Here is a 264671-nt window from a genome sequence, read left to right as displayed (position 1 = left end):
CGCAGCTGCTCCACACCTGCGGCCAGCCCCACGGCTGCCCCACGGCTGCCCCACGGCTGCCCCACGCCTGCCCCACCGCGACCCCGGCATCCCCCGGAGCTGCTCCACACCTGCGGCCAGCCCCACGGCTGCCCCACGGCTGCCCCACGGCTGCCCCACCGCGGCCCCGGCATCCCCCGGAGCTGCTCCACACCTGCGGCCAGCCCCACGGCTGCCCCACGGCTGCCCCACGGCTGCCCCACCGCGGCCCCGGCACCCCCCGCAGCTGCTCCACACCTGCGGCCAGCCCCACGGCTGCCCCACGGCTGCCCCACGGCTGCCCCACGCCTGCCCCACCGCGACCCCGGCACCCCCGGAGCTGCTCCACACCTGCGGCCAGCCCCACGGCTGCCCCACGGCTGCCCCACGGCTGCCCCACCGCGGCCCCGGCATCCCCCGGAGCTGCTCCACACCTGCGGCCAGCCCCACGGCTGCCCCACGGCTGCCCCACGGCTGCCCCACCGCGGCCCCGGCATCCCCCGGAGCTGCTCCACACCTGCGGCCAGCCCCACGGCTGCCCCACGGCTGCCCCACGCCCGCCCCACCGCGGCCCCGGCATCCCCCGGAGCTGCTCCACACCTGCGGCCAGCCCCACGGCTGCCCCACGGCTGCCCCACGCCCGCCCCACCGCGGCCCCGGCACCCCCCGCAGCTGCTCCACACCTGCGGCCAGCCCCACGGCTGCCCCACGGCTGCCCCACGCCCGCCCCACGCCCGCCCCGGCACCCCCGGAGCTGCTCCACACCTGCGGCCAGCCCCACGGCTGCCCCACGGCTGCCCCACGGCTGCCCCACGCCCGCCCCACCGCGGCCCCGGCACCCCCCGGAGCTGCTCCACACCTGCGGCCAGCCCCACGGCTGCCCCACGGCTGCCCCACGGCTGCCCCACGGCTGCCCCGGCACCCCCCGGAGCTGCTCCACACCTGCGGCCAGCCCCACGGCTGCCCCACGGCTGCCCCACGCCCGCCCCACCGCGGCCCCGGCATCCCCCGGAGCTGCTCCACACCTGCGGCCAGCCCCACGGCTGCCCCACGGCTGCCCCACGGCTGCCCCACCGCGGCCCCGGCATCCCCCAGAGCTGCTCCACACCTGCGGCCAGCCCCACGGCTGCCCCACGGCTGCCCCACGGCTGCCCCACGCCCGCCCCGGCACCCCCCGGAGCTGCTCCACACCTGCGGCCAGCCCCACGGCTGCCCCACGGCTGCCCCACGGCTGCCCCACGCCTGCCCCACCGCGACCCCGGCACCCCCGGAGCTGCTCCACACCTGCGGCCAGCCCCACGGCTGCCCCACGGCTGCCCCACGGCTGCCCCACCGCGGCCCCGGCATCCCCCGGAGCTGCTCCACACCTGCGGCCAGCCCCACGGCTGCCCCACGGCTGCCCCACGGCTGCCCCACCGCGGCCCCGGCACCCCCGGAGCTGCTCCACACCTGCGGCCAGCCCCACGGCTGCCCCACGGCTGCCCCACGCCCGCCCCGGCACCCCCCGGAGCTGCTCCACACCTGCGGCCAGCCCCACGGCTGCCCCACGGCTGCCCCACGCCCGCCCCACCGCGGCCCCGGCATCCCCCGGAGCTGCTCCACACCTGCGGCCAGCCCCACGGCTGCCCCACGGCTGCCCCACGGCTGCCCCACCGCGGCCCCGGCACCCCCCGGAGCTGCTCCACACCTGCGGCCAGCCCCACGGCTGCCCCACGGCTGCCCCACGGCTGCCCCACGGCTGCCCCACGCCCGCCCCGGCACCCCCGGAGCTGCTCCACACCTGCGGCCAGCCCCACGGCTGCCCCACGGCTGCCCCACGGCTGCCCCACGCCCGCCCCACCGCGGCCCCGGCATCCCCCGGAGCTGCTCCACACCTGCGGCCAGCCCCACGGCTGCCCCACGGCTGCCCCACGGCTGCCCCACGCCCGCCCCGGCACCCCCCGGAGCTGCTCCACACCTGCGGCCAGCCCCACGGCTGCCCCACGGCTGCCCCACGCCCGCCCCACCGCGGCCCCGGCATCCCCCGGAGCTGCTCCACACCTGCGGCCAGCCCCACGCCTGCCCCACGGCTGCCCCACGCCCGCCCCCAGTCCCACACCTGCCCCGAACCCCATTGCCACCCCACGGCCGCCCCCAGCCCCATGGCCGCCCCCCAGTCACCCCCAGCTCCCCGGTCTCCCCCAGCCCCCCGGCCGCCCCCAGCCCCCCGGCTGCCCCACGGCAGCCCCCCAGCCGCACCGGTGGGCAGCCCGGGCACGGCGAACTCGAGGAAGGGGACGCGCTCGTAGATGGGGGCCCGGCGGCAGGGCGCCGCCTGCCCCCCGTGCCGGATCAGGTCGGCCATCTCGCTCACCCACGTGGTGCCTGCGGGGACATGGGGGACATGGGGGACATGGAGGGCATGGGGGACATGGGGGACATGGGGGACATGGAGGACATGGGGGGACATGGGGGACATGGGGGACATGGAGGACATGGAGGACATGGGGGGACATGGGGGGACATGGGGGGACATGGAGGACATGGGGGACATGGGGGACATGGAGGGACATGGAGGGACATGGGGGACATGGGGGACATGGAGGACATGGAGGACATGGGGGGACATGGGGGGACATGGGGGACATGGAGGGACATGGGGGACATGGAGGGACATGGAGGACATGGGGGACATGGGGGGACATGGGGGGACATGGAGGGACATGGGGGGACATGGGGGGACATGGAGGACATGGGGGACATGGGGGGACATGGGGGGACATGGAGGGACATGGGGGACATGGGGGGACATGGGAGGACATGGAGGACATGGAGGGACATGGAGGGACATGGGGGACATGGGAGGACATGGAGGACATGGAGGGACATGGGGGGACATGGAGGGACATGGAGGGACATGGAGGGACATGGAGGACATGGAGGGACATGGAGGGACATGGGGGGACATGGAGGACATGGAGGACATGGAGGACATGGGGGACATGGAGGGACATGGGGGGACATGGAGGGACATGGGGGGACATGGAGGACATGGAGGGACATGGGGGGACATGGAGGGACATGGGGGACATGGAGGACATGGGGGGACATGGGGGACATGGGGGACATGGAGGACATGGGGGACATGGAGGACATGGAGGGACATGGAGGACATGGAGGACATGGAGGGACATGGGGGACATGGGGGACATGGAGGGACATGGAGGACATGGGGGGACATGGAGGACATGGAGGGACATGGGGGACATGGAGGGACATGGGGGGACATGGGGGACATGGGGGGACATGGAGGACATGGAGGGACATGGGGGGACATGGAGGGACATGGGGGACATGGAGGACATGGGGGGACATGGGGGGACATGGGGGGACATGGAGGGACATGGAGGACATGGGGGGACATGGGGGGACATGGAGGGACATGGAGGACATGGGGGGACATGGGGGACATGGAGGGACATGGAGGACATGGGGGGACATGGGGGGACATGGAGGACATGGAGGACATGGAGGACATGGGGGGACATGGGGGACATGGAGGACATGGAGGGACATGGAGGACATGGGGGGACATGGGGGACATGGAGGGACATGGGGGACATGGAGGACATGGAGGGACATGGAGGACATGGGGGGACATGGAGGGACATGGAGGACATGGAGGACATGGAGGACATGGAGGACATGGGGGGACATGGGGGACATGGAGGACATGGAGGGACATGGAGGACATGGAGGGACATGGAGGGACATGGAGGACATGGAGGACATGGAGGACATGGAGGACATGGGGGGACATGGGGGACATGGGGACATGGGGGGACATGGAGGGACATGGAGGGACATGGGGGGACATGGAGGGACATGGGGGGACATGGGGGGACATGGGGGACATGGAGGGACATGGGGGGACATGGGGGGACATGGAGGACATGGGGGGACATGGAGGATATGGGGGGACATGGAGGGACATGGGGGGACATGGGGGACATGGGGGACATGGGGGGACATGGAGGGACATGGGGGGACATGGAGGACATGGAGGACATGGAGGGACATGGAGGGACATGGGGGACATGGGGGGACATGGGGGACATGGAGGGACATGGGGGACATGGGGGGACATGGAGGGACATGAGGGACATGGAGGACATGGAGGACATGGAGGGACATGGAGGACATGGGGGGACATGGGGGACATGGAGGACATGGAGGGACATGGAGGACATGGAGGGACATGGAGGACATGGGGGGACATGGGGGACATGGAGGACATGGGGGACATGGAGGACATGGAGGGACATGGAGGACATGGAGGACATGGAGGGACATGGGGGACATGGGGGACATGGAGGGACATGGAGGACATGGGGGGACATGGGGGGACATGGAGGGACATGGAGGACATGGGGGGACATGGGGGACATGGAGGGACATGGAGGACATGGGGGGACATGGGGGGACATGGAGGACATGGAGGACATGGAGGACATGGGGGGACATGGGGGACATGGAGGACATGGAGGGACATGGAGGACATGGGGGGACATGGGGGACATGGAGGGACATGGGGGACATGGAGGACATGGAGGGACATGGAGGACATGGGGGGACATGGAGGGACATGGAGGACATGGAGGACATGGAGGACATGGAGGACATGGGGGGACATGGGGGACATGGAGGACATGGAGGGACATGGAGGACATGGAGGGACATGGAGGGACATGGAGGACATGGAGGACATGGAGGACATGGAGGACATGGGGGGACATGGGGGACATGGGGACATGGGGGGACATGGAGGGACATGGAGGGACATGGGGGGACATGGAGGGACATGGGGGGACATGGGGGGACATGGGGGACATGGAGGGACATGGGGGGACATGGGGGGACATGGAGGACATGGGGGGACATGGAGGATATGGGGGGACATGGAGGGACATGGGGGGACATGGGGGACATGGGGGACATGGGGGGACATGGAGGGACATGGGGGGACATGGAGGACATGGAGGACATGGAGGGACATGGAGGGACATGGGGGACATGGGGGGACATGGGGGACATGGAGGGACATGGGGGACATGGGGGGACATGGAGGGACATGAGGGACATGGAGGACATGGAGGACATGGAGGGACATGGAGGACATGGGGGGACATGGGGGACATGGAGGACATGGAGGGACATGGAGGACATGGAGGGACATGGAGGACATGGGGGGACATGGGGGACATGGAGGACATGGGGGACATGGAGGACATGGAGGGACATGGAGGACATGGAGGACATGGAGGGACATGGAGGACATGGAGGGACATGGGGGACATGGGGGACATGGGGGACATGGGGGGACATGGGGGGCCGGATGTTGGGGCATCGCGGGAATACGGGGCCGCAGGGACACGGGGACGTCGGGGGGACGCCAGGATACTGTGGGGTCGGCCGGGGGGCTATAGGGGACACCGGGGGGCTGTGGAGCCGCCGTGGGGCAGGCCGGGGGGCTATAGGGGACACCGGGGGGCTGTGGAGCCGCCGTGGGGCAGGCCAGGGGGCTATAGGGGACACCGGGGGGCTGTGGAGCCGCCGTGGGGCAGGCCGGGGGGCTATAGGGGACACCGGGGGGCTGTGGAGCCGCCGTGGGGCAGGCCGGGGGGCTATAGGGGACACCGGGGGGCTGGGGGGCTATAGGGGACACCGGGGGGCTGTGGAGCCGCTGGGGGGCAGGCTGGGGGGCTATGGGGCAGGCTGTGGGGCAGGCCATGGTGCTGCACGCCGCACTATGGGGCTATAGAGCCGGCCGTGGGGCTATGGGGCAGGCCACGGGGCTATGGGGCACACTGGGGGGGCTATAGAGCCGGCCGTGGGGCTATGGGGCAGGACATGAGGCTGTGGGGTGCTCCGTGGGGCTATGGAGCCCGCCGTGGGGCAGGCTGTGGGGCTGTGGGGCAGGCTGTGGGGCTATGGGGCCGGCCATGTGGCTATGAGGCAGGCCATGGGGCTGTGGGGCAGGCTGTGGGGCTAGAGGGCAGGCCATTGGGCTATAGGGCACACTGTGGGGCAGGCCATGGGGCTGTGGGGCAGGCCGTGGGGCAATGGAGCCCGCCGTGGGGCAGGTCGTGGGGCTGTGGGGCAGGCCGTGGGGCAATGGAGCCCGCCGTGGGGCAGGCCGTGGGGCTGTGGGGCAGGCCGTGGGGCAATGGAGCCCGCCGTGGGGCTGTGGGGCAGGCCGTGGGGCAATGGAGCCCGCTGTGGGGCAGGCCGTGGGGCTGTGGGGCAGGCCGTGGGGCAATGGAGCCCGCCGTGGGGCTATAGGGCAGGCCGTGGGGCAATGGAGCCCGCCGTGGGGCAGGCCGTGGGGCTGTGGGGCAGGCCGTGGGGCAATGGAGCCCGCCGTGGGGCTATAGGGCAGGCCGTGGGGCAATGGAGCCCGCCGTGGGGCTGTGGGGCAGGCCGTGGGGCAATGGAGCCCGCCGTGGGGCAGGCCGTGGGGCTGTGGGGCAGGCCGTGGGGCAATGGAGCCCGCTGTGGGGCAGGCCGTGGGGCTGTGGGGCAGGCCGTGGGGCAATGGAGCCCGCCGTGGGGCTATAGGGCAGGCCGTGGGGCAATGGAGCCCGCCGTGGGGCTGTGGGGCAGGCCGTGGGGCAATGGAGCCCGCCGTGGGGCAGGCCGTGGGGCTGTGGGGCAGGCCGTGGGCAATGGAGCCCGCCGTGGGGCTGTGGGGCAGGCCGTGGGGCAATGGAGCCCGCCGTGGGGCAGGCCGTGGGGCTGTGGGGCAGGCCGTGGGGCAATGGAGCCCGCCGTGGGGCTGTGGGGCAGGCCGTGGGGCAGTGGAGCCCGCCGTGGGGCAGGCCGTGGGGCGGCTCACCGGACTTGGGGTAGGTGGCGATGAGGACGTCGTCGGGCCGGGCCTCGAAGGCCTCGACGTGGGGCCAGTTGCGGGCGAAGTGGTCGATGAAGGGGACGCCCCGGACCCGCAGCAGCACCGGGCCCCCGGACGCCTGGGCCCCCGGCGCGTCCTCCTGCGCCTCCAGGTCCCTCCCGGACGCCTGGGCCCCTGGCGCGTCCTCCTGCGCCTCCGGGTCCATCCCGGACTCCTGGGCCCCTGGCGCGTCCTCCTGCGCCTCCGGGTCCATCCCGGACGCCTGGGCCCCTCCTGCACCCTGCGCTGCCTCCTGCACCTCTGGGTCCATCCCGGACACCTGGGCCCTTCCTGCGCACTGGGACACAGGACACCTAAGTCCCACCCGGACGCCTGGGCCCCTGGCGCGCCCTGCGCTGCCTCCTGCGCCTCTGGGTCCATCCCGGACGCCTGGGCCCCTCCTGTGCACTGGGGCGCCGGACTCCTGGGCCCCTCCCGGACACCTGGGCCCCTCCTGCGCACTGGGACACAGGACACCTAGGTCCCACTCGGACGCCTGGGCCCTTCTTGCGCACTGGGGCGCCGGACGCCTGGGCCCCTTCCGGACACCTGGGTCCCACTCGGACGCCTGGGCCCTTCTTGCGCACTGGGGCGCCGGACGCCTGGGCCCCTCCTGGACGCCTGGGCCCCTCCTGCGCACTGGGACACAGGACACCTAGGTCCCACTCGGACGCCTGGGCCCCTCCTGTGCACTGGGGCGCCGGACGCCTGGGCCCCTCCCGGACACCTGGGCCCCTCCTGCGCACTGGGACACAGGACACCTAGGTCCCACTCGGACGCCTGGGCCCTTCTTGCGCACTGGGGCGCCGGACGCCTGGGCCCCTTCCGGACACCTGGGTCCCACTCGGACGCCTGGGCCCTTCTTGCGCACTGGGGCGCCGGACGCCTGGGACCCTCCCGGACGCCTGGGCCCCTCCTGCACACCCGGGTCCCCACCTCAGCCAAAGGGGCAGGTGGGGGGAGGGGGAACCCCGGACTCCTGGGCCCCCTTCTTTTGAGTGCGTGGTTGGGTGGGGGTGTGTGTGTGGGGGGGGTGCCCCACCTCCCCGGACTCCTGGGCCCCCGAGGGCAAGGGGGTGGGGGAAGGGGAGCCCCCCCCCCAACCCGGACGCCTGGGCCCCCGCACTGACCTGCGTCGGGGTCGCGCCTGGCGCCGGGGGGGGCCGGGAGCCGGGTTTTAGCGGCCGCCGAAACGGGAGGGGCGAGATGGGAAGGGGGGGGGTGGAGGCCACATTCCTGCGCCCGCCGCCCGGACGCCTGGGCCCCACCCGTGCCAAACCCCACCCTTGTCCCCCGGACGCCTGGGTCCTCCTCTCCTCGTGCCAGTCCTGCCCCTCCCCGGACGCCTGGGCCCCCCCCCAATGCCAATCTGTCCCCTGCCCGGACGCCTGGGCCCCCTCGTGCCAACCCCACCCCCCATCCCCGGACGCCTGGGCCCCCTCGTGCCAACCCATCCCCGGACGCCTGGGCCCCCCCCGTGCCAACCACCCCCCATCCCCGGACGCCTGGGCCCCCCCGTGCCAACCACCCCCCCCCATCCCCGGATGCCTGGGCCCCCCCGTGCCAACCCCACCCCCCATCCCCGGACGCCTGGGCCCCCCCCGTGCCAACCCCACCCCCCCATCCCCGGACGCCTGGGCCCCCCGTGCCAACCCCCCCATCCCCGGACGCCTGGGCCCCCCCGTGCCAACCCTGCCCCCCCGTCCCCGGACGCCTGGGCCCCCCCCCGTGTCAACCCCACCCCCCATCCCCGGACGCCTGGGCCCCCTCGTGCCAACCCATCCCCGGACGCCTGGGCCCCCCCCCCGTGCCAACCCCGCCCCCCGTCCCCGGACGCCTGGGCCCCCTCGTGCCAACCCCGCCCCCCCATCCCCGGACGCCTGGGCCCCCTCGTGCCAATCCCGCCCCTCCCCCAGCCGGCTAAGACCCCCTCCCCTCCGCTGGGGGCGGGGCCTGGGCCCCGAGGGGCGGAGCCAGAGGGCTCACACCCCCCCTCAACCCAACCAATGGGGCAGCCCCATCCCTGCCCCCCCCCCCGGTTAATGATTGACGTTAACGAGCTGGACTTTGCCCCGGGGTGGGGGGAGGGGCAGCACCGGACGCCTGGGCCCGCCCGGACGCCTGGGCCCGCTCCCTCCCCTCCCCCCCTTCCCATCGGATCCTTTATTTCATTTCCGGAAACCAGTGGCCTCCCCGGGAGGGGGCGGGGCTGCTGGTCTGAGGGGGCGGGGCTTCCCGCAGGCCCCGCCCCCCTCGAGAGGCCCCGCCCCCCTTCCTCACGCCAGCAGCTCGTCCGTCCAATGACCCTGCGGGGGGAGGGGGGGAGAGGGCAGAGGTCAGCGGGGGCGGGGCCTGGTGAGGGGCGGGGCGAGGGGGCGGGGCATACGAGGGCGGGGACCTCTGAGGCCGCCGCCTCCTCCTCCTCGTCGCTGTCGTCATCACGGTAACCGAGGTGGTGGCGAATCAGGTCACCCCAGAGCAGGTCCTGGTGGCACCTGGGGGGGAGGGGGAGGGGGAGTTACCATGGCAACCCTGGCAACCGCCCTCCCCCCCAGCAACAGCCTGTCCCCATAGCAACAGGCCCTGCCAACCGCTCCCTCCATAGCAACAGTCCCAGCAACTGCTCCCCTGCATAGCAACGGGCCTGGCAACCGCCTCCTTCCATAGCAACGGGCCTGCCAACCGCCTCCCTCCATAGCAACGAGTCCTGGCAACCACCCTCCTCCATAGCAACGGGCTCAGGAACCGCCTCCCTCCATAGCAACAGCCCCCAGCAACCGGTGCCTCCATAATAACAGTCCCTGACAACTGCTTCCTCCATAGCAACAGGCCCCAGCAACCGCTCCCTCCATAGTAACAGGCCCGGCAACTGCCCCCCTGCATAGCAACGGACCCGGCAACTGCCCCCCTCCATAGCAACAGGCCCAGCCACCACCTTCCTCCATAGCAACGGTCCCAGCAACCACCCCCCTCCATAGCAATGGGCCCAGCAACCGCCCCCCTGCATAGCAACGGGCCCTAGCAACCGCCTCCCTCCATAGCAACGGGCCTCCCAACCACCTTCCTCCATAGCAACGGGCCCGGCAACCGCCCCCCTCCATAGCAATGGCCCTGGCAACCACCCCCCTCCATAGCAACGGGCCCGGCAACCGCCCCCCTGCATAGCAACGGGCCCTAGCAACCGCCTCCCTCCATAGCAACGGGCCTCCCAACCACCTTCCTCCATAGCAACGGGCCCGGCAACCGCCCCCCTGCATAGCAACGGGCCCAGCCACCACCTTCCTGCATAGCAACGGGCCCAGCAACCGCCCCCCTGCATAGCAATGGGCCCTGGCAACCGTCTCCCTCCATAGCAACGGGCCTCCCAACCACCTTCCTCCATAGCAACGGGCCCAGCAACCGCCCCCCTGCATAGCAACGGGCCCTGGCAACCGTCTCCCTCCATAGCAACGGGCCTCCCAACCACCTTCCTCCATAGCAACGGTCCCAGCAACCACCCCCCTCCATAGCAACGGTCCTGGCAACCACCTCCCTCCATAGCAACGGGCCTCCCAACCACCTTCCTCCATAGCAACGGGCCCAGCAACCGCCCCCCTGCATAGCAACGGGCCCGGCAACCACCCCCCTGCATAGCAACGGGCCTCCCAACCACCTTCCTCCATAGCAACGGCCCCGGCAACCGCCCCCCTGCATAGCAACGGGCCTCCCAACCACCTTCCTCCATAGCAACGGCCCCGCCAACCGCCGGCGGCCTCACCGGGGGCAGGGCCCGCGCAGGGGCAGCAGCTCGCGGGGCTCCGGGCGCAGGAAGGCGCCGGCCAGGCAGGGCGGGTGGGCGGCCGCCGGGCAGCCGGGCCGCGGGCAGCGCAGGACCCCCGCCCCCGCCTGCGGCCGCCCCGCCCGTTAGGGGCCCCGGCGTCCGGGAGCCCCCCCAGTTCCCCCCCATTAGGGGCCCAGGCGTCCGGGGATCCCCCCCTCCCCCTCCCCCCCCGAGGGGCCCAGGCGTCCGGGGATCCCCCCTTCCCCTCCCCCGAGGGGCCCAGGCGTCCGGGGATCCCCCCCTTCCCCTCCCCCCCCCGAGGGGCCCAGGTGTCCGGGGATCCCCCCCTTCCCCTCCCCCCCCGAGGGGCCCAGGCGTCCGGGGATCCCCCCCGTCCCCTCCCCCCCCTCCGAGGGGCCCAGGTGTCCGGGGATCCCCCCCATCCCCTCCCCCCCCTCCGAGGGGCCCAGGCGTCCGGGGATCCCCCCCTCCCCCCCCCGAGGGGCCCAGGCGTCCGGGGATCCCCTCCGAGGGGCCCAGGCGTCCGGGGATCCTCCCTTCCCCTCCCCCCCATCAAGGGGTCCAGGCGTCCGGGGATCCCCCCTCCCCCTCCCGAGGGGCCCAGGCGTCCGGGGATTCCCCCCATCCCTCCCCCCCCCCGAGGGGCCCAGGTGTCCGGGGATCCCCATCCCCTCCCCCCCCCCGAGGGGCCCAGGCGTCCGGGGATCCCCCCCATCCCCTCCCCCCCCCCCGAGGGGCCCAGGCGTCCGGCGCACCTGGAAGCGGCCCCCGCAGAGGTCGCAGGCGGCCGGCGGGGGCGTGGCCGGGGGCGTGGCCGAGGGCGGGGGGCGTGGCCGGCGGCGCTTGGGGCGGGGCCGGGGGGCGGTGTCGGCGTCGACCTCGACGGTGACGTGCGGGGGCGGGGCGGGGCCGGGGGCGGGGCCGAGGGCGGGGCGGAGCCAGCGCAGGCGCAGCGGGAGGCGGCGCCAGGGCGGGGCGGCGAGGAGGCGGGGCAGGAGGCGGAGGGCGAAGGCGATTGGCGGCTCGCCGCGGCGGCGCGGTGACGTCACGGCCTGGAGGCGGCGGGAGGCGGCGGGGTGCTGCCACGCCCACTCGAACTGCAAGGGAGGGGCGTGGCTTAGCGACGAGGGGGCGTGGCTTAGCGAGGGGAGGGGGGCGTGGCTTACCCGCAGCGCCGCCACGTCGGAAGGGAAGCCGTGGACATAGAGCACCATCTCCCTGCGGGTAGAGCGGCGTCAGCAGCGGGCCGCTCTGTGCTGCCCGGTCCTCCCCCGCCCCCGGGACCCACCAGGGCCCGCGGCCGCTGGTCCGCCAGGCCCCGCCGCGCCGCCGCCCGCCGTTATGCTGCCGCAGCCGCCGCGCCGGGTCCGTGGTGAAACCCACGTAAACGCGGCCGCGGAAGCGGCGGTTGGTCGAGCGCAGCAGGTAGACGGCGCGGAACGGCATGGCCCCGCCGGCCCCTTGTCCTGCCGCCCCGCCGCTTCCGCCTCGCTACCCACAGCGCCCCGCGCGGCCGGGCGCTGATTGGCTCCTGCCTGCTTTCCCGCCTCCCGCCGCCCGCGCCCGTTGGCTCCTCCGCGCCGCGCCGCCGCTTCCGCCTCGCTACCCACAGCGCCCCGCGCGGCCGGGCGCTGATTGGCTGCTCCCTTCCCGCCTCCCGCCGCCCGCGCCCATTGGCTGCTCCCTTCCCGCCTCCCGCCGCCCGCGCCCATTGGCTGCTCCCTTCCCGCCTCCCGCCGCCCGCGCCCATTGGCTCCTCCGCCCCGCGCCGCCGCTTCCGCCTCGCTACCCACAGCGCCCCGCGCGGGCTGGCGCCGATTGGTTCCTTTCCCCTCCTTTCCCGCCTCCGCCCCCCCTCCCCCGCGCGCCGATTGGCTCCTCCTTTCTTCCCGCCTCCACCCCCCCGCGCTGATTGGCTCCTGCCTCCTTTCCCGCCTCCACTCCCCGCGCTGATTGGCTCCTGCCTCCTTTCCCGCCTCCACTCCCCGCGCTGATTGGCTCCTGCCTCCCTGCCCTCAGGCGGTGCCGGGGGGGAGAAGGAGGAGGCGGAAGCGACATGGCGGAGCCGGCGCTGAGCGCGGCGGCGCTGCGGGAGCGGCTGGCGCGGGCGCTGGGCGCGGAGCACGTGGTGGGGACGGGACCGGGGGGCACCGGGGAGGGAGGGAGGGGGGGGGGGACACCGGGGGGGGCGCTGAGCGGCCGCCGCTGCCCCCCCCCCCGCAGGAGGTGGAGGACACCACGGCCTCGCGCTGCGCCACCAGCTTCCGCGTCCTCGTCGTGGCCGCCGCCTTCCGCGGCCGCGGGCTGCTGCAGCGGCACCGGTGAGCGGGGGGGCCGGACGCCTGGGCCCCTAGTGGGGGGGGTTGAGGGGGGCTCCCGGACGCCTGGGCCCCTAGTGGGGGGGGGGGGGCGGACGCCTGGGCCCCTAGTGGGGGGGGGGGCCGGACGCCTGGGCCCCTAGTGGGGGGGGGGGGCGGACGCCTGGGCCCCTAGTGGGGGGGGGGGGCCGGACGCCTGGGCCCCTAGTGGGGGGGGGGCGGACGCCTGGGCCCCTAATGGAGGGAGTTGGGGGACTCCCGGATGCCTGGGCCCCTAATGGGGGGGGGGCCGGACACCTGGGCCCGTAATGGAGGGAGTTGGGGGGGGGCTCCGGGACGCCTGGGCCCCTAATGGGGGGGGTGTTGGGGGGGGGCTCCGGGACGCCTGGGCCCCTAATGGGGGGGGTGTTGGGGGGGCTCCCGGACGCCTGGGCCCCTAGTGGGGGGGGGGGGGGGCCGGACGCCTGGGCCCCTAGTGGGGGGGGGCTCCCGGACACCTGGGCCCTTAATGGGGGGGAGTTGGGGGGGCTCCCGGATGCCTGAGCCCCTAGTGGGGGGGGGTGTTGGGGGGGTCCCGGACGCCTGGGCCCCTAATGGGGGGGGGGCGGACGCCTGGGCCCCTAATGGGGGGTGTTGGGGGGGGCTCCCGGACGCCTGGGCCCCTAATGGGGGGGGGGTTGAGGGGGATCCTGGGCCCCTGGGGGGGGTTGTTGGAGGGTTCCCCGGACACCTGGGCCCTTTGGGGGGGTGCGGGGGGGCCCTGCCCGGACGCCGGGGCCCCTGAGAGAGGGGTGTGGGGGAGCTCCCCGGACACCTGGGCCCCTGGGGGGGGTTGTTGGAGGTTTCCCCGGACGCCGGGGCCCCTGGGGGGGGTTGTTGGAGGTTTCCCCGGACGCCGGGGCCCCTGAGGGGGGTGTTGGGGAGCTCCCCGGACGCCGGGGCCCCTGAGAGGGGGGTGTTGGGGAGCTCCCCGGACGCCGGGGCCCCTGGGGGGGGTGTTGGGGAGCTCCCTGGACGCCGGGGCCCCTGGGGGGGGGTGTGTCCGGGGGTCCCGGACGCCGGGGCCCCTAAGCGGTGGCGCGCAGGCTGGTGAACGAGGCGCTGGCGGCGGAGCTGCCCCGGATCCACGCGCTGGAGCAGCGGACGCTGACGCCGGAGCAGTGGGCGGCGCTCGCCCCCCCCCAATAAACCGCCCCCCCCCCCCAGCTCCTTCTCGCCCGGACGCCGGGGCCCTCCGAGAGCTTCCTTGGGGCGGGGGGGGGATGTGAGCGCCGGGGGGCTGGGTGCTGGGGGGCTGGTTGGGGGGGTGGGTGCTGGGGGGGCCGGGTGCTGGGGGGCCAGTTGTGGGGCTGGGTGCTATGGGGGTGGGTGCCGTGGGGCTGGGTGCTGGGGGGCCGGTTGGGGGGCTGGTTAGGTGCTGGGGGGCCGGTTGGGGGGGTGGTTGGGTGCTGGGGGGCCGGTTGGGGGGCTGGTTGGGTGCTGGGGGGCCGGTTGGGGGGGTGGTTAGGTGCTGGGGGGCCGGTTGGGGGGGTGGTTGGGTGCTGGGGGGCCGGTTGGGGGGCTGGGTGCTATGGGGCCAGTTGGGGGGCCGAGCGCTGGGGGGCCGGTTGGGGGGCTGGGTGCTGTGGGGCTGGGTGCTGGGGGGCTGGTTGGGTGCCGGGGGGCTGTCGAGGGGCCGAGCGCCGTGGGGCTGGGTGCTGGGGGGCCAGTTGGGGGGCTGGTTGGGTGCCAGGGGGCTGGTTGGGGGGTGGGTGCTGGGGGGCTGGGTGCTGCGGGGCCAGTTGGGGGGCTGGGTGCTATGGGGGTGGGTGCTGGGGGGCTGGTTGGGTGCCGGGGGGCTGGTTGGGCTGGGTGCTGGGGGGCTGGGTGCTATGGGGGTGGGTGTTGGGGGGTGGGTGCCGTGGGGGTGGGCAGTGGGGGGCCAGTTAGGGGGCTGGTTGGGTGTTGGGGGGTTGGGCGCTATGGGGCTGAGCGCTGTGGGGCTGGTTGGGTGCTGGGGGGCCGGTTGGGGGGCTGGGTGCTATGGGGGTGGGTGTTGGGCTGGTTGTGGGGTGGGTGCCGTGGGGCTGGGTGCTGGGGGGCTGGTTGGGTGCCGTGGGGCTGGTTGGGGGGCTGGGTGCTATAGGGGTGGGTGCTGGGGGACTGGTTGGGGGTGGGTGCTGTGGGGCCAGTGCTGTCCTTGCCTCATTTGCATACATTTGCATAGCCCCGCCCACCCCGACTGCACCTGCAGCGCCTGAGCCCCCTGTGGCCCCGCCCCCTCAACCCACCGCCCTCATTTGCATAGCCCCTCCCTCCTCATTAGCACCCCCCCCCGTGGGGCCTCCCTGATTGGTCCCCAATTAGCACCCAGCGCCCCCCTCACTAGCTCGCCTACCCAATCAGCCTCCTCATTAGCATACTCATTAGCATGCAGCTCATTAGTGCACACCTCCTTAATTAGCATGCTCATTAGCATGTACCTGCTGCCCGGCGCTTCCCCCTCCCCTTGACCCCGGTGGCCCTGCCGCTGCCCTCATTAGCATGGCCCCGCCCCTCATTAGCATACGGCTAATTAGCACACTGCTCATTAGCATGGCCCCGCCCCCTATGCGGGCACCTGTACCTGCACCTGCCTGACCCGGGCAGGTGCCGTCGGGCAGCGGTTCTCCCCGGACGCCTGGGCCCTTCCCGGACACCTGGGCCCCCCCCGGACGCCTGGGCCCCTCCTGGACACTTGAGCACCCCCGGACGCCTGGGCCCCCCCCGGACACCTGGGCCCCCCCCGGACGCCTGGGCCCCTCCCCGGACGCCTGGGTCCCTCCCCGGACGCCTGGGCCCCTCCTGGACACTTGAGCACCCCCGGACGCCTGGGCCCCCCCGGACACCTGGGCCCCTCCCGGACACCTGGGTCCTTCCCCGGACACCTGGGCCCCTCCAGGACACCTGGGCCCCCCCCGGACGCCTGGGCCCTTCCTGGACACTTGAGCACCCCCCGGACGCCTGAGCACCCCCCGGACACCTGGGCCCCCCCGGACGCCTGGGCCCGCATGGCAGCAGCGGCGGCGGCGGCGGCGGCGCTGGGGTTGGCGCTGGGGTTGGCGGCCGCCCTGCGGCTCCGCCGGCCCCCGGCGCCCCCCCGCGCCCCCCCCCGCGCCCCCTTCACCGCCCGCCTCGTGGCGCACCGCGGCGGTGAGCGACCCGCGGGGCCCAGGCGTCCGGGGCGGGGGGGGGGGGAGAGGTGTGGAGGGGGCCCAGGCGTCCGGGGGGGAGGCACAAGGGTTTGGGGGGGACCCGGGTGTCCAAGCTGGGGAACAGGTGTGGGGAGGAGGGGCCCAGGTGTCCGGGAAGGGCCCAGGTGTCCGGGGAGGGGCCCAGGGGTCTGGGGGGGCCCAGGTGTCCGGGGAGGGGGGAACGAGTATGGGAGGGAAGGGGCCCAGGCGTCTGGGAAGGGGCCCAGGCATCCAGGAGGGGCCCAGGTGTCCGGGGAGGGGCCCAGGCGTCCGGGAGGGGACCCAGGTGTCCAGGGGGGCCCAGGTGTCCGGGGAGGGGCCCAGGTGTCCGGGAGGGGCCCAGGTGTCCAGGGGGGCCCAGGCGTCCGGGAAGGGACCCAGGTGTCCAGGGGGGCCCAGGCGTCCGGGAGGGGCCCAGGTGTCCGGGACGGGGGAGGTGCAGGTGGCTCCCGGAAGCAACTGCCCTGCCGGGACCGGCCTGGCAGCTTTGGTGTGGGTGGGGGCCCAGGCGTCCGGGAGGGACCCAGGAGTCCGGGAGGGGCCCAGGCATCCGGCAGGGGCCCAGGCGTCCGGGAAAAGGGGGAACAGGTGTGCGGGGGAGGGACTCAGGAATCTGGGAGGGGCCCAGGCGTCCGGGTTTCGGGGGGGGGGAGGGGAGCTCACCTGCCCCCCCCCCCCCCAGGCTGCGGCGAGCGCATCGAGAACACGATGGAGGCTTTCGCCAAGTGAGTCCTGCTGCGGGGCCCAGGCGTCTGGGTGCCCCCGTCCCCTCGGGGGCCCAGGCGTCCTGCCACCCCCCCATTACCCTCCCATGGGGCCCAGGCGTCCGGGTGCCCCCGTCCTCTCGGGGGCCCAGGCGTCCTGCCACCCCCCCATTCCCCTCCCATGGGGCCCAGGCGTCCGGGTGCCCCCGTTCCCTCGGGGGCCCAGGCGTCCGGCCACCCCCCCATCCCCTCGGGGGCCCAGGTGTCCGGGTGCCCCCCCATCTCCCTCCCATGGGGCCCAGGAGTCCGGCCCCCCCCCCAGTCCCCTCAGGGGCCCAGGCGTCCTGCCACCCCCCCATCCCCTCGGGGGCCCAGGTGTCCGGGTGCCCCCCCATCTCCCTCCCATGGGGCCCAGGTGTCCGACCCCCCCCCCCAATCCCCTCAGGAGCCCAGGCGTCCTGCCACCCCCTCATCCCCTCGGGGGCCCAGGTGTCCGGGTGCCCCCCCATCTCCCTCCCATGGGGCCCAGGAGTCCGGCCCCCCCCCCAATCCCCTCGGGGGCCCAGGCATCCGGGTGCCCCCATCCCCCCTCGGGGGCCCAGGCGTCCGGCCACCCCCCACCCCCCTCCCACGGGGCCCAGGCGTCCGGCCCCCCCCCCATCATCCCCTTGGGGGCCCAGGCGTCCGGGTGCCCCCATCCCCCCTCGGGGGCCCAGGCGTCCTGCCACCCCCCACCCCCCTCCCACGGGGCCCAGGCGTCCGGCCTCCCCCCCCCCATCATCCCCTCGGGGGCCCAGGCGTCCGGGTGCCCCGCCCGAGGCTGAGGGGCCCAGGCGTCCGGGTGACGGGGGGTGACGCCGGGCAGCGCGGTGGCCCAGGGCGCCGACCTGCTGGAGCTGGACGCCCGGCGGACGCGGGACGGCGTCGTCGTCGTCAGCCATGACGGCGACCTGCGGCGCCAGGCCGGCCTGGCCCGCGACCTCCGCCGCCTCGACTACCAGGTGGGGCCCAGGCGTCCGGGCGCGGGCCCAGGCGTCCGGGCGCTCCCCTCACCCCCCCCCCCCCCGGCTCCTCCTCCAGGACCTGCCGCCCTACAAGGACCCGCTGGAGGTGACCTTCTCCCCCGGTGAGACCCTTTCCCCGGGGTGGGTGGGAGACGGGGGGGGCCCAGGCGTCCGGGGGGGCCCAGGCGTCCGGCGCGAGCCCTGCTGGCGCCCCAGGGTGCTTCGCCCACGGCTCGGACCGGCGCGTGCCCCGGCTCGAGGAGGTCTTCGAGCGCTTCCCCCGCGTCCCCGTCAGCGTCGAGATCAAGGACGACGACGACGAGCTCATCCGCCAGGTGCGCGAGGGGCCCAGGCGTCCGGGTGGCGGGCAGGAGGGGCCCAGGCGTCCGGGCGCGAGAGGGACCCAGGCGTCTGGGGCAGGTTGTGGGGGCCCAGGCGTCCGGGGCAGGTTGAGGCGACCCAGGCGTCCGGGTCAGGTGGGAGGGGCCCAGGCGTCCAGTGCAGGAGGGGCCCAGGTGTCCGAGAAAGAAGGGACCCAGGCATCTGGGTCAGGGTGAGGGGGCCCAGGCGTCCGGGTGCAAGAGGGACCCAGGAGTCCAGGTCTGGGGGACAGGAGGGACCCAGGAGTCCGGGGCAGGGTGAGGGGGCCCAGGCGTCCGAGGTGGGAAGGGCCAAGGCATCCGGGGTCAGGGTGAGGGGGCCCGGGCGTCCGAGGCAGGAAGGGCCCAGGCGTCCGGGTCAGGTTGAGGGGGCCCAGGCGTCTGGGTGCGAGAGGGACCCAGGCGTCCGGGGTCAGGGTGAGGGGGCCCAGGTGTCTGGGGGATGGGAGGGACCCAGGCGTCCGGGGGTGGGGTGAGAGGGACCCAGGCGTCCGGGTCAGGGTGAGGGGGCCCAGGCGTCCGGGGGACGGGAGGGACCCAGGCGTCCGGGTCAGGGTGAGGGGGCCCAGGCGTCCGGGCCGGGAGGGACCCAGGCGTCCGGGGGCCGCCGCCCCACAGGTGGCCGAGCTGGTGCAGCGCCACGACCGAGCCGCCATCACCGTCTGGGCCTCCTTCGAGGAGCGGATCCTGCGCAAGTGCCGGGCGGCTGTGAGTGCCCCGAGGGGCCCAGGCGTCCGGGAGCCCCTGCTCCACCCCTGCCCCGAGGGACCCAGGCGTCCGGGAGCCCCTGATCCATCCCCACCCCGAGGGGGCCCAGGCGTCCGGGTGCACCCCCCCCCATGACCCTGTGGGGCCCAGGCGTCCCGGTGCCCCCCCCCCCCCCACGGGGCCCAGGCATCTGGGTGCGCCCCCCACCACACGGGGCCCAGGCGTCCGGGTGCCCCCCCCACAACCCCAAGGGAGCCCAGGCATCTGGGTGCCCCCCCACCACCACCGCAGGGGCCCAGGCGTCCGGGAGCCCCTGATCCATCCCTACCCCAATGGGGCCCAGGTGTCCGGGTGTCCTTCCCATGACCCCACGGGGCCCAGGCGTCTGGGTGCCCCCCCCAACCCATGGGGCCCAGGCGTCCGGGTGCCCCTTCCCCACCACCCCAAGAGGGCCCAGGTGTCCGGGTGCCCCCCCCAACCCATGGGGCCCAGGTGTCCGGGTGCCCCCACCACCACCGCAGGGGGCCCAGGCGTCCAGGTGTGCCCCCCCCGCAGCACCGCAGGTGGGCCCAGGTGTCCGGGTGCCCCACCACCCCAAGGGGCCCAGGTGTCCGGGTGCCCCCCCCCACCACCCCAAGGGGCCTAGGTGCCCAGGTGCACCCCCCCCACCCCACGGGGCCCAGGCGTCCGGGTGCCCTTCCCATGACCCCGAGGGGCCCAGGCGTCCGGGTGCACCCCCCCCCACCCCATGGGGCCCAGGTGTTCGGGTGCACCCCCCCCCCAAGAGGGCCCAGGCGTCCGAGTGTGCCCCCTCCCCACCACCCCACGGGGCCCAGGCGTCCGGGTGCACCCCCCCCCCACACCCCACGGGGCCCAGGCGTCCGGGTGCACCCCCACACACACACCCCACGGGGCCCAGGCGTCCGGGTGCACCCTCCCCACACACCCCACGGGGCCCAGGCATCCGGGTGCCCCCCCCACCACCGCAGGGGGCCCAGGCGTCCGGGTGTCCCCCCCCCCCCAGAACCCGGCCATGCCGTACGGCTTCTCGCTGCGCCGGGGGCTCCTGCTGCTGCTGCTCTACTACACGGGGCTGCTGCCCTTCGTCCCGCTGGGCGAGTCCTTCCTCCTCTTCCTCCTGCCCTCCATCATCAACAGGTGCCGGACGCCTGGGCCCGCGGGGGGGGCCGGACGCCTGGGCCCTTTCTGGGTGGGGAGGGGGTGCAGGGTCTGAATAGAGGGGGGGATTTGCAGCTCCCTCCAAGACCCGGACGCCTGGGCCCATGGCGGTGTGGGGGGATGGGACCCGGACGCCTGGGCCCCTTTGGGACCCGGACGCCTGGGCCCTTTCTGGATGGGGAGGGGGTGCAGGGACTGAATAGAGGTGGGGGGGATTTGCAGCTCCCTCCAAGACCCGGACGCCTGGGCCCATGGCGGTGTGGGGGGATGGGACCCGGACGCCTGGGCCCCTTTGGGCCCCGGACGCCTGGGCCCCTTCTGGATAAGGGAAGGGATAAGGGGACTCCTGGGTCCTTTGTGGGACTTGGGCGAGGGGGAGGAGGGTGATCTGCAGCCCCAAGTAGCCCGGACGCCTGGGCCCCCCCGCGCTCCCTGCGCGGACGGGGGCACCCGGACGCCTGGGCCCCATGGCTGTCTCCCCCCAGGACGTATTTCCCGGTGCCTCGGGGCTTCCTCGGGCGGCTGCTGGCCAAAATGGTGGAGAAGTGAGTTGGGGGTGGGTGGGGGGGGGAAGGGGCCCCGGTGTCCCACCTGGCCCCAAAATCGCCTCTTTTCACCCCAGAGTCACCATGAGGAAGAAACTGCTCCAACACCTCAAAGACAGAGGGATCCAGGTGGGTGAGGGGGGTGCCCGGACGCCTGGGCCCCTTTCTGGGGTGGTTCGGGGGCGCCCGGACGCCTGGGCCCTTTCTGGGGCGGTTCAGGGGCGCCCGGACACCTGGGCCCTTTCTGGGGCAGTTTGGGGGTGCCCAGACACCTGGGCCCCTTCTGGGGTGGCGCAAGGGCGCCTGGACGCCTGGGCCCTTTTTGGGGCAGTTTGGGGGTGCCTGGACACCTGGGCCCCTTCTGGGGTGGCGCAAGGGCGCCCGGACGCCTGGGCCCTTTCTGGGGTGGTCCGGGGGTGCCCGGACACCTGGGCCCCTTCTGGGGTGGTGCAAGGGCGCCCGGACGCCTGGGCCCCCTTTCGGAGGCACTTGGATGCCTGGGCCGCCATGGGGGTTGCTCATGGCACCCGGACGCCTGGACCCCTTCTGGGGTTGCTCACGGGCGCCCGGACGCCTGGGCCCCCTGCCGCAGGTGGTGCTGTGGGTGCTGAACGAGGAGCGGGACTTCGCCGAGGCCTTCGCCCGCGGGGCCTCGGGCGTCATGACCGACTACCCCACGCGGCTGCGGCGCTACCTGGACGCCCACCCGCCCCCCTGAGCCCGGACGCCTGGGTCCCTCCTGGCCCCGGACGCCTGGGTCCCTGGCTGCACCCGGATACCTGGGTCCCGCATGGTGCCCGGACGCCTGGGTCCCTCGTGGCGGGGACCCAGCACCCCTGCAGCACCCAGAGCCCTGGTGAGACCCGTAACCACGTGGGCACCAAGGGCGCCGGCCGCCCCCAAAACGGGCCGATCCCGCCCCGAAATGGGGGGGTGACGCTGCCGGCTGCGGCCCGGGGACCCCCCATGGAGCCACCCAATAAAAGCAGACTCAGGAGAGCGGCTGGTGACTTCTCCTGCCCGGACGCCTGGGCCCCTGCATGGGGCCGGGAGCAGCTTTAATATAGGGGGGAGGAGAGAGGGAGGGAGGGAGGTGGAGGAGGATGGATGGAGAGATGGAGATGGGGGATGAGGGTGGGGGGGGAGGGATGGAGATGCTGGAGATGGAGGCTGGAGATGGAGGGATGGAAGAAGGAGGGATAGAGGATGGTGATGGAGGTGGAGGAGGATGGAGGGATGGAAGAAGGATGGAGATGGGATGGAGACAGGATGGAGATGGGATGGTGGTGGAGCAGGATGGAGGGATGGAAGGAGGATGGAGGAGGATGGAGGGATGGAGGAGGAGGAGGATGGTGATGGAGGTGGAGGAGGTTGGAGGGATGGAGATGGAGGAGGATGGAGATGGTGATGGAGATGGAGGAGAATGGAGATGGAGGTGGAGGAGGAGGAGGATGGAGATGGAGATGTTGGTGATGGAGATGGAGGAGGATGGAGGGATGGAGATGGAGGTGGTGATGGAGATGGAGGAGGCTGGAGGGATGGAGATGGAGGAAGAGGAGGATGGAGATGGAGGATGGAGGTGGAGAAGGAGGATGGAGATGGAGGATGGAGGTGAAGGAGGATGGAGATGGAGGATGGAGGTGAAGGAGGAGGATGGAGGATGGAGGTGAAGGAGGAGGATGGAGCATGGAGGTGAAGGAGGAGGATGGAGGATGGAAGTGAAGGAGGAGGATGGAGATGCAGGAGGAGGAGGAGGATGGAGGAGGAGGATGGAGGAGGATGGAGGAGGAGGATGGAGGTGGAGGAGGAGGAGGATGGAGGTGGAGGAGGAGGAGGATGGAGGTGGAGGAGGAGGAGGAGGATGGAGATGGAGGAGGAGGATGGGGATGGAGATGGAGATGGAGGAGGAGGATGGAGATGGAGGAGGAGGATGGAGATGGAGGAGGAGGATGGAGATGGAGATGGAGAAGGAGGATGGAGATGGAGGAGGAGGAGGAGGATGGGGATGGAGATGGAGATGGAGGAGGAGGATGGAGATGGGGATGGAGATGGAGATGGAGGAGGAGGATGGAGATGGGGATGGAGATGGAGATGGAGGAGGAGGATGGAGATGGAGGAGGAGGATGGAGATGGAGATGGAGAAGGAGGATGGAGATGGAGGAGGAGGAGGATGGAGATGGAGATGGAGAAGGAGATGGATGGAGGCTGGAGATGCTGGCTGGAGGCTGGAGACGGAGGACCATGGAGGGATGGAAGAAGGCCGGCCGGCCGGCCGGGCGCTGGCCAGCTCACAGGGCTCCCTCGTCCCCCTGCAGCGGCTCCAGTCCCCCAGCGCCGGTGTCCCCCTCCGGGTCCCCCGCGGGGGCGTCCCCGGCCTCGCCGGCATCCTCGTTGTCCCCCGTCCTGTCGCCGACCGCGTCCTGGTCCAGCCGCTCCCTGTAGTCCCGCTTGAAGAAGCCACACTGGGGGGGGAGGGGGGGGATTGCACCCAAAACCGGGGGATTGCAACCCAAATTCCAGGGCATTGCAACCCCAAAAGGGGAGGTTGCAACCCCAAAACCGGGGCATTGCAACCCAAAATCCAGGGCATTGCAACCCCAAAAGGGGAGGTTGCAACCCCAAAACCGGGGCATTGCAACCCAAAATCCAGGGCATTGCAACCCCAAAAGGGGAGGTTGCAACCCCAAAACCGGGGCATTGCAACCCCAAATTCCAGGGCATTGCAACCCCAAAACCGGGAAATTGCAACCCCAAAACCGGGGCATTGCAACCCCAAACCCGAGGAATTGCAACCCCCAAACCAGGGCTTGGCACCCCAAAACCCAGGGCCTTGCACCCCAAAATCCAGGGGATTGCAACCCCCAAACCAGGGCATTGCACCCCAAAACCCCAGGGCATTGCACCCCAAAACTGAGGAATTGCAACCCCCAAACCAGGCCATTGCACCCCAAAACCCCAGGGCATTGCACCCCAAAATCCAGGGGATTGCAACCCCCAAACCAGGGCATTGCACCCCAAAACCCCAGGGCATTGCAACCACAAAATGGGAGGTTGCAACCCAGAATCCAGGGCATTGCAACACCAAACCCGAGGAATTGCAACCCCCAAACCAGGGCATTGCACCCCAAAACCCCAGGGCATTGCAACCACAAAATGGGAGGTTGCAACCCAGAATCCAGGGCATTGCAACACCAAACCCGAGGAATTGCAACCCCCAAACCAGGCCATTGCACCCCAAAACCCCAGGGCATTGCAACCACAAAATGGGAGGTTGCAACCCAGAATCCAGGGCATTGCAACACCAAACCCGAGGAATTGCAACCCCCAAACCAGGCCATTGCACCCCAAAACCCCAGGGCATTGCACCCCAAAATCCAGGGGATTGCAACCCCCAAACCAGGGCATTGCACCCCAAAACCCCAGGGCATTGCAACCACAAAATGGGAGGTTGCAACCCAGAATCCAGGGCATTGCAACACCAAACCCGAGGAATTGCAACCCCCAAACCAGGCCATTGCACCCCAAAACCCCAGGGCATTGCACCCCAAAATCCAGGGGATTGCAACCCCCAAACCAGGGCATTGCACCCCAAAATCCCAGGGCATTGCACCCCAAAACCGAGGAATTGCAACCCCAAACCAGGACATTGCACCCCAAAACCACAACCCTGCAACCCCCCCAAAAGCGGTGCATCGCCCCCCCCCCCCGCGCACCTTGGCGAGGCCGAAGACGATGAGGAGGAGGAGGCCGAGCCCGCCCAGGGCGCTGCCGAAGTAGAGCCAGCGCAGGTTGACCTCGCGCAGCAGCTCCACCTTGGTGGTCACCTGCGGGGTGGGGGGGAGCGGCGGGGCGTCAGCGCGGGGGCCGTCGTGTCCCCCCCCCCCGGTGACGTCACCCGCTGACGTCCCCCCCTTGCCTGGACGGAGGTGACGTCCCCGCGGCTGGCGAAGCGCCTGGTGTCCACGGCGAAGCAGAGCCTGGAGCAGAGGTGGGACCGCGCCGGCACCTGGGGGGACGTGTTGGGGGTGAGGTTGGGGACACGGTGGGGACACGGCGAGGATGCAATGGGGACACGGTGGGGACGTGTCGGGGATGTGGTTGGGGACACGTTGGGGACATGTTGGGGACATGTTGGGGATGTGGTTGGGGACACATTGGGGACATGGTGAGGATGCATTGGGGACATGTTGGGGACATGTTGGGGACATGTTGGAGATGTGGTTGGGGACACGTTGGGGACATGGCGAGGATGCAATGGGGACACGTTGGGGACATGTTGGGGATGTGGTTGGGGACACGTTGGGGACATGGTGAGGATGCAATGGGGACATGTTGGGGACATGATGGGGATGTGGTTGGGGACACGTTGGGGACACGTTGGGGACGTGGTTGGGGACACGTTGGGGACATGGTGAGGATGCAGTGGGGACACGTTGGGGACATGTTGGGGATGTGGTTGGGGACATGTTGGGGACATGGTGAGGATGCAATGGGGACACGTTGGGGACATGTTGGGGATGTGGTTGGGGACACGTTGGGGACATGGTGAGGATGCAATGGGGACACGTTGGGGACATGTTGGGGATGTGGTTGGGGACATGTTGGGGACATGTTGGGGACACGTTGGGGACATGTTGGGGATGTGGTTGGGGACATGTTGGGGACATGGTGAGGATGCAATGGGGACACGTTGGGGACATGTTGGGGATGTGGTTGGGGACACGTTGGGGACATGGTGAGGATGCAATGGGGACACGTTGGGGACATGGGGATGTGGTTGGGGACATGTTGGGGACATGGTGAAGATGCAATGGGGACATGTTGGGGACATGTTGGGGACATGTTGGAGATGTGGTTGGGGACACGTTGGGGACATGGTGAAGATGCAATGGGGACATGTTGGGGACATGTTGGGGATGTGGTTGGGGACACGTTGGGGACATGGTGAGGATGCATTGGGGACATGTTGGGGACATGTTGGGGATGTGGTTGGGGACACGTTGGGGACATGGTGAGGATGCAGTGGGGACACGTTGGGGACATGTTGGGGATGTGGTTGGGGACACGTTGGGGACATGGTGAAGATGCAATGGGGACATGTTGGGGACACGTTGGGGACATGGTGAAGATGCAATGGGGGCATGGTTGGGGACGCATTGGAGGACATGGCGAGGATGCAATGGGGACACGGTGGGGACATGTTGGGGACACGCTGGGGACACCCTGGGGACGCCAGGTCCCGCTCACCTCGATTTTCGGCGGTGGCTGCACCACGCCGGCCACGCGGATGGTGGCAGTGGTGACCAGGACACCCAGGTGGCACCGGTACGTCGTCGCCCGGGAGATGTCACAGGCCTGGCGGGTGGGGTGGGGGGGTGACACCCGGGAATGGCACCCCAAAATGGGCCGAACCCCGGGGAATCGCACCCAAATTTGGAGGCCGCTACTCCTTGGTGCCACCCATTGTTGGTGTCAACTGTCATTGGTGTCACCTGTTGGTGCCACCCATCGTTGGTATCACCCATCGTTGGTGTCACCCGTCGGTGCCAACCATCGTTTGGAGGGGGTCACACATTGTTGGTGACACCCGTCATTGGTGTCACCTGTCATTGGTGTCACCCGTCATTGGTGTCACCCATTGCTGGTGTCATCTGTCATTGGTTTCACCCATCGCTGGTGCCACCCCGTTGGCGCCACCCATCATTGGTGCCACCCCCTCATTGGTGTCACCCATTGCTGGTGCCACCCACTGGTGTCACCCCAATGGGGCCACCCCTGGTTGGGGGGGGCGCCACCCACGGTTGGTGCCACCCATCATGGGTGTCCCCCGTCCCACCTCTTGCAGCCCGCTGGCCACGGCGCAGACGGCCTCACTGGTGTCACCGGCGTCGGGGTGGCAGGTGCCACCGGGCTCCTGCCGGCGGGGAGGGGACAACAGAGGTGACGTCACCACGGTGACACGGGGGGTGGGGACACGGCCGGGGTGGGGGGGAGGTGACACTCACCGCGGTGACGTTGAGCTTGGCCCAGGTCAACCCGGCCTGCAGCTCGTGGGGCACCAGCACGAAGGCGGTGACGGTGGGACGGGGCATCCCCAGGTCCCACGGTGAGATGAGCTTCAGCTGTGGGGACACCATGGGGACACCATGGGGGACACCGTTGCCCTGGGTGGCCCCCCCCCATGGTGGTGTTGGGGACGCCATGGGGCCATTGGGGACACCATGGGGACATCAAGGATGCCATGGCGGCCTTGGGGGACATCACAGGGATGTTGGGGATGCCATGGCAGCCTTGGGGACACCATGAGGACATCAGAGATGTCATGGTGGTGGTGGGGACATCACGGTGGTGGGGAAACCGTTACCCTGGGGGGGGGACCATGGGGACATTAGGGGCACCATGGTGGCCTCGGGGACACCGTGGTGATGTTGAGGACCCCATGGTGGCATAGAGGACCCCACGGTGATGATGAGGACCCCACAGTGATGTTGACGACCCCATGGCAGTGTTGAGGACCCCACAGTGACCATGAGGACCCCACGGTGACATTGAGGACCCCACGGTGGCACTGAGGACCCCATGGTGGTATTGAGGACCCCATGACAGCGTTAAGGACCCCATGGTGAAGATGAGGACCCCATGGTGGCACTGAGGACCCCACGGTGGTGCTGAGGACCCCATGGTGACATTAAGGACCCCATGACAGCGTTAAGGACCCCATGGTGACCATGAAGACCCCACAGTGGCATTGAGCACCCCATGGCAGCATTGAGGACCCCACAGTGACCATGAAGACCCCATGGCAATGTTGAGGACCCCATGACGATGTTGAGGACCCCCTGGTGACATTGAGGACCCCATGGCGACATTGAGGACCCCATGGCAGCATTGAGGACCCCATGGTGGCATTGAGGACCCCATGGCGACATTGAGGACCCCATGGTGGCATTGAGAACCCCCCAGTGACCATGAAGACCCCATGGTGGTGTTGAGGACCCCATGGTGGCATTGGGGACCCTATGGTGATGTTGAGGACCCCATGACGATGTTGAGGACCCCATGGTGGCATTGGGGACCCCATGACAGCATTGAGGACCCCATGGTGGCGTTGAGGACCCCACGGCGGCGGGGATGCATGGGGACGCGGTGGCTCGGGGTGGGGGGGGGCACCGTGGTGGCCTTGGGGACCCCGTTGGCTCTGGGGGAAACCCGTGGCGACGTCCCACCTCGTAGAGGTGCAGCAGCGTCTTGTTCTCGGGGTGGCGGGAGCTGAAGTTCAGGTAGGCGGTGGAGCTGCCCAGCCTGCGGGGGCGGGGGCGGGGGTCAGGGCCCGGACGCCTGGGCCCCTCGGAGACTTCGAGGGGGCCCGGACGCCTGGGCCCTTTGGTGGTGTCAGGGCCCGGACGCCTGGGCCCCTGGGGAAGTTGAGGGGACCCGGATGCCTGGGCCCTTTGGGGGTGTTGAGGGGACCCGGACGCCTGGGCCCTTTGGGGGTGTTGAGGGGGCTCGGACGCCTGGGCCCTTTGGAGATGTTGAGGGGACCCGGACGCCTGGGCCCTTTCGGGGTGTTGAGGGGACCCGGACGCCTGGGCCCTTTGGAGGTGTTGAGGGGACCCGGATGCCTGGACCCTTTGGGAATGCTGGGGGGACCCGGACGCCTGGGCCCTTTGGGGGTGTTGAGGGGACCCGGACACCTGGGCCCTTTGGAGATGTTGGGGGGACCCAGACGCCTGGGCCCCTGGGAGACGTCAAGGGGGCCCGGACGCCTGGGCCCTTTGGGGGTGTTGAGGGGACCCGGACGCCTGGGTCCTTTGGGGATGCTGGGGGGACCCGGACGCCTGGGCCCTTTGGGGGTGTTGAGGGGGCCCGGACGCCTGGGCCCTTTGGAGGTGTTGAGGGGACCCGGACGCCTGGGCCCCTGGGGGATGTTGGGGGTACCCGGACGCCTGGGCCCTTTGGAGGTGTCAGGGCCCGGACGCCTGGGCCCCTTGGGGACATCGAGGGGGCCCGGACGCCTGGGCCCCTGGGGGACAGGGGGCACCCGGACGCCGGGGCCCTCGGCGGCTCACCCGGAGGCCATGATGTTGGCCAGGTAGCGCACGGGGAGGCGCCAGGAGGCCGCGTTGTCGGCGAGGCTGGAGTTCGGCTCGTTGTCGCTGCGGGGGGAGGGCGGGGGTGCGTGAGCCCCCCCGGAGCGGGGACGGGGCCCGGACGCCTGGGCCCCTGCTCCCGGGGGGCGAATCCCTGGGGAGGACCCCCGATTCGGGGGCAATCCCTTGCAACAACCCCCGATTGGGGTGCAATTCCCTGCAACAACCCCCGATTTGGGTGCAATCCCCTGCAACAACCCCCGATTCGGGTGCAATCCCCTGCAACAACCCCCGATTTGGGTGCAATTCCTTGCAACAACCCCCGATTCGGGTGCAATTCCCTGCAACAACCCCCGATTCGGGTGCAATCCCCTGCAACAACCCCCGATTTGGGTGCAATCCCTTGCAACAACCCCCGATTTGGGTGCAATCCCCTGCAACAACCCCCGATTCGGGTGCAATCCCTTGCAACAACCCCCGATTTGGGTGCAATCCCTTGCAACAACCCCCGATTCGGGTGCAATCCCCTGCAACAACCCCCGATTTGGGTGCAATCCCTTGCAACAACCCCCGATTCGGGTGCAATCCCCTGCAACAACCCCCGATTTGGGTGCAATCCCCTGCAGCAACCCCCGATTCGGGTGCAATTCCCTGCAACAACCCCCGATTTGGGTGCAATCCCCTGCAACAACCCCCGATTCGGGTGCAATTCCTTGCAACAACCCCCGATTCGGGTGCAATTCCTTGCAACAACCCCCGATTCGGGTGCAATTCCCTGCAACAACCCTCAATTCGGGTGCAATTCCTTGCAACAACCCCCGATTCGGGTGCAATTCCCTGCAACAACCCCCGATTCGGGTGCAATTCCTTGCAACAACCCCCGATTGGGGTGCAATTCCCTGCAACAACCCCCGATTCAGATACAACCCCTTGCAACAACCCCCGATTCGGGTGCAATTCCCTGCAACAACCCCCGATTCGGGTGCAATTCCCTGCAACAACCCCCGATTCAGATACAATCCCTTGCAACAACCTCCGATTGGGGTGCAATCCCCTGCAACAACCCCCGATTCAGATACAATCCCTTGCAACAACCCCCGATTGGGGTGCAATTCCCTGCAACAACCCCCGATTTGGGTGCAATCCCCTGCAGCAACCCCCGATTCGGGTGCAATTCCCTGCAACAACCCCCAATTCGGGTGCAATCCCCTGCAGCAACCCCCGATTGGGGTGCAATTCCCTGCAACAACCCCTGATTCGGGTGCAATCCCTTGCAACAACCCCCGATTGGGGTGCAATCCCTTGCAACAACCCCCGATTCGGGTGCAATTCCCTGCAACAACCCCCGATTCGGGTGCAATCCCTTGCAACAACCCCCGATTCGGGTGCAATTCCCTGCAACAACCCCCGATTCGGGTGCAATTCCCTGCAACAACCCCCGATTCGGGTGCAATTCCTTGCAACAACCCCCGATTCGGGTGCAATTCCCTGCAGCAACCCCCGATTGGGGTGCAATTCCCTGCAACAACCCCCGATTCGGGGGCAATCCCCTGCAGCAACCCCCGATTCGGGTGCAATCCCCTGCAACAACCCCCGATTGGGGTGCAATCCCCTGCAACAACCCCCGATTCGGGTGCAATTCCTTGCAACAACCCCCGATTGGGGTGCAATTCCCTGCAACAACCCCCGATTCGGGTGCAATCCCCTGCAACAACCCCCGATTGGGGTGCAATCCCCTGCAACAACCCCCGATTCGGGTGCAATTCCTTGCAACAACCCCCGATTGGGGTGCAATTCCCTGCAACAACCCCCGATTCGGGTGCAATCCCTTGCAGCAACCCCCGATTCGGGTGCAATTCCCTGCAGCAACCCCCGATTCGGGTGCAATTCCCTGCAACAACCCCCGATTCAGATACAATCCCCTGCAACAACCCCCGATTGGGGTGCAATCCCTTGCAACAACCCCCAATTCGGGTGCAATTCCTTGCAACAACCCCCAATTCGGGTGCAATTCCTTGCAACAACCCCCGATTCGGGTGCAATCCCTTGCAACAACCCCCGATTGGGGTGCAACCCCTTGCAACAACCCCCGATTCGGGTGCAATCCCTTGCAACAACCCGCGCTTCGGGTGCAATCCCCTGCAACAACCCCCGCTTCGGGTGCAATTCCTTGCAACAACCCCCGATTCGGGTGCAATTCCTTGCAGCAACCCCCGATTGGGGTGCAATTCCCTGCAGCAACCCCTGATTCGGGTGCAATCCCTTGCAACAACCCCCAATTCAGATACAATCCCCTGCAACAACCCCCGATTCAGATACAATTCCCTGCAGCAACCCCCGATTCGGGTGCAATCCCTTGCAACAACCCCCGATTCGGGTGCAATTCCCTGCAACAACCCCCGATTGGGGTGCAATCCCTTGCAACAACCCCCGATTCGGGTGCAATCCCCTGCAACAACCCCCGATTCGGGTGCAATCCCTTGCAACAACCCCCAATTCGGGTGCAATCCCTTGCAATAACCCCCGATTCGGGTGCAATCCCTTGCAACAACCCCTGATTCGGGTGCAATTCCCTGCAACAACCCCCGATTCGGGTGCAATTCCCTGCAACAACCCCCGATTCGGGTGCAATCCCCTGCAACAACCACCAATTCGGGTGCAATCCCCTGCAACAACCCCCAATTCGGGTGCAATCCCCTGCAGCAACCCCCGATTCGGGTGCAATCCCCTGCAACAACCCCCGATTTGGGTGCAATTCCCTGCAACAACCCCCGATTCAGATACAATCCCTTGCAACAACCCCCAATTCGGGTGCAATCCCTTGCAACAACCCCCGATTCGGGTGCAACCCCTTGCAACAACCCCCGATTCGGGTGCAATCCCTTGCAACAACCCCCGATTGGGGTGCAACCCCTTGCAACAACCCCCGATTCGGGTGCAATCCCTTGCAACAACCCCCGATTGGGGTGCAATTCCTTGCAACAACCCCTGATTCGGGTGCAATCCCCTGCAGCAACCCCCAATTCGGGTGCAATCCCCTGCAACAACCCCCGATTGGGGTGCAATTCCCTGCAACAACCCCCGATTCAGATACAATCCCTTGCAACAACCTCCGATTGGGGTGCAATCCCCTGCAACAACCCCCGATTCAGATACAATCCCTTGCAACAACCCCCGATTGGGGTGCAATTCCCTGCAACAACCCCCGATTTGGGTGCAATCCCCTGCAGCAACCCCCGATTCGGGTGCAATCCCCTGCAGCAACCCCCGATTTGGGTGCAATCCCCTGCAACAACCCCCGATTCGGGTGCAATCCCTTGCAACAACCCCCGATTGGGGTGCAACCCCTTGCAACAACCCCCGATTCGGGTGCAATCCCTTGCAACAACCCCCGATTCGGGTGCAACCCCTTGCAACAACCCCCGATTCGGGTGCAATTCCTTGCAACAACCCCCGATTGGGGTGCAACCCCTTGCAACAACCCCCGATTCGGGTGCAATCCCCTGCAACAACCCCCGATTCGGGTGCAATCCCCTGCAACAACCCCCGATTCGGGTGCAACCCCTTGCAACAACCCCCGATTGGGGTGCAATCCCCTGCAACAACCCCCGATTCGGGTGCAATCCCTTGCAACAACCCCCGATTGGGGTGCAATCCCCTGCAACACCCCCCGATTGGGGTGCAATCCCCTGCAACAACCCCCGATTCGGGTGCAATCCCTTGCAACAACCCCCGATTGGGGTGCAATCCCCTGCAACACCCCCCGATTGGGGTGCAATCCCCTGCAACAACCCCCGATTCGGGTGCAATCCCCTGCAACAACCCCCGATTCGGGTGCAACCCCTTGCAACAACCCCCGCTTCGGGTGCAATCCCCTGCAACAACCCCCGATTCGGGTGCAATCCCCTGCAACAACCCCCGATTGGGGTGCAACCCCTTGCAGCAACCCCCGAATTGGGGCGCTCCCCCCCCCCCCGGCCCCGCGCAGCGCCCCGCGGCTCGGGTGCCACCTGCTCGCCGTGGCCGTGAGCTGCAGCTCCGCGTCCCAGGAGCGGTTCCGCAGGACGTCGAACGTCAGCTCGATGTGCGTCTGCCCCGGGGAGGAGGAAGAGGAGGGTGAGCGGCCCCGGGGTCCCCGGGGTCCCCCCCCTCCCCGAACCCCGAATCGCCCGTCCCCGGTGGGCACCTCGCGGCCGGCGTGGAAGACGGGGTGGCTCACGTTGCACCAGAGCGTCCTGGCGCCGGCTCCGGCCTCGGCCTCGACCCGCTCGCGGCAGCTCAGCGCCGTCGCCCAGCTCCCCTGCGGCCCACGCGTCAGCCCCCGGACGCCTGGGCCCCCACTGACCCGGACGCCTGGGCCCCCACTGACCCAGACGCCAGGGGCCCCCAACAGCCCAGACACCTGGGCCCCCAGTCGCCCGGACGCTTGGGCCCCCAATGACCCGGACGCCTGGGCCCCTCAACCCGGACACCTGGGCCCCCAGCCACCCAGATGCCTGGGCCCCCACTGACCCGGACGCCTGGGCCCCCAGCCACCCAGATGCCTGGGCCCCCACTGACCCGGACGCCTGGGCCCCCAGTCGCCCAGACACCTGGGCCCCCAGTCGCCCGGACGCCTGGGCCCCCACTGACCCGGACCCCTGGGCCCCCAACAGCCTGGATGCCTGGGCCCCCAGTCACCCGGACACCTGGGCCCCCCAACCCAGACACCTGGGTCCCCCGACCCGGACACCTGGGCCCCTCGACCTGGACACCTGGGCCCCTCGACCCGGACACCTGGGTCCCCCAACCCGGACACCTGGGCCCCCCAACCCGGACGCCTGGGCCCCTCGACCCGGATGCCTGGGCCCCTCGACCCGGACGCCTGGGCCCCCCAACCCGGACACCTGGGCCCCTCGACCAGGACACCTGGGCCCCTCAACCAGGACGCCTGGGCCCCTCAACCCGGACACCTGGGCCCCCCGACCCGGACACCTGGGCCCCCCAACCCAGACACCTGGGCCCCCCAACCCGGACACCTGGGCCCCCAACCAGGACACCTGGGTCCCCCAACCTGGACGCCTGGGCCCCCCAACCTGGACGCCTGGGCCCCTCGACCCGGACGCCTGGGCCCCTCGACCTGGACACCTGGGCCCCCCGACCCGGACACCTGGGCCCCCCGACCCGGACGCCTGGGCCCCCCAACCCGGACGCCTGGGCCCCTCGACCCGGATGCCTGGGCCCCTCGACCCGGATGCCTGGGCCCCTCGACCCAGACACCTGGGCCCCTCGACCCGGACACCTGGGCCCCCCAACCAGGACACCTGGGCCCCTCAACCCAGACACCTGGGCCCCTCGACCCGGATGCCTGGGACCCCCAACCCGGACACCTGGGCCCCCCAACCCGGACACCTGGGCCCCTCGACCCGGACACCTGGGCCCCCCGACCCGGACACCTGGGCCCCTCGACCTGGACACCTGGGCCCCCCGACCCGGACACCTGGGCCCCCCAACCCGGACGCCTGGGCCCCCCAACCCGGACACCTGGGCCCCTCAACCCAGACACCTGGGCCCCTTGACCCGGATGCCTGGGCCCCTCGACCCAGACACCTGGGCCCCCCAACCAGGACACCTGGGCCCCCCGACCCGGACACCTGGGCCCCCCAACCAGGACACCTGGGCCCCCCAACCCGGACACCTGGGCCTCCCAACCAGGACACCTGGGCCCCCCGACCAGGACACCTGGGCCCCCCGACCCGGACGCCTGGGCCCCCCAACCCGGACGCCTGGGCCCCTCGACCCGGATGCCTGGGCCCCTCGACCCAGACACCTGGGCCCCTCGACCCGGACACCTGGGCCCCCCAACCAGGACACCTGGGCCCCTCAACCCAGACACCTGGGCCCCTCGACCCGGATGCCTGGGACCCCCAACCCGGACACCTGGGCCCCCCAACCCGGACACCTGGGCCCCTCGACCCGGACACCTGGGCCCCCCGACCCGGACACCTGGGCCCCTCGACCTGGACACCTGGGCCCCCCGACCCGGACACCTGGGCCCCCCAACCCGGACGCCTGGGCCCCCCAACCCGGACACCTGGGCCCCTCAACCCAGACACCTGGGCCCCTTGACCCGGATGCCTGGGCCCCTCGACCCAGACACCTGGGCCCCCCAACCAGGACACCTGGGCCCCCCGACCCGGACACCTGGGCCCCCCAACCAGGACACCTGGGCCCCCCAACCCGGACACCTGGGCCTCCCAACCAGGACACCTGGGCCCCCCGACCAGGACACCTGGGCCCCCCAAACCGGACACCTGGGCCCCTGAACCCAGACACCTGGGCCCCTCAACCCAGACACCTGGGCCCCCCAACCAGGACACCTGGGCCCCTCAACCCGGACACCTGGGCCCCTCGACCCGGACGCCTGGGCCCCTCGACCCGGACACCTGGGCCCCCCAACCAGGACACCTGGGCCCCTCAACCCAGACACCTGGGCCCCTCGACCCGGACACCTGGGTCCCCCAACCCGGACACCTGGGCCCCTCAACCCTGATGCCTGGGCCCCCCAACCCAGACACCTGGGCCCCCCAACCTGGGCACCTGGGTCCCCCAACCTGGACGCCTGGGCCCCCCAACCCAGACACCTGGGCCCCTCGACCCGGACGCCTGGGCCCCTCGACCTGGACACCTGGGCCCCCCGACCCGGACACCTGGGCCCCCCAACCCGGACACCTGGGCCCCCCAACCCGGACGCCTGGGCCCCTCAACCTGGACACCTGGGCCCCTCGACCTGGATGCCTGGACCCCTCGACCCAGACACCTGGGCCCCTCAACCAGGACATCTGGGCCCCCCAACCCGGACGCCTGGGCCCCTCGACCCAGACACCTGGGCCCCCCAACCAGGACACCTGGGCCCCCCAACCCAGACACCTGGGCCCCTCGACCCGGACACCTGGGCCCCTCAACCCAGACACCTGGGCCCCTCAACCCGGACACCTGGGCCCCTCAACCAGGACACCTGGGCCCCCCAACCTGGACACCTGGGCCCCCCGACCCGGATGCCTGGGCCCCTCGACCCGGACGCCTGGGCCCGCCAGGGCCGGGGCCGGGACGCACCGGGGCGGTGCGAGCGCGGCGCAGGGCCAGGCCGGGGGGCAGGGGCAGGCGGAGGGCGGCGCGGCGGGCAGCCTCGGCCCCGTTGCGCAGCGCCAGGCGCAGCCCCAGCTCGGCCCCCGGCGCCAGCAGCAGCTCCGGCGGCGCCGGCGGCAGCGGCCGCAGCCCCAGGTCGCTCTGGCAGACGTCGTCGGGGCCGCAGGCGAGGGCGAAGGGCACCTGGGGGGGCGTCACCGGTCCCTTCGTGTCCCCCGTGTGCCCCCATGTCCTCCAGGTCCTCCATGTCCCTCCAGGTCCTCCATGTCCTCCCAGGTCCTCCAGGTCCCTCCATGTCCCCCCATGTCCCTCCATGTCCCTCCATGTCCTCCATGTCCCCCATGTCCCCCATGTCCCTCCATGTCCTCCATGTCCCTCCAGGTCCTCCATGTCCTCCATGTCCCTCCATGTCCCTCCATGTCCTCCATGTCCCTCCATGTCCCTCCATGTCCTCCATGTCCCTCCATGTCCCTCCATGTTCCCCCATGTCCCACCATGTCCCCCATGTCCCTCCATGTCCTCCATGTCCTCCATGTCCCCCATGTCCCTCCATGTCCCTCCATGTCCTCCATGTCCCTCCATGTCCCTCCATGTCCCTCCATGTCCTCCATGTCCCTCCATGTCCCTCCATGTCCTCCATGTCCCTCCATGTCCCTCCATGTTCCCCCATGTCCCACCATGTCCCCCATGTCCCTCCATGTCCTCCATGTCCTCCATGTCCCCCATGTCCCTCCATGTCCCTCCATGTCCTCCATGTCCTCCATGTCCCCCCATGTCCCCCCATGTCCCCCATGTCCCCCATGTCCCTCCATGTCCTCCATGTCCCTCCATGTCCCTCCATGTCCCCCCATGTCCCCCATGTCCCCCATGTCCTCCATGTCCCCCCATGTCCCCCCATGTCCCTCCATGTCCTCCATGTCCCTCCATGTCCCTCCATGTCCCCCCATGTCCCTCCATGTCCTCCATGTCCCTCCATGTCCCTCCACGTCCCCCCATGTCCCTCCATGTCCCTCCATGTCCCCCCATGTCCCCCATGTCCCCCATGTCCCCCATGTCCCTCCATGTCCTCCATGTCCCTCCATGTCCCTCCATGTCCCCCCATGTCCCCCCATGTCCCTCCATGTCCTCCATGTCCCTCCATGTCCCCCCATGTCCCCCCATGTCCCTCCATGTCCTCCATGTCCCCCATGTCCCTCCATGTCCCCCCATGTCCCCCCATGTCCCTCCATGTCCCCCATGTCCCCCCATGTCCCCCATGTCCCCCATGTCCTCCATGTCCCCCCATGTCTCCCCAACGTCCCCCATGTCCCCGACGTCCCCCGCGTCCCCCACGTCCCACCTCGCTCCAGGCCGTGGTGGTCCCCGGGGGCAGGATGGGTCCGTCGGCCGAAGGCTCCAAGGAGAAGTCGATGGCCACCCGCATGGGGGTCATGATGTCATCAAGGCAGGGCTGGGGGGGGGGATGACACGGCGGTGACACCCGCGTCCCCCTGGGCGCCCCCAAAGAGCCGCGATTCGCCCCCAAATCATCGGGGCTTTGCACCCAAACTTTGGGGTTCCCGAACGCACCCGAATCGCCGGGATTTGCACCCAAACCGCCGGGAGATGCAACCCAAGAGCCACGGCGACCTCTCCCCCCGCCCAGGAGACAGCACCCAAACGTGGGGGATTTGCACCCAAACCTGGGGTCACCCCGGACGGCTGCCACCCGCTAGCGGGTCCCTGCGGGGCGATGCCGGCAAATATCGGGGGTTCGCCCCAAAACGGGGGATTTGCCCCCGAAACGGAGGAGTTGCTCCCCAAAACATGCGGGTTATTTTGCTGCCTGAAATATAGGATTTGCACCCCAAAACTGGCGCTTTGCACCCCAAAATGGAGGATTTGCACCCGAAATGGGCGATTTGCACCCCAAAATCGGGTTTTGCATGCCGAAAAGGCCATCTGTACCCCAAAATGCGGGATTTGCATCCCAAAATGCGGGATTTGTCTGCCAAAAGGGTCATTTGCACCCCAAAATGCGGGATTTGCACCCCAAAATGCGGGATTTGCCTGCCAAAAAGGGTCATTTCCACCCCAAAATGTGGGCTTTGCACCCCAAAATGCGGGATCTGCCTGGCAAAAAGGGTCATTTGCACCCCAAAATGCAGGATTTGCACCCCAAAATGCGGGATTTGCATCCCACAAGGGGCGATTTGCACCCCACAATGCAGGATTTGCACCCCAAAATACGGGATTTGCCTGCCAAAAAGGGCCATTTGCACCCCAAAATGCAGGATTTACACCCCAAAATGTGGGATTTGCACCCCAAAATGCAGGCTTTGCACCCCAAAATGCGGGATTTGCCTGCCAAAAGGGCCCTTTGCACCCCAAAATGCGGGATTTGCATCCCACAAGGGGCAGTTTGCACCCCAAAATGCGGGATTTGCACCCCAAAATGCAGGATTTGCCTGCCAAAAAGGGTCCTTTGCACCCCAAAATGCGGGATTTGCACCCCACTATCGGGATTTGCACCCCACAATCGGGATTTGCATCCCACAAGGGGTGATTTGCACCCCACAATGCAGGATTTGCACCCCAAAATCGGGCTTTGCCTGCCAAAAAGGGCCCTTTGCACCCCAAAATGCAGGCTTTGCACCCCAAAATGCGGGATTTGCATCCCACAAGGGGCAGTTTGCACCCCAATATGCAGGATTTACACCCCAAAGTGCGGGATTTGCACCCCACAATGCAGGATTCGCACCCCAAAATCGGGATTTGCCTGGCAAAAAGGGCCCTTTGCACCCCAAAATCAGGATTTGCACCCCAAAATCGGGCTTTGCCTGCCAAAAAGGGCCCTTTGCACCCCAAAATGCAGGATTTGCACCCCAAAAAGGGCCATTTGCACTCCAAAATGCGGGATTTGCACCCCGCAAGGGGCGATTTGCACCCCAAAATGTGGCATTTGCTCCCCAAAATGCGGGCTTTGCACCCCAGAATGCAGGATTTGCACCCCGCAAGGGGCGATTTGCACCCCAGAATGCAGGATTTGCACCCCAAAATGCGGGATTTGCACCCCAGAGTGCAAGCTTTGCACCCCAAAATGCGGCATTTGCTCCCCAAAAGGCAGGCTTTGCACCCCAAAATTCGGGATTTGCATCCCACAAGGGGCGATTTGCACCCCACAATGCAGTATTTGCACCCCAAAATGTGGGCTTTGCCTGCCAAAAAGGGCCATTTGCACCCCAAAATGCAGGATTTGCACCGCAAAATGCGGGATTTGCACCCCACAATGCAGGATTTGCACCCCAAAATCGGGATTTGCCTGCCAAAAAGCGCCCTTTGCACCCCAAAATCAGGATTTGCACCCCAAAATCGGGCTTTGCCTGCCAAAAAGGGCCCTTTGCACCCCAAAAAGCAGGATTTGCACCGCAAAATGCGGGATTTGCACCCCAAAATGCAGGATTTGCACCCCAAAAAGGGCCATTTGCACCCCAAAATGCGGGATTTGCACCCCGAAAGGGGTGATTTGCACCCCCAAAAGCAGGATTTGCACCCCAAAATGCAGGCTTCGCACCCCAAAATGCAGGATTCGCACCCCAGAATGCAGGATTTGCACCCCAAAATGCAGGCTTTGCACCCCACAATCGGGATTTGCACCCCAAAATGCGGGATTTGCATCCCACAAGGGGCAGTTTGCACCCCAGAATGCAGGATTTGCACCCCAAAATGCAGGATTCGCACCCCAAAATGCAGGCTTCGCACCCCAAAATGCAGGCTTTGCACCCCAAAATCAGGATTCGCACCCCAAAATGTGGGATTCACACCCCAAAATGCAGGCTTTGCACCCCAAAATCAGGATTCGCACCCCAGAATGCAGGATTTGCACCCCAAAAAGCAGAATTCGCACCCCAAAATGCGGGCTTCGCACCCCAGAATGCAGGATTCGCACCCCAAAATGCAGGCTTTGCACCCCAAAACGCGGGATTTGCACCCCAAAATGTGGGATTCGCACCCCAGAATGCAGGATTCGCACCCCAAAATGCAGGCTTCGCACCCCAAAAATCAGGAATCGCACCGCAAAATGCAGGATTTGCACCCCAAAATGCGGGATTCGCACCCCAAAATGCGGGCTTCGCACCCCAGAATGCAGGCTTCGCACCCCAAAATCAGGATTCGCACCCCAAAATGCAGGCTTTGCACCCCAAAAAGCAGGATTCGCACCCCAAAATGCAGGATTTGCACCCCAAAATGCGGGATTTGCACCCCAAAATGTGGGATTCGCACCCCAAAATGCAGGATTTGCACCCCATAATGCAGGCTTTGCACCCCAAAATGCAGGCTTTGCACCCCAAAATGCAGGATTCGCACCCCAAAATCAGGATTTGCACCCCAAAATGCGGACTTTGCACCCCAAAAAGCAGGATTCGCACCCCAAAATGCGTGCTTCGCACCCCAAAATGCAGGCTTTGCACCCCAGAATGCAGGCTTCGCACCCCAAAATCAGGATTTGCACCCCAAAATGCGGGCTTCGCACCCCAAAAGGCAGGCTTTGCACCCCAAAAAGCAGCATTCGCACCCCAAAATACGGGCTTCGCACCCCAAAATGCAGGCTTTGCACCCCAGAATGCAGGCTTCGCACCCCAAAATCAGGATTCGCACCCCAAAATGCAGGATTTGCACCCCAAAAAGCAGGATTCGCACCCCAAAATGCAGGCTTTGCACCCCAAAAAGCAGGATTCGCACCCCAAAATGCAGGCTTCGCACCCCAAAAATCAGGAATCGCACCGCAAAATGCAGGATTTGCACCCCAAAATGCGGGATTCGCACCCCAAAATGCAGGCTTCGCACCCCAAAAAGCAGCATTCGCACCCCAAAATGCAGGCTTCGCACCCCAGAATGCAGGCTTTGCACCCCAAAATGCAGGATTCGCACCCCAAAATGCAGGCTTTGCACCCCAGAATGCAGGCTTTGCACCCCAAAATGCAGGATTCGCACCCCAAAATCAGGATTTGCACCCCAAAATGCGGGCTTCGCACCCCAAAAGGCAGGCTTTGCACCCCAAAAAGCAGGATTCGCACCCCAAAATGCATGCTTCGCACCCCAAAATGCAGGCTTTGCACCCCAAAAAGCAGGATTTGCACCCCAAAATGCATGCTTCGCACCCCAAAATGCAGGCTTTGCACCCCAGAATGCAGGCTTTGCACCCCAAAATGCAGGATTCGCACCCCAAAATGCAGGCTTTGCACCCCAGAATGCAGGCTTTGCACCCCAAAATGCAGGATTCGCACCCCAAAAAGCAGGATTCGCACCCCAAAATGCGGGCTTCGCACCCCAGAATGCAGGCTTTGCACCCCAAAATGCGGGATTTGCACCCCAAAATGTGGGATTCGCACCCCAAAATGCAGGATTTGCACCCCAAAATACGGGCTTCGCACCCCAAAATGCGGGCTTCGCACCCCAAAAAGGGCCCTTCGCACCCCAAAAGCGGGCCGCGCAGCCCGAGAGGGCGGGCCAGCCCCCCGCCGCCACCCACCTCCAGGTCGATGCGCTCCTCCAGGCAGCGGGGCCCCAGGGTGGCCCCCGTGCGGAGGCGCAGGGGCCCGCGCCGCCTCGGCCGCCCGTCGCCCAGGACCCCCCGGCTGCGGGCCCGGCCGGCGTCCAGGCTCAGCGCGAGGCTCAGCGCCACCTCGGGGGGCTCCCGCCGGCCCGCCGGCGCCAGCCGCACCCCGAAGCACAGGCGCAGCTGCACCCCGGGGCGCTCGGGCTCCCGCGGGGCCGCCGCGGGCCTCTGCGTGCCGGCCGGGCCGTCTGTCGAGGGTCGGGCACCCGCTGCACCCTGGGGCACCCTGGTGCACCCATTGCACCCTGGTGCACCCGCTGCACCCGCTGCATCCGCTGCACCCGTTGCACCCATTGCACCCTGGTGCACCCATTGCATCCATTGCACCCATTGCACCCGCTGCACCCACTGCACCCATTGCATCCATTGCACCCATTGCACCCGCTGCACCCGCTGCACCCGCTGCACCCATTGCACCCATTGCACCCATTGCACCCACTGCACCCGCTGCACCCATTGCATCCATTGCACCCACTGCACCCGCTGCACCCATTGCACCCATTGCATCCATTTCACCCATTGCACCCGCTGCACCCACTGCACCCACTGCACCCGCTGCACCCGCTGCATCCATTGCACCCATTGCACCCTGGTGCACCCATTGCACCCATTGCACCCATTGCACCCGCTGCACCCGCTGCACCCATTGCATCCATTGCACCCGCTGCACCCGCTGCATCCGCTGCACCCATTGCACCCATTGCACCCTGGTGCACCCATTGCACCCATTGCATCCATTGCACCCATTGCACCCTGGTGCACCCGCTGCACCCGCTGCACCCATTGCATCCATTGCACCCACTGCACCCGCTGCATCCATTGCACCCATTGCATCCATTGCACCCGCTGCACCCGCTGCACCCGCTGCATCCATTGCACCCATTGCACCCATTGCACCCTGGTGCACCCGCTGCACCCGCTGCACCCATTGCACCCATTGCACCCAGGTGCACCCATTGCACCCATTGCACCCATTGCACCCATTGCACCCGCTGCACCCACTGCACCCACTGCACCCGCTGCATCCATTGCACCCATTGCACCCATTGCACCCTGGTGCACCCATTGCACCCATTGCATCCATTGCACCCATTGCACCCATTGCACCCGCTGCATCCATTGCACCCACTGCACCCATTGCCCCCACTGCACCCGTTGCCCCCGTTGCCCCCATTGCACCCACTGCACCCACTGCACCCATTGCACCCATTGCACCCTGGTGCACCCGCTGCACCCGCTGCACCCATTGCACCCATTGCACCCTGGTGCACCCGCTGCACCCGCTGCATCCGCTGCACCCATTGCACCCGCTGCACCCGCTGCACCCATTGCACCCATTGCACCCACTGCACCCGTTGCATCTGTTGCCCCCGTTGCACCCATTGCACCCGCTGCACCCGCTGCACCCATTGCACCCATTGCACCCATTGCACCCGCTGCACCCGCTGCATCCATTGCACCCATTGCACCCATTGCACCCGCTGCACCCACAGCACCCGCTGCACCCATTGCACCCATTGCACCCACTGCCCCTGGTGCACCCATTGCACCCGCTGCCCCTGGTGCACCCGCTGCACCCTGGTGCACCCACTGCACCCGGTGCACCCATTGCACCCACTGCACCCGCTGCACCCGCTGCATCCATTGCACTCATTGCACCCATTGCACCCGCTGCACCCGCTGCACCCATTGCACCCATTGCACCCACTGCCCCTGGTGCACCCGCTGCACCCGCTGCATCCATTGCACCCATTGCACCCATTGCACCCTGGTGCACCCGCTGCACCCGCTGCATCCATTGCACCCATTGCACCCATTGCACCCATTGCACCCGCTGCACCCGCTGCACCCATTGCACCCATTGCACCCACTGCCCCTGGTGCACCCGCTGCACCCGCTGCATCCATTGCACCCATTGCACCCATTGCACCCACTGCCCCTGGTGCACCCACTGCCCCTGGTGCACCCTGCAGCACCCTGGTGCACCCATTGCACCCGCTGCACCCGCTGCACCCATTGCACCCATTGCACCCATTGCACCCGCTGCACCCGCTGCACTCACTGCACCCACTGCACCCTGGTGCACCCATTGCACCCTGGTGCACCCACTGCACCCGCTGCACCCATTGCATCCATTGCACCCATTGCACCCATTGCACCCATTGCACCCTCTGCACCCGCTGCACCCACTGCCCCGGTGCACCCATTGCACCCACTGCACCCGCTGCACCCGCTGCACCCACTGCACCCGCTGCACCCACTGCCCCCGTTGCCCCCATTGCACCCATTGCCCCCACTGCACCCGTTGCCCCCATTGCACCCACTGCCCCCATTGCCCCCGTTGCCCCCATTGCACCCACTGCACCCGTTGCCCCCGTTGCACCCATTGCACCCACTGCCCCCGTTGCCCCCGTTGCACCCATTGCACCCATTGCCCCCGTTGCACCCGTTGCCCCCATTGCCCCCCCCGCCCCCGTTGCCCCCATTGCCCCCATTGCCCCCATTGCACCCACTGCCCCTGTTGCACCCACTGCCCCCATTGCCCCCATTGCCCCCATTGCCCCCATTGCCCCATTGCCCCCATTGCCCCCGTTGCCCCCATTGCCCCCATTGCACCCACTGCCCCTGTTGCACCCACTGCCCCCATTGCCCCCCCCACCCCCATTGCCCCCACTGCCCCCATTGCCCCCATTGCCCCCATTGCCCCACAGCCCCCCGTTGCCCCCATTGCCCCCCCCGCCCCCGTTGCCCCCCGGTACCCCAGTCGCCCCCGTCGGCTGCCTCCGGCGCCTCGGTGGCGTTGGCGGCCCCCGCCGCGGCCCCCGCCGCCTCCCCGCAGCCCCACGACGTCACCGGCAGCTGGTCGGGCCTGAACGTCACCTGCGGCGTCACCCACAGCACCGGCCGCGACCTGCAGGGGGGACAGGGGGGGACCCCGAAACCGGGGGGGGGGGGCAGCCGCCCCGGGGCGCCCCCAGGTTGGGTGCAATTCCTGGGGTGCAATGCCCCGTGCAAGCCCCAAATTGGGGTGCAACTCCCGGGGGTCTCCCCAGTTTTGGGGGTGCAATTCCCTGGGGTCCCCTCCCAATTTGGGGTGCAATTCCCCGGGGTCCCCCACCCCAATTTGGGGTGCAATTCCCTGCTTCTTGGGCTGCAATTCCCCATGCAAGCCCCAAATTGGGGTGCAATTCCCGGGGGTCTCCCTAGTTTTGGGGGTGCAATCCCTGGGGTGCAATTCCCCGTGCAAGCCCCAAATTGGGGTGCAATTCCCGGGGGTCTCCCCAGTTTTGGGGGTGCAATTCCCCGGGGTCCCCCACCCCAAATTGGGGTGCAATTCCCTGCTTCTCGGGGTGCAATGCCCCATGCAAGCCCCAAATTGGGGTGCAATTCCCGGGGGTCCCCCCAGTTTTGGGGGTGCAATTCCTGGGGTGCAATGCCCCATGCAAGCCCCAAATTGGGGTGCAACTCCCGGGGGTCTCCCCAGTTTTGGGGGTGCAATTCCCCGGGGTCCCCCACCCCAATTTGGGGTGCAATTCCCTGCTTCTCGGGCTGCAATGCCCCATGCAAGCCCCAAATCGGGGTGCAATTCCCGGGGGTCCCCCCAGTTTTGGGGGTGCAATTCCCGGGGTGCAATGCCCCATGCAAGCCCCAAATTGGGTGCAATTCCCGGGGGTCTCCCTAGTTTTGGGGGTGCAATTCCTGGGGTGCAATTCCCCATGCAAGCCCCAAATTGGGTGCAATTCCCGGGGGTCTCCCTAGTTTTGGGGGTGCAATTCCTGGGGTGCAATTCCCCATGCAAGCCCCAAATTGGGGTGCAATTCCCGGGGTGTCTCCCCAGTTTTGGGGGTGCAATTCCCCGGGGTCCCCCACCCCAATTTGGGGTGCAATTCCCTGCTTCTCGGGCTGCAATGCCCCGTGCAAGCCCCAAATTGGGTGCAATTCCTGGGGGTCTCCCCAGTTTTGGGGTTGCAATTCCCGGGGTGCAATGCCCCATGCAAGCCCCAAATTGGGGTGCAACTCCCGGGGGTCTCCCTAGTTTTGGGGGTGCAATTCCTGGGGTGCAATTCCCCATGCAAGCCCCAAATTGGGGTGCAATTCCCGGGGTGTCTCCCCAGTTTTGGGGGTGCAATTCCCCGGGGTCCCCCACCCCAATTTGGGGTGCAATTCCCTGCTTCTCGGGCTGCAATGCCCCGTGCAAGCCCCAAATTGGGTGCAATTCCTGGGGGTCTCCCCAGTTTTGGGGTTGCAATTCCTGGGGTGCAATGCCCCATGCAAGCCCCAAATTGGGGTGCAATTCCCGGGGGTCTCCCCAGTTTTGGGGGTGCAATTCCCCGGGGTCCCCCACCCCAATTTGGGGTGCAATTCCCTGCTTCTCGGGATGCAATGCCCCGTGCAAGCCCCAAATTGGGGTGCAACTCCCGGGGGTCTCCCCAGTTTTGGGGGTGCAATTCCTGGGGTGCAATGCCCCATGCAAGCCCCAAATTGGGGTGCAACTCCCGGGGGTCTCCCCAGTTTTGGGGGTGCAATTCCTGGGGTGCAATTCCCCGTGCAAGCCCCAAATTGGGGTGCAACTCCCGGGGGTCTCCCTAGTTTTGGGGGTGCAATTCCCGGGGTGCAATGCCCCATGCAAGCCCCAAATTGGGGTGCAATTCCCGGGGGTCCCCCCAGTTTTGGGGGTGCAATTCCCCGGGGTCCCCCACCCCAATTTGGGGTGCAATTCCCTGCTTCTCGGGCTGCAATGCCCCGTGCAAGCCCCAAATCGGGGTGCAATTCCCGGGGGTCCCCCCAGTTTTGGGGGTGCAATTCCTGGGGTGCAATTCCCCATGCAAGCCCCAAATTGGGTGCAATTCCTGGGGGTCTCCCCAGTTTTGGGGTTGCAATTCCTGGGGTGCAATGCCCCATGCAAGCCCCAAATTGGGGTGCAATTCCCGGGGGTCCCCCCAGTTTTGGGGGTGCAATTCCCCGGGGTCCCCCACCCCAATTTGGGGTGCAATTCCCTGCTTCTCGGGATGCAATTCCCCGTGCAAGCCCCAAATTGGGGTGCAATTCCCGGGGGTCTCCCTAGTTTTGGGGGTGCAATTCCTGGGGTGCAATGCCCCATGCAAGCCCCAAATTGGGGTGCAACTCCCGGGGGTCCCCCCAATTTTGGGGGTGCAATTCCTGGGGTGCAATGCCCCATGCAAGCCCCAAATTGGGTGCAATTCCCGGGGGTCTCCCTAGTTTTGGGGGTGCAATTCCTGGGGTGCAATTCCCCATGCAAGCCCCAAATTGGGGTGCAATTCCCGGGGTGTCTCCCCAGTTTTGGGGGTGCAATTCCCCGGGGTCCCCCACCCCAATTTGGGGTGCAATTCCCTGCTTCTCGGGATGCAATGCCCCGTGCAAGCCCCAAATTGGGGTGCAACTCCCGGGGGTCTCCCCAGTTTTGGGGTTGCAATTCCCGGGGTGCAATTCCCCGTGCAAGCCCCAAATTGGGGTGCAACTCCCGGGGGTCTCCCTAGTTTTGGGGGTGCAATTCCCGGGGTGCAATGCCCCATGCAAGCCCCAAATTGGGGTGCAATTCCCGGGGGTCCCCCCAGTTTTGGGGGTGCAATTCCCCGGGGTCCCCCACCCCAATTTGGGGTGCAATTCCCTGCTTCTCGGGCTGCAATGCCCCGTGCAAGCCCCAAATCGGGGTGCAATTCCCGGGGGTCCCCCCAGTTTTGGGGGTGCAATTCCTGGGGTGCAATTCCCCATGCAAGCCCCAAATTGGGTGCAATTCCCGGGGGTCTCCCTAGTTTTGGGGGTGCAATTCCTGGGGTGCAATTCCCCATGCAAGCCCCAAATTGGGGTGCAATTCCCGGGGTGTCTCCCCAGTTTTGGGGGTGCAATTCCCGGGGTGCAATGCCCCGTGCAAGCCCCAAATTGGGGTGCAATTCCCGGGGGTCCCCCCAGTTTTGGGGGTGCAATTCCCCGCGGTCCCCCACCCCAATTTGGGGTGCAATTCCCTGCTTTTCGGGCTGCAATGCCCCATGCAAGCCCCAAATTGGGGTGCAACTCCCCTGGGTCCCCCTCCTTTTTGGGGTGCAATCCCCGAGACCCTCCCCCATTTTTGGGGGGGGTTGTCCCCCCCCCCCCGGGGACTCACCGCAGCACGGCCACGGCGCCCCGCGCCCCGACGGCCACGTCGCCCAGCCCGTCGCCCGTCACGTCCAGCGCCCCGTCCAGCGCCTGGCCCAGGTGCCGCAGGCCGGGGGCCACCCGCTGCCCGGCCACCCGCTGCACCCCGGGGTGGGGGGGGGGGACACGGGGGTCAGCAGGGTCGGAGCCCACCCGTGGGTGACGCCCCAGGGTGCGCGTTGCACCCCGCGGGGGGCGTTGCAATGCCGGGGACACCCCAGGGTGCGCGTTGCACCACGCATGGAGCGTTGCAATGCCAGGGACACCCCAGGGTGCATGTTGCACCACGCATGGAGCGTTGCAATGCCGGGGACACCCCGGGGTGCGCGTTGCACCACGCACACAGCATTGCAATGCCGGGGACACCCCAGGGTGCGCGTTGCACCACGCATGGAGCGTTGCAATGCCGGGGACACCCCAGGGTGCGCGTTGCACCACGCATGGAGCGTTGCAATGCCGGGGACACCCCAGGGTGCGCGTTGCACCACGCATGGAGCGTTGCAATGCCGGGGACACCCCAGGGTGTGCGTTGCACCACGCATGGAGCGTTGCAATGCCAGGGACACCCCGGGGTGCACGTTGCACCACGCATGGAGCGTTGCAATGCCGGGGACACCCCAGGGTGCGCGTTGCACCACGCATGGAGCGTTGCAATGCCGGGGACACCCCGGGGTGCGCGTTGCACCACGCGGACGGCGTTGCAATGCCGGGGACACCCCGGGGTGCATGTTGCACCACGCAGACAGCGTTGCAATGCCAGGGACACCCCAGGGTGCATGTTGCACCACGCATGGAGCGTTGCAATGCCGGGGACACCCCGGGGTGCGCGTTGCACCACGCATGGAGCGTTGCAATGCCGGGGACACCCCAGGGTGCGCGTTGCACCACGCATGGAGCGTTGCAATGCCAGGGACACCCCGGGGTGCGCGTTGCACCACGCATGGAGCGTTGCAATGCCGGGGACACCCCAGGGTGCGCGTTGCACCACGCATGGAGCGTTGCAATGCCGGGGACACCCCAGGGTGCACGTTGCACCACGCATGGAGCGTTGCAATGCCGGGGACACCCCAGGGTGCGCGTTGCACCACGCATGGAGCGTTGCAATGCCGGGGACACCCCGGGGTGCACGTTGCACCACGCATGGAGCGTTGCAATGCCAGGGACACCCCGGGGTGCACGTTGCACCACGCATGGAGCGTTGCAATGCCGGGGACACCCCAGGGTGCGCGTTGCACCACGCATGGAGCGTTGCAATGCCGGGGACACCCCAGGGTGCGCATTGCATGGTTCGGGACCCCCACCCCCCACCCCTTTCCCCATCCAAGTCGCAGATGGGGGGGGTCTCGTCGCCAGCACCCACCTGGCTGTAGCCGGGGCCCAGGCCCTGCGAGTGACCCCGGAAAACGTAGACGGCTCCGGCCTCGGCGTCCTCCAGCGGGGCCCCGACGGCCGCTTCGGCCCAGCCGTCGCCGTCCAGGTCGCCCAGGGCGGCCAGCGCCGCCCCGAAACGGCCCAGCGGGTGCCCCGGGGCCCCCAGCAGCTCCCCGGCGGCCTCCAGGGTCTCCTGCCAAGAGGAGGGGGCTGCAAGGCCGCGTGGCTGGGCTATTGCACAACCCCAGCCCCCCCCCAAAAAATGGGGGGGCGGCGGGTTGCAGCGCGTGGGGCGACGGCAGGGTGTTGCGTGCAAAGAGTTGGGCGTTGGGGTGGGGGATGCGCCGGGGGATGGCACCCTAAATGGGGGGGGGGGGACACCTGGGAATTGCACCCCGGTGTTGGGGTAATTGCACCCAAATATCGGGGGAGGTCCTGGGGGATTGCACCCAAAATGTGGGGGGGGCACCTGGGAATTGCACCCTGGTGTTGGGGTAATTGCACCCAAATATCGGGGGAGGTCCTGGGGGATTGCACCCAAAATGTGGGGGGGACACCTGGGAATTGCACCCCAGTGTTGGGGTAATTGCACCCAAATATTGGGGGAGGTCCTGGGGGATGGCACCCAAAATGTGGGGGGGGCACCTGGGAATTGCACCCCAGTGTTGGGGTAATTGCACCCAAATATCGGGGGAGGTCCTGGGGGATTGCACCCAAAATGTGGGGGGGACACCTGGGAATTGCACCCAAAATGTGGGGGTGACACCTGGGAATTGCACCCCAGTGTTGGGGTAATTGCACCCAAATATCGGGGGAGGTCCTGGGGGATTGCACCCAAAATGTGGAGGGGCACCTGGGAATTGCACCCAAAATGTGGGGGTGACACCTGGGAATTGCACCCCAGTGTTGGGGTAATTGCACCCAAATATCGGGGGAGGTCCTGGGGGATGGCACCCAAAATGTGGAGGGGCACCTGGGAATTGCACCTCGGTGTTGGGGTAATTGCACCCAAATATCGGGGGAGGTCCTGGGGGATTGCACCCAAAATGTGGGGGGGGCACCTGGGAATTGCACCCTGGTGTTGGGGTAATTGCACCCAAATATTGGGGGAGGTCCGGGGGGATGGCACCCAAAATGTGGGGGGGGCACCTGGGAATTGCACCCCGGTGTTGGGGTAATTGCACCCAAATATCGGGGGAGGTCCTGGGGGATTGCACCCAAAATGTGGGGGGGACACCTGGGAATTGCACCCAAAATGTGGGGGGGACACCTGGGAATTGCACCCCGGTGTTGGGGTAATTGCACCCAAATATCGGGGGAGGTCCTGGGGGATTGCACCCAAAATGTGGAGGGGCACCTGGGAATTGCACCCAAAATGTGGGGGGGACACCTGGGAATTGCACCCAAAATGTGGGGGGGGCACCTGGGAATTGCACCCCGGTGTTGGGGTAATTGCACCCAAATATCGGGGGAGGTCCTGGGGGATTGCACCCAAAATGTGGAGGGGCACCTGGGAATTGCACCCAAAATGTGGGGGGGACACCTGGGAATTGCACCCAAAATGTGGGGGGGGCACCTGGGAATTGCACCCCGGTGTTGGGGTAATTGCACCCAAATATCGGGGGAGGTCCTGGGGGATTGCACCCAAAATGTGGAGGGGCACCTGGGAATTGCACCCAAAATGTGGGGGGGACACCTGGGAATTGCACCCCGGTGTTGGGGTAATTGCACCCAAATATCGGGGGAGGTCCTGGGGGATTGCACTCAAAATGTGGAGGGGCACCTGGGAATTGCACCCCAGTGTTGGGGTAATTGCACCCAAATATTGGGGGAGGTCCTGGGGGATGGCAACCAAAATGTGTGGGGGGGGACACCTGGGAATTGCACCCCGGTGTTGGGGTAATTGCACCCAAATATCGGGGGAGGTCCTGGGGGATTGCACCCAAAATGTGGAGGGGCACCTGGGAATTGCACCCAAAATGTGGGGGGGACACCTGGGAATTGCACCCCGGTGTTGGGGTAATTGCACCCAAATATCGGGGGAGGTCCTGGGGGATTGCACCCAAAATGTAGGGGGGGACACCTGGGAATTGCACCCCGGTGTTGGGGTAATTGCACCCAAATATCGGGGGAGGTCCTGGGGGATTGCACCCAAAATGTGGGGGGGACACCTGGGAATTGCACCCCGGTGTTGGGGTAATTGCACCCAAATATCGGGGGAGGTCCTGGGGGATTGCACCCAAAATGTGGGGGGGGCACCTGGGAATTGCACCCCCTGATATTGGGGACGTTGCACCCAGATATTGGGGAATCGCACCCGAATATTGGGGAATCGCACCTGAATATTGGGGAATTGCACCCAAATATTGGCAGATTGCACCCAAATATTGGGCGATCGCATGCAAATATTGGGGAATCGCACCTAAATATTGGTGAATTGCACTCCAAATATTGGGGAATTGCACCCGAATATTGGGGAATTGCCCCCAAATATTGGGGGATTGCAACCAAATATTGGGGAAATTGCACCCGAATATTAGGGAATCACACCCAAATATTGGCGAATTGCACCCAAATATTGGGCAATTGCATGCTAATATTGGGGAATTGCCCCCAAATATTGGGGAATTCCCCCCAAATATTGGGGAATTGCTACCAAATATTGGCGAATTGCACTCCAAATATTGGGGAACTGCACCCAAATATTGGGGAATTGCCCCCAAATATTGGGGGATTGCACTCAAATATTGGGGAAATTGCACCCGAATATTGGGGAATCGCATGCAAATATTGGGGAATTGCACCCGAATATTGGCAGATTGCACCCAAATATTGGGCGATCGCATGCAAATATTGGGCAATCGCTCCTAAATATTGGGGGATTGCACCCAGATATTGGGGGATCGCACCCGAATATTGGGGAATTGCACCCGAATATTGGGGAATTGCAACCAAATATTGGGGAACTGCACCCAAATATTGGGGGATCGCACCCGAATATTGGGGAATCGCACCCGAATATTGGCAGATTGCACCCAAATATTGGTGGATTGCACCCATAAATTGGGGAATTGCACCCAAATATTGGGGAAATTGCACCCGAATATTAGGGAATCGCACCCGAATATTGGCAGATTGCACCCAAATATTGGGGAATTGCACCCGAATATTGGGGAATCGCATGCAAATATTGGGGAATCGCACCTAAATATTGGTGGATTGCACCCAAATATTGGGGAATTGCACCCGAATATTGGGGAATCGCACCCGAATATTGGGGGATCGCACCCGAATATTGGGGAATCGCATGCAAATATTGGGGAATCGCACCTAAATAATGGGGAATTGCACCCAAATATTGGGGAATTGCACCCGAATATTGGGGAATCGCATGCAAATATTGGGGAATCGCACCTAAATATTGGGGAATTGCACCCGAATATTGGGGAACTGCACCCAAATATTGGGGGATCGCACCCGAATATTGGGGAATTGCACCCAAATATTGGGGAATCGCACCCGAATATTGGCAGATTGCACCCAAATATTGGGGAATTGCACCCGAATATTGGTGGATTTCACCCAAATATTGGGGAATTGCACCCGAATATTGGGGAATCGCATGCAAATATTGGGGAATCGCACCTAAATAATGGGGAATTGCACCCAAATATTGGGGAATTGCACCCAAATATTGGGGGATCGCACGCAAATATTGGGGAATTGCATCCGAATATTGGGGAATTGCACCCATAAATTGGTGGATTGCACCCAAATATTGGGGAATCGCACCCGAATATTGGGGGATCGCACCCGAATATTGGGGAATCGCATGCAAATATTGGGGAATTGCACCCAAATATTGGGCGATCGCTCCTAAATATTGGGGGATCGCACCCAAATATTGGGGAATTGCACCCAAATATTGGGGAATCGCACCCGAATATTGGGGGATCGCCCCCGAATATTGGGGGATCGCACCCAAAAGCGGCGGGGGGGGGCAAGGGGGGGCTCACCCCGTGCCAGCGGTAGACGTGCACGCGCCCGCCGCGGCGCCCGTCGTAGTGCAGGTGGGCGCCCACCAGCAGCAGGTCGGTGAGGCCGTCGGCGTCCAGGTCGAGGGCGCAGAGCACGGCCCCGAAGTAGGAGCCGATCTGCGGGGGGGGGGCACCCAAAATTGGGGGGGGGGGGGAGCACGGGACCCCCCCCTTTCCCGGGCTGCCGAATTTGCAACCGGTCCCCGTGCAAAAATTGCCGCCGGCAACTTCCCCGGCCCGCAACCCGCCTCCCCACCCCCTCCCCAAAATGCCACCCCCCCCAAAATGCAGCCCGCTGCCCCCAAATTGCAACGTGCATGGGGCCCCCCCCCCAAATTGCAACCCCCTCGCCCCAAAATTGCAACCTGCGCCGTCCCCCAAATCGCAACCCGCTCTCCCAAATTGCGGCACAAACTCCCCAAATTGCAACCCGCCCCTTCCCCAAATTGCAACCCACCCCCCCCAAATTGCAACCCGCCCCTCCCCCAAATTGCAACCTCCACTCCAAAATTGCAACCCGCCCCCTCCCCAACTTGCAACCCACCCCCCAAAATTGCAACCCACACCTCCCCCAAATTGCAACCGCCACTCCAAAATTGCAAACCACCCCCTCCCCAAATTGCAACCCGCTCCCCAAATTGCAACCCAGCAACTCCCCCAAATTGCAACCTGCACCCCAATATTGCAACCCACCCCTTCCCCAAATTGCAACCCACCCCCCTAAATTGCAAGCCACCCCCTCCCCAAATTGCAACCCGCACCCCAAAATTGCAACCCACCCCTTCCCCAAATTGCAGCCCACCCCCCTAAATTGCAACTTGCCCCTTCCCCAAATTGCAACCCGCACCCCAAAATTGCACCGTGCATCGTCACCGAATTGCAACCCACCCCCCTAAATTGCAAACCACCCCCCTAAATTGCAACCCAGCAACTCCCCCAAAATTGCAACCCACCCCCCAAAATTGCAACCCACACCCCAAAATTGCAACCCGTCCCTTTCCCAAATTGCAACCCGCACTCCAAAATTGCAACCCACCCCCTCCCCAAATTGCAACCCACACCCCAAAATTGCAACCTGCCCCTTCCCCAAATTGCAACCCGCACTCCAAAATTGCACCGTGCATCGTCACCGAATTGCAACCCACCCCCCAAATTGCAACCCACCCCCCTAAATTGCAACCCAGCAACTCCCCCAAATTGCAACCCGCTCCCCAAAATTGCAACCCGCCCCTTCCCCAAATTGCAACCCACCCCCCAACATTGCACCGTGCATCACCTCCGAATTGCAACCCGCACCCCAAAATTGCACTGTGCATCGTCACCAAATTGCAACCCACCCCCCAAAATTGCAACCCGCCCCTTCCCCAAATTGCAACCCGCACTCCAAAATTGCACCGTGCATTGTCACTGAATTGCAACCCACCCCCCAACATTGCAACCCGCCCCCTCCCCAAATTGCAACCCACCCCCCAAAATTGCAACCCACCCCCCAAAATTGCAACCCACACCCCCAAATTGCAACCCGTCCCTTTCCCAAATTGCAACCCGCACTCCAAAATTGCAACCCGCCCCCTCCCCAAATTGCAACCCACACCCCAAAATTGCAACCCGCCCCTTCCCCAAATTGCAACCCGCACTCCAAAATTGCACCGTGTATCGTCACCGAATTGCAACCCACCCCCCAAATTGCAACCCACCCCCCTAAATTGCAATCCAGCAACTCCCCCAAATTGCAACCCGCTCCCCAAAATTGCAACCCGTCCCCTCCCCAAATTGCAACCCACCCCCCAACATTGCACCGTGCATCACCTCCGAATTGCAACCCGCACTCCAAAATTGCACCGTGCATTGTCACTGAATTGCAACCCACCCCCCAACATTGCAACCCGCCCCCTCCCCAAATTGCAACCCACCCCCCAAAATTGCAACCCACCCCCCAACATTGCAACCCGCCCCCTCCCCAAATTGCAACCCACCCCCCAAAATTGCAACCCACCCCCCAACATTGCAACCCACCCCCTCCCCAAATTGCAACCCGCACTCCAAAATTGCACCGTGCATCGTCACCGAATTGCAACCCACCCCCCAACATTGCAACCCAAAAAACCCACAACCCGCCCTGCCCCTTCCCCCCCCCCAAAATTACACCCCCCCACCCCTTCCCCAAAACCCCGCGCCCTGCCCCGAACGGCCGCCCGCTACCTGCTGGCCCGGCAAGAACTGCACGGGCCTCCACGGGCCGGCGCCGGGCGGCGGCGCCTCGAAGACCACCACGCGGCCCACGTGGCCGTGCCGGGGGGCGCCGGCGGCGTAGAGCGCCCGCCCGCGTCGCGCCATGGAGGCCACGGCGTAACCTGGGTGGGTGCCGCAACGGCCGGTCAGCGGCGCCCCGGGGCGAGTTGGGGGTGGGTGGGTGGGTGGGGGGCGCTCACCCAGGTAGGAGTCGGTGAGGTTGGCGGCCAAGGCCGGGCTGGGCACGAAGACGTCGCCGGGCGCCGCCAGCTCCAGCAGCCCCCCGGCCCAGTCGTCGGCCCCCACGGCCCCCGTCACCACCCGGCCCCCCGCGACGGCCAGGCTGAAGCCGCTGGACGACAGCTCCAGGTGGAAGCGGTTGTGGGTGCTGGTGCCTGCGGGAGGAAGAGCAGGGAGGGCGGCGATCGGTTTTTTGGGGGCGATTGCATGGGGTGATCTTCCAAAATGTGGGTGCAATTGCACGGAGTGACCTCTCCCAATTTGGGTGCGATTGCATGGGGTGATGCCCCCAAAATGTGGCTGCAATTGCATGGGATGATCCCCCAAAATGTGGGTGCAATTGCATGGGGTGATGCCCCCCAAATTCGGGTGCGATTGCATGGGGGGGTGACTCCCCCAAATTCAGGTGCAATTGCACGGAGTGACCTCTCCAAATTTGGGTGCGATTGCATGGGGTGATGCCCCCAAAATGTGGGTGCAATTGCATGGGGTGATCCCCCCCAAATTCGGCTGCAATTGCATGGGGTGATGCCCCCAAAATGTGGGTGCAATTGCATGGGGTGATCTCCCCAAATTTAGGTGCGATTGCATGGGGTGATGCCCCCAAAATGTGGGTGCAATTGCATGGGATGATCCCCCCCAAATTTGGGTGCAATTGCATGAGGGTGACTCCTCCAAAATGTGGGTGCAATTGCATGGGGTGATCTCCCAAAATTTGAGTGCCATTGCATGGGGTGATGCCCCCAAATTCGGGTGCAATTGCACGGAGTGACCTCTCCAAATTTGGGTGCGATTGCATGGGGTGATGCCCCCAAAATGTGGGTGCAATTGCATGGGATGATGCCCCCAAAATGTGGGTGCAATTGCATGGGGTGATGCCCCCCAAATTTAGGTGCGATTGCATGGGGTGATGCCCCCAAAATGTGGGTGCAATTGCATGGGGTGACTCCCCAAATTTGGGTGCGATTGCATGGGGGGGTGACTCCCCCAAATTCGGGTGCAATTGCACGGAGTGACCTCTCCAAATTCGGGTGCGATTGCATGGGGTGATGCCCCCAAAATGTGGGTGCAATTGCATGGGATGATCCCCCCCAAATTCGGCTGCAATTGCATGGGGTGATGCCCCAAATTCGGGTGCAATTGCATGGGGTGATCCCCCCCCAAATTTGGGTGCAATTGCATGAGGGTGACTCCTCCAAAATGTGGGTGCAATTGCATGGGGTGATCTCCCAAAATTTGAGTGCCATTGCATGGGGTGATGCCCCCAAATTCGGGTGCAATTGCATGGGGTGACCTCCCAAAATGTGGGTGCAATTGCATGGGGTGACCTCCCCAAATTTGGGTGCGATTGCATGGGGTGATGCCCCCAAAATGTGGGTGCAATTGCATGGGATGATCCCCCCCCAAATTCGGGTGCAATTGCATGAGGGTGACTCCTCCAAAATGTGGGTGCAATTGCATGGGGTGATCTCCCAAAATTTGAGTGCCATTGCATGGGGTGATGCCCCCAAATTCGGGTGCAATTGCATGGGGTGACCTCCCAAAATGTGGGTGCAATTGCATGGGGTGACCTCCCCAAATTTAGGTGCGATTGCATGGGGTGATGCCCCCAAAATGTGGCTGCAATTGCATGGGATGATCCCCCAAAATGTGGGTGCAATTGCATGGGGTGATGCCCCCCAAATTCGGGTGCGATTGCATGGGGGGGTGACTCCCCCAAATTCGGGTGCAATTGCACGGAGTGACCTCTCCAAATTTGGGTGTGATTGCATGGGGGGGGTGACTCCCCCAAATTCGGGTGCAATTGCACGGAGTGACCTCTCCAAATTTGGGTGCGATTGCATGGGGTGATGCCCCCAAAATGTGGGTGCAATTGCATGGGGTGATGCCCCCCAAATTCGGCTGCAATTGCATGGGGTGATGCCCCCAAAATGTGGGTGCAATTGCATGGGATGATCCCCCCCAAATTCGGCTGCAATTGCATGGGGTGATGCCCCCAAAATGTGGGTGCAATTGCATGGGGTGATGCCCCCCAAATTTGGGTGCGATTGCATGGGGGTGACTCCCCAAATTCAGGTGTGATCGCATGGGGTGATGCCCCCAAATTCACGTGAAATTGCATGGGGTGACCTCCCCAAATGTGGGTGCAATTGTATGGGATGATCCCCCCAAATTCGGGTGCAATTGCATGGGGTGATGCCCCCAAATGCGGGTGCAATTGCACGGAGTGACCCCCCCCCAAATTTGAGTGCGATTGCATGGGGTGACCCCCCAAAATTTGGGTGCAATTGCATGGGGTGACCCCCCCCTCCAAATTTGAATGCAATTGCATGGGATGGCTCCCCCAAAATGTGGGTGCAATTGCACGGGCTGACACCCCCTAAATCTGAGTACAATTGCATGGGGTGATGCCCCCAAATTTGGGTGCAATCCCCCTGCAGGTGACCCCAAGATCGGGGTGCAATCACCTTGCAGCACCCCGATCTTTGGGTGGCATCTCCCTGGGAGGGGGGGTCACCCCAGCTATTTGGGTGCAACCCCTCCCCTCCCACCCCGGGCTGGGGGTGCCGTTGCCGGGGTCGGCGCCCACCTTCGATGTCGTAGATCTTGGCCTGCAGCTCCTTGAAGAGGCCCTTGAGCTTCTCGAAGCTGTCGAGGACCTTGACGAACTCGGTGCTGGGCTGCGACGCGAACTGGCTCAGGTAGAGGCGGGTGTCCGGGCTGCCAAAGTTGTTGCCCACCTGCAGGTGGGAGACCCCGGACGCCTGGGTCCCCATTGACCTGGACACCTGGGTCCCCATCGACCTGGACACCTGGGTTCCTATTGGCCAGAACATCTGGGCCCCCATTGACCTGGACACCTGGGTCCCTTCTACACCCAGACGCTTAGGTCCCCATTGACCAGGACACCTGGGTCCCCATTGACCTGGACACCTGGGTCCCTTCTGCACCCCAACACCTGGGTCCCCATTGACCGGGACACCTGGGTCCCTTCTGCACCCAGACGCTTAGGTCCCCGTTGACCAGGACACCTGGGTCCCCATTGACCTGGACACCTGGATCTCCCATTGATTAGGACACCTGGGTCTCCATTGACCCAGACACCTGGGTCCCCATTGACCTGGACACCTGGGTCCCCATTGTCCAGGACACCTGGGTCCCTTCTGCACCCCAACACCTGGGTCTCCATTGACCGGGACACCTGGGTCCCCATTGACCTGGACACCTGGGTCCCTTCTGCACCCGGATACCTGGATCCCCATTGACCTGGACACCTAGGCCCCAACTGACCTGGACACCTGGGTCCCCATTGACTGGAACACCTGGGTCCCCATTGACCTGGATGCCTGGGTCCCCATTGACCTGGACACCTGGGTCCCTCCCACCCCAGACACCTGGGTCCCCGTTGACCTGGACACCTGGGTCCCTCCCACCCCAGACACCTGGGTCCCCATTGACCAGGACACCTGGGTCCCTCCCACACCCAGAAACCTAGGTCCCCTTGCCCGGACGCCTGGGCCCCGTGGGGGCCGCCGCACCCCGATGATGTAGCGGAGGATGCCGCGCTCCTCGGCGGCCGAGACGTCGCCCGTGTCGGTGGCGTCGCCGTCCGTGATGATGATCATCACCCGCTTGGCGCCCGCCCGGGCCCCGTTCTCCGGGGTGAAGATGTTCTTCCTGCGCCGGGGGACGGGGGTGAAACCGGGCGCCGGCGGGGGGCAATTCCTCGGGATCGCCCCGGATTTTGGGGTGCAATTCCCTAGAATCGCCCAGATATTGGGGTGCAATTCCCTGGGACGGCCTTGGGTACCGGGGTGCAATTTGCTGGGGTCATCTCAATATTGGGTGCAATTCCCAGCGATCCCCCGCATTCGGGTGCAATTCCCCGGGGTCTCCCAGGCTTTGGGGGTGCAATTCTCTGGATTCCCCCCAGACTTGGGTGCAATTCCCTGGATTCCCCCCAGATTCGGGTGCAATTCCCCAGGATTATCCCCCAGACTTGGGTGCAATTCCCTGGATTCCCCCCAGATTCGGGTGCAATTCCCCACGATCCCCCAGATTTGGGTGCAATTCCTGGGATTCCCCCCACATTCGGGTGCAATTCCCAGGATTTTCCCCAGATTCGGGTGCAATTCCCTGGATTCCCCCCAGATTCGGGTGCAATTCCCCAGGATCCCCCATATTGAGGTGCAATTCCCAGGATTTCCCCCAGATTCGGGTGCAATTCCCCACGATCCCCCAGATTCGGGTGCAATTCCCTGGATTCCCCCCAAGATTTGGGTGCAATTCCCAGGGATACTCCCATATTCAGGTGCAATTCCCGGGATTCCCCCCACATTCGGGTGCAATTCCCAGGATTTCCCCCAGATTCGGGTGCAATTCCCCAGGATCCCCCATATTGAGGTGCAATTCCCAGGATTTCCCCCAGCTTTGGGTGCAATTCCCAGGATTTCCCCCAGATTTGGGTGCAATTCCCTGGATTCCCCCCACATTCGGGTGCAATTCCCAGGATTTCCCCCAGATTCGGGTGCAATTCCCCAGGATCCCCCATATTGAGGTGCAATTCCCAGGATTTCCCCCAGCTTTGGGTGCAATTCCCAGGATTTCCCCCAGATTTGGGTGCAATTCCCTGGATTCCCCCCAAGATTTGGGTGCAATTCCCAGGGATACTCCCATATTCAGGTGCAATTCCCGGGATTCCCCCCACATTCGGGTGCAATTCCCAGGATTTCCCCCAGATTCGGGTGCAATTCCCCACGATCCCCCAGCTTTGGGTGCAATTCCCAGGATTTTCCCCCAGATTCGGGTGCAATTCCCGGGATTTCCGCCCGGCCCCCGCACTCACGCCACGTAGGTGATGGCCGAGAAGGTGTCGGTGAGGCTGCGGAGCTGCTGCACGTGGCGCAGCAGCGCCCGGGGCTCGGGCCGGGCCGCGTAGTCCCGCAGCGTGAACTCCGTCCGCGTCCGGTCCGAGAACTGCACCGCTGCAAACTGCCCCCGGGGCCGGCACCCGTGGGACGCCGGCTCCCCCCTCCGTCGCCCCGCCGAGCCCCCCAGAGCCCGTAGACCTCCAGGGAGCCCCATAGACCCCCACAGAGCCCCATAGAGTCACATAGACCTCCTAGACACCCCTAGACCCTCCACAGACCCTGCAGACCCCAGAGATGCCCATAGACCCCATAGACCTCCATAGACATCCACAGACCTCCACAGACCCCTTACATCCTGATAGACCCCCAGAGAGCCCCACAGAGCCCCATAGACCCCCATAGAGTCACATAGACCTCCTAGACACCCCTAGACCCTCCACAGACCCTGCAGACCCCAGAGATGCCCATAGACCCCATAGACGCCCATAGACCTCCATAGACATCCACAGACCTCCACAGACCCCTTACATCCTGATAGACCCCCAGAGAGCCCCACAGAGCCCCATAGACCCCCATAGAGCCACATAGACCTCCTAGACACCCCTAGACCCTCCACAGACCCTGCAGACCCCAGAGATGCCCATAGACCCCATAGACGCCCATAGACCTCCATAGACATCCACAGACCTCCACAGACCCCTTACATCCTGAGAGACCCCCAGAGAGCCCCACAGAGCCCCATAGACCCCCATAGAGCCACATAGACCTCCTAGACACCCCTAGACCCTCCACAGACCCTGCAGACCCCAGAGATGCCCATAGACCCCATAGACCTCCATAGACATCCACAGACCTCCACAGACCCCTTACATCCTGATAGACCCCCAGAGAGCCCCACAGAGCCCCATAGACCCCCATAGAGTCACATAGACCTCCTAGACACCCCTAGACCCTCCACAGACCCTGTAGACCCCAGAGATGCCCATAGACCCCATAGACCTCCATAGACATCCACAGACCTCCACAGACCCCTTACATCCTGATAGACCCCCAGAGAGCCCCACAGAGCCCCATAGACCCCCATAGAGTCACATAGACCTCCTAGACACCCCTAGACCCTCCAGAGACCCTGCAGACCCCAGAGATGCCCATAGACCCCATAGACGCCCATAGACCTCCATAGACATCCACAGACCTCCACAGACCCCTTACATCCTGATAGACCCCCAGAGAGCCCCACAGAGCCCCATAGACCCCATAGACCCCCATAGAGTCACATAGACCTCCTAGACACCCCTAGACCCTCCACAGACCCTGCAGACCCCAGAGATGCCCATAGACCCCATAGACGCCCATAGACCTCCATAGACATCCACAGACCTCCACAGACCCCTTACATCCTGATAGACCCCCAGAGAGCCCCACAGAGCCCCATAGACCCCCATAGAGCCACATAGACCTCCTAGACACCCCTAGACCCTCCACAGACCCTGCAGACCCCAGAGATGCCCATAGACCCCATAGACGCCCATAGACCTCCATAGACATCCACAGACCTCCACAGACCCCTTACATCCTGATAGACCCCCACAGAGCCCCACAGAGCCCCATAGACCCCCATAGAGTCACATAGACCTCCTAGACACCCCTAGACCCTCCACAGACCCTGCAGACCCCAGAGATGCCCATAGACCCCATAGACGCCCATAGACCTCCATAGACATCCACAGACCTCCACAGACCTCCATAGACCCCTACAGACCCCTTACACCCCACTAGACCCACAGAGAGCCCCCCAGAGCCCCATAGACCCCATAGACCCCCATAGAGCCCCACAGCCCACCCAGACCCTCCTAGATGCCCCTAGACCACTCCAAGAGCCCTAGAGACCCCCCCCAGACCTCCATAGATCCCATAGACCCCCCCAGAGAGTCCTGTAGACCCCCCGCTAGATCCCATGGAGCCCCCAGAGGCCCCCAAGGAGCGGGCCGGTCCCCCCGGCCCCCCCGGCCCCCCGCGGCGCCCACGTGGATGGAGCTGTTGTGCAGCTGCTCCATGACGTCCACCATGAAGTCGCGGATGGTGCCGAACTGGGCCGACGTCATGCTGTTGGAGCCGTCGAAGAGGAAGGCCAGGTCCACCGTCCCCGGCAGGCAGCCTGCGGCCCGGACGCCTGGGTCCCTCCGGACGCCTGGGCCCCTCCCCGGATGCCTGGGTCCCTCCCTGGACGCCTGGGCCCCTCCCGGATACCTGGGTCCCTCCCTGGACGCCTGGGCCCCTCCCCGGACACCTGGGCCCCTCCCAGATGCCTGAGTCCCTCCCCGGACACCTGGGTCCCTTCCCGGATGCCTGGGTCCCTCCCTGGACGCCTGGGCCCCTCCCCGGACGCCTGGGTCCCCCCGGACACCTGGGCCCCTCCCCGGACACCTGGGTCCCTTCCCGGATGCCTGGGTCCCCCCGGACACCTGGGTCCTCCCGGATGCCTGGGTCCCTCCCTGGACACCTGGGCCCCTCCCGGACGCCTGGGCCCCTTGCGGACGCCTGGGCCCCTTGGACACCTGGGCCCCTCCCCGGACACCTGGGCCCTTCCCCAGACACTTGGGCCCCTCCCTGGATGCCTGGGCCCCTCCCGGACACCTGGGCCCCTCCCCGGACACCTGGGCCCCTCCCGGATGCCTGAGTCCCTCCCCGGACACCTGGGTCCCTTCCCGGATGCCTGGGTCCCCCCGGACACCTGGGTCCCTCCCCGGACACCTGGGTCCCCCCGGACACCTGGGCCCCTCCCCGGACACCTGGGTCCCTTCCCGGATGCCTGGGTCCCCCCGGACACCTGGGTCCTCCCGGATGCCTGGGTCCCTCCCTGGACACCTGGGCCCCTCCCGGACGCCTGGGCCCCTTGCGGACGCCTGGGCCCCTTGGACACCTGGGCCCCTCCCCGGACACCTGGGCCCTTCCCCAGACACTTGGGCCCCTCCCTGGATGCCTGGGCCCCTCCCGGACACCTGGGCCCCTCCCTGGACACCTGGGCCCCTCCCGGACACCTGGGCCCCCTTCCCCGGACACCTGGGCCCCTCTTCCCAGATGCCTAGGTTCCCCCGGACGCCTGGGCCCTCCCGGCCACCTGGGCCCTCACCCTGGTAGCCGGGGGCCAGGACGCGGGGGGCGCCGAGCCGGGGCCCCAGCTCGTAGCAGAGGCCGCTGACGTAGACGTTGCGGTCGCACTCGCGGCTCAGCCCGGGGCCGCAGGCCTGTGGGGGGGGGGGGGGGCGGGGCTAGGCGGTGGGGGGCGGGGCGGGGACGCCTGGGCCCCCTCCCCTCACCCCACCCCACCGGCTCCCCCCCCCGCCTCCACCCGCCCCGAACTCACGATGGCGCCGGTGTCGGTGCGGGCCAGGGCCATGCCCAGGTGGGGCACGGAGCCGTTGTCTGCGGGGACACGGGGGTCAGGGGACGCCTGGGCCCCCCCGTGACCCTTAACTCTGCCCCCTCTACCCTTAACTCTGCCCCTCTACCCTTAACTCTGCCCCCTCTACCCTTAACTCTGCCCCTTTTCCCTTAACTCTGCCCTTTACCCTTAACTCTGCCCCCTCTACCCTTAACTCTGCCCCTTTTCCCTTAACTCTGCCCCCTCTACCCTTAACTCTGCCCCTTTACCCTTAACTCTGCCCCCTCTACCCTTAACTCTGCCCCTTTTCCCTTAACTCTGCCCTTTACCCTTAACTCTGCCCCCTCTACCCTTAACTCTGCCCCTTTTCCCTTAACTCTGCCCCCTCTACCCTTAACTCTGCCCCTTTTCCCTTAACTCTGCCCTTTACCCTTAACTCTGCCCCCTCTACCCTTAACTCTGCCCCTTTACCCTTAACTCTGCCCCTTTACCCTTAACTCTGCCCCCTCTACCCTTAACTCTGCCCCTTTTCCCTTAACTCTGCCCCTTTACCCTTAACTCTGGCCCTTTACCCTTAACTCTGCCCCTTTACCCTTAACTCTGCCCCTTTTCCCTTAACTCTGCCCCCTCTACCCTTAACTCTGCCCCTTCTACCCTTAACTCTGCCCCTTTTCCCTTAACTCTGCCCCCTTTACCCTTAACTCTGCCCCTTTACCCTTAACTCTGCCCCCTCTACCCTTAACTCTGGCCCTTTACCCTTAACTCTGCCCCCTCTACCCTTAACTCTGGCCCTTTACCCTTAACTCTGCCCTTTACCCTTAACTCTGCCCCTTTTCCCTTAACTCTGCCCCCTTTACCCTTAACTCTGCCCCTTCTACCCTTAACTCTGCCCCTTTTCCCTTAACTCTGCCCCCTCTACCCTTAACTCTGGCCCTTTACCCTTAACTCTGCCCTCTACCCTTAACTCTGCCCCTTCTACCCTTAACTCTGCCCCCTCAACCATAACAGGTGCTCAGGACTCCTGGGCCCCTCCCTACCTTTAACCCCGCCCCCTTCTGCCCTCCTCCCACCCCACCCCACCCCACGGCCCGGCCCCAGCCCACCTGCCAGCGGCAGCTCCCGGCAGCTGCCCGTGTCCACCCGGCACTCATAGAGGCGCCCGGCGCCCTCCGCCGCCGCCGCCGGCGCTCCCACCAGGATCCTGCAGCGAGGGGTGAGGGTGACGGGTGAGGGGCCCAGGCATCCGGGCTGGAGACGGGCCCAGGAGTCCGGGGCCGGGGGAAATGGAGGGGGAGGATGAGGACGCACCGGGAGCCGTTGAGCTGCAGCACTTGGTGGCCGAAGCTCTCGGAGATGTTGGGGGCCAGGAGACGGAAGGGCACCGGGTCCAGGTTGAAGCCGGCGGCCGAGGACAACCCTGGGGGCAGAGTTAAGGTTACGGAGCGGGCCCAGGCGTCCGGGCGGCTCCACCTCGGAGGTTAGGGAGCGGGCCCAGGCGTCCAGGCGGCTCCACCTCGGAGGTTAGGGAGCGGGCCCAGGCGTCCGGGCGGCTCCACCTCGGAGGTTGGGGAGCGGGCCCAGGCGTCCGGGCGGCTCCACCTCGGAGGTTGGGGAGCGGGCCCAGGCGTCCGGGCGGCTCCACCTCGGAGGTTGGGGAGCGGGCCCAGGCGTCCGGGCGGCTCCACCTCGGAGGTTGGGGAGCGGGCCCAGGCGTCCGGGCGGCTCCACCTCGGAGGTTGGGGAGCGGGCCCAGGCGTCCGGGCGGCTCCACCTCGGAGGTTAGGGAGCGGGCCCAGGCGTCCGGGCGGCTCCACCTCGGAGGTTGGGGAGCGGGCCCAGGCGTCCGGGCGGCTCCACCTCGGAGGTTGGGGAGCGGGCCCAGGCGTCCGGGCGGCTTTACGGTTAACCTCAGGGCCTCGCCGGAGTCACTTCCTTTCTGGGGCCGTGGGAGCGGGCCCAGGCGTCCGGGCACCTCACCCCCCCACCCGCTTCCCAGGCACCACGCGGGGGCCCAGGCATCCGGTGCTGCCTCTCCCCCAACTCCAGTCTTATCACCACCCAGGGGGCCCAGGCGTCCAAGGGACCCAGGTGTCCGGGTAGCCCAGTGAGGGGGCCCAGGTGTCCGGGACCCCGCTCCTCCTTCCCCGTGCGGGGGGCCCAGGCATCCGGGTAGCCCAGTGAGGGGGCCCAGGCATCCGGGACCCTCTCCCCCCTCCCCAAGCAAGGGGCCCAGGCATCCGGGTAGCCCAGTGAGGGGGCCCAGGCATCCGGGACCTCCTTCCCCCCTCCCCACACGGGGGGCCCAGGCGTTCGGGTACCCTACTGAGAGGGCCCAGGCATCCGGGACCTCCTTCCCCACTCTCTGAGCAGGGGGCCCAGGCGTCCGGGTAGCCCACTGAGGGGGCCCAGGTGTCCGGGACCCCACTCCCCCCTCCCCAATCAGGGGGTCCAGGCGTCCGGGACCCCTCTCCCTCCTCCCTGAGCAGGGGGCCCAGGCATCCGGGTAGCCCACTGAGGGGGCCCAGGTGTCCGGGACCCCACTCCCCCCTCCCCACGCTGGGGGCCCAGGCGTCCGGGAGGTCCGTACCGGCGAGGGCGATGCCCAGGAGGACGAGGCCGGGCCCGGCCATGCTGGCGGCGGCGGCGGCGGCGGCAACGCACTGGGGCGGCGCTGGGGCCCCTGTTTCCTTCTGACGCCTGCGCAGGCGTCGGCGGTCCCGGATGCCTGGGCCCCCTCTTCCTCCCCACGGCGACTGTGCCTCATGGGGACCCAGGCGTCCGGGTGCACTATGGGTCAGGGACCCAGGCGTCCGGGTGCACCACAGACCAGGGACCCAGGCGTCCGGGTGCATCGCAGACCAAGGACCCAGGCGTCCGGGTGCACCACAGACCAAGGACCCAGGTGTCCGGGTGCACCACAGACCAGGGACCCAGGCGTCCAGGTGCATCGCAGACCAAGGACCCAGGCGTCCGGGTGCACCACAGACCAGGGACCCAGGCGTCCGGGTGCACCACAGACCAAGGACCCAGGCGTCCGGGTGCACCACAGACCAGGGACCCAGGCGTCCGGGTGCACCACAGACCAAGGACCCAGGCGTCCGGGTGCACCACAGACCAGGGACCCAGGCGTCCGGGTGCACCACAGACCAAGGACCCAGGCGTCCGGGTGCACCACAGACCAGGGACCCAGGCGTCCGGGTGCACCACAGACCAGGGACCCAGGCGTCCGGGTGCATCGCAGACCAAGGACCCAGGCGTCCGGGTGCACCACAGACCAAGGACCCAGGCGTCCGGGTGCACCACAGACCAGGGACCCAGGCGTCCAGGTGCATCGCAGACCAAGGACCCAGGCGTCCGGGTGCACCACAGACCAGGGACCCAGGCGTCCGGGTGCACCACAGACCAAGGACCCAGGCGTCCGGGTGCACCACAGACCAGGGACCCAGGCGTCCGGGTGCACTATGGGTTGAGGGCTGGCGGGGGGCCCAGGCATCCGACCACTGGCTGTGGGTAGGGGCCCAGAGGGGGCCCAGGCGTCCGGGTCTGCTGTGGGTTGAGGCCCAGCGGGGACCCAGGCATCCGGGGCTGTTGTGAGCCGAGTGCCGGGATGGGCCCAGGCGTCCGGGTCAGTTCAAGGTTGGGCCCAGGCCTCCTGGAGCGTGTTGGACTGAGCACCGGAGTGGGCCCAGGCGTCCGGGTGCGAATTGGGCCGAATCCTGGGGTGGGCCCAGGCGTCCGGGTGGGTCTGGGGGTGGGCCCAGGCATCCGGGCGTGCATCGGGCCGAGTCCCAGAATGGGCCCAGGCGTCCGGGCGAGTGTCGGGCCGAGTCCCAGTGTGGGCCCAGGCGTCTGGGTCGGCCCGGGGGCGGGCCCAGGCGTCCGGGCGCGCATCGGGCCGAGTCCCAGAATGGGCCCAGGCGTCCGGGTCGGCCCGGGGGCGGGCCCAGGCATCTGGGCGCGCATCGGGCCGAGTCCCGGGGCGGGCCCAGGCGTCCGGGTTGGCCCGGGGGTGGGCCCAGGCATCCGGGCGCGCATCGGGCCGAGTCCCAGAATGGGCCCAGGCGTCCGGGTCGGCCCGGGGGCGGGCCCAGGCGTCCGGGCGTGCATCGGGCCGAGTCCCAGAATGGGCCCAGGCGTCCGGGTCGGCCCGGGGGCGGGCCCAGGCGTCCGGGCGTGCATCGGGCCGAGTCCCAGAATGGGCCCAGGCGTCCGGGTCGGCCCGGGGGCGGGCCCAGGCGTCCGGGCGTGCATCGGGCCGAGTCCCAGAATGGGCCCAGGCGTCCGGGTCGGCCCGGGGGCGGGCCCAGGCATCCGGGCGCGCATCGGGCTGAGTCCCAGAATGGGCCCAGGCGTCCGGGTTGGCCTGGGGGCGGGCCCAGGCGTCCGGGCGCGCATCGGGCCGAGTCCCAGAATGGGCCCAGGTGTCCGGGTTGGCCCGGGGGCGGGCCCAGGCGTCCGGGCGTGCATCGGGCCGAGTCCCAGAATGGGCCCAGGTGTCCGGGTTGGCCCGGGGGCGGGCCCAGGCGTCCGGGCGTGCATCGGGCCGAGTCCCAGAATGGGCCCAGGCGTCCGGGTCGGCCCGGGGGCGGGCCCAGGCGTCCGGGCGTGCATCGGGCCGAGTCCCAGAATGGGCCCAGGCGTCCGGGTCGGCCTGGGGGCGGGCCCAGGCGTCCGGGCGTGCATCGGGCCGAGTCCCAGAATGGGCCCAGGCGTCCGGGTCGGCCTGGGGGCGGGCCCAGGCGTCCGGGCGCGCATCGGGCCGACTCCTGGGGCGGGCCCAGGCGTCCGGGTCGGCCCGGGGGCGGGCCCAGGCGTCCGGGCGTGCATCGGGCCGAGTCCCGTGGCGGGCCCAGGCGTCCGGGCGCACGTCGGGCTGAGTCCCAGAATGGGCCCAGGCGTCCGGGTCGGCCCGGGGGCGGGCCCAGGCGTCCGGGCGTGCATCGGGCCGAGTCCCAGAATGGGCCCAGGCGTCCGGGTTGGCCTGGGGGCGGGCCCAGGCGTCCGGGCGCGCATCGGGCCGAGTCCCAGAATGGGCCCAGGCATCCGGGTTGGCCCGGGGGCGGGCCCAGGCGTCCGGGCGTGCATCGGGCCGAGTCCCAGAATGGGCCCAGGCGTCCGGGTCGGCCCGGGGGCGGGCCCAGGCGTCCGGGCGCGCATCGGGCCGAGTCCCAGAATGGGCCCAGGCGTCCGGGTCGGCCCGGGGGCGGGCCCAGGCATCTGGGCGCGCATCGGGCCGACTCCTGGGGCGGGCCCAGGCGTCCGGGTCGGCCCGGGGGCGGGCCCAGGCGTCCGGGCGTGCATCGGGCCGAGTCCCAGAATGGGCCCAGGTGTCCGGGTTGGCCCGGGGGCGGGCCCAGGCGTCCGGGCGTGCATCGGGCCGAGTCCCAGAATGGGCCCAGGCGTCTGGGTCGGCCCGGGGGCGGGCCCAGGCGTCCGGGCGCGCATCGGGCCGACTCCTGGGGCGGGCCCAGGCGTCCGGGTCGGCCCGGGGGCGGGCCCAGGCATCCGGGCGTGCATTGGGCCGAGTCCCAGAATGGGCCCAGGCGTCCGGGTCGGCCCGGGGGCGGGCCCAGGCATCTGGGCGCGCATCGGGCCGACTCCTGGGGCGGGCCCAGGCGTCCGGGTCGGCCCGGGGGCGGGCCCAGGCGTCCGGGCGTGCATCGGGCCGAGTCCCAGAATGGGCCCAGGCGTCCGGGTCGGCCTGGGGGCGGGCCCAGGCGTCCGGGCGCGCATCGGGCCGACTCCTGGGGCGGGCCCAGGCGTCCGGGTCGGCCCGGGGGCGGGCCCAGGCGTCCGGGCGTGCATCGGGCCGAGTCCCGTGGCGGGCCCAGGCGTCCGGGCGCACGTCGGGCTGAGTCCCAGAATGGGCCCAGGCGTCCGGGTCGGCCCGGGGGCGGGCCCAGGCGTCCGGGCGTGCATCGGGCCGAGTCCCAGAATGGGCCCAGGCGTCCGGGTTGGCCCGGGGGCGGGCCCAGGCGTCCGGGCGTGCATCGGGCCGAGTCCCAGAATGGGCCCAGGCGTCCGGGTCGGCCCGGGGGCGGGCCCAGGCGTCCGGGCGTGCATCGGGCTGAGTCCCAGAATGGGCCCAGGCGTCCGGGTCGGCCCGGGGGCGGGCCCAGGCGTCCGGGCGCGCATCGGGCCGAGTCCCAGAATGGGCCCAGGCGTCCGGGTCGGCCCGGGGGCGGGCCCAGGCATCTGGGCGCGCATCGGGCCGACTCCTGGGGCGGGCCCAGGCGTCCGGGTCGGCCCGGGGGCGGGCCCAGGCGTCCGGGCGTGCATCGGGCCGAGTCCCAGAATGGGCCCAGGCGTCCGGGTCGGCCCGGGGGCGGGCCCAGGCGTCCGGGTGTGCATCGGGCCGACTCCTGGGGCGGGCCCAGGCGTCCGGGCGCGCGTCGGGCCGAGTCGCAGCGTGGGCCCAGGCGTCCGGGCGGGATGTTGCGCGAGCGCATCCAGGCGGCGCTGGAGGAGCTGACGGCGGCGGAGCTGCGGCACCTCAAGGCGGCCCTGGGCCAGGTGCCCCTGGCGCCCGGCTACGCCGCCATCGCCCGCAGCCGCCTCGAGCCCGCCGACGTCTTCGACCTCACCGACCTGCTCGTCGGCCACTACTGCGAGGCCTACGGGGCCGCCGTGGCCGCCGCCGCCCTCCGCCGCGTCCGCCGCCTCGACCTGGCCGAGCCCCTCGCCGCCGCCGCCGCCGCCGCCGGTCAGCGGGGTTGCAAGCCCTGGGGGGTTCGGGGGGGGTTGCATCCGGGTTGCAAAGAGCAGGGGGGGCTGCAAACGCTGGGGGGGTTGCATCGGGGTTACAAAGAGCAGGGGGGGCTGCGCTGGGGTTGCAAAGAGCAGGGGGGGTTGCATCGGGGTTGCAAAGAGCTGGGGGGGGGCTGCAAACGCCGGGGGGGTTGCATCGGGGTTGCAAAGAGCAGGGGGGGCTGCAAACGCCAGGGGGGTTGCATCGGGGTTGCAAAGAGCAGGGGGGGTTGCGTTGGGGTTGCAAACGCCGGGGGGGGGGTTGCATCGGGGTTGCAAACGTTTGGGGGGTGCATCAGGGTTGCAAAGAGCAGGGGGGGTTGCATCGGGGTTGCAAAGAGCTGGGGGGGGGCTGCAAACGCCGGGGGGGTTGCATCGGGGTTGCAAAGAGCAGGGGGCTGCGTCGGGGTTGCAAACGGCCGGGGGGGCTGCAAACGCCGGGGGGGGGTTGCATTGGGGGTTGCAAAGAGCAGGGGGTTGCATTGGGGTTGCAAACACCGGGGGGGGTTGCAAATGCTGGGGGGGGGGTTGCATCGGGGGTTGCAAAGAGCAGGGGGGGTTGCAAATGCTGGGGGGGGGTTGCAGTGGGGGTTGCAAAGAGCAGGGGGTTGCATCGGGGTTGCAAACGCCGGGGGGGTTGCAAATGCTGGGGGGGGCTGCAAAGGGGGGGGTTGCATCGGGGTTGCAAAGAGCAGGGGGTTGCATCGGGGTTGCAAACACCGGGGGGGTTGCAAATGCTGGGGGGGGGGTTGCATCGGGGGTTGCAAAGAGCAGGGGGGGTGCATCGGGGTTGCAAAGAGCAGGGGGGGGTTGCGTTGGGGTTGCAAACGCCGGGGGGGCTGCAAAGGGGGGGGTTGCATCGGGGTTGCAAAGAGCAGGGAGTTGCATCGGGGTTGCAAAGAGCAGGGGGGGCTGCAAACGCCGGGGGGGTTGCATCGGGGTTGCAAAGAGCAGGGGGGGTTGCAAATGCTGGGGGGGGGGTTGCAGTGGGGGTTGCAAAGAGCAGGGGGGGGTTACATTGGGGTTGCAAACACCGGGGGGGTTGCAAATGCTGGGGGGGGGGTTGCAGTGGGGGTTGCAAAGAGCAGGGAGTTGCATCGGGGTTGCAAATGCCGGGGGGGTTGCAAATGCTGGGGGGGGGGTTGCATCGGGGTTGCAAAGAGCAGGGGGGGGTTGCAAATGCTGGGGGGGGGTTGCAGTGGGGGTTGCAAAGAGCAGGGGGTTGCATCGGGGTTGCAAACGCCGGGGGGGTTGCAAATGCTGGGGGGGGCTGCAAAGGGGGGGGTTGCATCGGGGTTGCAAAGAGCAGGGGGTTGCATCGGGGTTGCAAACACCGGGGGGGTTGCAAATGCTGGGGGGGGGGGTTGCATTGGGGTTGCAAACGGCCGGGGGGGCTGCAAACGCCGGGGGGGCTGCAAACGGCCGGGGGGGGTGCATCGGGGTTGCAAACGGCCGGGGGGGCTGCATCGGGGTTGCAAACGCTGGAGCTTGCGCCGGGATTGCAGGGTCCGGGGGCTTTGCACCGGGGTTTCCGAATCCTGGATTTTGCCCGCCGAATTGCAAAACCGGAGGATTTGCCCCGGAAGCGCTGAATCCCAGGATTCGAACCCAAAAATGACAAAGCCGGAGATTCGCACGGGAATCCGGGGATTCGCACCAGAAAGTCGAAATCCCAGAATTTGCCCTGAATTGGCCACATGGGGCTAATGGGCCCCAACATTTCCAAATCCCGGGCGATTTGCCCTGGAATTGGGGCATCCCGGAGTTTGCAGCCGAATGGCCAAATCCTGGGATTTGCACCGGCATTTCCGAAGCCGGAGGGTTGCACCGGCACGTGCGAACCCGCGAGATTTGCACGGGGGCTTTGCAACCCCGGGGGCTTTGCACGGGGGATTTGCACACTCGGGGGCTTTGCACGGGGGATTTACACACTCGGGGGCTTTGCACGGGGGATTTGCAACCCCGGGGGCTTTGCACGGGGGATTTGCACACTTGGGGGCTTTGCACTGGGGATTTGCAACCCCGGGGGCTTTGCACGGGGGATTTGCACACTTGGGGGCTTTGTACTGGGGTTTTGCACACTTGGGGGCTTTGCACGGGGGATTTGCAATCCCGGGGGCTTTGCACGGGGGATTTGCACACTTGGGGGCTTTGCACTGGGGATTTGCAACCCCGGGGGCTTTGCACGGGGGATTTGCACACTTGGGAGCTTTGCACTGGGGATTTGCAACCCCGGGGGCTTTGCACTGGGGATTTGCACACTTGGGAGCTTTGCACGGGGGATTTGCACACTTGGGGGCTTTGCACTGGGGATTTGCAACCCTGGGGGCTTTGCACGGGGGATTTGCACACTTGGGGGCTTTGCACTGGGGATTTGCAATCCCGGGGGCTTTGCACGGGGGATTTGCACACTTGGGGACTTTGCACAGGGGATTTGCAACCCCGGGGGCTTTGCACGGGGGATTTGCACACTTGGGGGCTTTGTACTGGGGTTTTGCACACTTGGGGGCTTTGCACGGGGGATTTGCAATCCCGGGGGCTTTGCACGGGGGATTTGCACACTTGGGGACTTTGCACAGGGGATTTGCAACCCCGGGGGCTTTGCACGGGGGATTTGCACACTTGGGGGCTTTGTACTGGGGTTTTGCACACTTGGGGGCTTTGCACGGGGGATTTGCAATCCCGGGGGCTTTGCACGGGGGATTTGCACACTTGGGGACTTTGCACAGGGGATTTGCAACCCCGGGGGCTTTGCACGGGGGATTTGCACACTTGGGGGCTTTGTACTGGGGTTTTGCACACTTGGGGGCTTTGCACGGGGGATTTGCACACTTGGGGGCTTTGCACTGGGGATTTGCAATCCCGGGGGCTTTGCACGGGGGATTTGCACACTTGGGGGCTTTGTACTGGGGTTTTGCACACTTGGGGGCTTTGCACGGGGGATTTGCACACTCGGGGGCTTTGCACGGGGGATTTGCACACTTGGGAGCTTTGCACTGGGGATTTGCAACCCCGGGGGCTTTGCACGGGGGATTTGCACACTTGGGGACTTTGCACAGGGGATTTGCAACCCCGGGGGCTTTGCACGGGGGATTTGCACACTTGGGGGCTTTGTACTGGGGTTTTGCACACTTGGGGGCTTTGCACGGGGGATTTGCACACTCGGGGGCTTTGCACGGGGGATTTGCACACTTGGGGCTTTGCACGGGGGATTTGCACACTTGGGAGCTTTGCACTGGGGATTTGCAACCCCGGGGGCTTTGCACGGGGATTTGCAACCCCGGGGGCTTTGCACTGGGGATTTGCACACTTGGGAGCTTTGCACGGGGGATTTGCACACTCGGGGGCTTTGCACTGGGGATTTGCAACCCCGGGGGCTTTGCACTGGGGAATTGCAAACTTGGGAGCTTTGCACGGGGGTTTTGCACACTTGGGGGCTTTGCACTGGGGATTTGCAACCCCGGGGGCTTTGCACGGGGGATTTGCAAACTTGGGGGCTTTGCACTGGGGAATTGCAACCCCGGGGGCTTTGCACGGGGGATTTGCACACTTGGGGGCTTTGCACGGGGGATTTGCACACTCGGGGGCTTTGCACGGGGGAATTGCAAACTTGGGGGCTTTGCACTGGGGATTTGCAACCCCGGGGGCTTTGCACGGGGGATTTGCACACTTGGGGGCTTTGCACTGGGGTTTTGCACACTTGGGGGCTTTGCACTGGGGATTTGCACACTTGGGGGCTTTGCACTGGGGATTTGCAATCCCGGGGGCTTTGCACGGGGGATTTGCACACTCGGGGGCTTCTCCCGGCGCTTCGGGCCCCGCCGCAGCCCCCTCTCCGGCGGTCGCAGGCGCCGCCGTCGCGCAGCCCCCCGCCGCCGCCGCCGCCGCTCGGGAGCTGCACTTCGTGGAGCGGCACCGGGCCGAGCTGATCCAGCGGGTGCCGGCGGTGGAGCCGCTGCTGGACCTGCTGCTGGGCGAGGTGCTGGACGAGGAGCAGGCGCGGGCCGTGGCGGCCGAGGGGACCCCGCAGGCCGCCATGCGCCGCCTCCTGGGCCTGGCCCCGGCCTGGACGCCCCGCTGCAAGGACCGCGTGGCGGCCGCCCTGCGCCGCCGGCACCCGGCCCTGGTGGCCGAGCTGGAGGCCCGCGACCGCGGCCGGCCCTAGCCGGGTCGGGGCGGGAAAGGAAGCGGGTGCCAAGGAGGGAAAAGTGCTGGGGGGGGGGGGAAAGGGAAAAAAAAAAGGAAAGCGGGGGGTGGGGAGGGGGTGCCAAGGAAGGCGGTGGCAGAAAGCAAAGGGTTGCAAAAAATAAATAAATAAATAAATAAAATAAGGGGGAGCAAAAGAAGGGGGTTGCAAAAAGCAAAAGGTTGCAAGAAATAAGGGGGTGCAAAAGAAGGGGGATGCAAAAAGAAAATGCTTGCAAAAAAATAAGGGGTGCCTGAGAAGTGGTTGCAAAAAGCAAAGGGTTGCAAAAAAAAAGAGGGAGCAAAAGAAGGGGGTTGCAAAAAGCAAAAGGTTGCAAGAAATAAGGGGTGCAAAAGAAGGGGGTTGCAAAAAGCAAATGGTTGCAAAAAAAGGGAGGGGTGGTGCAAAAGAAGGGGGTTGCAAGAAGAAAAGGGTTGCAAAAAAAAGGGGGAGCAAAAGAAGGGGGATGCAAAAAGAAAACGCTTGCAAAAAAAATAAGGGGTGCCTGAGAAGTGCTTGCAAAAAGCAAAGGGTTGCAAAAAAATAAGAGGTGCAAAAGAAGGGGGTTGCAAAAAGAAAAAGGTTGCAAAAAATAAGGGGTGCAAAAGAAGGGGGTTGCAAAAAGCAAAGGGTTGCAAGAAAAAATAAGGGGTGCCCGAGAAGTGGTTGCAAAAGGCAAAGGGTTGCAAAAAAAGTGGGGGAGCAAAAGAAGAGGGATGCCAAAAGCAAAGGGTTGCAAAAAAATAAGGGGTGCAAAAGAAGGGGGATGCAAAAAGAAAACACTTGCAAAAAAAATAAGGGGTGCCTGAGAAGTGGTTGCAAAAAGCAAAGGGTTGCAAAAAAAAAGAGGGAGCAAAAGAAGGGGGTTGCAAAAAGCAAAAGGTTGCAAGAAATAAGGGGTGCAAAAGAAGGGGGTTGCAAAAAGCAAATGGTTGCAAAAAAAGGGAGGGGTGGTGCAAAAGAAGGGGGTTGCAAGAAGAAAAGGGTTGCAAAAAAAAGGGGGAGCAAAAGAAGGGGGATGCAAAAAGAAAACGCTTGCAAAAAAAATAAGGGGTGCCTGAGAAGTGGTTGCAAAAAGCAAAGGGTTGCAAAAAAATAAGAGGTGCAAAAGAAGGGGGTTGCAAAAAGAAAAAGGTTGCAAAAAATAAGGGGTGCAAAAGAAGGGGGTTGCAAAAAGCAAAGGGTTGCAAGAAAAAATAAGGGGTGCCCGAGAAGTGGTTGCAAAAGGCAAAGGGTTGCAAAAAAAGTGGGGGAGCAAAAGAAGAGGGATGCCAAAAGCAAAGGGTTGCAAAAAAATAAGGGGTGCAAAAGAAGGGGGATGCAAAAAGAAAACACTTGCAAAAAAAATAAGGGGTGCCTGAGAAGTGGTTGCAAAAAGCAAAGGGTTGCAAAAAAATAAGAGGTGCAAAAGAAGGGGGTTGCAAAAAGCAAAAGGTTGCAAGAAATAAGGGGGTGCAAAAGAAGGGGGATGCAAAAAGAAAACGCTTGCAAAAAAAATAAGGGGTGCCCGAGAAGTGGTTGCAAAAGGCAAAGGGTTGCAAAAAAAAAGAGGGAGCAAAAGAAGAGGGATGCAAAAAGCAAAGGGTTGCAAAAAAATAAGGGGTGCAAAAGAAGGGGGATGCAAAAATCAAAAGGTTGCAAGAAATAAGGGGGTGCAAAAGAAGGGGGATGCAAAAAGAAAACGCTTGCAAAAAATAAGGGGTGCAAAAGAAGGGGGTTGCAAAAAGCAAAAGGTTGCAAGAAATAAGGGGGTGCAAAAGAAGGGGGATGCAAAAAGAAAACGCTTGCAAAAAAAATAAGGGGTGCCCGAGAAGTGGTTGCAAAAGGCAAAGGGTTGCAAAAAAAAAGAGGGAGCAAAAGAAGAGGGTTGCAAAAAGAAAAAGGTTGCAAAAAATAAGGGGTGCAAAAGAAGGGGGGTTGCAAAAAAAAAACGCTTGCAAAAAGAATAAGGGGTGCCCGAGAAGTGGTTGCAAAAAAACAGGTGGGGGGTGCAAAAGAAGAGGGATGCCAAAAGCAAATGGTTGCAAAAAAATAAGGAGTGCAAAAGAGGAGGGATGCAAAAAGCAAAGGGTTGCAAAAAAAGGGGGGGGGTGGTGCAAAAGAAGGGGGTTGCAAGAAGAAAAGGGTTGCAAAAAAATAAGGGGTGCCTGAGAAGTGGTTGCAAAAAGCAAAGGGTTGCAAAAAAAGGGGGGAGGTGCAAAAGAAGACGGATGTAAAAAGCAAAGGGTTGCAAAAAAATAAGGGTTGCAAAAGAAGAGGGCTGCAGAAAGAAAAAGGTTGCAAAAAATAAGAGGTGCAAAAGAAGGGGGTTGCAAAAAAGAAAAGGGTTGCAAAGAAAAGGGGGGGGTGCAAAAGAAGAGGGATGCAAAAAGCAAACAGTTGCAAAAAAACAAGGGGTGCAAAAGAGGGGTGTTGCAAAAAGAAAATGTTTGCAAAAAAAAAAAAAAAGGAGGGTGCAAAAAGGGAGCCGAAAGCGGCGGTTGCGGAAAGGAAATGGGGTGGGGGGGGGCGGGGGGGCAAAGGGGGGGGGGAGCGCAGAGAGAGGGCAGCGACCAGAACAGACGCCGGCCCAAAACGGCCGAAAAACGGGGGCAAAAAAAAAAAAAGGTGCAAAAAAAAAAAAAGGTGCAAAAAAAAAAAAACGGGTGCAAAAAAAAAGGTGCAAAAAAAAAAAACAGCAGCAAAAAAGGGGGGAAAAAAAGGGTGCAGAATCCCTAAAAGCAACCCCCCCCCCAAAAAAAAAACCCATGCACGTGGGCAAAATAACGCCCGGGCGCAGCGGGGGGAAAACCGGTTGCAAAAAAAAAAAAAAAAAAAACCCGAAAATCCCCGCTTTGCAAACAAACGAACAAAAAATTGGGGGAAAAAAACCCATGGGGGCCTAAAAAAAAAAAAAAGGCAAAAATGATTTTTTTCTTCTTCTTTTTTCTTTCATTTTGCAAAACCGTGAGAAAACGGCAGCGAGGCAGGAAACGGCCCCCGGCGAAAGCCGCTCGCAAGCGGGAAAAAACCATTAAAAACCCGGTTGGCCAAAAAAAAAAAAAAAAAAAAAGCCCTGGTTTGCAAAAAAAAAAAAATCCCATTGTGCAAAAAAAAAAAAAAAAACCCAATAACCCCTTTTTGGAAAAAAAAAAGACTCATTTCGAAAAAGAAACCTTTGGCCGGAAAAAAAACCAAACTTGCTTTGCAGCAAAAAAAAAAAAAAAAAAAAAAAAAAGGATTTTGCCCAAAATCCCCGTTTTGCAAGCGAAAAAAATCTATTTTTGCAAAAAAATCCCCATTTTGCAAACGAAAAAAACTATTTTTTGCAAAAACATCGCCATTTTTGCAAACGAAAAAAATCTATTTTGCAAAAAAAAATACCATTTTTACAAACAAAATATCTGTTTTGAAAAAAAATCCCCATTTTGCAAACGAAAAAAATCTATTTTGCAAAAAAAACCACCCTTTTACAAACAAAAAAATTATTTTGCAAAAAAAAAAAATCCCCATTTTGCACAAAAAACCCCAACCCCAAATCGGGTGTTTTGGAAAAAACGACCCCGCCGCTTTGGGGCGAAAAGGAGACGTTTTGGGAAAGAGAGACCCCCGGCGGGACACGCGTGTGCACACGCTTCCCCTCCCCCGCGCACGCGCCCTCCCCTCCCCCGCCGCCGCCGCGCCGGCCACCTTTTGGGGGGAAAAAACGTCAATTTGGGAGTTTGCTGCTTCTGCTTGGGGGGGGCGGAGGGGGAGAAGCCCCAATGGGGACCCAGGCGTCCGGGAGGGGCCCAGGTGTCCAGGAAGGGCCCAGGTGTCCGGGAAGGACCCAGGTGTCCGGGAGGGGCCCAGGCGTCCGGGAGGGACCCAGGTGTCCGGGGGGCCCAGGTGTCCGGGAGGGACCCAGGCATCTGGGGAGGGACCCAGGCGTCCGGGGAGGGGCCCAGGTGTCCGGGAGGGACCCAGGTGTCCGGGGGGGCCCAGGCGTCCGGGAGGGACCCAGGCGTCCGGGGGGGCCCAGGCGTCCGGGAGGGCCTAGGCGTCCGGGAGGGACCCAGGCGTCCGGGGGGGGCCGAGGCGTCCGGGAAGGACCCAGGCATCCGGGGAGGGACCCAGGTGTCCGGGAGGGGCCCAGGTGTTCAGGGAGGGACCCAGGAGTCCGGGAGGGGCCCAGGCGTCCGGGGAGGGACCCAGGTGTCCGGGAGGGACCCAGGTGTCCGGGAGGGGCCCAGGCGTCCGGGGAGGGACCCAGGCGTCCGGGAGGGGCCCAGGTGTCCAGGAAGGGCCCAGGTGTCCGGGAAGGACCCAGGTGTCCGGGAGGGGCCCAGGTGTCCGGGAGGGACCCAGGTGTCCGGGGGGGCCCAGGTGTCCGGGAGGGACCCAGGCATCTGGGGAGGGACCCAGGCGTCCGGGGAGGGGCCCAGGCGTCCGGGGGGGCCCAGGCGTCCGGGAGGGGCCCAGGTGTCCGGGAGGGGCCCAGGCGTCCGGGGAGGGACCCAGGTGTCCGGGAGGGCCCCAGGCGTCCGGGGAGGGACCCAGGTGTCCGGGAGGGACCCAGGTGTCCGGGAGGGGCCCAGGCGTCCGGGGAGGGACCCAGGTGTCCAGGGAGGGGCCCAGGTGTCCGGGAGGGGCCCAGGTGTCCGGGGAGGGACCCAGGCGTCCGGGAGGGGCCCAGGTGTCCGGGGGGGCCCAGGCGTCCGGGGAGGGACCCAGGTGTCCGGGAGGGACCCAGGCGTCCGGGGGGGCCCAGGCGTCTGGGGAGGGACCCAGGCGTCCGGGAGGGGCCCAGGTTTCCGGGGGGGCCCAGGCGTCCGGGGAGGGACCCAGGTGTCCGGGAGGGACCCAGGCGTCCGGGGGGGCCCAGGCGTCTGGGGAGGGACCCAGGCGTCCGGGAGGGGCCCAGGTGTCCGGGAAGGACCCAGGTGTCCGGGAGGGGCCCAGGCGTCCGGGGAGGGACCCAGGTGTCCAGGAGGGGCCCAGGTGTCCGGGAGGGGCCCAGGTGTCCGGGAGGGGCCCAGGCGTCCGGGGAGGGACCCAGGTGTCCGGGAGGGACCCAGGTGTCCGGGAGGGGCCCAGGCGTCCGGGGAGGGACCCAGGTGTCCAGGGAGGGGCCCAGGTGTCCGGGAGGGGCCCAGGTGTCCGGGGAGGGACCCAGGCGTCCGGGAGGGGCCCAGGTGTCCGGGGGGGCCCAGGCGTCCGGGGAGGGACCCAGGTGTCCGGGAGGGACCCAGGCGTCCGGGGGGGCCCAGGCGTCTGGGGAGGGACCCAGGCGTCCGGGAGGGGCCCAGGTGTCCGGGGGGGCCCAGGCGTCCGGGGAGGGACCCAGGTGTCCAGGGAGGGACCCAGGCGTCCGGGGGGGCCCAGGCGTCTGGGGAGGGACCCAGGCGTCCGGGAGGGGCCCAGGTGTCCGGGAAGGACCCAGGCGTCCGGGAGGGACCCAGGTGTCCAGGAGGGGCCCAGGAGTCCGGGGAGGGACCCAGGTGTCCAGGAGGGGCCCAGGCGTCCGGGGAGGGACCCAGGCGTCCGGGGAGGGGCCCAGGTGTCCGGGGAGGGACCCAGGTGTCCGGGAGGGGCCCAGGGGTCCGGGGAGGGGCCCAGGTGTCCGGGGAGGGACCCAGGCGTCCGGGGAGGGACCCAGGTGTCCAGGGAGGGGCCCAGGTGTCCGGGAGGGGCCCAGGTGTCCGGGGAGGGACCCAGGCGTCCGGGAGGGGCCCAGGTGTCCGGGGGGGCCCAGGCGTCCGGGGAGGGACCCAGGTGTCCGGGAGGGACCCAGGCGTCCGGGGGGGCCCAGGCGTCTGGGGAGGGACCCAGGCGTCCGGGAGGGGCCCAGGTGTCCGGGAGGGGCCCAGGCGTCCGGGGAGGGACCCAGGTGTCCGGGGAGGGGCCCAGGTGTCCGGGAGGGACCCAGGCGTCCGGGGAGGGGCCCAGGCGTCCGGGGAGGGACCCAGGTGTCCGGGACGGGTGACAACGAGCCGGTGTCATGTTTTGGGTGCAAAGTGCTTTATTGGGGGGCTCCAGCCCATCCCCCCACCCCCACCGGAACAGGAGGGGCCCAGGCGTCCGGGAAGGGCCCAGGCGTCCGGGAGGGGCCCAGGCGTCCGGGAAGGGCCCAGGCGTCCGGGGGGGCCCAGGCGTCCGGGAGGGGCCCAGGCGTCCGGGAGGGGCCCAGGCGTCCGGGAAGGGCCCAGGCGTCCGGGGGAAGGGCCCAGGCGTCCGGGAGGAGGTAGCTCGGATCAAGGCACGTGTGATGGCGTCGCCCCCGCAGGGGCCCAGGCGTCCGGGGCGGTGGGGGAGGGGCGGCAGGGCCCAGACAGGAAGTGACGTCACCCAGGACAGGGCGTGGCCGCCGCCCCCGGGGGGTGGGCAGTAGTGCAGGAGGGGGCGGGGCCGCCGGCCGGAAGTGACGTCAGCATCATGGCCGAGGCGGGAGATGCTCCTGGCAGGACATGGCTGCTGGTCCGGCCCAGTCCGGCCCAGTGACCTCCCAGTCCGTCCCAGTGACCCCCCCAGTGCTCCCAGTCCATCCCAGTGACCTCCCAGTCCATCCCAGTGACCCCTCCCAGTGCTCCCAGTCCATCCCAGTGACCCCCCCAGTGCTACCAGAGACCTCCCAGTGCTCCCAGTCCATCCCAGTGACCTCCCAGTCCATCCCAGTGACCCCCCAGTGCTCCCAGTCCATCCCAGTGACCCCCCCAGTGCTCCCAGTGACCTCCCAGTGCTCCCAGTCCATCCCAGTGACCTCCCAGTCCCCCCCAGTCCATCCCAGTGCCCCCAGTGCCCCTCCCAGTGCTCCCAGTTCCCCTCCCAGTGCTCCCAGTCCATCCTAGTGACCTCCCAGTGCCCCCCCAGTCCATCCCAGTGACCCCCCCAGTGCTCCCAGTCCATCCCAGTGACCTCCCAGTCCATCCCAGTGACCCCACCCAGTGCTCCCAGTCCATCCCAGTGACCCCCCCAGTGCTCCCAGTGACCTCCCAGTCCCCCCCAGTCCATCCCAGTGACCCCAGTGACCCCCCCAGTGCTCCCAGTGACCTCCCAGTCCCCCCCAGTCCATCCCAGTGACCTCCCAGTCCCCCCCGTCCATCCCAGTGCCCCTCCCAGTGCTCCCAGTCCATCCCAGTGACCTCCCAGTGCCCCCCCAGTCCATCCCAGTGCCCCCAGTGCCCCTCCCAGTGCTCCCAGTCCATCCCAGTGACCTCCCAGTGCCCCCCCAGTCCATCCCAGTGCCCCCAGTGCCCCTCCCAGTGCTCCCAGTCCATCCCAGTGACCTCCCAGTGCCCCCCCAGTCCATCCCAGTGCCCCCAGTGCCCCTCCCAGTGCTCCCAGTCCATCCCAGTGACCTCCCAGTGCCCCCCCAGTCCATCCCAGTGCTCCCAGTGCCCCCAGCTCACGGGCCCTCAGCCGCTGCCCAGGGCGGCGCCGACGGCGGCCACCAGCACCACCAGGGCCACGACCAGGCAGGCGGCCGCCAGCAGCTTCCTCTGCGGGGGGACGCGGGGCCCAGGCGTCCGGGGGCCGCTCGCCTCTGCCCCGGGGGGCCCAGGAGTCCGGGAGCCCCTCCGACCCCCCCCGACCCCGCCGGGGGCCCAGGCGTCCGGGAGCCCCTCCGACCCCAAGGGGCCCAGGCGTCCGGGAGCCCCTCCGACCCCCCCCCACCCCCCCCAAGGGGCCCAGGCGTCCGGGAGCTCCCTACCCCCCCTCCAAGGGGCCCAGGCGTCCGGGAGCCCCTCCGACCCCCCCCGACCCCGCCGGGGGCCCAGGCGTCCGGGAGCCCCTCCGACCCCACCAAGGGGCCCAGGCGTCCGGGAGCCCCTCTGACCCCGCCAGGGGCCCAGGTGTCCGGGAGCCCCTCCGACCCCCCCCCGACCCCACCGGGGGCCCAGGCGTCCGGGAGCTCCCTACCCCCCCTCCAAGGGGCCCAGGCGTCCGGGAGCCCCTCCGACCCCCCCCCGACCCCGCCAGGGGCCCAGGCGTCCGGGAGCCCCTCCGACCCCCCCCCACCCCCCCCAAGGGGCCCAGGTGTCCGGGAGCCCCCCCGACCCCCCCCACCCCCCCCAAGGGGCCCAGGCGTCCGGGAGCCCCTCCGACCCCACCAAGGGGCCCAGGCGTCCGGGAGCTCCCTACCCCCCCTCCAAGGGGCCCAGGCGTCCCCATCCCACCGTGAGGGGCCCAGGAGTCCTGCCCCCCCCCCGCCACTAGAGGGGCCCAGGCGTCCTGCCCCCCTCCCCCCCACCAGAGGGGCCCAGGCGTCCGGGAGCCCCTCCGACCCCCCCCGACCCCCCCCCGGGGCCCAGGCGTCCGGGAGCTCCCTAACCCCCCTCCAAGGGGCCCAGGTGTCCGGGAGCCCCTCTGACCCCGCCAGGGGCCCAGGCGTCCGGGCAGCCCCTCAAAAGGGGCCCAGGCGTCCCCTTCCCACCGCAAGGGGCCCAGGCGTCCGGGAGCTCCTTAACCCCCCCCCACCCACCAGGGGCCCAGGCGTCCTCGTCCCCCCCAAGAGGGGCCCAGGCGTCCGGGAGCTCCCCACCCTCCCAAGGGGCCCAGGCGTCCGGGCAGCCCCTCAAAAGGGGCCCAGGCGTCCCCATCCCACCGCAAGGGGCCCAGGCGTCCGGGAGCTCCTTAACCCCCCCCCACCCACCACGGGCCCAGGCGTCCTCGTCCCCCCCAAGAGGGGCCCAGGCGTCCGGGAGCTCCCCACCCTCCCAAGGGGCCCAGGCGTCCGGGCAGCCCCTCAAAAGGGACCCAGGCGTCCCCATCCCACCGCCAGGGGCCCAGGCGTCCGGGAGCTCCCCACCCCCAAAGGGGCCCAGGCGTCCTGCCCCCCCCCCCACCAGAGGGGCCCAGGCGTCCGGACCCGGCGCGCCCCGCGCTGGCTCTCCCGCGCCGCCCCCAGCTGCTCCTGCCCCTTGCGCACGAAGGTCCCCGAGTCCAGGATGTTCCTCTCGATGCGGTCGATCACCTCCCCCTGCGCCGGCCGGCACCAGTAAGAACCAGTAACAACCAGTAAGAACCAGTAACAACCAGTAAAAACCAGTATAGACCCGTCCGCACCAGTACAAACCAGTACGGACCCATCCACACCAGCCAGAGAGCCTCCCAGGACACCCCAGAGCCACCCAGGGCCCTCCCAGTTAGCCCCAGTTGACCCCAAGCACCCGCCCAGTTTGTCCCAGTTGGTCCCAAGGAACCACCCGGTTCGTCCCAGTTGGCCCCAGTGACCCGGAGCACCAGCCCAGTTCATCCCAGTTGGCCCCAGCGTGTCCCAGTTGGCCCGGAGAACCCACCTGGTTTGTCCCAGTTGGCCCTGAACACCCTCCCAGTTCGTCCCAGTTGGTCCCAGTGGTCCCAAACACCCTCCCAGTTCATCCCAGTTGGTCCCAGTGATCCCAAGCACCCTCCCAGTTTGTCCCAGTTCATCCCAGTGGTCCCAAACACCCACCCAGTTCATCCCAGTTGGCCCCAGTGACCCTGAGCACCAGCCCAGTTCATCCCAGTTGGTCCCAGTGGTCCCAAGCACCCTCTCAATTTGTCCCAGTTCATCCCAGTTGGCCCCAGCGGCCCCGAGCACCCGCCCAGTTCATCCCAGTTGGCCCCAGTGGCCCCGAGCACCCTCCCAGTTCATCCTAGTTGGCCTCAGTGGCCCTGAGCTCCCACCCAGTTCATCCCAGTTGGCCCAAGTTCATACCAGTAGCCCTGAGCACCCTTCTAGTTTGTCCCAGTTGGCCCCAGTGGCCCCGAGCACCCATCCACCTCATCCCTCTTGGCCCCAGTTCATCCCAGTTGGCCCAGTGACCCCGAGCACCCATCCACCTCATCCCAGTTGGGCCCAGTTGGCCCCGAGCACCCTCCCAGTTCATCCCAGTTGGCCCCAGCGTGTTCCAGTGGCCCTGAGAACCCATCTGGTTTGTCCCAGTTGGCCCTGAGCACCCTCCCAGTTCGTCCCAGTTCATCCCAGTAGGCCCCAGTGGCCCCGAGCACCCTCCCAGTTCATCCCAGTTGGCCCCGAGCACCCTCCCAGTTTGTCCCAGTGGCCCCCAGCGCCCACCTGGCTCTCCACGGTGGTCCCCAGCAGGGCGAAGAGGTCGCCCAGGTCCCGCAGGCTCCGCTCCAGCCGCAGGATCTCCCCGTGCCGCGCCGCCATCTCGTCCAGCGCCGCCCGCGTCGCCCGCGCCGCCCCCAGCGCCTGCCCCGCCGCCCCCCGTGGGTGCCAATGATGGGGGGAGGGGACGCGCGGGGCGCCCCCGCCCCACTCTGGTGGGACTGGGGGGCTATGGGGTGCCCGTGGGGTGATGGAGCACCTATGGGACCTCCCGGACCCACCAAGGACTGGGGGAAACCCAGGGGTGCTATGGGGTGCCTGCGGGGTGGTGGAGCACCTTGGGGACCTCCTGGACCCATCAGAGGTTGAGAGACACCTGGGGCACCTGTGGGTGCTATGGGGAGCCTATGGGGTGGTGGAGCACCTATGGGACCTCCTGGACCCACCAAGGACTGGGGGAAACCCAGGGGTGCTATGGGGTGCCTGCGGGGTGGTGGAGCACCTTGGGGACCTCCTGGACCCATCAGAGGTTGAGAGACACCTGGGGCACCTGTGGGTGCTATGGGGAGCCTATGGGGTGGTGGAGCACCTATGGGACCTCCTGGACCCACCAAGGACTGGGGGAAACCCAGGGGTGCTATGGAGTGCCCATGGGGTGGTGGAGCACCTTGGAGACCTCCTGGACCCACCAGGGACCGGGGGAAACCCAGGGGTGCTATGGGGTACCCATGGGGTGGTGGAGCACCTTGGGGACCTCCTGGACCCATCAGAGGTTGAGAGACACCTGGGGCACCTGTGGGTGCTATGGGGAGCCCATGGGATGGTGGAGCACCTATGGGACCTCCTGGACCCACCAGGGACCGGGGGAAACCCAGGGGTGCTATGGGGTGGCCATGGTGGGGGTCATGGCACCCATGGGACCTCCAGGTCCCACCCAGGATCTAGGGGACACCGGGGGCACCCATGGGGGCCGCGCGCACTCACGTTGGCCACGAAGACCTCGCTCTGCCCCGTCTCCAGCATCTGCTCCAGCTCCTCCTCCGACACCGTCCCGCCCCCGGCTGCCGGCAGGGCCCAGGCGTCCGGGGGGGAGCTCCGGGTGCTGCCACCGGGGCCCAGGCGTCCGGGAACCCCCCCCCCCAACCCCCAACAGGGTCCGGGTGTTCCCAGGGGCCCAGGCGTCCCCATCTCCTCCCCAACGGGGCCCAGGCGTCCCCAGGGGCCCAGGCGTCCCCATCTCCTCCCCAACGGGGCCCAGGCGTCCCCAGGGGCCCAGGCGTCCCCGTCTCCTCCCCAACGGGGCCCAGGTGTCCCCAGGGGCCCAGGTGTCCCCGTCTCCCCCCATAACGGGGCCCAGGCGTCCCCGGGGCCCAGGTGTCCCCATCTCCCTCCATAATGGGGCCCAGGCGTCCCCAGGGGCCCAGGCGTCCCCATCTCCTCCCCAACGGGGCCCAGGTGTCCCCAGGGGCCCAGGCGTCCCCATCTCCTCCCCAACGGGGCCCAGGCGTCCCCAGGGGCCCAGGCGTCCCCATCTCCTCCCCAACGGGGCCCAGGCGTCCCCAGGGACCCAGGTGTCCCCAGGGGCCCAGGTGTCCCCATCTCCCCCCATAACGGGGCCCAGGCGTCCCCAGGGGCCCAGGTGTCCCCATCTCCCCCCATAACAGGGCCCAGGTGTCCCCAGGGGCCCAGGCGTCCCCATCTCCCCCCATAACGGGGCCCAGGCGTCCCCAAGGGCCCAGGCGTCCCCGTCTCCCCCCATAACGGGGCCCAGGCGTCCCCCATAACGGGGCCCAGGCGTCCCCCATCCCCAGGGGCCCAGGTGTCCCCATCTCCTCCCCAACGGGGCCCAGGCGTCCCCATCTCCTCCCCAACGGGGCCCAGGCGTCCCCATCCACCCAAGGGGGCCCAGGTGTCCCCAGGGGCCCAGGCGTCCCCGTCTCCCCCCATAACGGGGCCCAGGCGTCCCCCCGTCCCCAGGGGCCCAGGCGTCCGGGCGCACCGATGCTGAGCTGCCGGCGGATGCGGGCCACGTTGCGCTCCCGGTAGCCGGCCTGGGCCGCCTGGCACCGAGCCGCCAGGGCCAGCAGCTGCTGCGACAGCACGCCGTGCTGCGGCGCCCGTCAGCACCCGCCGGGGCCCCCAGAGCCACCAGGAACCCGCCCGGGGAGCCCTGAACGACCCAGGAACCTCCCCAAAGCCACCACAGATCCCAAAACTCCACCCGCCCACCCCAAAACACCACCAGAAACACCCCAAAATCCATCCAGGGAGCCCTGAACTACCCAGAAACCTCCCCAAAGCCACCAGAGATCCCAAAACTCCACCAGAAACACCCCCAACGCCGCCCAGGGAGCCCTGAACTACCCAGGAACCTCCCCAAAGCCACCAGAGATCCCAAAACTCCACCAGAAACACCCCCAACGCCGCCCAGGGAGCCCTGAACTACCCAGGAACCTCCCCAAAGCCACCAGAGATCCCAAAACTCCACCAGAAACACCCCCAACGCCGCCCAGGGAGCCCTGAACTACCCAAGAACCTCCCCAAAGCCACCAGAGATCCCAAAACTCCACCCGCCCACCCCAAAAAAACACCAGAAACAACCCAAAATCCGCCCGGGGAGCCCTGAACTACCCAAGAACCTCCCCAAAGCCACCAGAGATCCCAAAACTCCACCCGCCCACCCCAAAAAAACACCAGAAACAACCCAAAATCCATCCAGGGAGCCCTGAACTACCCAGGAACCTCCCCAAAGCCACCAGAGATCCCAAAACTCCACCCGCCCACCCCAAAACACCACCAGAAACACCCCCAACGCCGCCCGGGGAGCCCTGAACTACCCAAGAACCCCCCCCAAAGCCACCAGAGATCCCAAAACTCCACCCGCCCACCCCAAAAAAACACCAGAAACAACCCAAAATCCATCCAGGGAGCCCTGAACTACCCAAGAACCTCCCCAAAGCCACCACAGATCCCAAAACTCCACCCGCCCACCCCAAAACACCACCAGAAACACCCCAAAATCCATCCAGGGAGCCCTGAACTACCCAGGAACCTCCCCAAAGCCACCAGAGATCCCAAAACTCCACCAGAAACACCCCCAACGCCGCCCAGGGAGCCCTGAACTACCCAGGAACCTCCCCAAAGCCACCAGAGATCCCAAAACTCCACCCACCCACCCCAAAAAAACACCAGAAACACCCCCAACGCCGCCCAGGGAGCCCTGAACTACCCAGGAACCTCCCCAAAGCCACCAGAGATCCCAAAACTCCACCCGCCCACCCCAAAAAAACACCAGAAACAACCCAAAATCCATCCAGGGAGCCCTGAACTACCCAGAAACCTCCCCAAAGCCACCACAGATCCCAAAACTCCACCCGCCCACCCCAAAAAAACACCAGAAACACCCCCAACGCCGCCCGGGGAGCCCTGAACTACCCAGGAACCTCCCCAAAGCCACCAGAGATCCCAAAACTCCACCCGCCCACCCCAAAAAAACACCAGAAACAACCCAAAATCCATCCAGGGAGTCCTGAACTACCCAAGAACCTCCCCAAAGCCACCACAGATCCCAAAACTCCACCCGCCCACCCCAAAACACCACCAGAAACACCCCCAACGCCGCCCGGGGAGCCCTGAACTACCCAGGAACCTCCCCAAAGCCACCACAGATCCCAAAACTCCACCCACCCACCCCAAAAAAACACCAGAAACACCCCCAACGCCGCCCAGGGAGCCCTGAACTACCCAGGAACCTCCCCAAAGCCACCAGAGATCCCAAAACTCCACCCGCCCACCCCAAAAAAACACCAGAAACAACCCAAAATCCATCCAGGGAGCCCTGAACTACCCAGAAACCTCCCCAAAGCCACCACAGATCCCAAAACTCCACCCGCCCACCCCAAAAAAACACCAGAAACACCCCCAACGCCGCCCGGGGAGCCCTGAACTACCCAGGAACCTCCCCAAAGCCACCAGAGATCCCAAAACTCCACCCACCCACCCCAAAAAAACACCAGAAACAACCCAAAATCCATCCAGGGAGTCCTGAACTACCCAAGAACCTCCCCAAAGCCACCAGAGATCCCAAAACTCCACCCGCCCACCCCAAAAAAACACCAGAAACAACCCCAACGCCGCCCGGGGAGCCCTGAACTACCCAGGAACCTCCCCAAAGCCACCACAGATCCCAAAACTCCACCCGCCCACCCCAAAACACCACCAGAAACACCCCCAACGCCGCCCGGGGAGCCCTGAACTACCCAAGAACCCCCCCAAAGCCACCAGAGATCCCAAAACTCCACCCAGGGACCCCAAAACCCACCCAAAACTCCCCAAAGCTACCCAGGACCCCCAAAGACCCATCAATAGACCACAAAACCCACCAGAAAACCCCAAAACCTCATCAAGGACCCCCCAAACCCTCTGAGGACCCCCTAAAACCCAATAGGACCCCCTCAAAACCCACCCAGGGACCTCCTGAACCCACCTCCGGCCCCCCCCAGACCCCCTCGGGCCCCCCAAGGCCATCGGGGTGTCCCCGACCCACCTGGGTGCGCCGCACGCGGGACCCCAGGCAGTTGCGGTTCTCGTCCTCCTCCTCCGGGCCCGGCTCCAGCGCTGGGGGGGGAGGAGGGAGGGGCCCAGGTGTCCGGGGGGGGCCCCAGGCATCCGGGGGACCCGACCCCACCACCCTGGGGACCCAGGCGTCCGGGGGAAACCCAGGTGTCCAGGGGCCCAGGCATCCGGGAGAAGCAGGGCCCAGGCGTCCGGGGGAAGAGGGGGGCCCAGGCGTCCGGGGGGAAGAGGGGGGCCCAGGCGTCCGGGGGAAAAAAGGGGCCCAGGCGTCCAGGGGAAGAGGGGCTCAGGTGTCGGGGGGAAGAGGGGCCCAGGCGTCCGGGGCAAGAGGGGGCCCAGGCGTCCGGGGCAAGAGGGGGCCCAGGCGTCCGGGGGAAGCGGGGGCCCAGGCGTCCGGGGGAAGAGGAGCCCAGGCGTCCGGGGGAAGAGGGGGCCCAGGCGTCCGGGGGAAGAGGGGCCCAGGCGTCCGGGGGAAGAGGGGGCCCAGGCGTCCGGGGCCAGAGGGGCCCAGGCGTCCGGGGAAAGAAGGGGACCCAGGCGTCCGAGGGAAGAGGGGCCCAGGCGTCCGGGGCAAGAGGGGGCCCAGGCGTCCGGGGCAAGAGGGGCCCAGGCGTCCGGGGGAAGCGGGGGCCCAGGCGTCCGGGGGAAGAGGAGCCCAGGCGTCCGGGGGAAGAGGGGACCCAGGCGTCCAGGGGAAGAGGGGCCCCGGCGTCCGGGGGAAGAGGGGGCCCAGGCGTCCGGGGCCAGAGGGGCCCAGGCGTCCGGGGAAAGAAGGGGACCCAGGCGTCCGAGGGAAGAGGGGCCCAGGCGTCCGGGGGAAGAGGGGGGCCCAGGCGTCCGGGGGAAGAGGGGGGCCCGGCATCCGGGGGAAGAGGGGCCCAGGCATCCGGGGGAAGAGGAGCCCACGCGTCCAGGGGAATGGGCCCAGGCGTCCGGGGGAAGAGGGGGCCCAGGCGTCCGGGGGAAGAGGGAGGCCCAGGCGTCCGGGGGAAGAGGGGCCCAGGCGTCCAGGGGAAGAGGGGCCCAGGCGTCCGGGGGAAAAAAGGGGCCCAGGCGTCCGGGGGAAGAGGAGCCCAGGCGTCCGGGGAAAGAGGAGCCCAGGCGTCCGGGGAAAGAGGGGCCCAGGCGTCCGGGGGAAGCGGGGGCCCAGGCGTCCGGGGGAAGAGGAGCCCAGGCGTCCGGGGGAAGAGGGGGCCCAGGCGTCCGGGGCAAGAGGGGCCCAGGCGTCCGGGGGAAGAGGGGGCCCAGGCGTCCGGGGCCAGAGGGGCCCAGGCGTCCGGGGAAAGAAGGGGACCCAGGCGTCCGAGGGAAGAGGGGCCCAGGCGTCCGAGGGAAGAGGGGGCCCAGGCGTCCGGGGCAAGAGGGGCCCAGGCGTCCGGGGGAAGCGGGGGCCCAGGCGTCCGGGGGAAGAGGAGCCCAGGCGTCCGGGGGAAGAGGGGACCCAGGCGTCCGGGGGAAGAGGGGCCCCGGCGTCCGGGGGAAGAGGGGGCCCAGGCGTCCGGGGGAAGAGGGGGCCCAGGCGTCCGGGGCCAGAGGGGCCCAGGCGTCCGGGGAAAGAAGGGGACCCAGGCGTCCGAGGGAAGAGGGGCCCAGGCGTCCGGGGGAAGAGGGGGGCCCAGGCGTCCGGGGGAAGAGGGGGGCCCGGCGTCCGGGGGAAGAGGGGCCCAGGCATCCGGGGGAAGAGGGGCCCAGGCATCCGGGGGAAGAGGAGCCCACGCGTCCAGGGGAATGGGCCCAGGCGTCCGGGGGAAGAGGGGGCCCAGGCGTCCGGGGGAAGAGGGAGGCCCAGGCGTCCGGGGGAAGAGGGGCCCAGGCGTCCAGGGGAAGAGGGGCCCAGGCGTCTGGGGGAAGAGGGGGGCCCAGGCGTCCGGGGGAAAAAAGGGGCCCAGGCGTCCGGGGGAAGAGGAGCCCCGGCGTCCGGGGAAAGAGGAGCCCAGGCGTCCGGGGGAAGAAGGGCCCAGGCGTCCGGGGGAAGAAGGGCCCAGGCGTCCGGGGGAAGAGGGGACCCAGGCGTCCGGGGGAAGAGGGGACCCAGGCATCCGGGGGAAGAGGGGACCCAGGCGTCCGGGGGAAGAGGGGGACCCAGGCGTCCGGGGGAAGAGGGGGCCCAGGCGTCCGGGGAAAGAGGAGCCCAGGTGTCCGGGGGAAGAGGGGCCCAGGCGTCCGGGGGAAGAGGGGCCCAGGCGTCCGGGGAAAGAGGAGCCCAGGTGTCTGGGGGAAGAGGGGGCCCAGGCGTCCGGGGGAAGAGGGGACCCAGGCGTCCGGGGCAAGAGGGGCCCAGGCGTCCGGGGGAAGAGGGGGGCCCAGGCGTCCGGGGGAAGAGGGGGGCCCAGGCGTCCGGGGGAAGAGAGGACCCAGGCGTCCGGGGGAAGAGGGGACCCAGGCGTCCGGGGGAAGAGGAGCCCAGGCGTCCGGGGGAAGAGGGGGCCCAGGCGTCCGGGGGAAGAGGGGACCCAGGCGTCCGGGGAAAGAGGGGCCCAGGTGTCTGGGGGAAGAGGGGGCCCAGGCGTCCGGGGGAAGAGGGGATCCAGGCGTCCGGGGCAAGAGGGGCCCAGGCGTCCGGGGGAAGAGGGGGGCCCAGGCGTCCGGGGGAAGAGGGGACCCAGGCGTCCGGGGGAAGAGGGGACCCAGGCGTCCGGGGGAAGAGGGGGGCCCAGGCGTCCGGGGGAAGAGGGGACCCAGGTGTCCGGGGGAAGAGGGGCCCAGGCGTCCGGGGGAAGAGGGGCCCAGGCGTCCGGGGGAAGAGGGGGCCCAGGCGTCCGGGGGAAGAGGGGGGCCCAGGCGTCCGGGGGAAGAGGGGACCCAGGCGTCCGGGGGAAGAGGGGCCCAGGCGTCCGGGGGAAGAGGGGCCCAGGCGTCCGGGGGAAGGGGCCCAGGCGTCCGGGCGCTCCCTACCCTTGAGACGGGCCCGCGCGTCGCCCGTCAGCTCCCGGATTTCGTCCCGCAGCGTCTGCAGCTCCCGCTTGAGCCCTGGCCGGGGCGGGGGGGGGGGGGTCGCGCCCGGCTCCCCGGCCCCTATGGATCCTATGGGCCCCAGGGACCCCCCACTCACCCACCCCAGAGCCCCTATAGCCCCTATGGATCCTATCGACCCCCCCGGCCCCTATAGATGCTATAACCCCCCCAACCCCTATAGCTCCTAAGGGTCCTAGAGAACCCCCCCAGCCCCTATAGATCCTATGGGTGCTATAGACCCCCCAGCCCCTATAACCCTATGGACCCCCCCAAAGTCTCTATAGCTCCTATAGCTCCTATGGACCCTACTGACCCCCCCCCAAACCTCCCCTGACCCCACAGCCCCTATAGACCCCCAAACCCATTCCCTGGCCCCTATAGCCCCTACAGACCCCCAAACCCATTCCCTGGCCCCTATAGCCCCTATAGACCCCCAAGCCCACCTCACAGTCCCTAGAGGTCCTACAGACCCTATAGACCCCGCACCCTCCCCCCCCAGCCCCTATGGAGCCCCAAACCCACCTCCCAGCCCCTATAGCCTCTATAGGCCCTACAGACCCCCCCCCAGGGACCCAGACACCCCCCCATAGCCCCCGCTGGGACCCCCTAAGTCCCCTATAGCCCCGTAAGGCCCCCCCCGATCCCTCCCTATAGCCCCTACAGCCATAAAGAGCAGCACGCGTAGACACAGACGTATAGATCTATAGGCTGACGCGCCCTTCGGCAGGTAGACGAAGACCACTGCTCTCTATAAGCAGCCCCCACCCCGTCTATAGGGCCCCCAACAGCTCCTAGAGCCCCCACGGCCCCCGTAGCTCCTATAGGGCCCAAAGGCACCTACAGCCTCGAGAGCCGCCCGCGGCCCCTATGGCCCCCCCCAGCCCCTATAGCTCCCCCCCCCCCGGTATGGACCCCTATTGCCCCCCATCGCTCCTACAGGCCCTATAGACCCTATGTCCCCTATAGAGACCCCTGGGGGCTTGTACGGGCCCCCTACGGCCCCCACAGCTCTGACATCCCCTATAGAGCCCTAGGACCCTATGGAGCTCCTATGGAGACCCAAAGGCTTTATGCACCCAGCGTTCCCTACGGCTCCTATAGACCCAACGTCCCCTATGGCCCCCCCAGGCTCTTATAGGCTCCTATGGACCATAAAGCCCTACAGACCCAATGTCCCCTATGGCCCCCCAGGCCCCTATAGACCCCTTCAGCTTCTACAGAGCACCAAGGCCCCTATAGACTCAGCGTCTCCTACGGTTCCTGGACCCCAATAGCCCCTATAGAGCCCTATGACTCCTGTGGACCCCCAAGGGCCCTATAGATCCAACGTCTTCTATAACCCACACACCCCCACGGCCCCTATGGAGCCCCCACGGCCCCTATGGAGCCCCCAAGGCCCCTATAGGCCCCCAAAGACCCTAGAGACCCAACATCTTCTAGGGCCTCCAAGACCCCACAGCTCCCTATAGACCCCCAAGGACCCTACAGACCCCCAAGGACCCTATAGACCCAACACCCTCCAAGGCCTCTATGGATCCTGTAGACCCCCTGGCCCCTATAGACCCCCAAGGACCCTATAGACCCAACAAACCTCTATGGCCACCAAGACCCCGCAGGTCCCTATAGACCCCCAAGGACCCTACAGACCCCCAAGGACCCTATAGACCCAACACCCTCCAAGGCCTCTATGGATCCTGTAGATCCCTTGGACCCTATGGACCCCCAAGGACCCTATAGACCCAACAAACCTCTATGGCCACCAAGACCCTGCAGGTCCCTATAGACCCCTATGGACCCTACAGACCCCCAAGGACCCTATAGACCCAACATCCTCTAGGGCCTCCACGGCCTCTATGGCTCCTATAGACCCCCAAGGACCCTATAGACCCCCAAGGACCCTATAGACCCAACAAACCTCTATGGCCACCAAGACCCCGCAGGTCCCTATAGACCCCCAAGGACCCTACAGACCCAACGTCCCCTATGGCCTCCAAGACCCCACAGATCCCTATAGACCCCCTGGCCCCTATAGATCCCCAAGGACCCTATAGACCCAACAAACCTCTATGGCCACCAAGACCCTGCAGGTCCCTATAGACCCCTATGGACCCTACAGACCCCCAAGGACCCTACAGACCCCCAAGGACCCTATAGACCCAACCTCGCCTACGTCCTCCAAGACCCCACAGATCCCTATAGATCCCCCGGCCCCTATGGACCCCCAAGGACCCTATAGACCCAACATCCTCTAGGGCCTCCAAGACCCTGCAGGTCCCTACAGACCCTTATGGCCCCTATAGACCCCCAAAGACCCTACAACCGCCAAGGACCCTATAGACCCAACGCCCCCTATGGCCTCCAAGGCCCCTATGGCCCCCAGTGCCCCCCCCCCGTGACCCCCATGGGCCCCTATAGCCCATATAGGGGGTGGGGGACGGACCCTCGTCGGGGAGGGGGGTCCCCAGCACCGTGTCCTGCTGCCGCTCCAGCGCCGCCACCTTCAGCTCCAGCGTCCGCAGCGCCGCCCGGACCCCCCGCGCCTGCGGCACGCCAAGCACACGCTAAGCACACGCCAAGGACACGCCGAGGCGGGAGGGGGCGCCGCCCGGACGCCCTTCCCCCTCCCCGGCACGCCAAGCACACGCTAAGCACACGCCAAGGACACGCCGAGGAGGTGGCGGCGCCGCCCGGCCCCCCGCCCCAGCCCGACACGCTAAGGACACGCTAAGGACACGGGCACCCACCTGCTCCAGGGCGTCGGCGCCGGGCGGGGCCGGGGCGGGGCGGGGGCGGAGCCCGACCAGGGTCACGTGTTCGGGCGACGCCTCATCGCTGCCGTTGTCCTCGTCGGAGCTGAGCGAGTCCTGGGGGGAGCCCGGACGCCTGGGCCCCTTCCCCGGACGCCTGGGTCCCTGCCCGGACACCTGGGCCCCTTCCCCGGACACCTGGGTCCCTTCCCCGGACACCTGGGCCCTTCCCGGACACCTGGGCCCCCTCCCCGGACACCTGGGCCCCTTCCCCGGACGCCTGGGTCCCTGCCCGGACACCTGGGCCCCCTCCCCGGACACCTGGGCCCCTTCCCCGGACGCCTGGGTCCCTTTCCCCGGACGCCTGGGCCCCTTCCCCGGACGCCTGGGTCCCTGCCCGGACACCTGGGTCCCTTCCCCGGACACCTGGGTCCCTTCCCCGGACGCCTGGGTCCCTGCCCGGACACCTGGGCCCCCTCCCCGGACACCTGGGCCCCTTCCCCGGACGCCTGGGTCCCTTTCCCCGGACGCCTGGGTCCCTCCCGGACGCCTGGGCCCCTCCCCGGACACCTGGGCCCCTTCCCCGGACGCCTGGGCCCCTCCCTGGACACCTGGGCCCCTTCCCCGGACGCCTGGGCCCCTCCCCGGACACCTGGGCCCCTCCCCGGACGCCTGGGCCCCTCCCCGGATGCCTGGGCCCCTCCCCAGACACCTGGGTCCCTCAACCCGGACGCCTGGGTCCCTCAACCCGGACGCCTGGGCCCCCCCCGGACGCCTGGGCCCCCCCGGACACCTGGGCTCCCCCCGGACACCTGGGCCCCTCCCCGGACACCTGGGCCCCTGCCCGGACGCCTGGGCCCCCCCCGGACTCCTGGGTCCCCCCCGGACGCCTGGGCCCCCCCGGACGTCTGGGCCCCTCCCCGGACACCTGGGCCCCTCCTGGACACCTGAGTCCCCCCCCGGACACCTGGGCCCCCCCCGGACGCCTGGGCCCCCTGGACGCCTGGGCCCCTCCTGGACCCCTGGGCCCCCCCCGGACACCTGGGTCCCCCGGACGCCTGGGCCCCTCCCGGACACCTGGGTCCCCCCGGACGCCTGGGCCCCTCCCGGACACCTGGGCCCCTCCCGGACACCTGGGTCCCTCCCGGACACCTGGGCCCTTCCCGGACGCCTGGGTCCCTCCCGGACACCTGGGTCCCCCCCGGACGCCTGGGCCCCCCCCGGACGCCTGGGCCCCCCCGGACACCTGGGCCCCTCCCCGGACGCCTGGGCCCCTTCCCCGGACGCCTGGGCCCCTTCCCGGACACCTGGGCCCCTCCCCGGACCCCTGGGCCCCCCGGACCCCTGGGTCCCTCCCGGACACCTGGGTCCCTCCCGGACACCTGGGCCCCTCCCGGACGCCTGGGCCCTCCTGGACACCTGGGCCCCTCCCGGACGCCTGGGCCCTCCTGGACACCTGGGCCCCTCCTGGACGCCTGGGCCCCCCCGGACGCCTGGGCCCCCGCCGCACCTGGCGCAGCTCCCGCGTCCGGTCCCTCATGGCCTCGCTCCGCCCCGCCCCGGTGGCCCCGCCCCCGCCGACCGGAAGCGCCGCTGACCGGAACCGGCCGCCACCACCGAGCGGGCCGCGCCGGGGCCCTTCTAGCCCGCGGTCCGCCCGACCATAGAGTCCTGCCCGGACCCCGCGCCGGGGGGGGGGGGGGGGGGGAACCATAGAGCCGCCTCGGGAAGAGAGACCAGAGCGTCGCCCCATGATCCTTGGGGGGGGAGACCCCAATGACACCCCCCCCTTCCCGGAGGGCCCAGGCGTCCGGGGGACCCCAACCCCCCCCCCAACCCGCCGGGCTGGACCCTGGTGAAACCCTCGTGCGAGGGCAGGGCGAGTGTGCAAGGGGCGTGCAAGGGGCTGGGAGCGTGCAAGGAGCTGGGGGTTGCAAGGGGTGTGCAAGGGGCGTGCAAGGGGCGTACAAGGAGCCGGGAGTGTGCAAGGGGCGTGCAAGGAGCTGGGGGTTGCAAGGGATGTGCAAGGAGCTGGAGGGTGCAAGGGGCGTGCAAGGGGCGTGCAAGCGGTGTGCAAGGAGCCGGGAGTGTGCAAGGGGCGTGCAAGGAGCTGGGGGTTGCAAGGGGTGTGCAAGGAGCTGGGGGGATGGAAGGGGTGTGCAAGGAGCTGGGAGCGTGCAATGGGTGTGCAAGGAGCGTGCAAGGAGCTGGGGGATGTGCACGGAGCATGTAAGGAGCTGGGAGCGTGCGAGGGGCGTGCAAGCAGCGTGCAAGGGGCCGGGGGGTGCAAAGGGTGTGCAAGGGGCTGGGAATTGTGCAAGCAGCGTGCAAGGAGCTGGGAAGGTGAACGGGGCGTGCAAGGGACGTGCAAGGGGCTGGGAGCGTGCAAGGGGTGTGCAAGGAGCTGGGGGTTGCAAGGGGTGTGCAAGCGGTGTGCAAGGAGCTGGAGGGTGCAAGGGGTGTGCAAGGAGCTGGGGGGATGGAAGGGGTGTGCAAGGAGCTGGGAGCGTGCAATGGGTGTGCAAGGAGCGTGCAAGGAGCTGGGGGATGTGCACGGAGCATGTAAGGAGCTGGGAGCGTGCGAGGGGCGTGCAAGGGGCCGGGGGTTGCAAAGGGCGTGCAAGGGTCTGGGAATGTGCAAGCAGCGTGCAAGGAGCTGGGAAGGTGAACGGGGCGTGCAAGGGACGTGCAAGGAGCTGGGGGGATGGAAGGGGCGTGCAAGGGGCTGGGAGCATGCAATGGGTGTGCAAGGAGCGTGCAAGGGGCCGGGGGGTGCAAAGGGTGTGCAAGGGGCCGGGAATTGTGCAAGGGGTGTGCAAGGAGCTGGGAAGGTGAACGGGGCGTGCAAGGGACGTGCAAGGGGCGTGCAAGGAGCCGGGAGTGTGCAAGGGGCATGCAAGGAGCTGCGGGGGGTGCAAGGAGCGTGCAAGGACCAAGCAGGGTGCAAGGAGCGTGCAAGGAGGCCGTGCGCGTGTGCACGGGATGGAGCGCACCGACGCACGGGGTTGCCGGCGTGCCGGGGGCCCGTGCCAGGCGTGCAGTCGTGCAAGGAGGCCCCGCGGGTGCACGGGACGGGGCACCGGCGCACGGGAGGGGCCGTCGGGCAAGGGGCGCGTGCGAGGGGCGTGCGAGGCAGCCGGGGGCGTGCAGGCACGGGTTGCACTAGGGCACGGGGTGCAATCGTGCGAGGGGGCCATGCAAGGCGTGCAAGGAGCGTGCGAGGAGGCCGGGCACATGCATAGGTGGGGAGGCACCGGTGCCCGGGGTGCAATTGTGCAAGGGGTGCGTGCAAGGGGTGTGCAAAGGGTCCGTGCAAGGAGCATGCAAGGGGCTCCGTGCGAGGGGTGTGCAAGGAGGCCAGGCGCGTGCTCGCCAGGGGTGCAATCGTGCAAGGCGTCCATGCAAGGAGCGTGCAAGGGGTCCGTGCGAGGGGTCCGTGCAAGGGCGTGCAAGGGGTGTGCAAAGGGCCCCGTGCGAGGGCCGGGCGCGTGCACACCAGGGTGCACCAATGCACTAGGTGCAATCGTGCCAGGGGTCCGTGCAAGGTGTGCAAGGAGCGTGCAAGGGGTCCGTGCAAGGGGCGTGCGAGGGACGAGTGAAGAGGCCGGGCGCGTGCACACCAAGCGTGCACTGATGCACGGGCTGCAATCGTGCAAGGGGTCAGTGCAAAGTGTGCAAGGGACCTGCGAGGGGCGTGCAAGGAGGCCGGGTGCATGTGCACACCGGGTTTGCACCAACACACCAGGTGCAATCGTGCAAGGGCCTCGTGCAAGGGGCGTGCAAGGGATCTGTGCAAAGGGTCGGTGCAAAGGCCCCGTGCAAGAGCCCCGTGCGAGGCGGCCGGGCAGGTGCACACTGGGGCGGCACCGATGCACCAGGTGCAATCGTGCGAGGGGTCTGTGCAAAGGGTCGGTGCAAGGGGCGTGCGAGGGCCGGGCGAGGTGGCCGGGCGGGTGCACGCCGGGGCGGCACCGATGCACCTGATGCAATTGTGCAAGGGATCCGTGCAAAGAGTCCGTGCAAGGCAAGCAAGGGGCCGTGCGAGGGCCGTGCAAGGAGACCGGGCAGGTGCACGCCAGCGATGCACCAATGCAGCACGTGCAATCGTGCAAGGGGTCCGTGCAAGGGGCGTGCAAGAGGGATGCAAGGAGGCCAGGCGGGTGCACACCAGCGATGCACTGTTGCACCGGGTGCAATCGTGCAAGGGGCGTGTGAGGGCTGTGCAAAGACCTCGTGCAAGGGGGCCGTGCAAGGAGACCGGGCACGTGCACGCCAGCGATGCACCGATGCACCAGGTGCAATCGTGCAAGGGGTCCGTGCAAGGGGCGTGCAAGGGGGGTGCAAGGAGACCAGGTGTGTGCACACCAGCGATGCCGCAATGCACCAGGTGCAATCGTGCAAGGGATCCGTGCAAAGACCCCGTGTGAGGGGGCCGTGCAAGGAGGCCAGGCGGGTGCACGCCAGCGATGCACCGATGCACCAGGTGCAATCGTGCAAGGGGCGTGCGAGGGGCGTGCAAGGGGGGTGCAAGAAGACTGGGCACGTGCACGCCAGCGATGCACTGATGCACCAGGTGCAATCGTGCAAGGGGTCCGTGCGAGGGGGCGTGCAAGGGGGGTGCAAGGAGGCCAGGCGCGTGCACGCCAGCGATGCACCGATGCACCAGGTGCAATCGTGCAAGGGGTCCGTGCAAGGGGCGTGCGAGGGGGGTGCAAGGGGTGTGCAAGGGGGGTGCAAGGAGGCCGGGCGCGTGCACACCAGCGATGCAGCAATGCACCAGGTGCAATCGTGCAAGGGGTCCGTGCAAGGGGCGTGCGAGGGGGGTGCAAGGAGGCCGGGCGCATGCACACCAGCGATGCAGCAATGCACCAGGTGCAATCGTGCAAGGGGTCCGTGCAAGGGGCGTGCAAGGGCCGTGCAAAGACCCCGTGTGAGGGGGCCGTGCAAGGAGGCCAGGCGGGTGCACGCCAGCGATGCACCGATGCACCAGGTGCAATCGTGCAAGGGGCGTGCGAGGTGCGTGCAAGGGGGGTGCAAGGAGACCAGGTGTGTGCACACCAGTGATGCATCAATGCACCGGGTGCAATCGTGCAAGGGGTCCGTGCAAGGGGCGTGCAAGGGGGGTGCAAGGGGCGTGCAAGGGGGGTGCAAGGAGACCGGGCGCGTGCACCCCAGCGATGCACCGATGCACTGGGTGCAATCGTGCAAGGGGTCCGTGCAAAGACCCCGTGCAAGGGCCGTGCAAGGTGGCCGGGCGCGTGCACACCAGCGATGCACTGATGCACCAGGTGCAATCGTGCAAGGGGTCCGTGCAAAGACCCCGTGCGAGGGGGCCGTGCAAGGAGACCGGGCGCGTGCACGCCAGCAATGCACCGATGCACTGGGTGCAATCGTGCAAGGGGTCCGTGCAAGGGGGCGTGCAAGGAGGCCGGGCGCATGCACACCAGCGATGCAGCAATGCACCAGGTGCAATCGTGCAAGGGGCGTGCAAGGGGGCCGTGCGAGGGCCGTGCAAGGAGACCGGGCGGGTGCACACCAGCGATGCAGCAATGCACCAGGTACAATCGTGCAAGTGGTCCGTGCAAGGGGCGTGCAAGGGGGGTGCAAGGAGACCGGGCGCGTGCACACCAGCGATGCCGCAATGCACCAGGTGCAATCGTGCAAGGGGTCCGTGCAAAGACCCCGTGCGAGGGGGCCGTGCAAGGAGGCCGGGCGCGTGCACACCAGCGATGCACCGATGCACCAGGTGCAATCGTGCAAGGGGTCCGTGCGAGGGCCCCGTGCGAGGGCCCCGTGCAAAGACCCCGTGCGAGGGCCCCGTGCGAGGGCCCCGTGCAAAGACCCCGTGCGAGGGCCCCGTGCGAGGGGGCCGGGCGGGTGCTGGCCGGGGCCGCCCCCGCCGTCCGGGCCGCAGTCGTGCGAGGGCCCCGTGCGAGGCGCCGGCGCTCCCCCTCCCCCTCCGCCCCCCCCCCCCCGCTTTGCGCAGCGCCGCCGCCGCCGCAGCCCCCCGGACGCCGGGGCCCCCCCTCCCCCCCCGCCCCGCCCCCGCCCGGACGCCTGGGCCCCCGCCGCCGCCCCGCCATGAAGGACCGGACGCAGGAGCTGCGCAGCGTGAGCCCCCCCCCCCCCCACCCCAACCCCCTCCCCGAAACCCACCGCCGCCGGGTGGGTGCTGCCGGGGGGGCCGGGGGGGCTGCGGCGGGGGCTGGGGGGGGCTGGGCTGCAATGGGGGGGCTGCAGTGGGTGCATGCGGCTGCAGTGGGTGCGGGGGGGTTGCAATGGGTGCAATGCGGTGCAGTGGGTGCTATGGGGTGCGGGGGGGGTGCAGGGGGGTGTGCAATGGGGGCTGTGGGTGCAATGGGGGCTGTGGGTGCAATGGGTGCAATGGGGGGCGGGGGGGCTGCAGTGGGTGCATGAGGCTGCAGTGGGTGCGGGGGAGTTGCAATGGGTGCAATGGGGTGCAGTGGGTGCTATGGGTTGCTATGGGGTGCGGGGGGTGCAATGGGGGCTGTGGGTGCAATGGGTGCAATGGGGACGGGGGGCTGCAGTGGGTGCATGAGGCTGCAGTGGGTGCGGGGGGGTTGCAATGGGTGCAATGGGGTGCAGTGGGTGCTATGGGGTGCGGGGGGGTGTGCAATGGGGGCTGTGGGTGCAATGGGGGCTGTGGGTGCAATGGGTGCAATGGGGGATGGGGGGGCTGCAGTGGGTGCATGAGGCTGCAATGGGTGCGGGGGGGTTGCAATGGGTGCAATGGGGTGCAGTGGGTGCTATGGGGTGCAGGGGGGTGCAATGGGGGCTGTGGGTGCAATGGGTGCAATGGGGGATGGGGGGGCTGCAGTGGGTGCATGAGGCTGCAGTGGGTGCGGGGGGGTTGCAATGGGTGCAATGGGGTGCAGTGGGTGCTATGGGGTGCGGGGGGGGTGCAGGGGGGTGTGCAATGGGGGCTGTGAGTGCAATGGGGGCTGTGGGTGCAATGGGTGCAATGGGGGCGGGGGGGCTGCAGTGGGTGCATGAGGCTGCAATGGGTGCGGGGGGGTTGCAATGGGTGCAATGGGGTGCAGTGGGTGCTATGGGGTGCAGGGGGGTGCAGGGGGGTGTGCAATGGGGGCTGTGAGTGCAATGGGGGCTGTGGGTGCAATGGGTGCAATGGGGGCGGGGGGGCTGCAGTGGGTGCATGAGGCTGCAATGGGTGCGGGGGGGTTGCAATGGGTGCAATGGGGTGCAGTGGGTGCTATGGGGTGCAGTGGGTGCTATGGGTTGCTATGGGGTGCAGGGGGGTGCAATGGGGGCTGTGGGTGCAATGGGGGCTGTGGGTGCAATGGGTGCAATGGGGGGCGGGGGGGCTGCAGTGGGTGCATGAGGCTGCAGTGGGTGCGGGGGGGTTGCAATGGGTGCAATGCGGTGCAGTGGGTGCTATGGGGTGCGGGGGGGTGTGCAATGGGGGCTGTGGGTGCAATGGGGGCTGTGGGTGCAATGGGTGCAATGGGGGATGGGGGGGCTGCAGTGGGTGCATGAGGCTGCAATGGGTGCGGGGGGGGTTGCAATGGGTGCAATGGGGTGCAGTGGGTGCTATGGGGTGCGGGGGGGTGCAGGGGGGTGTGCAATGGGCGCTGTGGGTGCAATGGGGGCTGTGGGTGCAATGGGTGCAATGGGGGATGGGGGGCTGCAGTGGGTGCATGAGGCTGCAATGGGTGCGGGGGGGTTGCAATGGGTGCAATGGGGTGCAGTGGGTGCAATGGGGTGCAGTGGGTGCTATGGGGTGCAGTGGGTTGCTATGGGGTGCAATGGGGGCTGTGGGTGCAATGGGGGCTGTGGGTGCAATGGGTGCAATGGGGGATGGGGGGGCTGCAGTGGGTGCATGAGGCTGCAGTGGGTGCGGGGGGGTTGCAATGGGTGCAATGGGGTGCAGTGGGTGCAATGGGGTGCAGTGGGTGCAATGGGGTGCGGGGGGGTGCAGGGGGGTGCAATGGGGGCTGTGGGTGCAATGGGGGCTGTGGGTGCAATGGGTGCAATTGGGGATGGGGGGGCAGTGGGTGCATGAGGCTGCAATGGGTGCGGGGGGGTTGCAATGGGTGCAATGGGGTGCAGTGGGTGCTATGGGGTGCAGTGGGTGCTATGGGTTGCTATGGGGTGCAGGGGGGTGCAATGGGGGCTGTGGGTGCAATGGGTGCAATGGGGGGCGGGGGGGCTGCAGTGGGTGCATGAGGCTGCAATGGGTGCGGGGGGGTTGCAATGGGTGCAATGGGGTGCAGTGGGTGCAATGGGGTGCAGTGGGTGCTATGGGTTGCTATGGGGTGCAGGGGGGTGCAATGGGGGCTGTGGGTGCAATGGGGGCTGTGGGTGCAATGGGTGCAATGGGGGGCGGGGGGGCTGCAGTGGGTGCATGAGGCTGCAATGGGTGCGGGGGGGTTGCAATGGGTGCAATGGGGTGCAGTGGGTGCTATGGGGTGCGGGGGGGTGCTATGGGGTGCGGGGGTGTGTGCAATGGGGGCTGTGGGTGCAATGGGTGCAATGGGGGATGGGGGGGCTGCAGTGGGTGCATGAGGCTGCAATGGGTGCAGGGGGGTTGCAACGGGTGCAATGGGGTGCAGTGGGTGCTATGGGGTGCAGTGGGTGCTATGGGGTGCGGGGGGGTGCAGGGAGGTTTGCAATGGGGGCTGTGGGTGCAATGGGTGCAATGGGGGATGGGGGGGCTGCAGTGGGTGCATGCGGCTGCAATGGGTGTGGGGGGGTTGCAATGGGTGCAATGGGGTGCAGTGGGTGCTATGGGTTGCTATGGGGTGCTATGGGGTGCAATGGGGGCTGTGGGTGCAATGGGTGCAATGGGGGGCGGGGGGGCTGCAGTGGGTGCATGCGGCTGCAATGGGTGTAGGGGGGTTGCAATGGGTGCAATGGGGTGCAGTGGGTGCTATGGGTTGCTATGGGGTGCAGGGGGGTGCAATGGGGGCTGTGGGTGCAATGGGTGCAATGGGGGCGGGGGGGCTGCAGTGGGTGCATGAGGCTGCAGTGGGTGCGGGGGGGTTGCAATGGGTGCAATGGGGTGCAGTGGGTGCTATGGGGTGCAGTGGGTGCTATGGGTTGCTATGGGGTGCAGGGGGGTGCAATGGGGGCTGTGGGTGCAATGGGTGCAATGGGGGATGGGGGGGCTGCAGTGGGTGCATGATGCTGCAATGGGGGCAATGGGGTGCAATGGGGGTTGTGGGGTGCTATGGGGGCTGTGGGGTGCTATGGGTGCAATGGGGGCAGTGGGGTGCAATGGGTGCTATGGGGTGCAATGGGGGCTGTGGGTGCAATGGGTGCAATGGGGGGCAGGGGGTGCAATGGGTGCATGATGCTGCAATGGGTGCTATGGGGTGCAATGGGGTCTGTGGGGTGCTATGGGGTGCTATGTGGTGCGGGGGGGTGTGCAATGGGTGCAATGGGGGCTGTGGGTGCTATGGGGTGCAGGGGGGTTTGCAATGGGTGCTGTGGGTGCAATGGGTGCAATGGGGGGGTGCAATGGGTGCATGATGCTGCAATGGGTGCGGGGGGTTGCAATGGGGGCTGTGGGGTGCAATGGGTGAAGGGGGTGCAATGGGTGCAGGGGGGTGCAATGGGGGCCGGGGGGGCTGCAATGGGTGCAGGATGCTGCAGTGGGTGCAGGGGCTCTGCACGGGGGGCAATGGGTGCAGTGGGGTGCAGTGGGGGCTATAGGGTGCTATGGGGGGCGGTGGGGTTTGCAATGGGTGCTTGATGCTGCAATGGGTGCTGGGGGGTGCTATGGGGGCTGTGGGGGGCAGTGGGTTCTGCAATGGGTGCTGTGGGGTGCAATGGGTGCAGGGGGGCTGCAATGGGTGCATGATGCTGCAGTGGGTGCAGGGGCTCTGCACTGGGTGCTCTGGGGTGCTCTGGGGTGCATGATGCTGCAATGGGGGCTGTGGGGTGCAGTGGGCTCTGCAATGGGTGCTGTGGGGTGCTATGGGTGCAGGGGGTGCAATGGGTGCTATAGGGTGCTCTGGGGTGCAGGGGGGGTCTGCAATGGGTGCATGATGCTGCAGTGGGTGCAGGGGCTCTGCACTGGGTGCTCTGGGGTGCTCTGGGGTGCATGATGCTGCAATGGGGGCTGTGGGGTGCAGTGGGCTCTGCAATGGGTGCTGTGGGGTGCTATGGGTGCAGGGGGTGCAATGGGTGCTATAGGGTGCTCTGGGGTGCAGGGGGGGTCTGCAATGGGTGCATGATGCTGCAGTGGGTGCAGGGGCTCTGCACTGGGTGCTCTGGGGTGCTCTGGGGTGCATGATGCTGCAATGGGGGCTGTGGGGTGCAGTGGGCTCTGCAATGGGTGCTGTGGGGTGCTATGGGTGCAGGGGGTGCAATGGGTGCTATAGGGTGCTCTGGGGTGCAGGGGGGGTCTGCAATGGGTGCATGATGCTGCAATGGGTGCAGGGGCTCTGCACTGGGTGCTCTGGGGTGCTCTGGGGTGCATGATGCTGCAATGGGGGCTGTGGGGTGCAGTGGGCTCTGCAATGGGTGCTGTGGGGTGCAATGGGTGCAGGGGGTGCAATGGGTGCCATAGGGTGCTCTGGGGTGCAGGGGGGGTCTGCAATGGGTGCATGATGCTGCAATGGGTGCAGGGGCTCTGCACTGGGTGCTCTGGGGTGCTCTGGGGTGCATGATGCTGCAATGGGGGCTGTGGGGTGCAGTGGGCTCTGCAATGGGTGCTGTGGGGTGCTATGGGTGCAGGGGGTGCAATGGGTGCTATAGGGTGCTCTGGGGTGCAGGGGGGGTCTGCAATGGGTGCATGATGCTGCAGTGGGTGCAGGGGCTCTGCACTGGGTGCTCTGGGGTGCTCTGGGGTGCTGTGGGGTGCTCTGGGTGCAGGGGGGTGCAATGGGTGCTATGGAGTGCACTGGGGGCTGTGGGGTGCAATAGCCTCTGCAACGGGTGCCGTGGGGGGCAATGGGTGCTGTGGGGTGCTCTGGGGTGCTCTGGGGTGCATGATGCTGCAATGGGGGCTGTGGGGTGCAGGGGGGTCTGCAATGGGTGCTGTGGGGTGCTATGGGTGCAGGGGGTGCAATGGGTGCTATAGGGTGCTCTGGGGTGCAGGGGGGGTCTGCAATGGGTGCATGATGCTGCAGTGGGTGCAGGGGCTCTGCACTGGGTGCTCTGGGGTGCTCTGGGGTGCTGTGGGGTGCTCTGGGTGCAGGGGGGTGCAATGGGTGCTATGGAGTGCACTGGGGGCTGTGGGGTGCAATAGCCTCTGCAACGGGTGCCGTGGGGGGCAATGGGTGCTGTGGGGTGCTCTGGGGTGCTCTGGGGTGCATGATGCTGCAATGGGGGCTGTGGGGTGCAGGGGGGTCTGCAATGGGTGCAGGGGGTGCTCTGGGTGCTCTGGGTGCTCTGGGGGCTAAGGGGGACAGTGGGGGCTGTGGGGGGCAAGGGGTGCAGTGGGTGCAATGGGTGCCATAGGGTGCTCTGGGGTGCAGGGGGGCTGCAGTGGGTGCAGTGGGTGCAATGGGTGCAGTGGGGTGCAATGGGTGCCATAGGGTGCAATGGGTGCCATAGGGTGCTCTGGGGTGCAGGGGGGCTGCAATGGGTGCATGATGCTGCAATGGGTGCAGGGGCTCTGCACTGGGTGCTCTGGGGGGCAACGGGGGCTGCGGGGGGCAGTGGGGTTTGCAATGGGTGCAATGGGGGCAGTGGGGTGCAATGGGTGCTGTGGGGTGCAGTGGGGGGCTGCAATGGGTGCATGATGCTGCAGTGGGTGCGGGGGGGTGCAATGGGCTCTGCAATGGGTGCAGGGGGTGCTCTGGGGTGCTCTGGGGTGCTCTGGGTGCAGTGGGGTGCAATGGATGCTCTAGGGTGCTCTGGGGTGCAGGGGGCTCTGCAGTGGGTGCAGTGGGGGGCAATGGGTGCCATAGGGTGCAATGGGGTGCAGAGGGGTCTGCAATGGGTGCATGATGCTGCAGTGGGTGCAGGGGCTCTGCAGTGGGTGCAATGGGGGCAGTGGGGTGCTATGGGGTGCAGGGGGGTGCAATGGGCTCTGCAATGGGTGCATGGTGCTGCAATGGGTGCTATGGGGTGCAATGGGGGCTGTGGAGGGCAATGGGTGCTGTAGGGTGCAGTGGGTGCAGTGGGGTGCAATAAGCTCTGCAATGGGTGCAGTGGGGTGCAAGGGGGGCTGTGGGGTGCTATGGGGCTTGCAATGGGTGCTATGGGGTGCAATGGGTGCAGGAGGGGCAGTGGGGTTTGCAATGGGTGCAATGGGCGCTATAGGGTGCTATGGGGGGCAGGGGGGTTTGCAATGGGCGCATGATGCTGCGATGGGTGCCGTAGGGTGCAATGGGTGCTATGGGGGGCAATGAGGTTTGCAATGGCTGCAGGGGGGTGCTGTGGGTGCTATGGGGTGCACTGGGGGCTGTGGGGTGCTATGGGGTCCTATGGGTGCTGTGGGGTGCATTGGGCTCTGCAATGGGGGCTATGGGGGCAATGGGTGCAGAGGGGTGCAGTGGGCTCTGCAATGGGTGCAGGGGCTGCAATGGGTGCAGGGGGGGTGCAATGGGTGCAGGGGGGTGCAGGGAGGTGCAATGGGTGCGGGGGGGCTGCAATGGGTGCAGCGGGGGGTGCAATGGGTGCAGGGGGTGCAGGGAGGTGCAATGGGTGCAGGGGGGCTGCAATGGGTGCAGGGGCTGCAATGGGTGCAGGGGGGTTGCAATGGGTGCAGGGGGGTGCAGGGAGGTGCAATGGGTGCAGGGGGGGCTGCAATGGGTGCAGGGGGGGTGCAATGGGTGCAGGGGGGTGCAGGGAGGTGCAATGGGTGCAGGGGGGCTGCAATGGGTGCAGGGGGGTGCAGGGAGGTGCAATGGGTGCAGGGGCTGCAATGGGTGCAGGGGGGGTGCAGGGGGGCTGCAAGGGGTGCACTGGGTGCTATAGGGTGCAATGGGTGCAGCGAGGGTTTGCAGTGGGTGCTCGTGGGTGCTGTGGGGTGCCGGGGGCTCTGCAAGGGGTGCTCGGCGCTGCAGGCTGCGATGGGTGCGTGGGGGCTGCAGTGGGTGCAGGGGGGGCAATGGGTGCAGCGGGGGTGCTGTGGGGCGCATATGGGTGCAAGGGGTGCTGGGGTGCAGAGGGGTCAATGAGGGTTTGCGGCGGGTGCTGTGGGGCACAGTGGGTGCTGTGGGGTGCAACGGGTGCTGTGGGGTGTGCAATGGGTGCTGTGGGGTGCTATGGGGCCCAGGGGGTGCAATGGGCTGAGCAATGGGTGCTATGGGGCACACTGGGTGCTATAGGGTGCAGAGGTGTGCGGGGGGGTGCACTGGGTGCAAGGGCTGCTATGGGGTGAGCACTGGGTGCTATGGGGTGTGCAATGGGTGCAGAGGGGTGCAGAAGGGTGCAGGGGGGTGCAATGGGTGCAGTGGGTGCTGTGGGGTGTGCACTGGGTGCAGAGGGGTGCAGGGGGTGCAGAAGGGTGCAGTGGGTGCTATGGGGCGAGCACTGGGTGCTGTGGGGTGTGCAATGGGTGCTATGGGGTGTGCAATGGGTGCAGAGGGATGCGGGGGGGTGCACTGGGTGCAGTGGCTGCTATGGGGCGAGCACTGGGTGCTATGGGGTGTGCAATGGGTGCAGAGGGGTGCAGGGGGTGCAGAAGGGTACAGGGGGGTGCAATGGGGCGAGCACTGGGTGCTGTGGGGTGTGCACTGGGTGCAGAGGGGTGCAGGGGGTGCAGAAGGGTGCAGGGGGCTGCAATGGGTGCAGTGGGTGCTGTGGGGTGTGCAATGGGTGCAGAGGGGTGCAGGGGGTGCAGAAGGGTGCAGGGGGCTGCAATGGGTGCTGTGGGGTGTGCACTGGGTGCAGAGGGGTGCAGAAGGGTGCAGGGGTGTGCAATGGGTGCTGTGGGGTGTGCACTGGGTGCAGAGGGGTGCAGAAGGGTGCAGGGGGGTGCAGGGGGTGCTGAGGGGTGTGCAATGGGTGCAGAGGGGTGCAGAAGGGTGCAGGGGGTACAGTGGGTGCAGTGGGTGCTGTGGGGTGTGCAGTGGGTGCTATCGGGTGTGCAATGGGTGCAGAGGGATGCGGGGGGGGTGCAATGGGTGCAGTGGCTGCTATGGGGCAAGCACTGGGTGCTGTGGGGTGTGCAATGGGTGCTGTGGGGTGTGCAATGGGTGCAGAGGGGTGCAGGGGGGTGCACTGGGTGCAGGGGCTGCAATGGGGTGAGCACTGGGTGCTATGGGGCGCACTGGGTGCTGTGGGTGCACTGGGTGCTGTGGGGTGCAGTCGGTGTAGGGGGGTGCAATGGGGTGAATACCGGGTGCTGTGGGTGCACTGCGTGCTGTGGGGTGTGCAATGGGTGTGCAGGTGTGTGCAGGTGTGTGCAGGTGTGTGCAGGGTGTACAGGTGTGTGCAGGGTGTACAGGTGTGTGCAGGGTGTGCAGGTGTGTACAGGTGTGTGCAGGTGTGTACAGGTGTGTACAGGTGTGTGCAGGTGTGTGCAGGTGTGTACAGGTGTGTACAGGGTGTGTGCAGGTGTGTACAGGTGTGTGCAGGGTGTGTGCAGGTGTGTGTGCAGGTGTGTACAGGTGTGTACAGGTGTGTGCAGGTGTGTACAGGTGTGTGCAGGGTGTGTGCAGGTGTGTGCAGGTGTGTGCAGGTGTGTGCAGGGTGTGTACAGGTGTGTGCAGGGTGTGTACAGGTGTGTACAGGTGTGTACAGGTGTGTGCAGGTGTGTACAGGTGTGTACAGGTGTGTGCAGGTGTGTACAGGTGTGTACAGGTGTGTACAGGTGTGTGCAGGGTGTGTACAGGTGTGTGCAGGTGTGTGCAGGTGTGTGCAGGGTGTGTGCAGGTGTGTGCAGGGTGTGTGCAGGTGTGTGTGCAGGTGTGTACAGGTGTGTACAGGTGTGTGCAGGTGTGTACAGGTGTGTGCAGGGTGTGTGCAGGTGTGTGCAGGTGTGTACAGGTGTGTGCAGGTGTGTACAGGTGTGTGCAGGTGTGTACAGGTGTGTGCAGGTGTGTGCAGGTGTGTGTGCAGGTGTGTACAGGTGTGTACAGGTGTGTGCAGGTGTGTACAGGTGTGTACAGGTGTGTACAGGTGTGTGCAGGTGTGTACAGGTGTGTGCAGGGTGTGTGCAGGTGTGTGTGCAGGTGTGTACAGGTGTGTACAGGTGTGTGCAGGTGTGTACAGGTGTGTGCAGGGTGTGTGCAGGTGTGTGCAGGTGTGTACAGGTGTGTGCAGGTGTGTACAGGTGTGTGCAGGGTGTGTGCAGGGTGTGTACAGGTGTGTGCAGGTGTGTGCAGGTGTGTGCAGGTGTGTACAGGTGTGTGCAGGGTGTGTACAGGTGTGTACAGGTGTGTACAGGTGTGTACAGGTGTGTGCAGGTGTGTGCAGGTGTGTGTACAGGTGTGTACAGGTGTGTGCAGGTGTGTACAGGTGTGTACAGGTGTGTGCAGGGTGTGTACAGGTGTGTGCAGGTGTGTGCAGGTGTGTGCAGGTGTGTACAGGGTGTGTACAGGTGTGTGCAGGGTGTGTGCAGGTGTGTGCAGGTGTGTGCAGGTGTGTACAGGTGTGTGCAGGGTGTGTACAGGTGTGTGCAGGTGTGTACAGGTGTGTGCAGGTGTGTACAGGTGTGTACAGGTGTGTGCAGGGTGTGTACAGGTGTGTGCAGGTGTGTGCAGGTGTGTGCAGGTGTGTGCAGGGTGTGTACAGGTGTGTGCAGGTGTGTACAGGTGTGTGCAGGGTGTGTACAGGTGTGTGCAGGTGTGTGCAGGGTGTGTGCAGGTGTGTGCAGGGTGTGTACAGGTGTGTACAGGTGTGTACAGGTGTGTGCAGGTGTGTACAGGTGTGTGCAGGGTGTGTACAGGTGTGTACAGGTGTGTACAGGTGTGTGCAGGGTGTGTACAGGTGTGTACAGGTGTGTACAGGTGTGTGCAGGTGTGTACAGGTGTGTACAGGTGTGTGCAGGGTGTGTACAGGTGTGTGCAGGTGTGTGCAGGTGTGTGCAGGGTGTGTGCAGGTGTGTACAGGTGTGTACAGGTGTGTGCAGGTGTGTACAGGTGTGTGCAGGGTGTGTGCAGGTGTGTGTGCAGGTGTGTACAGGTGTGTACAGGTGTGTGCAGGTGTGTACAGGTGTGTGCAGGGTGTGTGCAGGTGTGTGCAGGTGTGTACAGGTGTGTGCAGGTGTGTACAGGTGTGTGCAGGGTGTGTGCAGGGTGTGTACAGGTGTGTGCAGGTGTGTGCAGGTGTGTGCAGGTGTGTACAGGTGTGTGCAGGGTGTGTACAGGTGTGTACAGGTGTGTACAGGTGTGTACAGGTGTGTGCAGGTGTGTGCAGGTGTGTGTACAGGTGTGTACAGGTGTGTGCAGGTGTGTACAGGTGTGTACAGGTGTGTGCAGGGTGTGTACAGGTGTGTGCAGGTGTGTGCAGGTGTGTGCAGGTGTGTACAGGGTGTGTACAGGTGTGTGCAGGGTGTGTGCAGGTGTGTGCAGGTGTGTGCAGGTGTGTACAGGTGTGTGCAGGGTGTGTACAGGTGTGTGCAGGTGTGTACAGGTGTGTGCAGGTGTGTACAGGTGTGTACAGGTGTGTGCAGGGTGTGTACAGGTGTGTGCAGGTGTGTGCAGGTGTGTGCAGGTGTGTACAGGGTGTGTACAGGTGTGTGCAGGGTGTGTGCAGGTGTGTGCAGGTGTGTGCAGGCGTGTGCAGGTGTGTGCAGGTGTGTGCAGGGTGTGTACAGGTGTGTGCAGGTGTGTGCAGGGTGTGTGCAGGTGTGTACAGGTGTGTACAGGTGTGTGCAGGGTGTGTGCAGGGTGTGTACAGGTGTGTGCAGGTGTGTGCAGGTGTGTGCAGGTGTGTACAGGGTGTGTACAGGTGTGTGCAGGGTGTGTGCAGGTGTGTGCAGGTGTGTGCAGGCGTGTGCAGGTGTGTGCAGGTGTGTGCAGGGTGTGTACAGGTGTGTACAGGTGTGTGCAGGGTGTGTACAGGTGTGTACAGGTGTGTACAGGTGTGTGCAGGTGTGTACAGGGTGTGTACAGGTGTGTGCAGGGTGTGTGCAGGTGTGTGCAGGTGTGTGCAGGCGTGTGCAGGTGTGTGCAGGTGTGTGCAGGGTGTGTACAGGTGTGTGCAGGTGTGTGCAGGGTGTGTGCAGGTGTGTACAGGTGTGTACAGGTGTGTGCAGGTGTGTACAGGTGTGTGCAGGGTGTGTGCAGGTGTGTGCAGGTGTGTACAGGTGTGTGCAGGTGTGTACAGGTGTGTGCAGGGTGTGTACAGGTGTGTGCAGGTGTGTGCAGGTGTGTGCAGGTGTGTGCAGGTGTGTGCAGGTGTGTACAGGGTGTGTACAGGTGTGTGCAGGTGTGTGCAGGTGTGTACAGGTGTGTACAGGTGTGTGCAGGTGTGTGCAGGGTGTGTACAGGTGTGTGCAGGTGTGTACAGGTGTGTACAGGTGTGTACAGGTGTGTACAGGTGTGTGCAGGTGTGTGCAGGTGTGTACAGGTGTGTACAGGTGTGTGCAGGTGTGTGCAGGGTGTGTGCAGGTGTGTACAGGTGTGTACAGGTGTGTGCAGGTGTGTACAGGTGTGTGCAGGGTGTGTGCAGGTGTGTGCAGGTGTGTACAGGTGTGTGCAGGTGTGTACAGGTGTGTGCAGGGTGTGTGCAGGGTGTGTACAGGTGTGTGCAGGTGTGTGCAGGTGTGTGCAGGTGTGTACAGGTGTGTGCAGGGTGTGTACAGGTGTGTACAGGTGTGTACAGGTGTGTACAGGTGTGTGCAGGGTGTGTGCAGGGTGTGTGCAGGTGTGTGCAGGTGTGTACAGGTGTGTACAGGTGTGTGCAGGTGTGTGCAAGTGTGTACAGGTGTGTGCAGGTGTGTACAGGTGTGTACAGGTGTGTGCAGGGTGTGTGCAGGTGTGTGCAGGTGTGTACAGGTGTGTACAGGTGTGTACAGGTGTGTACAGGTGTGTGCAGGTGTGTACAGGTGTGTACAGGTGTGTGCAGGTGTGTACAGGTGTGTACAGGTGTGTACAGGTGTGTACAGGTGTGTACAGGTGTGTACAGGGTGTGTACAGGTGTGTACAGGTGTGTGCAGGTGTGTGCAAGTGTGTGCAGGTGTGTGCAGGTGTGTGCAGGTGTGTGCAGGGTGTGTACAGGTGTGTGCAGGTGTGTACAGGTGTGTACAGGTGTGTACAGGTGTGTACAGGTGTGTGCAGGTGTGTGCAGGTGTGTACAGGTGTGTACAGGTGTGTGCAGGTGTGTGCAGGGTGTGTACAGGTGTGTACAGGTGTGTACAGGTGTGTGCAGGTGTGTACAGGTGTGTGCAGGGTGTGTGCAGGTGTGTGCAGGTGTGTACAGGTGTGTGCAGGTGTGTGCAGGTGTGTACAGGTGTGTGCAGGGTGTGTACAGGTGTGTGCAGGTGTGTGCAGGTGTGTGCAGGTGTGTACAGGTGTGTGCAGGGTGTGTACAGGTGTGTACAGGTGTGTACAGGTGTGTGCAGGGTGTGTGCAGGGTGTGTACAGGTGTGTACAGGGTGTGTACAGGTGTGTACAGGGTGTGTACAGGTGTGTACAGGTGTGTACAGGTGTGTGCAGGTGTGTGCAGGTGTGTACAGGTGTGTACAGGTGTGTGCAGGGTGTGTGCAGGGTGTGTGCAGGTGTGTGCAGGTGTGTGTACAGGTGTGTGCAGGTGTGTGCAGGTGTGTACAGGTGTGTACAGGTGTGTGCAGGGTGTGTACAGGTGTGTGCAGGTGTGTGCAGGTGTGTGCAGGTGTGTACAGGGTGTGTACAGGTGTGTGCAGGGTGTGTGCAGGTGTGTGCAGGTGTGTGCAGGTGTGTACAGGTGTGTGCAGGTGTGTGTAGGTGTGTACAGGTGTGTGCAGGTGTGTGCAGGGTGTGTGCAGGTGTGTGCAGGTGTGTACAGGTGTGTGCAGGGTGTGTGCAGGGTGTGTACAGGTGTGTACAGGGTGTGTACAGGTGTGTGCAGGTGTGTGCAGGTGTGTACAGGTGTGTGCAGGTGTGTACAGGTGTGTACAGGTGTGTGCAGGTGTGTGCAGGTGTGTGCAGGTGTGTGCAGGGTGTGTACAGGTGTGTACAGGGTGTGTACAGGTGTGTACAGGTGTGTGCAGGGTGTGCAGGTGTGTACAGGTGTGTGCAGGGTGTGTGCAGGGTGTGTACAGGTGTGTACAGGGTGTGTACAGGTGTGTACAGGTGTGTGCAGGGTGTGCAGGTGTGTACAGGTGTGTGCAGGGTGTGTGCAGGTGTGTGCAGGTGTGTACAGGTGTGTGCAGGGTGTGTACAGGTGTGTGCAGGCGTGTGCAGGTGTGTGCAGGTGTGTGCAGGGTGTGTGCAGGTGTGTACAGGTGTGTACAGGTGTGTGCAGGGTGTGTACAGGTGTGTGCAGGTGTGTACAGGTGTGTGCAGGTGTGTGCAGGGTGTGTGCAGGTGTGTGCAGGTGTGTACAGGTGTGTACAGGTGTGTGCAGGTGTGTACAGGTGTGTGCAGGTGTGTGCAGGGTGTGTGCAGGTGTGTACAGGTGTGTACAGGTGTGTGCAGGTGTGTGCAGGTGTGTACAGGTGTGTACAGGTGTGTGCAGGTGTGTGCAGGTGTGTGCAGGGTGTGTGCAGGGTGTGTACAGGTGTGTGCAGGTGTGTACAGGTGTGTGCAGGTGTGTGCAGGTGTGTAGAGGTGTGTACAGGTGTGTACAGGTGTGTGCAGGGTGTGTACAGGTGTGTGCAGGTGTGTGCAGGTGTGTGCAGGTGTGTGCAGGTGTGTACAGGGTGTGTGCAGGTGTGTGCAGGTGTGTACAGGTGTGTACAGGTGTGTGCAGGTGTGTGCAGGTGTGTAGAGGTGTGTACAGGTGTGTACAGGTGTGTGCAGGTGTGTGCAGGGTGTGTACAGGTGTGTACAGGTGTGTACAGGTGTGTACAGGGTGTGTACAGGTGTGTGCAGGTGTGTGCAGGTGTGTGCAGGTGTGTGCAGGTGTGTACAGGTGTGTGCAGGTGTGTGCAGGTGTGTACAGGTGTGTGCAGGGTGTGTACAGGTGTGTGCAGGTGTGTACAGGTGTGTACAGGTGTGTACAGGTGTGTGCAGGTGTGTACAGGTGTGTGCAGGTGTGTGCAGGTGTGTACAGGTGTGTACAGGTGTGTGCAGGTGTGTAGAGGTGTGTGCAGGTGTGTACAGGTGTGTGCAGGTGTGTGCAGGTGTGTACAGGCGTGTGCAGGCGTGTGCAGGTGTGTACAGGTGTGTGCAGGTGTGTGCAGGTGTGTACAGGTGTGTGCAGGGTGTGTGCAGGTGTGTACAGGTGTGTGCAGGTGTGTACAGGTGTGTGCAGGTGTGTGCAGGTGTGTACAGGGTGTGTACAGGGTGTGTACAGGTGTGTACAGGTGTGTACAGGTGTGTACAGGTGTGTGCAGGGTGTGTACAGGTGTGTGCAGGTGTGTGCAGGTGTGTGCAGGGTGTGTACAGGTGTGTACAGGTGTGTGCAGGCGTGTGCAGGCGTGTGCAGGGTGTGCAGGCGTGTGCAGGCGTGTGCAGGCGTGTTCAGGCGTGTTCAGGCGTGTGCAGGCGTGTGCAGGCGTGTGCAGGGTGTGCAGGCGTGTGCTGGCGTGTGCGAGGCGTGTGCAGGCGTGTTCAGGCGTGTGCAGGCGTGTGCAGGCGTGTGCAGGGTGTGCAGGCGTGTGCAGGCGTGTACAGGTGTGTACAGGTGTGTGCAGGTGTGTGCAGGTGTGTGCAGGTGTGTACAGGTGTGTACAGGCGTGTGCAGGTGTGTACAGGCGTGTGCTGGCGTGTGCAGGGTGTGCAGGCGTGTGCAGGCGTGTGCGAGGCGTGTTCAGGCGTGTTCAGGCGTGTGCAGGCGTGTGCAGGCGTGTTCAGGCGTGTGCAGGCGTGTGCAGCCGTGTGCACACGGACACGCGTGTGGCTGCGTGTCCCCCCCTGGGGTGGGGGGAGGGGAGGGAGCAGGTCCCGGACACCTGGGTCCCCCCAGGAAGGAGCGCTGTGATTGGCCGATTCCCCCTGAGCTCAGCTGCCAATCAGCTGCCGGGATCCCTCCCGTGCTATGCAAATGAGGGCGCCCACGTAGCCAATGAGCTGCCGGGAGAGGGGCTGTATGCAAATGATGTGGGCGGGGCAGCCAATCAGGGGCCAGCACGGGTGGGTGGAGATCTGTATGCAAATGAGGCTTGCAACCAGCCAATCCCGCGGGGGCGGGCTGTGCTGCAGGGGCGGGGCCATGCAAATGAGGGGCATGCAAATTAGGGTGAGCAGGGAGGCGGGCTCCTTTATGCAAATGAGCCGGGCCACGCAGCCAATCAGAGGGGCCGGCAGCGCCGGAGCATCGTGCCATGCGGATGAGTCACAGGGCTCGGCCAATCACAGGGCTCCTCGCTGCCCCCGTAGGCAAATGAGCTCATGGCAGCAGCCAATGGCTGCGCAGCGCCCCCTCCCCCCCCCCCGGGGGCCCCCACGTGGGGCTGTATGCAAATGAGCTGGGGGAGGCAGCCAATGGCTGAGCGGCTCCGTTCCTGTCAATGGGGCACCGGGATGTTGGGGTGGGGGGAGGGGAGCCCCCCCGGACGCCTGGGCCCCTCCCGGACGCCTGGGTCCCTCCCGGACGCCTGGGCCCCTCCCGGACGCCTGGGTCCCTCCCGGACGCCTGGGCCCCCCCCGGACGCCTGGGTCCCTCCCGGACGCCTGGGCCCCTCCCGGACACCTGGGCCCCTCCAGGACACCTGGGCCCCTCCCGGACGCCTGGGCCCCTCCAGGACACCTGGGCCCCCCCTGGACACCTGGGTCCTCCTGGACACCTGGGCCCCTCCCGGACACCTGGGTCCCCCCCGGACACCTGGGTCCCTTCCCCGGACGCCTGGGCCCCTCCCGGACACCTGGGTCCCTTCCCCGGACGCCTGGGTCCCTCCCGGACGCCTGGGCCCCTCCCGGACACCTGGGCCCCTCCAGGACACCTGGGCCCCTCCCGGACGCCTGGGCCCCTCCAGGACACCTGGGCCCCCCCTGGACACCTGGGTCCTCCTGGATGCCTGGGCCCCTCCCGGACACCTGGGTCCCCCCCGGACACCTGGGTCCCTTCCCCGGACGCCTGGGCCCCTCCCGGACACCTGGGTCCCTTCCCCGGACGCCTGGGTCCCCCCGGACACCTGGGTCCCTTCCCCGGACGCCTGGGTCCCCCCGGACACCTGGGCCCCTCCCGGACACCTGGGTCCCTTCCCCGGACGCCTGGGCCCCTCCCGGACACCTGGGCCCCTCCCTGGACACCTGGGCCCCTCCCCGGACACCTGGGCCCCTTCCCCGGACACCTGGGTCCCTCCCCGGACACCTGGGTCCTCCCGGACGCCTGGGCCCCTCCCGGACACCTGGGCCCCCCCCTGGACACCTGGGTCCCTCCCGGACGCCTGGGTCCCTCCCGGACACCTGGGCCCCTCCCCGGACGCCTGGGCCCTCCCCGGACACCTGGGTCCCTCCCAAACACCTGGGCCCCTTCCCCGGACACCTGGGCCCCTCCCCAGACGCCTGGGTCCCTCCCGGACACCTGGGCCCCTTCCCCGGACGCCTGGGCCCCTTCTCTGGACACCTGGGCCCCTCCCCGGACGCCTGGGTCCCCCCCGGACACCTGGGCCCTCCCGGTTGCCCCCCGCAGGCCAAGGACAGCGACGATGAGGAGGAGGTCGTCCACGTCGACCGCGACCACTTCATGGACGAGTTCTTCGAGCAGGTCGGGGCTCCCGGGGGCTATGGGGGGCCGGGACCCCCCCCCAGACCCTATAGGGGACCACAACCCCCCACTGGACCCTCTATAGGGCTGTGACCCTCATTGGACCCTGTAGAGGACCACGATCCCCCACTGGACCCTCTACGGCACCTTCTCCTCCCGTTGGACCCTATAGAGGACCATGATGCCCCCTTTAGACCTTCTACGGGGCTGTGACCCTCATTGGACCCTGTAGAGGACCATGACCCCCCCCACTGGACCCTCTAGGGGACCTTCCTCCCTCTTGGACCCCATAGAGGACCATGACCCCCCCCACTGGACCCTCTAGGGGACCTTCCTCCCTCTTGGACCCCATAGAGGACCATGACCCCCCCCCACTGGACCCTCTAGGGGACCTTCTCCTCCCCATTGGACCCTGTAGAGGACCACGATCCCCCATTGGACCCTCTATGGGGCTGGGACCCTCATTGGACCCTATAGAGGACCATGACCCCCCCTCCCACATTGGACCTATATGAGACTGGGACCCCTACTGGACCCTGTAGATGACCATGATGCCCCATTGGACCCTCTAGGGGACCTTCTCTCCCCGTTGGACCCTATAGAGGACCATGACCCCCCAATAGACCCTCTATGGGGCTGTGACCCCTATTGGACCCTACAGAGGACCATGACCCCCCACTGGACCTCTATGGGGCTGTGACCCCTATTGGACCCTATAGAGGACCATGACCCCCAATAGACCCTCTATGGGGCTGTGATCCCTATTGGACCCTATAGAGGACCATGACCCCCCCCATTGGACCTATATGAGGCTGTGACCCCTATTGGACCCTGTAGAGGACCATGACTCCCCATTGGACCCAATAGGAGACCTTCCCTCCCCATTGGACCCTGTAGAGGACCATGACGCCCCCATTGGAGCCTTTAGGGGCCCTTCCCCTCCCCTACACGTCCCCCCCGCCCCTCCGCGTGTCTCCTTCCCCCCCCCCCACCGCGGCCCACACGCGTGTGGCCCCGGCGGCGGCAGGTGGAGGAGATCCGCGGCTGCATCGAGAAGCTCTCGGAGGACGTGGAGCAGGTGAAGAAGCAGCACAGCGCCATCCTGGCCGCCCCCAACCCCGACGAGAGTGAGTCGGCCGCACGCGTGTGACCCGCCGGCGTCACGCCAGCCACACGCCGGGCGACACGCGTGTGACACCTCCCCCCCCACCCCCCCGCAGAGACCAAGCAGGAGCTCGAGGACCTCACGGCCGACATCAAGAAGACGGCCAACAAGGTGCGCTCCAAGTTGAAAGGTGAGAGCCCGGCGGCCATCTCGGCCGCGGCGGCCATCTCGGCGCGGCGGGGGGGGCGGCCATCTCGGTGGGGTGGCCGTCTCGGTGGGGTGGTCTCCTGGTCCGAGGCGGCCGTCTTGGCTGGGGTGGTCTCCTTGTCCAGGGTGGCCATCTTGGCTGGGGTGGCCGTCTTAGCAGGTTGGTCTCCTTGTCCAGGGTGGCCATCTTGGCTGGGGTGGCCGTCTTAGCAGGTTGGTCTCCTTGTCCAGGGTGGCCATCTTGGCTGGGGTGGCCGTCTTAGCAGGTTGGTCTCCTTGTCCTAGGGTGGACACCTTGGCCGGGGTGGACATCTCAGTAGGGTGGTCTGCATGGCGTTGGGGGGTGGCCAGTTTGGCTGGGGTAGCCGTCTTGGCATGGCAGCCTATGCAGTGGGGTTGGCCATCTTGGCTGGGGTGGACATCTTAGTAGGGTGGTCTCCTGGTCCAGGGTGGACACCTTGGCCAGGGTGGACATCTCGGTAGGGTGGCCTGCCTGGTGGGGAGGGGGGTGGCCATTTTGGCTGGGGTAGCCATTTTGGCATGGCAACCTATGCAGTGGCCATCTTGGCTGGGGTGGCCATCTTGGTGGCACGATTGGGTTGGACGGCTTATCCAAGGTCACCATCTTGGCGGGACAGCCATCTTGGCTTGGGAAGCCATCTTGGTGGGGTGGCCATCCTGGTGGGGGCAGCTATCTTGTGCAGGGTGGTCACCTTGTGCAGGGTGGTCACCTTGTGCTGGGTAGACATCTTGGTGGGGCGGCCATCTTGGTGGGGTGGTCATCTTGGTGGGGTGGCCGAGCATGGGCTGGGGAGGGTGGGGGAAGGAAGCATCTTGTCCAGGGTGGCCATCTTGTCCAGGGTGGCCATCTTGTCCAGGGCGGCCATCTTGTTTAGGGCAGCAAGCCGCCTTGCCCAACCTACTGCAGCGGGTCAGCGGCAGCCATCTTGATGGGACGGGTGGGTGGGAAGGGGGGGAGGTTGGCGGTAATTACCCGCCGGGTGAGGTCGCCAAAGGAGGAAGGGGTGTTGGGGGGGGGGTCACACCACCGCCCCCCTCCCACCCCCCGCCCCCGGCAGCCATCGAGCAGAGCATCGAGCAGGAGGAAGGGCTGAACCGCTCCTCGGCCGACCTGCGCATCCGGAAAACGCAGGTACCTTCCCCACCCCGCCGCCCCTCTTCCTCCTCCTCCTCCTCCTCCTCGGCCCCCGCGCCCACGCCACCTCCTCCCCCCGTCTCCCCAGCACTCGACTCTGTCCCGCAAGTTCGTGGAGGTGATGACGGAGTACAACGCCACCCAGTCCAAGTACCGCGACCGGTGCAAGGACAGGATCCAGAGGCAGCTGGAGATCAGTAGGTCCCGGGCGGGCGAGGGGGAAACGGGGTCTGCGGGGGGACGCGGTGGTGGTGGGGGGGAGTGCCCCGTCACCTCCCGCCCCCACACCCCGTCTCTCCGCAGCCGGCCGGACCACCACCAACGAGGAGCTGGAGGACATGCTGGAGAGCGGGAAGCTGGCCATCTTCACCGATGACGTATGTGAGCCCCTGGGCCTAGAGCCTGTTGAGTCACCTAGAACCCAATGCAGTACCTAGAGCCCAGTGAGATGCCTCCCCCCCACCACTGCGTCACCTAGAAGCCACCAAGTCACCTAAGATTCGGAGAAGTACCTAGAACCCAGGGAGGTATCTGGAGCCTGTTGAGGTACCTAGAACCCAATGAGATGCCCCCAAATTACTCCGCCACCTAGAAACCACCAAGTCACCCAAGACCCGGAGAGGTACTTAGAACCCAGGGAGGTACCTGAAACCTGTCGAGGTTCCTGGTGCCTCTTGAGTTACCTAGAACCGAGTGAGAGGCTTTAAATCACTGTGTGGCCTAATAACCAGCAAGTCACTTAGAGCCCATTGAGATACCTGGAGCCCACTGAACTACCTAGAGCCTAAACAGACCCACAGAGCCTGTTGGGGCCCCTGGGAGCTTTGCCGGCGGGGGGGCGGCCATTGGCTGCCCTTCTACGCCCCGACCTACGGCTGCCCCCACTCCCCTGTCCCTCCCGCCAGATCAAGATGGACTCACAGATGACGAAACAGGCCCTGAACGAGATCGAGACGCGACACAACGAGATCATCAAGCTGGAAACGAGCATCCGGGAGCTGCACGACATGTTTGTGGACATGGCGATGCTGGTAGAGAGCCAGGTATGGTGGGGCCTGGTGGGGGTGGGGGGGCTGGAGCCCACTGGACTATCTGAACTGTAAAGAAAATGTGTCGGCTTCCTTAAAACCCCTCCAGCGCCCATCGAGGCAGCCAAGGCCTATTGGCTCACCTAGAACCCACTGAACGCATCTAGATGCTACATCTAGGGCAGCCTGGTTCACCCAGATCCCACTAAAACACCCAGAGCTTGTTGGACTGTCTGGGAGCCATCAAAGCACAGCGAGTCCATCAGGTCATCTAGTACCCACGGAAAAACCTGGAGCCTACCGGCTTGCCTAGAACGCATCGCAAAGGCCTAGAGCCCGTGGAAAACATCTAGAGCGCACTAGATAACCTAAAACCCATCAGAACCGCTAGAGCCCATTGGGTCATCTAGGACCACTCGCACCAGCCAGCACGCACTGAGCCACCTAGAGCCCATCGCGTCATCTAGAGCCTGTTGCAATCACCCAGAGCCCCCTGGCTCGGGTAAGGCCCGTTGCAAACATCTAGAGGCCATGACAGGCACCTTGAGCCTGCCAAGTCACCTCGAGCCCACCGCAAACACCTCGAGCCCACTGAAAAAAAAGCCCCTAGAGATCATTGCCTCATCCAGAAACCATCAAACCCACCAGAGCCCGCTGGATCATCTAGAACCCATCGGGAAACCTACTGCTCCTGGGCTCATCTAGAACCCATCAGGCGACCCGCAAGGCATTGAGACACCTAGAACCCGGTGCATCATCTAGAGCATGTTGCAAGCGCCCAGAGCCCATTGGCTCATCTAACCCCCCCCCTTACAAAGAGCTAGAACCCCTGGAAAGCACCTAGAGGCCCTTGGGTCACCTAGAACCGCCCCTTCCTGAAGCCACCTCACGGGCTCACGTAGCGGCTGTTGAAACCTCTGGGGCCCACCCGTTGAGACACCTAGAACCGGTCGAGATGGCGGGGAAGGGGGCCGGGACCGAGCGGGCGGCTCAGGGCGGGGATCTGGCTGGCAGGGCGAGATGATCGACCGCATCGAGTACAACGTGGAGCACTCGGTCGACTACGTGGAACGGGCCGTGTCGGACACCAAAAAAGCCGTAAAGTACCAGAGCAAGGCCCGGAGGGTGAGTGAGGGGCCGGGGCTGGGGGGCGGGGGGCACGGACCGGGAGCCCGGACGCCTGGGCCCCCCCCCTCCTCCATCCCCGGGGAGGCCACCGCCCGTCCCCCTCCGCCTCCCTCCCGCCGTATAACGCTCCTCTCTTCTCTCCTCTCTGCTCCCCGCGCTGCCCGGATGCCTTTTTTGGGGGTAACGTAGAAGAAAATCATGATCATAATTTGTTGCGTGGTGCTCGGGGTGGTCTTGGCCTCCTCCATCGGGGGCACGCTGGGCTTGTAGGGCCCCGGCGCGCCCCCGCTTCAGTCATTAACGCCCCCCCCACCCCCCACCGCCCCCCCTCCATCCCCCGATAACGAGAATAACCATTTAAGCGAGAATAAGAATAAATTAAAAGACAATTGTTCACGCGAACGGACATAACAGCACGTGGTCCGGTCAGCGCGGACCCGGGCGGCCCGGCCCGGGGCCGGCAAATCTAAGCGGCTCATCGGCCTCCATCCATCCCCGTCATCTCGCTGCCCGGACGCCTGGGCCCTCCTCGCTCCCTCCTTCCTCCGCCAACCCGCCATCGCGGCCGCCCCATCCATGCGCTGCGCTTGTGGCCCCGGGGGGGTGAGGTGGGGAGGGGGGAACCCCACGGCGGAGGTGCCGGCAGCCCGGTCAGGGGGGACCACGCGGGCTCCCCGGAGCCCGGGGACGAGGTCGGCGCCAACGTGGTGCCAGGCCGGGAAGAGAATCGGGACCCGGCACCAGGGTGGAAGAGACACCTGGGTCCCACCGGGGGCTGGAGGTGTCCGGGGTGGCCCTAGAGGGGGGCTACTTGGGGGGCAAGACAGGTCGGGGGGGCAGAGGTTCGGGGGGGGGCCTAGAGGGGCACCTTGGGGGCAGTTGGCTTGGGTGACCCTAGAGAGGAGCCATGGGGGCCATTGGGTTGGGTCAACCCTAGAGAGGGGTCAGGGGTTGGGTTGACCCTAGAGCGGGACCATGAGGGCAGTTGGGTTGGGACAACTCTATAGTGAGGTCACAGGTTGGGCTGGCCCTAGAGAAGGGTCACGGGTGGGGTTGACCTTAGAAGGGGATCGTGGGTTGGGTTGGGTCAACCCTAGAGGCAGGTCAAACATCGGCTTGGGTTGACCCTAGAGCACAGTTATGGGGGGCAGTTGGGTTGGGATGACCCCACAGAGGGGTTGGGGGGGCGTGTAGACCCTAGAAAGGGGTCATGGCTCGGGCCAGCTTGGCCTGGCCCTAGAGGGGGGGGTCGCAGGGTGGCCCTGGACGGGGCTATGGGTCAGGCTGGCCCCGGAAGAGGGTCGTGGGGTGGGGTGGGTTGGGTTGATCCATGCCCGGGCGGGGGCATGGGCTGCCCTGGCCCCGGGGGAGGGGTCCGCTGGGGACGCCGTGGGGCCGGAGGTGGCCCCGCGCCCTCCCGCCGCCCACCCCACGGAGCTGGCCCAGGCGGCGCCATCACCCGCCCGACTAACCCGCTAACCACCCATCTGAGCGGCTAACCACCCGCCCAACCAGCCAGGTGGCCACCCATCCGACCAGCTAACGACCCCTCATCTAACCAGCTAACCAACCAGCCGACCAGCTAACCAACCAGCCAACCAACCAGCCAGCCACCCATCCAATCGGTTGGCCACCCATCCAAGCAGCTAACCACCCATCTAACCAGCTAGGCAACCAACCAGCTAACCAACCAGCCCCACATCCAACCAGCCAACAGCCACACATGCAGCCAGCTAACCAACCAGCCAACCAGCTAACCAACCAGCCAACCAGCTAACCAACCAGCCAACTGCTCATCTAACCAACTCACCAGCCATCCAACCAGCTAACCACCCACCCACCCATCCGATCAGCTAACCACCCATCTAAAGTACTAACCAGCTGACCACCCAATTAACCAACCACCTAACTAGCTAACCACCCACGTGTCTGCCCACCATCCAACCAGCTAACCAACCACCCAACTAACCCGCTGATCATGCAGCCAGCCAGCTAACCAACCAACTCATCACCCAACCAACCCATCGCCCAACCAACTCATCACCCAACCAACCCATCGCCCAACCAACTCATCACCCAACCAACCCATCGCCCAACCAACCCATCACCCAACCAACCCACTCATCACCCAATCTATCACCCAACCAACCCATCGCCCAACCAACCCACTTATCACCCAACCAACCCATCACCCAGCTCACCAACCAACTCTTCACCCAACCAACCCATCGCCCAACTGACCCATCACCCACCCACCCTACTAACTACCCACCCGCCCACCCATCCAACTAAGCCACCGCCCAGCCAACTACCCGGTGGCTCCACCCGCGACCAACCCACCCAATCGCCTGCTGACCCAACAGGCCACCCACTACCCCTCTACCCACCTACCTGACCAACCAGCCGACCAGCTGGTCATGCCCGACCAATCGCCGGTGACTACCCACTAACTAGTGAACTGAGTGGCCAATCGCTCGCCCAACTACCCCTCCGATGACCCAACTACCCCATTACCCCCCCAACTCCCCCGTCAATGACCCAAACACCCCCCCAGTGACTCAAATGCCCCCTCACCCACCCAACTACCCCATCGATGACCCAACCACACCATTGATGACCCAACCATCCCCCCAAAGACCCAACTATCCCGTCACCCACCCAACCCCCCCACCAATGACGTAACTACTCCATTAATGACTCAACTACCTCATCAACGATCCAATTAACCCAGTGACCCAACTGTCCCCTCAATGACCCAACTGTCCCTTCAATGACCCAACCATCCCAATGACCCAACCGTCCCTTCAATGACCGAACTGTCCCCTCAATGACCCAACTGTCCTCTCAATGACCCAACCACCCCAATGACCCAACTGTCCCCTCAATGACTCAACCGTCCCTTCAATGACACAACCACCCTCCCAATTACCCAACCGTCCCCTCAATGACCCAACTGTCCCCTCAATGACCCAACTGTCCCCTCAATGACTCAACCGTCCCTTCAATGACACAACCACCCTCCCAATTACCCAACTGTCCCCTCAATGACCCAACCACCCCCTCAATGACCCAACTGTCTCCTCAATGACTCAACCGTCCCTTCAATGACACAACCACCCTCCCAATTACCCAACTGTCCCCTCAATGACCCAACCACCCCCTCAATGACCCAACTGTCCCCTCAATGACTCAACCGTCCCTTCAATGACACAACCACCCTCCCAATTACCCAACCGTCCCCTCAATGACCCAACCACCCCCTCAATGACCCAACTGTCCCCTCAATGACTCAACCGTCCCTTCAATGACACAACCACCCTCCCAATTACCCAACCGTCCCCTCAATGACCCAACCGTCCCCTCAATGACCCAACCGCCCAATGACCCAACCGTCCCTGCAACGTCTCAACCAACTCCCCAATGGCCCAACCATCCCCTCGATGACACAACTATCCCCTGGACGACCCAACCGCCCCCCCATCACCCACCTACCCCATTGCCCACCCTGCCAATCATCCGCCCACCCATCTACCCCACCCCCTCACCCATGACCCCCCCACCGCTGCCACCCCGACCGAGGACCCCGAACCCGCCTTAGATTGCCCGCCTCGCGGGGGCCGCCGTCGCCACCATGCCCGCGCGCCGCCCTCCCCGCCCCCTCCCCGTGCCGCGGCGGGGGCTGGAAGTTTGGGGGGGGAGGGGAGGGAAACGCCCCCGGCCCCCCGGCCCCCGAGCTCTGTATCGTTCCCCTCGTGGTCTGTGATGTATTTGCTACGAAACCCCTGCCACAAACGCACCCGCCTCCGCCTCTGTCCTTCCTTCCGCCGCCGCCTCCCGGGGGTCCCGTGGGTGGGTGGGCGGGAGGGAGCCGACGAACACGGGGCACCCGGAGCTCCCAGGGGATCCCTACGGCTCCTGCATGGTCCCTGCGGCTCCTCCGAGCTCCCTAGAGCTCCTTTACTGTTCCTACTGCTTCTCCGAGATCCCCAGAGCCCCTTATAGCTTCTCTATGGATCCTCCAGCTTCTCCACGTTGACTATAGCTCCCCCATAGCTCCTGTACAGTCCCTACAGATCCTCCCAGCCGTATAGCTCTCTATAGGTCCTATACAGTGCCTACAGCTCCATGGAGATCCCTATAGCGCCCTACAGCTCCTATATGGTCCCTACCGCTCTTCCAAAGTCTCTAGGTGTTCCTATAGTTTCTATACACTCTCTACAGCTCCTCCAAGACCCCTAGAGCTTCCTATAGCTCCTATAGGGTTCCTACCATCCATCTGAGACCGCTAGAGCTCCTTATAGCTCCTATACAATACCTGTAGCTCTTTTGAGATCTCTAGAGCTCCTTATAGCTCCTATACGATACCATCAGCTCTTCCAAAATCCCTATACGTATCTACAGCTCCTATATGGCCCTTCCAGCTCCCTCTGATCCCCGTGGGGTCTGTATGGGTCCTGCTAGGTTCCTGCAGGTACCTATAGCTCCTGTATGGCCCTATGGGTTCCTACAGCTCCCACAGGGTCCCTACAAGCCCCCTACAAACCCCTATAGCCCCACGGAGCCCTTTGTTGCCCCATACGGCATGCACACCGGGGGTCCACAGCCCCACACCTGCACGCAGCTCCTAGAGCTTCATGCGGCTCCCTATAGCCCCATATATAACAGCTAGCAACTATAGCTCCGTATAGGACCCTGCAGACCTCTAAACCAGCTACAACACCTACGCTACTCTACAGCTTCTACAAGTTTTTATAGATATATACCATTTTTTATATCCCAAATAACTCCCTGTAGCAACATACAGCTGCACCCGGCTCTCAGTGGTCCCATACAACCCCTATGGATTTCTATATTCTCATGCAACACCATATAGTTTTACACATCATATATCCTTTTCTATAGCACTATACGGTCTCCTGCTTTCCCACACAGCTCGTACGGACTCCTAGAGACCCACAGAGACCCTATGGACCCCTATCACCCTCACAGAGCCCATATGGACTCTCCATAGCCCCATGCAACCCATACGGACCCCTACACCTGTAGAGCCCATAAGGACTTCCATGGTGCTACAAAGTCCATACAGACTCCTGTAGACTCGTACAGCCCATATGGACCCTTATAACCCCCCACAGAGCCCGGATGGACCCCCTGTACAGCCCATACACCCCATAGAGCCCCTATGGACCCCTATAACCCTATACAGCCCCTATGGACCCCTATAACCCCATACAGACCTCTACAGTCTCGTACAAGCCATGCAGACCCCTAAAGTCCTGTACAGGCTCTATAGCCCCCTATAGCCCCCCGCAGCTCCTACAGACCTCTCTAGCCCCACAGAGCCCCTATGGACCCCTATAGGGTGAGCAGCTGCTATAGCTCCCTAGAGCCCCCCCATAGGTCCTACGTCCTCATAGCCCCACACAGCCCCCCCCCATAGCACCCCACAGCCCCCTATAGCCCCCATAGGTCCCGCACCCGCCTGGGGAGACGCTAAGGAGCGGGACAGGCGGCCGCCCGGACGCCTGGGCCCCTCGGGCGGCAGCAGGAGCGAGATAAAAGCGGGGTGGGGGGGTGAAGAGTGGGGAGGAGGGGGGGGAAAAGGTTCGTTTCCTTACAAAGTTTAATGCAGGCGCGGAAGTTGGGGGAGGGGGGAGGGGAGCGGGGCCCGGACGCCGGGGCCCCGCTAGGCCTCGGGCAGGTCGTCGGCGAGCAGCATGGGGGAGCCGAGCTGGAGGTCGCGCTGGAGGCTCTCGAGGGCGGCGGGGCTCAGGCGGTGCACCTCCAGCCAGTCGGCCAGCAGCGAGGCCGAGAGCGGCGCCGAGTCGCCCTGGCTGCGGGCAGAGCGTCAGCCCGGACGCCTGGGCCCCCCATGGAGGGGGGAGTGCCCGGACGCCTGGGCCCCCACGGAGAGGGGAGCGCCTGGACGCCTGGGCCCCACTGGAGGGGGGAGCGCCCGGACGCCTGGGCCCCCACGGAGAGGGGAGCGCCCGGACGCCTGGGCCCCCTGGAGAGGGGAGCGCCCGGACGCCTGGGCCCCACTGGAGAGGGGAGCGCCTGGACGCCTGGGCCCCCACGGAGAGCGGTGCACCCGGACGCCTGGGCCCCCATGGAGAGGGGAGCGCCCGGACGCCTGGGCCCCCCAGAGAGGGGAGCACCCGGACGCCTGGGCCCCCACGGAGAGGGGAGCGCCCGGACGCCTGGGCCCCCACTGGAGGGGGGAGCGCCCGGACGCCTGGGCCCCCACGGAGGGGGGAGCGCCAGGACGCCTGGGTCCCCACGGAGAGGGGAGCGCCTGGACGCCTGGGCCCCCCAGAGAGGGGAGCACCCGGACGCCTGGGCCCCCATGGAGAGGGGAGCGCCTGGACGCCTGGGCCCCCACGGAGGGGGGAGCGCCCGGACGCCTGGGCCCCCACGGAGAGGGGAGCGCCCGGACGCCTGGGCCCCACTGGAGAGGGGAGCGCCCGGACGCCTGGGCCCCCACGGAGAGGGGAGCGCCCGGACACGTGGGCCCCCACGGAGAGGGGAGCGCCCGGATGCCTGGGCCCCCCAGAGAGGGGAGCACCCGGACGCCTGGGCCCCCACAGAGAGGGGAGCACCCGGACGCCTGGGCCCCCATGGAGGGGGGAGCGCCCGGACGCCTGGGCCCCCACGGAGAGGGGAGCGCCCGGACGCCTGGGCCCCCACGGAGAGGGGAGCGCCAGGACGCCTGGGCCCCCATGGAGAGGGGAGCGCCCGGACGCCTGGGCCCCACAGAGAGGGGAGCGCCCGGACGCCTGGGCCCCCATGGAGAGGGGAGCGCCCGGACGCCTGGGCCCCCACGGAGAGGGGAGCGCCAGGACGCCTGGGCCCCCACGGAGAGGGGAGCGCCCGGACGCCTGGGCCCCCACGGAGAGGGGAGTGCCCGGACGCCTGGGTCCCACTGGAGGGGGGAGCGCCCGGACGCCTGGGCCCCCATGGAGAGGGGAGCGCCTGGACGCCTGGGCCCCCACGGAGAGGGGAGCGCCAGGACGCCTGGGCCCCCATGGAGAGGGGAGCGCCTGGACGCCTGGGCCCCCACGGAGAGGGGAGCGCCAGGACGCCTGGGCCCCCATGGAGAGGGGAGCGCCCGGACGCCTGGGCCCCCACGGAGAGGGGAGCGCCCGGACGCCTGGGTCCCTAGGCAGGACAGGACCTCTTGGATACCTGGGTCCCTCAGGGGAGGACGGGAGCCCCCCAACCCCGAACACCTGGGCCCCCCGGATGCCTGGGCCCCCCGAACACCCGGGCCCCTCGGACGCCTGGGCCCCCTTCCTCACCTGTCCTTGCCGTCGCCCACCATGTCGAGCGACTGGCTCAGGAACTCCTCGAGGTCGAAGCCGACGCCGTAACCGGCCCCGCTGCCCTTGGGGGTCCCCGAAAACACGGGGGGCAGCAGGTCCTCCACCTGCAGGGGTGGGAAAGGAAAGGGGGTCCGAAAGGGCGGTCCCGCGGCCGGACCGGACGCCTGGGCCCCCTCGCTTTGCCCGCCGGGTCCTTCCTCACCTGCGACTTGGAGAGCTGCTGGGTGACGGTGGCCACGTCGGGCGCCTCGGGCCAGGGCTCGGGGGCCCAGACCTCGGCGGCGGCGGCGGTGGTGGTGGTGGTGGTGATGGTGGTGGCGATGGTGGTGGTGGTGGCCACGGGGGCCGGTGGCGGCGGCGGTCGGGCCCCGTCCAGCATCTTGGTCCAGCGCTCGAGGAGATGGCGGTCGTCGTCGGTGAGGGCCAAGCCCCGCAGCCCCTCACCGCGGCCTCGGGGCTCGCGCCGCTCCCGCTCCTTCTGCTTCTTCTCCCGCTCCTTGGCCCGCTCCTGCCGCCGCTTGCGCTTCTCCTCCCGCTCCCGCTGACGCTCCGCCGCCGTCACCGGCTTCCGGCCCTCCGGCGCTTCCGGCGCCGCCGCGCACGCCGGCTCTGCGGGGGACGGAGCCGCGGGTCAGGGGGCCCAGGAGTCCGGGGACGGGGGACCGAGGTGCCCACCACCACCACCCGGGACCCACCAGTCCCGGGATGCAGCCCAGAGACGTCCACCACCACCACCCGGGACCCACCAGTCCCGGGATGCAGCCCAGAGACGCCCACCACCACCACCCGGGACCCACCAGTCCCGGGATGCAGCCCAGAGACGCCCACCACCACCACCCGGCACCCACGAGTCCCGGGATGCAGCCCAGAGACGTCCACCACCACCACCCGGGACCCACCAGTCCCGGGATGCAGCCCAGAGACGCCCACCACCACCACCCGGCACCCACGAGTCCCGGGATGCAGCCCAGAGACGTCCACCACCACCACCCGGGACCCACCAGTCCCGGGATGCAGCCCAGAGATGTCCACCACCACCACCCGGGACCCACCAGTCCCGGGATGCAGCCCAGAGACGTCCACCACCACCACCCGGGACCCACCAGTCCAGGGATGCAGCCCAGAGACGTCCACCACCACCACCCGGGACCCACCAGTCCCGGGATGCAGCCCAGAGACGTCCACCACCACCACCCGGCACCCACGAGTCCCGGGATGCAGCCCAGAGACGCCCACCACCACCACCCGGGACCCACCAGTCCCGGGATGCAGCCCAGAGACGTCCACCACCACCACCCGGGACCCACCAGTCCCAGGATGCAGCCCAGAGACGTCCACCACCACCACCCGGGACCCACCAGTCCCGGGATGCAGCCCAGAGACGTCCACCACCACCACCCGGGACCCACCAGTCCCGGGATGCAGCCCAGAGACGTCCACCACCACCACCCGGGACCCACCAGTCCCGGGATGCAGCCCAGAGACGCCCACCACCACCACCCGGGACCCACCAGTCCCGGGATGCAGCCCAGAGATGTCCACCACCACCACCCGGGACCCACCAGTCCCGGGATGCAGCCCAGAGACGCCCACCACCACCACCCGGGACCCACCAGTCCCGGGATGCAGCCCAGAGACGCCCACCACCACCACCCGGGACCCACCAGTCCCGGGATGCAGCCCAGAGACGCCCACCACCACCACCCGGGACCCACCAGTCCCGGGATGCAGCCCAGAGACGTCCACCACCACCACCCGGGACCCACCAGTCCAGGGCCACCACCCAATCAGGGGACCCAGGAGTCCCAGGGATGGAGCCCAGAACCACCCACGAGCACCGCCAGGGACCCAGGCGTCCGGGCACCGTTCACCTTTGCTCTTGTTCCTCATGGCCGACTTGAGCAGGGCGGCCTTGAGGGCGGCCTTGGTGTCGTCGGAGATGGCGCCGTCGCGCTTGGGGGCCGGCGGGGCCCCCGGCTCGGCCTTGACCCGGGGCGAGTCCATGGGGCAGTCGGGGGCGGGGCCGGGGCTGGGCATGTCCACGTCGGCGCAGGGCCAGGCCACGTTGGCGTTGGCCACGGAGACGCCCACCATGGGGAGGCCGGCATTGGCCATGGCGATGTTGGCCTCGGCCATGACGGCGTTGGCGGCGCCCATGCTGCTGTTGGCCAAGGTGGCCTTAGCCATGGCGGCGTTGGCCAGGGCGCCGTTGGCCAAAGCGGCGTTGGTCATGGCGGCGTTGGCCACGCCCACGCCGGCGTTGGCCATGACCACGTTGCCCAAAGCACCGTTAGCGTTGACCAAGGCGGCGTTGGCCATAGCAGCGTTGGCGTCGGCCGCGGTGGCGTTGGCCATGCCGACGGCGGCGTTGGTGCCGCCCATAGCCACGCCGGCCAGGGGGCCGTTGGCGTTGGCCAAGGCGGCGTTGGCCATGGCGGCGTTGGCGTTGGCCGCGGCAGCGCTGGCGTTGACCCCGTTGATGCTAGCGTTGACCGCGGCGCCATCGAGGTTGACCCTGGGGCCCTCAATGTTGACCAGGCCGCCATCGAGGTTGACCCTGGCGCCATCAAAGTTGACCCTGGCACCATCGACGTTGACCATGCCGCCATCAACGTTGACCATGCCGCCATCGAGGTTGACCCCGGTGCCATCAAAGTTGACCCCGGCGCCATCGACGTTGACCATACTGCCGTCGACGTTGACCCTGGTGCCGTCGGCGTTGACCATACCGCCGTCGACGTTGACCCCGGTGCCGTCGGCGTCGACCGCGGCGCCGCCGGCGGGGGCGAAGGCGATGTGGCGGCGGATGCCGTCGCGGCGGGCGTGGAAGTCGGCGATCTCGGCCACGATGGCCGCCTTGATCTCCTCCTTGGTGAGGGCGCGGCGGTCGAAGGCGAAGTCGAAGGCGGGCACGCACTCGGGCTCGTCCTCGGGGTCGTGGTACTTGGCCAGGAAGGGGTGACGCAAGGCCTCGGCCACCCCCAGGCGCTCGCGGGGGTCGAAGCGCAGCATGCGACCCAGCAGGGCCAACGCCGCCGGCTCGGCGTCGCCGAAGAGGCTCTCCCAAGGCACGGCCGGACGGGGCGGCAAGCTCTGCACGTACGCCCGCACCCGCTCGGCCCCGATGGCCGCCATGACGGCGGCCGGCGGCGTGCCCAGCACCGCCATGATGAGCTGCAGCTGGTGCACGTAGTTGCGACCCGGGAAGAGCTGCCGGCGACCCAACATCTCGGCGAAGATGCAACCCACCGACCACATGTCGATGGCGCGGGTGTAGCGGTGCAAGGAGAGCAGCAGCTCGGGCGCCCGGTACCAGCGGGTGGCCACGTACTCGGTGAGGAAGGCCTTGGCGTGACGCGGGTCGGCGCCCAAGCCCCGGGCCATGCCGAAGTCGCCGATCTTGAGCTCGCAGTTCTCGTTGACCAGCAGGTTGCTGGGCTTGAGGTCGCGGTGGAGGACGTTGGCCGAGTGGATGTACTTGAGGCCGCGCAGCAGCTGGTAGAGGAAGTAGCGCACGTGCTCCAGCGTCAGCGGCTGCGGCGAGTGGATGATCTGGTGCAGGTCGCTCTCCATCAGGTCCAGCACCACGTAGCTGCGGCCGGCGAAAGGTAAAGGGCCCAGGCGTCCGGCGTGCACGCGGTCGGGCTCTCGGAGGTCCCGTTCCACCCCGCGCCCAGCCCCTCGTTGAGGACCCAGGTGTCCCGGGTGGTGGTGGTGGGGGGGGTCCCGTTCCGTCCCATGAACCCCACCGGGGACCCAGGTGACCAGGGGTGTCCTGCTCCGCCCTACGTGCCCCATGGGGGACCCAGGCGTCCGGGGGGACCCACTCAACCCCAGAGCAGATCGAGGCGTCCAGGAGGCCCTGCTCCATCCCATGTGCCCCACCGGGGACCCAGGCGTCCGGGGGGACCCACTCAACCCCAGAGCAGATCGAGGCGTCCAGGAGGCCCTGCTCCATCCCATGTGCCCCATGGGGGACCCAGGCGTCCGGGGGGACCCAGGGGACCCACTCAACCCCAGAGGAGATCGAGGTATCCAGGAGGCCCTGCTCCATCCCATGTGCCCCATGGGGGACCCAGGTGTCCGGGGGTGTCCTGCTCCGTCCCATGTGCCCCGTGGGGGACCCAGGCATCCAGGAGATCCCGTTCGACCCCAGAGGAGATCGAGGCGTCCAGGAGGCCCTGCTCCATCCCATGTACCCCATGGGGGGCCCAGGTGTCCGGGGGACCCTACTTTGCCCCACTGAGGACCCAGAGCTCTGGGGAGCCCCGCTCCACCCCATGGCAGATCCAAGCGTCCGGGGGACCCCGCTCCACCCCACAGGGACCCAGGCATCCGGGAAACTCAGTTCCGCCCCACAACCCCACAAGGGACCCAGGCGTCCGGGAACCCAGCTAGGTGGACCTCCACGTCCAGCATCATCAACCCCACCACACCGAGGACCAAGGCGTCCGGGCAGCCCCTCGAGGGACCCAGGCGTCCGAGAGCACCCACTCCACCCCACAACCCCGCGGGAGGGGGCCCAGGCGTCCGGGCACGCACACGGAGCGGAACTCGCCGTAGGGCACGGTGGGCTTCAGGATGTCCTTGATGCCGATGATGTTGTCGTGCTTGAAGTGCTTGAGGATCTTGAGCTCGCGCAGCGTCCGCTTGGCGTTGGTCACCACGTCGAAGGCGTTGGGGATCTTCTTGATGGCCACCTGCTGGCCTGCGCCCCAGGGGCCCAGGCGTCCGGGGGTTCTTCAGCCGCTCAGGGACCCAGGTGTCCTGGAGCCTCACCCCCACCCCAGGAGCCCAGGCAGCCGGGACCATCCTACCACGGGGCCCAGGCGTCTGGGGCTCCTGCTCCCCAGGGACCCAGGTGTCCGGGACCCTCCCACCCTGGGGCCCAGGCGTCCAGGGCTCCCGCTCCCCAGGGACCCAGGCGTCTGGGACCCTCCCACCATGGGGCCCAGGCGTCCGGGGCTCCCACTCCCCAGGGGCCCAGGCATCCGGGACCCTCATGCCACAGGGGCCCAGGCATCCAGGGCTCCCGCTCCCCAGGGACCCAGGTGTCCGGGACCCTCCCACCATGGGGCCCAGGCGTCCGGGACCCTCACCCCACAGGGGCCCAGGCATCCGGGGCTCCAGCTCCCCGGGGCCCAGGTGTCCGGGACCCTCATGCCACAGGGGCCCAGGCGTCCGGGGCTCCTGCTCCCCAGGGACCCAGGCATCCGGGATCCTCGTGTCACAGGGACCCAGGCGTCCGGGACCCTCATGCCACAGGGGCCCAGGCGTCCGGGGCTCCTGCTCCCCAGGGACCCAGGCATCCGGGATCCTCATGCCACAGGGGCCCAGGCGTCCGGGGCTCCTGCTCCCCAGGGACCCAGGCATCCGGGATCCTCGTGTCACAGGGACCCAGGTGTCCGGGACCCTCATGCCGCAGGGGCCCAGGCGTCCGGGGCTCCAGCTCCCCGAGGACCCAAGTGTCCAGGACCCTCCCACCCTGGGGCCCAGGCGTCCAGGGCTCGCACTCCCCAGGGACCCAGGCGTCCAGGACCCTCATGCCACAGGGGCCCAGGCGTCCGGGATCCTCGTGTCACAGGGACCCAGGTGTCCGGGACCCTCCCACCATGGGGCCCAGGTGTCCGGGACCCTCCCACCCTGGGGCCCAGGTGTCCGGGATTCTCGTGTCACAGGGACCCAGGTGTCCGGGACCCTCATGCCGCAGGGGCCCAGGTGTCCGGGACCCTCAAGCTGCAGGGGCCCAGGCGTCCGGGACCCTCCCACCATGGGGCCCAGGTGTCCGGGACCCTCCCACCCTGGGGCCCAGGTGTCCGGGATTCTCGTGTCACAGGGACCCAGGCGTCCGGGACCCTCATGCCGCAGGGGCCCAGGCGTCCGGGACCCTCAAGCTGCAGGGGCCCAGGCGTCCGGGACCCTCCCACCCTGGGGCCCAGGCGTCCGGGCCCTTCGCGTCACCGGGGGGGGGGGAGGGTGGGGCCCAGGCGTCCGGCTCACCGGTGTCGCGGCGGCGGGCCGAGCTGACGACGCCGTAGGCGCCGGTGCCGATGGTCTCGATGATCTCGTACTCGTCGCCCACCTCGAAGGTGACGTCCAGCGCCCGGGCCTTGAGCAGGGCCAGGGGGCCGCCGGGCGCCCCCCGCCGCTCCCCGGCCTCCGCCTCCGCCATCCTGCGCCTGCCCCACAGGGACCCAGGCGTCCGGGAGGGGCCCAGGCGTCCGGGGGGGCCCAGGCGTCCGGGTCCCCCCCCAACCCCGCCGCTCCCCGGCCTCCGCCTCCGCCATCCTGCGCCTGCCCCACAGGGACCCAGGCGTCCGGGAGGGGCCCAGGCGTCCGGGAGGGGCCCAGGCGTCCGGGTCCCCCCCCAACCCCGCCGCTCCCCGGCCTCCGCCTCCGCCATCCTGCGCCTGCCCCACAGGGACCCAGGCGTCCGGGAGGGGCCCAGGTGTCCGGGGAAGGGCCCAGGCGTCCGGGAGGGGCCCAGGTGTCCGGGGAAGGGCCCAGGCGTCCGGGAGGGGCCCAGGCGTCCGGGGAAGGGCCCAGGCGTCCGGGTCTCCCCCAACCCCAGCACCCCCCCCCCCGCCGCTCCCCAGTCTCCGCCATCCTGCGCCAGCCTCACAGGGGCCCAGGCGTCCGGGCCTACCCGCCATGCGACATGGCTATGTCAGGGGCCCAGGCGTCCGGGGAAGGGACCCAGGTGTCCGGGAGGGGCCCAGGCGTCCGGGGAAGGGACCCAGGTGTCCGGGGAAGGGACCCAGGTGTTCGGGGAGGGGCGCAGGCATCCGGAAGGGGCCCAGGCATCCGGAAGGGGCCCAGGAGTCCGGGAGGAGCCCAGGTGTCCGGGGAAGGGACCCAGGTGTCCGGGGAAGGGACCCAGGTGTCCGGGAGGGGCCCAGGTGTCCGGGAGGGGCCCAGGCGTCCGGGGAAGGGACCCAGGCGTCCGGGAGGGGCCCAGGTGTCCGGGAGGGGCCCAGGCGTCCGGGAAGGGGCCCAGGTGTCCGGGGAGGGGCCCAGGCGTCCGGGAAGGGGCCCAGGTGTCCGGGGAGGGACCCAGGTGTCTGGGAGGGGCCCAGGTGTCCGGGGAGGGCCCAGGTGTCTGGGGTTGGGGGGGGCCCAGGTGTCCGGGAGGGGCCCAGGCGTCCGGGAGGGACCCAGGCGTCCGGGGAGGGGCCGCCGTCGCCATGGCGACCGCACCCCGCCCCGCTCCGTCACCATGGCGACGCCGCTCGGGCGGGGCGGGGCGGGGTTGGGCGCGGTCGCCATGGCGACGCGGGGAGCGGGGCGGCGGCGGCGGCGGGGGGGGGAAGGGGCGGGCGGGGAAGGGCGCGGTTGCCACGGCGACGCCGCGGCGGCGGCGGCGGCGGTTGCCATGGAGACCGCGGGCGGGCGGGGGAGGGAGGGGGGTTCCCGGGACGGCGCTCACCTCCCCCCGGCCGCGCCGCTCCCGCCGCTCCCCGCGGTGCCCCGGATGTAGCGCCTCGCCCCGCCCCCTCCGCCGCCGCCCAATCAGCGCGCAGCGGCTCCCCGGGCCGGAGCGAGGGGGGGCGGGGCTTCCGCGGGGAGGGGCCGCGCCGGAGAGGGTGGGGGAGGGTGGCGTTTGGGGAAGTGACGTCACGGGGCCGAAAGGGGGCGGGGCCGGATCCTTCCTCCCGCCCCCCCCAACCGGCCGCCCAGCGGCAGCGGGCGGGGCCCAGGCGTCCGGGCCCCGCCCCCCTTCGGCTTCTGACCCCGCCCCCGAGGGGGTTCGCAGGGGCCCAGGCGTCCGGGGGCCCCTAAGGCAGAGGGGCCCAGGCGTCCGGGTGCGTCCAGGACCGGAGGGGCCCAGGCGTCCGGGCACATCCTGGACCGGAGGGGCCCAGGCGTCCGGGCGCGTCCAGGACCGGAGGGGCCCAGGCGTCCGGGCACATCCTGGACCGGAGGGGCCCAGGTGTCCGGGCGCGTCCAGGACCGGAGGGGCCCAGGCGTCCGGGCACATCCTGGACCGGAGGGGCCCAGGTGTCCGGGCGCGTCCAGGACCGGAGGGGCCCAGGTGTCCGGGCACATCCTGGACCGGAGGGGCCCAGGCGTCCAGGTGCCCCCAGAACCGGAGGGGCCCAGGCGTCCGGGCGCATCCAGGACTGCAGGGGCCCAGGTGTCCGGGCGCGTCCAGGACCGGAGGGGCCCAGGCGTCCAGGTGCCCCCAGAACCAGAGGGGCCCAGGCGTCCGGGCACATCCAGAACCAGAGGGGCCCAGGAGTCTGGGTGCCCCCAGGACCGCAGGGGCCCAGGCGTCCGGGTGCCCCCAGAACCAGAGGGGCCCAGGCGTCCGGGCACATCCAGAACCAGAGGGGCCCAGGCGTCCGGGTGCCCCCAGAACCAGAGGGGCCCAGGCGTCCAGGCACATCCAGAACCAGAGGGGCCCAGGCATCCGGGCGCGTCCAGGACCGGAGGGGCCCAGGCGTCCGGGCACATCCAGAACCAGAGGGGCCCAGGCGTCCGGGCGCATCCAGGACCGGAGGGGCCCAGGCGTCAGGGTGCCCCCAGAACCGGAGGGGCCCAGGCATCCGGGTGCATCCAGGACCGGAGGGGCCCAGGCGTCCAGGTGCGTCTAGGACCAGAGGGCCCAGGCGTCCGGGTGCGTCTAGGACCGGAGGGGCCCAGGTGTCCGGGCACATCCAGGACTGGAGGGGCCCAGGCATCCGGGTGCCCCCAGGACCAGAGGGGCCCAGGCGTCCGGGTGCATCCAAGACTGGAGGGGCCCAGGCATCCGGGACCCCATAGCACCTCCAGGGGTGGGTGAGCAGGAGGGTCCCAGGTGTCCGGGACCCCATAGCACCTCCAGAGGTGGGTGAACAGGAGGGGCCCAGGCATCCGGGACCCCTTAGTCCATCCAGGACGGCAGCAGGGAGGTCGCCCGGGACGGAGCCGGGGCGGAAGGTGCCCGAGGACGCCCGGCCTTGGAGGTGCAGGTCAAGGTGGAAAGTGCTGGAGAACCTCTAGACCTGGAGATGCGTCCGAAAACGGAGAGTCTTGGAGGACACTTGGGTTTGGGGGTGATGGAGGTGCGCCCCAAGATGGAGCATCCTGGAGGACACCTGGGCTTGAAGGTGGTGGAGGTGTGCCCCAAGATGGAGCATCCTGGAGGACACCTGGGCTTGAAGGTGGTGGAGGTGCGCCCCAAGATGGAGCATCCTGGAGGACACCTGGGCTTGAAGGTGGTGGAGGTGCGCCCCAAGATGGAGCATCCTGGAGGACATCTAGGCCTGGAGGCGATAGAGGCGCACTCCAAGATGGAGAGCCCTGGAGAACCCCTGAACATGGGGCTGATGGAAATGGACTTCAAGGTGGAGAGCCCTGGAGGATACGTGGGCTTGGGGGCAATGGAGAAGCTCCCCAAGATGGAGGCTCCTGGAGGACACATGGGCTTGGAGAAGCCCCCCGAGATGGAGGCTCCTGGAGGACGCATGGGCTTGGAGAAGCCCCCCGAGATGGAGGCTCCTGGAGGACACGTGGGCTTGGAGAAGCCCCCCAAGATGGAGGCTCCTGGAGGACACGTGGACTTGGAGAAGCCCCCCGAGATGGAGGCTCCTGGAGGACACGTGGACTTGGAGAAGCCCCCCGACATGGAGGCTCCTGGAGGACTCGTGGGCTTGGAGAAGCCCCCCGAGATGGAGGCTCCTGGAGGACACGTGGCCATGGAGAAGCCCCCCAAGATGGAGGCTCCTGGAGGACACGTGGGCTTGGAGAAGCTCCCCGAGATGGAGGCTCCTGGAGGACACGTGGCCATGGAGAAGCCCCCCGAGATGGAGGCTCCTGGAGGACACGTGGCCATGGAGAAGCCCCCCAAGATGGAGGCTCCTGGAGGACACGTGGCCATGGAGAAGCCCCCCAAGGGGCAGAGCCCCCATGGAGGCCGTGACCCGGAACCGCTGCCCATCCCGCCCCTCACCCCGCCCCCCCGCCCCGGGGCCCAGGCGTCCGGGCGCCCCGCCCGCCCCCAGCCCTGATTGGGCGGGAGGACAGCCCCGCCTCCTCTGCGATGCCGTTGGGCGAGGGGGTGGCCGGGTGGGCGGGGAGCAGACGCGGGATTGGCTGAGAGGAGAGGGACCGCGATGGGATTGGCCGAGAGTGGGTGGTTGGGGGGGGGCGGGATTGGCCGAGAGCGGCGTGACATCATCGAGGGGAATCCGGGGCAGATCCCGCCCGGGGATTGGCCGGGAGGAGACCGGAGAGGGCGGAGCACGCCATTGGCTGGGAGCCAGTGGGCGGGGCAGAACGGAGGCGCGGGATTGGCCGGGAGGAGGCGGCGGCCGCTCTGGGCAGCCAACGGGGCCGTCTCGCTGCTCCCGGAGGCCAATAAAGAGCCGGAACCAGAGAGAGAGAGAGAGAGAGTCGCTGCCGGGGCCCCGGACGCCTGGGCCCCTTGGGGGGGGGCGGGGCCAGAGACGAGCGGAAGCCGGAGGATCCGATTGGGCCCTTTATTTTCCCGCCGCGGAGCCGGGGAGGGAAGCCACGCCCCCTTCTGGGAGGGGCGGGGCCCGGGCGGAGCCCTAAGCGGGGCCCGTGGGGGCGGAGCCGTGGCGGAGCCCCGCCCTCCCACGTGGGGGCGGGGCCGAGGGGGCGGGGCCGGGGTCATGGCGGCGCTGGTGCTTGCGCAGCCCCCCCCGGGCCCCGAAGCGCTTGGGGCAGTGGGGGCAGGCGAAGGGGCGGAGCTCGGGTGAGGGGGCGGGGCCTCCACCAGAGGGATCCGCCCCTTCCGGCCCCGCCCCCTCGGCCGGGGCTCTGCCGGGCGCCGCCACGTTGGGGCCTGCGCAGGCCGGGGCTCCGCTGGGCGCCGCCATGTTGGGGCCTGCGCAGGCCGGGGCTCCGCTGGGCGCCGCCATGTTGGGGCCTGCGCAGGCCGGGGCTCCGCTGGGCGCCGCCATGTTGGTGTCGCCACCCAGCAGAGTTCCCCCGGGGGCGGCCATGTTGGGGCCTGCGCAGGCCCGGGCGCCGCTAGGGGCGGCCATATTGGGGCCGGCGCATAACAGGGTTCCGCCGGGGGCGGCCATGTTGGGGCCTGCGCAGGCCGGGCCTCCACCGGCGGTGGCCATGTTGGAGCCTCCACACGACAGAGCGGGGACGGCCATGTTGGGGCCGCCACACAACAGAGTTCCGCCGGCAGCGGCCATGTTGGGGCCCACGCGGGCCGGACCTGCGCCGGGGGCGGCCATGTTGGGGCCGCCACACGATGAAGTTCCTCCGCTAGGGGCGGCCATGTTGGACACCAACCCTCCGCCGGGGGTGGTCACGTTGGATGCCAGCCCTCTGCCGGGAACGGCCATGTTGGATGCCAGCCCTGCGCCGGGGGCGGCCATGTTGGGGCCGCCACATGATGAAGTTCCTCTGCCATGGGCAGCCATATTGGATACCAGCCCTACTCCGGGGGCGGCCATGTTGGACGCCAGCCCTGCGCCGGGGGCGGCCATGTTGGGGCCGCCACACGATGAAGTTCCTCCGCCATGGGCAGCCATATTGGATACCAGCCCTACTCCGGGGGCGGCCATGTTGGACACCAGCCCTGCTCCGGGAGCAGCCATGTTGGACGCCAGCCCTGCGCCGGGGGCGGCCATGTTGGGGCCGCCACAGGATGAAGTTCCTCCGCCGAGGGCGGCCACGTCGGGACCCACGCTGGTGACGGGGGCGGCCTCGTGGCCGTGGGTGCGCTCGTGCTTGCGCAGGCTGGAGGAGACGACGAAGGCCTTGCCGCAGCGGGCGCAGGCGAAGGGCCGCTCGCCCGAGTGCACGCGCCGGTGCTTGGTGAGGCCGGCGCGCTCGGCGAAGGCCTTGCCGCACTCGCCGCAGCGCCAGGGCCGCTCGCCCGAGTGCACCAGCCGGTGCCGCTTGAGGTCCCAGGAGGCCACGAAGGCCTTGTCGCACTGCGGGCAGCGGTGGGGCCGCTCGCCGGTGTGCACGCGCCGGTGCACGGCCAGGTCGGCGGGTTGCCGGAAGGCCTTGCCGCACTCGCCGCAGCCGTAGGGCTTGAGGCCCTGGTGGGCCCGCTGGTGGCGCCGGTAGCTGGACGGGTCGGCGAACATGCGGCCGCACTGGGGGCAGAGGAAGGGCCGCTCGCCCGTGTGCACCCGCTGGTGGCTCTGGAAGGAGGAGAGCTGGGTGAAGGCCTTGGGGCAGCGGGGGCAGGCGTAGGGCTTGCGGGGGGCGTGGATGCGCTGGTGGCAGGCCAGCGAGGAGGAGCGGCCGAAGGCCTTGCCGCACTCGGCGCACAGGAAGGGCCGCTCGCCCGTGTGGCTGCGCTCGTGGTTGCGCAGGTCCTTGAGCTCGGCGTAGGCCTTGGGGCAGGCGGCGCAGCGGTAGGGCCGCAGGCCCGCGTGGCCGCGCCGGTGCTTGCGGTAGACGGAGGGGTCGGCGAAGGCCTTGGCGCACTCGGGGCAGGCGAAGGGGCGCTCGCCGGTGTGGGCCCGCTGGTGGACGGTGAGCTTGGCGAGGGTGCCGTAGGCCTTGGGGCAGGCGGCGCAGGCGAAGGGCAGGGGGGCGGCCGGGCGGCGGCGGGCGCGCAGGCAGGAGGCCTGGGCGAAGGGCTGGTCGCGCTCGGGGCAGGGCAGGGGGGCGGTGGTGGGGGGCGGCGGGGCGGCGTGGGTGCGAGCGTGCCGCAGGGCCCGCGGAGGGTTGGGGAAGGTCTTGGCGCAGGTCGGGCATTGGTAGCGGCGGCCCGACTTGACGTAGGGCGGCGGGGCGGCGGGCGGGTCATCACGCGGGGCGTTGCGCCCATCATCATGGCTGTCGTTGCGCCCATCATCATGGCTGTCGTTGCGCCCATCATCACGCGGGGCGTTGCGCCCATCATCATGGCTCTCGTTGTGCCCATCATCATGGCTCTCGTTGCGCCCATCATCATGGCTGTCGTTGCGTCCATCATCACGCGGGGCGTTGCGCCCATCATCATGGCTGTCGTTGCGCCCATCATCACGCGGGGCGTTGCGCCCATCATCATGGCTCTCGTTGCGTCCATCATCATGGCTCTCGTTGCGCCCATCATCATGGCTCTCGTTGCATCCATCATCATGGCTCTCGTTGCACCCATCATCATGGCTCTCGTTGCACCCATCATCATGGCTCTCATTGCGCCCATCATCATGGCTGTCGTTGCGCCCATCATCATGGCTCTCGTTGCGCCCACCATCACAAGGGTCATGGTGGGCATCATCACGGGTCTTCTTGCAGCCATCATCACACGGGTCATGGTGGGCATCATCACGTGGGTCATGGTGGGCATCATCACGCGGGGCGTTGCGGGCGTCATCATGGCTGTCGTTGCGCCCATCATCACGCGGGGCGTTGCGGGCGTCATCATGGGTCTTCTTGCACCCGTCATCACGTGGGTCGTTGCACCCATCGTCACGCGGGTCATGGTGGGCGTCATCGCGCAGGTCATGGTGGGCATCATCACAAGGGTCATGGTGGGCGTCATCACGCAGCTCATGGTGGGCATCATCACAAGGGTCATGGTGGGCGTCATCGCGCAGCTCATGGTGGGCGTCATCACACGGGTCATGGTGGGCGTCATCGCGCGGGTCATAGTGGGCGTCATCGCGGGTCTTGTTGCGCCCATCATCACGCGATGGGTCACGGCACCCATCATCACGGCTCTCGTGGCACCCATCATCACGTGGGTCGTTGCACCCATCATCACGCGGGTCGTTGCACCCATCGTCACGCGGGTCATGGCACCCATCGTCACGCGGGTCATGGCACCCATCATCACGCGGGTCGTGGCACCCATCACCGCGCGGGTGGTCGCAGGCGGCGGCGCGCCCCTCGCCCCCGTTCCCCTCCATGGCGGCGACCTGGGCGGGGGGAGGGGCCGGGTGAGGAGGAGGAGGAGCAGCAGCAGCGGCGCCCGGACGCCTGGGTCCCCTCCCCCCTCCCCCCCCCGCGTACACGCGTGTCGCAGGCGTGTTCTCCCTCCCCCCCCCAATGCTGCAGCCGGGCGGGGGGGGGCGCCCCTCCCCCCAGCTCCTTTGTCAGCGCACAAGATGGCGGGAGGGGGGCGGGGGCGGGGCATGGTGGGGCGGGGCCAGGCGAGGAGTAGGGGGTGCTATGCAGGAGGGGGGGGGCCGTGCAACGCCCGGGGGGGTGCAATGCATCATGGGGGGGGCCGTGCAATGCTCAGGGGGTGCAATGCATCACGGGGGGGGCCGTGCAATGCTCGGGGGGTGCAATGCATCACGGGGGGGCTGTGCAATGCTCGGGGGGTGCAATGCACCGCGGGGGGGGCCGTGCAATGCTCAGGGGGGTGCAATGCACCATGGGGGGGGCCGTGCAATGCTCGGGGGGGTGCAATGCACCACGGGGGGGGCCGTGCAATGCTCGGGGGGTGCAATGCACCATGGGGGGGGCCGTGCAATGGTCAGGGGGTGCAATGCATCATGGGGGGGGCCGTGCAATGTCCGGGGGGTGCAATGCACCATGGGGGGGGCCGTGCAATGCTCGGGGGGTGCAATGCATCATGGGGGGGGGCCGTGCAACGCCCGGGGGGGTGCAATGCACCATGGGGGGGCCGTGCAATGCTCGGGGGGTGCAATGCATCATGGGGGGGGCCGTGCAATGCTCAGGGGGGTGCAATGCATCATGGGGGGGCCGTGCAATGCTCAGGGGGTGCAATGCATCATGGGGGGGGCCGTGCAATGCTCAGGGGGGTGCAATGCATCATGGGGGGGCCGTGCAATGCTCAGGGGGTGCAATGCATCATGGGGGGGGCCGTGCAATGCTCGGGGGGTGCAATGCATCATGGGGGGGCCGTGCAATGCTCAGGGGGGTGCAATGCATCATGGGGGGGGCCGTGCAATGCTCAGGGGGGTGCAATGCATCATGGGGGGGCCGTGCAATGCTCAGGGGGGTGCAATGCACCGCGGGGGGGCCCGTGCAATGCTCGGGGGGTGCAATGCACCACGGGGGGGGCCGTGCAATGCTCAGGGGGGTGCAATGCACCGCGGGGGGGCCCGTGCAATGCTCGGGGGGTGCAATGCACCACGGGGGGGGCCGTGCAATGCTCAGGGGGGTGCAATGCACCATGGGGGGGGCCGTGCAATGCTCGGGGGGTGCAATGCACCATGGGGGGGCCGTGCAATGCTCAGGGGGGTGCAATGCACCGCGGGGGGGCCCGTGCAATGCTCGGGGGGTGCAATGCACCACGGGGGGGGCCGTGCAATGCTCGGGGGGTGCAATGCATCATGGGGGGGGCCGTGCAATGCTCAGGGGGGTGCAATGCATCATGGGGGGGGGGCCGTGCAATGCTCGGGGGGTGCAATGCACCGCGGGGGGGCCGTGCAATGCTCAGGGGGTGCAATGCATCATGGGGGGGGCCGTGCAATGCTCAGGGGGGTGCAATGCATCATGGGGGGGCTGTGCAATGCTCGGGGGGTGCAATGCACTGCGGGGGGGGCTGTGCAATGCTCAGGGGGGTGCAATGCACCACGGGGGGGCCGTGCAATGCTCAGGGGGGTGCAATGCACCACGGGGGGGGCCGTGCAATGCTCAGGGGGGTGCAATGCATCATGGGGGGGGCCGTGCAATGCTCAGGGGGGTGCAATGCACCACGGGGGGGGCCGTGCAATGCTCAGGGGGTGCAATGCACCATGGGGGGGGGCCGTGCAATGCCCGGGGGGTGCAATGCACCACGGGGGGGCCCGTGCAATGCTCGGGGGGTGCAATGCATCATGGGGGGGGCCGTGCAATGCTCAGGGTTGTGTGACGAAGAATGGGGGGGCCGTGCAATGCCCGAGGGGGTGCAATGCATCATGGGGAGGGCCGTGAAATGATCAAGGGGGTGCGATGCAGGACGGGGGGGGCTGTGCAATGCTCGGGGGGTGCAATGCACCATGGGGGGGGCCGTGCAATGCCCGGGGGGTGCAATGCACCATGGGGGGGGGCTGTGCAATGCTCAGGGGGGTGCAATGCACCATGGGGGGGGGCTGTGCAATGCTCGGGGGGTGCAATGCATCATGGGGGGGGGCCGTGCAATGCTCAGGGGGTGCAATGCATCATGGGGGGGCCGTGCAATGCTCGGGGGGGTGCAATGCACCACGGGGGGGGCCGTGCAATGATCAGGGGGGTGTGATGAAGGATGGGGGGGGCCGTGCAATGCCCGGGGGGGTGCAATGCACCACGGGGGGGGCCGTGCAATGATCAGGGGGGTGTGATGAAGAATGGGGGGGCCCGTGCAATGCTCAGGGGGGTGCAATGCACCACGGGGGGGCCTGTGCAATGCTCAGGGGGATGCAATGCACCACGGCGGGGGCCGTGCAATGGTCAGGGGGGTGTGATAAAGGATGGGGGGGCCGTGCAATGCTCAGGGGGGTGCAATGCACCGCGGGGGGGGCCGTGCAATGGTCAGGGGGGTGTGATAAAGGATGGGGGGGCCGTGCAATGCTCAGGGGGGTGCAATGCACCGCGGGGGGGCCGTGCAATGCTCGGGGGGGTGTGATGAAGGATGGGGGGGCCGTGCAATGCCCGGGGGGGGTGCAATACACCACGGGGGGGGCGTGCAATGCTCAGGGGGGTGCAATGCACCGCGGGGGGGGGCCGTGCAATGCTCAGGGGGTGCAATGCATCATGGGGGGGGGCTGTGCAATGCCCGAGGGGTGCAATGCACCGCGGGGGGGCCCGTGCAATGATCAGGGGGGTGTGATGAAGGATGGGGGGGCCGTGCAATGCCCGGGGGGGTGCAATGCACCACGGGGGGGCCCGTGCAATGCTCAGGGGGGTGCAATGCACCACGGCGGGGGCCGTGCAATGGTCAGGGGGGTGTGATAAAGGATGGGGGGGCCGTGCAATGCTCAGGGGGGTGCAATGCACTGCGGGGGGGGCTGTGCAATGCTCAGGGGGGTGCAATGCACCGCGGGGGGGCTGTGCAATGCTCAGGGGGGTGTGATGAAGGATGGGGGGGGCCGTGCAATGCTCAGGGGGGTGTGATGAAGGATGGGGGGGGCTGTGCAATGCTCAGGGGGGTGTGATGAAGGATGGGGGGGCCGTGCAATGCCCGGGGGGGGTGCAATACACCACGGGGGGGGGCGTGCAATGCCCGGGGGGGGGGGGTGCAATGCAGGACGGGGAGGGAGGTGGGGGCCGTGCAATGCACGCCGGGAAGGGCCGAGCGATGTGCGGGGTGGGGGGGGGGTGCGGTGCCCCGCAGGGGGCGGGGGGGGGCAGAAGGAGCCGGTCTTACCTGGGCGGGGGGGGGGGTCGGGGCCGGCGGCCTGGCCGGCGGCGGCGGCGGCGGCGGGCGCTAGGACCGGGGAGGGGCGGGAGGGCGGGGGGGGCGGGAGGGCGGCGCTTCCGGCAGGGGGCAGCGGAAGGGGCGGGGCGAGCGCGCGGCTTCCGCCAGGGGGCGGGGCCTCCGCTGCCACCAATCGGAAGTGGCCGGTGCGCCGCCGCCGCCGCCGAGGGGGCGTGGCCTCCGCTGAAGGGGGGCGTGGCCTCCGCTGAAGGGGGGCGGGGCCTCCGCTGAGGGGAGGGCGGCGGCGGCGGCGGCGGCGGCGCCCGGTGGGTTTTGGGGGGGGGAAATGGGGGTTTTGGGGGGATTTGGGGGGTTTTGGGGTGGGGGAGGGGGTTGGGGTGGCCGAGGGGGATTTTGGGGGGAAACTGGGGGATTTGGGGGGGGAAACTGGGGGTTTTGGGGGGATTTTGGGGGTTTTGGGGGGTTTTGGGGTGGGGGAGGGGGTTGGGGTGGCCGAGGGGGATTTTGGGGGGAAACTGGGGGGTTTGGGGGTTTTGGGGGGTTTTGAGGGGGCAACTGGAGGGTTTTGGGGTGGGGGAGGGGGTTGCGGGGGTTTTGGGGGGAATTTGGGGGGAAACTGGGGGGTTTTGGGGTGGCCGAGGGGGATTTTGGGGGGAAACTGGGGGTTTTGGGGGGTTTTGAGGGGGAAATTGGAGGGTTTTGGGGTGGGGGAGGGGGTTGGGGAGGCCGAGGGGGATTTTGGGGGGAAACTGGGGGGTTTTGGGGGGGAAAGGGGGGTTTTGGGGGGTGGGGGAGGGATTTGGGGTGATGAGGGGGGTTTTGAGGGGAAGCTGCGGGGTTTTGGGGGAAAACGGGGGGTTGGGGGGTGGGGGAGGGGTTTGGAGGGACGAGGGGGGGTTGTGGGAAAAATGGGGGGGTTTTGGGGTGGGGGAGGGGTTTGTGGGAGATGGGGGTTTGGGGGGGAAACTGGGGGGTTTTGGGGGAAACTAAGGGGTTTTGGGGTGGGGGAGGGGTTTGGGAGGACGAGGGGAATTTGGGGGCAATTAGAGGTTTTTGGGGGTAATTAGAGGGTTTGGGGGGGGGAACCGAGGAGTTTTGGGTGGCGGGAAGGTTTTGGGGGGGAACGAGCGTGTTTTGGCAGGAACTAGGCAGTTTTGAGGGAGAATGAGGGTGTTTTGGGGGGAAACCGGGCACTTTTGAGAGCGGGGAGCGGGTTTTGCCGGGGGGGGAGGGAACTGAACCTGATGGGGTTTTTTTTACAGACATCCAGGCTGCTACCGGACGCCTGGGCCCCCGCCATCCCGGACGCCTGGGCCCTTGTCATCCCGGACACCTGGGCCCCCTCCATCCCGGACGCCTGGGCCCTGCCCGATCTGGACACCTAGACGTTGCCATCCCGGACGCCTGGGCCCCTCCATCCCGGACGCCTGGGCCCCTCCATCCCGGACGCCTGGGCCCCACCATCCCGGACGCCTGGGCCCCGCACATCCCGGACGCCTGGGCCCCGCACATCCCGGACGCCTGGGCCCCGCACATCCCGGACGCCTGGGCCCTTGTCATCCCGGACGCCTGGGCCCCGCCATCCCGGACGCCTGGGCCCCCTCCATCCCGGACGCCTGGGCCCCCTCCATCCCGGACGCCTGGGCCCCCTCCATCCCGGACGCCTGGGCCCCCTCCATCCCGGACGCCTGGGCCCCTCCATCCCGGACACCTGGGCCCCACCATCCTGAACACCTGGGCCCTGCCCGTTCCGGACACCTAGACCTTGCCATCCCGGTCACCTGGGCCCCCGCTGTCCCGGTCACCTGGGCCCCCGCCATCCCGGATGCCTGGGCCCCCCACCATGGCAGCTGGGCGGCTCCTGCGCAACCTGCAGCGTTACCTGGCCGAGGCGGCGGCGGCTCCGGCCGCCTTCGAGCGGCGCCGGTGCCGGGGGGACCCCACCGCCGAGGAGGAGGAGGAGGAGGAAGCAGCGGTAGCGGGCGGAGACGAGGAGAACGAAGACGCCGGCGAAGAAGAAGCGGCGGCAGCGGGTGAAGACGAAGAAGGGGGGGAGGAAGAGGAGGAGGAGGAAGACCAGGCCGCGCCGGCCAAGGAAGAGTCCGAGGCCGAAGCACGGCCCTACCGGTGCGGCGAGCGCGGCCGCGGCGACAAGCGCGCCGGCGGCTTGGTCAACCACCGGCAGAGCCACGCCACCGGCCTCTTCCGCTGCGGCGCCTGCGGCAAGACCTTCGGCAACCTGCTGGCCCCCAAGGGCCACCGGCGTCGCCGCGCCGAGCGCCGACCCCGGCGCCGCTGCGGCTCCTGCCCCCAGGCTTCCCGCCGGCGCGCCCAGCTGCTGGGCCCCGCCGAAACCGCCCCCGAAACCGCCTTCCCCACGACCGGGACGGCGTCGGCGTCCGGATCCGCGTTCCTGGCACCCAAAACCGCGTTCCCGGCACCCGAGATGGCGTCGGCGTCCGGATCCGCGTTCCTGGCACCCAAAACCGCGTTCCTGGCACCCGAGACGGCGTCGGCGTCCGGATCCGCGTTCCTGGCGCCCAAAACCACGTTCCCGGCACCCGGCAGGGCATCGGCGTCCGGATCCGCGTTCCTGGCGCCCAAAACCGCGTTCCCGGCACCCGGCAGGGCGTCGGCGTCCGGATCCGCGTTCCTGGCACCCAAAACCGCGTTCCCGGTACCCGAGACGGCGTCGGTGTCCGGATCCGCGTTCCCGGCACCCAAAACCGCGTTCCCGGCACCCGGCAGGGCGTCGGCGTCCGGATCCGCGTTCCTGGCACCCAAAACCGCGTTCCCGGTACCCGGCAGGGCGTCGGCGTCCGGATCCGCGTTCCTGGCACCCAAAACCGCGTTCCCGGCACCCGGCAGGGCGTCGGCGTCCGGATCCGCGTTCCTGGCGCCCAAAACCGCGTTCCCGGCACCCGGCAGGGCGTCGGCGTCCGGATCCGCGTTCCTGGCACCCAAAACCGCGTTCCCGGCACCCGAGACGGCGTCGGCGTCCGGATCCGCGTTCCTGGCGCCCAAAACCACGTTCCCAGCACCCGAGATGGCGTCGGCGTCCGGATCCGCGTTCCTGGCGCCCAAAACCGCGTTCCCGGCACCCGGCAGGGCGTCGGCGTCCGGATCCGCGTTCCTGGCACCCAAAACCGCGTTCCCGGCACCCGAGACGGCGTCGGCGTCCGGATCCGCGTTCCTGGCGCCCAAAACCACGTTCCCGGCACCCGGCAGGGCGTCGGCGTCCGGATCCGCGTTCCTGGCACCCAAAACCGCGTTCCCGGCACCCGGGACAGCGTCGGCGTCCGGATCCGCGTTCCTGGCACCCAAAACCGCGTTCCCGGCACCCGAGACGGCGTCGGCGTCCGGATCCGCGTTCCTGGCGCCCAAAACCGCGTTCCCGGCACCCGAGACGGCGTCGGCGTCCGGATCCGCGTTCCTGGCACCCAAAACCGCGTCCCCGGCACCCGGCAGGGCGTCGGCGTCCGGATCCGCGTTCCTGGCACCCAAAACCGCGTTCCCGGCACCCGGCAGGGCGTCGGCATCCGGATCCGCGTTCCTGGCACCCAAAACCGCGTTCCCGGCACCCGAGATGGCGTCAGCATCCGGATCCGCGTTCCTGGCACCCAAAACCGCGTTCCCAGCACCCGAGACGGCGTCGGCGTCCGGATCCGCGTTCCTGGCACCCAAAACCGCGTTCCCAGCACCCGAGACGGCGTCGGCGTCCGGATCCGCGTTCCTGGCACCCAAAACCGCGTTCCCGGCACCCGGGACGGCACCCGCGGCTCCCGAAACCGCTCCCAGGGCACCCAAATCCGCCTCGTCTGCACCCGAAATGGCGTTGACGGCTCCGACGCCGGTTCCCGGCCCGGCGGCGCCGCAGCAGGTGGGGTCGAAACCCTCTCCGGGGCCGGAAAGGGCGATTTTGGGGCCGGTGTCGTGGCGCCGCTGCCGCCCCCCGGCCCGACCCTGCCACCGTCCCCCTGAGTAAAGTTTGGGTTGGTTTTGGAGCGTTTGGGGAGTTTGGTTTGCGGCGGGGGTGGTGAGGGGGGGACGACACCCTCCCCGGGGGTGGTGGAGGCCCCCCAGAGTGCCCCGAATGGGGCCGAGGGACCCCCAAGTGGGGCTGGAGATCCCCAAGGGTGCTCCTGTGGGGTCTGGGGACCTTCGTATGGGGCTGGGGACCCCAAAATGAGTCTTGGGTCCCCCCCAAGGGTGCCCCAGATGGGGTTGAGGTATTGCAAGATGGGGCTGGAGACCCCTCAGGGTGCCCCGAATGGCGCCAAGGGTGCCCCAGGTGGGGCTGGTGACCCCCAAGGGTGCCCCTGGGGGGTCTGGGGATCTCATGCTGGGGCTCTGGACCCCAAAATGAATCTTGGGGACCTTCAAGGGTGCTCCTATGGGGTCTGGGGACCTTCATATGGGCTGGGGACCCCAAAATACGTCTTGGGTCCCCCCCAAGGGTGCCCCAGGTGGGGTCGGGGGGCCCCAAGATGGGGCTGGAGACCCTGAGGCTGCCCAAAATGGCACCAAGAGTGCCCCAGGTGGGGCTGATGACCCCCAAGGGTGCCCCTATGGGGTCTGAGGACGTCACGATGGGGCTGGAGACCCCCAAGGGTGGTCCTATGGAGTCTAGGGACCTCACGATGGGGCTGGAGACCCCCAAGGGTGGCCCTATGAGGTCTGGGGACCTCACGATGGGGCTGGAGACCCCCAAGGGTGGCCCTATGGGGTCTGAGGACCTCACGATGGGGCCAGGGACCTCGAGATGAGTCTTGGGGACCCCAAGGGTGGCCCTGTGGGGCCTGAGGACCTCACGATGGGGCTGGAGACCCCCAAGGGTGCCCCTATGGGGCCAGGGGACCCCCAGGGCACTGGAGACCACCCACCACGGCACAGAGAGCCGGATGCCACAGAGCAGCACTGCTTTATTGCTCGCCCCGATCCGGGATCCCAAACTGGGGTGGGTTCAACCCAACCGGGGTGGGATCAACCCAACCAGGGTGGGATCAACCCAACTGGGGGGGATCAACCCAACCACAGTGAGATCAACACAACTGGGGCAGGATCAACCCAACTGGGGTAGGATCATCCAATCGGGAGAGGGAACAACCCAACCGGTGCAGGATCAACCCAACCGGTACGGGATCATCCCAACCAGGGTGGGATCAACCCAACTGGGGTGGGATCAACCCAACCGGTACGAGATCACCCCAGCTGGAGTGAGATCATTCCCCACCAGAGTGGGATCAACCCAACCAGGGTGGGATCAACCCAATCGGAACAAGATCAACCCAAGCAGAGCGGGAACATCCCAACCAGGGTGGGATCATCCCAACCAGGGTGGGATCAACGTAACAGGTGGGATCAACCCAACCGGAGTGGGATCAACACAATGGGTGGGATGAACTGGGGCAGGATCAACACAACTAGGGAAGGATCATCCAATCGGGAGAGGGAACAACCCAACCAGGGTGGGATCAACCCAACCGGAGTGGGATCATCCCAACCGGGGCGGGATCAACGCAACCAGGGTGGGATCAACACAATGGGTGGGATCATCCCAGCCGGGGCGGGATCAACACAATGGGTGGGATCAACACAACCAGGGTGGGATCATCCCAACCGGGGTGGGATCAACCCAACCAGGGTGGGATCAACACAGTGGGTGGGATCAACACAACTAGGGAAGGATCATCCAATTGGGAGAGGGAACAACTCAACCGGTGCAGGATCAACCCAACCGGTACGGGATCGTCCCCACCAGGGTGGGAACATCTCAACCAGGGTGGGATCATCCCAACCGGGGCAGGATCAACCCAACCAGGGTGGGATCAACCCAACCAGAGTGGGTTCAGCACAATGGGTGGGATCAACCCAACCAGGGTGGGATCATCCCATCCGGGGCGGGATCATCCCAACCAGGGTGGGATCAGGCCTCACCAGAGCCCTCGAGGACATCAAGGCTCTCCGTGGTGACGCTGGGGCCCCCTGTGGAGACGCCTGGTCCCTCCCTAGGGACTCTGGAACCCCCCTTGGTGGGGACGCCGGGGCCCCCCTCAAGCTGGGCGTCAAAGGCGTCGGGGTCGGCGTCCTCGGGCTCCTCGTCCTCGGGCCGCGGGGGCGGCTCGGCGAAGTAGGCGTCGCGGGTGACGCCGGCCACCCAGCGGGCGTGGGGTGGGGCGGCCGTGAAGACGGGGGCCCCGGTGGCCCCGGTGGCCCCGGTGGCCGTCCCCGCCAGGAACCAGGTGCCGCGCTCCTCGCAGGCCAGCGGGGCCCCCGCGTCCACCTGCGGGACCCCCCGGCCCGGTGTCACCCACCTGCCCAGGCTGCAGCCCCGAAACGCCCCCTGTGGGGCCACCAAACTCCCGCCCAGAGCCCCAAAAATGCCCCAGGGAGCCCAAAAACACCCACCTGGAGCTCCAAAACCCCTCCAAGGAACCCCAAAAACGCCCCAGGGAGCCCAAAAACACCCACCTGGAGCTCCAAAACCCCTCCAAGGAACCCCAAAAACGCCCCAGGGAGCCCAAAAACGCCCACCTGGAGCTCCAAACCACCCCAAGGAACACCAAAATGCCCCAGGGAGCCCAAAAACGCCCACCTGGAGCTCCAAAACCCCTCCAAGAAACCCCAAAACGCCCCAGAGAGCCAAAAAACATCCCAGGGAGCCCCAACCCCTCCCCCAAGGAAGCCAAAAATGCCCTAGGGAGCCCCAAAACTCCCACCTGGAGCCCCCAAACGCCTGCCTGGAGCCTCAAAATTCCCACCCGGCACCCAAAAACGCCCTCGGGGGCCCCAAAACACCTGCAAGGAGCCCAAAATGCAGCCCAAGATGCCCCGAAACACCCCCAGGAGCCCAAAATCACCTACAAGGAGACCCAAAAGCACTCCGAGATGCCCCAAAATGCCCCCAGGGACCCCCAAAATCCCACCCAGAGCCCAAAATGTCCCCAGGGGCCCCCAAAAACTCCCACCCCGAGCTCCAAACCACCCCAAGGTGCCCCAAAATGCCCCCAAGGAGCCTGAAATGACCCACCAGGACCCCAAAGGGCCCCAGGAGGGACGCGGTGGCCCTGTCCCCACTGACCTGGCCGATGCTGCTGTTCTTGGGGACGGTGACACAGAAGGTGTCGGGGTGGGAGATGTCCCTGTCCCTGTCCCTGTCCCTGTCCTGGGGGCCGGAGCTGCAGGAACCCGCCAGCGTCACCTCCACGTTGACCAGGGCTTCAGGGAGGGCTGAGCCTGGGGGACACGGGGACATCAGGCATGGGAGGACGCTGGGGACACGGGTGATGGGGACACCCAGGGATGGGGACACCCAGGGATGGGGACATTGGGGACATGGGGACACTGGGGACATCAGGCATGGGGATAACCAGGGATGGGGATGCCAGGATGGGGCCACCAGGGGACATCAGGGATGAGGATAACCAAGGGTAGGGCCACCTGGGGCCACCAGGGATGGAGCCACCAGGGGACATCGGGGATGGGGCCACCAGGGGACATCGGTCACCTGGGGCCACCGAGGATGGGGCCACCAGGGATGGGGCCACCAGGGATGGAGGCACCAGGGGACATCGGGGATGAGGATAGCCAAGGGTAGGGCCACCTGGGGCCACCAGGGATGGAGGCACCAGGGGACATCGGGGATGGAGCCACCAGGGGACATCGGTCACCTGGGGCCACCCAGGATGGGGCCACCAGGGGACATCGGGGATGGGGCCACCAGGGGACATCGGTCACCTGGCGCCACCAGGGATGGGGCCACCCGGGATGGGGCCACCCGGGATGGGGCCACCAGGGGACATCGGGGATGAGGATAACCAAGGGTAGGGCCACCTGGGGCCACCCGGGATGGGGCCACCAGGGGACATCGGGGATGAGGATAACCAAGGGTAGGGCCACCTGGGGCCACCAGGGATGGAGCCACCAGGGATGGGGCCACCAGGGGACATCGGGGATGAGGACAACCAAGGGTAGGGCCACCTGGGGCCACCAGGGATGGAGGCACCAGGGCACATCAGGCATGGGGCCACCAGGGATGGGGCCAGCAGGGGACATCGGGGATGAGGATAACCAAGGGTAGGGCCACCTGGGGCCACCAGGGATGGAGCCACCAGGGGACATCGGGCACGGGGCCACCAGGGGACATCGGGGCCGGGGCCACGCACCGTTGGGGGCGAAGGGGGCCCAGCAGCGGGCGCCGGGGGCGAAGCGGTGCTGGGCGTAGGGCAGGCAGAGGGGCCGCAGGGCCGGGGCCGGGGGCAGCGGGCGCTCGAGCCGCAGCAGGGCCAGGTCGGGGCCGCGGCCCGGCCCCACGTAGGCGCCGTGGAGCCAGAGGCGGGCGCCGGCCCGGGGCGCGGTCCCCGTCGTCCCCACCGTCGTCCCCACCGTCGTCCCCGCCGTCGTCCCCGCCGTCGTCCCCACCGTCGTCCCCGCCGTCATCTCCGTCCCCGTCGTCACCACCGTCCAGGCCTCCGCCACCTGCCGCCTGCCGCCCCAGAGCCGCCGTCAGCCCCGCCGAGCCCGCCCGGACGCCTGGGCCCCGCCAACGCACGTGTGGGATGGGGAACCCGTCATGGCCACCCGGACGCCTGGGCCCCGCCAAGGCACGAGTGGGATGGGGAACCCGTCATGGCCACCCGGACGCCTGGGCCCCGCCAAGGCACGAGTGGGATGGGGAACCCGTCATGGCCACCCGGACGCCTGGGCCCCGCCAAGGCACGAGTGGGATGGGGAACCCGTCATGGCCACCCGGACGCCTGGGCCCCGCCAACGCGCCAGTGGGATGGGGAACCTGTCATGGCCACCCGGACGCCTGGGCCCCGCCAATGTGTGAGCGATGGGGAACCCGTCATGGCCACCCGGACGCCTGGGCCCCGCCAACGTGTGAGCGATAGGGAACCCGTCATGGCCACCTGGACGCCTGGGCCCCGCCAATGTGTGAGCGATGGGGAACCCGTCATGGCCACCCGGACGCCTGGGCCCCGCCAATGTGTGAGCGATGGGGAACCCGTCATGGCCACCCGGACGCCTGGGCCCCGCCAAGGCACGAGTGGGATGGGGAACCCGTCATGGCCACCCGGACGCCTGGGCCCCGCCAATGTGTGAGCGATGGGGAACCCGTCATGGCCACCCGGACGCCTGGGCCCCGCCAACGTGTGAGCGATAGGGAACCCGTCATGGCCACCCGGACGCCTGGGCCCCGCCAACGTGTGAGCGATGGGGAACCCGTCATGGCCACCCGGACGCCTGGGCCCCGCCAATGTGTGAGCGATGGGGAACCCGTCATGGCCACCCGGACGCCTGGGCCCCGCCAACGCGCCAGTGGGATGGGGAACCCGTCATGGCCACCCGGACGCCTGGGCCCCGCCAATGTGTGAGCGATGGGGAACCCGCCATGGCCACCCGGACGCCTGGGCCCCGCCAATGTGTGAGCGATGGGGAACCCGTCATGGCCACCTGGACGCCTGGGCCCCGCCAAGGCACGAGTGGGATGGGGAACCCGTCATGGCCACCCGGACGCCTGGGCCCCGCCAACGCGCCAGTGGGATGGGGAACCCGTCATGGCCACCCGGACGCCTGGGCCCCGCCAATGTGTGAGCGATGGGGAACCCGCTGCCCCGCCCGGACGCCTGGGCCCCCAGGGGTGGAGCGAAGGGCTGCCCGGACGCCTGGGCCCCCGACTCACCCGATGAAGCAGTGGGCGGCGCTCAGCACCCAGCTCTCGGCCACCAGGGCCCCCCCGCAGACGTGGCGGCCCCCGAAGCGCAGGCTGACGTACCAGGGCCAGGGCACGGCCGGGCCGGGGCTCAGCCGGGGCCCCCCCTGCATCCCGCAGCCTGGGGGGCGGAGGGGGGGGGTCAGGGCTGCCCGGACGCCTGGGCCCCTCCTGGATGCCTGGGAACTGCCCCGGATGCCTGGGTCCCTCCCGGACGCCTGGGCCCCTCCCGGACACCTGGGTCCCTCCCTGGACACCTGGGTCCCTCCCGGACTCCTGGGCCCCTCCCGGACACCTGGGTCCCCCCCGGACGCCTGGGTCCCCCCCCGGACGCCTGGGCCCCTCCCGGACACCTGGGCCCCTCCCCGGACACCTGGGCCCCTCCCGGACGCCTGGGCCCCTCCCGGACTCCTGGGTCCCTCCCGGACACCTGGGTCCCCCCCCGGACGGCTGGGTCCCTCCCCGGACACCTGGGCCCCCCCAGACTCCTGGGCCCCTCCCGGACACCTGGGCCCCTCCCGGACGCCTGGGCCCGCCGCGCGGGGACGCACCGAGGCACTTGCCGTCCTCGAGGCCGGGGGGCGGCGGCGGGGGCCGGGGGGCGAAGGCGGCCTGGGGCACGTGGCGGCGCAGCCAGGCGGCGTGGGCGCTGAGGGCCGCCGCCACCACCGGCCCGTGGGGCCGGGCGCAGCCCACGGCGAAGCTCAGCACCCCGGCCTGCACCCAGCGCCCGGCCTGGGCGCACAGGATCGGCCCCCCCGAGTCGGCCTGCCCCACGGCGGCGGCGTCACGGCGGGGCTGGGGGGGCCTCCTGCGCCCCCCATGTCCCCCCATGTCCTCCATGACCCTCCATGTCCCCCCATGTCCCTCCATGTCCCCCCATGTCCTCCATGTCCCTCCATGTCCCCCCATGTCCCCCCATGTCCCCCCATGTCCCTCCATGTCCTCCATGTCCCCTCATGTCCCCCCATGTCCTCCATGTCCCCTCATGTCCCCCCATGTCCCCCATGTCCCTCCATGTCCCTCCATGTCCCCCATGTCCCTCCATGTCCCCCATGTCCCCCCATGTCCCCCGTGTCCCCCCATGTCCCTCCATGTCCCCCCATGTCCCTCCATGACCCTCCATGACCCTCCATGTCCCCCCATGTCCCCCATGTCCTCCATGTCCCCCCATGTCCCTCCATGTCCCCCCATGTCCTCCATGTCCCTCCATGTCCCCCCATGTCCCCCATGTCCCCCCATGTCCCCCCATGTCCCCCCATGTCCCTCCATGTCCCCCCATGTCCTCCATGTCCCTCCATGACCCTCCATGTCCCCCCATGTCCCCCATGTCCTCCATGTCCCCCCATGTCCCTCCATGTCCCCCCATGTCCCCCATGTCCCCCCATGTCCCTCCATGTCCCCCATGTCCCTCCATGTCCTCCATGTCCCCCCATGTCCCTCCATGTCCCCCATGTCCTCCATGACCCTCCATGTCCCCCCATGTCCCCCATGTCCCCCATGTCCCCCCATGTCCCCCCATGTCCCCCCATGTCCTCCATGTCCTCCATGTCCCTCCATGTCCCTCCATGTCCTCCATGTCCTCCATGTCCCCCATGTCCCCCCATGTCCTCCATGTCCCTCCATGTCCTCCATGTCCTCCATGTCCCCCATGTCCTCCATGTCCTCCATGTCCCTCCATGTCCTCCATGTCCTCCATGTCCCCCATGTCCCCCCATGTCCTCCATGTCCCTCCATGTCCTCCATGTCCTCCATGTCCCCCCATGTCCTCCATGTCCCTCCATGTCCTCCATGTCCTCCATGTCCCCCATGTCCTCCATGTCCTCCATGTCCCCCCATGTCCTCCATGTCCCTCCATGTCCCCCATGTCCTCCATGTCCCCCATGTCCTCCATGTCCCTCCATGTCCCCCCATGTCCTCCATGTCCTCCATGACCCTCCATGACCCTCCATGTCCCTCCATGTCCTCCATGTCCCCCCATGTCCCCCCATGTCCCTCCATGTCCCCCCATGTCCCCCCATGTCCCTCCATGTCCCTCCATGTCCCCCCATGTCCTCCATGTCCCTCCATGTCCTCCATGTCCTCCATGTCCCCCATGTCCCTCCATGTCCTCCATGTCCCTCCATGTCCTCCATGTCCTCCATGTCCCCCCATGTCCTCCATGTCCCTCCATGTCCTCCATGTCCTCCATGTCCTCCATGTCCTCCATGTCCCCCCATGTCCTCCATGTCCCTCCATGTCCCTCCATGTCCCCCATGTCCTCCATGTCCCCCATGTCCTCCATGTCCCTCCATGTCCCCCCATGTCCTCCATGTCCTCCATGACCCTCCATGACCCTCCATGTCCCTCCATGTCCTCCATGTCCCCCCATGTCCCCCCATGTCCCTCCATGTCCCTCCATGTCCCCCCATGTCCCTCCATGTCCCTCCATGTCCCCCCATGTCCCCCCGTGTCCCCCCGTGTCCCCCATGTCCTCCATGTCCCTCCATGTCCCCCCATGTCCCCCATGTCCCCCCACGTCTCTCCATGTCCCCCCATGTCCCTCCATGTCCCCCATGTCCCCCACGTCCCCCACGTCCCTCCATGTCCCCCCATGTCCTCCATGTCCCCCCATGTCCCCCCATGTCCCTCCATGTCCCCCCATGTCCTCCATGTCCCCCCATGTCCCCCCATGTCCCTCCATGTCCCCCCATGTCCTCCATGTCCCCCATGTCCCCCCATGTCCCTCCATGTCCTCCATGTCCTCCATGTCCCCCCACGTCTCTCCATGTCCCCCATGTCCTCCATGTCCCCCATGTCCCCCACGTCCCCCACATCCCCCACGTCCCCCGTACCTGGCAGGCGCCACGGCCGCCCTCCGGCACCCCCCCGCACACCATGGTGGCCCTGGCCGGCCGCGCCAGCTCCCGCCGCCGCAGGGTGCCGTAGAGGCAGTTGCAGGTGTCCGGGCTCAGCAGGTCCAGGGGGGCCTTCTGCAGCGGGGCCCCCGCCGGCAGCGACACTGCGGGACCCAGGCGTCCGGCCGTCACCCCATGGGGCAGCCCGCCGGCCAGGAGCCGCCCCATGGCACCCAGGTGGCTGGGAGCCACCCTATGGGACCCACCTCCATGGAGGACCCAAGTGTCCTGGTGTCACTCCATGGGCACCCATCTCCATGAGCACCTAGGTGCCCGGGCGCCACGCTATGGGGACCCACCTCCATGGGCACCCAGGTGGCTGGGAGCCACCCTATGGGACCCACCTCCATGGAGGACCCAAGTGTCCTGGTGTCACTCCATGGGCACCCATCTCCATGAGCACCTAGGTGCCCGGGAGCCCCGCTATGGGGACCCACCTCCATGGGCACCCAGGTGTCCAGGTATCACCTCATAGGGACCCACCTCCATGGAGGACTCAAGTGTCCTGGTGTCACCCCATGGAGACCCAACTCCATGGAGGACTCAAGCATCCTGGTGTCACCCCATGGAGACCCACCTCCAAGGAGGACACCCAGGTGTGTCCAGATGTCACCCACAGGGAACTGTCCCCCCCCCCCACCAGGGGCCCAGGCGTCCGGGACTCACCGTTCTCAGCGACGTAGCCCCAGCCGGTGACCCAGCAGGTGGTGCCGAAGGCGAAGGGGTGGCGGGGCCGGGGCAGGCAGATGGTGCCCACGCGGGGCCCCAGGGTGGCGGGGGTGGCCAGGCGCACCAGCGCCAGGTCGTGGCCCCCCTGCACCCCCCGGTAGTCCTCGTGGACCACCAGGGCCGCCACGGCCCGCTCCTGCCCCCCGGCCTCCTTCAGCCGCAGCCGCCCCAGCACCACCCGCCACTCGGACGGTGCCACCCGACTCCCGTTGGACCTGTGGGTGACAGACGGAGGCGGCCCCGACCGCCGTCTAGGTGCCCCAAGGCCATCTGGGTGCCCTGGGGGGGGTGGTTCTAGGTGCCCCAAGGGGATCTGGGTGCCCCCAAGGGTGTTGGGTTTCCCAAAGGGGTTCTAGTTGCCCCAATGAGAGCTGGGTGCCCCCAAGGGTGTTGGGTTTCCCAAAGGGGTTCTAGGTGCCCCAAGGGGATCTGGGTGCCCCTAAGGGTATTGGGTTTCCCAAAGGGGTTCTAGGTGCCCCAAGGGGAGCTGGGTGCCCCTAAAGGTTTTGGGCTTTCCTACCCGTACTGGGTGCTCCTATGGGGCTCTGGGTGCATCAAAGGGATCTGGGTGCCCCTCAGGGGTTCTAGGTGCTTCTACGGGTTCTAGGTGCACCAAGCGGACCTGGGTGCCCCTAAGGGTCTCGGGTGCCCCCCCCAGGGGGTTCTAGGTGCCCCAAGGAGACCTGGGTGCCCCCATGGAGTTCTAGGTGCCCCCGTAGGGTCTAGGTGCCCCTATAGGTTCTAGGTGCCCCTACAGGTTCTAGGTGCCTCTATGGAGCTCTAGGTGCCCCAAAGGGTTCTAGAGTTCCCCGCCGGGTTCCAGGTGCCCCCCAAAAGGTTCCGGGCGCCCCGAAAGGGGTCGCGGGCGGCAGGACTCACCCCTGGAAGCAGTGGGCGGCCGAGAGCACCCAGTCGGGGGCGAGGAGGGTGCCGCCGCAGACGTGCTCGCCCCGGTGCTGCAGGCTGACCTGCCAGGGCCACTCGCCGGGGCGGGCGTCCGAGCCGCCCACCACGCGGCCCAGCTCCCGCTGCAGCCCGCAGCCCGCCTCTGCGCCGGCGGCGGCCGTCAGCCCCGGACGCCTGGGCCCGCTCCGGGCCGCCCCGCGTCCTCCTCCCTCCCTCCACCCATCCCACCACCGGCCGCCGACTGTTGCACCACCGCGGTGGCAGGAAGCGTTTCATCAGCCCCGGGTTGGGGCCGGAGGTGGGGGGGGGGAGGGAAGTGGGGGGCCCGGATGCCTGGGCCCCCGGGGTGGGGGTGGGAGGTGCCCGCGTTCCCACGGTGCGGGGTGCCCGCGTTCCCACGGTGGGGGGAGAAGTAGAGGCCGCCCGGATGCCTGGGCCCTCTCAGGGGTGGGGTGTGCCCGGACGCCTGGGCCCCTTGTCGGGAGGGGGTGGCCGGATGCCTGGGCCCCTTGTGGGGGGTCAGAGGGTGCCCAGATGCCTGGGTCCTCTCGGGGGTGGGGTGCCCGGACGCCTGGGCCCCTTGTGGGGGGTCGGGGGTCCCTGGACGCCTGGGTCCCCTGCGGGGGGGGTGGGGTGCCCGGATGCCTGGGCCCCTTGTGGAGGGTCGGGGGGTCCCCGGACGCCTGGGTCCTCTCGAGGGTGGGGTGCCCGGACGCCTGGGCCCCTTGTCGGGGGTCGGGGGTCCCCGGACACCTGGGTCCCCTGCAGGGGGGTGGGGTGCCCGGATGCCTGGGCCCCTTGTGGGGGGTCGGGGGCTGCCCGGACGCCTGGGTCCTCTCGGGGGTGGGGTGCCCGGACGCCTGGGCCCCTTGTGGGGGGTCGGGGGTCCCCGGACGCCTGGGTCCCCTGCAGGGGGGTGGGGTGCCCGGATGCCTGGGCCCCTTGTGGGGGGTCGGGAGCTGCCCGGACGCCTGGGTCCTCTCGGGGGTGGGGTGCCCGGATGCCTGGGCCCCTTGTGGGGGGTCAGAGGGTCCCCGGACGCCTGGGTCCCCTGCGGGGGGGTGGGGTGCCCAGATGCCTGGGCCCCTTGTGGGGGGTCAGAGGGTCCCCGGACGCCTGGGTCCCCTGCGGGGGGGTGGGGTGCCCAGATGCCTGGGCCCCTTGTGGGGGGTCAGAGGGTCCCCGGACGCCTGGGTCCCCTGCGGGGGGGTGGGGTGCCCAGATGCCTGGGCCCCTTGTGGGGGGTCAGAGGGTCCCCGGACGCCTGGGTTCTCCACCAGCCTCGGGGTGGGGGGAGGGGGAGCAGGAAGAGGGAGCGGCCAATGGGAGGGGAGGGTGCGCCTCATGAATATGCGTGGGCTCATTTGCATACATCTCACCTGCCGGCGGCGTCGGGGTCGCCGGGGCGCCGGGGTCGGCGTCTGCGGAGGCAAAATGGGGGGGGGGTCGGGGTCAGAGGTCAAAGCCGGAGACCCCCCCCTCCTCCCCCCGAGGGACCCAGGCGTCCGGGGAAGGCGGGAAGGGGGGAACCTTCCGCCCCTGAGCTCCACCCCAGCGGCCCCCGGCGGGGCCCAGGCGTCCGGGGCCCCTCCCCCGGCGCGGCCGGGCTTATTTTGGGGTTTGCAAGGGGAAAATTCCTGCAGCGGCGCGGCCAGTAGGACCGGTCAGGTGGGTCGGGGAGCCCGGACGCCTGGGCCCCCGGAGAGCTCCCCCGGATGCCTGGGCCCCCTTAGGGCTCCCCCGGACACCTGGGCCCCCTTAGAGCTCCCCCGGACGCCTGGGCCCCCGGAGTCATCCCCCGGATGCCTGGGCCCCCTTAGAGCTCCCCTGGACGCCTGGGCCCCCTTAGAGCTCCCCCGGACGCCTGGGCCCCCTTAGAGCTCCCCCGGATGCCTGGACCCCTTAGAGCTCCCCCGGACACCTGGGCCCCCGGAGAGCTCCCCCGGATGCCTGGGCCCCCTTAGGGCTCCCCCGGACACCTGGGCTCCCTTAGAGCTCCCCCGGATGCCTGGGCCCCCGGAGTCCTCCCCCGGACACCTGGGCCCCTGGAGTCCTCCCTCGGATGCCTGGGCCCCCTTAGAGCTCCCCCGGACGCCTGGGCCCCTGAAGGCAGCCCAGATGCCTGGGCCCCTGGGAGGGCCGCCCGGACACCTGGGCCCCTGGAGAGTCTCCTGGATGCCTGGGTCCCCCAAGTACCACCCGGACGCCTGGGCCCCTGAAGTGCCACCTGGACGCCTGGGCCCCCAAAGTGCTGCCCAGACGCCTGGATCCCCCAAGTATCACTTGGACGCCTGGGCCCCTGAAGTGCTGCCCGGATGCCTGGGCCCCTGAAGTGCTGCCTGGACGCCTGGATCCCCCAAGTATCACCCGGACGCCTGGGCCCCCAAAGTGCCGCCTGGACGCCTGGGTCCCCTAAGTATCACCCGGACGCCTGGGCCCCCGAAATATCACCTGGACACCTGGGTCCCTTGGGGGGAGCCTGGACGCCTGGGCCCCCTAAGTACCACCCGGACGCCTGGGCCCCCGAAGTGCCGCCCGGACACCTGGGCCCCCAAAGTACCACCCGGACGCCTGGGCCCCCAAAGTGCTGCCCGGACGCCTGGGTCCCCAAAGTGCTGCCCGGACGCCTGGGCCCCCAAAGTGCCGCCCGGACACCTGGGCCCCCAAAGTACCACCCGGACGCCTGGGCCCCCGAAGTGCCGCCCGGACACCTGGGCCCCCAAAGTACCACCCGGACACCTGGGTCCCCAAAGTGCTGCCCGGACACCTGGGTCCCCCAAGTACCACCCGGACACCTGGGCCCCCAAAGTGCTGCCCGGACGCCTGGGCCCCCGAAGTACCACCCGGACGCCTGGGCCCCCGAAGTGCCGCCCGGACGCCTGGGTCCCCCAAGTACCACCCGGACACCTGGGTCCCCCAAGTACCACCCGGACACCTGGGTCCCCAAAGTGCTGCCCGGACACCTGGGTCCCCCAAGTACCACCCGGACACCTGGGCCCCCAAAGTGCTGCCCGGACGCCTGGGCCCCCGAAGTGCCGCCCGGACGCCTGGGCCCCCCCGGTGCTCACAGGCCAGCAGCAGGAGCAGGAGGGCGGCGCGGCGGCGCATGGCGGGGGCCGAGGCGTGTGCAGGCGTGTGCAGGCGTGTGCAGGCGTGTGCGTCCGTGTCCGCGTCCCTCCGGCGTCTCCGCCCGGCCCCGGAGCCGCTTTTAACCCCCCCCGGGCACCTGCCCCCCCCCCATGGTGGCGGGGGGGGGCACCGGAGCTGCCCCGCCCGGCCCCGCCCGCCCGGACGCCTGGGCCCCCGCACGGATTTGGGGGTGGGGGGGGGTGAGGGGCACCCCGGACGCCTGGGTCCCATGGTTTGGATGGGGGTGGGGGGGGGTCCAAGGACATGGCTGCCCCCCCCCCCAAAACTACCCCAAAGTGACCCGGACGCCTGGGCCCCCTCGGCCTGGCTGGGCCCGTTTGGGGCGCCCGGACGCCTGGGCCCCAAGGAGGGGGGGGGCGGTGACTGTGCCGGGGTGCCCGGGGGGGGTGAGTCACCCCCCTCCTCCTCCCCCACACCGGATGGGGGGAGGGGAAGGGACCCAGGTGTCCGGGGAGGGGGGGGCCCCCCCCCCGGGGGCCCAGGCGTCCGGGAATCCGGCCCCCCCCCCAACCGCCCTCCCTATTGGGGGGGGAGACCCCAATGGTGGGGGAGGGGCAGCACCCTGTCCCCCACCTCGTGGGGGGGTGGGAAGGGGGCGGGGCCTGGGAGGAAGTGGGCGGGGCTCTGCGGTCTGGCTGGAAGGGGGCGGGGGTGGCCCGAACGCCTGGGTCCCTTGTTGGGGGGAGGGGGAGGCATTGGGGTGGGGGAGGGGGGGGCTCCCCGGACGCCTGGGTCCCCGGAAGTGGGGGGGATTTGGGGGGGGGCATTATGGGGGAGGGGAGCCCCCGGATGCCTGGGCCCCCCCCACCCCGAGGTGGGGGAGGGGACATTGGGATGGGGGAGGGGGGGACCCGGAAATCTTACCCCCCCCCCACCCCATCTCGGCCCCCTCCCCCCACCGCCTCGGACTACATCCCCCAGCAGCCCTCGCGGCCGCTTCCGGGCGGCGCCCACCAATGGGAGCGCGAGGGGGCGGGCCGAGGCGGGGACGGTGAGCGGCAGCGGCGGCGGCCAATGGGAGCGCGGGGGCGGGCGGCGGCGGCGGCGGCGGCGGCGGCGGCGGCTTGAATGGGGGCAGCGGCGGCGGGAGGGGGCTATTATGACGTATGTCGGCGGCGGCCAATGGGAGCGCGGGGCCGGGCGGCGGCGGTATGAATAGGGGGCATTATGACGAGCGGCGGCGGCGGCCAATGGGAGCGCGGAGGCGGCGGCGGCGGCGGCGGCGGCGGCGGCGGCGGCGGCGGCGGCGGCGGCGGCGGCGGCGGCGGCGGCGGCTTGAATGGGGGCAGCGGCGGCGGGAGGGGGCTATTATGACGTATGTCGGCGGCGGCCAATGGGAGCGCGGGGGCGGCGGCGGCGGCGGCGGCGGCGGCGGCCTGAGTGGGGAGGGAGCGGGGCGGGAGGGGGCATTATGACGTATATCGGCGGCGGCCAATGGGAGCGCGGGGCCGGGCGGCGGCGGTATGAATAGGGGGCATTATGACGAGCGGCGGCGGCGGCCAATGGGAGCGCGGGGGCGGGCGGGCGGGCGGCGGTATGAATGGGGAGGGAGCGGGGCGGGAGGGGGCATTATGACGTATATCGGCGGCGGCCAATGGGAGCGCGGGGGCGGCGGCGGCGGTATGAATGGGGAGGGAGCGGGGCGGGAGGGGGCCGTGACGAGGCGCGGGGGCGGCGGCCTGAATGGGCGGCGGCCAATGGGAGGGCGGGGGCGGGGCCGGGCGGCGGCATGGCGGCGCGCGCGGCCCTGTGCGCCGCGGGCCTGGCGCTCTCGCTGTACGCGCTGCACGTGGAGCGCGCGCGCGCCCGCGACCCCCAGTACCGCGCCGCCTGCGACCTGGCGCCCGCCGTGTCCTGCTCGCGGGTCTTCGCCTCCCGGTGAGCCGCGGGGGGGGGGGGGGCGGAGCTGGGCGTGGCACGGCACCGGGGGGGGCGGTTGCATTGCACCTGGGGGGGGGGTTGCATTGCACCGGGCTTTGCGTTGCATTGCACCGGGGGGGGGGGTTGCATTGCAGCGGGGGGGGGGGGTTTGCGTTGCAGCGGCGGGGGGTTGCATTGCACCGGGCTTTGCTTTGCATTGCACCGGGGGGGGGGGTTGCGTTGCACCGGGCTTTGCTTTGCATTGCACCGGGGGGGGGGGGTTGCGTTGCACCGGGCTTTGCTTTGCATTGCACCGGGGGGGGGGGTTGCATTGCACCGGGCTTTGCTTTGCATTGCACCGGGGGGGGGGGTTGCATTGCACCGGGCTTTGCATTGCACCGGGGGGGGGGGTTGCGTTGCACCGGGCTTTGCTTTGCATTGCACCGTGGGGGGGGGTTGCGTTGCACCGGGCTTTGCTTTGCATTGCACCGTGGGGGGGGGTTGCATTGCACCGGGCTTTGCTTTGCATTGCACCGGGGGGGGGGGTTTGCATTGCACCTGGGGGGGGGTTTGCATTGCACCTGGGGGGGGGTTTGCATTGCACCTGGGGGGGGGTTGCGTTGCAGCGGCGGGGGGTTGCGTTGCACCGGGCTTTGCTTTGCATTGCACCGTGGGGGGGGGTTGCGTTGCACCGGGCTTTGCTTTGCATTGCACCTGGGGGGGGGGTTTGCATTGCACCTGGGGGGGGGGGGGTTTGCATTGCACCTGGGGGGGGGGGGGTTTGCATTGCACCTGGGGGGGGGTTTGCATTGCACCTGGGGGGGGGTTTGCATTGCACCGGGGGGGGGTTGCATTGCACCGTGCTTTGCTTTGCATTGCACGGGGAGGGGGGCGGCATTGCACGGGGGGGGCGGGGGGCATTGCACGGGGAGGGGGGTTGCTTTGCATTGCACGACGAGTTGCATTGCCCCGGGGGGGGAGGGGACGCAGGGGACACGGCGTGGGGGGGGGGGACACGGCGTGGGGGGGGGGGACGCCGCCCCCGCGGTCACCCCGCTGCCGGGAATCGCGTTGCGCCACCCGGCCGGGACGCCTGGGCCCCCGCGGCCTTGGCCCCTCCCCCGCGGGGTAAACACGGCCACGTGGCGGGGGGCGGGGCGCGTGACGTCATCGCACGGGGAGGAAGCCGGTGGGCGGGGCTTGGGGGTGGGCGGGGCCGAGGAGCCACCGCGCAGGGAGGGGCAGCGAGGGAGGAAGCCGGTGGGCGGGGCTTGGAGCGGAGTGGGCGGGGCTTGGAGCGGAGTGGGCGGGGCGCATGGAATCATCCCTCGGGGCGGGGGGGGGAACCTCTCGGGCGGGGCTTGGAGCGGGGTGGGCGGGGCTTGGAGCCGAGTGGGCGGGGCCAAGGAGCCATTGTGCAGAGAGGGCGGAACCCCGCGGGTGGGCGGGGCCTGGAGCGGGGTGGGCGGGGCCTGGAGCGGGGTGGGCGGGGCCCGGAGCAGAGGCCGGGGGTGACACCGGCCCCCCGCCCGCAGGTGGGGCCGGGGCTTCGGGCTGCTCGAGGGGCTGCTGGGCCGCGACAGCGTCGCCAACCAGCCCAACAGCCTCTACGGCGCCGCCTTCTACCTGCTGCAGGGCCTGCTGGGTGCGTGGGCCGGCCGGCCAGGGGTCCCGGGGGGCCACCGGGGAGCCGGGCGCCTGCTTGGGGGCCACCGGGACTCTCATATGGGTGGTTGGGGGCCACCGGGAGCCCCGTGTGGGTGGTCGGGTGCCCCCAGGAGCCCCGTGGTGCAAGTGGTTGCCCCCAGGAGCTCCATGCGGGTGGTTGGGGGCCGCTGGGACCACGATGTGGGTGGTTGGGGGCCTCCAGGAGCCCTATGTGGGTGGTTGGGGGCCCCTGGGACCACGATGTGGGTGGTTGGGGGCCACCGGGAGCCCCGTGCGGGTGGTTGGGGGCCCCTGGGACCACGATGTGGGTGGTTGGGGGCCCCCGGGATCACCATGTGGGTGGTTGGGGGCCTCCAGGAGCCCCATGTGGGTGGTTGGGGGCCCCTGGGACCACGATGTGGGTGGTTGGGGGCCACCGGGAGCCCCATGGTGCAAGTTGTTGCCACCAGGAGCCCCATGTGGGTGGTTGGGGGCCCCTGGGACCACAATGTGGGTGGTTGGGGGCCACCGGGAGCCCCGTGCGGGTGGTTGGGGGCCCCTGGGACCACGATGTGGGTGGTTGGGGGCCCCCAGGAGCCCCATGTGGGTGGTTGGGGGCCCCCGGGATCACCATGTGGGTGGTTGGGGGCCACTGGGAGCCCCATGTGGGTGGTTGGGGGCCCCCTGGGACCACGATGTGGGTGGTTGGGGGCCACCGGGAGCCCCATGGTGCAAGTTGTTGCCACCAGGAGCCCCATGTGGGTGGTTGGGGGCCCCTGGGACCACGATGTGGGTGGTTGGGGGCCCCCAGGAGCCCCATGTGGGTGGTTGGGGGCCCCCGGGATCACCATGTGGGTGGTTGGGGGCCACTGGGAGCCCCATGTGGGTGGTTGGGGGCCCCTGGGACCACGATGTGGGTGGTTGGGGGCCACCGGGAGCCCCATGGTGCAAGTTGTTGCCACCAGGAGCCCCATGTGGGTGGTTGGGGGCCCCTGGGACCACAATGTGGGTGGTTGGGGGCCTCCAGGAGCCCCATGTGGGTGGTTGGGGGCCCCTGGGATCACCATGTGGGTGGTTGGGGGCCACCAGGAGCCCCATGTGGGTGGTTGGGGGCCCCTGGGACCACGATGTGGGTGGTTGGGGGCCACCAGGAGCCCCATGGTGCAAGTTGTTGCCACCAGGAGCCCCATGTGGGTGGTTGGGGGCCCCTGGGACCACAATGTGGGTGGTTGGGGGCCACTGGGAGCCCCATGTGGGTGGTTGGGGCCCCTGGGACCATGATGTGGGTGGTTGGGGGCCACCGGGAGCCCCATGGTGCAAGTTGTTGCCACCAGGAGCCCCATGTGGGTGGTTGGGGGCCCCTGGGACCACAATGTGGGTGGTTGGGGGCCACTGGGAGCCCCATTGGGGTGGTTGGGGCCCCTGGGACTCTCATATGGGTGTTTGGGGGCCACCAGGAGCCCCGTGTGGGTGGTTGGGGGGCCCTGGGACTCTCATATGGGTGGTTGGAGGCCACCAGGAGCCCCGTGTGGGTGGTTGGGGGGCCCTGGGACTCTCATATGGGTGGTTGGAGGCCCCCAGGAGCCCCATGCGGGTGGTTGGGGCCCCTGGGACCATGATGCTAGTGGTCAGGTGCCCCTAGGAGCCCTCTGTGGGTGGTTGGGGGGCCCTGGGACCCCCATGCGGGTGGTTGGGGGCCCCTGGGACTCTCATATGGGTGGTTGAGGGCCACGAGGAACCCCATGCAGGTGGTTGGGCCCCTGGGACCACAATGTGGGTGGTTGGGGGCCACCGGGAGCCCCATTGGGGTGGTTGGGGGCCCCTGGGACCACGATGTGGGTGGTTGGGGGCCACCAGGAGCCCCATGTGGGTGGTTGGGGGCCCCTGGGACCACGATGTGGGTGGTTGGGGGCCACCGGGAGCCCCATGTGGGTGGTTGGGGGCCCCTGGGATCACCATGTGGGTGGTTGGGGGCCACCAGGAGCCCCATGCAGGTGGTTGGGCCCCCTGGGATCACCATGTGGGTGGTTGGGGGCCACCAGGAGCCCCATTGGGGTGGTTGGGGCCCCTGGGACCATGATGTGGGTGGTTGGGGGCCCCCAGGAGCCCCGTGGTGCAAGTGGTTGCCTCCAGGAGCCCCATGTGGGTGGTTGGGGGCCCCTGGGACCACGATGTGGGTGGTCGGGTGCCCCCAGGAGCCCCATGGTGCAAGTGGTTGCCACCAGGAGCCCCATGTGGGTGGTTGGGGGCCCCTGGGATCACCATGTGGGTGGTTGGGGGCCACCAGGAGCCCCATGTGGGTGGTTGGGGGCCCCTGGGACCACGATGTGGGTGGTTGGGGGCCACCGGGAGCCCCATGTGGGTGGTTGGGGGCCCCTGGGATCACCATGTGGGTGGTTGGGGGCCACCGGGAGCCCCATGGGGGGGGTTGGGGCCCCTGGGACTCTCATATGGGTGTTTGGGGGCCACCAGGAGCCCCGTGTGGGTGGTTGGGGGACCCTGGGATCACCATGTGGGTGGTTGGGGGCCACCAGGAGCCCCATGTGGGTGGTTGGGGGCCCCTGGGACCACGATGTGGGTGGTTGGGGGCTGCCAGGAGCCCCATGTGGGTGGTTGGGGGCCCCTGGGACCACGATGTGGGTGGTTGGGGGCCCCCAGGAGCCCCATGTGGGTGGTTGGGGGCCACCAGGAAGCCCATTGAGGTGGTCGGGTGCCCCCAGGAGCTCCATGTGGGTGGTTGGGGGCCACCAGGAAGCCCATGCAGATGTTTGGGGGCCCCCAGGAGCCCCATATGGGTGGTCGGGTGCCCCCAGGAGCTCCATGTGGGTGGTTGGGGGCCACCAGGAAGCCCATGCAGATGTTTGGGGGCCCCCAGGAGCCCCATGTGGGTGGTTGGGGGCCACCAGGAAGCCCATGCAGATGTTTGGGGGCCCCCAGGAGCCCCATATGGGTGGTCGGGTGGCCCCGGGACCCCCATATGGGAGGTGGGAGGCCCCCCTTGACGCCGCCCCTTCCCCCCCCCCCCCGCAGGGCCGGTGCGGGGCCGGGCGGCGGCGGCGGTGCTGGCGCTGAGCTCGGCGCTGGCGGCGGCCGCCTCGCTCTACCTGGCGGCCGTGCTGCTCTTCGGCCTCGGCGACGTCTGCCTCGTCTGCGCCGCCACCTACGGCCTCAACGGGCTCCTGCTGCGCCTCAACCTGCGCCGCTGGCGCCGCCTCCGCCAATAAAGGGGCCCAGGCGTCCGGGCGCTGCCCTCTTCCCCCCCCCCCCCAAACCGTGGAGGACGACTGGCTGAGAGTCCTTTGTGGGAGACGGGGCCCAGGCGTCCGGGGCGGGCGGCGCGGTCTGACCCTCCGCGAGGGGCCCAGGCGTCCGGGGTGGGGGGGGTGGGGGCTTGGCCTGACCCCCCAGTGAGGGGCCCAGGCATCCGGGGACCCCATTTCTCCCCCCCAGTGAGGGGCCCAGGCGTCCGGGGATCCCATTCCCCCCCCCATGAGGGGCCCAGGCGTCCGGGGACCCCATTTCCCCCCCCCCAGTGAGGGGCCCAGGCGTCCGGGGACCCCATTCCCCCCCCCAATAAGGGGCCCAGGCGTCCGGGGACCCCATTTCCCCCCCCCATAAGGGGCCCAGGCGTCCGGGGACGCCATTCCCCCCCCAGTGAGGGGCCCAGGCGTCTGGGGACCCCATTCCTCCCCCCCAGTGAGGGGCCCAGGCATCCGGGGACCCCATTTCCCCCCCCCAATAAGGGGCCCAGGCATCCGGGGACCCCATTCCCCCCCCCAGTGAGGGGCCCAGGCGTCCGGGGACCCCATCCCCCCCCCAGTGAGGGGCCCAGGCATCCGGGGACCCCATTCCTCCCCCCAATAAGGGGCCCAGGCGTCCGGGGACCCCATTCCCCCCCCCAATAAGGGGCCCAGGCGTCCGGGGACCCCATGCCCCCCCCCAATAAGGGGCCCAGGCATCCGGGGACCCCATTCCCCCCCCCATAAGGGGCCCAGGCGTCCGGGGACCCCATTCCCCCCCCAATAAGGGGCCCAGGCATCCGGGGACCCCATTCCTCCCCCCAATAAGGGGCCCAGGCGTCCGGGGACCCCATTCCTCCCCCCCAGTGAGGGGCCCAGGCGTCCGGGAACCCCATTGCCCCCCCAATAAGGGGCCCAGGTGTCCGGGGACCCCATTTCTCCCCCCCAGTGAGGGGCCCAGGCGTCCGGGGACCCCATTCCTCCCCCTCCAGTGAGGGGCCCAGGCGTCCGGGGACCCCATTTCCCCCCCCCCAGTGAGGGGCCCAGGCGTCCGGGGACGCCATTCCCCCCCCAGTGAGGGGCCCAGGCGTCCGGGGACCCCATTCCCCCCCCCATAAGGGGCCCAGGCGTCCGGGGACCCCATTTCCCCCCCCCAATAAGGGGCCCAGGCGTCCGGGGACCCCATTCCCCCCCCAGTGAGGGGCCCAGGCGTCCGGGGACCCCATTCCTCCCCCCCAGTGAGGGGCCCAGGCATCCGGGGACCCCATTTCCCCCCCCCAATAAGGGGCCCAGGCGTCCGGGGACCCCATTCCCCCCCCCAGTGAGGGGCCCAGGCGTCCGGGGACCCCATTTCCCCCCCCAATAAGGGGCCCAGGCATCCGGGGACCCCATTCCCCCCCCCCCAGTGAGGGGCCCAGGCGTCCGGGGACCCCATTCCCCCCCCCATAAGGGGCCCAGGCGTCCGGGGACCCCATTTCCCCCCCCCAATAAGGGGCCCAGGCGTCCGGGGACCCCATCCCCCCCCCATAAGGGGCCCAGGCGTCCGGGGACCCCATTCCCACCCCCATAAGGGGCCCAGGCGTGCGGGGACCCCATTTCCCCCCCCATAAGGGGCCCAGGCGTCCGGGGACCCCATTCCCCCCCCCCAGTGAGGGGCCCAGGCGTCCGGGGACCCCATTCCTCCCCCCCCAGTGAGGGGCCCAGGCGTCCGGGGACCCCATTCCTCCCCCCCAGTGAGGGGCCCAGGCGTCCGGGGACCCCATTTCCCTCCCCCAATAAGGGGCCCAGGCGTCCGGGGACCCCATTCCCCCCCCCCAGTGAGGGGCCCAGGCGTCCGGGGACCCCATTCCCCCCCCCATAAGGGGCCCAGGCGTCCGGGGACCCCATTCCCCCCCCCCCATAAGGGGCCCAGGCGTCCGGGGACCCCATTCCCCCCCATAAGGGGCCCAGGCGTCCGGGGATCCCATTCCCCCCCCCAATAAGGGGCCCAGGCGTCCGGGGACCCCATTCCCCCCCCCAGTGAGGGGCCCAGGCGTCCGGGGACCCCATTTCCCCCCCCAATAAGGGGCCCAGGCGTCCGGGGACCCCATCCCCCCCCCATAAGGGGCCCAGGCGTCCGGGGACCCCATTCCCACCCCCATAAGGGGCCCAGGCGTCCGGGAACCCCCTTTCCCCCCCCAATAAGGGGCCCAGGCGACCGGGGACCCCATTCCTCCCCCCCAATAAGGGGCCCAGGCATCCGGGGACCCCATTCCCCCCCCATAAGGGGCCCAGGCGTCCGGGGACCCCATTCCCCCCCCCATAAGGGGCCCAGGCGTCCGGGAACCCCCTTTCCCCCCCCAATAAGGGGCCCAGGCGACCGGGGACCCCATTCCTCCCCCCAATAAGGGGCCCAGGCGTCCGGGGACCCCATCCCCCCCCCATAAGGGGCCCAGGCGTCCGGGAACCCCATTCCCCCCCCATAAGGGGCCCAGGCGTCCGGGGACCCCATTCCCCCCCTTCCGGACTCCATTTCCCATCGCACCCCGCGGGCGCGCGCGGTGCACGCCGGGAGCTGCAGTCCGCCGAGGTGGGGGGCGGGGCGGGGTCGGACTGCGCCTGCGCGCCGCGGCCCGGGGTGGGCGGGGCGGGACGGACCATTGCGCGCGGGGGGGGGGCGGGGCCGGGCGGCACCATCGCGCGAGGAGGCGCGGGGGGGGGTGGGGGCGGCTCGGACGCCTGGGTCCGCGGCCTGGTGAGTGAGGGCGGCGGCGGGAGCCGGACGCCTGGGCCCCTCCCCTCCCCCACCACCCCCCACCCACCCTGCGGGAGGGGGGGGGGCGGGGCCCGGACGCCTGGGCCCACGCGCGGAGACGGGGTGGGGGGGGGGGAAGGTTGGGGGCTCCCCGGACGCCTGGGCCCCCTTGTGGGAGTGGGAGGTGGGGGGAGGCCCGGACGCCTGGGCCCCTGTTTGGGGGGGGGAGCAGCCGGACGCCTGGGCCCTTGTTGGGGGGCGGCCGGACGCCTGGGCCCTTGTTGGGGGGAGCAGCCGGACGCCTGGGCCCTTGGGGGGCAACCGGACGCCTGGGCCCCTTGTGGGGGGGAAGCCCGGACATCTGGGCCCCTTGTTGGGGGGCGGCCGGACGCCTGGGCCCTTGTTGGGGAGCAGCCGGACGCCTGGGCCCCTTGTTGGGGGGAGGCCGGACACCTGGGCCCTTGTTGGGGGGCAACCGGACGCCTGGGCCCTTGTTGGGGGGAGGCCCGGACGCCTGGGCCCCTTGTTGGGGGGAGGCCCGGACGCCTGGGCCCCTTGTTGGGGGGAGGCCCGGACGCCTGGGCCCTTGTTGGGGGGAGGCCCGGACGCCTGGGCCCCTTGTTGGGGGGAGGCCCGGACGCCTGGGCCCCTTGGGGGGGGGGCAGCCGGACGCCTGGGCCCTTGTTGGGGGGAAGCCGGACACCTGGGCCCCTTGTTGGGGGGAGGCCCGGACGCCTGGGCCCCTTGTTGGGGGGAGCAGCCGGACGCCTGGGCCCTTGTTGGGGGGCGGCCGGACACCTGGGCCCCTTGTTGGGGGGAGGCCCGGACGCCTGGGCCCCTTGGGGGGGGGGCAGCCGGACGCCTGGGCCCTTGTTGGGGGAGCAGCCGGACGCCTGGGCCCCTTGTTGGGGGGAGCAGCCGGACACCTGGGCCCCTTGTTGGGGGGAAGCCCGGACGCCTGGGCCCTTGTTGGGGGGAGGCCCGGACGCCTGGGCCCTTGTTGGGGGGAGGCCCGGACGCCTGGGCCCCTTGTGGGGGGGGGGCAGCCGGACGCCTGGGCCCCCTGGCGGGACGTCCGGCGCCCGGGTGACCTCCAAAAGGCCGACGCGGCCGGGGGACCCGGTGCCAGCGGGGGCCCAGGCGTCCGGGCGGCCTCATGTGACCCCACCATGGCGCAGGGGGCCCAGGCGTCCGGGCGGCCTGACGCTTCTCGCTGCGCCGCGGGGCCCAGGCGTCCGGGCGGCCTCGCGTGACCCCGCGGGCACGCGGTGCAGCGGACCCAGGCGTCCGGGCGGGCTCCTGTCCCCCCTCCCCCCGCCTGGCTGCATCGCGGGGCCCAGGCGTCCGGGCGGGATCGCACCACCCTGCTGCGCCACAGGGGCCCAGGCGTCCGGGCAGGTTTGTGCCCCCTGTCACGGCAAGGGGGCCCAGGCGTCCGGGCGGGCTCACACCCCCACCGCGCTGCGGGGGCCCAGGCGTCCGGGGCGGCGGGCTCACACCCCACCATGACACGTGGGGGCCCAGGCGTCCGGGGTGGCGGGCTCACACCCCCACCATGACACGTGGGGGCCCAGGCGTCCGGGGTGGCGGGCTCACACCCCCACCATGACACGTGGGGGCCCAGGCGTCCGGGGCGGCGGGCTCACACCCCCACCATGACACGTGGGGGCCCAGGCGTCCGGGGCGGCGGGCTCACACCCCACCATGACACGTGGGGGCCCAGGCGTCCGGGGCGGCGGGCTCACACCCCACCATGACACGTGGGGGCCCAGGCGTCCGGGGCGGCGGCTCACACCCCCACCATGACACGTGGGGGCCCAGGCGTCCGGGGCGGCGGCTCACACCCCCACCATGACACGTGGGGGCCCAGGCGTCCGGGGCGGCGGGCTCACACCCCCACCATGACACGTGGGGGCCCAGGCGTCCGGGGCGGCGGGCTCACACCCCACTGCGCTGCGGGGGCCCAGGCGTCCGGGGTGGCGGGCTCACACCCCACCATGACACGTGGGGGCCCAGGCGTCCGGGGCGGCGGGCTCACACCCCACCATGACACGTGGGGGCCCAGGCGTCCGGGGCGGCGGGCTCACACCCGCACCGCGCTGCGGGGGCCCAGGCATCCGGGGCGGCGGGCTCACACCCCACCATGACACGTGGGGGCCCAGGCGTCCGGGGTGGCGGGCTCACACCCCACCATGACACGTGGGGGCCCAGGCGTCCGGGGCGGCGGGCTCACACCCGCACCGCGCTGCGGGGGCCCAGGCGTCCGGGGCGGCGGGCTCACACCCCACCATGACACGTGGGGGCCCAGGCGTCCGGGGCGGCGGCTCACACCCCCACCATGACACGTGGGGGCCCAGGCGTCCGGGGCGGCGGGCTCACACCCCACCATGACACGTGGGGGCCCAGGCGTCCGGGGCGGCGGCTCACACCCCACCATGACACGTGGGGGCCCAGGCGTCCGGGGCGGCGGGCTCACACCCCACCATGACACGTGGGGGCCCAGGCGTCCGGGGCGGCGGGCTCACACCCCCACCATGACACGTGAGGGCCCAGGCGTCCGGGGCGGCGGCTCACACCCCACCATGACACGTGGGGGCCCAGGCGTCCGGGGCGGCGGCTCACACCCCCACCATGACACGTGGGGGCCCAGGCGTCCGGGACGGCGGGCTCACACCCCACCGCGCTGCGGGGGCCCAGGCGTCCGGGCGGCTCAGGACGCCCCCCCGCCCCCAGGCCATGCTGCGGCGGGTGCTGGGTGCCCCGCGGGCGCCCCCCCCGCTGCCCCCCCGGCCCGGCGCCCGCTCCGCCGCCGACCTGCGCCCGCCCGACCCGGCCCGCGAGCGCTCCAAGACCGTCACCTCCTTCTACAACCAGCCGGCCATCGACGCCGCCGCCGACAAGGTGGGGCCCAGGCGTCCGGGGGCGGCGCGGGGAGAGGGGCCCGGGCGTCCGGGTGACCCCTCGCCCCCCCTCCCCCCGCAGCCCTCGGTGCGCCTGACGCCCACGACCATGTTGTACTCGGGGCGTTCGCAGGACGGCAGCCACATCCTGGTGAGCCCGCGCCGGGGCCCAGGCGTCCGGGCGCGGAGGGGCCCAGGTGTCCGGGCGGGAGGGACCCAGGCGTCCGGGCGCGGAGGGACCCAGGCGTCCGGGCGCGGAGGGGCCCAGGCGTCCGGGTGCGGGAGGGACCCAGGCATCCGGGCGCGGAGGGGCCCCGGTGTCCGGGTGTGGAGGGACCCAGGTGTCCGGGCGCGGAGGGGCCCAGGCGTCCGGGTGCGGGAGGGACCCAGGCGTCTGGGCGCGGAGGAGCCCAGGTGTCCGGGCGCGGAGGGGCCCAGGCGTCCGGGTGCGGGAGGGACCCAGGCGTCCGGGTGCGGAGGGGCCCAGGCGTCCGGGTGCGGGAGGGACCCAGGCGTCCGGGCGCGGAGGGGCCCAGGTATCCGGGCGCAGAGGGGCCCAGGCGTCCGGGTGCGGGAGGGACCCAGGCGTCCGGGCGCGGAGGGGCCCCGGTGTCCGGGCGCGGAGGGACCCAGGCGTCCGGGCGGGAGGGACCCAGGCGTCCGGGTGCGGAGGGGCCCAGGCGTCCGGGTGTGGAGGGACCCAGGCGTCCGGGCGCGGAGGGGCCCTGGTGTCCGGGCGCGGAGGGGCCTAGGCGTCCGGGCGCGGAGGGGCCCAGGCGTCCGGGTGCGGGAGGGACCCAGGCGTCCGGGTGTGGAGGGACCCAGGCGTCCGGGCGCGGAGGGGCCCTGGTGTCCGGGCGCGGAGGGGCCTAGGCGTCCGGGCGCGGAGGGGCCCAGGCGTCCGGGCGCGGAGGGGCCCAGGCGTCCGGGTGCGGGAGGGACCCAGGCATCCGGGTGTGGAGGGACCCAGGTGTCTGGGCGGGAGGGACCCAGGCGTCCGGGCGCGGAGGGGCCCAGGCATCCGGGCGCGGAGGGGCCCAGGCGTCCGGGTGCGGGAGGGACCCAGGCGTCCGGGCGCCCCTGCAGAAGAGCGCCCGCTACCTGCACCACGAGCTGCCCGTGCGAATCGCCCACCGCATCAAGGGCTTCCGCAGCCTCCCCTTCATCATCGGCTGCAACCCCACCATCCTGCACGTGGTGCGGCCCGCCCCCGGGGGGCCCAGGCGTCCGGGGGGGGCCCAGGTGTCCGGGGGGCCCAGGCGTCCGGGAGGAGCCCAGGCGTCCGGGGGGAGCCCAGGCGTCCGGGGGGGGCCCAGGTGTCCGGGGAGCCCAGGCGTCCGGGGGGGCCCAGGTGTCCGGGGGGGGCCCAGGCGTCCGGGGAGGGCCCAGGTGTCCGGGGGGCCCAGGCGTCCGGGAGGGGCCCAGGCATCTGGGGAGGGACCCAGGCGTCCGGGGAGGGGCCCAGGCGTCCGGGGAGGGGCCCAGGCGTCCGGGAGGGGCCCAGGCGTCCGGGGGGGGCCCAGGTGTCCGGGGGGCCCAGGTGTCCGGGAGGGGCCCAGGTGTTCGGGAGGGGCCCAGGCGTCCGGGGGGGGCCCAGGCGTCCGGGAGGGACCCAGGTGTCCGGGAGGGGCCCAGGTGTTCGGGAGGGACCCAGGTGTCCATGGAGGGACCCAGGGATCCGGGGAGGGGCCCAGGTGTCCGGGGGGGGGGCCCAGGTGTCCGGGGAGGGGCCTAGGCGTCCAGGGGGCCCAGGCATCCGGGAGGGACCCAGGTGTCCGGGAGGGGCCCAGGCGTCCGGGGGGAACCCAGGTGTCCGGGGAGGGGCCCAGGCGTCCGGGAGGGACCCAGGTGTCCGGGGAGGGCCCAGGTGTCCGGGAGGGACCCAGGTGTCCGGGGAGGGGCCCAGGCGTCCGGGCGCTGACCCTGCCCCCGCAGCACGAGCTCTACATTCGGGCCTTCCAGAAGCTCAGCGAGTTCCCGCCCGTGAGTGTCACCCGCGGGTCACCCGATGTCCCCCCATGTCACCCGTGTGTCACGCGGCCGCTGTCCCTGAGATCCGGGCGCAAAGCGATGAGCCCCGGCCCCCCTGCCTGTCCCTGGGTGTCCTCCATGTCCCCCCATGTCCCCCATGTCCCCCCATGTCCCCCCATGTCCTCCATGTCCCCCCATGTCACCCATGTCCCCCATGTCCCCCCATGTCCCCCCATGTCCCCCCATGTCCCCCATGTCCCTCCATGTCCCCCATGTCCCCCCATGTCCCTCCATGTCCCCCCATGTCCCCCCATGTCCCTCCATGTCCCCCATGTCCCTCCATGTCCCTCCATGTCCCTCCATGTCCCCCCATGTCCCTCCATGTCCCTCCATGTCCCCCCATGTCCCCCCATGTCCCTCCATGTCCCCCATGTCCCTCCATGTCCCTCCATGTCCCTCCATGTCCTCCATGTCCCTCCATGTCCCTCCATGTCCCCCCATGTCCCCCCGTGTCCCTCCATGTCCTCCATGTCCCCCCATGTCCCCCCATGTCCCTCCATGTCCCCCATGTCCCTCCATGTCCCCCCATGTCCCTCCATGTCCCCCATGTCCCTCCATGTCCCTCCATGTCCCTCCATGTCCTCCATGTCCCTCCATGTCCCTCCATGTCCCCCCATGTCCCCCCATGTCCCCCCATGTCCTCCATGTCCCCCCATGTCCCCCCATGTCCCCCCATGTCCCCCCGTGTCCCTCCATGTCCCCCATGTCCCCCATGTCCCTCCATGTCCCCCCATGTCCTCCATGTCCCCCCATGTCCCCCCATGTCCCCCCATGTCCCTCCATGTCCTCCATGTCCCCCCATGTCCCCCATGTCCCTCCATGTCCCCCATGTCCCCCATGTCCCTCCATGTCCCCCATGTCCCTCCATGTCCTCCATGTCCCCCATGTCCCCCCATGTCCCCCATGTCCTCCATGTCCCTCCATGTCCTCCATGTCCCTCCATGTCCCCCATGTCCCCCATGTCCCTCCATGTCCCCCATGTCCCTCCATGTCCTCCATGTCCCCCCATGTCCCCCCATGTCCCCCCATGTCCCCCATGTCCTCCATGTCCCCCCATGTCCTCCATGTCCCTCCATGTCCCCCATGTCCCCCATGTCCCTCCATGTCCCCCATGTCCCTCCATGTCCTCCATGTCCCCCCATGTCCCCCCATGTCCCCCCATGTCCCCCCATGTCCCTCCATGTCCCCCCATGTCCCCCCATGTCCCCCCATGTCCCTCCATGTCCTCCATGTCCCCCCATGTCCTCCATGTCCCTCCATGTCCCCCATGTCCCCCATGTCCCTCCATGTCCCCCATGTCCCTCCATGTCCTCCATGTCCCCCATGTCCCCCCATGTCCCCCATGTCCCTCCATGTCCCTCCATGTCCCCCCATGTCCCTCCATGTCCTCCATGTCCTCCATGTCCCCCATGTCCCCCATGTCCCTCCATGTCCCCCCATGTCCCCCATGTCCCTCCATGTCCCCCCATGTCCCCCCATGTCCCTCCATGTCCTCCATGTCCTCCATGTCCCCCCATGTCCCTCCATGTCCCCCCATGTCCCCCCATGTCCCTCCATGTCCTCCATGTCCTCCATGTCCCTCCATGTCCTCCATGTCCCCCATGTCCCCCCATGTCCCCCATGTCCCTCCATGTCCCCCCATGTCCCTCCATGTCCTCCACGTCCCCCCATGTCCCCCCATGTCCCTCCATGTCCCTCCATGTCCGCCATGTCCCCCCATGTCCCTCCATGTCCCCCCATGTCCCCCCATGTCCCTCCATGTCCTCCATGTCCTCCATGTCCCCCCATGTCCCCCCATGTCCCTCCATGTCCTCCATGTCCTCCATGTCCCCCATGTCCCCCCATGTCCCCCATGTCCCTCCATGTCCCCCCATGTCCCTCCATGTCCCCCCATGTCCCTCCATGTCCCCCCATGTCCTCCATGTCCCCCATGTCCCCCCATGTCCCCCCATGTCCCTCCATGTCCCCCATGTCCCCCCATGTCCCCCCACGTCCCTCCACGTCCCCCCACGTCCCTCCATGTCCTCCATGTCCCCCATGTCCCCCATGACCCTCCATGTCCCCCCACGTCCCTCCATGTCCCCCCATGTCCCCCCATGTCCCTCCATGTCCCTCCATATCCCCCCATGTCCCTCCATGTCCTCCATGTCCTCCATGTCCCCCATGACCCTCCATGTCCCCCCACGTCCCTCCATGTCCCCCCATGTCCCTCCATGTCCCCCCATGTCCCTCCATGTCCTCCATGTCCTCCATGTCCCCCATGTCCCCCCATGTCCCCCATGTCCCTCCATGTCCCCCCATGTCCCCCCATGTCCCCCCATGTCCCTCCATGTCCTCCACGTCCCCCATGTCCTCCATGTCCTCCATGTCCCCCATGTCCCTCCATGTCCCCCATGTCCCTCCATGTCCTCCACGTCCTCCATGTCCCTCCATGTCCCTCCATGTCCTCCACGTCCCCCATGTCCCCCCATGTCCCTCCATGTCCTCCATGTCCTCCATGTCCCCCATGTCCCCCATGTCCCTCCATGTCCCCCCATGTCCCCCATGTCCCTCCATGTCCCCCCATGTCCCCCATGTCCCTCCATGTCCTCCATGTCCTCCATGTCCCCCCATGTCCCTCCATGTCCCCCCATGTCCCCCCATGTCCCTCCATGTCCTCCATGTCCTCCATGTCCCCCCATGTCCCTCCATGTCCCCCCATGTCCCCCCATGTCCCTCCATGTCCTCCATGTCCTCCATGTCCCTCCATGTCCCCCATGTCCCCCCATGTCCCCCATGTCCCTCCATGTCCCCCCATGTCCCTCCATGTCCTCCACGTCCCCCCATGTCCCCCCATGTCCCTCCATGTCCCTCCATGTCCGCCATGTCCCCCCATGTCCCTCCATGTCCCCCCATGTCCCCCCATGTCCCTCCATGTCCTCCATGTCCCTCCATGTCCCTCCATGTCCTCCATGTCCCCCCATGTCCCTCCATGTCCCCCCATGTCCCCCCATGTCCCTCCATGTCCTCCATGTCCTCCATGTCCCCCCATGTCCCCCCATGTCCCCCCATGTCCCTCCATGTCCTCCATGTCCTCCATGTCCCCCATGTCCCCCCATGTCCCCCATGTCCCTCCATGTCCCCCCATGTCCCTCCATGTCCTCCACGTCCCCCATGTCCTCCATGTCCTCCATGTCCCCCATGTCCCTCCATGTCCTCCACGTCCTCCATGTCCCTCCATGTCCCCCCATGTCCCCCATGTCCTCCATGTCCCTCCATGTCCTCCATGTCCTCCATGTCCCCCATGTCCCCCATGACCCTCCATGTCCCCCCACGTCCCTCCATGTCCCCCCATGTCCCCCCATGTCCCTCCATGTCCCTCCATATCCCCCCATGTCCCTCCATGTCCTCCATGTCCTCCATGTCCCCCATGACCCTCCATGTCCCCCCACGTCCCTCCATGTCCCCCCATGTCCCTCCATGTCCCCCCATGTCCCTCCATGTCCTCCATGTCCTCCATGTCCCCCATGTCCCCCCATGTCCCCCATGTCCCTCCATGTCCCCCCATGTCCCCCCATGTCCCCCCATGTCCCTCCATGTCCTCCACGTCCCCCATGTCCTCCATGTCCTCCATGTCCCCCATGTCCCTCCATGTCCCCCATGTCCCTCCATGTCCTCCACGTCCTCCATGTCCCTCCATGTCCCTCCATGTCCTCCACGTCCCCCATGTCCTCCATGTCCTCCATGTCCCCCATGTCCCTCCATGTCCCCCATGTCCCTCCATGTCCTCCACGTCCTCCATGTCCCTCCATGTCCCTCCATGTCCCCCATGTCCCCCATGACCCTCCATGTCCCTCCATGTCCCTCCATGTCCCCCATGTCCCTCCACGTCCCCCCATGTCCCCCATGTCCCCCCATGTCCCCCCATGTCCCCCCATGTCCCTCCATGTCCTCCATGTCCCCCCATGTCCCTCCATGTCCCTCCATGTCCCCCATGTCCCCCCATGTCCCCCCATGTCCTCCATGTCCCTCGATGTCCCCCACGTCCCCCACGTCCCCCCATGTCCCCCCATGTCCCCCCATGTCCCTCCATGTCCCCCCATGTCCTCCATGTCCCCCATGTCCCCCCATGTCCCCCCATGTCCCTCCATGTCCCCCATGTCCCCCATGTCCTCCATGTCCCCCCATGTCCCTCCATGTCCCTCCATGTCCCCCATGTCCCCCATGTCCCCCCATGTCCCCCCATGTCCCTCCATGTCCCCCCATGTCCTCCATGTCCCCCATGTCCCCCCATGTCCCCCCATGTCCCTCCATGTCCCCCATGTCCCCCCATGTCCCCCCACGTCCCTCCACGTCCCCCCACGTCCCTCCATGTCCTCCATGTCCCCCATGTCCCTCCATGTCCCTCCATGTCCCCCCATGTCCCCCCATGTCCCCCATGTCCCCCGTGTCCCTCCATGTCCCCCATGTCCCCCATGTCCCCCCGTGTCCCTCCATGTCCCCCATGTCCCCCCATGTCCCTCCATGTCCCCCCATGTCCCCCATGTCCCTCCATGTCCCTCCATGTCCTCCATGTCCCCCCATGTCCCTCCATGTCCCCCATGTCCCCCATGTCCCCCATGTCCCTCCATGTCCTCCATGTCCCCCATGTCCCCCATGTCCCCCCATGTCCTCCATGTCCCCCATGTCCCTCCATGTCCCCCACGTCCCTCCATGTCCCCCATGTCCCCCATGTCCCCCCATGTCCCCCACGTCCCTCCATGTCCCCCATGTCCCCCATGTCCCCCATGTCCCCCCATGTCCTCCATGTCCCCCATGTCCCTCCATGTCCCCCATGTCCCCCACGTCCCCCATGTCCCCCATGTCCCTCCATGTCCTCCATGTCCCCCATGTCCCCCATGTCCCCCCATGTCCTCCATGTCCCCCATGTCCCTCCATGTCCCCCATGTCCCCCATGTCCCTCCATGTCCTCCATGTCCCCCATGTCCCCCATGTCCCCCCATGTCCTCCATGTCCCCCATGTCCCTCCATGTCCCCCACGTCCCCCATGTCCTCCATGTCCCCCCACGTCCCCCACGTCCCCCACGTCCCCCCAGATCCAGACGGCGGGGGACGAGTCGCGCTACTGCGCCCTGGTGCGCCAGCTGCTGGACGACCACAAGGACGTGGTGACGCTGTTGGCCGAGGGGCTGCGCGAGAGCCGCCGCCACATCCAGGTAGGGCCGGTTGGGCGGGGGGCGGGCCGGACGCCTGGGCCCCGGCAGCTGCCGGACGCCTGGGCCCCCCCGCGCAGGACGAGCGGCTGCTGCGGCTCTTCCTGGACAAGACGTTGACGTCGCGCCTGGGCATCCGCATGCTGGCGAGCCACCACCTGGCCCTGCACGAGGACAAGGTGGGCACGGCCGGGGGGGGACGGGCGGGCGGGCGGACCCCCACCCACCCCGCACCCCGCTCACCCGTCGTCCCCCCCCCCCCCACCGCCAGCCCGACTTCGTGGGCATCATCTGCACCCGCCTCTCGCCCAAGAAGGTCATCGAGAAGTGGGTCGACTTCGCCCGGTGAGCCGGGGGGGCCGGGGGGGCCGTGGGGGCCCATCGGGGACCATAGGGAACTATGGGGCCCTTAGGGGGCTATGGGGGCCGTGGGGGGGCCATGGGGGGCTATAGGGGTTGTGGGGGCCCATAGGGGTCTATGGGGCCCTTAGGGGGCTATGGGGGCCGTGGGGGGCTGTGGGGGCCATGGGGGGCTATGGGGCAATGGGGGGCCATGGGGGGCTATGGGGGCCATGGGGGGCTATGGGGGCCCATTGGGGGCCATGGGGGGCTATGGGGGCCGTGGGGGGCTATGGGGGCCGTGGGGGGCCATAGGGGGCTATGGGGCCCATAGGGGGCTATGGGGGCCCATCGGGGGCTATGGGGGCCATGGGGGGGCCATAGGGGGCTACGGGGGCCCATAGGGGGCTATGGGGGCTGTGGGGGCCATAGGGGGCTATGGGGGCCATGGGGGGCCATAGGGAGCTATGGGGCCCATAGGGGGCTATGGGGCCCATAGGGGTCTATGGGGGCCCATTGGGTTCTATGGGGGCTGTGGGGCCCATAGGGGGCTATGGGGGCCATAGGGGGCTATGGGGGCCATGAGGGGCCATAGGGAGCTATGGGGCCCATAGGGGGCTATGGGGGTTGTGGGGGGCCCATAGGGGTCTATGGGGGCCCATAGGGGGTATGGGGGCCGTGGGGGGCTGTGGGGCCCTTAGGGGGCCATGGGGGGCTATGGGGGCCGTAGGGGGCTATGGGGGCCGTGGGGGGCTATGGGGCCCTTAGGGGGCCATGGGGGGCTATGGGGGCCGTAGGGGGCTATGGGGGCCGTGGGGGGCCATGGGGGGCCATAGGGAGCTATGGGGCCCTTAGGGGGCTATGGGGGCCCATAGGGGGCTATGGGGGCCATGGGGGGCCATAGGGAGCTATGGGGCCCTTAGGGGGCTATGGGGGCCGTGGGGGGCCATGGGGGGCCATAGGGAGCTATGGGGCCCTTAGGGGGCTATGGGGGCCCATAGGGGGCTATGGGGGCCATGGGGGGCCATAGGGAGCTATGGGGCCCTTAGGGGGCTATGGGGGCCGTGGGGGGCTGTGGGGCCCTTAGGGGGCCATGGGGGGCTATGGGGGCCGTAGGGGGCTATGGGGGCCGTGGGGGGCTATGGGGCCCTTAGGGGGCCATGGGGGGCTATGGGGGCCGTAGGGGGCTATGGGGGCCGTGGGGGGCCATGGGGGGCCATAGGGAGCTATGGGGCCCTTAGGGGGCTATGGGGGCCCATAGGGGGCTATGGGGGCCATGGGGGGCCATAGGGAGCTATGGGGCCCTTAGGGGGCTATGGGGGCCGTGGGGGGCCATGGGGGGCCATAGGGAGCTATGGGGCCCTTAGGGGGCTATGGGGGCCATAGGGGGCTATGGGGGCCGTGGGGGGCTGTGGGGGCCATGGGGGGCTATGGGGGCCCATCGGGGGCCGTGGGGGGCTATGGGGCCCTTAGGGGACCATGGGGGGCTATGGGGGCCTTGGGGGGCTGTGGGGGCCATGGGGGGCTATGGGGGCCCATAGGGGGCTATAGGGGCCATGGGGGGCCATAGGGAGCTATGGGGCCCTTAGGGGGCTATGGGGGCCATAGGGGACTATGGGGGCCATGGGGGGCCATAGGGAGCTATGGGGCCCTTAGAGGGCTATGGGGGCCGTGGGGGGCTGTGGGGGCCGTGGGGGTCTATGGGGGCCCTTAGGGGGCTATGGGGCCCATCGGGGGCCGTGGGGGGCTATGGGGCCCTTAGGGGGCTATGGGGGGCTATGGGGGCCGTGGGGGGCTGTGGGGGCCGTGGGGGTCTATGGGGGCCCTTAGGGGCCTATGGGGCCCTTAGGGGGCTATGGGGGCCATGGGGGGGCCATAGGGGTCTATGGGGGCCCATAGGGGGCTATGGGGGCCATAGGGGGCTATGGGGGCCATGGGGGGCCATAGGGAGCTATGGGGCCCATAGGGGGCTATGGGGGCCATAGGGGTCTATGGGGCCTGTGGGGGCCATAGGGGGCTATGGGGGCCATAGGGAGCTATGGGGCCCTTAGGGGGCTATGGGGGCCGTGGGGGGCTGTGGGGGCCATGGGGGCCCATAGGGGGCTATGGGGCCCATAGGGGGATATGGGGGTTGTGGGGGCCCATAGGGGTCTATGGGGGCCCATAGGGGGCTATGGGGGCCCTAGGCAGCTATGGGGGACGTAGGGGTCTATGGGGGCTATGGGGCCCATAGGGGGTTATGGGGGCCATGGGGGGCCATGGGTGTCTATGGGATCTATAGGGGGCTGTGGGGGGCCATAGGGGTCTATGGGGGCCCATAGGGGGCTGTGGGGGTCTATGGGGGCTGTGGGGGCCATGGGGGACTATGGGGTCTATAGGGGGCTGTGGGGGGCCATAGGGGTCTATGGGGGCCCATAGGGGGCTATGGGGGCCATGAGGGGCCATAGGGAGCTATGGGGCCCATAGGGGGCTATGGGGGACGTAGGGGTCTATGGGGGCTGTGGGGGCCATAGGGGACTGTGGGGTCTATAGGGGGCTGTGGGGGGCCATAGGGGTCTATGGGGGCCCATAGGGGGCTGTGGGGGGCCATAGGGAGCTCTGGGGGACGTAGGGGTCTATGGGGGCTGTGGGGGGCCATAGGGGACTATGGGATCTATAGGGGGCTGTGGGGGCCCATAGGGGGCTGTGGGGGTCTATGGGGGCTGTGGGGGCCATAGGGGACTGTGGGGTCTATAGGGGGCTGTGGGGGGCCATAGGGGTCTATGGGGGCCCATAGGGGGCTGTGGGGGGCCATAGGGAGCTCTGGGGGACGTAGGGGTCTATGGGGGCTGTGGGGGGCCATAGGGGACTATGGGATCTATAGGGGGCTGTGGGGGCCCATAGGGGGCTGTGGGGGTCTATGGGGGCTGTGGGGGCCATAGGGGACTATGGGATCTATAGGGGGCTGTGGGGGGCCATAGGGGCTGATGGAGGGGGACATAGGCTGCTGACGCGGGGTGACGGGGGTGCGGGTGACGTTTCTGGGTGACACCTCCGGGTGACAGGCGGGGTGACGCGGGGTGCGGGTGACGCGGGCGGCCGTGCGAGCAGCGGCGCGGGTGAAGGGCGGCGCGGCGGCCGTCCGGGTGACAGGCGGGGTGACGCGGGGTGCGGGTGACGTTTCCGGGTGACACCTCCGGGTGACAGGCGGGGTGACGCGGGGTGCGGGTGACGCGGGCGGCCGTGCGAGCAGCGGCGCGGGTGCAGGGCGGCGCAGCCGCCGTCCGGGTGACAGGCGGGGTGACGCGGGGTGCGGGTGACGTTTCCGGGTGACACCTCCGGGTGACGGGCGGGGTGACGCGGGGTGCGGGTGACGCGGGCGGCTGTGCGAGCAGCGGCGCGGGTGAAGGGCGGCTGTGCGGCCGTCCGGGTGACGGGCGCGGGTGACGCGGGTGCGGGTGATGCAGGCGGCTGTGCGAGCACCGCTACGGCAACGCCCCCCGCGTGCGGGTGAAGGGCGGCTGTGCGGCCGTCGTCCGGGTGACGGGCGGGGGTGACGCGGGTGCGGGTGACGCAGGCGGCTGTGCGAGCACCGGTGCGGCAACGCCCCCCGCGTGCGGGTGAAGGGCGGCTGTGCGGCCGTCGTCCGGGTGACGGGCGCGGGTGACGCGGGTGCGGGTGACGCAGGCGGCTGTGCGAGCACCGCTACGGCAACGCCCCCCGCGTGCGGGTGAAGGGCGGCTGTGCGGCCGTCGTCCGGGTGACGGGCGCGGGTGACGCGGGTGCGGGTGACGCAGGCGGCTGTGCGAGCACCGCTACGGCAACGCCCCCCGCGTGCGGGTGAAGGGCGGCTGTGCGGCCGTCGTCCGGGTGCCGGGCGGGGGTGACGCGGGTGCGGGTGACGCAGGCGGCTGTGCGAGCACCGCTACGGCAACGCCCCCCGCGTGCGGGTGAAGGGCGGCTGTGCGGCCGTCCGGGTGACGGGCGGGGGTGACGCGGGTGCGGGTGACGCAGGCGGCTGTGCGAGCACCGCTACGGCAACGCCCCCCGCGTGCGGGTGAAGGGCGGCTGTGCGGCCGTCCGGGTGACGGGCGGGGGTGACGCGGGTGCGGGTGACGCAGGCGGCTGTGCGAGCACCGCTACGGCAACGCCCCCCGCGTGCGGGTGAAGGGCGGCTGTGCGGCCGTCCGGGTGCCGGGCGGGGGTGACGCGGGTGCGGGTGACGCAGGCGGCTGTGCGAGCACCGCTACGGCAACGCCCCCCGCGTGCGGGTGAAGGGCGGCTGTGCGGCCGTCGTCCGGGTGACGGGCGGGGGTGACGCGGGTGCGGGTGACGCAGGCGGCTGTGCGAGCACCGCTACGGCAACGCCCCCCGCGTGCGGGTGAAGGGCGGCTGTGCGGCCGTCCGGGTGACGGGCGCGGGTGACGCGGGTGCGGGTGACGCAGGCGGCTGTGCGAGCACCGCTACGGCAACGCCCCCCGCGTGCGGGTGAACGGCCACGTCGCCGCCCGGTTCCCCTTCATCCCGCTGCCCCTCGACTACATCCTGCCCGAGCTGCTCAAGAACGCCATGAGGTGCCGCCGGGGGGCTGCGGGGGGCTGGGGGGGGCTGGGGGGGTCGGGGGGGCTCGGGGGGGCTCTGGAGGGGTTGGGGGTATGGGGGTCATGGGTGGTTATGGGGGGTTATGGGGGGCTCTGGGGGCTGGGGGTATGGGGGCTGTGGGGGGATTTGGGGGGTCATGGGGGGTTATGGGGCTGGGGGGTCGTGGGGGGCTCTGGGGGGGTTGGGGGTATGGGGGCTGTGGGGGGATTTGGGGGGCTCTGGGGGGTTATGGGGGGCTGGGGGGGCTGGGGGGGTCGTGGGGGGCTCTGGGGGGTTGGGGGTATGGGGGTCATGGGGGGTCATGGGGCTGGGGGTGTGGGGGGATATGGGGGGCTCTGGAGGGGTTGGGGGTATGGGGGTCATGGGGGGCTCTGGGGGCTTATGGGGCTGGGGGGCGTGGGGGGATATGGGGGGCTATGTGGGGTCATGGGGGGCTCTGGGAGGTTATGGGGCTGGGGGGTGTGGGGGGATATGGGGGTCATGGGGGGCTCTGGGGGGTTATGGGGGATATGGGGGGCTATGGGGGGCTATGGGGGGTTATGGGGCTGGGGGGTGTGGGGGATATGGGGGTCACGGGGGGCCCTGGGGGGTTATGGGGGATATGGGGGGCTATGGGGGGTTATGGGGCTGGGGGGTTTGGGGGATATGGGGGTCATGGGGGGCTACGGGGGGTCGTGGGGGGCTGTGGGGGGCTGTGGGGGTCATGAGGGGCTCTGGGGGGGTTGGGGGTATGGGGGTCATGGGGGGTTATGGGGGTTATGGGGGGTTATGGGGCTGGGGGGATATGGGGGGATATGGGGGTCATGGGGGGCTCGGGTGTTATGGGGCTGGGGGGTGTGGGGGGATATGGGGGCTCATGGGGGGCTACGGGGGGTCATGGGGGGCTATGGGGGTCATGGGGGGCTATGGGGCTGGGGGGTCATGGGTGGCTCTGGAGGGGTTGGGGGCTACGGGGGTTTATGGGGGCCTATGGGGGGCTGGGGGATCTCTGGGGGTCCAGGGGGCTCTGGGGGGCTGGAGGGGTGGGGGGGTCCGGGGGGGCTGCGGGGGGCCGTGGTGACCAGGCGGGGGCGCAGGGCCACCATGGAGTCCCACCTCGACACCCCCTACAACGTCCCCGACATCGTCGTCACCATCGCCAACAACGACATCGACATCGTCATCCGGTACCGGCGGGCGCGGGGGTCCCCAGGGCGTCCCCACGGCGTCCCCAGGGCGTCCGACCCCAGGGTGTCCCCACGGCGTCCCCAGGGCGTCCCCAGGGGGTCCGACCCCACGGCGTCCCCAGGGGGGTCCCCACAGCGTCCGACCCCAGGGTGTCCCCAAGGTGTCCCCAAGGTGTCTCCCTGTCCCAAAGTGCCTGCATGAGAAGATCCCCGTGGTGTCCTCATGGTGTCCCCGTGTCCCCAAGGTGTCCCCGAGGTGTCCCCGTGTCCCAAAGTGCCTGCATGAGAAGATCCCCGTGGTGTCCCCATGTCCCCAAGGTGTCCCCATGTCCCAAAGTGCCTCTATGAGAAGATCCCCGTGGTGTCCCCATGTCCCCAAGGTGTCCCCAAGGTGTCCCCATGTCCCAAAGTGCCTCTATGAGAAGATCCCCGTGGTGTCCCCATGTCCCCAAGGTGTCCCCATGTCCCAAAGTGCCTCTATGAGAAGATCCCCGTGGTGTCCCCATGTCCCCAGGGTGTCCCCATGTCCCAAAGTGTCTTTATGAGAAGATCCCCGTGGTGTCCCTGGGGTGTCCCCGTGTCCCCAAAGTGTCCCCATGGTGTCCCCATGTCCCCGAGGTGTCCCCATGTCCCAAAGTGTCTGCATGAGAAGATCCCCGTGGTGTCCCCATGTCCCCAAGTTGTCCCTAAGGTGTCCCCAAGGTGTCCCCATGTCCCCGAGGTGTCCCCATGGTGTCCCCGTGTCCCCGAGGTGTCCCCGTGTCCCAAAGTGCCTGCATGAGAAGATCCCCGTGGTGTCCCCGTGTCCCCAAGGTGTCCCCATGTCCCAAAGTGTCTTTACGAGAAGATCCCTGGGGTGTCCCCATGGTGTCTCCATGTCCCCAAGGTGTCTCCAAGGCGTTCCTGTGTCCCGGTGTCTCTATGAGAAGATCCCTGGGGTGTCCCCAAAGTGTCCCCATGGTGTCCCCATGTTCCTGAGGTGTTCCCATGTCCCAAAGTGTCTTTATGAGAAGATCCTCGTGGTGTCCCCATGTCCCCAAGGTGTCCCCAAGGTGTCCCCATGTCCCCGAGGTGTCCCCATGTCCCAAAGTGCCTCTATGAGAAGATCCCTGTGGTGTCCCCATGTCCCCAAGTTGTCCCTAAGGTGTCCCCAAGGTGTCCCCATGTCCCCGAGGTGTCCCCATGGTGTCCCCGTGTCCCCGAGGTGTCCCCGTGTCCCAAAGTGCCTGCATGAGAAGATCCCCGTGGTGTCCCCGTGTCCCCAAGGTGTCCCCATGTCCCAAAGTGTCTTTATGAGAAGATCTCTAGGGTGTCCCCATGGTGTCTCCATGTCCCCAAGGTGTCTCCAAGGCGTTCCTGTGTCCCAGTGTCTCTATGAGAAGATCCCTGGGGTGTCCCCAAGGTGTCCCCATGGTGTCCCCATGTCCCCAAGGTGTCTCCAAGGTGTCCCCGTGTCTCCAAGGTGTCCCCATGTCCCAAAGTGCCTGCATGAGAAGATCCCCGTGGTGTCCCCATGTCCCCAAGTTGTCCCTAAGGTGTCCCCAAGGTGTCCCCATGTCCCCAAGGTGTCCCCATGGTGTCCCCGTGTCCCCGAGGTGTCCCCATGTCCCAAAGTGCCTGCATGAGAAGATCCCCGTGGTGTCCCCATGTCCCCAAGGTGTCCCCATGGTGTCCCCATGTCCCCAAGGTGTCCCCATGTCCCAAAGTGTCTTTATGAGAAGATCCCTGGGGTGTCCCCATGGTGTCTCCATGTCCCCAAAGTGTCTCCAAGGCGTTCCTGTGTCCCAGTGTCTCTATGAGAAGATCACTGGGGTGTCCCCAAAGTGTCCCCATGGTGTCCCCATGTCCCAAAGTGTCTTTATGAGAAGATCCTCGTGGTGTCCCCATGTCCCCAAGGTGTCCCCAAGGTGTCCCCATGTCCCCGAGGTGTCCCCATGTCCCAAAGTGTCTGCATGAGAAGATCCCTGTGGTGTCCCCGTGTCCCCAAGGTGTCCCCATGTCCCAAAGTGTCTGCATGAGAAGATCCTCGTGGTGTCCCCATGTCCCCAAGGTGTCCCCAAGGTGTCCCCATGTCCCCGAGGTGTCCCCATGTCCCAAAGTGCCTCTATGAGAAGATCCCCGTGGTGTTCCCATGTCCCCAAGTTGTCCCCAAGGTGCCCCCAAGGTGTCCCCATGTCCCCAAGGCGTCCCCGCCTCCCGAAGCGCCGTGACGGGGGGATCGCCGGGGTGTCCCCATGGCCTGGGTGTCCCCCCCCCCCCTTCCGCCCCGCAGGATCTCGGACCGGGGCGGCGGCATCCCCCACGAGCTGCTGGACAAGGTGACCGAGTACCACTTCAGCACGGCCGAGGCCAGCGCCCAGGACCCGCGCCTGGGCGGCCCCTTCGCCAACATGCTCGACCTCAGCAACCGGGGCCAGGCCGGCCCCATGCACGGGTGAGGGGCCCCGGCGTCCGGGCGGGATGGCGGCGGCGGGTCCCCGGAGCGGCGCGCGCTGACGGGCTGCGCGCAGCTTCGGCTTCGGGCTGCCGACGTCGCGGGCCTACGCCGAGTACCTGGGCGGCTCGCTGTGCCTGCAGTCGCTGCAGGGCATCGGCACCGACGTCTACCTGCGCCTGCGCCACATCGACGGCAAGGCCGAGAGCTTCCGCATCTGAGCTGCCGCCCACCCCCTTCCTCCTCCCCGCCCCCCGGAACCGTCCCCGGACGCCTGGGCCCCTTTTCCCCGGGGCGCCTGGGCCCTTTCCCTGGGCGCCTGGGTCCTTCCCCGGATGCCTGGGCCCTTTCCCGGATGCCTGAGCCCTTTCCCTGGGCGCCTGGGTCTCTCCCCGGACACCTGGGCCCTTTCCCTGGGCGCCTGGGTCCTTCCCCGGATGCCTGGGCCCTTTCCCTGGGCGCCTGGGTCCTTCCCCGGACGCCTGGGTCCCTTTCCCGGACGCCTGGGCCCCTTTCCCGGACACCTGGGCCCTTTTTCCGGACTCCTGGGCCCTTTTTCCGGACTCCTGGGCCCCTTCCCCGGACGCCTGGGCCCTTCCCCAGGGCACCTGGGGCCCTTTCCCCGGGGCGCCTGGGTCCCTTTCTCCGGACGCCTGGGTCCCTTCCCCGGATGCCTGGGCCCTTTCCCCGGACGCCTGGGCCCTTTCCCCAGATGCCTGGGTCTTTCCCTCGGATGCCTGGGCCCTTTTCTGGGGCGCCTGGGCCCTTCGCAGGGGCACCTGGGTGCTTCCCCGGACGCCTGGGCCCCTTCTGCCCCGGACGCCTGGGCCCCTCTCTCCCCGGACACCTGGGTCCCTTTCCCAGGGCGCCTGGGCCCTTCCCCGGACACCTGGGCCCCTTTCTTGGACGCCTGGGCCCTTCCCTGGGTGCTGCTGCTGCTGCACGCCTGGGGCTCCACGCACCTGGGTTGGGTGGGCCTGGGCGGCACCCGGACGCCTGGGCCCTTCCCCGGGCACCTGGGTCCCCCCCCCGGACGCCTGGGCCCCTCCGGACGCCTGGGCCCCCCCCGGACGCCTGGGCCCCCCGGGCTTTGCTGCTGCACACCTGGGCCCTGTGCGCCTGGATCCTGCAGGCGTGGGCTCCCGGACGCCTGGGGCCCCGGACGCCTGGGCCCTTCCAGACGCCTGGGTCCCGCCCCGGACGCCTGGGCCCCTCCGGACACCTGGGCCCCCTGGGCGTTGCTGCTGCACGCCTGGGCCCCCGGGCACCTGGGTCCTGTGGGCCTGGGCCCCCGGACGCCTGGGCCCCCTGGACGCCTGGGTCCTGCAGGCCTGGGGCCCCCCGGACGCCTGGGCCCCCTGGACGTCTGGGTCCTGCAGGCCTGGGCCCCCCGGACGCCTGGGCCCCCAACGTGCCTAGGTCGTGCAGGCCTGGGCCCCCGGACGCCTGGGCCCCCTCGATGCCAGGGCCCCCTCCCCGGACGCCTGGGCCCCCGGACGCCTGGGCCCCCTCGATGCCAGGGCCCCCTCCCCGGACGCCTGGGCCCCCCGGGCCGAAACCGCACGGATGCTCGAGGCGGCCGCTCCCGCAGCGTCCCGGACGCCTGGGTCCTCCGCCGGCGATGGGGCTCCCGGCCCCGCTTCGTTAGGCCCCGCTCCCCCCTCCGCCTCGTTAACGGACCGGGGTGGGGGGGGGGTGACGCCCTCATTAAAGCTGCAGCCGCTGACGAGGCCTCGAGCGAAGCGGTTCATTCCCGCGGTGGGGACCGGGGAGGGGGCCCAGGCGTCCGGGCAGCCCTGCCCCACCGCAGGGGCCCAGGCGTCCGGGCGCTTTTTGGGGGGCACCGGCGGCTTTTAGTCCGTTTCTTTGCCCCGAATTCGCGGCTTGGGCGTCGCCGGGCTCCGGCTCTTCGGCCTCCTCCTCCTCCTCGGGGTCGCCGTTCCCGTCCTCCAGGCGGCCGTCGTCCTCCCCGGGGTCCCGTCCTTCCTCCCCGGGGTCACCATCCTCCTCCTCAGCATCACCGTCCTTCCTCCCCGGGGTCACCATCCTCCTCCTCAGCATCACCGTCCTTCCTCCCCGGGGTCCCGTCCTTCCTCCTTGGAGTCACCATCCTCCTCCTCGGGGTCCCCATGCTCCTCTTCAAGGTCCCGTCCTTCGTCCTCGGCGTCACCATCCTCAGCATCACCATCTTCCTCCTTGGGGTCCCGTCCTTCCTCCCCGGGGTCACCATCCTCCTCCTCAGCATCACCGTCCTCATCCTCGCGGTCCTGTCCTTCCTCCCCGGGGTCACCATCCTCCTCCTCGGGGTCCCGTCCTTCCTCCCCGGGGTCACCATCCTCATCCTCAGGGTCACCGTCCTCCTCCTCGGGGTCCTGTCCTTCCTCCTCAGGGTCACCATCCTCCTCCTCAGCATCACCGTCCTTCCTCCCCGGGGTCCCGTCCTTCCTCCCCGGGGTCACCATCCTCCTCCTCAGCATCACCGTCCTTCCTCCCCGGGGTCCCGTCCTTCCTCCCCGGGGTCACCATCCTCCTCCTCGGGGTCCCGTCCTTCCTCCTCGGGGTCCCATCCTTCCTCCCCGGGGTCACCATGCTCCTCCTCGGGGTCCCCATGCTCCTCTTCAAGGTCACGTCCTTCGTCCTCGGCGTCACCATCCTCAGCATCACCATCTTCCTCCTTGGGGTCACCATCCTCATCCTCGCGGTCCTGTCCTTCCTCCTCGGGGTCACCATCCTCCTCCTCGGGGTCCCATCCTTCCTCCTCGGAGTCACCATCCTCATCCTCAGCATCACCGTCCTCCTCCTCGGGGTCCTGTCCTTCCTCCCTGGGGGTCACCATCCTCCTCCTCGGGGTCCCGTCCTTCCTCCCTGGGGGTCACCGTTGTCTTCCTCGGGGTCCTGTCCTTCCTCCTCGGGGTCACCATCCTCCTCCTCGGGGTCCTGTCCTTCCTCCCTGGGGGTCACCGTCGTCTTCCTCGGGGTCCCGTCCTTCCTCCTCGGGGTCCCGTCCTTCCTCCTCGGGGTTGGCCCTATAGGAGCCCCTGGAGACCCCCCCACTGGCCCTATACGACCCCCATAGGCCCCTTGCCCAGCGCCAGGCCCTATACAACCCCCCCAGCTCCCCCCACCGCTCCCTAGGTGGGGCCGGCCCCTATAGACCGCCGCGGGCTCCCTACCCCGTGCTGGACCCTATAGAGCTCCGTACGCGGCACCGGACCCTATAGGGGCCCCGTAGGCTCCCGGGGCTGTTTTTAGCCCTGACATTTGGGGGCGGCCAAATCCTGGGAGGGAAGGGGTGGGTGGGGGGTCTATATGGGGCAGATCTATAGGGGGAGTCTATAGGGGGCCCCGCCAACGCCATGGGGGGGCCGTCCCCCGCCCAGGGCGGCGTTTTACGCCCGAGAAAGGCGTTTTTGGGGGCTTTTTGTGCCCTTCCCGACGGCACCTGGCGCCCCTGGAGACCCCCCAGTGGGGGTCAAGCCTATAGGGGCCCGTGGAGAGGGCTGAACCCTATAGGGGCCCGTGGAGACCCCCCGGGGGGAGGCTGCATGTGGAGGCCGCTATAGGGCAGGAGCTCCTTATAGGGCACAGAGTCCCTATAGGGCAGGGGCTCCCTATAGGGCAGGCACCGCTATAGGGCAGGAGCTCCCTATGGGGCACAGACTCCCTATAGGGCAGGGCCCCTATAGGGCAGGGGCTCCCTATAGGGCACAGACTCCCTATAGGGCAGGAGCTCCCTATAGGGCACAGACTCCCTATAGGGCAGGGGTTCCATATAGGGCAGGGCCCCTATGGGGCAGGGGCTCCCTATATGGCACAGAGTCCCTATAGGGCAGGAGGTCCCTATAGGGCAGGGCCCCTATGGGGCAGGCACCGCTATAGGGCACAGGCTCCCTATGGGGCAGGCACTGCTATAGGGCACAGGCTCCCTATGGGGCAGGGGCTCCCTATGGGGCAGGGGTTCCCTATGGGGCAGGGGCTCCCTATAGGGTCTCCATGGGGGGGGCAGGGCTGGCCGTAGGGTCCCCGCGGAGCTGGGGGGCGGTTCCTGGGGACCCCCTATAGGCCCCTTATAGCCCCTCCCCATAGGCTCCCTATAGGGCCCCCTACAGGCCCCCTATAGGCTGCTTGGGAGGGGGCGGGACCAGGCGCCTCCCCCCTCTCTCCCCCCCCCCGCCGCCGCCGCGAATGGTCTCGCCCCGCCTGCCCGGCCCCGCCCCTCCCTTCCCTCGGCGCGTTCCATCCCGCAGGGAGGGAGGGGGGGGGAGGGAGAAGGCGGAGGCGGTGCCGACCGGGGGGGGGGGGGAACCCGCTTGGCTCCCTCCTCCCCCTCCCCCCGAGCCCGCGCGTGGCGGTGGTACGGTCCGGCGGAAGCTATAAAAAGGCGGCGGGCGGCGGGCGGGGGCGCAGTGCGGGGCAGGGCGGGCGCGGGTGCGCCACGTGTGAGGGGAGGGGGGAGGAAAGGGGGGGAGCAAAGAAAGGGCGCCGGAGCAGCGCGACACCGCCATGGCCTCCAACGGTGAGGGGGGCCGCCGGTACCGGGAAGGGGGGGGATGTCCCTAGCTCGGCGCTCGCCGCCCCGTTTCCTCTTAATTTTACCTACGGGAGCGATAAGCGAGATAGAGATTTTTTTTTTTTAATCGTTATGGGGGGGGGGTGTTGCCCCCCCCACACGCTTTGCGAACCGCGCGGCCCCCAGGGTGGGATTGGGTTTTTTTTTAACGTTTAATCTCCTCATGCGTTGGCGGTGCGCGGGTTTTTTTGCAGCTTGTTGTGGGTGTTTTTTTTTTTTGGGGGGGGGTGATATAACGGGTAGTTCCCCCCCCCCCCCACCGCTTACGGAGCGGCACGGTGGTGCCGCCGGGGGTGTTGCTGGCGGCCCGGATGCGGGAAGCGGTGGCGGTGGGGAGGGAAAAATGAGCATAAGTGACTGAAAGAAGAGGGAAAAGGAAGGTTCTGGAAGGGAGGCGAAGCCTTTGAAGGCGGGGATGGGGGGGGAGGGAGGAGGGAGCCCTTTGGTTCCCGCGGCTGCCGGCCGCCATTTTGTGTGGCGCGGGGGCGGGGCGCCGCTTTTCCAACTGCGCCACTCGCGGGCGCCATTTTGTGCGTGGTGGCGGCGGGAGGGTGGGGGCGACGGCGCATGCGCGGCGGCGGCGGGAGAGGGGGGGACGCGCGGCGGAGCGCGCATGCGCGGCGGGAGAGGGGGCGCGACGCGGCGGCGCATGCGCGGCGGCGGGAGAGGGGGACGCGCGGCGGAGCGCGCATGCGCGGCGGCGGCGGGAGAGGGGGGCGCGACGCGGCGGCGCATGCGCGGCGGCGGGAGGGGGAGCGCGCATGCGCGGCGGTGGCTGCCGCAGTCCGACATCCGGGGACTTAAAAGTGTGTGTGTGTGGGGGGGGGGGGATAATATGAAGGTGCCCGAGGCGGGTAAATACCCGCCGCGGCCTGGGTGAATATTGCTGGGCTTATTGATGGGGGGGGGAATCGCTTCCTCTTGCGGTGTGGGGGAGGGGTAACGGTCCGCTCCCGACAAAGCGGAGAGAAATCAGCGCTTGTTGTCTTTGTTGGTGGGGAAACATCGTTTCTGGCGCTTTCGGGGGGGGGAAGACGGTGGTTTGGGGGCGTTGGTGGAGCTGGGCGCGCTTCGTTTGGTGTTTGGCGCCGTAACCGTAGCGCCCGTAACAAGTGAGGGGCTGGGCTGGGGAATAAACGCCACCTTCCAGGTTAGAGCGTGTCGGGGTGGGCAAACGGACCCCCCCCCCACCCCCAGGCTGGGTGCTTGTGCCCCCGGCTGCGCCCTGGGGGAGAGGGGTCGGCCTTCGTCCCCGCCGCTGGGGTTCTTCTCGGGGCTCCCAGCGTGCGGCTGAAGCCCTGGCTCGGGGGGAGGGTGGGAGCCGCCCCCCCCCCCGGCTCTGCTCGCGGCGGGTCCCCTTCCGGCCTTCCCCAGGGCCGGAGAGGCCTCAGACGCTCCCTGCCCGCCTCCCGAAACGCGGCGATCCCGGCGGGCGGGCGGGCGACGCGTCGCGCGAGCCGTGAGGAAACGGCGGCGACGCGATGGCGTGTCCCTTCCTCTTTCCTCTCGCAGATTACAGCCAGACGGCAACCCAGAGGTACGTCGCAGCTCGGGGCGTTGCGCGCGGGGCGGGGGAACGCGGCCGGGCCGCGGCCGGGCCGCGGCTCCTCCGGCGGCGTTTGCCGCCCCCGCGCTGGGCCTGACGGCGCCTTTCTCCCCTCCCTCGCTGGGCCGCCAGCTACGGGGCGTACCCCACCCCGCCGGGGCAGGGCTACTCGCAGCAGAGCAGCCAGCCCTACGGGCAGCAGAGCTACAGCGGTTACAGCCAGTCCACCGACACCTCGGGCTACGGGCAGAACAGCTACAGCTCCTCCTACGGCCAGACCCAAAGCAGTGAGTGTGGCCGGCGCCTGCCGGCCTTGCGGGGACGGGGCCCCTCCGCCGTGCCCGCAGGAGCTTTCCTTCCTCCTCCTCCTCCTCCTCTCTCCCAGCTGGCTACAGCACCCAGTCGACGCCGCAGGCCTACGGCACGAGCAGCGGCTACGGCGGCAGCCAGTCGTCGCAGACCTCCTACGGGCAGCCCTCCTCCTACCCCAGCTACTCGCAGCCGCCGGCGGCCAGCTCCTCCACCGGCAGGTAGCCGCCGGGCCGCGGGGGTTTCGGGGCGGGGGGCGACCCCCCTCCGAGCCCCTCGGTGACGCTTCCCTTCCCGGCCCGCAGCTACGGCAGCGGCTCGCAGAGCTCCAGCTACGGGCAGCCGCCCAGCAGTGGCTACGGACAGCAGTCGAGCTACAGCAGCCAGCAGCAGAGCTCCTACAGCCAGCAGCCCTCCTACAACCCTCCGCAGAGCTACAGCCAGCAGAACCAGTACAGCGGCGGCGGCGGTGGCGGCGGGGGCAGCGGATGTGAGTGCGGCCGGCGCCCGTCCGCGGGGTGGGGGGGAAAAAAAACCCCCCGAAACCCCCCTTTCTGACCCCGTTCTCCCTCCCCCCGGCAGCCAGCAGCTACGGCCAAGAGCAGTCGTCCATGAGCGGCGGCGGAGGCGGCGGCGGCGGCTACCAGGAGCAGAGCGGCTACGGCGGCGGCCAGCAGGACCGGAGCCGCGGCCGGGGCGGCTACGGCCGAGGCGGCTACGACCGCGGGGGCCGCGGGGGCCGGGGCGGCCGCGGAGGCAACCTGGGGTAGGTGTCGGGGCACGTTCGCCGCGGCGGGGACGGCGGGGCGGGTGGCACGGGCGGAGAAGCCCCTTTCCCGGTGTGCAAGAGAAAACGATGCTCTTTTTAAGTTAAAAAAGAGGCGCGCAGCCCCCCCGCGAGGGGCTCGTTGCCGCGGTGTGCCGGCTCGGAGTAATTGGGTGCCCAAAACGGCCCCCTCCCGGGGAAAGGGAGGGGGACGGGCGTGTCGGTAAGAAAGAGTCTGAGAAACCCCCTCGCAAAACGGGGGCGAAAAGGGGGAAAAGAAAGAAAAAAAACCACAGTGTTTGTGACACCCGAAAGTAAGCGAAAACGGGCAAAGCTGCTCGAAAAAGGTGGATTCAGCCTCTGGTAACGGCTCTGCGGGTCCCGCCCGCGCCCTGGGTTTCGGCACGCTTCGGCGCTAGGGGTTCGCGGAGGCTCCGCGCGAGGCGGAAGCGAGTTGGCTGTGCGGTTCGGTCACGCGCCGAAGGGCGCGAGGAAAGAGGGGGAGAGAGGAGAATTAAAAAAAAAACACCCCAGGAAACTGCCCCCTAAAGCAGCAAAAAACAAAAAGGCCCAGAGCGGTTTGAGGAGGGACGCGCGGCCAGGTGAGTATCGGGGGGCGTGCCGGTTTGTTGATGCTTGTTTGTCTGCTGTTTGCCGCTACTTGTGATCTGTTAACAAACTCTGCGTTTTATGTGCTACAGGTGGGAGAGGCAATGAAACTTTATCAATTCTCCGCCTTCCGCATTTTAGGTTAAGAGTGAGGAAGGGAGAAAAAAAAAAACAAAACAAAAAAATGAGTGTTTAAAAAAAAAAAAGCAAACGGAAAGAGTCGGAAAAGTTTACGCTAGGGAAGCCCCTAGGCGTGAGCGTGCTGAAAAAGCGCAAAAAACATGGGTTTTGTGACCGCTTTCCAAGCCCCCCCCCGTCCCCAAATCCTGTCCCCCCCCCCGTCCCCGAACGGCCTCCGAGGGCAGCCGCCGTTGCCGCCTCCGCTGCGTCCAAGATCTCCGGGAGCTTCCGCCGGCGGACCGAGACCCCGTGGTGTTAGAGCCGGGGGGGGTTCCCGCCCCGGCCCCCAGGCAGAGAGCGGTCAGGGAGGAGGAGGAGCCCCCCCCTCACGCCTTGCTTGGCCCTCGAAAACGAGGCCGCTTAGCGGCAAAACGGTAGCCGTGGAAAAAAAAAAAAAAAGCTTCATTATCTTCTAATTTATCTTCTCAGCGGTGGTGAGCGTGGTGGCTTCAATAAATTCGGTGGTAAGTCCAAAGAGTTCAAAACTTGAACCGAAAAAAAAAAAAAGTGTCTCTATATTTAATGATTTATTTTTTTCTCCAGAAAAAAAACAGTGTCGTTTGTATGCCGGACCGGGTGTTTTTGGTTTTTTGAGTTGAAAAGGGAAAGAGGAAAAAAAAAAAAACAAACACACAAAAAAAAAGCCACCGTTTGTCAGGTTGTGACCTACGGGAGCGACGGTAAAGCCGTGCCGAGGAGCGTTGTGCGGAGGTGGTGTCGAACGTCTCCCTCTCGGGTGTCGCTTTTATGACCAAAAAAAGGGTGAAAAAACCCCCCCAAAAAACCAAACTCTAGCGCAAAAACCCAAAAACCCGCTACGTGGTGAAATGCGTCTGGTTTTGGAACGAGAACGCACGAGCCGGAGGGGGAAAGCGAAACGTTGACGTTGCCTGGTGCTTTTGGGGGTTTTAAAAGCAAAACAAAAAACCCAAACGGAACGGTTTTTCCCCAAACGGTTGCATGTGGTCGGAAAAACGAGAGGTTGGAGAACTTTGGTTACGGGCAGGGGAGGAGAAAAAGGAAAAAAAAAAAAACCCGCCCCGAGCTCGAATTTTGGGTCTTGTGCAAAAAAAAAAAAGTGGACTTTGGTACGGTAACGGTTCCTCCAACGTTTAAAAGAATTGTTTTAAAGAATTGTTAAAAAAGGACGAAGGACGGCGTTTTGCCCCGAGGGCGGGGAAGGCCGGGGCGCGCCGAGCCGGTGTGCGCGTGAACCCGGAGCGGCGCCGGCGCCCGGCCCCATCCCCTCCTTCGGGGACCGGTGTGTTTTTTACTTCCGGAAAGCGGAAAAAAAAAAAAAGGGAGAGTTTAAGAAAAAAACTGGGAAAAAGCCTTTTTTTCTGAATGCTGTGTCGCGGCGGCCGCCGGCCCCCCGCTCAGCCACGCTCTCTTTAATTTTGCATGTGCCGGAAGGACCCCGGGACCAAGGGCCGCGGCATGATCCTGGTAAGAGGCGGCGGCGGGGGGGCGAACGAGCGGGCGGCGCTAACGAGCGGGCGGCGCTAACGAGCTTTCCCCCCCTCCGGGCGCAGGCGAGCAGGACAACTCGGACAACAACACCATCTTCGTGCAGGGCCTGGGCGAGAACGTCACCATCGAGTCGGTGGCCGACTACTTCAAGCAGATCGGCATCATCAAGGCAAGAGCTTGGCGTGTGCTTGGCGTGTGCTTGGCGTGTGCTTGGCGTGTGCGCGCCTCACGCGGCGCCTCTGTCCCCCCCTGCAGACCAACAAGAAGACGGGGCAGCCCATGATCAACCTGTACACGGACCGCGAGACGGGCAAGCTCAAGGGCGAGGCCACCGTCTCCTTCGACGACCCCCCCTCGGCCAAGGCCGCCATCGACTGGTTTGACGGTAGGTGCCGGACGCCTGGGCCCCGGAGAGGCCTCTCCCCTCGAGACCCCAAATCGCCCCCCTTTTTTGACGCCGGTCGCGGTGTTGTTGTTTTTTTTCGCCCCCCTCCCCTCCCCCCGCGCAGGGAAGGAGTTTTCGGGCAACCCCATCAAGGTGTCGTTCGCCACCCGCCGGGCCGACTTCAACCGCGGGGGCGGCGGGGGCCGGGGCGGCCGCGGCCGGGGAGGTAGGAGAGCGCTTGGGGGTCGGGCTGGCTGGGGGGCGTTGGGGGGCGCCCCCCAATCCTGTCCCTCCCCCCCCACCGACCCACCACCTCTCCCCCCCCCCCCCCAGGCCCCATGGGCCGCGGCGGCTTCGGCGGCGGCAGCGGCGGCTCCGGCGGGGGCAACCGGGGCGGCTTCCCCAGCGGCGGCGGGGGCCAGCAGCGGGCCGGCGACTGGAAGTGCCCCAACCCGTGAGTGGGGGGGGGGTTGGGGGGGGGACGTGGGGCGGGGGGGGGACGTGGGGGCGGGGCGTGACCTGCGGTGTCTTCCAGGGCGTGCGAAAACATGAACTTCTCGTGGCGCAACGAGTGCAACCAGTGTAAAGCCCCCAAACCCGACGGCCCCGGCGGGCCCCACATGGGTAAATACCCGGGGGGCGGCCGGGGCGGGACCCACATGGGTAAATACTCGGGGCCTGGGGGGGTGGCGGGGGGGGTCACGCTTGGCCGCAGCCTCACTCTCTCCCCTCCCCCTCCCTCGCCCAGGCGGCGGCGGCGGAGGCTTCGGTGAGGAGCGGCGCGGCGGCCGGGGCGGCTTCGACCGCGGAGGCTTCCGGGGCGGCCGCGGCGGAGACCGGGGCGGCTTCCGCGGAGGCAGAGGCGGAGACCGAGGCGGATTCGGGCCGGGCAAGATGGATTCCAGGTGAGGCAGCTGCTGGGGGGGGCGCGACCCCTGGGCTTTCTGTTGTCAGTAGGTTCCAGAGTGAATGCTGTGTGAGTAAATGCTGGCTGAGATCAGGGCGCGCTCTGGGGGCGGCGGGGGTGCCGGTAACTCTGAGCCCTACGGAGACAGCAGCTTTCCAAGAGGCTTCCGGAGTTGGTGGTTCAGGAACGTCTTGGGTGCTGTGTTATCGGTAGGCTCCAGAGTTAACACTGCAGTGACTAGGCTGCTGGGGCGTTTGGTGCGTGCTCGTGTTGGAGCTGGTGAAGGCAGCCCGGCGAGTCCCTGGTAGCTCTGGCCCCTATAGGTGCTGTGGGGTTGGGCTCTGTAATTGTGGATCCTACCGGTAACGCTTGGCCTTGGGACTGTTAACTCTGAAGCCTACTGAAAGGTGCAGCCAGCACTGCTGCCTCTAAACAGGCTTCTAAGGGGTCCTGCTGCTTGTGGGAGCTGCTAACAGACTGCAGCGCTTGGGCGTTCCCTTGGAAACCACGTGCTGCTGCTGCTGCTATCAGTGGGCTCCAGAGTTAACGCTGCGCCGTAAGCCCCTGTTGCAGGCAGTTGCGGTGTTCAGGCTTTTAGTTTTGGAACCCGCCGCTGGCAGCGGGGCTTTGGGGCCCTGTTTGCCCTGGGGGCTGCAGGTGGGGCGGATAACGCGGTACTAGTGGTGGGAGGGTTGTCGGTAGGCGCCAGAGTCAACACTGTTCCTTCCTCAGGGCTGTTTGCTCTGAGAGGCGTCAGCGGTGGGGAAGGGCTTTCAGCTCATGCGCCCTGTGGGGGTGCTGCTGCTGTTGGCAGTAGGCTCCAGAGTTAACACGGTTCCTTCCTTCCGCAGCGGAAGTTGAGGCCGTCAGGCTGTGTTTACTCTTGAGCCTAATGGTGGCAGTAAGGCTGTGAGGCACCTACAGCCCCTGCAGGCTTGAGCCTGTTAACTCTGAAACCCGCTGCAGGCGCTGTTTACTCTGAAGCCTAGTGCTGAGGGGGTTGGGGGGGGAAGAGGACAGTGTTGTCCTGAACCTCCCTCGCAGCTGGGGCTGTTAACTCTGAAGCCTACTGGGAATCGCTGATGCTGGGGCTGTTAACATTGCACCCTACTGATGGTCAGAGTTAAGAGCTGGTTTGCAGGGGTGGTTAACTGTTAACTCTGGGTCCTACTGAGGGTCGGTGGGAAAAGCTGGGCCCTGGGGGTGGGTGCTGTTAACTCTGGACCCTACTGAGGGTCAGTGGGAAAAGCTGGGCTCTAGTGGGTGCTGTTAACTCTGGATCCTACTGAGGGTCGGTGGGAAAGCTGGGCTCTAGTGGGTGCTGTTAACTCTGGATCCTACTGAGGGTCGGTGGGAAAAGCTGGGCCTTGGGTGCTGTTAACTCTGGATCCTACTGAGGGTCGGTGGGAAAAGCTGGGCCTTGGTGCTGTTAACTCTGGGTCCTACTGAGGGTCGGGAAAAGCTGGGCCTTGGTGGGTGCTGTTAACTCTGGGTCCTACTGAGGGTCGGTGGGAAAAGCTGGGCCTTGGTGCTGTTAACTCTGGGTCCTACTGAGGGTCAGTGGGGAAAGCTGGGCCTTGGTGGGTGCTGTTAACTCTGGACTCTACTGAGGGTCGGTGGGGAAAGCTGGGCCCTGGGGGTGGGTGCTGTTAACTCTGGATCCTACTGAGGGTCGGTGGGGAAAGCTGGGCCCTGGGGGTGGGTGCTGTTAACTCTGGACCCTACTGAGGGTCAGGGGTGAATACTGGGCCCTGGGGGTGGGTGCTGTTAACTCTGGACCCTACTGAGGGTCAGGGGTGAATACTGGGCCCTGGGGGTGGGTGCTGTTAACTCTGAGCCCTACCGATGGCCGCCGCTAACGCGCCGCTCTCTCCGCAGGGGCGACCACCGGCAGGACCGCCGCGAGAGGCCCTACTGAGCGTGTACAGCCGCCCCGCCCGCCCCCTTTCTACTCTTTTTTATTTTGTATGTCCGGCTCTGTGCTGTAAAGCCCCGCCCCCTGCCCCGCCCCCGTGAGACTTTGTACGCCCCCGATTTTAACTGTTCCTGCCCCTTTTCTCCCCACCCCCCCCCACCCTCCATTAAAGCGTTGGGGGGGACGAAGCTGCTGGTGCCCTGTGCTCCTTGCCCTCATTAGGCTCCAGAGTGAACGCGGCTGCAGGTTGGTGCTGGGGGGGGGGGGAGTGACACAGCTCTACCTTCCTGCTCCCTTAATGAGGCGCTTCCTGCCCTGGAGCTCGTTAAGGTGCTCGTTAACCCCCCTGGGTGCTCGTTAACCCCCTCGTTAGGCCCTGACGTGGCTGCGGGCGGGGCAGGGAGCGCCTGGGCCCCTTCCGGCTCTGCTGACGTGGCAGGAAGTGGGGGGGGGGGGCAGGTGCTATAGGGGCACCCTATGGACCGGGGGGGGGGGGGGGTCGCAGTGGGAGCCTGTGGGAGAGGGAGCGGGTGGAGCAGGGCCCTATAGGACAGGGAGGAGCCTATAGAGGGTCCCTATAGGGCGCTCTGCTGCTCTATAGGGGTCGGGGAGGCTCCTATAGAAGAGCAGGGGGCCCTGTAGGTGTTGGGGGGGCTCCTAGAGCAGCAGAGGGTGCTCTATAGGTGATGGGGGGCTCCTCTAGGGCCCTCTGCTGCTCTATAGGGGTCGGGGAGGTTCCTATAGAAGAGCAGGGGGCCCTGTAGGTGTTGGGGGGGCTCCTAGAGCAGCAGAGGGTGCTCTATAGGTGATGGGGGGCTCCTCTAGGGCCCTCTGCTGCTCTATAGGGGTCGGGGAGGTTCCTATAGGGCCCTTTGATCTGTAAGTGTCTGCGGAGCTCCTATAGGGCCTTCTCTATAGGTGTCTGGGGGGTCCTATAAGGTCCTCTCCTGCCCTATAGGCACCTGAGGGGGCTCCTATAGGGCTCTGTCTTGCTCCAGAAGGGTCTGGGTGGGCTCCTATAGGGCCCTCTGCTGCCCTAGAGGGGTCGGGGGGGGGGCTCCTATAGGGCCCTCTCCTTTATAGGCATCAAGGGGGGGCTCCTATAGGGCCCTGGAACTGCGGCAGTGGATCCAAGCAGCGGGCTGGGCTCTTGGGGAGCTTTGGGGGTGGCCCTATAGGGGGATAAGGAACCCTATAGGGGGCTCCTATAGGGCACCCCGGGGAGAGGGGGGGGGCTCCTGCAGCGCTCAGCCCTTTCGCGGTGGGGGGTGCTGTGGGGGGGGGGGGGGCGCCGGGAAGGAAGCTCCCTATAGGGGCTTCCTGCCGCTGAGCCGGGAGCCTATAGCGAAGCCGGGAGTGGGGCGGGGGGGGGCTGCGCCAAGGGCGCCTATAGCCTCGGGGGCGGGGCCAGGGCGGAGGGGGCGTGGCCGGGCGGGCGGCAGGTGCGCGGTGGGCGGGGCCGGGCGCTGGCAGGCGATTGGGCGGGGGGAAGCGGCCGGTGCGCGGAGAGGAGGGGGCGTGGCCGGGGGCGGGGGGCGTGGCCGGGGGCGGAGGGGGCGTGGCCAGCGGCAGGTGCCCCGGGCCGGGGCGGGCGGCGGCGGCGGCGGCCAGAGCGAGGGCGCCATGAGGCGGCGGGAGCCGCGGCCGGGGTCGGGGTCGGGGTCGGGGTCGGGGCTCCGGCTGCTGCTGCTGCTGCTCCTTGTGCTGCTGTCGGACCGCGGTGAGCCGGGCGGGGGGTATTGGGGGCTGGGGGGGTTGTGAGGGGGGTTGTAGGGGGCTGTGAGGGGGTTGTAGGGGGCTGGGGGGGTCTGTGAGGGGGTTGTAGGGGGCTGTGAGGGGGTTGTAGGGGGCTGTGAGGGGGTTGTAGGGGGCTGGGGGGGTCTGTGAGGGGGTTATAGGGGGCTGTGAGGGGGTTGTAGGGGGCTGGGGGGGTATTGGGCGTTGTAGAGGGTTGTGAGGGGGCTGAGGAGGTTGTGAGGGGGCTGTGAGGGGTCGGGGGGGTTGTAGGGGGCTGTGAGGGGGGTTGTGAGGGGGGTTGTAGGGGGCTGTGAGGGGGCTGAGGGGGTTGTGAGGGGGGTTGTAGGGGGCTGTGAGGGGTCGGGGGGGTTGTAGGGGGCTGTGAGGGGGTTTGTAGGGGGCTGTGAGGGGTTGGGGGGTTGTAGGGGGCTGTGAGGGGTCGGGGGGGTTGTAGGGGGCTGTGAGGGGGTTTGTAGGGGGCTGTGAGGGGTTGGGGGGTTGTAGGGGGCTGTGAGGGGTCGGGGGGTTGTAGGGGGCTGTGAGGGGGTTATAGGGGGTTGTAGGGGGCTGTGAGGGGGTTGTAGGGGGCTGGGGAGGTCTGTGAGGGGGTTATAGGGGGCTGTGAGGGGGTTGTAGGGGGCTGGGGGGGTATTGGGCGTTGTAGAGGGTTGTGAGGGGGCTGAGGAGGTTGTGAGGGGGCTGTGAGGGGTCGGGGGGGTTGTAGGGGGCTGTGAGGGGGGTTGTGAGGGGGGTTGTAGGGGGCTGTGAGGGGGCTGAGGGGGTTGTGAGGGGGGTTGTAGGGGGCTGTGAGGGGTCGGGGGGGTTGTAGGGGGCTGTGAGGGGGTTTGTAGGGGGCTGTGAGGGGTTGGGGGGTTGTAGGGGGCTGTGAGGGGTCGGGGGGGTTGTAGGGGGCTGTGAGGGGGTTTGTAGGGGGCTGTGAGGGGTCGGGAGGTTGTAGGGGGCTATGAGGGGGCTGAGGAGGTTGTGAGGGGGGTTGTAGGGGGCTGTGAGGGGGTTATAGGGGGTTATAGGGGGCTGTGAGGGGGTTGCAGGAGGGTTGTAGGGGGCTGGGGGGGCTGTGAAGGGGGCCATAGGGGGTTATTAGGGGGCTGTGAGGGGACGGGGGCTGTATGGGGGGGCTGGGGGGGTTGTAGGGGGCTGGGAGGGGACAAGGGGACTCTGGGGGGGGTGTGAGGGGGCGGGGGGGTTACGGGGGGGCGAAGGGGGCTCTAGGGAGCTGGGGGGGGCTATAGGGCCTATAGGGGGGCTCTAGGGCCTATAGGGGGGCTGCGGGGGGGGCTACGAGGGGACATAGGGGGTGGGGGGCAGCGGGATGGACTTGTGGGTGGCCGTTAGGGGCTGGGGGGGGGACGCGGGGGGGCTGGGACACCTGGGGCCACGGTGTGTGTGTGTGGGGGGGGGGGGGGTTGCGTGTCCGGCTACACGCGTGTGCGGGAACATCCGTGTTGTGGCGGCCGGCGGCCGCATTCTTCGGGGCAGGTTTTTCCAGCTCCGATATCCCTGCTGCGGGGGGGGGGGGGGACACCCGGACGCCTGGGCCCTTCCTGCAGCCGGCAGGCTGCCAGCCCGGACGCCTGGGCCCTTTGCGGTGATAATGGGGGGGGGATGGGGGGGTGGGGGGGGGATAAACGCTCTCGGCCGGGTGGGCTGAGACCTGGCGCGCTCGGCTCACGCGCTGACGGCTCCCTCTCCCCTTCCCTCCCTCCCTCCCTCGCCCTCCCCGGACGCCTGGGCCCTTCCCGGATGCCCCCTCACTCCTCGGACACCTGGGCCCACTCGTCCCCCGGACGCCTGGGCCCCCCGGACGCCTGGGCCCGCTCGCTCCCCGGACGCCTGGGCCCCCCCCGGACACCTGGGCTCCCCGACCTCCCCGGATGCCTGGGCCCCTCCCGGACACCTGGGCTCCCTGACCTCCCCGGATGCCTGGGCCCGCTCGCTCTCCGGACGTCTGGGCTCTCCCCGGATGCCTGGGCCCCCCCGGACACCTGGGCCCGCTCGCTCACCCCCCCGGACGCCTGGGCTCACTCACTCCCCGGACGCCTGGGCCCTCCCCGGACGCCTGGGCCCCCCGGACGCCTGGGCCCACTCACTGCCTGGACACCTGCTCGCCCCCCGGACACCTGGGCCCTTCCTGGACACCGGGGCTCTCCGGACGCCTGGGCTCACTCGCTCCCCGGACGCCTGGGCCCTCCCCGGACGCCTGGGCTCACTCACCCCCCGGACGCCTGGGCCCTCCCCGGACGCCTGGGCCCCCCGGACGCCTGGGCTCACTCGCTGCCCGGACGCCTGGGCCCCCCCGGACACCTGGGCCCCCCCGTTTCGACGCCCGCAGCTCACAGCGAGGAGGCGGCGGACGAGGAATCAGGTAAAAAGCGGGATTTTGGTGGTGGTGGTGGGGGGGGGGCAGTAAAAAAAAAAACCCGCAGGACCCGGACGCCTGGGCCCCCCCCCCCCTCTCCCGGCAAGCCCGGACGCCTGGGCCCCGCCGGAGGGCGGGGGTCGCTGACGGCCGGGTGCCGGCAGCGCCCTGCGGGACGCCGGTGACGAGCCGCATCGTGGGGGGGACGGGGGCGCGGGCCGGGCAGTGGCCCTGGCAGGCCAGCGTCGCCTTCGAGGGGCACCACGTCTGCGGCGGCTCCCTGGTGGCCCCGGCCTGGGTGCTCAGCGCCGCCCACTGCTTCCCGCCGTGAGTACTGGGGGCGCGGGGGGCGTCCGGGGGGGGGGCCCAGGCGTCCGGGAGGGGCCCAGGTGTCCGGGAGGGGCCCAGGTGTCCGGGAGCGGGGAGGGGGGGCCCAGGCGTCCGGGAGGGACCCAGGTGTCCGGGAGGGGCCCAGGTGTCCGGGAGCGGGGAGGGGGGGCCCAGGCGTCCGGGAGGGGCCCAGGTGTCTGGGAGCGGGGAGGGGGGGCCCAGGCGTCCGGGAGGGACCCAGGCGTCCGGGAGGGGCCCAGGTGTCCGGGAGCGGGGAGGGGGGGCCCAGGTGTCCGGGAGGGGCCCAGGTGTCCGGGAGCGGGGAGGGGGGGCCCAGGCGTCCGGGAGGGGCCCAGGTGTCCGGGAGACAGGGAGGGGGCCCAGGCGTCTGGGAGGGGCCCAGGCGTCCGGGAGTGGGGGGGGGTCCAGGCGTCCGGGAGACGGGGGGGGGCCCAGGCATCCGGGGGGGAGCCCAGGCATCCGGGAGTGGGGGGGGGGTCCAGGCGTCCGGGAGACAGGGGGGGGGCCCAGGTGTCCGGGGGCGGCCCAGGTATCCGGGAGACGGGGGGGCCCAGGCGTCCGGGAGGGGCCCAGGCGTCCGGGAGCGGGGGGGGGCCCAGGCGTCCAGGAGCGGGGGGGGGGGGCCCAGGTGTCCGGGAGGGGCCCAGGTGTCCGGGAGCGGGGGGGGGGGCCCAGGCGTGCAGGAGCGGGGGGGGGGGGCCCAGGCGTCCGGGAGGGGCCCAGGCGTCCGGGAGCGGGGGGGGGGGCCCCAGGTGTCTGGGAGCAGGAGGGGCCCAGGTGTCCGGGTGCCCCCGGAGTGGGAGGGGCCCAGGTGTCCAGGAGGGGCCCAGGTGCCCCCAGAGTGGGAGGGGCCCAGGTGTCCGGGAGCGGGAGGGACCCAGGCGTCCGGGCGCCGGGAGGGGAAGGGCAAAGGGGCCCCGGCGTCCGGGCGGGCGCCCGCTGCAGCCGCTGCCCGGCGCGCAGGGAGAACCCGCTGGCCGAGTACCGGGTGACGCTGGGGGTGCTGCAGCTGCTCAACCCGCCGGCCGAGGCCCAGGTGCGGCGGGTGGCGGAGGTCATCCGGCACCCGGCGTACCGCGACGCCGGCGGTGGTGACGGTGACGTCGCCGGGGACCTGGCGCTGGTCCGCCTGTCCCCCCCCGCCACCCTCTCGCGCCTGGTGCACCCCATCTGCCTGCCCGCCGCCTCCGCCCGCTTCCCGCCCGGCACCAACTGCACCGTCACCGGCTGGGGACACGTCCGCACCGCCGGTGAGTACCGCCGCCCGGCTGTCACCCGCCGCCGCGTTGGGGGGGGGGTGTCGCCTCGGCGCTGTCACCCATTGGGGTGTTTGGGGGCGTCACCTCAGTGCTGTCACCTATCGGGGAGGTGTCAGGGTGTTTGGTGGGTGTCACCTCGGCGCTGTCACCCGTTGGGGTGTTTGGGGGGCGTCACCTCAGTGCTGTCACCTATCGGGGAGGTGTCAGGGTATTTGGTGGGTGTCACCTCGGCGCTGTCACCCGTTGGGGTGTTTGGGGGCGTCACCTCAGTGCTGTCACCTATCGGGGAGGTGTCAGGGTGTTTGGTGGGTGTCACCTCGGCGCTGTCACCCGTTGGGCTGTTTGGGGGCGTCACCTCAGTGCTGTCACCTATCGGGGAGGTGTCAGGGTGTTTGGTGGGTGTCACCTCGGCGCTGTCACCCATCGGGGAGGAGCATCGGGGTGTTTGGGGGCGTCACCTCAGCACTATCACCTGTCAGGGAGGTGTCGGGCTGTTCGGGGGTGTCACCTCCATGCTGTCACCCATCAGGGAGGGGCGTCAGGCTGTTTGGGGGGTGTCACCTCGGTGCTGTCACCTGTCAGGGAGGTGTTGGGCTGTTTGGGGGTGTCACTTCAGCGCCGTCACTCGTCGGGGAGGGGTGTTGGGGTGTTTGGGGGTGTCACCTTGGCACTGTCATCCATCGGGGATGTCGAGGTGTTTGGAGGCGTCACCTCGGCACTGTCACCTGTCAGGGAGGTGTTGGGCTGTTTGGGGGTGTCGCCTCAGCACCGTCACCCATCAGGGAGGTGTCAGCACGTGTCAGACTGTTTGGGGGTGTCACTTCAGTGCTGTCACCCATCGGGGAGGGGCATCAGGGTGTTTGGGGGCGTCACCTCGGTGCTGTCACCCATCGGGGGGGCGTCAGCATGCATCTGGGTGTTTGGGGATTGCCCGGGTGTCAACTTGTTGCTGGTGGACGCTGGTGCTCCTGGTGACAAACACCTGTATGTGCTGGGGTGTTTGAGGGGGTGACATGGGTGTTACCCCGTCGCTGTCACCCAGCGGGGACCTCAATGCTCCTGGTGATGAACACCTGCAGCTGTTGGGGTGACACAGGTGTCACCTTGTCACTGTTACCTGTCAGGGTGACACCAGCGCTCCTGGTGACAAACACCTGTGAGTGCCAGGTGTTTGGGGGTGACACGATGTCACCCCCATTGCTGTCACCCATCAGGGGACATCAGTGCTCCTGGTGAGGGACCCCCGCAGGCGCTGGGGTGTTTGGTGGAGGGGTGACACAGGTGTCACCCATCAGGGGCATCAGTGCTCCCGGTGACAAACCCCCGCAGGTGATGGGGTGTTTTGGGATGACACGGGTGACATCGCGGGACAGTGGCGGTGACAGTGATGCCGCGTGTCCCCGCAGGCGGTGGGGTGTTTGGTGGGGGTGACACAGGTGTCACCCGTCAGGGGACATCAGTGCTCCTGGTGAGGAACCTCGTAGGCGGTGGGGCGTTCGGGGGTGATGCGGGTGACGCCGCGGGGTGGTGACAGTGACGGTGATGCCGCCTGTCCCCGCAGGCAGTGGGGCGTTGGGGGGTGATGCGGGTGAGGCCGCGGTGACGGTGACGGTGATGCCGCCTGTCCCCGCAGGCAGTGGGGCGTTCGGGGGTGATGTGGGTGAGGCCGCGGTGACGGTGACGCCGCCTGTCCCCGCAGGCGGTGGGGCATTCGGGGGTGATGCGGGTGACGCCGTGGTGACGGTGACGCCGCCTGTCCCCGCAGGCGGTGGGGCATTCGGGGGTGATGCGGGTGACGCCGTGGTGACGGTGACGCCGCCTGTCCCCGCAGGCGGTGGGGCATTCAGGGGTGATGTGGGTGACACCGCGGTGACGGTGTCGCAGTGTGTCCCCGCAGGCGGTGGGGCGTTGGGGGGTGATGCGGGTGACGGTGACGGTGACGCCGCCTGTCCCCGCAGGCGGTGGGGCGTTGGGGGGTGATGCGGGTGACGGTGACGGTGAGGGTGACGCCGCCTGTCCCCGCAGGCGCCCTGCCGGCCCCGCAGACCCTGCAGCAGCTGGAGGTGCCGCTCATCGGGCGCCGGCGCTGCCGCTGCCTCTACGGGCGCCCGGCCGGGGGGGGCGGGGGGGGGGGCGACCACCGACCTGCCGGCCCCCGACACCCTCTGCGCCGGCTTCGCCCAGGGCCGCCGCGACGCCTGCCAGGTGAGACCCCCCCGCCTCCCCCCCCGCGTCCCCCCCCCGGTGCCCCCCCCACGTCCCCCCCCCGGTGCCCCCCCCTCGACCCCCCCCGGTGCCCCCCTCGACCCCCCCACCCACCTCCCCCCAATGTCCCCCACCTCCCCCTGCTGCCCCGGTGCCCCCCACGTCCCCCCCCCGGTGCCCCCCTCGACCCCCCCGGTGCCCCCCCTCGACCCCCCCACCCACCTCCCCCCAATGTCCCCCCACCTCCCCCTGCTGCCCCGGTGCCCCCCACGTCCCCCCGCCGGTGCCCCCCTCGACCCCCCCACTCACGTCCCCCCAATGTCCCCCCCCGCGTCCCCCCGCCGCCCCGGTGCCCCCCCTCGACCTCCCCCCCACGTCCCCCCCATCTCCCCCCGCTGCCCCGGTGCCCCCCCCCTCATCCAAGTGCCCCCCCCCGCCCCGGTGCCCCCAATATCCCCCCCACGTCCCCCCCCCGGTGCCCCCCTCGACCCCCCACCCACGTCCCCCCCACCCACCTCCCCCCGCTGCCCCGGTGCCCCCCCCTCATCCAAATGCCCCCCCTGCCCCGGTGCCCCCAATATCCCCCCCCCGTCCCCCCACCACCCCGGTGCCCCCCACGCCTCCCCCACATCCCCCCATGTCCCCCCACCACCCCACATCCCCCCCACGTCCCCCGTCCCCCCCCCAGTCCCTCCCACATCCCCCCACGTCCCCCCCCACCCCGATGCCCCCCACGTCCCCCCACCACCCCAGTCCCCCCCACCCCGGTCCCCCCCACATCCCCCCACATCCCACCACCCCGGTGTCCCCCCCCCCACCCCGGTCCCCCCCACGTCCCCCCACGTCCGCCCACCACCCCGGTGCCCCCCCCCACGTCCCCCCCCCACCCCGGTGCCCCCCCACGTCCCCCCCCACCCCAGTGCCCCCCACGTCCCCCCATGTCCCCCACCACCCTGGTCCCCCCCACGTCCCCCCCCCACGTCCCCCCACGTCCCCCCCCCCACCCCGGTGCCCCCCCCACCCCGGTGCCCCCCACATCTGCCCACATCCCAGCACCCCAGTGCCCCCCACGTCCCCCCACCACCCCGGTGTCCGCCCCCCAGCACCCCGGTGCCCCCCACATCCCCCCACCACGGCGGTGTGTCCCCCCCCCCGCAGGGCGACTCCGGGGGGCCGCTCTCGTGCCGGGTGGGCAGCGCCTGGTTCCTGGCCGGGGTGGTGAGCTGGGGCGAAGCCTGCGGGCGCCCGGGCCGGCCCGGCGTCTACACGCGGGCGGCCGCCCACGCCGCCTGGCTCGCCGCCGCCGCCCCCGGCCTGGCCCTGCGCCCGCTGCCGCCCGGCGCCCCGCGCCCCGACGCCGGCCACGACGACGGCCGCCCCTGCGGCGACGGGGACGGGGACGACGACGGGGACGACGGCGCTGCCACCGCCCACCCGGCCTGGCCCCGGCCCCTGCCGCCCGCCGCCGCCGCCGCCGCCGCCGCCCGCCTCCGGCCCGGCGCCCTCCCGCTCCCGCTCGGCCTCCTGCTCGGCCTCCTGCTCGGCCTGCGCCGCCTCTGAGCGCCCGCAGCCCGGAACGGAGCCCGGAGCCCGGAACGGAGCCCGGAGCCCGGAACGGAGCCCGGAGCCCGGAACGGAGCCCACAGCCCGGAACGGAGCCCGGAGCCCGGAACGGAGCCCGGAGCCCAGAACGGAGCCTGCAGCCCGGAACGGAGCCCGGAACGGAGCCCAGAGCCCGGAACGGAGCCCGGAACGGAGCCCGGAGCCCGGAACGGAGCCCGCAGCCCGGAACGGTGCCCGCAGCCCGGAACGGTGCCCGCAGCCCGGAACGGAGCCCAGAATGGAGCCCGGAACAGAGCCTGGAGCCTGGAACGGAGCCCGGAATGGAGCCCGGAGCCCGGAACGGAGCCCGGAGCCCGGAACGGAGCCCGGAACGGTGCCCGGAACGGTGCCCGCAGCCCGGAACGGTGCCTGCAGCCCGGAACGGAGCCCGGAACGGAGCCCGGAGCCCAGAGCCCGGAACGGAGCCCGGAGCCTGGAACGGAGCCCGAAACGGAGCCCGGAGCCCAGAGCCCGGAACGGAGCCCGGAGCCCAGAACGGAGCCCGGAACGGAGCCTGGAGCCCGGAGCCCGGAACGGAGCCCGGAACCCGGAACGGAGCCTGGAGCCCAGGAGCCCGGAACGGAGCCCGGAACGGAGCCCAGAGCCCAGAACCCGGAATGGAGCCTGGAGCCCGGAGCCCAGAACGGAGCCCGGAACAGAGCCTGGAGCCCGGAGCCCAGAGCGGTGCCCGGAGCCCGGAACGGAGCCTGGAACAGAGCCCAGTGCCCAGAACGGAGCCCAGAACAGCTCCTGGTGCCCAGAATGGAGCCTGGTGCCCAAAACAGCACCCAGAACGGAGCCCAGAACAGCGCCTGGTGCCCGGAATGGTGCCCGGAACAGCTCCTGGCACCCAGAACAGCTCCTGGCACCCAGAACGGCTCCCGGTACCATCTCCTAGCAGTCAGTACCATCTCTCGGCGCCCAGAACGGCTCCTGGCACCCGGAACAGCTCCTGGTACCAGCTCCCAGCACCCAGAACGGCTCCTGGTATCAGCCCTGGGCCCCAGGGTAGTTCCCAACAGTTCCCAGTACAGGCGCTGGCACCCGGAAGAGCGCCCAGTACTGGCGCTGGGCACCCACGTGGGCTCCAAGGACCCACAACAGCTCCCGGTACCGGCTCCGGGCACCCAGGACGGCTCCAGGCGCTCAAAACGGCTCCCAGTACCGGTTCCAGACACCCAGGGTAACTGTAGGCACCGAAAATGGTTGTGTGAACACCTAGAACGGCTCCCAGCACCCAGGGCGGCTCCCAGCACCGGTTCCAGACACCCAGGGCGACTGTAGGCACCGAAAATGGTTGTGTGAACACCTAGAACGGCTCCCAGCACCCAGGGCGGCACCTAGTACCGGTTCCAGACACCCAGGGCGACTCCAGGTGCCCAAAACAGCTCTGGGCACCCGAAACGGTGGCAAGAGCACCCAGAACGGCTCTGGGCAGCCAGGGTGGCACCTAGTACCGGTTCCGGACACCTGGAACGGTTCCGGGTATCCACACGGCTCCGGGAATCTGCTAGAGCGCCATGAACACCCAAAAGGCTTCCGTGAGCGTCCGAAAACAGTTCCGGGCACCCAAAAAACGGTTCCAGGCACCCAAAGCGGCTCCGCGAGCACCCAAAAACCAGTTCCGGGCACCCAACCTGGCTCCGGTGCGCAAATAAAAGCAGGAAATCACCCCGATTCCAGCCTTTATCGACCCCCCGCGTGGGGGCGGGGGGCTGGGGGGGGGGGCCGCCTCCCCCCTCGACCCCGCCACGGGGCCACGACCCCCCCCCCCCGAGTCCGCGGCAGGGCTGAGGCCGGTCACAACTCGCCGCGGCGCCGCCGCCGTCACTTCTTGGAGAGCTTGGCCTGCTTGTGCTTGGGGGGAGCCCAGCGGAGGCAGATGGAGTCGACTGCGGGGAGAGGTGGCGGCTCGTTAGGGCGCCCTAACGAGGCCCGGCGTTACGGGGGGGGGGGAGGGAGGGGCGCTCCGGACGCCGGGACGCACCGGTGATGGGCGGCTTCTTGTACTGGGCGCTCTTGAGGTGCTCCTCCACCAGCTTGGGGGTGACGCAGATGACGTGCTGCCCCTTCCAGTACTTGACCATGTTGAGCGACTGCAGGGTGCTGATGATGTCCGTCTGCGTGATGCTGGTCATCTGGCTGCGGGGGGGCACTGGGGTTACTGGGAGCACTGGGAGGGGGGACTGGGAGCACTGGGGAGGTTGTGGGGGGGGGTTGGGGCTCCGGGAGGGGGTTACGGCTACATTCCTGGGAGGTCCCTGGGGTGTTACCAGCTGCACCAGGTGGTTACTGGGTGGGGCGCTGGGAGGTTACCAGAGCGTTACTGGTGTGTTACTGGTGTGTTACTGGGAGGTACTGGTGCGTTACCAGAACGTTGTGAGCAAGTTGGTAGGGGACCATTACGGCTACGGTGCTGGGCGGTCCCTGGGGCGCTGGGAGACGCGCCGGGAGGTGACTGGGAGTTACTGGGAGGTTACCATAGCGTTACTGGGAGGTTACTGGTGTGTTACTGGGAGGTACTGGTGTGGTACCAGAGCGTTGTGGGCAGGTCGCTGGGGGAACATTACGGCTACGGTCCTGGGCGGTCCCTGGCAGACGCGCCGGGAGGTGACTGGGAGGGACTGGGAGGTTACCAGAGCGTTACTGGGAGGTTACTGGTGTGTTACTGGGAGGTACTGGTGTGTTACCAGAACGTTGTGAGCAAGTTGGTAGGGGACCATTACGGCTACAGTGCTGGGCGGTCCCTGGGGCGCTGGGAGACGCGCCGGGAGGTGACTGGGCGTTACCGGGAGGTGACTGGGAGGGACTGGGAGTTTACCAGAGCGTTACTGGGAGGTTACTGGTGTGTTACTGGGAGGTACTGGTGTGTTACTGGGAGGTACTGGTGTGGTACCGGAGCGTTGTGGGCAGGTCGCTGGGGGAACGTTACTGCTACGGTCCTGGGCGGTCCCTGGGAGACGCGCTGGGAGGTGACTGGGAGTTACCGGGAGGTGACTGGGAGTTACTGGGAGGTTACTGGTGTGTTACTGGGAGGTACTGGTGTGTTACTGGGAGGTACTGGTGTGGTACCGGAGCGTTGTGGGCAGGTCGCTGGGGGAACGTTACTGCTACGGTCCTGGGTGGTCCCTGGGGCGCTGGGAGACGTGCTGGGAGGTGACTGGGTGGGCACTGGGAGGGACTGGGAGTTACTGGGAGGTGACTGGGCGTTACGGGGAGGTTACCAGAGTGTTACTGGGAGGTACTGGTGTGGTACCAGAGCGTTGTGGGCAGGTCGGTAGGGGACCATTACGGCTGTGGTCCTGGGCGGTCCCTGGGGCGCTGGGAGACGTGCTGGGAGGTGACTGGGTGGGCACTGGGAGGTGACTGGGAGGGACTGGGAGTTTACCAGAGCGTTACTGGGAGGTTACTGGTGTGTTACTGGGAGGTACTGGTGTGTTACTGGGAGGTACTGGTGTGGTACCAGAGCGTTGTGGGCAGGTCGCTGGGGGAACGTTACTGCTACGGTCCTGGGTGGTCCCTGGGGCGCTGGGAGACGCGCTGGGAGGCTGCTGGGTGGGCGCTGGGAGGGACTGGGAGTTACTGGGAGGTTACCAGAGTGTTACTGGGAGGTTACTGGTGTGTTACTGGGAGGTACTGGTGTGTTACCAGAACGTTGTGAGCAAGTTGGTAGGGGACCATTACGGCTACGGTCCTGGGCGGTCCCTGGGGCGCTGGGAGACGCGCCGGGAGGTGACTGGGCGTTACCGGGAGGTGACTGGGAGGGACTGGGAGTTTACCAGAGCGTTACTGGGAGGTTACTGGTGTGTTACTGGGAGGTACTGGTGTGTTATCAGAACGTTGTGGGCAGGTCGCTGGGGGAACGTTACTGCTACGGTCCTGGGCGGTCCCTGGGAGACGCGCCGGGAGGTGACTGGGAGTTACTGGGAGGTTACCATAGCGTTACTGGGAGGTTACTGGTGTGTTACTGGGAGGTACTGGTGTGTTATCAGAACGTTGTGGGCAGGTCGCTGGGGGAACGTTACTGCTACGGTCCTGGGCGGTCCCTGGGAGACGCGCCGGGAGGTGACTGGGCGTTACCGGGAGGTGACTGGGAGGGACTGGGCGTTACTGGGCGTTACTGGGCGGGACTGGGCGCCCACCTGAGGTCCTTGATGGAGAGGGTGCCGCGGAAGTCGCGCAGGATCTCCAGCAGCACCCACGACCAGTAGCTGCGGTAGCTCAGCTTGCCCAGGTCCGAGAGCGGCTTCTCGGGGGAGCCCACCGTGCTCTCCAGCTTGGACAGCTCGTAGCCTGCGGGGGGGGGGGGGGGGGGGACGGGGCCCAGGCGTCCGGGCGAGGCGGGGCCCAGGCGTCCGGGCCACCCACCCCCCCAGCCCGGCCCCAAAGCCCGGGACACTCACTGAAGGCGATGAGGAACTTGCCGTAGCCGCGGCGCTGGTAGGGCGGCAGCGTCAGGATGCAGGCCACGTTGTTGCCGTCCGGCGACTCCTTCTCCTGCCGTGGTGGACACTCAGCGGCCTCCCCTCCCCCAAACCCCAAACCCCACAGCGGGGCCCAGGCGTCCGGGAGGAGGAGGAGGAGGAGGAGGAGGCACCTTGGAGAAGTAGCCGACGATGTGGGCGCCCTGGCGGTCCACCTCGGTGAGCAGGTAGAAGACGAAGGGCTCCACGTCGAAGTAGAGCGTCTTGTGGTCCAGGAAGAGCTTGGCCAACAGGCACAGGTTCTGGCAGTAGATCTGCGGCGGTGACGGCGCGGTGACGGCGCGGTGACGGCGCGGTGACGGCGCGGTGACGCCACGCACCGTTGGCACCCCACCACCACCACCGCCGCCGGTACCTTGTGGTCTTTGCCGTCCACCTCGTAGACGGAGATGTTGCTCTTGCGGTAGATCTCCCGGCCCGGCGGTTGCCGCCATTGGCACTGCCCCTGGGCGGGAGGCGGGGTCAGGCGGCGGAGGCCCCGCCCCCCGCCCCGCCCGCCCCGCGGGGCCCTACCAGGTGCAGGCGGTAGGTGCGCTCGAACTTCATGTACTTGAGGCAGAACTCGCAGATCCAGAGCTTGGGCTGCTTGCCGTAGTCCTCGGGGAAGGGCGAGAAGTACCAGGCGTCGATCTCGAAGTGCCCGATGTGGATCTTGTCCACGTACTTCACCTTGGTGATCTGCCGGGGTGGGCGGGGGGGGCAGGTGGGTCCTGGGGGCCCGTACGGGGGGGTCTTGGGGGCCCCGCGTGGGTGCCGGGCCTCACGTGGGTCCTGGGTGCTCCACACATGGATCCTGGGTGCCTCAAGTGGGTGCCAGGTGCCATGAGGGTCCTGGGTGCTCCATGTCAGGTGGGTCTTGGGGGGCTCCGTGTGGGTCCCAGGTCCCATGAGGGTCCTGGGTGCTCTATGTCAGGTGGCTCTTGGGGGCTCCGTGTGGGTCCCAGGGCCCATGTGGGTCCTGGGGGCCCCATACAGGGGGGGTCTTGGGGACCCTGTGTGGGTCTTGAAGGGGCCCTGCGTGGGTGCCAGGCCTCACGTGGGTCCTGGGTGCCTCAAGTGGGTCCCAGGTGCCATGAGGGTCCTGGGTGCTCCATGTCAGGTGGGTCTTGGGGGCTCCGTGTGGGTCCCAGGGCCCATGTGGGTCCTGGGGGCCCCATCCGGGGGGGGTCTTGGGGACCCTGTGTGGGTCTTGCGGGGGCCCCATGTGGGTGCCAGGCCTCACGTGGGTCCTGGGTGCTCCACACATGGATCCTGGGTGCCTCAAGTGGGTGCCAGGTGCCATGAGGGTCCTGGGTGCTCCATGTCAGGTGGCTCTTGGGGGCTCCGTGTGGGTCCCAGGTCCCATGTGGGTCCTGGGTGCTCCACACGTGTCCCAGGGCCCATGTGGGTCCTGGGGGCCCCATACGGGGGGGGGGGGAGGTCTTGGGGGCACCGTGTGGGTCCTGGGTGCTCCACACATGGATCCTGGGTGCCTCAAGTGGGTGCCAGGTGCCATGAGGGTCCTGGGTGCTCCATGTCAGGTGGGTCTTGGGGGCTCCGTGTGGGTCTCAGGTCCCATGTGGGTCCTGGGTGCTCCACACGTGTCCCAGGGCCCATGTGGGTCCTGGGGGCCCATACGGGGGGGGGTCTTGGGGGCCCTGTGTGGGTCTTGCGGGGGCCCCTGTGTGGGTGCCAGGCCTCACGTGGGTCCTGGGTGCCTCAAGTGGGTGCCAGGTGCCATGAGGGTCCTGGGTGCTCTATGTCAGGTGGCTCTTGGGGGCTCCGTGTGGGTCCCAGGGCCCATGTGGGTCCTGGGGGCCCCATACAGGGGGGTCTTGGGGACCCTGTGTGGGTCTTGAAGGGGCCCTGTGTGGGTGCCAGGCCTCACGTGGGTCCTGGGTGCCTCAAGTGGGTGCCAGGTGCCATGAGGGTCCTGGGTGCTCTATGTCAGGTGGCTCTTGGGGGCTCCGTGTGGGTCCCAGGGCCCATGTGGGTCCTGGGGGCCCCATACAGGGGGGTCTTGGGGACCCTGTGTGGGTCTTGAAGGGGCCCTGTGTGGGTGCCAGGCCTCACGTGGGTCCTGGGTGCCTCAAGTGGGTCCCAGGTGCCATGAGGGTCCTGGGTGCTCTATGTCAGGTGGCTCTTGGGGGCTCCATGTGGGTCCCAGGGCCCATGTGGGTCCTGGGGGCCCCATACAGGGGGGTCTTGGGGACCCTGTGTGGGTCTTGAAGGGGCCCTGTGTGGGTGCCAGGCCTCACGTGGGTCCTGGGTGCCTCAAGTGGGTCCCAGGTGCCATGAGGGTCCTGGGTGCTCTATGTCAGGTGGCTCTTGGGGGCTCCGTGTGGGTCCCAGGGCCCATGTGGGTCCTGGGGGCCCCATACAGGGGGGTCTTGGGGACCCTGTGTGGGTCTTGCGGGGCCCCTGTGTGGGTGCCAGGCCTCACGTGGGTCCTGGGTGCCTCAAGTGGGTGCCAGGTGCCATGAGGGTCCTGGGTGCTCCATGTCAGGTGGCTCTTGGGGGCTCCGTGTGGGTCCCAGGTCCCATGTGGGTCCTGGGTGCTCCACACGTGTCCCAGGGCCCATGTGGGTCCTGGGGGCCCATACGGGGGGGGGGGGAGGTCTTGGGGGCCCCGTGTGGGTGCCGGGCCTCACGTGGGTCCTGGGTGCTCCACACATGGATCCTGGGTGCCTCAAGTGGGTCCCAGGTGCCATGAGGGTCCTGGGTGCTCCATGTCAGGTGGGTCTTGGGGGCTCCGTGTGGGTCCCAGGTCCCATGTGGGTCCTGGGTGCTCCACACGTGTCCCAGGGCCCATGTGGGTCCTGGGGGCCCCATACGGGGGGGGGTCTTGGGGGCCCCGCGTGGGTGCCGGGCCTCACGTGGGTCCTGGGTGCTCCACACATGGATCCTGGGTGCCTCAAGTGGGTGCCAGGTGCCATGAGGGTCCTGGGTGCTCCATGTCAGGTGGCTCTTGGGGGCTCCGTGTGGGTCCCAGGTCCCATGTGGGTCCTGGGTGCTCCACACGTGTCCCAGGGCCCATGTGGGTCCTGGGGGCCCCATACGGGGGGGGGGGAGGTCTTGGGGGCACCGTGTGGGTCCTGGGTGCTCCACACATGGATCCTGGGTGCCTCAAGTGGGTGCCAGGTGCCATGTGGGTCCTGGGTGCCCCACGCTGTGTGGGTCTTGGGGGTCCCATGTGGGTCCTGGGTGCCCCGTGTGCAGCCCAGGGGTCCCGTGTGGGTCCTGGGTACCCCATACGGGTGGATCCTGGGTGCCCCCCACCCCTGGGTGCCCCCCACCCCTCACCGCCTCGTGCTCCTTCTCCAGCGCCGCCGTGGTCGGGTCCATCTCGGCGTAGGTCTGGGGGGAGGGGGCTCCCAGTGACTCCCAGTAACACCCAGCACCTCCCAGTTTCCCCTCACTGCCTCCAATTGCCCCCCCAGCACCTCCCGATCCCCCCCCAGTTCCCCCCCAGCACCTCCCAGTTCCCCCCAGTGCAGCCCAATCCCCGCAGTCCCCCCCAGTCCCTCCTAATCACCACCCAGTTCCCTCCCAGTCCCCCCCAGTACCTCCCAGCACCTCCCCAGTTCCCTCCCAGTCCCCCTCAGCACTGCCCCAGTCCCCTCCCACCACCTCCCACTCCTCCCAGCACCTCCCCAGTTCCCCCCCAGCACCTCCCAGTACCTCCCAATTGCCCCCCAGTGCCTCCCAGTCCCCCCCAGCACCTCCGCAGTCCCCTCCCAGCACCTCCCCAGTTCCCTCCCAGTTCCCCCCCAGTCCCCCCAGCACCTCCCAGTCCCCCACAGCACCTCCCCAGTCTCCTCCCAGTCCCCCTCAGCACCTCCCCAGTCCCCCCCACCACCTCCCCAGTTCCCTCCCAGCCCCCCCCAGTCCCCTCCCAGTCCCCGTGAGCACCTCCCCAGTCCCCCCTAGTCCCCTCCCAGTCCCCCTCAGCCCCTCCCAGTGCCCCTCAGCACCTCCCCAGTCCCCCCTAGTCCCCTCCCAGTCCCCCTCAGCCCCTCCCAGTCCCCCTGAGCACCTCCCCAGTCCCCCCCCAGTCCCCTCCCAGTGCCCCTCAGCACCTCCCCAGTCCCCCCTAGTCCCCTCCCAGTCCCCCTCAGCACCTCCCAGCCCCCCTCAGCACCTCCCCAGTCCCCCCCAGTCCCCCCCCAGCCCCCCTCAGCACCTCCCCAGCCCCTCCCAGTCCCCCCCAGCACCTCCCCAGTCCCCTCCCAGTCCCCCCCAGCACCTCCCCAGTGCCCTCCCAGTCCCCCCCAGTCCCCTCCCAGCCCCTCCCAGTCCCCCTCAGCCCCCCCAGTCCCCTCCCAGTCCCCCTCAGCACCTCCCCAGCCCCTCCCAGTCCCCTCCCAGCACCTCCCAGCCCCCTCCCAGTCCCCCTCAGCACCTCCCAGTCCCCTCCCAGCCCCTCCCAGTCCCCCCCAGCCCCCCCCAGCAGCTCCCAGTCCCCTCCCAGCCCCTCCCAGTCCCCCCCAGCCCCCCCCAGCAGCTCCCAGTCCCCTCCCAGCACCTCCCCAGTCCCCCCCCAGTCCACCCCAGTCCCTCCCAGTCCCCCCCAGCACCCCCCCAGCCCCCCCAGTCCCCCCCCAGCACCTCCCCAGTCCCCCCCAGCACCTCCCCAGTCCCCCCCAGTCCCCTCCCAGTCCCCCCCAGCACCTCCCAGTCCCATCCCAGCACCTCCCAGCCCCCCCAGTCCCCCTCAGCACCTCCCCAGTCCCCTCCCAGTCCCCTCCCAGCACCTCCCAGCCCCCCCAGTCCCCCTCAGCACCTCCCCAGTCCCCCTAGTCCCCTCCCAGTCCCCCCCAGCCCCCCTCAGCACCTCCCCAGTCCCCTCCCAGTCCCCCCAGTCCCCTCCCAGTCCCCCTCAGCCCCCCCAGTCCCCTCCCAGTCCCCCTCAGCACCTCCCCAGCCCCTCCCAGTCCCCTCCCAGCACCTCCCAGTCCCCCCCCAGTCCCCTTCCAGCACCTCCCAGTCCCCCCCAGTCCCCCCCAGCACCTCCCAGTCTCCTCCCAGTCCCCTCCCAGTAACTCCCAGTTCCTCCCAGTCCCCTCCCAGCCCCCCCCAGTCCCCCTCAGCACCTCTGAAGTCCCCTCCCAGCACCTCCCAGTCCCCCCCAGCACCTCCCCAGTCCCCTCCCAGCCCCTCCCAGTCCCCCCCAGCACCTCCCAGCACCTCCCCAGTCCCCCCCAGTCCCCCCCGCGCCCCCCCGCGCCCCCCCGCGCCCCCCACCTTCTGCACGTGGTTGATCTCGTCGTGCTTGCGCTTCTGGTTGCGGGTGATCTTGCGCTCGGGCTGCTCGGGCAGCTCGCCCAGGAAGCGCTCGGCCGTCCGCTGCGCCGCCTCCTTCAGCGTCTTGCTCAGCGCCAGCCGGTTCCTGTCCACCCACTCGTCCAGGCGGCGGTTAACTGCGGGGGGGGGACCCTCAGCACCCCCCGGCCCCCCCCCGGCCCCCCCGGTGTCCCCATTCCCCCCCCTGTCCCCCCCCAGTGTCCCCGCGCTGTCCCCGTCCTCCCCGGCGTCCTCCCGGCGGCCCCATCCCGCCCCGGCGGCCCCCCCCGGTGCCCCCCCAGTGTCCCCGTCCCCCCCGGTGTCCCCATTCCCCCCCCGGCCGCCCCCCGGTGTCCCCGTCCCCCCCCGGCGTCCCCGCGGTGTCCCCGTCCTCCCTGGCGTCCCCTCGGTGTCCCCGTCCCCCCCAGTGTCCCTGTTCCCCCCCTGTCCCCCCCCCACTGTCCCCCCCCGGCATCCCCACGGTGTCCCCGTCCTCCCCGGTGTCCCCATTCCCCCCCCGTCCTCCCTGGCGTCCCCCCCGGCGTCCCCGTCCCCCCCGGTGTCCCCATTCCCCCCCCGGCCGCCCCCCGGTGTCCCCATTCCCCCCCCGTGTCCCCCGGCGTCCCCCCCGGCGTCCCCGTCCTCCCCGGTGTCCTCCCGGCGGCCCCATCCCACCCCGGCGGCCCCCCCCAGTGCCCCCCCAGTGTCCCCGTCCCCCCCAGCGTCCCCCCGGTGTCCCCATTCCCCCCCCGTGTCCCCCGGCCGCCCCCCGGTGTCCCCGTCCCCCCCCGGCGTCCCCGTGGTGTCCCCGTCCCCCCCCTGGCGTCCCCTCAGTGTCCCTGTTCCCCCCTGTCCCCCCCCGTCCCCCCCAGTGTCCCCGCGCTGTCCCCGTCCTCCCCGGTGTCCTCCCGGCAGCCCCATCCCCCCCGGTGTCCCCACAGTGTCCCTGTTCCCCCCCGGCCCCCCCCGGCGGCCCCCCCCGGTGTCCCCATCCTCCCCAGTGTCCCCGTCCCCCCTGGTGTCCCCATTCCCCCCCCGTCCCCCCCGGCGTCCCCGTCCTCCCCGGTGTCCTCCTGGCGGCCCCATCCCGCCCCAGCGGCCCCCCCAGTGTCCCCCCAGTGTCCCCAACCCCCCTGGTGTCCCTCCCCGGTGTTCCCCCAGTATCCCCGTCCCCCCGGTGTCCCCCCCCAGTGTCCCCATGTCCCCCCCGGTGTCCCCCCGTCCCCCCCCCAGTGTCCCCATGTCCCCCCCGGTGTCCCCATGTCCCCCCCGGTGTCCCCCCCCGTCCCCCCCGGTGGTGTCCCCCCCGGTGGTGTCCCCGTCCCCCCCCCGTGGTGTCCCCCCCCCCCCCCCGCGCCCGGCGGTGCTCACAGCCGGCGTAGTGCACGTAGAACTCCTCGCGCCCCTCCTGCTCGTTCAGCCGCGACTGGATCACCTCCGCCGAGTCTGCGGCCACCAGCGACCTCCCGTGACCACCCGGGACCACCAGCGACCTCCCGGGACCACCCGGGACCTCCCGTGACCACCCGCGACCACCCGTCACGCCAGCGACCACCCGTGACCACCCGGGACCACCCGTGACCTCCCGTGACCACCCGGGACCACCCGCGACCACCCGGGACCACCAGCGACCTCCCGGGACCACCCGGGACCACCCGGGACCACCAGCGACCTCCCGTGACCACCCGGGACCACCCGGGACCACCCGGGACCTCCCGTGACCTCCCGTGACCACCCGGGACCACCCGGGACCACCCGTGACCACCCGGGACCTCCCGTGACCTCCCGTGACCTCCCGTGACCACCCGTGACCACCCGCGACCACCCGTCACGCCAGCGACCACCCGTGACCACCCAGGACCACCCGTGACCTCCCGTGACCACCCGGGACCACCCGCAACCTCCCGGGACCACCAGCGACCTCCCGGGACCACCCGGGACCACCCGGGACCACCCGGGACCACCCACGACCTCCCGTGACCACCCGGGACCACCAGCGACCTCCCGTGACCACCCGGGACCACCCGCGACCACCCGTGACCACCCGCAACATCCCGTCACGCCAGCGCCACCCGTCACGCCAGGGCCACCCGCGACCACCCGTGACCACCCGCGACCACCCGCGACCACCCGTCACGCCAGGGCCACCCGTGACCACCCGTGACCACCCGCGACCACCCGTCACGCCAGCGACCTCCCGTGACCACCCGGGACCACCCGGGACCACCCGTCACGCCAGCGCCACCAGGGCCACCAGTGACCACCCATCACACCAGGGCCACCAGGGCCACCAGCGCCACCAGGGCCACCAGTGACCACCCGTCACGCCAGGGCCGCCAGCGCCACCAGCGCCACCCGTCACACCAGGGCCACCAGGGCCACCAGGGCCACCAGCCCACCCATCACACCAGGGCCGCCAGCGCCACCAGGGCCACCAGGGCCACCCGTCACACCAGGGCCACCAGGGCCACCAGCCCACCCATCACACCAGGGCCACCAGCGCCGCCAGTGACCACCAGTCCCACCAGTCCCACCAGGGCCACTCGTCACACCAGTGACACCAGTGACCACCACTGACACCCATTGCCACCCAGTGACACCAGTGACACCCAGTGACAACCACTCCCAACCAGTGACCCCCAGTCCCAACCAGTGATGCCCAGTCCCAACCAGTGACCCCCAGTGCTCAACCAGTCCAAACCAGGGCCACCCAGTCCCAACCAGTGACCCCCAGTGCTCAACCAATCCAAACCAGGGCCACCCAGTCCCAACCAGTGCCCACCAGTGCTCAACCAGTCTGAACCGGGGCCACCCAGTCCCAACCAGTGACACCCAGTCCCAACCAGCGCTCAACCGGTCCGAACTGGGGCCGCCCAGTCCACACCAGTGCCACCCAGTCCAAACTGGGGTCCCCAGTTTGCTGCTTCGTCTCCCCCAGGTCAACCCCGATCCCGGCTCCGGCGTCGCGGTGCCCCCAAACCAGTCCCGGCCCAGTTCGGCCCAGTCCCAGTTGCTCCCAGTCCATCCCAGGCCCTCCCACGCTCCCAGTCCCTCCCAGTCTCGCTCCCAGTTGCTCCCAGTCCTGCTCCCAGTCGCTCCCAGTCCCGCTCCCAGTCCATCCCAGGCCCGCTCCCAGACCCTCCCAGTCGCTCCCAGCCCCGGTCCCAGTCCATCCCAGGCCCGCTCCCAGTTGCTCCCAGTCCATTCCAGTCGTTCCCAGTCCATCCCAGTCACTCCCAGTCCATCCCAGTCCCGCTTCCAGTCCCACTCCCAGTCCATCCCAGTCGCTCCCAGTCCATCCCAGTCACTCCCAGTCCCGCTCCCAGTCCATCCCAGTCGTTCCCAGTCCATCCCAGTCCCGCTCCCAGTCGCTCCCAGTCCATCCCAGTCGCTCCCAGTCCATCCCAGTCCCGCTCCCAGTCCCTCCCAGTCGCTCCCAGTCCCGCTCCCAGTCCATCCCAGTCGCTCCCAGTCCATCCCAGTCCCGCTCCCAGTCGCTCCCAGTCCATCCCAGTCCCGCTCCCAGTCGCTCCCAGTCCCGCTCCCAGTCCATCCCAGTCGTTCCCAGTCCATCCCAGTCACTCCCAGTCCATCCCAGTCCCGCTCCCAGTCCATCCCAGTCGTTCCCAGTCCCACTCCCAGTCGCTCCCAGTCCCTCCCAGTCGCTCCCAGCCGGCCCCGCCGCTCACGCCAGCTGCCGTCCGCCCGCCGGCACAGGTAGGTCTCGCCGATCTCCACCGTCACCTCGGCCTCCCGCGGCGGCGGCGGCGGCGGCGACGACGACGAGGAGGCCGCGGGGGCCCGGGCCGCCGCCGCCGCCGCCGCCATCTCCTCGGGCCCGGCCCCGCGGCCCCGCCCGCCCTCGGGGCTGCCGCCGCCGCCGCCCGCCGCCGCCGCCGCCGCTTCCGGGCCCGGCCCGGGGCCGCCGCCGCCGCCCGGGGCCGCCGCCATCGCCGCCGCCGCCTCCCCGCCGGCCGCCGCCATCGCCATCATGGCCGCCGCCGCCGCCCGCGACGCGGCGCGCCGGAAGTGGCGTCACCGCCCGCGACGCGACGGGAGGGGCCGCGTTGCCAAGGAGACCGGCGCGGGAAGGGAGGGAAGACAGAGAGTGTGAGTCCTCCAGCGTCCTAGCGTGTCCCGCGGCGCCCCGCGCTATCCCGGCGTGCCTCGCGGCGACCCACCCCCCCCCCGCCCCCTCCGGGTCCGCCGCTATCCCGGCGTGCCCCGCGCCCCCCTTCGAGTCCGCCGCTATCCCATCATGCCCCGCGCCCCCCCCCGCCCGGGTCCCCCGCTATCCCATCATGCCCCACGACCCCCCCCCGAGTCCCCCACTGTCCCATCATGCCCCACGACCCCCCCCCGGGTCCCCCGCTATCCCATCATGCCCCACGACCCCCCCCCGAGTCCCCCGCTGTCCCATCATGCCCCACGACCCCCCCAAGTGGGTCCCCCACTGTCCCATCATGCCCCACGACCCCCCAAGTGGGTCCCCCACTGTCCCATCATGCCCCACGCCCCCCCAAGTGGTTCCCCCACTATCCCATCATGCCCCACGACCCCCCAAGTGGGTCCCCCACTGTCCCATCATGCCCCACGACCCCCCCCCCAAGTGGGTCCCCCACTGTCCCATCATGCCCCACGACCCCCCAAGTGGGTCCCCCGCTGTCCCATCATGCCCCACGACCCCCCCCAAGTGGGTCCCCCACTGTCCCATCATGCCCCACGACCCCCCCCCGGGTCCCCCACTGTCCCATCATGCCCCACAACCCGTTTCTCCCCCCCCCCGAGGCCACTCGTCCCCACAGCGACATTTCGGAGGTTTTATTGCCCCCCCCAGGTTAATTACAGGCCCCTTAACGAGGCGCCGGCCCCTCTTTGGGGCAAAATCCCCCGGAAACGGGGCAGGCGGTCTGGGCGGCGGCGGCGCCGGGGCGCCCGGGCTCGTCAGCGCTAACGAGTCCCCGCGCCGGCCTCCCTGGGGTCCCCCCCGGCCCCAGTGTCCCCAGCGTCCTTGGCGTCCCCCATGCCGACGTCCCCGGCGCCCCCGGTGCTGACGTCCTTGGTGGACCCCGTCTTGACGTCCCTGGTGTCCCCCATCCCCATGTTCTTGGTGGCCTGCATGTTGACTTCCTTGGTGTCCCCCGTGCTGACCTTCTTGGTGTCCCCCATGGTGACATCCTCGGTGTCGCCCATGCCAACGTCCCTCGTGTCCCCCATGTTGAGGACCTCGGTGTCTCCCATGTTGATGTTCTTGATGTCATCCATGCTGATGTCTCTGGCGTCCCCCACGCCGATGTCCTTGGCGTCGCCCGAGTTGACGTCGCTGGTGTCTCCTGTGCTGATGTCCTTGGTGTTGCCCATGCCGACGTCCCTGGTGGCCCCCATGTTGACATCCTTGACATCACCCGTATTGACGTCCCTGGTGGCCCCCATGCTGACATCCTTGATGTCACCCGTATTGACGTCCCTGGTGTTCCTCATGCCGACGTCCCTGGTGGCCCCCATGCTGACATCCTTGATGTCACCCGTATTGACGTCCCTGGTGTTCCTCATGCCGACGTCCCTGGTGGCCCCCATGCTGACATCCTTGATGTCACCCGTATTGACGTCCCTGGTGTTCCTCATGCTGACGTCCCTGGTGGCCCCCATGCTGACATCCTTGATGTCACCTGTATTGATGTCCCTGGTGGCCGCCATGCTGACGTCCTTGACGTCACCCATATTGACGTTCACGGTGTTGCCCATGCCAACATCCCTGGTGGCCCCCATGTTGACATCCTTGACATCACCCGTATTGACGTCCCTGGTGGCCCCTATGCTGATGTCCCTGGTGTTGCCCATGCCGACGTCCCTGGTGGCCCCCACGTTGACATCCTTGACGTCGCCCATATTGACGTTCACGGTGTTGCCCATGCCGACGTCCCTGGTGGCCCCCACGCTGACATCCTTGCCGTCGCCCATATTGACGTTCACGGTGTTGCCCATGCCGACGTCCCTGGTGGCCCCCACGCTGACATCCTTGCCGTCGCCCGTATTGACGTCCCTGGTGTGGCCCGTATTGACGTCCCCGGCGTCCCCCGTGCCGACGTCCTTGATGTCACCCGTGCCGACGTCCCCGGCGCCCCCGGTGCCGACGTCCCCGGCGCCCCGCGCGCCCCCAGCCTCCTGGGCGTCGCCGGCCGGCGGGTGGCTCTTCTGGTGCCGGGTGAACTGGGGCTTGTAGCGGAAGCGCTTGCCGCAGCGGGGGCAGCCGTAGGGCTTCTCGCCCGTGTGGATGCGCTGGTGCTTGACCAGGTTGGAGCTGACGCAGAAGCTCTTGCCGCAGGCGCCGCAGCGGAAGGGCCGCTCGCCCGTGTGCGTCCGCTGGTGCTCGATGAGCGTGGAGCTCTGGCCGAAGGCCTTGCCGCACTCGCCGCACCGGTAGGGCCGCTCGCCCGTGTGCGTGCGCAGGTGCGAGCCCAGGTGGGTCTTCTTCTTGAAGCGCTTGGGGCACTGCGGGCAGGCGAAGGGCTTCTCGCCCGAGTGGGTGCGCTGGTGCTTGAGCAGGTTGGAGCTGAGGCTGAAGCGCTTGCCGCAGGCGCCGCAGCCGTAGGGCTTCTCGCCCGTGTGCGTCCGCAGGTGCTTGGCCAGGTTGGAGGTGCGCCCGAAGCCCCGGCCGCACTCGGGGCAGGCGAAGGGCGTCTCGCCCGTGTGCGTCCGCCGGTGCTCGGCCAGCGTGGAGCTGCGGCTGAAGGCGCGGGCGCACACCGGGCAGGCGTAGGGCCGCTCGCCCGTGTGCGTCCGCCGGTGCTCGGCCAGCGTGGAGCTGCGGCTGAAGCTCTTGGCGCACTGGCCGCAGGTGAAGGGCCGCTCGCCCGTGTGCGTCCGCTGGTGCTCCAGCAGGTTGGAGCTCTGCCCGAAGGCCTTGCCGCACTCGGTGCACATGTAGGGGCGGCCGGCGGCCGCGCTGCTGCTGCCGCCACCGCCGGCGTCACCGCCGCCGGGCGCCTCCAGCAGCCCCAGCAGGTTGATGAAGCCCCGCGAGCGCCCCGGCCGCCGTCCCGCGCCCCCTGCAACCAGCAGGAGGAGAGGGCGCTGCGGGAGCCCGCCGGGGAGGCCGGGGCGGGTGACGGCGCCCGACGGTTGTCCCGCACCGCCGCCGCTGGGGGATCTGGGGTTGGTGCCCACCAGGGGTTCTGCACCGCCGCTGGGGGTCCTGCACTACCGTCGTTGGGGGTCCCATCCCGCACCGCTGCTGGGGACGTGGGGTTGGTGCCCACCAGGGGTTCTGCACCGCCGTTGGAGGTCCTGCACTACCGTCGTTGGGGGTCCCATCCCGCACCACCGCTGGGGACGTGGGGTTGGTGCCCACCAGGGGTTCTGCAGTGCCGTTGGAGGTCCTGCACTACTGTTGTTGGGGGTCCTGCACTACCGTCGTTGGGGGTCCCATCCCACACCGCCACTGGGGACGTGGGGTTGGTGCCCACCAGGGGTTCTGCACCACTGTTGGAGGTCCTGCACTACCGTTGTTGGGGGTCCTGCCCTACCGTTGTTGGGGGTCCCATCCCACACCACCGCTGGGGACGTGGGGTTGGTGCCCACCAGGGGTTCTGCAGTGCTGTTGGAGGTCCTGCACTACCGTTGTTGGGGGTCCTGCCCTACCGTTGTTGGGGGTCCCATCCCACACCACCGCTGGGGACGTGGGGTTGGTGCCCACCAGGGGTTCTGCACTGCCGTTGGAGGTCCTGCACTACTGTTGTTGGGGGTCCTGCACTACCGTTGTTGGGGGTCTCATCCCGCACCACCGCTGGGGACGTGGGGTTGGTGCCCACCAGGGGTTCTGCACTGCCGTTGGAGGTCCTGCACTACCGTGGTTGGGGGTCCCATCCCGCACCACCGCTGGGGACGTGGGGTTGGTGCCCACCAGGGGTTCTGCACCGCCATTGGAGGTCCTGCACTACCGTTGTTGGGGGTCCTGCACTACCGTTGTTGGGGGTCCCATCCCGCACCGCTGCTGGGGACGTGGGGTTGGTGCCCACCAGGGGTTCTGCACCGCCATTGGGGTCCTGCACTACCGTTGTTGGGGGTCCTGCACTACCGTCGTTGGGGGTCCCATCCCGCACCACCGCTGGGGACGTGGGGTTGGTGCCCACCAGGGGTTCTGCAGTGCCATTGGAGGACCTGCACTACTGTTGTTGGGGGTCCTGCACTACCGTTGTTGGGGGTCCCATCCCGCACCACCGCTGGGGACGTGGGGTTGGTGCCCACCAGGGGTTCTGCACCACTGTTGGAGGTCCTGCACTACCGTTGTTGGGGGTCCTGCCCTACCGTTGTTGGGGGTCCCATCCCACACCACCGCTGGGGACGTGGGGTTGGTGCCCACCAGGGGTTCTGCAGTGCTGTTGGAGGTCCTGCACTACCGTTGTTGGGGGTCCTGCCCTACCGTTGTTGGGGGTCCCATCCCGCACCGCTGCTGGGGACGTGGGGTTGGTGCCCACCAGGGGTTCTGCACCGCCATTGGGGTCCTGCACTACCGTTGTTGGGGGTCCTGCACTACCGTCGTTGGGGGTCCCATCCCGCACCACCGCTGGGGACGTGGGGTTGGTGCCCACCAGGGGTTCTGCACTGCCGTTGGAGGTCCTGCACTACCGTTGTTGGGGGTCCTGCCCTACCACCGTTGGGGGTCCCATCCTGCACCACCGCTGGGGACGTGGGGTTGGTGCCCACCAGGGGTTATGCACCACCGTTGGGGTCCTGCACTACCGTTGTTGGGGGTCCTGCACTACCGTCGTTGGAGGTCCTGCACTACCGTTGTTGGGGGTCCCATCCCGCACCACCGCTGGGGACGTGGGGTTGGTGCCCACCAGGGGTTCTGCACCACCGTTGGGGTCCTGCACTACCGTTGTTGGGGGTCCTGCACTACGGTCGTTGGGGGTCCCATCCCGCACCACCGCTGGGGACGTAGGGTTGGTGCCCACCAGGGGTTCTGCACCGCCGTTGGAGGTCCTGCACTACCACCGTTGGGGGTCCCATCCCGCACCGCTGCTGGGGACGTGGGGTTGGTGCCCACCAGGGGTTCTGCAGTGCCGTTGGAGGTCCTGCACTACCGTTGTTGGGGGTCCTGCACTACCGTGGTTGGGGGTCCCATCCCGCACCACCGCTGGGGACGTGGGGTTGGTGCCCACCAGGGGTTCTGCACCGCCGTTGGAGGTCCTGCACTACTGTTGTTGGGGGTCCTGCACTACCGTGGTTGGGGGTCCCATCCCACACCACCGCTGGGGACGTAGGGTTGGTGCCCACCAGGGGTTCTGCACCACCATTGGGGTCCTGCCCTACCACCGTTGGGGGTCCCATCCCACACCACCGCTGGGGACGTGGGGTTGGTGCCCACCAGGGGTTCTGCACTGCCGTTGGAGGTCCTGCACTACCGTTGTTGGGGGTCCTGCACTACCGTTGTTGGGGGTCCCATCCCGCACCACCGCTGGGGACGTGGGGTTGGTGCCCACCAGGGGTTCTGCACTGCCGTTGGAGGTCCTGCACTACCGTTGTTGGGGGTCCTGCACTACCGTCGTTGGGGGTCCCATCCCGCACCACCGCTGGGGACGTGGGGTTGGTGCCCACCAGGGGTTCTGCACCACCGTTGGGGTCCTGCACTACCGTTGTTGGGGGTCCTGCACTACCGTCGTTGGGGGTCCCATCCCGCACCACCGCTGGGGACGTGGGGTTGGTGCCCACCAGGGGTTCTGCAGTGCCGTTGGAGGTCCTGCACTACCGTTGTTGGGGGTCCTGCACTACCGTGGTTGGGGGTCCCATCCCACACCACCGCTGGGGACGTAGGGTTGGTGCCCACCAGGGGTTCTGCACCACCATTGGGGTCCTGCCCTACCACCGTTGGGGGTCCTATCCCGCACCACCGCTGGGGACGTGGGGTTGGTGCCCACCGGGGGTTCTGCACCGCCGTTGGAGGTCCTGCACTACTGTTGTTGGGGGTCCTGCACTACCGTCGTTGGGGGTCCTGCACTACCATTGTTGGGGGTCCTGCACTACCGTCGTTGGAGGTCCTGCACTACCGTTGTTGGAGGTCCTGCACTACCGTTGTTGGGGGTCCCATCCCGCACCACCGCTGGGGACGTGGGGTTGGTGCCCACCAGGGGTCCCGCACCATCGCTGGGGGTCCTACACCACTACCACTGGGGGTCCTACACCACCACCACCAGGGATCCCGCACCGCCACTGGGGGTCCTACAACACCAACATTGGGGGTCCCGCACCACCGCTGGGGGTGTCCTTTGGCCGGGTGTCCCGCACCATCGCCACCGCCGCGGTTGTCCCGTCCGCCCCCCGACCGGGTGTCCCGCACCACCGCCCGCCACCGCCGCGGTTGTCCCGTCGGCCGCTCACCTGGGGGGGGCGGCGGGGGGCGCTGCATGGCGCCGGGGGGGCCGCAGGCGCCGCCGCCGGGGTCCGTCCGTCCGTCTGTCCGTCCGCCCCCCCCGGCCGCCGCTAGCCCCCCATGACGCGGGCGGGATGGTGGAGGGGCGGCCGGGGGGGGACGGTGCCGCTTCGGCCTCCTTTCGCCCCGCAATGGGGGCGGCCCGAGACCCCCCTGGCTTGAGACCCCCCCTGGCCCGAGACCCCCCCGGCCCGAGACCCCCCGGTGCCGGACGAGGACCCAAGACCCCCCCCGGTGCCGGACGAGGACCCGAGACCCCCCCGGCCCGAGACCCCCCGGCTTCAGCCCCCGGCGCCGGACGAGGCGGCAGGAAGGAGCCGGCGGAGGCGCTTCCTGCCGCAAGGGCTGGCGGGGGCCCGGCCGGCGCCGCGTCCCCAAATCCGCCCGGGGTGACCCCAAATCCGCCCGGGGTGTCCCCAAATCCACCCGGGGTGTCCCCAAACCCCCCTAGGTGACCACAAACCCCCCTAGGTGACCCCAAATCCGCCCGGGGTGTCCCCAAATCCGCCCGGGGTGTCCCCAAACCCCTCTAGGTGACCACAAACCCCCCTAGGTGACCCCAAATCCACCCGGGGTGTCCCCAAACCCCTCTAGGTGACCACAAACCCCCCTAGGTGACCCCAAATCCGCCCGGGGTGTCCCCAGATCCACCCTGGGTGTCCCCAAACCCCTCTAGGTGACCACAAACCCCCCTAGGTGACCCCAAATCCGCCCGGGGTGTCCCCAGATCCACCCTGGGTGTCCCCAAACCCCTCTAGGTGACCACAAACCCCCCTAGGTGACCCCAAATCCGCCCGGGGTGTCCCCAGATCCACCCAGAGTGTCTCCAAACCCCTCTAGGTGACCACAAACCCCCCTAGGTGACCCCAAATCCGCCCGGGGTGTCCCCAGATCCACCCAGAGTGTCTCCAAACCCCTCTAGGTGACCACAAACCCCCCTAGGTGACCCCAAATCCACCCGGGGTGTCCCCAGATCCACCCAGAGTCTCCCCAAACCCCTCTAGGTGACCACAAACCCCCCTAGGTGTCCCCAAATCCACCCGGGGTGTCCCCAGATCCACCCTGGGTGTCTCCAAACCCCTCTAGGTGACCACAAACCCCCCTAGGTGTCCCCAAATCCACCCGGGGTGTCCCCAGATCCACCCTGGGTGTCCCCAAACCCCTCTAGGTGACCACAAACCCCCCTAGGTGACCCCAAATCCACCCGGAGTGTCCCCAGATCCACCCAGAGTCTTCCCAAACCCCTCTAGGTGACCACAAACCCCCCTAGGTGACCCCAAATCCGCCCGGGGTGTCCCCAGATCCACCCTGGGTGACACCAAATCCGCCCTGGGTGACCCCAAATCCACCCGGGGTGTCCCCAGATCCACCCAGAGTGTCTCCAAATCCACCCGGGTGTCCCCAAATCCACCCGGGGTGTCCCCAGATCCACCCAGAGTCTCCCCAAACCCCTCTAGGTGACCACAACCCCCCCTAGGTGTCCCCAAATCCGCCCAGGGTGTCCCCAAATCCACCCTGGGTGATACCAAATCCGCCCTGGGTGACCCCAAATCCACCCGGGGTGTCCCCAGATCCACCCAGAGTCTCCCCAAACCCCCCTAGGTGACCCCAAACACACCTAGGTGTCCCCAAATCCACCCTGGGTGTCCCCAAATCCACGTGGGTGTCCACAAACCCCCCCAGGTGTCCCCAAAGCCACCTAGGTGTCCCCAGATCCACCCTGGGTGTCCCCAGATCCACCCTGGGTGACACCAAATCCGCCCTGGGTGACCCCAAATCCACCCTGGGTGTCCCCAGATCCACCCAGAGTCTCCCCAAACCCCTCTAGGTGACCCCAAACACACCTAGGTGTTCCCAAATCCACCCAGAGTGTCCCCAAATCCACCCTGGGTGTCCCCAAATCCACCTGGGTGTCCCCAAACCCCTCTGGGTATCCCCAAATCCCCCTGGACAACCCCAAATCCAGCCTGGCTGTTCCCAAACCTGCCCTGGGTGTCCCCAAATCCAGCCTGGGTGACCCGAAATCTGCCCTGGGTGACCCCAAAGCCCCCCAGGTGTCCCCAAATCAACCCAGAGTGTCCCCAAACCCTCTGGGTGTTCCCAAATCCAGCCTGGGTGTCCCCAAACCCATGCAGGTGTCCCCAAGCCCCTCTGGGTGTCCCCAAATCCATCCAGAGTGTCCCCAAATCCACCCTGGGTGTCCCCGGATCCACCTGGCCATCCCCAAATCTGTCCTGGGCATCCCCAAATCCCCCTGGGTGACCCCAAATCCAGCCTAGCTGTCTCCAAATCCAGCCTGACCATCCCCAAACCCACCCAGAGTGTCCCCAAATCCCCCTGGGTGTCCCCAGATCCACCCTGGGTGTCCCCAAACCCTCCTGGGTGTCCCCAAATCCCTCTGGATGTCCCCAAACCCGCCCAGAGTGTCCCCAAACCCTCCTGGGTGTCCCAAAACCCACCCTGGGTGTCCCCAAACCCTCCTGGGTGTCCCCAAATCCCCCCCCTCAGTGTTCCCAGTGCTCCCAGTCCCTCCCAGTGCCCCCTGCAAGGGACCCAGGAGCCACCAGCAACTTGAACCACGATTTATTGACACTCTTGGGGGGGGAACGAGGCCCATCCCCCCCTCACTGGGGATCCCGTCGCCCCCCCATGGAGGGGCCCAGGCATCCGGGGCGGCCACAGGGACAGCAGGGGATGGGGATGGCCCGGCCATTTTGGTCCCCCCCAAAATGCTCCCTGGCCAGGGGGGACCGCAGAGAGGGATGGTCACGGGCAGCCGGGACAGGGACAGGGAGGTGGGATGGGGACGCAGAGCTGGGATGGGGACGTGGAAGTGGAATGGGGACATGGAGGTGGGATGGGGACGTGGAGCTGGGATGGGGACGCGGAGGTGGCATGGGGACGTGGAGGTGGGATGGGGGACATGGAGCTGGGATGGGACTCACAGAGCTGGGATGGGAGATATGGAGGTGGGATGGGAGATATGGAGCTGGGATGGGAGATATGGAGCTGGGGTGGGGCTCATGAAGCTGAGATGAGGTCATGGAGCTGGGATGGGAGATATGGAGCTGGGACGGGGCTCATGGAGCTGGGATGGGAGATATGGAGCTGGGATGGGGCTCATGGAGCTGAGATGAGGTCATGGAGCTGGGATGGGAGATATGGAGCTGGGATGGGAGATATGGAGCTGGGATGGGGCTCATGGAGCTGGGATGGGAGACATGGAGCTGGGATGGGAGATATGGAGCTGGAATGGGGGTCATGGAGGTGGGATGGGAGATATGGAGCTGGGATGGGAGATATGGAGCTGGAATGGGGCTCATGGAGGTGGGATGGGAGATATGGAGCTGGGATGGGAGATATGGAGCTGGAATGGGGCTCATGGAGCTGGGATGGGAGATATGGAGCTGGGATGGGAGATATGGAGCTGGAATGGGGCTCATGGAGCTGGGATGGGGTCATGGAGCTGGGGTGGGAGATATGGAGCTGGGATGAGGTCATGGAGGTGGGATGGGAGATATGGAGCTGGGATGGGAGATATGGAGCTGAGATGAGGTCACAGAGCTGGGGTGGGAGATATGGAGCTGGGGTGGGAGACATGGAGCTGGGATGGGAGACATGGAGCTGGGACGGGGCTCATGGAGGTGGGATGGGAGACATGGAGCTGGGATGGGGTCATGGAGCTAGGATGGGAGACATGGAGGTGAGATGAGGTCACAGAGCTGGGGTGGGAGACATGGAGCTGGGATGGGAGACATGGAGCTGTGATGGGGGTCATGGAGGTGGGATGGGCTCATGGAGCTGGGATGGGAGATATGGAGCTGAGATGAGGTCATGGAGCTGGGATGGGAGATATGGAGCTGGGATGGGAGACATGGAGCTGTGATGGGAGATATGGAGCTGGGATGGGAGACATGGAGCTGTGATGGGAGATATGGAGGTGGGACGGGCTCACGGAGCTGGGAAAGGGAACAGGGAGCCGGGACGGGGTTGACAGGGAGCCGGGGCAGGACACCACCAGCGGGCGGGACGCCGGGCGCTCAAGGCCGGTGGGTGCGCCGGTGCTTGCTGAAGGCCGAGCTCCGGCCGAAGGCCTTGCCGCAGCGGGCGCAGCGGTAGGGCTTGGCGGCGGCGCAGGCGGGCGGGTGGCGGGCCCAGCGGCAGCGGGCCGGGAAGGCGCCGCCGCAGCGCGGGCAGCCGGCCGGCCGCTGGTGCTGCCGCAGCCCCGCCGGCCGCGCGTAGCCCTTGCCGCAGGACTCGCGGCGGTGCGGCTTGGGGCCCGCGGGGGGGCGGCCGCCGCGCTCCTGCCGCGCCCCGCCGCTGCCTTGCGCCCCGTGTGGCGCCCCGTGTGGCACGTCGTGTTGCACGTCGTGTTGCACGTGGTGTTGCGTGCCGCTGCCTTGTGCACCGTGTTGCGCGCCGTGTTGCGCGCCGTGTTGCACGTCGTGTTGCACGTCGTGTTGCACGTCGTGTTGCATGTCATGTTGCGTGCCGCTGCCTTGTGCACCATGTTGCGCGCCATGTTGCACGTCGTGTTGCATGCTGTGTTGCACGTCGTGTTGCATGTCATGTTGCGTGCCGCTGCCTTGTGCACCATGTTGCGCGCCATGTTGCACGTCGTGTTGCATGCTGTGTTGCACGTCGTGTTGCATGCTGTGTTGCACGTCGTGTTGCACGTCATGTTGCACATGGTGTTGCATGCCGCTGCCTTGCGCCCCGTGTTGCGCGCCGTGTTGCACGTCATGTTGCACGTGGTGTTGCGTGCCGCTGCCTTGTGCACCGTGTTGCGTGCCGCTGCCTTGTGCACCGTGTTGCGCGCCGTGTTGCACGTCATGTTGCACACTGTGTTGCACGTCGTGTTGCACGTCGTGTTGCACGCCGTGTTGCACACCATGTTGCATGCCGCTGCCTTGTGCACCGTGTTGCACGCCATGTTGCACGCCGTGTTGCGTGCCGTGTTGCACGCTGTGTTGCACGTCGTGTTGCACGCCACTGCCTTGTGCACCGTGTTGCGCGCCGCGTTGCACGCTGTGTTGCACGTCGTGTTGCACGTCGTGTTGCACATCGTGTTGCACGTGGCGTTGCGTGCCGCTGCCTTGCGCCCCGTGTTGCGCCCCGTGTTGCACGTGGTGTTGCGTGCTGCTGCCTTGTGCACCGTGCTGCGTGCCGCTGCCTTGCGCGCCGTGTTGCACGTCGTGTGGCACGCCGTGTTGCACGTCATGTTGCACACCGTGTTGCGTGCCGCTGCCTTGTGCACCGTGTTGCGCGCCATGTTGCACGCCGTGTTGCACGTCGTGTTGCACGTCATGTTGCGTGCTGCTGCCTTGTGCACCGTGTTGCACGCCGTGTTGCACGTCATGTTGCACACTGTGTTGCACGTGGTGTTGCGTGCCGCTGCCTTGTGCCTGGGCCCCTCCTGCCCGGACTCCTGGGCCCCCCTCACTCGGACGCCTGGGTCCCTCCTGCCCGGACGCCTGGGCCCTCCACCCCCCTCCCCCCACTTTGGTGGGCCTCGACCGGCCTCGGGGGTGACGCGAGGTCACCGGTGGGGAAGGGGAGGCCGCCCGGACGCCTGGGCCCACCACCCCCTGCTCCCCCCCCCCTTCCCCCCTCCTCATTTTGGGTTCCGTCCCCTCCGTTCCCGTTAAACCTTCGGGGTCCCGCCCCTCCCCCCCCCGGCTGCCGCCCATCAGTGTCACGAAGGCGCCCGGCCTCAGCGCCCCCCCCCCCAATCCGTGACACGAGCGCGTCCGGCCTCTGCCCCCCCCTTCATCCTCCTCTTCCTCTTCCTGCCCCTCCCCCCCCTCAATCCCGCCCTTCCTCTTCCTCCTCCCGGACGCCTGGGCCCGCCCGCAGCGGTGAGCGCGGGGGGGGGGGGCGCATTTGGGATTAAAAACGGGGGGGGTGGGAAAAAAAGGGGGGAAGGGCCGCGGGGGGGGAGGGGACCGCCCGGCTGCAGCAGCCACCAAAAGCGGGAAAAAAAACCCCAAAACGCTCTTGGGGCGTTGGGCGCCGCCGCGTTTAATCATCGCGCTGAAACCCGCGGGGGGGGGGGGGATCGGGCCGCGCAAACGCCCGTGCAAACGCTGTGCAAACGCTGTGCAAATGTCCGTGCAAATGCCCGTGCAAACGCTCGTGCAAATGCCCATGCAAACACTCGTGCAAACGCTGTGCAAATGCCCGTGCAAATGCCCATGCAAACGCTGTGCAAATGCTGTGCAAATGCCCATGCAAACGCCCGTGCAAACGCTGTGCAAATGCCCGTGCAAACGCTCGTGCAAATGCCCATGCAAACACTTGTGCAAACGCTGTGCAAATGCCCGTGCAAATGCCCGTGCAAACGCTCGTGCAAATGCCCATGCAAACACTTGTGCAAACGCTGTGCAAATGCCCGTGCAAACACTGTGCAAATGCCCGTGCAAACGCCCGTGCAAATGCTTGCAAACGCTGCGCAAATGCCACGCAAATGTGTGCAAATGCCCGTGCAAATGCATGCAATTGCCACGCAAAGGCTGCAAAAACACGTGCAAGCGCCGTGCAAGCGCCGTGCAAACGCCATGCAAATACCTGTGCAAACACTGTGCAAATGCCATGCAAATGCACACGCCCGTGCAAATGCCCGTGCACTCGCCATGCAAATGCCGTGCAAACACTGTGCAAATGCTCGAGCAAACGCCGTGCAAATGCCTTGCAAACGTTGCACAAAGGCTGCGCAAACGCCGTGCGAACACCCTGCAAACGCCCGTGCAAATGCCCGTGCAAACGCTGTGCAGCTGCTGTGCAAATGTCGTGCACACGCCCGTGCAAATGCCCGTGCAAACACCGTGCAAACGCCGTGCAAACGCCATGCAAATGCATGCAAATGCATGCAGACACCGGCGGTGCAGGACCGTCGGCCGGGCCCGCGCGGTGGTTTTCAACCCAGCGGCCGCGCGGCGGGTGACGGCGGTGGCTCGTTGGCTCGTTTGGCCACGGGTGACGCCGGTGGCTCGTTGGCTCGTTTGGCCGCGGGTGACGGCGGTGGCTCGTTGGCTCGTTTGGCCGCGGGTGACGCCGGTGGCTCGTTTGGCCGCGGGTGACGGCGGTGGCTCGTTTGGCCGCTTGGTGATGGCGGTGGCTTGTTTGGCCGCGGGTGACGGTGACGGTGACGGCGGCGGCGCAGGATGTCCCCGCGAGCGGCGGTAACGAGGGACAGCGGCGACGAGTCGCTTGGCCGCCGCTGAAGTCGGTTGCGGGCGGGCGAGCGGGGACTCGTGTTGCGGTTCAGGGCAGCTCGAGTTCCTCCTCCCTTCCTCCTCCTCCTCTCCTCCTCCTCCTCGTCTTCTCCTCCTCCTCCTCCTCTCCTCTTCTCTTCTCCTCCTCTTCTCTTCTTCTCCTCCTCCCCTTCTCCTCTTCTCCTCTTCTCCTCTTCTTCTCTCCTCCTCCTCTTCTCCTCTTCTTCTCTTCTCCTCTTCTCCTCCTCCTCTTCTTCTCTTCCTCTTCTCCATTTCCTCTTCTTCTCTTCTTGTCTTCTTCTTCTCCTCTTCTTCTTCTCTCCTCCTCTTCTTGTCCTCTTCTCCACTCCTCCTCTTCTCCTGTCCTCCTCTCCTCTTCTCCTCTTCTTCTCCTCTTCTCCTCCTCCTCATTTTCTTCTCCTGCTCTCCTCCTCCTCCTCTCTTCTTCTCTTCTTCTTCTCCTCTTCTCCTCTTCTCCTCTTCTCCTCCTCACCTTCTCCTCTTCTCTTCTCCTCTTCTTCTCTTCTCCTCCTCTTCTTCTGCTCTTCTTCTCTTCCTCTTCTTCTCCTCCTCTTCTTCTCCTCCTCTTCTCCTCCTCCTCATTTTCTTCTCCTGCTCTCCTCCTCCTCCTCTCTTCTTCTCTTCTTCTTCTCCTCCTCTCTTCTTCTCTTCTCCTCCTCTTCTCCTCCTCTTCTCTTCTCCTCCTCTTCTCCTCCTCTTCTTCTCCTCCTCTCCTCTTCTCCTCTTCTTCTCCTCTTCTCCTCCTCCTCATTTTCTTCTCCTGCTCTCCTCCTCCTCCTCTCTTCTTCTCTTCTTCTTCTCTTCTCCTCCTCTTCTTCTCCTCCTCCTCTCTTCTTCTCTTCTTCTTCTCCTCCTCTCTTCTTCTCTTCTCCTCCTCTCTTCTCCTCCTCTTCTCCTCCTCTTCTCTTCTCCTCCTCTTCTTCTGCTCTTCTTCTCCTCCTCTTCTCCTTCCCTTCTCCTCTTCTCCTCCTCTTCTTCTCCTCCTCTTCTCTTCTCCTCCTCTCCTCTTCTCCTCTTCTCTTCCTCTTCTCCTCCTCCTCATTTTCTTCTCCTGCTCTCCTCCTCCTCCTCTCTTCTTCTCTTCTTCTTCTCTTCTCCTCCTCTTCTTCTCCTCCTCCTCTCTTCTTCTCTTCTTCTTCTCCTCCTCTCTTCTTCTCTTCTCCTCCTCTTCTTCTGCTCTTCTTCTCCTCCTCTTCTCCTCCTCTTCTCCTCCTCTTCTCTTCTCCTCCTCTTCTTCTGCTCTTCTTCTCCTCCTCTTCTCCTCCTCTTCTCTTCTCCTCCTCTTCTTCTGCTCTTCTTCTCCTCCTCCTCTTCTCTTCTCCTCTTGTCCTCTTGTCCTCTTCTCCTCTTCTCCTCCTCCTTCTCCTCTCCTCCTCTTCTTCTGCTCTTCTCCTCCTCCTTCTCCTCTCCTCTTCTTCTCCTCCTCCTCCTCCTCTCCTCCTCTCCTCTTCTTCTCCTCCTCTCCTCCTCTCCTCCTCTTCTTCTCCTCCTCCTGCTCCTCCTCTCCTTCCTTTTTCCTCTCTTCTCGTGGCAGGGGCCGTCAGCTGCCCGGCCGGAGGATGACGAAGGTGCCGAGGAAGAGCCAGGCGGAGAAGAAGTACCGGCTGAAGTACAGCCGGCTGCGGCGGGCGGCCAAGGCGCTGGTGTTCGAGAACGCGGCGCTGTGCGACGAGATCGCCCGCCTGGAGGCGAAGTTCCTGCGCGCCCGCGACGAGCGCCGCTTCCTGCTCGCCCGCCTGCTGCAGCTCCGCGCCCTGCCCGCCCCCGGCCCCGACGAGCCCCCCGCCGAGGCCGCCGGCCGCCGGGCCCGCCGGGGCGCCCGCCAGGACGGGTCCCGGGTCGACGGGCCGAGAGCGGACGGGTCGAGGCCGGACGGGCCGAGAACGGACGAGCGGAGGCCCAACGGGCCGAGAGGCGACGAGCGGAGGCCCAACGGGCCGAGAGCGGACGAGCGGAGGCCCAACGGGCCGAGAGGCGACGAGCGGAGGCCCAACGGGCCGAGAACGGACGAGCGGAGGCCCAACGGGCCGAGAGGCGACGGGCCGAGGCCGGACGGGCCGAGAGGGGCGTCGAGGGCGGACGGGCCGAGAGGGGCGGCCCGGCGGCGCGGCGGGGAGCGGGGCTGGCGCCGGGCGGCGGCGGAGGCCGGGTCGGGCGGCCCGACGTTGCCGCTGGCCCTGGGTCCGCTGACGGTGCACAGCTTGGGCCGGGTGCCCGCCGACCGGCCGGGTTTCCGCCAAGCGGCGGCCATCTTCCCGCTGGGTTACCGCAGCACCCGCCTCTTCGCCAGCGCCCGCCGGCCGGCCCGCCGCTGCCTCTACACGTGCCGCATCGCCGACGGCGGCGCCGCCGCCGGCCCCCGTTTCGAGATCGTGGCCGAGGACGAGCCGGGCCGGGTGATGGCCGGCCCCACGCCGGACGCTTGCCACGCGCGTTTGCTGGAGGCCTTGGCGGCGGCTCGGGGACGCCGAGGGGCCGCCCCGGCCCCCGGGGCCGGCGCCGATTTCTTCGGCCTCACCCACCCGGCCGTCCACGGCCTCCTCCGGGGTCGCCCCGGGGTCCGGCGGTGCGGTGGCTACCGGGGGTCGCGGGACGGGGCGGGCGACGGCGAGGCCGGCGCCTTCCTCCGCGCCGAGGAGGAGGATGAGGAGGAGGAGGAGGAGGAAGAGGAGGCCGAGGAGGAGGAGGACGACGAGGACGAGGAGGACGAGGAGGAGGAGGAGGAGGAGGCGGCCGCCGTCCCGGCCTTCGGCCCCGGCTGCTCCTACGGCGACGTCTTCCTCGGCCGCCCCCCGGCCGGCGGCAGCCCCGCCGGCTCCGACGACTGACTTCTCCCCCTCCCCAATAAAGGAGCCCGACGTCCTCCATCTTGGCCGTGTTTCGGAGCGGGCCTCGGACGCCTGGGCCCTCCGCCACCGGGGGTCCTCCCGGACGCCTGGGCCCTCCGCCACCGGGGGTCCTCCCGGACGCCTGGGCCCTCCGCCACCGGGGGTCCTCCCGGACGCCTGGGCCCTCCGCGCCCCCCCCCCCCCCCCCCCCCGGCACCGGGGCGTCGGTGGCGGGGAGAGTGGCCTGCTCTCCTGGCCACGCCCCCTCGGGGCAAGGTGGGCGGAGCCTGTGGTGGGCGAGGGGTGGGGTCAGGAGGTGGAGCCCAGAAGAGGGTGGGGCTCCAGCAGGTGGGGCTATGCTAATATGGGAAAGTGGGTGGTGCCACAAGGCAGGACTATGCAATTAGGTAGGCTGGTGGGTGGAGCTATGCAAATGAGCCAGTGCTGGCTCAGTGGGTGGAGCCACATGATAGGCAGGTGTTTACAGGGCATGGGCGGAGCAACAAGGATGGAGGCGGAGTCACACCATGGCTTTATTGTCACCCCCCCCAGCAGAGACTCTCTCCCCACAGTCAGGGTTGCCCCCATGCTTGGTGTTGCACGGTTGGGGTCACCTCCATGCTTCATGCTGCACGGTTGGGGTCACCTCCATGCTTGGTGCTGCACGGTTGAGGTCACCTCCATGCTTGATGCTACACAGCTGGGGTCACCTTGCACTTGGTGCTGCACGGTTGGCGGTCACCTTGCACTTGGTGCTGCACGGTTGGGGTCACCTCCATGCTTGTTGCTGCACGGTTGGCGGTCACCTTGCACTTGGTGCTGCATGGTTGGGGTCACCTCCATGCTTGTTGCTGCACGGTTGGCGGTCACCTTGCACTTGGCACTGCATGGTTGGGGTCACCTCCATGCTCAGTGCTGCATGGTTGGGGGGGGGTCACCTCCACGCTCGGTGCAGCATGTTTGGGGTCACCTCCACGCTCGGTGCAGCATGTTTGGGGTCACCTTGCGCTGGGCGCTGCACGGCCCGGGGGGCGGCCCCGGCCCCGGCCCCTACTGGATGTTGTCGTAGACGCGGACGACGTCGGGGCAGTCGCCGAGGGCGTCGAGGAGGCGCGCCGCCTGCTCCAGGGCCGCCTCCGAGAGCTGCACCGTGTCGCGGGGCAGGTACTCGATGGCGGCGGAGAGCGGGCGCAGCCCCGCCGCCTCCAGCTGCTCCCGCACGTCCCGCAGGGCCGAGGCCTCGCAGATGAACTGTGGGGAACGGCCAGGAACGGTTAGGGGACCGCCGGGGACGGCCAAGAGTGGTCGGGGATGGCCAAGGACAGCTGGGGATGGCCGAGAGGGGTCGGGGACGGCTGGGGATGACCGAGGGCAGAAGAAGATGGGTTGAAGATGGCCGAGAGTGGTTGGGGACAACTGAAGATGGCCAAGAGAGGTTGGGAGCAGTTGGGAGCAGCCAAGCGCAGTTGGGGACGGCCAAGAGCGGTCGGGGACGGCCAAGAGCGGTCACAGATGGCCAAGAGTGACCGGGAGCGGTTTGGGATGGTCGGGGAACGGCTGAGAGCAGTCAGGGATGGTTGAGGAAGAGCCAGGAGCAGTTGGGGACAGTCAGGGATGGCCAAGAGTGGTCGAGGAGTGTCCGGGAGTGGTCAGCAGCAGTTGAGGACGGCCAAGAGCGGCTGGGGAGCATCCAGGAGTGGTCAGCAGCGGTTGGGGATGGCCAAGAGAGGCCAGGGATGGTTGAGGACGGCCAAGAGCAGCTGGGGAGCGTCGAGGAGTGGTCAGCAGCGGTTAGGGACGGCCAAGACCAGTTGGGGATGGTTGGAGATGGCCAAGAGGCAGTCGGGGATGGCTGAGAGTGGTCAGGGACGGTCAGGGGTGGCTGAGAGTGGTCAGGGATGGCCAAGAGTGGTTGGAGAGCGTCTGGGAGTGGTAAGCAGCAGTTGTGGATGGCCAAGAGCAGTCGGAGATGGTTGGGGATGGCCAAGAGCAGTCAGGGACGCCCAAGAGCGGTTGTGGATGGCCAAGAGCAGTTGGGGAGCATCTGGGAGTGGTCAGCAGCAGTTGGGAACACCCAAGACCAAGAGCAGTCGGGGACGGTTGGGGATGCCCAAGAGCGGTTGGAGATGGTTGAGGATGGCCAAGAGCAGTTGGGGACGGTTGAGGATGCCCAAGAGCAGTTGGGGACGGTTGGGGATGGCGAAGAGTGGTCGGGGACGGTTGAGGATGGCCAAGAGCAGTTGGGGACGGTTGGGGATGGCCAAGAGTGGTCGGAGACGGTTGGGGATGGCCAAGAGCAGTCGGGGACAGTTGGGGGATGTCCGAGAGCGGTCAGGGACGGTTGGGGATGACTGGGGACGGTTGGGGATGACTGGGGACGACCGGGGACAGTTGGGGATGGCCAAGAGTGGTTGGGGACGGTTGGGGATGACTGGGGATGGTTGGGGACAACCGGGGACAGTCGGGACGACCGGGGACGGTCGGGGATGGCCAAGAGCGGTTGGAGATGGTTGAGGATGGCCAAGAGTGGCCGGGGACGGTCGGGGACGACCGGGGACGGTCGGGGATGGCCAAGAGCGGTTGGAGATGGTTGAGAATGGCCAAGAGTGGTCGGGTACGGTTGGGGATGACTGGGGATGGTTGGGGACAACCGGGGACAGTCGGGACGGTCGGGGACGGTCGGGGATGGCCAAGAGCGGTTGGAGATGGTTGAGGATGGCCAAGAGTGGCCGGGGACGGTCGGGGACGGTCGGGGATGGCCAAGAGCGGTTGGAGATGGTTGAGGATGGCCAAGAGTGGCCGGGGACGGTCGGGGACGGCCAAGAGCGGTTGGAGATGGTTGAGGATGGCCAAGAGTGGCCGGGGACGGTCGGGGACGACCGGGGACGGTCGGGGACGGCCAAGAGCGGTTGGAGATGGTTGAGGATGGCCAAGAGTGGCCGGGGACGGTCGGGGACGACCGGGGACAGTCGGGGACGGCCAAGAGCGGTTGGAGATGGTTGAGGATGGCCAAGAGTGGCCGGGGACGGTCGGGGACGACCGGGGATGGTCGGGGACGGCCAAGAGCGGTTGGAGATGGTTGAGGATGGCCAAGAGTGGCCGGGGACGGTCGGGGACGACCGGGGACGGTCGGGGACGGCCAAGAGCGGTTGGAGATGGTTGAGGATGGCCAAGAGTGGCCGGGGACGGTCGGGGACGACCGGGGATGGTCGGGGACGGCCAAGAGCGGTTGGAGATGGTTGAGGATGGCCAAGAGTGGCCGGGGACGGTCGGGGATGGCCAAGAGCGGTTGGAGATGGTTGAGGATGGCCAAGAGTGGCCGGGGACGGTCGGGGACGGCCAAGAGCGGTTGGAGATGGTTGAGGATGGCCAAGAGTGGCCGGGGACGGTCGGGGACGACCGGGGACGGTTGGGGACGGCCAAGAGCGGTTGGAGATGGTTGAGGATGGCCAAGAGTGGCCGGGGACGGTCGGGGACGACCGGGGATGGTCGGGGACGGCCAAGAGCGGTTGGAGATGGTTGAGGATGGCCAAGAGTGGCCGGGGACGGTCGGGGACGGTCGGGGATGGCCAAGAGCGGTTGGAGATGGTTGAGGATGGCCAAGAGTGGCCGGGGACGGTCGGGGACGGCCAAGAGCGGTTGGAGATGGTTGAGGATGGCCAAGAGTGGCCGGGGACGGTCGGGGACGACCGGGGACGGTTGCGGGGGGCCCAGCCCGCGGCCGCCCACCTTCAGCAGCGGCTCCTCTTCCTCCGGCTCGTCCCCGTCCTGGCAGACGTCGTGGGCGCCGGCCCGCAGCGCCGCCTCCAGGGCCGCCTCCAGGGAGACGGGGCGGCCGCGGCGGTCGCGGGGGCCCACGCGCACCACCCCCTTGCGCTCGAAGCTGTGCCGGGCGCCCTCGGCCATCGTCGCCCTGCGGCGGCGGGAGGGTGGGCGGGGGGCCGGGGCCGCCTGGGCCCGCCACCCGCCGCCGCGCCGCACTGACCCGTGGCGGGCGAGGAGGAGCCGCAGGGCCGCCTGGCTCCGCCGCGGGTTGTCGGTGAGGACCTCGAGGAGCAGGGCCGAGCCGCCGGGGCCCCGGGCTTCGTAGAGGAGCCGCGCCGGCCCCGGCCCCGGCCCCGGCCCCGTCTGCCGGCGGAGAGCCCGGGCTCAGGGCCGGGGGCGCGCGGAGGTCCGGGCCCCCCGCCGCCGGCCCCACCTACCGCGCCGCGCACGGCCGCCTCGATGGAGGCCTTGGGCATGTTCTTGGCCCGGCACTGCTCCACCACGTTGGCCAGTTGGGCGTTGAGCGCCGGGTCCGGGCCCCCTTCTGCGGGGAGGGGGCGCTGCTGGGCATCCGGGGGCATCCCGAGGGATCGGGGGGGGGGGGGGGGGATCCCGAGGGATCGGGGGGGATCCCGAGGGATCGGGGGGGATCCGGTGGGATCTGGGGGGGATCCCGAGGGATCGGGGGGGATCCCGAGGGATCTGGGGGATCTGGGGGGTCCTGAGGAATGGGGGGATCCCGAGGGATCAGGGGGATCCGGTGGGATCTGGGGGATCTGGGGGGTCCTGAGGAATGGGGGGATCCCGAGGGATCAGGGGGATCCGGTGGGATCTGGGGGATCTGGGGGGTCCTGAGGAATGGGGGGATCCTGAGGGATCTGGGGGGGATCCCAAGGGGTCTGGGGGTCCTGTGGGACCTGGGGGATCCTGCGGGATCTGGGGGGGGTCGCAAGGGATCTGGGGGGTCCTGTGGGATCTGGGGGGGGTCCCGAGGAATGGGGGGATCCCAAGGGATCTTGGGGGGAACCCATGGGATCTGTGGGGTCCTGAGGGATCTGGGGGGATCCTGAAGGATCTGGGGGGTCCCTGAGAGATCATGGGGGGATCCTGAGGGATCGGGGGGTCCCCAAGGGATTGGGGGATCCTGAGGGATCTAGGGGGGATCCTGCAGGATCTGGGGGGTCCCAAAGGATCAAGGGGGTCATGAGGGATCTAGGGGGGATCCTGTGGGGTCTGGGGGGATCCTGTGGGGCCTGGGGGGATCCCGAGGAATGGGGGGATCCCAAGGGGTCTGGGGGAGGATCCTGAGGGATCTGGGGGGATCCCAAGGGGTCTGGGGGGATCCCGAGGGGTCTGGGGGGGGTCCCAAGGGACCTGGGGGATCCTGTGGGACCTGGGGGATCCTGTGGGACCTGGGGGGGGATCCCAAGGGATCTGGGGGGGGATCCCAAGGGGTCTGGGGGGATCCCAAGGGGTCTGGGGGGGACCCATGGGATCTGTGGGGTCCTGAGAGATCTGGGGGGGGATCCCGAGGGGTCTGGGGGGGGTCCCAAGGGACCTGGGGGATCCTGTGGGACCTGGGGGATCCTGTGGGATCTGGGGGGGGATCCCAAGGGATCTGGGGGGTCCTGTGGGATCTGGGGGGGGGTCCCAAGGAGTGGGGGGATCCCAAGGGGTCTGGGGGGATCCCAAGGGATCTTGGAGGGGATCCCGAGGGATCTGGGGGGGGATCCCCAGGGATCGTCCCAGCAGATCCCAACAGGCCCGGGGGCGGCGGGGGGGGGGGAGCAGAGATGAGGGAGAGGGGAGGGATCCGGGGGGGATCTGGGAGCGCGGGGGGCCCTGGGAGGGTCCGAGGGGATCCTGCGGGAGCCGGGCGCGATCGCTGGGAACCGCGCGGGCGCAGGGAGGAGCTCCGCGGGGCCGAAGCGCCGCTGGCTAAGGGGGAGCCGGTGGGGGGGTCCGGCGGCAGGAGATCCCACGGGGGGATCTAGTGGGGGGGTCCAGCGGGGAGGGATCTGGCAGGGGGATCCAGCGGGGGATCCAGTGGTGGGGGGATCCAGCGGGGGGCCAGCAGGGAGGGATCCTAGGGCGGCGGGGGGATCTGGCAGGGGGATCTGGGGGGGGGATCTGGGGGGGATCTGGCGGGGGGATCCGGCGGGGGGGGGATCTGGCAGGGGGGATCCGGCAGTGTGGGGGGGATCGGGCGGGGGAATCTGGCAGGGGGATCTGGTGGCGGGATCGGGCGGGGGGATCCGGCAGGGGGGATCCGGCGGGGGGGGGGGGGGATCTGGCAGGGGGATCTGGTGGTGGGGGGATCTGGTGGTGGGATCGGGCGGGGGGATCCGGCAGCGGGGGGGGGGGGAGATCGGGCGGGGGATCTGGCAGGGGGATCTGGTGGGGGGGATCGGGCGGGGGATCTGGCAGGGGGATCCGGCGGGGGGGATCCGGCAGCGGGGGGGGGGGATCGGGCGGGGGATCTGGCAGGGGGATCTGGCGGGGGGGATCCGGCAGCAGGGGGGGGAATCGGGCGGGGGATCTGGTGGGGGGGGATCCGGCGGGGGGGGGGGATCCGGCGGGGGGATCCGGCAGTGGGGGGGATCGGGCGGGGGATCTGGCAGGGGGATCTGGCGGGGGGGATCGGGCGGGGGATCTGGCAGGGGGATCTGGTTGGGGGGGATCGGGCGGGGGGATCTGGTGGTGGGATCCGGCGGGGGGGATCTGGCAGGGGGGATCCGGCGGGGGGATCCGGCAATGGGGGGGATCAGGCGGGGGATCTGGCAGGGGGATCCGGCAGCGGGGGGGGGGATCGGGCGGGGGATCTGGCAGGGGGATCTGGTGGGGGGGGATCTGGCGGGGGGATCTGGTGGGGGGGATCGGGCGGGGGATCTGGCGGGGGGATCGGGCCCGTACCCCTGGCGGCGACGCGCAGCATGGCGCCGAGGCGCTGGAAGAGGCGGCTGCGGGCGGCGTCCCGGGGCCCCTTGACGTTCCTCACCTTGGACCAGCGGTTGTGGCCGGCCCAGGCCACCGGCCCGGCGTGCAGGGGGCGGCCGGCGGCCACCAGCCGGGACCACCGCCCCCTGCCCACCGCCGTCCCCACCGCCGCCATGGCGCTGGGGGCAGGCGGCCGCCCTCAGCCAGGGCCCAGGCGGCCGGGGGGCCCCGCGTACCCGAGGGGGCCCAGGCGTCCGGGGGGCCCCGCGTACCCCACGGGGGGCCCAGGCGTCCGGGGAAGCCCCACAAACCCCACAGGGGACCCAGGCGTCCGGGGGGACCCCATGTACCTCACAGGGGGCCCAGGCGTCCGGGGGGCCCCGCTTACCCCACAGGGGGCCCAGGCGTCCGGGGAAGCCCCACAAACCCCACAGGGGGCCCAGGCGTCCGGGGGGCCCCGCTTACCCCACGGGGGGCCCAGGCGTCCGGGGGGACCCCATGTACCCCATGGGGGGCCCAGGCGGCCGGGGGATCCCACTCCACCCTATAGGGGGCCCAGGTGTCCGGGGGGCCCCACAAACCCCAGAGGGGGCCCAGGCGTCCGGGGGGCCCCGCGTACCCCACGGGGGGCCCAGGCGTCCGGGGGGCCCCGCTTACCCCACGGGGGGCCCAGGCGTCCGGGGGGACCCCATGTACCCCACAGGGGGCCCAGGCGTCCGGGGGGCCCACGTACCTCATAGGGGGCCCAGGCGTCCGGGGAAGCCCCACAAACCCCACGGGGGACCCAAGTGTCCGGGGGATCCCACTCCGCCCTATAGGGGGCCCAGGCGTCCGGGGGGCCCCACAAACCCCAGAGGGGGCCCAGGCTTCTGGGGGAGCCCCACAAACCCCACAGGGGACCCAGGTGTCCAGGGGATCCCACTCTGCCCTATAGGGGGCCCAGGCGTCCGGGGAAGCCCCACAAACCCCACGGGGGGCCCAGGCGTCCGGGGGATCCCACTCCACCCTATAGGGGGCCCAGGCATCCGGGGGGACCCCACGTACCCCACAGGGGGCCCAGGCGTCCGGGGGGCCCCACAAACCCCACAGGGGACCCAGGCGTCCGGGGGGATCTCACTCCGCCCTATAGGGGGCCCAGGCGTCCGGGGGGCCCCGCATACCCCACGGGGGGCCCAGGCGTCCGGGGGTCCCACGTACCTCATAGGGGGCCCAGGCGTCCGGGGGGGCCCCACAAATCCCACAGGGGACCCAAGTGTCCGGGGGATCCCACTCTACCCTATAGGGGGCCCAGGCGTCCGGGGGTCCCACGTACCTCATAGGGGGCCCAGGCGTCCGGGGGGGCCCCACAAATCCCACAGGGGACCCAGGTGTCCGGGGGATCCCACTCCGCCCTATAGGGGGCCCAGGCGTCCGGGGAGCCCTGCTCAGCCCCATGTACCCCATAGGGGGCCCAGGCGTCCGGGGGGTCCTGCTCTGCCCCATGTACTCCAGAGGGGGCCCAGGCGTCCGGGGGTCCCTCCTCCCCCCCCAAAAAGGGCCCAGGCGTCCGGGGGTCCCGCCTCCCCCCCCCAAAAAGGGCCCAGGCGTCCGGGGGTCCCTCCTCCCCCCCCAAAAAGGGCCCAGGTGTCCGGGGGTCCCTCCTCCTCCCCCCCCCAAAAAGGGCCCAGGTGTCCGGGGGTCCCTCCTCCTCCCCCCCCCAAAAGGGCCCAGGTGTCCGGGGGTCCCTCCCCCCCCCAAAAGGGGCCCAGGCGTCCGGGGGTCCCTCTTCCCCCCCCCCCAACCTCTTACAGCGCCCCGAGGACCCAGGCGTCCGAGAGCAGCGAGACTCCCGCCTCCTCCTCCCCCGGCCGCGGGGGCCGCTGGGTAAAGGCCAACGCCGGAGCGCTCGTTTGCATAGCCCCGCCCCCTCGGCGCAGGCGGCCCCGCCCCCCAGTCACAGGCGGCCCCGCCCCCCAGTCACAGGCGGCCCCGCCCCCCAGTCACAGGCGGCCCCGCCCCCTCCAGCGTTTCCCGCGCGCGCGCTGTTGGGGGGGGGGGAGGCGCGAGGCGCGACCGTTGGGGGCGTTGGGGGGGTCGTGGGGGGCTCTGGGGGCTACTGGGGGCTACTGGGGGCTACTGGGGGGGTCGTGGGGGGCCCTGGGGGGGTCGTGGGGGGCTCTGGGGGCTACTGGGGGCTACTGGGGGGGTCGTGGGGGGCTCTGGGGGTTACTGGGGGCTACTGGGGGCTACTGGGGGGGTCGTGGGGGGCCCTGGGGGGTACTGGGGGTTACTGGGGGCTACTGGGGGGGTCGTGGGGGGCCCTGGGGGTTACTGGGGGCTACTGGGGGCTACTGGGGGGGTCATGGGGGGCTCTGGGGGTTACTGGGGGTTACTGGGGGCTACTGGGGGGGTCGTGGGGGGCCCTGGGGGCTACTGGGGGTTACTGGGGGGGTCGTGGGGGGCTCTGGGGGTTACTGGGGGCTACTGGGGGGGTCGTGGGGGGCCCTGGGGGGGCTCTGGGGGTTACTAGGGGTTACTGGGGGCTACTGGGGGTTACTGGGGGGGTCGTGGGGGGCTCTGGGGGTTACTGGGGGCTACTGGGGGTTACTGGGGGGGTCGTGGGGGGCTCTGGGGGTATTGTAGGGGCACTGGGGGCTTCTGGGGGTTACTGGGGGGGTGGAGGGCGCTTTGGGAGCTACTGGGGGGCTACTGGGAGATACTGGGGGCCTTGTAGGGGCACTGGGGTTCCTGGGGGGATGGTGGGGGGCACTGGGGGTTACTGGGAGTTACTGGGAGATTTTGGGGGGCACTGGTGTCTACTGGGCGCCTTGTGGGGGCACTGGGGGACAATGGGGGGTCCTGGGGGTGTTGTGGGGGGCACTGGAGGTTACTGGGGGGATACTGGGGGTTACTGGGAGCATTATGGGGGGCGCTGGGGGGGGGCAGCCCCCAGCCTGGCTTGAGCAGGTGCAGGGAGAGCCCAGGCGTCCGGCCCCCCCCTCCCCAACCAGGGGCCCAGGCGTCCGGCCCCCCCCCCAACCAGGGGCCCAGGCGTCCGGGCCCCCCCCCTCCCCAACCAGGGTCCCAGGCGTCCGGCCCCCCCCCCAACCAGGGGCCCAGGCGTCCGGCCCCCCCCTCCCCAACCAGGGGCCCAGGCGTCCGGCCCCCCCCCTCCCCAACCAGGAGCCCAGGCATCCGGCCCCCCCCCCAACCAGGGGCCCAGGCGTCCGGCCCCCCCCCTCCCCAACCAGGGTCCCAGGCGTCCGGCCCCCCCCCCAACCAGGGGCCCAGGCGTCCGGCCCCCCCCCCCCAACCAGGGGCCCAGGCGTCCGGCCCCCCCCCTCCCCAACCAGGGTCCCAGGCGTCCGGCCCCCCCCCCAACCAGGGGCCCAGGCGTCCGGCCCCCCCCCCCCAACCAGGGGCCCAGGCGTCCGGCCCCCCCCCTCCCCAACCAGGGTCCCAGGCGTCCGGCCCCCCCCCCCAACCAGGGGCCCAGGCGTCCGGGCCCCCCCCCTCCCCAACCAGGGTCCCAGGCGTCCGGCCCCCCCCCCAACCAGGGGCCCAGGCGTCCGGCCCCCCCCCTCCCCAACCAGGGGCCCAGGCGTCCGGGCCGGTGCCACCTGCTCCGGGCGGTCAATCCCTGTCCGCGCCCCCCCCCAACCCCAACCCCAATCCGGCCTGTGGGGGGAGGAGGAGGAGGAGGGGGGGGCCCAGGCGTCCGGGACCCCCCCTGCCCCCCCCCCCCCAAAAAAAAGGAGGAGGCGTTGGCAGGAACCGCAGAGATTTGGGAAGGGGCCCAGGCGTCCGGGAAGCCCAAGCTTAGAGGACGCTGCAGGGAGGGACCCAGGCGTCCGGGGCGGGGGGGGGGGGGGGGAGCACAGCGGGCCCAGGCGTCCGGGCCGCCCTCCCCCCCCCCAGGCCATAAATAGCCGGCGGCGGCGACGCGGAGCCGCCAGACGCCGAGGGACCCCGTCGCGCCCCGACGCCCCGGTGAGAGCCCCCCCGGCGCCCTGTAGCCGCCCTATAGGTGTGCCAGCCCCCCTATAGCATCCCGGGGGGGAGGGGGGGGCACGTGGGCCCTATAGCACCAGGATAGGATGCATCGACCCTATAGCATCCCTGGGGGGGGCCCTATAGCGCTAGGGGGGGCATATAGAGTCTGGGGGGGTGTAGCCCCTATAGCACCTGCGGGGAGGCTGTATTGGCCCTATAGCGCTGGGGGGGGGCTCGACGGACCCTATAGCGGCCGAGAGGGTGCTAAAGCCCCTATGTGCTTATAGAGGGGGGTGTGCCAGCCCTATAGTTTATGGGGTGTCCGTGCAGACCCTATAGCAGGGAGGGGGCTGTATAGACCCTGAGGCAGTGTAGAGCAGTTGTGGAGACCCTATAGCACTGAGGGGGCTGTATAGACCCTATGGCAGCCAGGTGAGGGGGGTCTCTAGACCCTATAGCTCCTGGGGGGGAGGCTGCGTAGACCCTGTAGGCATGAGACAGCAGGTTGTATGGATCCTATAGTGCCCAGGACAAGGGTATATAGATGCTATAGTACCCAGGACAAGGCTGTGTGGACCCTATAGTGCCTGGGATGAGACTGTACAGATCCTATAGGGCCTGGGGCGAGGCTGTACAGACCCTATAGGGCGCAGGGCAAGGCTGTACAGACCCTATAGGGCCTGGGGTGAGGCTGTACAGACCCTATAGGGCGCAGGGCAAGGCTGTACAGACCCTATAGGGCCTGGGGCGAGGCTGTACAGACCCTATAGGGCGCAGGGTGAGGCTGTACAGACCCTATAGTGCCTGGGATGAGACTGTACAGACCCTATAGAGCCCCAGGCGAGGCTGTACAGACCCTATAGGGCCCCGGGTGAGGCTGTACAGGCCCTATAGTGCCTGGGGTGAGGCTGTACAGACCCTATAGGGCACAGGGTGAGGCTGTACAGACCCTATAGGGCCCCGGGCGAGGCTGTACGGGCCCTTTGCTGACTCATAGGCACCACCGCTGCTGGGGAAACTGGTCTCTTAATGGAGCGCTGTATGGAGCCTATAGGGGCTGGGGGTGCATAGCGGTGCTGTGTAGCCCCTATAGCAACCAGGGGGGTAGGGGGAGTGGAGGGGAGGGACTAGCTGCTTGGGGAGCCCTATAGATGCCATAGGGACTGCAGAGGCATGCGGGGTGCCCCACTGCGCCCAGAGAGCGGGTGGGGTGGTGGGGTGCCCTGCGGGGATCAAGGGGCCGTGCTGGCTTGCAAGGGGGTCCTATAGCCCCTATAGCATCCAGGCAACCTACTGGGGTCTGTGGGTGCTCTGGAGACCCTATAGGATCCACAGGACGTGGTGGGCTCTGGGGCTGCCCTATAGGGTACAAGGGGGTGTGCTGGCTGGCGAGGGGGTGCTGTAGACCCTATAGCATCTGGGGTACATGTTGGGGTCTAGGGGTGCCCCATCGACCTTATAGCACCTGGGAGGCGTGTTGGGGTCCAGGGGTGCCCTATAGAGATCTCAGGGGCATGTTGGGGTCTAGGGGCACCCTATAGGGATCTGGGGAGCGTGTTGGGGTCTAGGGGTGCCCTATGGGGATGTAGGGAGCATGTTGGGGTCTAGGGGTGCCCTATAGGGATCTGGGGAGCGTGTTGGGGTCTAGGGGTGCCCTATGGGGATGTAGGGAGCGTGGTGGGGTCTAGGGGTGCCCTATAGGGCTATAGGGAGCGTGTTGGGGTCTAGGGGTGCCCTATAGGGATCTGGGGAGCATGTTGGGTCTAGGGGTGCCCTATGGGGATGTGGGGAGCATGTTGGGGTCTAGGGGTGCCCTATAGGGGTATAGGGAGCATGTTGGGTCTAGGGGTGCCCTATGGGGATGTAGGGAGCGTGTTGGGGTCTAGGGGTGCCCTATAGGGGTATAGGGAGCGTGTTGGGGTCTAGGGGTGCCCTATAGGGATCTGGGGAGCATGTTGGGTCTAGGGGTGCCCTATGGGGATGTGGGGAGCATGTTGGGGTCTAGGAGTGCCCTATAGGGGTATAGGGAGCGTGTTGGGGTCTAGGGGTGCCCTGTAGGGATCTGGGGAGCATGTTGGGTCTAGGGGTGCCCTATGGGGATGTAAGGAGCGTGTTGGGGTCTAGGGGTGCCCTATGGGGATGTAGGGAGCGTGTTGGGGTCTAGGGGTGCCCTATAGGGATCTGGAGAGCATGCTGGGGTCTAGGGGTGCCCTATGGGGATCTGGGGAGTGTGGTGGGGTCTAGGGGAGCCCTATGGGGATGTAGGGAGTGTGTTGGGGTGTTGGAGTGCCCTATAGGGGTATAGGGAGCGTGTTGGGGTCTAGGAGTGCCCTATGGGGATCTGGGGAGCGTGTTGGGGTCTAGGGGTGCCCTATGGGGATCTGGGGAGCGTGTTGGGGTCTAGGGGTGCCCTATGGGGATGTGGGGAGCGTGTTGGGGTCTAGGGGTGCCCTATGGGGATGTGGGGAGCGTGTTGGGGTCTAGGGGTGCCCTATGGGGATGTAAGGAGCGTGTTGGGGTCTAGGGGTGCCCTATAGGGCTATAGGGAGCGTGTTGGGGTCTAGGGGTGCCCTATGGGGATCTGGGGAGCGTGTTGGGGTCTAGGGGCGCCCTATAGGCTCCGTGGGGCCCCGCAGCGCTGCAGGGTCCGTCGGGAGCCTCCCTCGGGGCCCCCGCGCCGCCCTTGGCCCCGGCCCAGGCCTGGCCCCGGCCCCGCTGGCACCCGGAGCCGCCGCACTGCGGCGCGGGGGGGGGCGGGGGCAGGACGGGCCCCGGCGTCCGGGCGCGGGGGGGGGGGGGGGCAGCCCGGCGTCCCCGTCCCCGGGGGTCCCCGGTGTCCCCGTCCCCAGGGGCCCCAATGTCCCCATCCCCAAGGGACCCTGGTGGCCCCATTCCCAGGGGCCCTGGTGTCCCTGTCCCTGGGGGTCCCCGGTGTCCCCATGCCTGGGGGTCCCTGGTGTCCCCATGCCTGGGGGTCCCCGTGTCCCTGTCCCTGGGGGTCCCCGGTGTCCCCATCCCCAAGGGACTCTGGTGTCCCCATCCCTGGGGGTCTCAGTGTCCCCATGCCTGGGGGTCCCTGGTGTCCCCATGCCTGGAGGTCCCCGTGTCCCTGTCCCTGGGGTCCCTGGTGTCTCCATCCCCAGGGGTTGGGTCCCTGGTGTCCCCCTCCCCAGGGGTCCCAGTGTCCCCCTCCCCGGGGGTCCCAGTGTCCCCGTGCCTGGGGGTCCCTGGTGTCCCCATCCCTGGAGGTCCCAGTGTCCCCATCCCCAGGGTACCCTGGTGTCCCCATCCCCAGGGGTCCCAGTGTCCCCATCCCCAGGGTACCCTGGTGTCCCCGTCCCCGGGGGTCCCTGGTGTCCCCATCCCTGGAGGTCCCAGTGTCCCCATCCCCAGGGTACCCTGGTGTCCCCGTCCCCGGGGGTCCCTGGTGTCCCCATCCCCAGGGGTCCCAGTGTCCCCATCCCCAGGGTACCCTGGTGTCCCCGTCCCCGGGGGTCCCTGGTGTCCCCATCCCTGGAGGTCCCAGTGTCCCCATCCCCAGGGTACCCTGGTGTCCCCGTCCCCGGGGATCCCAGTGTCTCCATTCCCAAGAGTCCCTGGTGTCCCTGTCCCCAGGGTACCCTGGTGTCCCCGTCCCCGGGGGTCCCTGGTGTCCCCATCGCCCGGGGGTCCCAGTGTCCCCATCGCCCGGGGGTCCCAGTGTCCCCATCCCCAGGGTACCCTGGTGTCCCCGTCCCCGGGGGTCCCTGGTGTCCCCATCCCCAGGGGTCCCAGTGTCCCCATCCCCAGGGTACCCTGGTGTCCCCGTCCCCGGGGGTCCCTGGTGTCCCCATCCCCAGGGGTCCCAGTGTCCCCATCCCCAGGGTACCCTGGTGTCCCCGTCCCCGGGGGTCCCTGGTGTCCCCATCCCTGGAGGTCCCAGTGTCCCCATCCCCAGGGTACCCTGGTGTCCCCGTCCCCGGGGGTCCCTGGTGTCCCCATCCCTGGAGGTCCCAGTGTCCCCATCCCCAGGGTACCCTGGTGTCCCCGTCCCCAGGGGTCCCTGGTGTCCCCATCCCTGGAGGTCCCAGTGTCCCCATCCCCAGGGTACCCTGGTGTCCCCGTCCCCGGGGGTCCCTGGTGTCCCCATCCCCAGGGGTCCCAGTGTCCCCATCCCCAGGGTACCCTGGCGTCCCCGTCCCCGGGGGTCCCTGGTGTCCCCATCCCTGGAGGTCCCAGTGTCCCCATCCCCAGGGTACCCTGGTGTCCCCGTCCCCGGGGGTCCCTGGTGTCCCCATCCCTGGAGGTCCCAGTGTCCCCATCCCCAGGGTACCCTGGTGTCCCCGTCCCCGGGGGTCCCTGGTGTCCCCATCCCCAGGGGTCCCAGTGTCCCCATCCCCAGGGTACCCTGGCGTCCCCGTCCCCGGGGGTCCCTGGTGTCCCCATCCCTGGAGGTCCCAGTGTCCCCATCCCCAGGGTACCCTGGTGTCCCCATCCCCAGGAGTCCCAGTGTCCCCATTGCCCGGGGTCCCAGTGTCCCCATCGCCCGGGTCCCTCGGCGTCCCCGTCCCTGGGGGGGCGTCCCCGGGGGCACGGGGGGGCCCGGAGTGACGCCGCCGCCGCCGCCACCCGCCAGGCGCCATGTCGGACCCCAAGCAGCGGCTGACGCAGAGCATGCAGCGGGAGCTGAGCTGCCCGCTGTGCCGGGAGCTCTTCCGGGCGCCGGTGACGGCCGAGTGCGGCCACAGCTTCTGCCGCGAGTGCCTGGGCCGCCGGGGGCCGGCCGGGGCCGGGGGGGACGAGGGGCCGGCCGGCGCCTGCCCCACCTGCGGCGCCCCGGTCCGGCCGGCCCAGCTGCGCGTCAACGAGCAGCTCGAGCACTTGGTCGAGTGCTTCCGGCAGCTGCCGCTGGACCACTGCGAGGAGCACGGCGACCCGCTCAGCGTCTACTGCGAGCGCGACCGCCAGGTGGTCTGCGGCCTCTGCGCCTCCCTCGGCAAGCACCGGGGCCACAGCGTCCTCACCGCCGCCGAGGCCCACCAGCGCATGAAGGTGCGCCCGAGCCCCTCCGCCCCGGCCTCGGGCCTTCCCGCCGCCGCTAACGCTGTCTTCCTCTCCCGCCCCGGCGCAGAAACTCGTGCCCCAGCAGCAGGCGCAGCTCCAGGAGGCCCAAGCCCGCAAGGAGAAGACCATCGCTCTGCTGGACCAGCAGATCGCCGAGGTGGAGGTGAGGAGACCCTACGATGACCCGGTGGTGGCGGTGGGGGGACGGGACGGGACAGCGGGGACTCAGTGGTGACAGAGAGAAGCATCAATGGTCCCCAGCAGCCGATGCGATAGGGTGACCGATTGGTTGGGTGGTGGTTGGTTGGGTGGTGGTTGGTTGGATGGTGGTTGGTTGGGTGGTGGTTGCCCAGATTGGTTGGGTGCTGGTGGGTTGGGCGCTGGTGGGTTGGATGTTGGTTCACTGGGTGGTTGGGTGCTGGTTGGCTGGTTAGTTGGGTGCTGGTTGGCCAGTTGGTTGGGTGCTACTTGGTGGCTGGTTGCGTGCTGGTTGGTGGGCGGTTGGCAGGGTGGAAACAACATCCGGGGGGGACATCGTAGACCCTGCAGCGACAGAGCGGGGTGGAACGAGTTTCACCAAGCCAGGGGACACCCTCCAATAACACGGTGGGGTGGAAACAACCCCCGGGGGGGGACGTGGTAGACCTGACAACCGCAGAGCGGGGTGGGACGAGCCCACAGGGGTCAAGGGAGGCTCCGTGGTAACAGAGGACGACGTATACGAGGTCCAAAGAAGACGGTAGGTGGCAGTCTTGAGATGGTGCAGGAGACCCTACCATAACACGGGAGGCTCTAATCCGCCCAAAGGCGGCGGGGTAGACCCTACAGTAACAGGCAGGGCTGTAAACAAGCTCCGGAAGCGGGTGGTGGAACCTCCGGCAAACAGCCCCAGCAGTCCCAAAGGGGGCTTAGGCCATCCCGGCCCCCTCGGGAGCCCCCTATGGCAACGGCCCGCGGCCTCCCCACAGGACACGGTGGCGTGCTTCAAGCGCCAGGTGGCGGAGCAGCTGGGGGTGATGCGGGGCTTCCTGGCGGCGCTGGAGACCTCCCTGGGCGAGGAGGCCGAGAAGGTGCAGGCCCAGGCCGTGGCGGCCCTGCAGGGCGAGCGCGGCACCGTGGGCAACTACCTGGAGCAGCTGCGGCAGATGGAGGCCGTCCTGGACGAGGTGCAGGAGGAGAACCAGACCGCCTTCCTCCGGGTGAGCCGCCGGGTGCTGGGTCACTGGGTGCTGGTTGGTTGGGTGCTGGTTGACCAGATTGGTTGGATGCTGATTGGTTGGGTGCTGGTTGACCAGGTGGTTGGGTGCTGGTTGGTTGAATGTTGGTTGAGCAGGTGGTTGGATGCTGGTTGGTTGGGTGCTGGTTGAGCAAGTGGTTGGATGCTGGTTGGTTGGGTGCTGATTGACCAAACTGGTTGGATGCTGGTTGGTTGAATGTTGGTTGAGCAGGTGGTTGGATGCTGGTTGGTTGGGTGCTGGTTGAGCAGGTGGTTGGATGCTGGTTGGTTGGGTGCTGGTTGAGCAAGTGGTTGGATGCTGGTTGGTTGGGTGCTGATTGACCAAACTGGTTGGATGCTGGTTGGTTGAATGTTGGTTGAGCAGGTGGTTGGATGCTGGTTGGTTGGGTGCTGGTTGAGCAGATTGGTTGGGTGCTGGTTGGTTGGGTGCTGGTTGAGCAGGTGGTTGGATGCTGGTTGGTTGGGTGCTGGTTGAGCAGGTGGTTGGATGCTGGTTGGTTGAATGTTGGTTGAGCAGGTGGTTGGATGCTGGTTGGTTGGGTGCTGGTTGAGCAGATTGGTTGGGTGCTGGTTGGTTGGGTGCTGGTTGAGCAGGTGGTTGGATGCTGGTTGGTTGGGTGCTGGTTGACCAAACTGGTTGGATGCTGGTTGGTTGAATGTTGGTTGAGCAGGTGGTTGGATGCTGGTTGGTTGGGTGCTGGTTGAGCAGATTGGTTGGGTGCTGGTTGGTTGGGTGCTGGTTGAGCAGGTGGTTGGATGCTGGTTGGTTGGGTGCTGGTTGAGCAGGTGGTTGGATGCTGGTTGGTTGGGTGCTGGTTGACCAAACTGGTTGGATGCTGGTTGGTTGAATGTTGGTTGAGCAGGTGGTTGGATGCTGGTTGGTTGGGTGCTGGTTGAGCAGATTGGTTGGGTGCTGGTTGGTTGGGTGCTGGTTGAGCAGGTGGTTGGATGCTGGTTGGTTGGGTGCTGGTTGACCAAACTGGTTGGATGCTGGTTGGTTGAATGTTGGTTGAGCAGGTGGTTGGATGCTGGTTGGTTGGGTGCTGGTTGAGCAGGTGGTTGGATGCTGGTTGGTTGGGTGCTGGTTGAGCAGGTGGTTGGATGCTGGTTGGTTGGGTGCTGGTTGACCAAACTGGTTGGATGCTGGTTGGTTGAATGTTGGTTGAGCAGGTGGTTGGATGCTGGTTGGTTGGGTGCTGGTTGAGCAGATTGGTTGGGTGCTGGTTGGTTGGGTGCTGGTTGAGCAGGTGGTTGGATGCTGATTGGTTGGGTGCTGGTTGACCAAACTGGTTGGATGCTGGTTGGTTGAATGTTGGTTGAGCAGGTGGTTGGATGCTGGTTGGTTGGGTGCTGGTTGAGCAGATTGGTTGGGTGCTGGTTGGTTGGGTGCTGGTTGACCAGGTGGTTGGATGCTGGTTGGTTGGGTGCTGGTTGGCCCACAGCCCACCTAGCTGAGGTCCATCCCACCCTGCTGTGGTTCTGCCCTGCCCGGACCCCTCTGCCCCCCATAGGGATGGGGCAAGGAGGGGGTGGGCCAAAGAGGGGGCAGAGCCACCAGCCTTACATGCACCCTCGTCTTCCTCCCCCCAGAAATACTGCCTGGTGGCCAGCAGGTGAGTGCACCCCTAGGTCCCTCGCCCCGTGGGGCGCCCCCCGGCGCCCCCCACCACCCGCCCCCTTCCCCCCGCCCCCCTTCAGGCTGCAGAAGATCCTGGGCGAGTCGCCGCCGGCGGCCCGCATGGACGTCCACCTGCCCATCATCACCGACGAGTTCAAGTTCCAGGTGTGGAAGAAGATGCTGCGGGCCCTGATGCCGGGTGAGCGGGCGCCGGGCGGGGAGGGAGAAGGCCACGCGTCCCCCCCCCTCCACCACCACCACCTCCAACCCCCCCGGCGGCAGCCATGACACCCTCCCCTTCCCTCCGCCGCAGCCTTGGAAGAGCTGACGTTCGACCCGGCCACGGCCCACCCCAACCTGGTGGTGTCGGCGGACGGGCGGCGGGTGGAATGCGTCGAGCAGAAGCAGCCGGTGAGCGGCGACGACCCCGAGCGCTTCGACAAGTCCAACTGCGTGGTGAGCCGCCAGAGCTTTGCCGCCGGCGAGCACTACTGGGAGGTGGCGGTGGGCGAGAAGCCCCGCTGGGGGCTGGGGGTGGTGGCGGCCGGCGCCGGGCGCAAGGGTCGCCTCCAGGCCCTGCCCTCCAACGGCTTCTGGCTGCTGAGCTGCAAGGAGGGCAAGTGCTACGAGGCGCACGTGGAGCACAAGGAGCCGCGGGCGCTGCGCCTGGAGGGCCGCCCGGCCCGCCTGGGCCTCTACCTGAGCTTCGCCGACGGCGTCCTGGCCTTCTACGACGCCTCCGACCCCGACGCCCTGGCGCCGCTCTTCGCCTTCCACGAGCGCTTCCCCGGCCCCGTCTACCCCTTCTTCGACGTCTGCTGGCACGACAAGGGCAAGAACAGCCACCCGCTGCGCCTCTGCGGCCCCGAGGGCGACGAGGCCTAGAGCCGCCCGGCCCCCGCCGGGCCACCAATAAAACCCGGCCGCCCGCGCCGCCTAGCCTGCCTTCCTCCGCGGGGCGAGGGGGTTGGGGTTGGGTTGGGGTTGGGGGGGGGTCCAGGAGTCCGGGCTGCCACCCCGGAGAACCCCGGCGTCCAAGTGGACGGGAGCGACCTGGACACCAGGGTTCACCGGGCTCCGGTGGGGCAGAAGCACCGGACGTGGCACCACCCCAGAACCACGTGTGGACCCAGCGCTGGTGGAAGGGTGGGGTGGGACGCTGGCCGATGGGGGGAGACCCCCAGAGGACCCTTCTCCACTA

At 68.1% G+C, this 264671-nt stretch overlaps 21 protein-coding genes across 55 annotated transcripts in view; 10 read left to right on the top strand and 11 right to left on the bottom strand.

Annotated features, from left to right (window-relative positions):
• LOC138063592 (sulfotransferase 1B1-like) overlaps positions 1-8300 on the bottom strand; it is a 22066-nt gene extending 13766 nt beyond the window's left edge. The window contains exons 1-3 of the mRNA XM_068923311.1: positions 8077-8300; positions 6893-7244; positions 2257-2382 (exon numbers count right to left, since the gene is read on the bottom strand). Coding sequence (XP_068779412.1) covers positions 2257-2382; positions 6893-7217 — 451 coding nt within the window. The 5' untranslated portion in view covers positions 7218-7244; positions 8077-8300. The remainder of the gene's footprint in view (positions 1-2256; positions 2383-6892; positions 7245-8076) is intronic.
• Positions 8301-9009: 709 nt separating this feature from the next.
• On the bottom strand, positions 9010-12307 carry LOC138063519 (structure-specific endonuclease subunit SLX1-like). The gene is made up of 6 exons (XM_068923133.1): positions 12016-12307; positions 11894-11945; positions 11483-11824; positions 10704-10831; positions 9345-9441; positions 9010-9252 (listed from the first exon to the last, which is right to left on the bottom strand). Exons 1-6 carry the CDS (start codon positions 12171-12173, stop codon positions 9223-9225), a joined length of 807 nt encoding a protein of 268 aa, XP_068779234.1. The 5' UTR covers positions 12174-12307; the 3' UTR covers positions 9010-9222.
• A 378-nt stretch (positions 12308-12685) lies between these two features.
• On the top strand, positions 12686-22667 carry GDPD3 (glycerophosphodiester phosphodiesterase domain containing 3). Of its 13 annotated transcripts, none has more exons than XR_011137098.1 (11): positions 12686-12855; positions 12951-13048; positions 14131-14205; positions 16940-16982; positions 18042-18087; positions 18182-18300; positions 18964-19053; positions 20718-20777; positions 20855-20906; positions 21370-22288; positions 22629-22667. XR_011137098.1 is itself a non-coding variant. In XM_068923278.1 (11 exons), the coding sequence occupies exons 1-11, from the start codon at positions 12784-12786 to the stop codon at positions 21493-21495; spliced, it is 915 nt and encodes a 304-aa protein (XP_068779379.1). In that variant the 5' UTR covers positions 12686-12783; the 3' UTR covers positions 21496-21775. The 13 variants fall into 13 exon arrangements, 10 of the variants coding, with proteins under 10 accessions (XP_068779379.1, XP_068779373.1, XP_068779374.1 ...); XR_011137100.1 differs by lacking the exon at positions 22629-22667 and adding an exon at positions 22582-22597; XR_011137099.1 differs by lacking the exon at positions 22629-22667 and adding an exon at positions 22524-22542.
• A 176-nt stretch (positions 22668-22843) lies between these two features.
• LOC138063568 (integrin alpha-L-like) lies at positions 22844-66788 on the bottom strand. 4 transcript variants are annotated; one of them, XM_068923197.1, is made up of 28 exons: positions 66474-66788; positions 65195-65303; positions 64990-65087; positions 63869-63927; positions 63635-63749; positions 62529-62659; positions 60477-60622; positions 59170-59308; positions 58221-58371; positions 55591-55785; positions 55361-55512; positions 53138-53275; positions 49111-49314; positions 47719-47849; positions 44354-44505; positions 41508-41782; positions 37335-37445; positions 35963-36178; positions 33054-33167; positions 32878-32957; positions 28847-28933; positions 28004-28079; positions 26783-26899; positions 26614-26691; positions 26025-26132; positions 24694-24783; positions 24491-24601; positions 22844-23239 (listed from the first exon to the last, which is right to left on the bottom strand). In XM_068923197.1, the coding sequence occupies exons 1-28, from the start codon at positions 66736-66738 to the stop codon at positions 23066-23068; spliced, it is 3822 nt and encodes a 1273-aa protein (XP_068779298.1). In that variant the 5' UTR covers positions 66739-66788; the 3' UTR covers positions 22844-23065. The 4 variants fall into 4 exon arrangements, with proteins under 4 accessions (XP_068779298.1, XP_068779299.1, XP_068779301.1 ...); XM_068923198.1 differs by lacking the exon at positions 35963-36178 and having other exon boundaries at positions 22846-23239; positions 66474-66787; XM_068923200.1 differs by lacking the exons at positions 41508-41782; positions 44354-44505; positions 55361-55512 and having other exon boundaries at positions 22850-23239; positions 66474-66785.
• Positions 39250-40843, top strand: LOC138063502 (uncharacterized; the record flags this gene model as incomplete). Its single annotated transcript, XM_068923117.1, has 1 exon — positions 39250-40843. A coding segment is annotated over exon 1 (1206 nt), but the record flags the coding sequence as incomplete, so codon positions are not given.
• On the bottom strand, positions 60629-62460 carry LOC138063617 (uncharacterized). Its single transcript, XM_068923355.1, has 3 exons — positions 62403-62460; positions 62143-62354; positions 60629-61797 (listed from the first exon to the last, which is right to left on the bottom strand). Exons 1-3 carry the CDS (start codon positions 62458-62460, stop codon positions 61603-61605), a joined length of 465 nt encoding a protein of 154 aa, XP_068779456.1. The 3' UTR covers positions 60629-61602.
• A 3415-nt stretch (positions 66789-70203) lies between the features above and the next one.
• On the top strand, positions 70204-74866 carry LOC138063518 (glutamine-rich protein 2-like). Its single transcript, XM_068923132.1, has 2 exons — positions 70204-70589; positions 73951-74866. Exons 1-2 carry the CDS (start codon positions 70319-70321, stop codon positions 74796-74798), a joined length of 1119 nt encoding a protein of 372 aa, XP_068779233.1. The 5' UTR covers positions 70204-70318; the 3' UTR covers positions 74799-74866.
• Positions 74867-80936: 6070 nt separating this feature from the next.
• STX4 (syntaxin 4) lies at positions 80937-96690 on the bottom strand. Of its 2 annotated transcripts, none has more exons than XM_068923282.1 (11): positions 96619-96690; positions 95106-95225; positions 94802-94901; positions 92302-92376; positions 89378-89448; positions 86831-86939; positions 85816-85892; positions 84838-85060; positions 83647-83757; positions 82187-82276; positions 80937-81234 (listed from the first exon to the last, which is right to left on the bottom strand). In XM_068923282.1, the coding sequence occupies exons 1-11, from the start codon at positions 96646-96648 to the stop codon at positions 81122-81124; spliced, it is 1119 nt and encodes a 372-aa protein (XP_068779383.1). In that variant the 5' UTR covers positions 96649-96690; the 3' UTR covers positions 80937-81121. The 2 variants fall into 2 exon arrangements, with proteins under 2 accessions (XP_068779383.1, XP_068779384.1); XM_068923283.1 differs by having other exon boundaries at positions 81078-81234; positions 84838-84975.
• A 4462-nt stretch (positions 96691-101152) lies between these two features.
• On the top strand, positions 101153-125674 carry STX1B (syntaxin 1B). 2 transcript variants are annotated; one of them, XM_068923324.1, is made up of 10 exons: positions 101153-101219; positions 117708-117782; positions 118810-118909; positions 119003-119077; positions 120174-120247; positions 120339-120447; positions 120554-120627; positions 121156-121293; positions 122293-122403; positions 122596-125674. In XM_068923324.1, exons 1-10 carry the CDS (start codon positions 101190-101192, stop codon positions 122674-122676), a joined length of 867 nt encoding a protein of 288 aa, XP_068779425.1. In that variant the 5' UTR covers positions 101153-101189; the 3' UTR covers positions 122677-125674. The 2 variants fall into 2 exon arrangements, with proteins under 2 accessions (XP_068779425.1, XP_068779426.1); XM_068923325.1 differs by lacking the exon at positions 101153-101219 and adding an exon at positions 101255-101273.
• Positions 125675-128011: 2337 nt separating this feature from the next.
• Positions 128012-137213, bottom strand: MAPK7 (mitogen-activated protein kinase 7). The gene is made up of 7 exons (XM_068923212.1): positions 137155-137213; positions 135729-135907; positions 134271-134436; positions 131600-133320; positions 129931-130337; positions 129705-129832; positions 128012-128240 (listed from the first exon to the last, which is right to left on the bottom strand). The coding sequence occupies exons 2-7, from the start codon at positions 135898-135900 to the stop codon at positions 128093-128095; spliced, it is 2742 nt and encodes a 913-aa protein (XP_068779313.1). The 5' UTR covers positions 135901-135907; positions 137155-137213; the 3' UTR covers positions 128012-128092.
• Positions 137214-140180: 2967 nt separating this feature from the next.
• Positions 140181-143663, bottom strand: ZNF668 (zinc finger protein 668). 2 transcript variants are annotated; one of them, XM_068923204.1, is made up of 2 exons: positions 143064-143663; positions 140181-143015 (listed from the first exon to the last, which is right to left on the bottom strand). In XM_068923204.1, the coding sequence occupies exons 1-2, from the start codon at positions 143543-143545 to the stop codon at positions 140261-140263; spliced, it is 3237 nt and encodes a 1078-aa protein (XP_068779305.1). In that variant the 5' UTR covers positions 143546-143663; the 3' UTR covers positions 140181-140260. The 2 variants fall into 2 exon arrangements, with proteins under 2 accessions (XP_068779305.1, XP_068779304.1); XM_068923203.1 differs by having other exon boundaries at positions 140181-143663.
• Positions 143664-151843: 8180 nt separating this feature from the next.
• Positions 151844-164588, bottom strand: PRSS53 (serine protease 53). Its single transcript, XM_068923354.1, has 10 exons — positions 164262-164588; positions 162573-162614; positions 161167-161335; positions 160225-160502; positions 159496-159662; positions 157213-157429; positions 156632-156782; positions 155112-155431; positions 154028-154182; positions 151844-153229 (listed from the first exon to the last, which is right to left on the bottom strand). Exons 1-10 carry the CDS (start codon positions 164299-164301, stop codon positions 152873-152875), a joined length of 1896 nt encoding a protein of 631 aa, XP_068779455.1. The 5' UTR covers positions 164302-164588; the 3' UTR covers positions 151844-152872.
• A 1453-nt stretch (positions 164589-166041) lies between these two features.
• On the top strand, positions 166042-171145 carry VKORC1 (vitamin K epoxide reductase complex subunit 1). Its single transcript, XM_068923347.1, has 3 exons — positions 166042-166221; positions 167739-167848; positions 170881-171145. Exons 1-3 carry the CDS (start codon positions 166073-166075, stop codon positions 171072-171074), a joined length of 453 nt encoding a protein of 150 aa, XP_068779448.1. The 5' UTR covers positions 166042-166072; the 3' UTR covers positions 171075-171145.
• Positions 171146-176556: 5411 nt separating this feature from the next.
• On the top strand, positions 176557-194185 carry BCKDK (branched chain keto acid dehydrogenase kinase). Its single transcript, XM_068923265.1, has 11 exons — positions 176557-176724; positions 176806-176874; positions 177810-177920; positions 178659-178706; positions 183830-183949; positions 184027-184125; positions 184218-184291; positions 188710-188838; positions 189943-190032; positions 192305-192466; positions 192543-194185. The coding sequence occupies exons 1-11, from the start codon at positions 176560-176562 to the stop codon at positions 192685-192687; spliced, it is 1212 nt and encodes a 403-aa protein (XP_068779366.1). The 5' UTR covers positions 176557-176559; the 3' UTR covers positions 192688-194185.
• A 2668-nt stretch (positions 194186-196853) lies between these two features.
• Positions 196854-205311, top strand: FUS (FUS RNA binding protein). Of its 4 annotated transcripts, none has more exons than XM_068923226.1 (15): positions 196854-196982; positions 198549-198573; positions 198715-198869; positions 198968-199112; positions 199197-199381; positions 199474-199657; positions 200876-200910; positions 201860-201892; positions 201979-202085; positions 202172-202301; positions 202426-202527; positions 202635-202755; positions 202837-202925; positions 203050-203206; positions 205087-205311. In XM_068923226.1, exons 1-15 carry the CDS (start codon positions 196970-196972, stop codon positions 205124-205126), a joined length of 1521 nt encoding a protein of 506 aa, XP_068779327.1. In that variant the 5' UTR covers positions 196854-196969; the 3' UTR covers positions 205127-205311. The 4 variants fall into 4 exon arrangements, with proteins under 4 accessions (XP_068779327.1, XP_068779326.1, XP_068779329.1 ...); XM_068923225.1 differs by having other exon boundaries at positions 202837-202964; XM_068923228.1 differs by lacking the exon at positions 202426-202527.
• On the top strand, positions 205176-216328 carry PRSS8 (serine protease 8). Its single transcript, XM_068923131.1, is given in 8 exon segments — positions 205176-205192; positions 205296-205369; positions 209214-209246; positions 209405-209567; positions 210555-210841; positions 212876-213005; positions 213007-213055; positions 214214-216328. Coding segments are annotated over 8 exon segments (1155 nt in total). The 3' UTR covers positions 214616-216328.
• Positions 216329-216475: 147 nt separating this feature from the next.
• On the bottom strand, positions 216476-228257 carry KAT8 (lysine acetyltransferase 8). Its single transcript, XM_068923266.1, has 11 exons — positions 228093-228257; positions 225775-225849; positions 224365-224540; positions 222424-222477; positions 219655-219819; positions 219497-219586; positions 219255-219395; positions 219061-219154; positions 218800-218950; positions 216645-216799; positions 216476-216549 (listed from the first exon to the last, which is right to left on the bottom strand). Exons 1-11 carry the CDS (start codon positions 228229-228231, stop codon positions 216485-216487), a joined length of 1305 nt encoding a protein of 434 aa, XP_068779367.1. The 5' UTR covers positions 228232-228257; the 3' UTR covers positions 216476-216484.
• Positions 228258-229209: 952 nt separating this feature from the next.
• Positions 229210-234826, bottom strand: LOC104148276 (uncharacterized). The gene is made up of 2 exons (XM_068923218.1): positions 234784-234826; positions 229210-231452 (listed from the first exon to the last, which is right to left on the bottom strand). Exons 1-2 carry the CDS (start codon positions 234809-234811, stop codon positions 229354-229356), a joined length of 2127 nt encoding a protein of 708 aa, XP_068779319.1. The 5' UTR covers positions 234812-234826; the 3' UTR covers positions 229210-229353.
• A 5798-nt stretch (positions 234827-240624) lies between these two features.
• TBRG1 (transforming growth factor beta regulator 1) lies at positions 240625-244950 on the top strand. 2 transcript variants are annotated; one of them, XM_068923217.1, is made up of 2 exons: positions 240625-240693; positions 243605-244950. In XM_068923217.1, the coding sequence occupies exon 2, from the start codon at positions 243630-243632 to the stop codon at positions 244896-244898; it is 1269 nt and encodes a 422-aa protein (XP_068779318.1). In that variant the 5' UTR covers positions 240625-240693; positions 243605-243629; the 3' UTR covers positions 244899-244950. The 2 variants fall into 2 exon arrangements, with proteins under 2 accessions (XP_068779318.1, XP_068779317.1); XM_068923216.1 differs by lacking the exon at positions 240625-240693 and adding an exon at positions 240782-242016.
• A 468-nt stretch (positions 244951-245418) lies between these two features.
• Positions 245419-253464, bottom strand: TACO1 (translational activator of cytochrome c oxidase I). Of its 12 annotated transcripts, none has more exons than XR_011137108.1 (8): positions 253389-253463; positions 252798-252876; positions 251577-251779; positions 249101-249207; positions 248884-249026; positions 248628-248811; positions 245837-246149; positions 245419-245799 (listed from the first exon to the last, which is right to left on the bottom strand). XR_011137108.1 is itself a non-coding variant. In XM_068923327.1 (7 exons), the coding sequence occupies exons 2-7, from the start codon at positions 252336-252338 to the stop codon at positions 245949-245951; spliced, it is 843 nt and encodes a 280-aa protein (XP_068779428.1). In that variant the 5' UTR covers positions 252339-252606; positions 253389-253464; the 3' UTR covers positions 245419-245948. The 12 variants fall into 12 exon arrangements, 10 of the variants coding, with proteins under 10 accessions (XP_068779428.1, XP_068779430.1, XP_068779436.1 ...); XR_011137109.1 differs by having other exon boundaries at positions 245869-246149; XM_068923327.1 differs by lacking the exon at positions 252798-252876 and adding an exon at positions 252334-252606 and having other exon boundaries at positions 245419-246149; positions 253389-253464.
• A 2002-nt stretch (positions 253465-255466) lies between these two features.
• Positions 255467-264403, top strand: TRIM72 (tripartite motif containing 72). Of its 2 annotated transcripts, XM_068923231.1 has the most exons (7): positions 255467-255569; positions 260188-260603; positions 260683-260778; positions 261584-261814; positions 263443-263465; positions 263551-263669; positions 263784-264403. In XM_068923231.1, exons 2-7 carry the CDS (start codon positions 260193-260195, stop codon positions 264353-264355), a joined length of 1452 nt encoding a protein of 483 aa, XP_068779332.1. In that variant the 5' UTR covers positions 255467-255569; positions 260188-260192; the 3' UTR covers positions 264356-264403. The 2 variants fall into 2 exon arrangements, with proteins under 2 accessions (XP_068779332.1, XP_068779334.1); XM_068923233.1 differs by lacking the exon at positions 255467-255569 and having other exon boundaries at positions 260159-260603.
• Positions 264404-264671: the final 268 nt, after the last annotated feature.

Source organism: Struthio camelus, chromosome 32, assembly GCF_040807025.1.
Source record: "Struthio camelus isolate bStrCam1 chromosome 32, bStrCam1.hap1, whole genome shotgun sequence".
Taxonomy (NCBI): domain Eukaryota; kingdom Metazoa; phylum Chordata; class Aves; order Struthioniformes; family Struthionidae; genus Struthio; species Struthio camelus.
This window is presented reverse-complemented; position numbering and strand designations above follow the sequence as displayed.

What these genes read in the sequence shown, in the direction of transcription:
- TACO1 (XM_068923327.1), bottom strand. An exon ending in GCTGCGCGTCGCCGCCAGGG is followed by an intron (nt 249,208 to 251,576) that starts GTACGGGCCCGA and finishes CCCTCCCCGCAG; the next exon opens with AAGGGGGCCCGGACCCGGCG. An exon ending in AGGCGGCCGTGCGCGGCGCG is followed by an intron (nt 249,027 to 249,100) that starts GTAGGTGGGGCC and finishes CTCCGCCGGCAG; the next exon opens with ACGGGGCCGGGGCCGGGGCC.
- ZNF668 (XM_068923203.1), bottom strand. Translation starts at nt 143,545, where the DNA reads ATGGAGGGGAACGGGGGCGAGGGGCGCGCCGCCGCCTGCGACCACCCG.
- LOC138063518 (XM_068923132.1), top strand. Translation starts at nt 70,319, where the DNA reads ATGTTGCGCGAGCGCATCCAGGCGGCGCTGGAGGAGCTGACGGCGGCG. An exon ending in CGCCGCCGCCGCCGCCGCCG is followed by an intron (nt 70,590 to 73,950) that starts GTCAGCGGGGTT and finishes CACACTTGGGAG; the next exon opens with CTTTGCACGGGGGATTTGCA.
- LOC138063617 (XM_068923355.1), bottom strand. Translation starts at nt 62,460, where the DNA reads ATGGGATCTAGCGGGGGGTCTACAGGACTCTCTGGGGGGGTCTATGGG. An exon ending in GGTCTATGGGATCTATGGAG is followed by an intron (nt 62,355 to 62,402) that starts GTCTGGGGGGGG and finishes AGGGGCATCTAG; the next exon opens with GAGGGTCTGGGTGGGCTGTG. An exon ending in GTGGAGGGTCTAGGGGTGTC is followed by an intron (nt 61,798 to 62,142) that starts TAGGAGGTCTAT and finishes TGGAGGGTCTAG; the next exon opens with GGGTGTCTAGGAGGTCTATG.
- STX1B (XM_068923324.1), top strand. Translation starts at nt 101,190, where the DNA reads ATGAAGGACCGGACGCAGGAGCTGCGCAGC. An exon ending in TGGACGAGTTCTTCGAGCAG is followed by an intron (nt 117,783 to 118,809) that starts GTCGGGGCTCCC and finishes CGGCGGCGGCAG; the next exon opens with GTGGAGGAGATCCGCGGCTG. An exon ending in CGCCCCCAACCCCGACGAGA is followed by an intron (nt 118,910 to 119,002) that starts GTGAGTCGGCCG and finishes ACCCCCCCGCAG; the next exon opens with AGACCAAGCAGGAGCTCGAG.
- GDPD3 (XM_068923272.1), top strand. Translation starts at nt 12,784, where the DNA reads ATGGCGGAGCCGGCGCTGAGCGCGGCGGCGCTGCGGGAGCGGCTGGCG. An exon ending in GGGCTGCTGCAGCGGCACCG is followed by an intron (nt 13,049 to 14,130) that starts GTGAGCGGGGGG and finishes GGTGGCGCGCAG; the next exon opens with GCTGGTGAACGAGGCGCTGG. An exon ending in TCAAAGACAGAGGGATCCAG is followed by an intron (nt 20,907 to 21,369) that starts GTGGGTGAGGGG and finishes CCCCTGCCGCAG; the next exon opens with GTGGTGCTGTGGGTGCTGAA.
- BCKDK (XM_068923265.1), top strand. Translation starts at nt 176,560, where the DNA reads ATGCTGCGGCGGGTGCTGGGTGCCCCGCGGGCGCCCCCCCCGCTGCCC. An exon ending in ACCCCACCATCCTGCACGTG is followed by an intron (nt 177,921 to 178,658) that starts GTGCGGCCCGCC and finishes CTGCCCCCGCAG; the next exon opens with CACGAGCTCTACATTCGGGC. An exon ending in CAGGCCGGCCCCATGCACGG is followed by an intron (nt 192,467 to 192,542) that starts GTGAGGGGCCCC and finishes GGCTGCGCGCAG; the next exon opens with CTTCGGCTTCGGGCTGCCGA.
- TBRG1 (XM_068923216.1), top strand. Translation starts at nt 240,941, where the DNA reads ATGTCCGTGCAAATGCCCGTGCAAACGCTCGTGCAAATGCCCATGCAA. An exon ending in GGATGTCCCCGCGAGCGGCG is followed by an intron (nt 242,017 to 243,604) that starts GTAACGAGGGAC and finishes TTCTCGTGGCAG; the next exon opens with GGGCCGTCAGCTGCCCGGCC.
- MAPK7 (XM_068923212.1), bottom strand. Translation starts at nt 135,900, where the DNA reads ATGGCGGAGGCGGAGGCCGGGGAGCGGCGGGGGGCGCCCGGCGGCCCC. An exon ending in CATGAGGAACAAGAGCAAAG is followed by an intron (nt 130,338 to 131,599) that starts GTGAACGGTGCC and finishes CGTCCCCCGCAG; the next exon opens with AGCCGGCGTGCGCGGCGGCG. An exon ending in AGCAGCTCTCCAAGTCGCAG is followed by an intron (nt 129,833 to 129,930) that starts GTGAGGAAGGAC and finishes CCACCCCTGCAG; the next exon opens with GTGGAGGACCTGCTGCCCCC.
- VKORC1 (XM_068923347.1), top strand. Translation starts at nt 166,073, where the DNA reads ATGGCGGCGCGCGCGGCCCTGTGCGCCGCGGGCCTGGCGCTCTCGCTG. An exon ending in TCGCGGGTCTTCGCCTCCCG is followed by an intron (nt 166,222 to 167,738) that starts GTGAGCCGCGGG and finishes CCCCGCCCGCAG; the next exon opens with GTGGGGCCGGGGCTTCGGGC. An exon ending in CCTGCTGCAGGGCCTGCTGG is followed by an intron (nt 167,849 to 170,880) that starts GTGCGTGGGCCG and finishes CCCCCCCCGCAG; the next exon opens with GGCCGGTGCGGGGCCGGGCG.
- LOC138063519 (XM_068923133.1), bottom strand. Translation starts at nt 12,173, where the DNA reads ATGCCGTTCCGCGCCGTCTACCTGCTGCGCTCGACCAACCGCCGCTTC. An exon ending in TCTGCGGGGGCCGCTTCCAG is followed by an intron (nt 10,832 to 11,482) that starts GTGCGCCGGACG and finishes GGGCGGCCGCAG; the next exon opens with GCGGGGGCGGGGGTCCTGCG. An exon ending in AGGAGGCGGCGGCCTCAGAG is followed by an intron (nt 9,253 to 9,344) that starts GTCCCCGCCCTC and finishes CTCCCCCCGCAG; the next exon opens with GGTCATTGGACGGACGAGCT.
- TRIM72 (XM_068923231.1), top strand. Translation starts at nt 260,193, where the DNA reads ATGTCGGACCCCAAGCAGCGGCTGACGCAGAGCATGCAGCGGGAGCTG. An exon ending in TACTGCCTGGTGGCCAGCAG is followed by an intron (nt 263,466 to 263,550) that starts GTGAGTGCACCC and finishes GCCCCCCTTCAG; the next exon opens with GCTGCAGAAGATCCTGGGCG. An exon ending in GCTGCGGGCCCTGATGCCGG is followed by an intron (nt 263,670 to 263,783) that starts GTGAGCGGGCGC and finishes CCTCCGCCGCAG; the next exon opens with CCTTGGAAGAGCTGACGTTC.
- LOC104148276 (XM_068923218.1), bottom strand. Translation starts at nt 234,811, where the DNA reads ATGCAGCGCCCCCCGCCGCCCCCCCCAG. An exon ending in CCCCCCGCCGCCCCCCCCAG is followed by an intron (nt 231,453 to 234,783) that starts GTGAGCGGCCGA and finishes TGCTGGTTGCAG; the next exon opens with GGGGCGCGGGACGGCGGCCG.
- FUS (XM_068923225.1), top strand. An exon ending in GCCAGCTCCTCCACCGGCAG is followed by an intron (nt 199,113 to 199,196) that starts GTAGCCGCCGGG and finishes CCCGGCCCGCAG; the next exon opens with CTACGGCAGCGGCTCGCAGA. An exon ending in GGGCGGCCGCGGCCGGGGAG is followed by an intron (nt 202,528 to 202,634) that starts GTAGGAGAGCGC and finishes CCCCCCCCCCAG; the next exon opens with GCCCCATGGGCCGCGGCGGC.
- KAT8 (XM_068923266.1), bottom strand. Translation starts at nt 228,231, where the DNA reads ATGGCGGCGGCGGCGGCGGCGGCCCGGGCCCCCGCGGCCTCCTCGTCG. An exon ending in AGATCAACCACGTGCAGAAG is followed by an intron (nt 222,478 to 224,364) that starts GTGGGGGGCGCG and finishes CCCTCCCCCCAG; the next exon opens with ACCTACGCCGAGATGGACCC. An exon ending in TGGACGGCAAAGACCACAAG is followed by an intron (nt 219,396 to 219,496) that starts GTACCGGCGGCG and finishes TCACCGCCGCAG; the next exon opens with ATCTACTGCCAGAACCTGTG.
- STX4 (XM_068923282.1), bottom strand. Translation starts at nt 96,648, where the DNA reads ATGAGGGACCGGACGCGGGAGCTGCGCCAG. An exon ending in GACCCCCCTCCCCGACGAGG is followed by an intron (nt 92,377 to 94,801) that starts GTCCGTCCCCCA and finishes CGCCCCGGCCAG; the next exon opens with GGCTCAAGCGGGAGCTGCAG. An exon ending in CCGCCGGCAGCTCAGCATCG is followed by an intron (nt 85,893 to 86,830) that starts GTGCGCCCGGAC and finishes CCCTGCCGGCAG; the next exon opens with CCGGGGGCGGGACGGTGTCG.
- LOC138063568 (XM_068923197.1), bottom strand. Translation starts at nt 66,738, where the DNA reads ATGCACCCGGACGCCTGGGTCCCTGGTCTGTGGTGCACCCGGACGCCT. An exon ending in AGCCGACGGGGGCGACTGGG is followed by an intron (nt 41,783 to 44,353) that starts GTACCGGGGGGC and finishes GACCCTCGACAG; the next exon opens with ACGGCCCGGCCGGCACGCAG. An exon ending in AGCCACCGCCGAAAATCGAG is followed by an intron (nt 24,784 to 26,024) that starts GTGAGCGGGACC and finishes ACGTCCCCCCAG; the next exon opens with GTGCCGGCGCGGTCCCACCT.
- PRSS53 (XM_068923354.1), bottom strand. Translation starts at nt 164,301, where the DNA reads ATGCGCCGCCGCGCCGCCCTCCTGCTCCTGCTGCTGGCCT. An exon ending in GCGGCCGTGGCGCCTGCCAG is followed by an intron (nt 157,430 to 159,495) that starts GTACGGGGGACG and finishes GCCGTGGGGCAG; the next exon opens with GCCGACTCGGGGGGGCCGAT. An exon ending in GCCGCCCACTGCTTCATCGG is followed by an intron (nt 155,432 to 156,631) that starts GTGAGTCGGGGG and finishes CTGGGGCGGCAG; the next exon opens with GCGGCAGGTGGCGGAGGCCT.